Source organism: Typopeltis vanoorti, chromosome 4 (genome assembly GCF_054136105.1).
Source record: "Typopeltis vanoorti isolate ZY-2024b chromosome 4, IOZ_Tvanoo_1.0, whole genome shotgun sequence".
Lineage (NCBI taxonomy): Eukaryota > Metazoa > Arthropoda > Arachnida > Uropygi > Thelyphonidae > Typopeltis > Typopeltis vanoorti.
In genome coordinates, this window is record NC_143552.1 from 57,905,736 (window position 1) to 58,194,093 (window position 288,358).

At 35.4% G+C, this 288,358-nt stretch overlaps 3 protein-coding genes across 6 annotated transcripts; 2 read left to right on the plus strand and 1 right to left on the minus strand.

Annotated features, from left to right (window-relative positions):
- The first annotated feature begins 17,572 nt into the window (after window positions 1-17,572).
- On the plus strand, window positions 17,573-94,066 carry LOC150107335 (uncharacterized). The gene is made up of 6 exons (XM_090391200.1): window positions 17,573-17,889; window positions 28,635-28,731; window positions 53,878-53,963; window positions 68,621-68,722; window positions 87,147-87,197; window positions 93,577-94,066. Exons 1-6 carry the CDS (start codon window positions 17,797-17,799, stop codon window positions 93,658-93,660), a joined length of 513 nt encoding a protein of 170 aa, XP_090247326.1. The 5' UTR covers window positions 17,573-17,796; the 3' UTR covers window positions 93,661-94,066.
- Window positions 94,067-97,853: 3,787 nt separating this feature from the next.
- On the minus strand, window positions 97,854-210,277 carry Scgbeta (sarcoglycan beta). 4 transcript variants are annotated; one of them, XM_090391202.1, is made up of 7 exons: window positions 210,126-210,229; window positions 197,154-197,235; window positions 180,496-180,693; window positions 169,364-169,546; window positions 130,256-130,471; window positions 113,911-114,045; window positions 97,854-99,880 (listed from the first exon to the last, which is right to left on the minus strand). In XM_090391202.1, exons 3-7 carry the CDS (start codon window positions 180,589-180,591, stop codon window positions 99,671-99,673), a joined length of 840 nt encoding a protein of 279 aa, XP_090247328.1. In that variant the 5' UTR covers window positions 180,592-180,693; window positions 197,154-197,235; window positions 210,126-210,229; the 3' UTR covers window positions 97,854-99,670. The 4 variants fall into 4 exon arrangements, with proteins under 4 accessions (XP_090247328.1, XP_090247329.1, XP_090247327.1 ...); XM_090391203.1 differs by lacking the exon at window positions 210,126-210,229 and adding an exon at window positions 209,353-209,463; XM_090391201.1 differs by lacking the exon at window positions 197,154-197,235 and having other exon boundaries at window positions 210,126-210,277.
- Window positions 210,278-222,753: 12,476 nt separating this feature from the next.
- LOC150107337 (uncharacterized) lies at window positions 222,754-234,103 on the plus strand. The gene is made up of 4 exons (XM_090391802.1): window positions 222,754-222,856; window positions 228,185-229,594; window positions 230,079-230,270; window positions 233,658-234,103. The coding sequence occupies exons 1-4, from the start codon at window positions 222,754-222,756 to the stop codon at window positions 234,101-234,103; spliced, it is 2,151 nt and encodes a 716-aa protein (XP_090247928.1).
- Window positions 234,104-288,358: the final 54,255 nt, after the last annotated feature.

Below are 288,358 nucleotides of genomic sequence, written 5' to 3' on the forward strand. Positions count from 1 at the left end.
AAAAACTGTTTCTATCAAGCCACTGAAGATAGTCTGTTAGTTTCAGACTGAAATATTTGGCAAACATTAAAATATTCTTGTGTTAACGTGTTTATAATTCTTATAGTGGTCTTTCTTCTGCTAATCTACATAACAGAAGTTATTAAGCGAATGCATTCACTTTGTATATATTTGAAATTGAAATTGTATATATTTCAAATTTAAATGTAGCCTAGAAAACTCTAATCGAACAAAAAAAAAAAAAAAGACACGTTGTGATGGGATTGGAGGAATTGGTTGGCATTACGGTCGAAACAGCTAAGTCCATGAGGCCAGTATATTATGTTTCTTAATTGCGCTTTAACTGTGATCTTTAACTGATTTGTCTGTTTCGAGGGATGAAACCATAGTTTACCGAGAACAACCTGCCCCTTTCAATGAGAGAGAAAATACATTTATTTTAAAAGCTAAAATTGAAAACATCATTTTGAATTCATGAGCTCTCCAAACTGTTCTGAATCCTTATTGTCATCATATATTACAACGAACAAACCCCGCAATGCTATAGGAGCTTAGATGGGCTCAACGAAGATCCTGAGGATAGAAATCAGCAAGAATTGTCAAGGTCTCTTTGAGATGCTCATTGAAAAATAATTCAAATTATAATTACCATTTCTGCTTATCGAAAGGGTGGTTGTCTTTGTAATTACGGAGGAAGCAAACTTGGACAGTTTGCTAATTTTCCAGGATGCGAAACCCGATTTCCTGAAAGAAAATGCTACCACAATATACCTGGTTATCTTCCCCTTTCTCTCTTTCTTCAGATCTTATAGAGAGCACTTATAGAAGTGAATATTAGATCCAAATAAGTATAGAAGTTTTTGCATACTAGACGCGATTCGAATCCAGATTTTTCTAACTAAAGGGCATCTTTGATACCGATTAAGCTACGATATGTGCTTAGGGAATAATTTAAGGGTGATTTTCCTAAGTTTCATAAATTGTCATCTACTCAGAAACAAGCAACTGATATTTATAGATGCTTTGTTAAATACGTAAAGACTTTCATTTTGGCTCCATCTACTGACAGAGAAGTGAAGTATTTAATCAGTTCGACTGTTTGAACATGTGAAAAAAAAATAAAATAAAATAAAATAATAATAATAAATAGTGTCTGTGTACTCGACAGAAAAATGCATAATAGGAGTTTCCAAAATTAACGTTATTCATATGAAGGAATGACTGTCGCGATAAATAACTTATATAATAATTACTAATTATATGAAGAGCCAAAGGCTTCATTATATAATAATATAAAATAATTAATAATTTATAATTGTAGTGGGTGTAGTGGTTGAGAGAGTTGTATAGTAGGTGTCCTCCCGCGATGAGTCTTCGGACTCCTTGGAGGTGTCACGAATAATAATAATAATAATAAAATGCAAAGTCAAATCAAAGTATAAAATCAGCAGCAACTGAATATAAAGTCAAAAATCAAAATTATATATATAGTGTCAGAGAAATTTTGGGCAATGGCAATCCTTTTTTGAAGGAATGATAGTTACCATATTTGTAATGTTTATCTCTGTATTTTCGAATCTTTTTCTTTTCTGATTATATGCAACAAACGAATTCCAAACAAAGAAGAACGAAGTTAGTATTAACTGTGGAATTAATTGTAATAATTAATTCTGTTATTTCCTTTCGCATTAATCAATCAAAAAAAAAACAAAAATCCATGGGTAACAACACACACACACACACACACACACACACACACACACACACAATCACACACATGGATACTAGGATAAACTGAAAAGTACCACCTATTATCTCATGAAATCCTAAATATTATGCTCGGTTATCAGCATTTTTTTTTTTTTACTTTAAATTTTGGAATCTTCCTTTCAATGAAACAAGTTATATATATATATTTTTAATTTCTTGTAAGTTTTTAATGATAGTTATTTTAGCTCATGGCTATATATATAAAAAAAAAATCAGCTAACGCCTTTTTATTCACGTTATAGGGAGTAGGCGAGGCCGTTTATAGCCCTATCTAACTTTTGGAGACTGAGTGGGCAGTTCAATCTCCACTGGTACCCAATCAGAAATAGCTGGCCCAAAGCGATCACTAATTAAGTGGCACGCAGTGAAGAGAGACGACTCAACAAGTGCTGCCATCTCGTGGTCCCTAACCCTAACACTCGTCTTTAATGTCTGAAATAATGTGGATTCTACGGTCGATCGATTTTCTTGAGTTTACGGGACGAAAAACCCGAGTTTCAGGGAGAAAAAACCCGCTTGCCCGTGCCAGAGATCGACTAACTCGGCAACCGGTCGAAAAAAGGCTTAGAAAAATTTCTTCTAGTCGCCGACTAGATTCGAAATCAACAAGTCTTCCTTCGTGCGGTCAAGCGCCATGGTGTGCAAACGCCACATCCACTGAGCTACACAGGCTCCATATGTGGAAATGGATATTCATTGGGTGGCTAGTCAAATGATGAGATGAAAATTCTGTTTGGAAATTCATCATAAATTATACACTGCATATAGTATTTGATAGCAATGCTGGAAGATAAGTTGGGAGGAGGGGACGGAAAGCAAAAAAACCGAAGTATGTACTTTAGATAAGACAGACTGTCTGACTCTGCTGATGATGAAAATCGGAGAATGTTGGATTATTTTGTATTTTGAGAATAGAAGAAGAGAAAAAAGGCCTAACTACCTGAAATCATCCGATATAACAGTACATCATGATAATGCTATGTTGCATACTGCTCACTGCAATGTCCATGAAATTTTCAAATATGGTTCGGCAACCATCCTAACACGCAGCGTAAGATCCAGGTTAATTTATTTATTTAGCTCCTTAAAACATCTCCTGCATGGAAATCATTTTAACAGTAATGGAGAATTTAAAAAAAAATACATCAAATACTAGTTTAAAAAGTTCATTGTTTTTCTAACACCTAGGTTCAGTTTAAAAAAGAAAGCGTCCAAGAATTAAATAGACGAAAGAAGTATAACTAGAATTCCATAATATACGTATATAAATTTAATTCAAATATATTGAGTATTTTGAGTTTTATTCACAAACAATACTATATTAATCTTCATTAGTTTATCTTTATTTTCACCAATCCCAATATTTATACTTTTATTTATATGTAAGTAGTACTGTGCTATCGTACTGATAGAGTAGTACTACTCTTACATAATATCCAAAAGGACTTAAGAAGGCCGAAGCCTTTACATAAAAAGAAAGATTACAAGGGTATCACCCGACGCCAGTCCTTTGGTATCCTATTTGTCATGCACTGATGGTAAGGCCAGGCCACCAGTGTATCCTGCAGGGCCCTCAAAGAAATAACTTTAACATCACTATTGGATAAACCAAGTAAAGGTAAGTCTCTATAGCTAGCGGCACTCCGCACGCCGTTCATAGAGACAGTGGCGCTGGTAAAACGAGGAGCTGCCCCAAACTCCCCTTCTATTTCCCTGACAAGGTCAGCATTTCGCTCGTAATACTGAACCTTGCTCTTATAGTAATGGGTATGTGAGCGCCCAGTACCCACTACCTGAACATCAATCACCCATAAGTTGTTCTATAGTGTGGTTCAACTGTGGTCTCCAAACCTTTGTTATTAGAACGGTAAGCCAATATGGAGACCACAGCATCATGTCTCTGCACACGGACACTATATGTCCGGAAACAGCATTGGGAAATATGAGACAAAGTTTCGCTATAAAGGCAGCCAGGCCCTACAGCTAATGTCTTCACTGCCCCATCGGGCTGTGCTGGCCCTAGTGGGCAGAGCATTTATTCTTGTCCTTATCAAATCAACAAACTCAAACCTGGAAGTAATCTAGTCCCGTCACGTACACACTGATGTTGTGGGGGGGGCACCAAGTGTGACTCTACTACGGAGGCTCCGTCTACAGGACTGTAAAGCAAAGACACCCATCTCTTATACTCATCTCTTTCTGTCTCAATCTGGGCGCCCTGATACTGGGTTCACCCCTTCACACGTCTAAAGTCCTCTTGGACACTAGGGCTATGAAAAGCCTCTCTACAGATAGAAGAGAATGAAGCTGCAAGTTTTCCTGTTCTAGATAAGCAGAGCTGTGAAATCAGCCACCTTAGTGATGGGACCCTAAGCCCGCCTTCCTTCACCTGGGCATGGAATACGCTATTGGGGTGTATGGCGGTAATCGGAGCCATGATCTAACGGCAGCGTGAACAGCCCTATCCATTCGGGACAGTACCGAGATATACGTCCTACCAAGAACCAACTTATGGTAAAATCGAGGTAGGAGATAATAGGACAGACTAAAGAGCCTTTGCTTGGTCTTAAGAGGAGCTCGCCTCAAAACGGTAAGCCCAGACTCTAAGGCAGAAGGGACAGAAGACCTTCCCTTTGGAGTGAACATATCACCAAGGTATCTTCACACCTCTAGGATGGTCAAAGCATGCAATGGCCTCGTGTGCAGGGAAAACTCTGTACTCTCGACCTTTAGCTTTTTGTCATGACCTGAAGGGACAAGAGCTAATGAACAGGACTTCTCAACATTAATGTTAAGGCCTCTAATATGAAAGAAGTCAACTGCCCGGTAAAGGAGTTCCCGCAAGCCTATCTTTGCGGAGGTTACGAGAATGAGGTCGTCAGCAAAATTGGAATTAGAAACCTTAATATAAATCTAAGAACCTTAGAATTAGAAACCTTGCATATAACAGCGTAAACATCACTTACGCTGTTTATATGCAAGATATTTGGTCACGTGCGTCACCACGTGTTCTAGGCAACTATTTAAGAATGCTGCTGGTCATTGTTGATCACAGATAGAAAGGATGAGAATAAGGTGGCGGCTCGCGTGTTAGTGTTTCGTGTCCTGTATTATTGATGGTGAATTGTGAATTTGACTGATATGTTTTTAGAGATTTATACTTATTCATTAGTAATAGCAGTTAATTGCTTGCTGCCATAAACAGGCACTTTATTTTCATAGTGGTTTATCCAGGTAAGTCAACTGAATTTACAAGGGCTATACGCTAGGCCTACTGCCGCTAGTATCTGGTGGAAATAAACAACACACAAAAGCAGATCTATGAACTGACTGTAGATGCGGTCCCAAAATTTCAACTGAGCCTCTTAGGAAAAGAGCATCTGCAGGTCAGTGTCATAGATGCCAAAGGTTTGGACATGCCCAAAAATTATGTAAGGTGTTTTACATAATTTTGGGATTTTTATTCAGGTGCTTGAAGTGCGGCGAGGGACACGAGACCATCACTTGTACCAAACCTCGCACAACTCCAGCATGCTGTGCAAACTGCAGAGGACCACACCCTGCCAACTACAAGGGATGCCTTTCCAGTCCAAAAAATCGAGGACCAACAAAAGTCAATCTTGCTCCTCCATGTAACAACGTTTTAAGCAACCAAACAAATCGTCTTCCAGTCTGAAACACCTTGCCTTCTACCTCACAAGAAGGAACAACCATGACCAAAATATATGCTGAGGCTGCAAGGACTAAGCCTCCTACATCTCTCGAGCTAGAAAGCTCCAACATAACATCCGTTTTAACATCCGTTTTCACTTGCCACTATGCTGCAAGAATTCAACAAGACATACCCCTCAACATCTTCCAGAAAAAGATTCCTGCAAGGCACTCAAAACATTATAACAGCCATCTGTGATGAATAATAAATTCAAACCAAAAGCTCTTAAGATAATCGCATGGAATGCAAATGGATTGATGAACAAGATTTTGGAACTTCAACAATTTTCAACTCGTCTGTGCTTATATCATCTTGATTGGTGAAACACCTAAGACTAGCTAATAACCCAAAAATCCGTGGATACACTATGTACAGAAACGACAGAATTAGCACAAGAGGTGGAGGCACAGCCATATATATTAAGAGTTATTTGAATCATAATACAATAGACAAGCCCAAAACAGTAAACCTGGAGGTGACCGGTGTGGAGGTACATACCTTCAATGCTGGGAGTCTCAAGAGCTATGCTGCTTATAACCCTCCAAGCATTCCTCTGCTTCCAACAGATCTGGACTCCATACTTGGTCCAAATGACTCCATAATAATAGCAAGAGATTTCAACTCAAAACAAACAGCTTGGTACAGCTCATCAACTAACACCAAAGGCCACACACGTTTCAACTATGTAATGCTCAACTCTGTTGTAGTGGCCGGTCCTACCGATCCCACCCACTTCAGCCCCTCGGGTGGCTCGGATGTGCTGGACATTGTTATCTTTAAAAATTTAAGATACCAATTCAAATTGGAATCAGTCAACGAATTATCTTCTGACCACAGTCCCATAGTGCTTAATCTAGGTTCATCAGATCAATTCTTTCCTCTGCACACATTCATACCATGGGATAAGTTAGCCAAGGTTCTTCCCGATCATATTGTTCCAGTGCCCAATATCAGTAAAAAGGAAGAGATTGACACGGCAATAAATAACTTAACCATACAAATTCAGAAAGCAATAGAATCAGTCAGACAATCCACTGTCTTCCACCCAACCAACCGTATCCCTGAAGAAATCATGGATCTAATCAGAGCAAAAAATAGAACCAGGAAGAGATGCCACAATAACAGAGCCCCACAAGATAAAACAGTATTGAACAATCTAAACAAGCAGGTCCGAGAAGCTCTTCAAAAACACAGAAACCAACAATGGGAAACCAAATTGGCTAACATCAATACTGAAGATCATTCTGTATGGAAATTCTTAAGAGCAATCCGCAACTCATACCCCCTATACAAACCAAGAAAGCGACAGTTCACAAAGATGAAGAGAAAGCCGAAGCACTAGCAGATAACCTAGAATCTCAGTGCAACCCATCTTATACAAAACTAAATATCAACCTTATGTACAAGATTCGTCGTCATGTTAGGACAACCTTAAGACAGAACACTGTTAACGCCGAACATATCACTCCTACAAATCCGGCAGAAATGATAAATATCATCTCCCATCTAAACAATAAAAAAGCTCCAGGACCGGATGGCATAACTAACAGAATAGTAAAACTACTTCCAAGAAAGGCCATAGTCCATCTCGTCAACATTATAAATGCCATCTTTAGATTCCAGCATTTCCCTACCACATGGAAAACAGCCACAATCATACCACTGAAGAAGCCAGGAAAAAATGCTCACCTTCCCGAAAGCTACAGACCCATAAGCCTATTGTCCAGCCTCGGAAAGGTGGCAGAGAAAGTGATCCTCTCAAGATTCCAAGCAGAAACAGATAAGTTAGGAAATTTGCCTAATGAACAGTTCGGCTTCCGTAGGGCCCATAGTACAGTTCAACAAGTGCACCGTCTGGTAGAAATCATTACTAAAGGTTTCAACTGGAAACTCAATACAGCTGCCATCTTCATCGACGCAGAAAAGGCGTTTGACAAAGTATGGTATCTAGGTCTTCTCTACAAACTGATAAAATTTAACTTTCCAGTCAAGTTAATAAAAATAATACATTCTTACCTGAAAGATAGATATATGCAGGTTAGGGTAGGCGAAACGGTTTCGACCAGAATCAAGATCTTGGCAGGCGTACCTCAGGGATCTCTTCTGGCACCTCTCCTGTTTTCAATCTATGTAGCAGACATCCCTCTGAACCCAAGAACAACATTCACTGCATTATATGCAGATGATACTGCACTGATGGCAAGATCACTGAGCTGAAAACTGGAAACTAAAAGACTACAAACTAGCATACACACTTTAGAAAAGTGGATGGCAGACTGGAGGATCCAAGTTAATCCCCAGAAAAGCTCAGCTATATTGTTTACTAGAAAGAAAATCCATACCATGGAGGATATTTATTTATTGGGAGTAAAGATTCCATGGCAGACTGAAGTTAAATATCTTGGAGTGATTCTTGATAGTAAACTCCTATTCAGCAAACATATTAGTTACATTACCTCAATGACATCCAACGTCTTAGCACAGCTCTACCCTATGATCAACAGACAAAGTAAACTGGACACGCAAACAAAATTAACAATTTACAAGATGGTAATTCGACCGGTTATCACTTACGTATCCCCAGCATGGAGCCACACCGCACATTCAAACATTCTAAAACTTCAGAGATTACAGAATAAGTGTCTGAGGATGATTCTGGATGCCCCTTGGTTTATAAGAAACACCCAGATCCATAGAGAAGTTAATATCCCTTATATCTCTTCCTTTCTCATATATCTAGCTGAGAAGTTCTTTACCAAGACAAGTAACCATCCAAACCCATTAATCAAGGAAGCCTCGGAATATAATGAAGCAGAAATGAACAAATATAAAATACCAAAGTCTATCTTAAGTGCAGCTGAACACAACTAATTCCACTGCCCTCAATGGGAGAGCATATAGCTCACAATCACTCCATTCAAAGTTCTTTCATTACAAGACAAAGGGGAATATGAAAAGCAATTTTCCTTTACCCATCTAGCCAGATATGTTAATGTTGATCACAATGGGAAAAACAAAGGATAATATGAAAAGCAATTTTCCTTTACCCATCTAGCCAGATATGTTAATGTTGATCACAATGGGAAAAACAAAGGATCCTTCGGAGTTCGATAAAGGGGAATGAGATCACCGTCGTCTGAGAAGCTGAGAAGGTCTTGACATACAGAGCTTCCTGTGTGCAGCAATCGACCGAAGCATTTAATGAAGACTATTCACGACCCATATCTCAATGAATTATGCGCAGGAAATTGAAGAGGATATTTTACGTATAGGCAATCGCATGCCTATAAGTAAAATAAAAGTTATGAATTCAGTAGTCAGCATGTGTATCTTGTCTCATTTCTCTACCTAAATAATAATCAGAAAAAAGCAAGGCCAAAATTTAGTTTAGGTCATGTCTCTTTCTTCTCTTCACGATGCTCTGTAGTGTTCAGATCGCAACTCCATCCTGATCATTATCACCTTCGCACCTTTATTTTTCCAGACTGTTGGCACAAGTCTTGTAGTATCCCATGGTGCGTTTTCATGATCACGATAGTCAGCTATGACTGTTTCAGAACTGTGACAGCAAGCAATACAAAAGTGCTCAGAATACCAGTTTACTTTTCCTTACTTTGCTGGGTACCTCCAGCAACGAAAGACGTCTAATCAATGAAACGACTCTACAGCAACACTGCCATCTCTGTTAACAGATGAGACAATGCACTCTGATAACGTTCTACTGGATGCTGTCATGCCCAAATCCATCACCTGAAGAGCGTATATCTTGATTCATCACTCCATACTACGACTTTTTTTTTCATCTCACCACTTGAATCTGAACATCGTTTGGATGAAAGTTTGGTGTAGACGTAGCAGCCTTTCCATGGAAATCGAAGATGTGAAGTTTTATATGATGGTCTATTTTAAACTCCTACTGCAGATAACTGAATTATCTGCAATTCTCTGGGGATATATCAGAAACATAAAACACGGATTTATATATAGACGTGCGGAATTGAACATGCTCTCTATAGATTCCAAAATGTTTCTTTCTGTGTCATAGTAACAATGATGAAGAATTTCTGAGGCATTCCAGAATAATTGCGTGTCTTTTTGATGATCGTCTGGTCTCATTGACTGAAGACAGCACCATCTGTAGCCTGGAGTCTTTGGCATTTTGATATCTATGACATGCTCTTCAATATGTTTTTCAGCAGCTTTTTTTAATGTTCCCATAGTATGGGAAATTGTATTCTTACCAAAAACGAGAAACTTCAAGGTATAGAGAAAAAAATATTTAGATTTAACAGCGAAAGTAGGATTATCAATTGATTAAAAAAAATGAATGGTGTTTTGATTTTATGCTCTTTAAGGATGCCAGACATTCTATGGGTAGTTTGACGGTAGCAGTGGACTTAAATATGAGAGAGAAATATGTTTTCTCATTTCTTCTTTGTTAGTTGTACGAGGAATCTGTAGATCACAGAGAACGCTTGAGTTGATAGAATTTTTATTAGGGTTTTGTAGGAAGGGATTACTAACAAACTGGAGTCTTTTGACAAAGTGTAGGAATGTTGAGCTTTACAAAATATCTGGATAATTTTATGCCAGATGGAGTGAACCATTTGTCTCTTACTCACTTATAAGCTTGAATATTTCTTCAATCACTGTCGAAATGATTGAAGAAATATTAAAGGGATTGCTGATGCTGTGGCATATTAAGACTTTGTCTATAATCGTTTTTATTAATTTCAACTCGAACGGATATGTTTCTATCGCTTTTTCATCAAATGCTTTCATATCACTGTTAGCCCCAGAACTTTAGATAGTTTCCTTCCCTTACACACACACACACACGCACGCACGTACACACGAGGATGGTTCCATCAGTTTCCAGCCTGACTAACTTTTAGAGGTGATAAAAAGAAAACTGTCACTTTTCAACATAATTCCTTTTACTTCAACATACTTTTCACATCTTTGAATTAACATTTCTATGCCCTTGAAAAAAAAAGTAGTCCTTACTTTTGTCTGCAAAATGGTCTAAAATGGCATCTTTCACCTCATTCTCATTGAAAATTTTCTTCCTCGAAGGTGTTTCTTCAGTTTAGAGAGGAGGAAGTAGTCACTGAGTGCAAGGTCTGGGCCTGTAGGGTGGGTGTTCAAATCTCCTGGAAGCCACAATCCTTCACTGCAACAATAGCCATATGGAATGGAGCATTGTCGTGAAGTAGGAGAACACCATGACTAGCATTCCTCGTCTCTTCTCCTTTATGGAGTCGCGCATTTTGTGCAGAAATGAAACATAATATTCTGCATTCATGTTGGTATCCCTTTCCTTGAAGTCAATCAAGAGAATTCCCCAGTAATACCAAAAGATTGTTGCCATGCTCCTCTTGGTGGACTGAGTAACCTTGACTTTTCCCGGTGGTGCTTCATCTAGTTTGTGCCACTCCATGGATTCCCTTTTGGAAAGAGCATCATAAAGGACAATGGATTCCAGCACTTCTCTCCGATTCACTCTAAAAACTTGCGGAAACAGGTCACACGATGCTCCTTCTGAATTCAAGAGAGAATTCGGGGCACCCACCTTGTACTGACCTTCTTCATGTGAAGCTTCTCATGAACGATGTGAAAGACAGTTGTTATAGAAAGCCCCAGCCTTGCTGAAATTTCTTTGCACTTCAGCCATCTGTCATGGAGCAGTTCCTCCTCAACAAGAGAGACAATTTTCCTCAATCATCACTTCCACAAGCCAACCATCACAAGGATCATGTTCAATGCTCTCTTTTCCTAGGCGAAAATGTTTAGCCCATTCCTTCATGGTAGAATATAAAGAAGAAGCTTCCCCATAAATATCATCCAATTGCTGTTTGATTGGACTTGGAGAAAGCCCTTCTTTGGTGAAACACTTTATCACAGCGCGGTACTCAATTTTGAAAACAGCAAAGCTGACTGGTTTTTCAAAAGGTGAGATATCCCAGTTGTTTAATCAGTGGATAATCCACATTGCTTGTCTAAGAAGCGTAACTGTAGTGTTAAGACAGTCTGTCAAGAACAAGAACGTCAAATAGGACTTCCTGTGGTCAGCAATTGACCGAAGCATTTAATGACGGTCGGTTCCTGACCCATAGATCACCTATTATGCAAGGAATTGATCAGTATTGGCAGTCACATGCCTATACGGAAACACGATATTAAACAAAAGTTTCTAATTCAGTGGCCAGTATGTGTAGTACAATAACTAACCTGGAGTCAGACTTATTGAAAGAGAGGAGAGATGTACAATTAACAATCATCTACATTATAAGTGTTAGATATAATTTGTATTACATTACATTATATACATCATATTGTATAAGTACTCATATTATACAAAGTACACGAAAATCTTTCTTGCCTGCAACATATCTATCATATTGAAGCGTGAACTCATTCTTAGCACTCTTAGCTTTCATAGCATACGAAGGCACTGCATTCCACTCACCTACCATTCCCCATGTAAAAATATAATTCTCATACTATATTATTCACCAATCTCTTATACAATTTCCAAGGATGGCTTCTAATTCTTAACCCTTCTTTTTGTTCTGCCACCTGAAAAATTTCTCTATCTCTCTCTTATCCATTTGGTAAATATTTCTTACCTGCCTAAACATTACAGTCATAGCACACGTTTGCCTTCTATCTGCCAAACTGCAGATTATATGAATTTAGTCTATTTTCATAGATAACATTAGACAGTCCTGAAATTTTTAACAGCTACCTATGCTGTCTCTTAAAAGTATATTCATCTCCTCCAAACTCTAGCAATCAGATTTGAGCATACTAGACTAGATGTAATCTGATCAGGACCTTGAATCACTAATATTTTATCTCTGGTGAAGCATGTTATTAATACTGCAGCAATCCTCTGAGTTGTCTTTGCACCTTTGCAATATGACCCTCTACATTTCAGATTTCGATCCTCTATGATCCCAATATTATATTTCCATATATTGAATATGAAGTGTCTCATCTCCAGATCCCAAAACTCAAGTCTTATACTGCACTTAGCGATGTTTAATTGGCATCCCTGTTCACTGCTCACTTTCCCAGCTTCTTCAGATTCTCCCGAAGAGCTACTACATCAGCAATACACTTATTAATTTTCTCCAGATTCACATCGTCCACAAACTGCTGAATATCTCCTTGAACTAAGCATCTTCATAGCACAATTGGAAGAACAACGGAACATTGCGCCCTTCGAGAGGAAAAGACCTGCTTTCGATTCTCGTCATGACGAGACGACACTTTATATGGCTTTTTCAATTGTGGATAAGTTAGACGATCTCACAGAGATAGCAGGGTTTTTCATCCCACTTATACGCAAATTAGCCACGACTACACACACACAATTTACATACAAAAAATACTGTTGTTGGTGGTGAAGGGTGGTAGATGGCATTGATGATAGTAGTGTCGCTGTGTGTATGTAGAAAACTAAGTGGGTGGAGAGGTAGTAAGACACTTTATATGGCTTTTTCAATTGAAGATGAGTTAGACGACCTCATATAGAAATAACAGGGTTTTTCCTCCTAGAAACTCGGGTTTTTCATTCCACGTATACGCAAATTAGCCACGACTACACAAACAATTTACATACAAAAAATACTGTTGTTGGTGGTGAAGGTCGGTAGATGGCATTGATGATAGTAGTAGTAGTGTCGCTGTGTGTATTTAGAGAATTAAGTGGGTGGAGAGGCGGTAAGACGTATGTGTAGTGGAGTAGAGTAGAGTAGAGTGCCCTCCCACGATGAGTCCTTGACTGCTTAGAGGTGTCACGTAATAAATAATAATTCCAGCAACAGTTAATGGGTGTAAAGGCTGAAAAGTAATGATCATAGTAGAGTCCTGTAGAACTGACTGCTAACTTTCCTTTCATTTTCCCTGATGTTACTTCTCTTTCGGTTTGCTTAACTAGATTACTGAAACAAACGTGCCCCTTAACAAATCCGAATTGATATTCCCTGATAATATTAATCTCAACTGTTCAGATTTGTATATGAACTCTTACCAATTATTTCAGTACCTTAACAACCACAGAAATAATATACAAACTGGCCTATAGTTTGATACCTCTGTTCTCTCCACCGCCTCCAATATGTGGAAACAAAGGTGGATGAATTGGAGGTGCATAGGATATTGCAGAATCTCAATGTAAATACAGCTGTGGGATTAGATTGGATATCAGCTTGAGTTTGCGAGAACGTACAAGAGAACTGGCAATGCCTCTGACTTGGCTTTTTGATTTTAGTCTCAGCTCTGGTAGAGTTCCAAGGGAGTGGAAAGAAGGCAAAATATTTCCTTTGCATAAGGGAGGTTCTAAGACTGCAGTAGCAAATTATAACCAATTAGTATCTAAAGAGTGGTGTAAAAGTACTGGGAAAATTGTTCTTGAAGAGAATCCAAGAATGGGTTGATAAGAATTATTTTGTATGAGTTGCAGCAATGCTTTGTGAAGGGTCGGTAAAGTAAGTAAAAAGTAATTTACTAACTTTTTATAATAGAGTGATTCTGTTGGATTTTGCAAAGGCATATCACAGAATATCACATGGAACTCTGTTGCGTAAATTAGAACAAATGGGGATGGATATGCCACTGTTTATATGGATAAGAGGGTGGATGCTGGACAGATATCAAAAAGTGGTATGTGGAGGAGCAGAATCCAAGAGAAAGTAGGTGACTAGTCAGAGGGGGGAAGAAGAGGGGGGGCGGTCCTCCCCGGACGGCACTTTTTGAACTTTTGCGGTTAATTCAATAAAATACAGTCTCAAGAACTCATTTCCAAATATTGTAATACTACTGCGAATTTTCCTCACAATTGCTGTAAATGTTACTAGTTGTGAGAGGAATTTTTCAAATAAAATTGATTAAGAATGACATACATTACTATGAAATAGATTTTCGCCAATGTCATCGACTATTTTGCTAACAGAAAAGCAAGAGAAATAAAATTTTTGAATGTTGCAATTAAAGTTTTATTTCAAAAATAAACATAGTGTTTTAATTTATTGCCTTAACTTTTACTCTACTTAATTTCGCATCATCAGCAACCACTTGAATATTTCCTATATCATTTACGCACAAATTAAAAAATAGCGGTCCTAGCATGGAACCTTGTGGCACATTACTAGTCACAGTGGTGTAGCTAGAGCTTTTGACGTCTGGGATGGTCCCTGAGTTTGCAGCCCCTCTCAGTAGACACCAAAAATATTACAAAAAGTCAAAACGACGTATAGGGTGTGTACTGAGAGGGGAGGCAAACTCAGGGACCGTCCCGGACGTCAAAAGCTACACCACTGTGACTAGTGATGTGCCACAATGTTCCATGCTAGGATCACTACTTTTTAATTTGTGCGTAAATGATATAGGAAATATTCAATTGGTTGCTGATGATGTTAAATTAAGTAGAGTAACAGTTAAGTCAATGTGGAGGACTTGCAGGAAAATTTAAATAGGCTGTCAGTATGGTCAAAATATAATTTGTGTCAGTTTTATGTGGAGAAATGTAAAGTTATGCATTTTGGGATAAGAAGATTACAAGCTCGTACATCGATGGAACTGTACTCCAGGAAATAGATGAAGCTGGAGATTTATAGTGATGATAGAGTTCATGTTTAGAGGACATATTGCTTAGGTTGCTAAGATAGCTGATAAGATTTCCTGGCTATTGAAGAACACACTAACAGTAGAGAAGGAAGTTGTTATTCCTTTTTTATAAGGCCTTGATCAGTGGCGTAGCTAGAGCTTTTGCCGCCCGGGGCGATCCTTGAGTTTGCTACTCCTCTCAATACACACCAAAAATACTACAAAAAAGTCAAAACGATGTATAGGGAAATAAATTAAAACACTATGTTTATTTTTGAAGTAAAACTTTAATTCTAACATTCTAAAATGTTATTTTTCTTGCTTTTCTGTTAGAAAACTCGTCGATGACATTGCCGAAGTCTATTTCATCACTCAGTTGCTGTTCTATAGACAGTATAGCAAGATTTCTTAAACGCAAGTATTGCGTTTAAGAAATCTCAAAGACCGCCCCCCCCCTCCCCGTAGCTACGCCACTGGCCTTGATACACTGTCTGAATTACTGTGCTCATGTCTGGTCTCCTAGGTTTCCTGAGGATGAGGAATCGGTAAAGAAGATTCAGTAGCCAGCAACTAAGATGGTATGTAGTCTGTAGAATGTTCCTTATGAATGAGGGTAGATCGAAAATTTGTGGACTGCAGAAGTCAGTTGATAGGAGAAAAAGAGGGAATATGATAGAAACATTTAAGTTACTTAAAGAGTTTTATAGGATTGATGCACGGGAAATATTTCAACACTTGGCTAGCAGGGCCACAACAAGAGTTGTCACTGGAGGTATAATAAAGATGTGGTTGGTAGGGGGTGTGAGGACCAGATTTTTTGCTTGGAGAGTTAAGAATGAGTGGAATGGGTTACCAGAGTCTATTGCGAGTGCTTTGTCTATTAATAGATTCAAGGAGAGGTATAATAGTTTGGGTCTCCCACGATGAGTTTCGGACTCAATGAAGGTGCCTATACAACTATTAACATGTCGTTAATAATACAATAAAAATAATAACGTAATGCCTTTTATTCTCTTATAGAGCATAGACGAGGCCTTTTAATCTTATATAGCTTTTGGAAACTGAGTTGGCTGTTGAATCTTCACTGGTAGCCAATCAGAGATAGCTTGCAAAGGACTATGACTGATTATAAGAGGCAAGCGATGCAGAGATGGGAAAAACAAGTGCTGTCATCGCTTGGTCCCTAACCCTCCCAGTATATGCTATTGTGTGAAATAATGTGGGTTTTATGATAGATTTTCTTGCGTTTGCTGGACGAAAAGCTCGAGTTTCCGGGTGAAAAAACCCTTGCTAGAGATCAACTAACTCGGGAACCTGTCAAAGAAAGGCTTAGACTAAGTTTCTCCAGTCGGTGGCTAGACTTGAACTTAAATCTATTTTCTGGCTTCCTAGCGTGGAGGATGCAAGCACCACTTCCACTGAGATTATTTTGTTAAACCAATAGGACATATATACACCATAGTCAATAATATTTACAATATTATTATTATCATTTGACACCTCCAGGGAGTCCAAAACTCATCGAGGGAGGGCACCTGCTGTACAACTCTGTCTCCACCACTCAATCCGCTAACTACGCCAATGCCATCTACCGCCAACCACCAGTATTTTCACAGACAATCACAAACATCCATGCCCACGGCGGAATTGAACCCACAGCCTTTTGGCTGGAGAGCGGATACGCTAACCACTCAGCCAGCCAGGCTGGCAAAAGACAGCTGTTTTTACCCTGAGGGATATTACTATTTGTCACAATTATTTAATTTTGCGAAATTGTTTCCCTCAATTCTATAGTCCTACAAATCATTGTGGTTTATATGTAAGTTCATCCCTACTTTCGTTTGACCAATTTTTTAAGAAATTATTATATTTTTAAGACATTTCTTATTACATTTGTCTCATATTTTGGTTTTTCCATGCCTATTTCTAATTACATAAGAATAGTTACATTACAATAACCTTACCTTCAGTTTTGTATACTTATTCCATTTGTTTTACTATTATTAATAATATAAATTGTTAATCATTTTAGCACACTGTTGTTTAATTACGCATTATGAGTTCCTAAAGTTCACTTCCAGGAACTGCAGTCTTAACTGATTTTGATGATTCTTTTTAGAGAATACTCTCTCTCTCTCTCTCACACACACAGCCAAACTCTCATAAAAGTACCTTCTCTTTAAGATCTCTAGATGATTGACTTAGTTTGTTAGGAAGTGACCGCTTAAGGATTTCCATTCTTCTGCATTGATCTTTTTTCAAAACGATATACTGTAGTTCCTCATCACTTCCACCGAGCTACACAGGTGTCGTTAATAATACTAATAATTCCCTATATTATATTATAAAAATAAATCCGCTAACGTCTTTTATTGTTATCAGATATTATTATCCAAGGCTTAGTCCCACAGTCAACACGTGTACCATTCCCAGAGATGAACATTTTTGCAATATTTTCTACTTATCTGTGATTGGTTGCGATGGTTTTCCGTATGAACGATATACAACGCCTAGAAATTATCAAGTAATGGTTGTCCGTAGTTATTTTCCCTGTGTGATTTGCTTTCACCCCAGATAATTGATATATTAAAAGCTGTAATGCTACAAAAAATTTATTATTATTGATAGCCCAATAACGTAATCAATATTTCATATAATATTGTATTGTAAACATCTGTATAAAACTTTAAGCAACTGGGACAATGGCTGTTTTGGAAAGATGCTGGACACCGTTCATGGTGTATTCTTGGACTACAGTCAAGCTTGGCTGTTATTATTCAGCCATGTACACAGCTGTAAGTGATTTTCAATTTAATATAATATATGCAGGTAGTGTAGCTAACATGTCTCAAGCATAGGGTGGGAGAAACAACATTCGTGTAAATTTTTACACAACGGAGTACAATATATTAGTAGCCTTTGCTACTAATGGCTCAGTTAAGTAAGTTTGAGCGCGGTTAGTAGTTGGGGGGAATCGTTCGATGCTGTTGGCACACTCTCCCTCGATGAGTCTTTGGACTCCCTGGAGGTGTCAAATAATAATAATAATAATATGTAATACACGATGTAAAACTGAGTTTGTGAATTTTGATAAATTGCCAGAACAATACTTTTTCGTGTACACATGCTGTAAGTCATTATTATGTGACACCTCCAGGGATCCAAAGACTCATCGAGGGAGAGTGTGTCAACAGCATCGAACGATTGATCCCCTTCCAACTACTAACCTCGCTCATACTTGCATATCTTTTTTTTTTTTTTTTCTTGAGCCATTAGTAGCAGAGGCTTTACTAATCGACCAACCTTTGCTGGCAAAGGTTGGTTGATTCTGTGAGAAAACACACAAAATATAATTTTCTCATAAGTACACGTAAACTAAGCCTGTTTTTTTTTTTTCTCTCCTCCTCACAGTACTTGGGAGAAAAGTACGCGATAAGTGGTCTAACTGAAGTGTATGTACACAGCCCAGACATTTCCGGTGCTACATTTGCAAACTAAAGGCCACATGGAGTATGTGTACTCTAGTTTTCAACTGTAATATTGAAGATTCTAATTAGAGGAAGTATACCGACCCTGACCACACCGTTTTACAGATGAAATGTAAAATTTACCGCTTATGATCAGTCACATAATGTGTAATAAGGAAATATATTGTTGAAATTTATTTTAAACTTTATTACATTGAAAATATTTTGGATATAATAATTTCATGTTGGTGGCAATAGAAACTTACAGAACAGAGGCACGTAGAAAGACATATAGACATAACTCAGTATAATCTGTCATTTTATATTTTTTCTTATTTTTAGTATTATGATGCATGTTCTGACCATGTGGTTGCCATTGCACCTAATCATAGACACTTAGACTGTCATTAGGAAAATTTTGATATCGCTGGAATACTGCAGTATATGCAGTCCTATAATTGTTTGTTCATTTCAGATTACATTCCAAAATTTAAGGCTTTTCCCAGTCTTGTACATTTTGAATGCAATTCCATGGAAAACTGAAGAAATTAGTCTACCTCATCCAATGAAACACTGAAGAAATTATATACAGCATCAGATCATGTGTCCATACAAGTTTATTTTGAAGAAGAAAATCTTGATGTTAGCAAAGTGACAGATTTAAGGGGGCATCGTCCAAGATATACATATAAAGCTGTTATAACCATATAAAATGCCACTGCCTTAAGTGATACTTCAATAATTAATCATTCATTGCTTTCTCAATAAATAACATTTCATGGCTTCCACACACACTGGAACTTTAACATTGCTAAATTCCTCTCATGTATCCAAGAGATGCCAGTGTAACTCAACTGTATAATTACCAGATATATAACAATAAAAATTATTAGATATTTGAAAATAAGAAAGAAACATATAACCATATGTTTGTTTGTTGGCTTTCAGCTAGTGTAGATGCCCTTACAAATGCGGAGTCCCATTTATGGAAACAGACCACACCATGAGAAGATTGAACTTGATTTGGGGGGATGGGAGGAGGCTGTATTGTGTATCACCAGCAGATGTGGCCCATTAGAAATAGATAGAATGAAATGTGAAAGAGTACTGTGTAGTATACAATATTTTTAATAGTTAACTTCTTGAGAAATTATTTTATATTAATCTTAAAATGTAGCTTGTCATTCTTTCTGCTCAGTATAATTAAATAACCTACCCCACTTGTTGTCTCAGCTGTTGCCATTGACAAGGTGAGTACCTAGAACAAAGGAGAGGATTAACTTTTGTGCTAAGCTCTAGCTAGCAAAATGCTGTCTGATGCAAAGTATATGAAGAGATATGTATTGACATTACATCTGTTATAAAATATGCATATAAATGCCAAAACAGTTATAATTTTTACTGTGCAGATCTCATTGAAAGTCAGTTTAAGAAGCTCTCAAAAGGCAGAAAGCAAAACTGGAAATGCATTCCATTCAAATTTGGCAAAAAAAAAAATGAAGTCCTGCTCAAAGTTCTAATTCTTTGTCTCATAACAGATACCATTTCAGTGCTGACCAATGCCTGCGGGCAACTTCTCTCAGCATAGATGACTCATGCATTCCAGAGATAAGCAATGTGAACAGTATCTGCATTGTAGAATTAATTAGCATAATGATTATTATTAACATCCATGGAGTCAAAAGCTTCATCACGGGAGATCCATGTTCTCATGCAAAAAGATTATCTGACCTTGCTTTAAAGCCATTCATAGTTTCTGCACTCACCACACTTATAGACAGTGCATTCCACTCACTAACCACTCTCCATACAAAGAGCCCGCACCTCACAATTTCCTTGTATAGCTTATAGGGATGGTCTCTTGTTCTACCCTTGTCTCCCTCTACTCGATGAAAAATCTCCTCCACATTAATCTGGTAACAACCCCTTACTAACTTGAACATCTCATTGATATTCTCCCTCTCCTTTCTCTCTTCACATGGCTCTGTGAGTTACATTCACTCAATCTGTCTTCATATCCCACATTATACAGACCTGAAACTGATTTAGTGAACCTAGTCTGGACCCTCTCTAATATATCCTTATCTCTCTTGAAAACAGGCAACCAAATCTGCACATAGTAGCCATTTGCAGCCTGGTTGAGACTTTATATAAATGAACCCAAACCGTGTTTTGCACATCAAGGTCCTCCTCATCGTTACCATAATCTAAAGTGATGTTTTTATAATTTTAGCAATGTGGCCCCAAAACTCTGTCTCTGTTGTCCGCCATCACTCACAGATCACTCATCTCTTCCACCACCTTCAAAATTTCTGCACAAATTGTATACTCAACATCCCAAATTTCAAGACGTAGCACTTTTTACCATTGAATTGATAGCTTCACCCATTTCCCAACTCACAGTCTGTTGAGATCTTCTTGCAAAGCCACAATTTTTGCTTGCACACTTGCTCTGCTGCTCATAGCTCTTCTCAACTTTGCATCATTGGCAAGCAACTGTATATCTCCAGATACTTTGTATACCCCAAAAGAAGATCACCCTAGTGACCCTTTTCTTTTGAGATATACAACCAGCTGATACATATCTAACAGCCAATTACCTATCCAATTCACTACTCTGTTATCCAATCCAACCATCCATCCAGTTTAATTACTAGCCTGTCATGCGGCAGTCTATCAGAGGCCTTTGAAAAATTCAAGTATATCTCTGCTTCTCCCTTATGCAGTGATTCCATCACCCTGTTTTAATATATAAGCAGATTGCTAAAACATAATCTCCTCCAACAAATCTATGCTGGCCATCATAAAGAATATTGCTGTTAGCAACAGAATTCTAAAATCTAGTAGAGTAGTCTTCAACAACCTCCCTAAAACCTTAACAGCACTCTATACACACAAAAGTGGTCTATAATTTGTAGCTTATTATTCTCCCCCCCCCCCTCCACCACCCATTGTGAAGCAGAACAATTTCTCCCACTTTCCACTCCTCTAGGACTTGCCCTGTTGCATTTCATTTGTTAAACATGTGTACCAATGATGCCATTAATTCTCTAGAGCAGTGATTTTCAACCTTTTTCATAACACAGCACACCTAATCTAATTATTAAAATTCTGCGGCACACTAAAAATATATTCTTTTAATTTTTTTGATGATCTGGCAAAAAAATAGGCATAATTTTGATTGATTTACACACACAAAAAGATGGAAGATCAGACACTAATAAATAAATATGCAAATTACAACATTATTTCTTTCAATTAATTTATTTTCATAAATCTTGCAGCACACCGGTTGAAAATCGCTGCTCTAGAGCATTCTTTCAAGATATGCAGTGATATATTGTCAAGTACTTTTTACTTTCCTTTTTCTTTAATACTGTCTTTGTTCCTTCATATACCTCCTGCTCACTCATTCATCATCAATCCTCCATCATACCTTGTACACTTCTACACTTTACCCCAGTACTGAAGATACTTTCAGGCGCAAACTTCGTTTGCACACACTTGGATAAAGGATTAAACTAAATTTATTATAGTCTGACCAAGTGAAAAATAAACTTTCAACATCTTTCTCTAAATCTAGAGTAATTTAATAAAAAGGTGGCACACCGTTTGGCAGCTCCTATAGGAGGAGATGACCTTGCTAATGCTTATGTCTGGTATCTCCACTTGGGCCTGGCTCTCACTGAAGAGACCTCAATAAAGGTCGAAACTAGTCTGGACATCCAGTAAGCTCACACCTCCCCAACATTTTTCAGCCTCAGGCACCTTTTTAATGAAAGAAACATTCTTAATTCTGGATTACTAACATGGACTTCATACTAATAACTAAACATTTATGCAACAGAACCATCCAAGTGTAACAGTGGTGGGAATAATGTTTGGCAGATGTTGGCTAATACCCTTGATAAGAGATCAGAAGGCATGATTGCAATTTTGACAAGATGAATGTTTCATGCTTTTTTGCTGTTTCAAAATCCATTTTGATGAGTTCATAATTTTTTATGCAGTTATTCCACATAGGAAGATAGAGTTAGGCCCTTCCCTTAATGCATAACATTATACATATCCGCAAGGAGATGTGTTTTGCATTGTGGGAGATACTGAGATAGGAGTGTTGGTAGCTTGCTCCACCTTTGCAAGGAGTTGCCCGGTGTTGTACCACTTTACCCCAGTCCTGAAGATATTTTCAGGCATTTGTTTACATCACATCTTACTTCTTACCCCAGTCCTGAAGATACTTTCAGGCACAAACTTCGTTTGCACACACTTGGATAAAGGATTAAACTAAATTTATTATTTGTACACTTCAGTTTCTCATGTCACCTTCACAAGGATGAAATACTCTGATAAACTAATCAGTTACCAATCTACTGCTATCGTCAACTAAAATCATCCGTCCATAGTCATTCTTTCTTCTACTTGCCACATATTGAGAAATCACTAGGGTTTTTCTTGACTTCATTGGTTAATTTCTGCTCATACTGCACTTCTTTTTTTTTTTTTTTTTTTTACTAACTTAGTCACTTTCTTGGTTTACTCTGTACTTCATGCAACTGATTATTATTACTAATGTGCATCTTATGTTGCTTCCTCAGTGCCTTCTTCCAGATTTCATGCTTAATCCCTTTCATTTGTCCATTTTACTCATACCCTATTTAGCCATTTCACTTGTTGAACACACTCGAACATTGCTGCTCTTTCATATCTCTTGAAGCCCAAGCAGCGTATATCTCCTTTCCACTCAGCTCCTCTTTCCATGCCATAATTCCTAGTTTTCATTTTTTTTTATTCTTTGATACTATCTCTTCATTCCCTCATATACTTCCTGCTCACTCACCATCAATCCCTCCTCCATCATAACTTGAATGCTGCAGCTTCTCATGATGTCACCTTCACAAGGATGAAATACTCTGATAAACTGCTCATTGAATACTTTACTTGCCAATTAGACACTGTTCACAAGCACATCCTCTAATGTTTTGACCAGATCTAGATTCTCAACCTTCATGTGCCCTTTGTTATATGTTGCCTAAGATTGTTGTCCATTAAAAATGAATTTTTAATGGACAACAAGAAATTCATTTTCCTTATTTTTTGATACTATCTCTTCATTCCAATCAGTATCTCCATAATCAAAATCACCCATAATGATCACCCTTCTTTTGCTCACTAAGCCAAGTTGCCTATACATTACTTTGTCTTCATCCTCAACATTCCGTGGCTAATATAGCAACACACCAACTAAATATATCATCCTATCAACCTTTACCACACATCATGATGCTTCAAAACCACTGCCAATATTTTCTCCCTCTCAACATTGTGCAGACATAATTTCCCTGCTATCATCAGCAGCACTCCTCCTCTCTTTTTGTCCACATGAAAAACATCATACTCTTACATTTCTGTTCCCATCAAGATATTCTCATGCAGTCATGTTTCATTTCTTCCAACTATCTATGGGCAAATAAACAATTAAAGCACAATTTCATCTCCCTTATTTCTGACATTCGTAAATATTTAAACACAGCAATTCATTTCTTAGTCTATAACCAGTCTTACCCATGCTACCCCTCATTTGTGACACCTCTAACTACCATTTGTCTTATATATCTACCCAGACTCCTCTATTCCAGGCCATCCTATTCCTGTGCTGACCACCCCTATACATGCATTCACTTCTGCTTTCAAAATCCACCTTCCTTACATGCTCTCCCACCCCATTTTCCTACCCAACCTGCATTCCTGTTCGCACATTCTCATCTCCATTCACAATCACTTTTGGCTTCATCTGGTTGACTCACCAATTTGTTTACATCACATCTTACTTCTGCCGATACCTTGTTTGCATTTGCTCACTGCATTCCCTTCCAGCCTCAGTCTTTCTAAATGACTTGCACTAAAACTATTCAAATGCAGTCCATCTTTTATACAGCTCTTTTTGTCCCTCCAACTCAACCCACATTCACAAACTGCACTCCTTTCTCTTCACACATTTGTGCTAAAATACTATTCATATTCTTTGTTCTTTCCACCTGAATTCATCATTGTCATACCTCAGCAACACACCAACTACTATTCCTACCACACTCTTTTCTGTTACTCTAATCAGTAATCCTCCTGATATCTACTCTCACATTCTCCTTATGCCCAACTAAATTCTTCCTCACATTCTCCTTATTCCCAACTAAATCATTTGTTCTTACTACCACTAACTCACTTGCACACTTCTCAGAACATCAGTCACTCTGTTCATCTTCCCTCCCTCCTTTTCTCCTGGGAATCAGACATCGTGCACCCTCTCATCCATCACATCTTTCATAACAATCTGTGTACAGTGCTACTTTTGAATCATTTGCCACTTCTTTTTCTCCACTATCTTTCATTTTATTCTTTCACCTTTTCTGTTAATATCCACCATACACCTGATCTCATTTCGCATATGTCTCATTTCACTTCTGATCTTAATAATTTCATTTGTCAATTCTTGTGCCCTCGTTTTTTATCAGCATTCAGTTGTTCCTTCTTGTACTTCGTCAGTCAGGCTTTTTTTTTCCTTTCCTTCAATCATGCCCACTTTTGCTCTATCATTCAGGCTTGCTTCTGTTACCATAACCAAGCTCGCTTTTTTTGCTTTTGCTTCTTCAATCATTTCCATATTCACACTCATATTCTCTGCCTTCCGATTTTCTCGCTCACCCTTCTGGCTAATACCATTTTTAGTCTTTTTCCATCACTAACTTTCATCCTTCTATTTAAACTTTCTTTCTTAAAGTATTTAAATTTTCTGTGTCATTGCTGACCTGACACAGAAAATTAATGAACTCAGAACTAAAAATGCAGAATTAGAAAATGTAAATTTGGAGTTGTGTAGAGAACTTAAAAAATTCATGAAACAAGGAATGACCTCAGTCAATAGCAATAAATTCAAACCTGGAAATAGTTGGTGTTCTTCATCAGCGACAGTAGTGAACAAATTAATCCAAACAAGCCAAATTTTCATCGAGTTTTTGGTTTTGGTTTAGTTTTGGTTTACTATTTTCCGTTTGGTTTTAGTTCACTATTTTGGTTGAGTGCTGCATGTTTTAACTGTCTGTGTGATGTTTATTAATAGTGTAAACAAGTTGATATTTGTAGTATTTTATTCATTTTGTGTAGCTATAAAATGGATACATCTCCAAAAAAGCATTCAAAAATATGTACTTTTTCTCAGCACATATCCATGACTCAATGAGTGTGGTGTTGGTTTGGGTACTGTTAATGTGATTTTAAAGAGGTTAAGGGGGACAGATATCCTTTCTCCTGACAGAAAAGGAAAATGTGGGCGAAAAAGGAAAACTACACTTACTCATGATCATTTACTAGTTAGGAAAAGCAAAATGAATCCCTGCTGTAGACTTAAATAGAGACTTTGGCAGCTAGTGGGATTAATGTTTCTGACATGACAGTCTGTGAAAGATTGTTGGAAGCAAGGAGGACTGCCCTCAGACCAAAAAAGAGACAACTGTTGATGAAGGCTATGCAGAAAAACAGGCTCCAGTGGGCAAAAGTGTACAAAGTTGAACTGTTGGGAAGTGGAAGAAGGTCATATTCTCAGATGGGAGCCATTTCTTTGTCCAAGTAGAGTGATTACCCTATGTTCGCAAATCAGCAGCTGAGTAGACTTCTCTTGCCCACCTTCAACAAGCTCCTAAACATCCAGCTAAAAAGATGTTTTGGGGTTGTTTTACATATGACGGTCCAGGATCACTTGTGCCTGTTGATGATGATGAAAAGTGACCAATACATAAAAATATTGGTCAAAAGAGTTATCCCACAGATCTAGAAAGACAAAGAATTCATCTTCCAACAGGATCTTGCTCCATGCCAGCCAGACTTCATAAAAAGGTGAAAGAGTTCTTCAGAAATCATGACATCCAATTGCTTCAGTGGCCAGGTAACTCTGCTGATATTATCCAAAGTTGAAAATTTGTGGGCGATAGTGAACAAGAGACTTGGAAAATTAAATTGTGATACAAAGGATAACTTAATACAGTCCATTATAAAAGTATGGTTTCGAGATGCAGAAATAAGAAAAATGTGCTCTACGTTGGTAGAGTTCATGCCTAAGGAAATTAATGAACTTATTAGGAAGAACAGAGGAGCAGATACAAAATATTAGGTAAAGTTGGAGTTTAATTTTTGTATTTATTTTCTTATGAAATTAAAATTTTTCTTTAAAATATGAGTGTTTGGATTAATTTGTTTGCTTTGTACTTGATAAAAAGTACATGAAGTAGTAAAAAAAAATTGCATATAAAATATAAAAATAGTGGACAGAGAAACAAAGCAGTGCCTATAATTATAAAATGTAAAGCAACAGTGATTAAAGACAAATAGTTGGAAGGACACAAGAATATCTAGTATAGACGTATAATCTGATATACATGACTGGAAATCTAAAGCATCTGCTGTTTGTCAATAAATGTAAGGAAGAATAATGGTGAAGAGGTATCTCTGGGTCAAAGAGGACAAACTCTTTTATGGCCCTCTTTGACCCAGTATGGTTTGACAAAAGTATGATTTCAAGATGCAGAAATAAGCGAAATGTGTTCTACATTGGTAGAGTTCATGCCTAAGCAAATTAATAACTTATTAGGAACAAAGAAAAATCTATAAATTATTAGGTAAAATTGGAGTTTAATTTTTGTACTTATTTTCTTGCAAAATTAAAATTTTTCTTTAAAATGTGAGTTTTTGGATTAATTTGTTTGCTACTGTAGATGGTGGATTGTAGTAGAGTGCCTTCCTGTGATGACTCCTTGAAGTGTCATGTAATAATGATAAAGCAGGAGCATCTGGAAGCCAACCTCACAAAACATTTGTAAGGTTGGTTTGATTTTTCTTGGATGATTTTGATTTTTCTTGGCTCTCAAACAAGTTGATAGTGGAAAAATTGCAGATGCTTTTGCCTCTGTTAATTAGTTATTAACATGTGACGTCATTTTGATGCCATATGGCACTACCATACCTCATTGGGATTTGGTAGTGAAGCCTTCCTTTCTGCAAAGAGTTAGTGCAACATTCACAAACATCCATGCCCCTCGTGGGATTCAAACCTGTCCTCTCTTGGTTGGAGAGCAGATAATCTAACCAGTTGGCCAACTAGGCCAGCTTTGTCTCTGTTAATAACACAATTCATTTGGTTGAGGAAATGAACCCAAACACAGAGTTAGCCAAGTAGAAAAATGATGCAAGCTTCAATTGATTGCTTGCAATATCTGAATTTGAAGAATTTGTTGTTGTTGATGTATCCTTCCCTACCTAATTCAATGAAGAACTGTTCTTGCTCCACATGATTCCAGCTGATTATTTTACTGATAAGCATACTGAAGCACTGCACACTCATGTTTCATTATTTATTACATTAATTTTATTAATTCTATTATAATTAATTTTAATACAATAATTTTATCATTTTATTTATTTATGTTATTTCACTATAAACGTATAAAGGTTGTAAACCTTTACGATGTATAAAGAGTAAAATTTGTTAAAAACATAAGAAAACAGACCTACACATTTTAGCATTCAGGCATGACAATTGTTAACATATCCTTATGGTTCATATGGTGATTTCCAATTTAATGACCTTTCAACTTATGAGGTATCATTAGAATGGAACTCTGTCATAAGTTGAGGATTAACAGAATCTATATAAAGCAAAGAAATCATGATACTTATATACATGAAAGACAGATTTTGCATTAATACCAGTTGAAAAGTGCCCTTAAAAAAAAAAAAAAAACGTGAATTCCCACCTGCCATTATCTTCTCATTATAGGGGCAAAGCACTTCAAAATTTTCTGCTTTTTCTTTTCTTTTTTGTTTTGAATTTTAGATTACAAGATAAGAGATCTGGCATCCCGTATTTGGTTTCTTGAGTTTATAACTTGTATTTCCTTAATTTTTTTAAAACAGCTTCTTAAATTTTTATAGGCTTAGGGATTTCATATTTTACTGCAAAAAAAAAGTTTACAAATAATCTGTATATTTATTTCATAATTCTTTTGTGAATGATCTTTTCTTAGGTCCTTCACCTTTTGTTCCTGTGCTATGCAGTTTATGTGATGAAAGGTGGAAAATCAGATGAATTTTACAGCCCATACTTTGAATTAGATTTGAATGGTAAAAATTTACATCAAAATCTTGTGTGTGTGTGTGTTAACCATGAGAATGTTGTGTATATATATGTGATCTATTATTACACCGTATGTAATTCTATGAATTACTTATATATTTTCATATATGTACGAGGCAGTATGCCCAAAAATTACCAGAATTATTATTTTTTTAAAAAATTTTATTAAAATTTATAACTTATAATGTCATATTCTAGTCTCCTTCTAAGTACTCTCCATGTGAGTCATTGCACTTATCCCAACATTTTTTTCACTGCTGGAAACAGTCCTGGAACTGTTCAGCTGGAAAATTGTTTAGAAAATCCGGCGCCTTTTCTTTCACTTGGCCTACATCAATGAATTGCTGCCCTTTCATGATTTCATCATTTTCTTTATCCATGGGGAGAAAAAAAAAAAAAAAAAGTCACGTTGAGAGAGGTTGGGGAACAACTGCCATGTTGTTTTTCATCAAGAACTGTGGGGAAGACAAGGCTATGTAGGCTAGAGGTGCAGCAACTAATCTCCTCTACTTTACCTTTCTGCCCGTTTTTGTCGCACGTTATCATGCATTCTTCTCAAAATGTTTTGTTTTTGCATCATAACCATAGCACCAAAACTCATCCCCTTCAAATCGCTGCAAACATTCACACATTTTTTTTTTTTTTTTTAATCCTCTGTGTAAAAACAAGGCACAAATTTAGTGGACACACATTTCATTTGCAAATCTTCTGTTAAAATCTGTTGGCACTGACAAATTTGTCTCTTCAGAAACTTCTTCAGCAATCTTCATTGATTGCTACAAACCTTTTCAATGTTTTCATCATTTCTGCTTGTTGAAGACTGGCCAGATCATTGTTGGTCTTCAACTAACTCGTATGTAGAGGCTAATGACTTCATATCACTTGCTTTAGTATTCCATAATATAGAAGAAAGTAGTAAAGAAGAAGTCATATTTCTATATATAAGTAGCCAAAAGGTGTCACACTTTCATACTAAAATACTCTGGATATGAGATAGATGTTGAAAGTTTTTCCGCTTAGTTATATTATAAAGTAAAGATGCCAAGAAATTTTATTCTTGGTTTAACCCCTTATCCAATTATAAGCAAACAAAGTTATCACATGAGGTAACTTAATGGCTGGGCAACTTGTATATAGAGGCTGGCAAAGATTGATCGATTGGTAGAGCCTCTGCTACTAATAGCTCAGCAAAAAGTTAAGCAAGTTTGAGCATGGTTAGTAGTTGGAAGGAAATCAATCGTTCGATGCTGTGCACACTCTCCCTCGATGAGTCTTTGGACTCCCTGGTGGTGTCACATAATAATAATGACTACACATCACTTCTCATAATGCATATACACATGCATATAATACATATCTGTAAGGATATGTGCATTGCATTATGGGATACTAAGACTAGTGATGTGAAGTCATTAGTCTCTATGTAAGAGTTGCCCAGTCGTTGTCGAAAGTTTTTCCACTTGGTTATACTATAAATTAAAGATAACAAGAATTTATATACTTGGTTTAATCCTTCATCCAAACATAAACAAACAAAAGTTTGCGCCTGAAGGATCTTCAGGACTGGGGCAACTCGTGGTAAAGGTGGTATAACTTCACATCGCTTGCCTCAGTATCCCGTAATGCAAAGCACATCTCCTTGTGGACATGTATAATGCTATGCATTATGGGAAGAGTCACTACCTAGACTGGTTTTGACCTTTATTGAGGCCTCATCAGTGGGAGCCAGACCCATGAGTGATACCAAGGTTGAAGTAATGCAGAAGTCATATTTTCATATATGAGTTGCCAAGAGGTGTCACAGCTTATTATTATAATACTCTGGATTAGAGATAGTAGTTGTTGCAAGCTTTTCCACTTGATTATACTATAAATTAAACATACCAAGAATTTATATACTTGGTTTAATCCTTTATCCAAGTGTAAGCAAACAAAGTTTGCACCTGAAGCATCTTCAGGACTGGGGCAACTCATAAAGATGGTATGACTTCACATCACTTGCCTTAGTATCCCATAATGCAAAGCACATCTCCTTGCAGACATGTGTAATGCTATGCATTACAGGAAGGGTCACTACCCAGACTGGTTTCAACCTTTATTGAGGTGAAAAAGTAAAGGGTTGCTCATCATAGGCCTAGAGTAGTTAGTATAGGGGTGCAAGAGAGCCTGATAGTATTAGGAGAAAAAAAAAAGACAGATAGATAGCATGCGAGAGAGAAAAGGCCTCATCTCTTTTATATCATCATATAGCCAAAGACTATCAGTTTTTATTTTTCACCAATCTCATATAGATGAACAACCAAAAGACCAATTGAAACTAAAGCATAAAGATGACTGATACCCAGGTGGTTATCCCCATCTGGGTTAACCGCCTTGAGTTGGCCTTCTCTGCCTGGGATTGCTCTCCAGTCATCCTTGCAATTGACTATAAGACTACATTGAATTAAGAGGATGGAACTATAATAAAAAACCTCTCATTGCAAGAATAGACAGAATTTTATCTCCCCCCTCCCCGGTGATTATTGCATAATGTGGGTGGTCTACACCTTCTAGTGATAAATTTGATATCTCCTAGAATGCTTCTTTCTAAATACAAAAAAAATCTGACTGAACAATAAAATTTCCACAATACAATATTATAAAGCATTTGGATATCACATTGCTGATTTTCAAATCCATGTTTTTTTCTAACCAAATGGTATTTTAATTCATTAATTATAAAAATAAATTCTCTTCCCATTGCCAGAGGTGGTGGGTATTGTAAAAAAATAACCTGTTCTGTTCTGTTGTAAATAGTGGAATGCCCAACATATTACATAATCTGTTCCAAATATGCAGAGCAAGAGGGCAGCTGTAGAATGCATGTTATACTGTTTCCAATGCGTAACAGATGTCACAGATTGGATCTCTGATGTTAAAGTACCTTCATTGGATGGCATTGACTGGAAGGTGGCCATATGCAATTCTCCAAGCAAGATCCTTCCTGTTAGGGTACCCTTGGAACCAGTGGTGTAGCTAGAGCTTTTGCCACCTGGGGCTGTCCCTGAGTTTGCCGCCCCTCTCAATAAATACCAAAAATACCACAAAAAGTCAAAACGACGTATAGGGAAATAAATTAAAACACTGTTTATTTTTGAAGTAAAACTTTAATTTCATAAATAACATTCTAAAATGTTATTTTTCTTGCTTTTCTCTTAGCAAAATCATTGATGACATTGGCGAAGTCTATTTCATAGTAACGTAGGTAATTCTTAATCAATTTTATTTAGAAAAACTCCTCTCACAACTAGCAACACTTACAGCAATTGTGAGGAAAATTCGCAGTAGTATTATAATATTTGGGAATGAGTTCTCAAGACTGTAATTTAGAATTAACTGCAAAAGTTCAAAGTGCCATCCCTCCCTAGCTACGCCTCTGCTTGGAACTTCGTCAAGTTATGAAACAAAATATTGTTGTCAGTACCCAACTGTGGAACTTTGCAGAAAAAGAGATTAAAGATTTCTTTATACCAAATTTTACTTTTTTTAATGGAAAGAAAGTCAATTCCGGAGTGTTTTAGCAGTCTTAGAGTTTGAGCACAGAGTGTTGTGGTATTCAGGAACAATCTCAGCTTTTGGACCTTTATAATCATTTAACTCCAAACAGGGGAAGATGAAAACGCAGGTAGTACCAGAGAAGGTTTGCACATGTGTGATTAGTTTGCAATATTTTATGGATTTTTGAAGCTGTTTTGCTTAAATAGCAGAATTTTAAGACTTGAAGTCCAAATCCTCCGTGCTTCGTTGATAGTTGAAGAAATTCCTTTTTAACTTCTTGGTATTGGCTGGACCAAAAAAATTGCAGAGGTTTACTATATACCGTATTTGCCGGCGTATAAGACACACTTTTTTCTTTGAAAATAGGTCTGAAAAACAGGGTGCATCTTATGCGCCGATACTCGGTTTTTTATTATTTTCATTTCTGGAAATTTTCTCTGTTCTGAGTTACACGATTTCTTTATTGCTTCCTTGCGGTGTGTGTGAGAGCATTCCAGTTATGTAGAGCAGTGTTTCTCAAACTTCAGACATTCGCGTTCATATGATTGGTGGGGTATTAATAAAAGATCGTGCTACTAAATGACAAAGACAAGCCAACAGTTGAGTTGAAATGCTAATTCTCTTCAACCGAATTCCTTATATAATATCTGAAACACATTCACTATATATTTCTTCGTTTTAACACGTTCACTCAAACAAAACCATATGGTTTTGCTCGAGTCATACAGCATTTTCTGTGGGAGGGGGACATGTGATTCATTAGTTAGTGCCGTTTTTATCCCAGTTGTCTCTAATTGCACTGTTTGTTGAGAAATATATTGCACAGCCTGTAGATGTCTCTGTACCTTATTCAGTGATACAATAGGAACATTTTACGATCTCAAACTTCACGGATACATTGAATTTTATTCTATGCGTTAATGATGCATAGCCGAAAATTGCCACCGGACCCCCAGGGGTACATGTACCACACTTTGAGAAACACTGACATAGAGTTCAGTGGATGTGCATGTGCTGTCATTGACGATCACAGCTGTGTCCTGTTCGTTTAAACTTTCCAATTATTGTCGCAGTTGTGAACGGTGATAAATTTCTACCGTTAAATTTTCTCTAAATTTCTTAGCAAATTATGGCTGAAAAATGTCGGCATTGTTACAATATTGCATGTTACAACATTGTTACAACATGGAAACAGGACTGCAGAGAGGCATTTTGGACCACCCCAACTGAGAAAATGATAAAAACTTGGCAGAATCAGGAAGAGGATTTAAAAAAAGCAACTCACAGTAAACATAACCTACGAAGTGGAACTGCAAAATTGCCAGAACTTGAGGCAGAACTGAATACTTGGATTTTAGACCACAGTGAAGTAGACACTGAAAGTGTCTACAAAAAGTAGACACTTTCAGTGTCTACTTCACTGTGGCTGTTGCTTTCACTTGATGAATAATCAAGTGAAAGCGATAGCCACTAACAGAGGGATCGCCAACTTTACTGGATGAACATCATGGTGTTCAAGATTCATGAAGAGAAAACAGCTATGTATGCAGACTAAAACAAAAATATTACAAAAGATGCCAGCTGATTATGAAGAAAAAATGATCTAATTTCATCGATTCGTCATTAATGCAAGGAAACGAGAAAATTTTGAACTTGTGCAAATAGGAAACATGGACGAGGTTCTGCTGACTTTTGATGTGCCCTCAAACAAAACTAGATTCCAAGGGCACTAAAAGTGTTACTATTAAAACTTCGGGGCACAAAAAAACTCACTACATGGTTGTTTTATCCTGCTGTGCTGATGGGACAAAATTGCCGCCACTATTGATTTTTAAAAGGAAGACTACCCACAGAAAAACTGCTTATGTTCATGCAAAAGGTTGGATGGATGGAGGAGGAATGAAGTTATGGATGGATAAAATTTGGTCTAGGCACCCTGGTGGATTGTTGAAGAAGCCTGCAATGCTAGTATGGGATCAGTTTCGTTCTCACAGAACAGACGATGTTACAAATAAACTCATGGAATTGAAAACTCAGTTAGCTATAATTCCAGGAGGTCTAACTAGTCAGCTTCAACCTTTAGATGTCTGTATTGATAAACCATTTAAGGGATTTATGAAGGAGAAGTGGAATAGCTGGATGCAGTCTTCAGATTTTGAGGTTACACCATCCGGAAGAAGGAAGAGGCCTAGCATTTCGCAAGTTTGTGAGTAGGTCAAAGCTTCATGGAATGCTGTGAAAACTGAGACAGCGGTTAAATCATTTAAGAAGTGTGGAATTAGTAATGCACTGGATGGTACAGAGGACAACTTGTTGTATGAGGACTCAGATTCTGATTTAGAAGAGGTTTCAAGTGTCTCTTCATTTAGCTCTGGAGATGAATTTCTGGGTTTTGATGATTAAAAGGTGGGTACTCTTTCCTAGTTAGATTAGGTATTTGTTGAAAGTAGACCCACTTATTACTTTATATTTGAAATACTGTACTGTGGAACAAGTAAAACATTTCATCTACTTAGGCACGATTTTTAGTGAAGATGGTAAATTCAATATAAAAATAGACAACAGACTCAGCAAAGCTGGTATGGTGGGAAGTCAATTGAATAAATTCATATGGAATAAGAGAGAAATTAGTCGAAACACTAAATTAGCTGTATACAAGACAGTGTTCAAACCAGTTTTAACTTATGGATCTGAGAGCTGGGTCAGAAGTAAAACACTTGACCAAAGACTAGAGACCGCAGATATGAGAGTCCTGAGAAAGATTAGAGGCGTGAACATATGGCATTAATGGCAATATAATATTAAAAAATGAGGATATTAGGAAAGAGCTTGATGTTGTCAGCACCCAGGAATGCGTTAGCAGAGCTAATCTCAGGTGGTATGGTCACTTAAATAGAATGGGAGAGAAAAGATTAGCAAAACAAGCGTTCTCTGCCAGGTTGGCAGCAAAACGACCCAGAGGAAGACCGAGATATAGGTGGATTGATATGGTACAAAGTGCCTTAGACGATAGAAATATAAGATCTGATAATGTTGGAGTCTGGACAAGTAACAAACTGATTTGGAGGAAAATTGTAGATAGGAAGTTAGTAATGATGTAATTTTTTCATATAGTACTATCATATTCTGTACACCCCTTGAGGGTAAATGGCAGGAATTTGATGATGATGATAAATTCATTATAATATTCAGTGACAAATTTTTTTTCCTAAAAAATGTGTACAAAAAAGGGGGTGCGTCCTATATGCCGGCAAATACAGTAATTGCTTTTCTTCAGCTTTTGTGATGTCTGTAATATTTATTATGTACAACTGAGCAGGAAAGATTATGGTTTTGAGTATTATGGCTTTAGAAGAAAAGGAGATTGGTCCTATTTTCCAGTCTTCTAACATTTCCAAGCTCTTGTATATAAGTTCTTGGACTGGTAATATTGTGTAAATGGAGAATGGAATTCCAGCTATAATGAGGGGTTATCTCTTTGGGGTAATCCAAAATGAATGCATCCAAGATCCCACTTTACATAAATTTTTAATTTCATCTTGTCTGCATTAATAATTAATCCACTGCTTTTGCTGAATTTTTCCAAAATACCAAAAATATATATGTGGAATTATTGAGGCCTCATCAGTGGGAGCCAGACCCAGAGGTGATACCAAGGTTGAAGCAATGCCGAAGTCATATTTCCATATACCCAGAGTAATTTAATAAGTGACCTTATTATTAAATTAATTTACTTATTATTTATCTTAATTAGCTTAATTACCTTATTATTAAATTACTTATTTAATAATAAGGTTTTGGGGATGGAGACCTCACCCCTACCAAGCGCGTCCCTCAGGTGGCAGATGAGGGAAGCCCAAGCGGGCAGCTCCGAATAATGAATAAAGAGCCGTGGACCAAAGGTGCACTTCAGAACCATGGTCAGGAGAAGTGCTGTAGACCACTGTAAAGATGCCAGCAAGTAGAAAGAAAAAGGCCTCCAGTCCTGTGCGGCTCTTTGCAATTCCACCAAGGTGGTGGTGAGAAATCTGTAAGAGCAGGGGGTGCTAAGAATCTCACAGAGGAAGGTAAACCACCATCTGGAAATTCGACCCTATTTATTGGTTCCTTCAACACTCGAACTCTGTCTTCTGACTGCCAAGAAGACAGAGTTCAAGTGTTCTTCCTGCTTCAAGAACTGTAAAATGTAAAGTTTGATGTCCTCGCTATCTGTGAAACCCGAAGAAGCTTGGAATTAACAGCAAAATGAAACAATGGCAACCAAATTTTTCTGGGAGCCTCAGATAACACTACAAGGGCTGGAGGAGTTGGCTTCATCATAAATGAAAAGCTAACTAAAAATATTATTTCTTGTACAATCCATTCTGAACGACTAGGAACGCTAATATTAAAAATTGGAGAATCCATAACAATAAAAATAATAGTAGCCTGCGCCCCCACCTCTACAGCTGTCAAAGAAGAAATAGAAAATTTCTATGAACACCTACGAGAAACATTACTGAAAGAAACAACATACACAATAGTGTGTGGAGATTTCAAAGCAAAGATTGGTACAGGATTTATTGAAGAAAAATACATTGGAATGTGGGGGAAAGGGGAAAGAAATGAACGAGGTGAACTCCTAGCAGAATTTGTAGAAGCAGAAAGGCTGTACATTATGAATAGTTTCTTTAAAAAGAGAACTGGAAAAAGATGGACTTGGCAATCTCCAAATGGAGAGACAAGAAATGAAATTGATTTCATCCTAACAGATTGCAAAAGAATAATAAAAAATGTCGAAGTCATTGGGAAAACTTACTGCGACATTCATTCAGACCACTGTCCAATAAGAGCCACTCTCAAAATACAAAAAAAAAAAAAAAAAAATGAACGCATATGAGCACAGTCCAACCATAAAAAACACTCAAAATAGATAAACCCAGAAGAATTTAGAAAAAAGGTGGAAGAAACCGAATGGAAATTAAAAAATGACATTGACGAAGATTTAACAAACTTTAACAATAAATTAATGAACTGCAAAGAAAGAACTTCGTATGAACTTCCTCCTAAGACTAGGGAACGCCTATCAGCAAGAACAATAGAACTATTGAAGAAAAGAAGAATACTGAAAGATACAGAGAAAGAATGTCTAGAATATAAAATTATTTGTAAACAACTGAGGCAGAATATCAAAGACGACTATAACATTTATAGAACAACAAAATTGGCTGAAGCAGCTAAGCTCCGCAGTAGCCTAAAAAAAAGTAGAAAAAGAAATAAATCTAAAGCAACCACTACCGTCAGCCTTCATAGACAATCAAGGAAACAGACACACAAACAGAGGTGAAATGGAAAAAATAGTATAATCGTTTTATGAGAACCTTTACTCATCTAAACAAGTAATCGCAGCTCCAGTACCAGACGAAAATTTGGAAAATCTGGAAATACTATCTGTCCTACCTGAAGAAATAAAAATGGCTATCCACCATATGAAAAATGACCGATCACCAGGAATTGATGGTATAAAATCTGATGAATTAAAAATGGGTGGACAAATACTCTTTAAAGCTCTAGCAGAAAGGTTTACCCAATATATACAATTAAGGAAAGTACCTACTGAATGGACCATAATTCTGCATAAAAAAAGTAATAAAGAAGACATCAGTAACTACAGACCTATCTGTCTAATAGCACACACATATAAAATATTCGCCAGAATCATCCTAAACCGAATACAAACCTCCATCAATGAAAATAGCTGCAAAGAACAGGCTGGTTTCAAAAAAGGCTTTTCAACAATAGATCACATTCAAACTATTACTCAGCTAATAGAAAGATGCCGAGAATACCAGATCCCACTTTGTCTTCTTTTTATAGAATTTAAAAAGGCATTTGACACTGTTGAGCATAACGCAGTATTCCAAGCTTTAATAGAACAAGGCATAGAAAAAGCATACATCCAACTCATAAAAGATATCTACAAAGAAAGCACAACAAATATCACCCTTTTCAATCACCCGATTAAAATTAACTTAAGTAGAGGAGTACGTCAGGGTGATGTCTTATCACCTAATCTCTTCACATCTACTCTGGACAGCATCATTCGAAAAATTGACATGAAAGATGGAATAAACATTGATGGCAAAATATTAAATATTCTATTATTCGGCGATGATATGGTATTAATATCTCACTCACCCAAACCCTTAGAATCAATGCTGAATAACATAAGCCAAAACTGCCAAAAAATTGGATTGGAAATACACCCTGTCAAAACAAAATGGATGAAAAATAAATACTGTAAAGGTCATACAATCACTCTAGAATCTCACACCATTGAAAAAGTTGAAGAATACATCTACCCTGGCCAGTCCATAAAAACGAATAATGATATATCAAATGAAACAACAAGGAGAAAAAGAGCTGCTTGGATAGCCTTCAGCAAAATAAAATCAACAATTACCAACCAAAACATAGATATAGACATAAAAGCCTATGTTTTCAATAGTCGCATCTTACCAGCATTAACTTATGGCAGTGAAACATGAAACACAACTTTAAAAGAAGAACAAAGCTTAATAACAACTCAACGTGCAATAGAAAGAAGAATACAATATAAACAAAATAGACCATGTAAGACACGGAAATCAGGAAAAAGTCTGGACTCAGATATAATAAAAACAATCTACAACAGCAAAAGAAGATGGGCAGGACATCTCGCCAGAATGAGAGACAACAGATGGACAGTCAGAGTTACAAACTGGTATCCGAGAGATACCAAAAGGAAACCTGGAAGGTTTCCTTTTGGTATCTCTCGGATACCAGTTTGTGAGAGACAACAGATGGACAGTCAGAGTTACAAACTGGTATCCGAGAGATACCAAAAGGAAACCTGGAAGGCCAGCCTTAAGGTGGGAAGACTCAATGATTAAGAAAGTTGGAAGAAAATGGAAGCCCAAGACAGGAATAGCTGGACTCTTTACGACCTGCAGTCATGGAGAAATCCGGACTGAAACCACAGGTCCATCACGGTAATAATAATTTGTCACACCTTATTATTAAATTACTCTGGGTATATGGAAATATGACTTTAGCATTGCTTCAACCTTAGTATCACCTCTGGATCTGGCTCCCACTGAAGAGACCTCAATGAAGGTCGAAACTGGTCTGGGTAGTGACCCTCCCATAATGCATAGCATGATACTGTCTGCAAGGAGATGTGCTTTGCATTATGGAATACTAAGGCAAGTGAATGCCTTAGTATCCCATAATGCAAATTATGGGATACTAAGTCATTCACTCATTGCTGATGTTGACTCTACAAATGGATTTCGAATCCAATCTTATAAATTGACTGAAATGTCTGGAAAATAATGGTCAATTTTTTCTTCTAACGATGTTAAATGACTGTAAATAAGCTTTTGCAGATCAGTGTTCTTACATTTCTGGAGGCAACTTTAAGGAACATTTCTACATTGTTGGTGCTTAATTTTATCTACCACATTTTTATTTTATCTTTAAAAGCTTTAATTTTATCTGTAGATGTCAAAATATTCTCATTTCTTCCTTGCATGTTGGAGTTTAGCTTGTTCAGATGATCAAATATGTCTGTTAAATAGGCTAGTTTGGAACACCAAAAATCATCTTGTAATAATTTATAGAATTCTGGTTTGTCTTCATTTTGGAAAAACATTAATATTTTTTCTTTAATAAATTTAGTTTAATCCTTTATCCCAGTGAGAGCAAACAAAGTTTGCGCCTGAACATTTTTTCAGGTGCAAATTTTGTTTGCTCTCACTGGGATAAAGGATTAAATTAAATTTATTATAGTCTAACCTAGTGAAAAATAAACTTTCAATTTCTTCTTTAAGTTCAAAAAAACGATCCAGTACGCTACCTTTTGAAAGCCATCTTACTTCGGTATGAAGAAGAAGATTCTTGTAATGAGATTGCATCTCTTCACATAGTCCTGCAAATATTCTAGATTTTAATGGTCTGGCCCTGATATAATTAACCATCTGAATGATTTCTTCTAATACACTTTTTAATTCTAAGCCTGTTGTCTTTGTCACCAATGATTCACGATGAATGAAGCAATGAGTCGTTATAATGTTCTCATTTTCTTTTCTAGCAAAGGAAACAAACCCTTTTGTAATTCCAACCATAGAAGGTGCACCATCTGTACATATACCCACACAAGTTTTCCAAGATAGACCATTTGTATTAAAATATGTGTTCATTATATCAAAAACATCTTTTCCCGTCATAGTTTTTCCGAATTCCTTGCAGCATAGAAATTCTTTGATAATATTATCATCTTCAATGAATCGAGTAAAAACAAGTAAGTGTGCTTTACCACCGATATCAGTTGACTCATCTAACTGCAAACTGAAAAATTTTGATTCGATTATTTTGGTTATAACTGACTTTTCAATATCGACTGACAGATCATTAATATGTCTACTCATAGTATCATTTGATAATGGAATCTTCTTTATTTCTTCTTCTGCCTTAGTACCAAAAATTGTTCTCACAATTGCTGAACAGGCCGGAGGAATCAAGGTTTAGCCAATAGTATGAGGCTTCATTTCCTTCACAATTATTTCAGCGACTAAATAACTCGCTTCTTGAACTTGGTCGGAAATTGTAAAATTTCTTACAAAACTTTTACTTTGTTTTTCTTGTAATCTTATTAACTCTTTGAAATATTCAGAATTTTTATTCAGAATTTTATTTTAAGTTGTCATGTTTTGTGGAGAAATGTCGCAATAATTTGCTAGGAACCATAGCCTCATTTGATAGATCCAAACCACACAAAATACACTTAGGTCTGGGAATTAATTTATCACCACACCACATAAATCCCATTTTTAGATAGCTCTCTTGATATAAACTAGTTTTTACATTCTTTTTCATTGTTCCCTTTTTACATGAACTTATTCTTTCTGTTTCTGTTGTTGTTTCATTAGTGCTTTTTTGTTGCTGAATGTTAAAAATAGTCAAATCTTCATTAATGCAAGTGTCAGTTTTTGATAATTTATTAGTGCGAATTGGTTCGTTAGCTTTGCTACAAGTAGACATTTCTTGATCGTCAGAATCTTCACTTCTTCTTTTTTTAAGGAAAAAATTATTCATGATTTTGAAGGGAATATGTAACTTTAATATTTTATTTTAAAATTTATTTCAAGTAAATAATTTTTTTTCCGGAAAAAGGAAAAACATTTGTTTACGATGTCTCTCGTCATAGTTGGAAAAAGGAAAAACATTTGTTTACGATGTCTCTCGTTATAGTTGGAATATATAACAATAAGAAAAACCTCTACTCACTGAATTTAACGACTTTAATATCGTACTTCGTTTATTCTCACCAATGACAAAAGACTCATGATTTTTGTTTAGGGGAAATGATCATGTATAATACTTGTCACACTGAACAAAGAAATACTAAAACAGACTGCAGGATAACTAACCATTCATTAGTTCATTTTCTCCAGTATTTATGTGCTGTCACATATCTAGTTACTACGACACGCGGTGATCTAATGAAATCCCAGGATATAATATAAGAGTGATACAAAAAATGATAATTTTTATATACTCTTCATCCATTAAAATCAAAATATATAATTTTTTTGTTTTTGATTTAGTTATTTGTGGCAATTGAATATTTTGCTTTTTTCAAATAAACGATTCAAAATTTCACGCCACCCTTGTGGCACCCAGTTTGAGAACCACTGATCTAGGTGGTAAAGATCTTTTTGGTGAGTGGATAAGAGTAGCTAATTTTATTAAGGCTTGAAGAAAATTTGCATATTTTCTTTTAAGAACATATGAATTTTTTTTTTTTTTTTTTTGCCCTAGGTTTAGGAGATGGCAGTGGTTTTTTTATGATTTGGGTTTTGAGAAGGTTTACATTTGGGAGAAAAATGCATGTAGTTATTTGACACACATATATCACAGTAAATAGCTTTATTAAAACCCAACATCTATTAATTTATCAAAAAATTAATAGATGTTGGGTTGAAAAAGTGAGTCCATCTGTTAATTGGATGCTCTGTTTCTGCCATAAAAAAATTCCAAGGTTTTCTCTTAAGATGTGGTTAGTTTTGACATTGTCTCTTTTCCAGTGTTCCTCATATTGAGACATTAGAATTATTATCTCAAAAATTTCCAGTAGACATTTAAGGCCTATTCAGATTTATTACTGCCTCTGGAAAGGTAAACTTTACTAAGATGTTGAATGAACTGCCATTGACTTGCTTCTGTCCCCCAAATCTGGCAAAAATTTACCTCTTTGGCTATGCTATGTAGATGACATATTTGGTGTTTGGAGACAGAGCAAGAGTTTCTGTTTGCCAAGTTGAACATTGGCTGTTTTTTTATTTAATCAAAATATGTCATCCTAGCATCTATAATTTGCAAGCATGTTATAGATGCTAGGATGATCTAAGTGGTAGAGAAGATCTTTTTGTGACTTTAACGATTCTTTCTAATAAATTTACTTTGGAATATTCAAATATAAAACTGATAGCTGTCTACTTCTGTCTATCACAAACCAATATTTGCAGGCTGCCATCATACATCATTCTTCAACACACACCCCTTTTCAGATATATGGTATCTAGAGGTCATAAAAATTTCCTTAAAAGTTTTTAATTGGTTATAACCCAAGAATTATCCAAAAAATCATTGACAGTTTCTCTCCACATCCAAGTGAAAAAGAAATCCATAGAATTCCTATTCTTATTCCTGTTCTTTAGATAACTGTGTTAATGATGGGAATCGTTGTTATTATGGAAATGATTATGAAGAAAGAACGATTCTGTGTTCATCCAGTTCTGAACTTTCATGCAGACCACAGACAAATGTATACAAATGAGCATTATTTTATTATGTCCGAACACAAATGCTAGGAGTATCAGAAACAAAGGAGTAGAGTTTTGTTCCCTTGGTTAATATATTGGAACCTCATATTGTGGGCATTAGTGAGACCTGATTATCAGAAGGCAGACATATTAACTGGTATCGAGTGGAAAGGGTATGGTATTTTTAGTATGGATAGACAGGATAGGAGAAGAGGGGGGGGGCATGCTGCTAATATCAGATGACTTGATAGAATATTCCTCATGTTTTACAATCTCCCAAGTCAAGCCCTCATGGTCTCACTTATGCCAATTGGCACCTTGGTTATGGATAGCTGTTCTGATCCTATGACCAAGTAATGTGACTTGGGGATTATTGTGGACAGGGAATTGAAGTTTAGAGCACATATTTTAAAGGTAGCCACAACAGCACATCAGATTATGTGATCGTTGAAGAGTACACTAACAAGCAGGGATAGGGAGGTTATTGTTCCCATTAACCTCCCTATCCCTGCTTGTTAGTGTAAGGCTTTAAATAGGACCACATGTATAATGTAGGAATTTAACGTGTTATGCTGTTTTTACAAAATAGTTTAGTTGTGAGTTGTACTAAATACTAAATGTACTAAACTAAAAAGGTCAATAAATTTCCTAAAAAATTTTTAAAAAATCAATACGATAAAAAGTTAGGAAAGATTAGCTGATTTGTAAAGTACTATCTCCCATAAAGGGGACAGACGTAATCGGATCTGTTTAAGTTAGGAGAATGAAGCAGAGTTTCACATGTTTCAGGACTTGCAGAACATGCCATCTTCACTAGACATAGAGTTCATTGGAGAAAGACAAGAGTTCTTCACAAAAGTCGGTTCCTCGTGGAACGCCTTTATAAAGAAACATGTGAAACTCTGCTTCATTCTCCTAACTTAAACAGATCCGACGGCTTATGTCTGTCCCCTTATGTGAGATAGTACTTTACAAATCAGCTAATCTTTCCTAACTTTTTATTGTATTGATTTTTTTTTTTTTAGGAAATTTATTGACCTTTTTAGTTATGTTACACCAGCTACTTAGGTGGTACTTTTTGGAATTGTCAGTTATTGTTTAATTTGAGCTTAATATGATCTTTGTACGTGAGCTTTTTTTGTTATTAATTTTGTAAAGAGAATGGTAAGGCTGCTTCAAGTCCATCATGCATGCACTCAAAATTAAAGTATTATAATGATTGAATTAGAGAGACTTCTTTTTACATGGATCGAAGATTGTAACCAAAAACGGATCCTGCTGAACACTGGCCTTATGAAATCAAAAGCATTGTCTCTTTGTAACCTGGAAAAATAGGGCTATCAATGATGGAAAAGAAGAAGAATTCCACGTTAGTGCTGGATGATTTGAGCGTTTCAAAAAGAGAAATAGCCTACATAATGGTCTAATCACAGGCGAAGCTGCAAGTGCAGATAAGGCGATATCCAGAGATTTTGAAGAAAATTGTGTAAGAAGTGGACTATTGTGATCAAGAAATATTTAATGTCGATGAAACCACCTTTTTTTTTGGAAATGAATGCCTTCCAATACTTTTCTAGCCAAATCAGAGAAATTTCAGCCTGGTTATCAAGTCGCAAAGTCGAATGAAATTACTGCTAGCAATATGCGAGCCGTTTGGAAGCACATTCTTCCACATTGTACAAATGATTTTAGAGGCTTTTCAAATGAATCTAAGTTAATTAAATCTCATTCTGAGAAGTTGAGTGATTCTGACCTGCTAAATTTACATGCACAGCAGGAAGATCCTGAAGAATATGAAGAAAATTTAATCACTGACAAGCCCAAAGAGATTTCACAGAAACAATTTGAAAATAATTTTCATACAATCGAAGTTTTTTAAGCAACAATGCTTAGTGGCTGACCCTGATGAAGAGAGAAAACCAGTAAAATTTGAAGAAGAGGCAATGGGGCCTACTATCAGTTGTATGAAAAAAAAGAAACAGAATGCGTGCCAAACTATGTTAGCTCAATTCTTTGTTAAGAAGTAGAATAATAAATTTATATCCATATAGATTCTGAATATGTTTTATTGTCTTTCAGCTTCACGGTTTTCCTTTAACTAGGCCCTGAGACATACCCTAATTCTTTTATAAAAAAAACTTAAGAATCAAAAAAAGAAATCTGAGGAATGAATTATACTTTTTCCCATAGGTTATTATATTCGATTAGTGCGTTTTCGATTAATGCGCCTGTTTTAAAGAACGCATTAATCAAGGGATTGGTGTAAATTTATTCAACTAGCTCCCCACCAATACCAGCTTTACTTATTCTGTTGTCTATATCCATATTTAATTTGCTATCTTCACTAAAATCTGTATCTAAATAGCTGAAATATTTTACTTGTTCAATAGGCTCTCCATTCAGAATGCAGCTTAAGTTTTCTATGTTCCTGCCTGTTTTCATAGTTTTAGTCTTTTTATTGTTGATTTTCATGCCAAATTTGTTATAGCTGCTATTCAATTTAGTTAGAGAATCTTGGAGACTTGCACTGGATGTGTTTAGGAGTACATCATTATCTGCATAAAGCAAAATGAGCTGAGTTTGATATCTCCAATTATAATATCAAGTTTAATGCTACTTTATTTCATAATATGATCCATGTAGATTACACTGACCAACAAAAAAAAAAAAAAAATTTTTCTGCTGATTATGATCTGACACTTGTTTTTTACTAATTTGGGTGCGCTAATTTCAAATATCAAACCCATTTTTCTCTATCATGTCAGGCTTTTCCTCTATGGCATTTTCTTTTTGCTAATTTGTAAGTTTTTGTTAGTTTATAGGATGCAGTACTATTTAGAGGATCAAAAAAATCGATTTTTTAATATTATTTTCTGAAAGTATGTACTTTTAAAAATCTGTTCCTAACTTTTTATCAAGACATTCGAAAAATTCCCGAAGATATAGCCTAATATTCAAAGCGGTGTGCAGATCAGAATCGGAGCGCTCACCACTCTCACTTGTTAGTAAACGAATAAATGTGTAAGAACCTGCAACGGCACGTACTGGCACTTTGAATGCGAGAGAGGCCGATAATCGACCTAATACATTTAGGTGATGAAAAGTAGGCGATGACAACTGCCTAAAACAAATGAATGCTATATGCGTCATAGTGGACAAAGAAAGATTGAAATTAGTCAATCGTTAATCGATCGTGAAAGTATGATGAGCGCTTATAACGTTTCAATAAAGTCTCTGGTTTTTTTGTCTTGTTAATTGCATGTTAGTCGGCAGTGAAGAAAATACATCATGTCTACTACTCGAAATTGTGTCAATAGTGTAGATTCCTTCTGCTACATTTGTTTCAGCTTTACTGTTCCCAGTCAAAGGACAAATATCACTGATTTCATTAAGAAAGTGTACTTTGCATACTTTGACGTAAAAATTGCAGATCAGGACAAGTCATGGGCTCCAAATAAAGTGTGTGAGTCATGTGTAGAAAATTTACGACAGTGGAGCAAGGGAAAACGCCAAATAGCTTTTGGCATTCCAATGATTTGGCGTGAACTGAAAAATCACGTAGATGATTGCTATTTTTGTTTAGTTCAGACTTCTGGTTATAATAAGAAGAATAAGAAAAAAATTGTGTATCCAAATCTCGACTCAGCAATTCGGCCAGTTGCTCATTCCAATGAAATAGCCGTGCCAATTTATAAAGGACTTCCTTTACTTGAGAACGAGCATGATCGGGATATGCCGGATGTTCTTGAGGAGCAAGACCTGGATGTTGATTTAGACAATGAAAATTTAATTTCTAGTTCTGGACCGCAACGTTTTACTCAAGCGGAATTGAATGACTTAGTAAGAGATTTGGGTCTATCAAAGGAATCATCGGAATTGTTAGCTTCAAGATTAAATGAAAAAAACTTACTGGAGCAAGATATGAAGATAACTTTTTATCATAGCAGGGAAAGTAATCTTGTACAATATTTTAAACACGAGTGTGGGTTTGTTTACTGTAAACAATGTGTCAGGTTTACTAACTGAAATGAGTGTTGTACAATATCATCCAAATGAGTGGCATTTATTTATCGACAGTTCAAGCAGAAGTCTCAAGTGTGTCTTACTACACAATGGGAATGTATATGGCTCAATTCCTATTGGCTATTCAGTCCACTTGAAGGAAACATATGAGGACATTAAAAAGGTTCTGAAGTTATTAAAATATACAGACCATAACTGGATCATCTGTGTGGATCTTAAAATGGTGAACTTTTTACTTTGCTTTCAAAGAGGATATACAAATTTCCGTGTTTTCTATGCTTCTGGGATAGTCAAGCTAGAAACCAACACTGGAGTCAGAAACATTGGCCTCTTAGAATATATTCGAATGTTATAAATTAGAATGTTATAAATCAACCTTTAATTGACAGAGAAAAAATCATTTTTCCACCTCTACGCATCAAACTAGGTCTTATGAAGCAGTATGTTAAAGCTTTAGATTTACAAGGTGACTGTTTCCAATACATATGTGAAAAATTTCCACGACATAGTTATGAAAAAATTAAAGCCTATGTATTTGATGGACCGCAAATTAGAACTTTAATGAGAGACCCAAATTTCATTTACGATGGTTGCGAATAATTTTCTTGGAAATAAAAAAGCATGCAATTACAAAGATCTAGTGGAAACATTGCTTGAAAATTTCCAGCGCCTAGGTTGCAACATGAGCATAAAGCTTCATTTCCTATACAGTCATCTTGATAGATTTCCCGAGAATTTAGGTGCTGTAAGCGATGAACAAGGCGAAAGATTTCAACTATGCAAGATCGGTACCAAGGAAGATGGGATTCTCACATGATGGCCGACTACTGTCGGAGTATTCAATGGGATTGCCAAAACAGAACACACAGCAGAAATTGCTACAACCAAAAATTTATTCCCTGAAACTCATGTGCAAGTAAAATTGTTATTTTTTTTATAAATATTCTTGTAATTTTTAATGAATATTGTTAAGTAGTTATGTATCTAATTATCGGCCTCTCTTGCATTAAAAGCGCCAGTACGTGCCATTGTAGGTTCTTACGCATTTATTTGTTTACTAACAAGCGAGAGTGGTGAGCGCTCTGATTCTGATCTGCACACTGCTTTGAATAATAGGCTATATCTTCGGGAATTTTTTGAATTTCTTGATAAAAAGTTAGGAACAGATTTTTAAAAGTACATACTTTCAGAAAATAATATTAAAAAATCGATTTTTTTGATCCTCTAAATAGTACTAGCCTTCTTAAAAATATCAAAACCTTACAAATTAGCAAAAAGAAAATGCCATAGAGGAAAAACCTGACATGATAGAGAAAAATGGGTTTGATATTTGAAATCAGCGCACCCAAATTAGTAAAAAAACAAGTCTCATATAAAAGTCAGCAAAAATTGTGTTGGACTGTGTTATCAATAAGAGTCAAGATAGTATGCTTCCTTGTCATACACCTGATTTCACATCAAATCATCTTCCTGTATTTCCTTCCGTTCTAACTGCTGACTTGCAACTTTAATTTAATTTATTTATTTTATTTCATTTAAATTTAATCTCAAATTTAATTATTTGAGAATTAGAAAAAAATATGAGTCTAAAGGAGTGAGAGGAGAGTTGTCCATAGTACAGAATAAATTAATAATCCTTAAAAATGAAAATGGAGTAATAATTAAAGACAAAGAATAAATCATAAGAAGAATAGAATCCTTTTATGCCAAGTTGTATGATGATTCTTAAACCAATATGAAAACTAAAAAGTAATATTCCAAATGGAACAGGAAGAAATGTGCACAAGTTCAATATGTAATAAGTAGCATGAGTAATAGAAAGACATGAGGTGACGATGAGTTAAAGTAGGTGGTGTACCAGTCATGACTGTGTTAATAAAATTTATACATCATTATCATTTTCCTTTCAACAATGTACAGAGTTTTTACAAAAATCATTAGCAACAGAATACAAAACAGATGAACAAGAACAAGCAGGATTCAGAAAAAATTATAGCACCATTGATTATATATATATAATAAGACAAATAATTGAAAAAATGAATACCAAAAACCCTTAAGTCTAGCATTCATTGATTTTGAAAAAGCATTTGATTCAATCTCAACATTAGCTATTTTAGAAGCCCTTAAAAATCAAGGAATTGAAAAAAACTTACAGATATACTTTAGTCATATATATATAAACTAGGAACAGGTAATGAAATTTCCTATAAAAAGAGAGTTAGACAGACAGATGCCATCTCACCTAAAATTTTTTAAAAACTTGGATTGCTTAAAAAATAGAGGAATGAGAAAGAACTAAATGACCTATGATTTACTTATGATCTTGTTCTTCTGTTGAAACTCTGCAGAAGAACTTCAACAAATGATCACTGAACTGAATGCAGAAAGTGAAAAGAAAGGATTAAATATAAACAAAGACAAAACAAAAATAATATATAATAAATACATTGCCAAAACTTCAGTACAAATGGAACACCAAGAAATTGATATAGAAGAAATTATATGTAGAGTTCAGCTTAGTTGGATAGCCTTTGGAAAACATGAAGCACCTTGAGTGCTTCATGTTTTCCAAAATCTGCCTTAAAAGAAAAATATTTGACAGTTATATATACTTCTGGTCATTACATATGGATGTGAAACATGGACTTTGACTAAAAAATTGACCAACAAATTGTGTATTACCTAGAAGAAAATGGAAAGATCATTACTCAGTATTACCATTCTAGATAGAAAGGACAATACTTGGGTCAGAGCTCAGAATAGGACAAGAGACATTATAATAATCATTAAAAGATCCAAATGGCAATGGGCAGGTCATATTGCAAGAAGCAACACTCAAAAATGGACAAAAGTTTATCAGAATGGTATCCTAGGATGGAAAGAGAGCTACAGGAAGATCAAAGAGACAGTGGGAGGTGAGATTAGAGAGATGGCAGTGGCATAGAAAGGCCCAAGATGGTGGTGGAGGCCCTCATCCAGCAGTGAACATAAAATGGCTGATGATGATGATGATGATGATTTATTGCCCTGTATAATGTTCCATTTACCCCATATAACTGCATAGTTTCAAAAAAGCTTTTCCTTGAGTACTTGTTATATGCCGTTTCCAGATCTACAAAACTTAACTACAGATCCTTGTCATACTCCCATGATTTCTCAACTATTTGTCAGTATAAGGTGGATTCAAGCCAACTACTTGGCTTGAATCCACCTTTTTCTCCCAATTTCTCTTCCACAATTTTTCTCAGCGTCTTTTCAAGTACGAGGGTGGTCTGAAAAGTTCTCGGCCTCAACCATAGATGGCAACACTATCAGCAAGTTTTTTTTTTTCTAAGTTGGTACATCTGTCACAAGCATCCATATGAAATTGCAAGTCATTCATCAAGTAGCCTGTTTTATACAGCTGTCTGAAGCAAAAGTATTGTCTGTATCCCTTGAAATGGATAAAATTAAGTATTGTGCGGTTATAAAATTCTTTGTAAAAGAAGGTTTAACGCTAAAAGAAATTCATTCTAAGTTCATAAAAGTTTATTGGCACTCTTCTTCATTTCAACAATTAAGAAATGGGCTGCCGAGTTTGAACGTGGGCATACCAGCCTTGAAGATGATCCATGTGAAGGACGTCCAAAAAGTGTAACAACACCAGAAATCATTGATCAAGTGCATGATACGGTATTGGATGACTGACAAGTCAAAGTGCATGAAATTGCTGAGACTATAGGCATTTCAAAAGAACATGTAGGATATATTTTGCATGAAGAATTGCAAATGAAAAAGCTTTGCGCAAGATGGGTGCTGTGCTTGCTCACAACAAACCAAAAATGCACTCGCACGAAAATCTCTGAACAGTGCTTGGAGCATTTCAACAAGAATAAAACCGATTTTGTGTGTCGATTTATTACTATGGATGAAACTTCACCATTACACACCAGAATCCAAACAGTAGTCAAAACAGTGGACAGAAGCCGGATGTTCAGCAAAGAAGACAAAGTCAGTTCCATCAGCAGGAATGTCATGATATCGGTGTTTTCGGATACTGGAGGCATTTTGTTTATTAATTATTTGAAAAGGGTAAAGCAATAATGGGGAAATGTTATTCTGATCTTTTAACCAGACTAGATTAAAAAATTCGTGAGAAAAGACCTGGTTCGTAGAAGAAAAAAAATCATCTTTGATCAGGACAATGCACCTGCCCACAAAGGTGTTTTGGCAATGGGAAAATTAAGGGATCTGCAATATGAATTGTTGGAACATCCACCTTATTCTCCAGATTTGGCTCCCTCTGACTTTTATCTCTTCCCAAAACTAAAACGGTAAATGACATTGGTGGATTGAGTGGTGGAGACATAGAGCTGTTGAGTAGGTGGCCTCCCTCGATGAGTCTTTGGACTCCCTAGAGGTGTCAGTAATGATGATGATGATGATGATAATAATAATAATAATGATGATGATGATAAAACTCTTCCTCGCTGGTCAGTGTTTTTCTTCAAATCAAGAGATGATTACAGCTGTAGAAGGGTATTTTGCAGATCTTACTGCTACAGGGATGGGATGATGGTGCTGGAGCATCGCTGGAATAAATGTATTAGTCTTAAGGGAGGTTATGTTGAAAAATAAAAATAATTTTGAAAATAATTTATAAATTCATTTTTTTTTTTTTTTTCATTGTTAGGCCGAGAACGTTTTCAGACCCCCCCCCCTCGTATGTTTGCATAAATCTTACCTGGAACACTTAGTAGAAAAATCCTCCCTGTTCAAATCCTTCTATAACAGTATCACATCAGAGTCTTCTGGCATTATTCTCCCTAGTGTCAGAGGGTGTTTCAGTTAAAGATGTAACTATTCTGCCTTCGACTGGTGAGAGTGACCATGCGGTACTCACTTGGGAGGTGATTAAGTTTATGAATGTTCCATTCAGGAAAGCTTACATGCTTGAACTACAAAGCAGGAAATTATGCCCAACTAAGGAGTATCTGTTTTGTCGATATATAAACCAAAGAGGAACAGTCCCAGAACATCAAATGTTACACCACTCGTCACTTTTCTATTTCCCTGATTTTTAGTGTTTAAGTAAATCACCTGACCCTTATTTCTTAGAAGGATCCTGGTTTTAAAAAGTATTCTTACTCTCAGTAAAATTGATTATTTTAGTATGATACAAGTTTACTGTCAGCATAAGTATCAATTGAAAAGAATTGGAACTAGCAGGAGAAACAATGTCAGCAGAAACTTCACTTCAATTGAGATTGTTCCAGTAGCTTATTTTTAGTGTTTGTTCTCATCTAATGAAAATAGTGGGAAGCCTTGTATAACATGGAGATGCCCCAGCCAGCATGATGTCATATTATGTTGCATCTGACTGGCTGGAACTACATATACATTCAGGAAATATGTAGCTTCAACAAATGCAGAATTACAGTTTGATGGACTGGTCCCAGATTATCAACTTGGACCAAACTAGCCCCATTCTTGTTCTTTGACCATCCAGTGAATATCTAGTAATGAAAAACACCACAGGAAAGTGAGGATTAGATCAGACATTTCAATCAGTCATTCCGTATATATGTCATTTTTTCCCCATTCAGATGGGTGCTGTGTTACATAACCTGCAGCACATCGATGCATGTGTGAACAGGAGGTTAAGAGAAAGAAGCAACCTATTGATGTGTTTCTTGAATGTAATAATCTTTGGAGAAGAGGAGGATATAAAATATCTGTTTAATAGATTTGATGTGGAACAGTAAATGGATGTTGAAAGCAGCCGTTTATGTTTTTACAGTCTTGGAAGAATGATAGTGACCAGTTCAGCAGAACATCAGCCATGAAAATATACCTACAGAAGAGACGCCATAAGGCAGAAGCAGAATGTCTCAGAATGTGATTAGAGTGGATCTGTGAGAGAGGAATATCAATTTAAATATGTTCATAATAGCCTCTTCTGGATAGCATTAAGCATTCTTAAGAGGTTTTAGGTGCACTACAGAATGTGGAAGCAGTATTTCAAAGTTGGATGGGTTGGGATTTGTACAGGTGAGTAGTGTCTCAAGCAGAAAGGTAACCTAGTTTATTGGAGGCTAAAGAAAATATGGCTCACATGTGGTTGTGGCAGGAAAGACTAGCGGTATAAGTCCTCCAAAGAGGATAAATTTGATCAATTGGTACCTATTTATTATCAAGAGTAATGAGAAGTGAAGTGAGAAGTAAAACAGGAATATATTTTGGTAGCATTAAGTTCGCAAAGGCATTGAAGAATAGCAAGGAAATCATTGTAAGACATTGGTCATGGAAGCTTCTAATGATTGTACAATTGTGCACTACAGGGTTTGTCAAACGAAGAAGAGGAATGGATTATACTGTCAGCAGCATAGCTATGGATAGCATAAAATAGGATTTGAGGTCAATGAGAGATCAATTTATGTACAGTTGGAAGGGAGGGTGAAAGTACATTGAAGGGGAAATCTGAAGAAGAGCCATCTAATATGACACACATTTAACAACCAGAGAAGTTGGCAGCCCAGTTGTAAAGGGTAGAAAAAGCAGACCATAAGACAGCTTGCTGAGCAAGCATCTGTGCCAAACCATGGAAGTTCCAGCAGTGGTCACATGGAGTTCACACTACAGTTATTTTGCTTCGACCCTTAAGCACTCACGTATGTTGATTATTATAGTTATTTTTAAATATTTGATGATGCTTTCTCAAAAATATACTTTAATTTCTTTTAACAGGTACAGAGGCAGCAGGAATATTTACAATAATCTTCAGCATTCTTTTTTTGATATCTGCACTAATGCTTGTTTTTGGAGTAAGACTGGTTAGTATTGAATCAGTTTATAAAGTAGCTAATGTATTTTAATATTTAGATTGTGAGAATTGATTTATAGACTCTTTTTTTGAGATTTGTTGAATCTGCTTTGGGTTTAATATTTTAAGCTTTTTAGAGCTAGGAATTGCTTATTCACATGAATATTCAAAATTGACTGTATATTATTTAAATACCAATAAGTATTTAAATGGCAACTTACTTTGGCAGCCAAGACAACAGAATATATAAACACCTTTACCTTGAACGAGGAAATTATAAAAAAATATTTTAAAAATAAATTTTCACAAGCAGTGATCTCTCAGGCATCTCAGTTATCCAACCTTCAAATGAATAAACCTTCAATTAGATCCTTGAATACATTCTGGTAGAAAGGCTTATACGTTGGCTATTCGTAACCATTATTTTTCAGGAAATTACAACATATTACTATTATTATTATTATTATTACTGTTACATAATGCCTCCAGGGAGTCCAACGACTCGAGGGGAGGCACCTACTCTACAACTCTGTCTCCATCCAATTCTCCAACTACAATCATCATCTACTGCCCACCACCATTAGTATTTTCACAGACACTCACAAACATACATGCTCATGCAGGATTCGAACCCACAGACCCTTGGCTGGAGAGCAGATACGCTAACCATTAGGCTAAACAGGTGGCTGGCACCGAATATACTGAATATTAATTACAATAACTTTAATTAACACTTCAGATATTTCAGCAAAGTCATCAGGGATCACAGAACAGTGATATGTGCATGCAGGCACATGCTATTGTCTTTAGTGGAGGATAAGGATAATAGATCCTTATCCACTCTACCAAAGATTAGCCACATTCTCTAGACCTGCCAAGTGTTTACCAGGTCCCTTGTGGTTTCAAACTGTCCTACTATGGCAAAACAGACAGGACAGCAATATCAGAATTTCTGAACACATGGACTACAGGTTCCACCATTATGGCCACTCTGGACTTGCTGACCATGCTTTAGACACCCACCACAGGATACATTGGAAGAAGGCCACTCTACTCCACTGTGGTAAATACAAATATGATACACTATTCTTGGAATCTGCCTCAGCCCTGAGAAACTTTCCAAATCTCAACTTAATTTGAATGCATGAAACTGGTAGGAAATTTAGTTCACTCAAGGCACCATTTAGGACCCCTAGTCACAACTTGGATTGCCTTTCTTAGTCTCATTTACCTAGTGCCTTTTTAGTGCCTGTATGCATATATCATTGTTCTGTGATCCTTGGTGATGGCAATTGGACTTTTCCGAAATATCGGAAGTATTAATTAAAGTTGATTAATATTTGATCTATGTTGTAATTTCCTGAAAAATAATAGCCTTGAATACATTATTATGTCAATTGATTTCTGGAGCACCATGTAATTGTACTGTCTGTTATCTAAATTTTCAGTTGTGTTGTCCAACCAGCAAATTGCTCTCCTGCTGTGGTTGAAAAAAATTTAGAATTACTGTGTATGATTATCAACCCTTTTTTTTATGTGACTCTCCCACAAAAGGTGGTAAAACCATAGAACATTAGTCATGTGAGCTAAGGATTTTTTTTATTTTTTATTAATTTTATATAAATTTTTATTCCTTTTTTCCTGCTTTAGGATCGCTTATAGAACTTTTTCAGTCCATTTCAAGCCTACAGTAAACAGGATAATGGTCTTGCACTCAGTGATGAAATTAATCTCCCACTTCACAAACATCCATGCCCATAGTGGAATTTGAACACACAGCCTGCTGGTTTGAGAGTAGATACACTGTTTGGCCAACCAGCCTCACAACTTATTCTTTCCCTTGTACATAAGAGGAACTGATGTACTTAAGAAACAGGAGAACCAAAAAAAAAAAAAAATCATCATCATCATCAAATTCCTGCCATGTACCCTCAAGGGGTGTACAGAATATGATAGTATTACATCATTACTAACTTCCTATCTACAATTTTCCTCCAAATCAGTCTGTTACTTGTCAAGACTCCAACATTATCAGATCTTATATTTCTATTGTCTAAGACACTTTGTACCGTATCAATCCACCTATATCTTGGTCTTCCTCTGGGTCGTTTTCCTGCCAACCTGGCAGAGAACACTTGTTTTGCTAATCTTTCCTCTCCCATTCTATTTAAGTGACCATACCACCTGAGATTAGCTCGGCTAATGCATTCCTGGATGCTGAACAATGTCAAGTTCTTTCCTAATATCCTCGTTTTTAATATGATATTGCCATTGATGCCATCTGTTCACGCCTCTAATCTTTCTCAGGACTCTCATATCTGCGGTCTCTAGTCTTTGGTCAAGTGTTTTACTTCTGATCCAGCTCTCAGATCCATAAGTTAAAACTGGTTTGAACACTGTCTTGTATATAGCTAATTTAGTGTTCTGACTAATATCTCTCTTATTCCATATGAATTTATTCAATTGACTTCTCACCATACCAGCTTTGCTGATTCTGTTGTCCATTTCTATATTGAATTTATCATCTTCACTAAAAATCGTGCCTAAGTAGCTGAAATGTTTTACTTGTTCCACAGGTTCTCCATTCACAACACACTCGACATTTTCAATGATTCTGCCTATTTTCGTTGTCTTTGTCTTTTTATTGCTGACCTTCATACCATATCTATTATAACAGTTATTCAATTTAGTCAGAGAAACTTGCAGACTTGTAGCAGATTTATTAAGAAGTATAACATCGTCCGCATAAAGCAAAGAGCTGACATTAACATCTCCAATTTTGATATCATGTTTAATACCACTTTCCTTCATAATGTGATCCATATAGATAATGAATAACAGAGGGGATAATGTACATCCTTGTCTCACACCAGATTTAACATTAAACCATCTTCTTGTACTTCCTTCAATTCTAACTGCTGACTTACAACTCAAATAAAGACTAAGTATTGCTTGATATAATGCCCCATTGACACCATATAATTGTAGTGTATTGAATAGCTTCTCTCTTGGCACCTTGTCATATGCCTTTTCCAAATCGACAAAACTTAAATACAGATCTTTGTTATATTCCCATGCTTCCTCGACTATTTGTTGAAAATCTGATCCTGACAGCCTCTATTTTGCCTGAATCCAGCTTATTCTTCACCCAGCTTTTCTTCCACAATTCTTCTCAATCATTTCTCAAGTATACTTGCATAGATCTTGCCAGGAACACTTATTAGGGAAATGCCTCTGTAATTCTCACATTCAGTTTTATTTCCCTTTTTATAGATGGGTACTATGAGAGCTCTACTCCAATCATCGGGAATTCGTCCCTCTGTCCAGGCTTTCTGAACTATGCAGTGCAGCCACTGTAAGACTTTTATACCACCATACTTAGCATTTCTGGTCGAATATCATCTACTCCTGCTGCTTTTCCACATTTTAAGCCTTTGCTGGCTTTTTTTACTTCAAGTATGGATATGTATTCCTGACTGCATGCCTAGTTAGTGTTTTTTACCACTGTGCTGTCATCACTTCTTGTTTCATTTAGCAGTTTTTCAAAGTAATTACTCCATACTTCAAGGATATCTTTTTCTTCCGTTTCCATGTCACCTTTATCATCTCTAACTCCTTTTACAGTACTCTTTCCTCCATTCCTAACCTTCTTCAACAACTTCCAGAATATTTTGCCACCTTCTTGATATTCATTTTCTATATTCTTGCCAAAGTCCTGCAATTACTTTTGTTTAGCTAGTTTTACACAGTGTTTAGCTTTCTTGCATTTGTCTCTGTATTCTCTAAGAGCACAAGCTGTTATTTGCCAGGAACTTTTGATATGCTTTCTTCTTTTCCTTCACTGCCTGTTTAACTTCCTGTGTCCACCATGGAATTCTAATTTTTCTATCCTTGCAGACAACTTCACCACATGCCTCTCTAGCTGAATCAATCAGGGCTTGCCACCGAATCTCCAAGGTTTAATTCCTGTTCTCAAACTCTTTCATTTTTTCTTCAATAATCTTTGTGTATTTTAGTCTACAGTTCACATCTGAGAGCTGTTCAACTTTTATTTATTTTAAAACTTTCTTACGTGTTATTCTTTTCAATATGAAATTCAATTTTATCCTGTTCAAGACTAAATAGTGATCACTTCCAATTTCAAATCCTCTGTACACTCTGGTGTCCTGCACCAGGGAGAAAACATCACTATCAACAATGACATAGTCATTGAGACTTTTCTTATTCCTAGCCTCTTCTCTCCATGTGAATTTGTGCACATTTTTATGTTTGAACATGGTGTTAGTAATAACCAGTCCATGTCCTGAACAGAAATCCAAGATATTTGCCATTATTATTAGCTTTGCTCTTTTCTCCAAATTTTCCCAAAACATTTTTGTATGTCTGACAATCACTTCCTACTCTTCTATTTAGATCCCCAACAAGAACCAACTTTTCCTTTTTCATTGTGTCAGTTGCTTTTTCTAAAGTATCAAAAAATTCCTCCACTTCTACCTTAGTAGAACCTTCTGTGGGACCATAGGCACAAATAAGTCTTATTGTCCAGTTCCGCATTACTCTACTTGAGACTGCCTGCCATTCGAGAAGATTAGCCTCGTATTTTGTGTTGAATACTGTGGCTACTCCTTCTTTTCCTTGATTGTCATTGCCTGAATATAACATTTTGTATTTATTGCTCATAAAGATCTCACCAGTTTTTGTCTTTTGTTGAGTGATGTTGAGTTAGGGTGTGTTTTCAGATTTGTTCCAGTAGCTGACTTTTCGCTGTTCGCCCTGGTTCCCTGGCGGAAACAATGGGGGGCCTTGTTTAACCGGCGACGCCCCAGCCAGTATGAAATTTTGTCATGTTGTACCATCATTTTTTATTTTGGTTTAACCAATAAGAATACAATTTGGTCGGCTAAATCCCAAATTGCCAGCTCATCCTCGTTCGTTCAGTATCCAAGTAGATACCCAACAGGGTGCACCACGAGAAAGTGAGATTTAGACATTAGGTCAGAAGCACTGGTCGGTTCTCTGCATTCCTTTAAAGGCTATATGGAGGTCTCCTCTCAGTTATACAGCTTTGACCCTTAAGCACCCAAAAAAAAAAAAAAAAAAGCTCTAGGCAATTATCTCATGTTTGAACATTTAAATTCCACAGTCTTCTGAATTGTTCAATACAGAATCTTAATTTTAAAGTGGTCAGTAATGGATCATTCCCATGGACCTTAACAATAACACTGTAGTTATTACTGCAGAATGCCACACTGATCAATGAATTAAAACTTTTTGTATCTGAAATTAATGTAGGTGATTCTATTATGTTTTGAATTGTTGAATTGAAATCTGCAAACGAAAAAGGATCCATTATGTAAAGATTTTTTTTACAGACGGCTTTTGAAACATTTTTTAATTAGTTCATAATAATACAAATACTAACATTTAACTTGTCGTCTAATCATCCTTTTGTAGCAGTTGTAATTCCTAAGGCATATAGCAATAGTCTGAATGGAAGTATGATGTGAATGAATACAACTGATTCTGACTTATATTAAGGAAAACTGTAACATACATGCCACTCTTTTTGGAGCTGTCACTTGTTCAGATAGCTTTGAATCCCTTGTTTCTTTAATTTATTATTGTCATATAAATACACCCCTGATTTTGCTTTATGAAAAAGTTTTGCATATACCATACCCCAGTTTAAAACTTTAAGAAATAGATGGTAAATGTTGTTATGGCATTTTCAGATATTTTGATTTGGTTGAGAAAGGGTATTTCTACTCAACAATTCGTTGGCTTGCCTTTGTCATTGAGTCGTGCAATCTTGTTAATACCACACCAATCATATGCGTAGAGATGGAAGCAACCTGTAGAGGAAATGGCACATACAACAATAACAGAAAATGGTGAAAAAAAGTATGATAATGTGACAACTGGAAGTGGGAAACAGGTGATGCACAATCATTCTTGCAATTGGAAGAAAGTTGCTTCTTTACATAATATTCAAAAGGAAAACAATGGCGAAGGGGAAATTTCCTTCTGGAATTCATGTAACACTTCAAGAAAAAGGATGGATGGACACTACAATGGTTCAAGATTGGATTAGAACACTTTGAAACTAATCTCAAGACTGGAAGTAGCGATAGCGAATAGGATATTCTTGGTAAGTCATATCATTTTCAGTTTTTTTTAAATCGTGGTGATCTTATGATTCTGAAATGATAAAAGGACATGCAATAATGAAACTGTTTGTTTTAATTTAATTACAGAAGCATTGTCACATCCTCCCTATTCCCAAGAAGGGTGACAGATCCTTGTTATCAAACTATCGCCCAGTCTCTTTCTCTCTCACACCTCAGTCCTCTAAAGTAATGGAGAGAACCATCAACAGTCAACTTCTATGCTATCTTGAAAGTACTCGACTAATACATGACTGCCAGTACAGGGGATCTGCTCACCTATGTGACATACCTCTGGATAAGCACCATGGAAAAAAATCTAGTGCAACCACTTGGTTAATCCCAAGTGGTTCCACTAGATATCTCTAAGACTTTCAACCAGATCTGGCACATGGGCCTATACTCTCTACTGGCCGTGGTGGATGAAATTGTGAGACCTAATTGCACTTCTTATCCATATTATTCAATAGGTATTACAGAATCGTATCCAGATTTTGCTGGATGTCTATAGACGTCATGGCCAGTTGGGGTGTTAAGTAAGCTTCCATCATTTATTCTGTCCCATGACTTCTGCAACTGGATTGCCAGTTTTCTCACCAGACACACACTGCATGTGATGATTGATGGTTCCCTATTTTCTAATTGTGCAACTAATGCTGGGGTGCCACAAGGTTCTGTCCTCTCCCCACCTTTTTTCTTCTATCCATCAGTGACCTTCCCCAGTTGACTACCAGTCAATACATAGTTTTGCAGACAACAGTACACTACATTCCTCCTCCTCACTTGACAAATCTTGCACCAAACAAACCACCACAACTCACAGAGCAACAAACTCTGCAAGCCTAAATTCTGATTTCCAAATCTTGTCAATTTCAATACCTTCAAAACACAGTTCTGCCTTATTTCCTGCAATAAATATATTATCCCCTTACCTTTGACAATGACCAAATCTCTAGGCAAGATGACCTCTCTCTCTCTCTCCCTCTCCTTGAGATTACCTTGACATCAAGTTAAGGTAATCTCAATCTGCCTCCTCGGCATCCAAAAAAAAATTAGGATTTCTCTTTCATTCAAGGCATTACTTTATCCCCAAAGAGCTTAACCCTGTACAAATCAGAAATCTGCCCATTGATCGAGTGCTGCTCACACTTCTAGGGAGGTGTCCCTAAGAGCTCCCTAAAAATGCTTGATGGAATACAGAAAAGAGCAATTAAACTGATTAACAACTCATCTCTCACCATCTCACTCCAACCACTGTTGCACAGCCTCCTAGTATCTACTGTATACATCTTCTATAAATATTTTCATGATAAAGTTCATCAGAACTCAATAATTCCCCCCCCTCTCTCTCTCTCTCTACCAAATCCATTGAAACACGTGCAGTTAACACTCAACATCCCTTCACAAACTTCATACGCATAGAACTAGTTTCTCTTCCATTCCTACTGCTGCATTGTGAAACAGCCTTCCCTCCCATGTATTTCTTAAGGAACGATGCATAGGCTTTCACATCCACTGTGAAAAAGTTCCTCATTTCCCAATTCCCTACCATACAATGTACTATAGGTTGACCAACCAACCTCATGTGTATGGGGCCCAACATTAAAAAAAAAAAAAAAAAAAAAAAAAAAAAAAAAAAAAAAAAGCTGAAAAAACATAAACTAGTGATCAGCTTATAACATATCACAAGATGGGGACCAGGATATCACTGAAATTCCTGAAAAACATTGGTTAGTGAATAATGAGTGGGATGAATGGTTCTACTAGGACATCATGAAACTACAATATTGTGGAAAATGAAATGCTAGTATGATGCTGTTGTTCTGTGAGAGAATCACAGAGGTGGGGGCATAGTGCAAAATTCTCATAAACTCACTGGTAAATTATCAAAAATTTTTAAAGTTTATTTCAATATTTGGTTCTAACATATAGCTGGATCCATAACATCCTCCATTTTAATATGATAGGTGGCTTTCTTAGTAAGCTGATGATATCATAACCATTTTGTTTGTTTTTGCCTTGAGTGTAAGTTGTGTCTTGCTAGTACTTATCCATAGTATGACCTTAAGTTTGTCTGAGGAAAATGTATAAGTGATGAGAATATATTAACTACAGAGACTAAAAGCAGAAATTATTATTTATTTTTTATTTAAAAAAAAAGCAATAAGTTTGTCGGCTTTGCACATGCATACAAAATGAACGAATGGAATTGATTATTAGAACTATTATAAAAAATAGTTCATATTATGCAGCACATCAAAAGTCAACCAATGCAATCCACAATCACTTCCAAGAATACAGGCATATTTATAGAAGAAAAATGAAAAAAATATTGATGATTTTGATTAAAGACATGCAGTATTGAATGTTGATAAGTCTTATGCGTATACAAGAGAAAAGACAACTGTTGTATGCTATAAACTGATTTATGACAACTTAAGAGAAAAAGAGAGCTGCAGTAGTATGGATTGCACATACAGTATTACATATTCATAATAAATATGTAATATTGTGTGTTTGTATTAGTGCAACTAATACATACTAATACTAAAGCATATGTAATTGTAAGACAACTAATACTGTCTGTTTGTATTAGTCGTCTTACAATTACATATGCTTTTTTTTTTTGTATGCTATACAATACTGAATAAATATACACTTTCTCAGTTTTCTTTTAATAAAAAAAAACCACTTGTAGCTTTAATTATCCTTTGAAATGAACATATGTCAAAAATACAATCTATTTAAGCACCCTTGACTTGCACAGATTTTCAACTTATGCAGAAACCTTTAAAAGGAATTATCTGCATAAGTTGAGGACTTACTGTACTCTTAAGCATTGAAATTTGCATTTTTAAACTTTTTTTCTTTTTTTTTTGTATTTTCTTACCGATTTTGTAAATATAGTAAAATTTGAGGTTTTGTTGTTTTATATTAATTTTACATAATACTTTTTTTCTAATTGATAATTATTTATATATATATATATATATATATATATATATATATTTTTTTTTTTTTTTTTTTTTTTTTTATTGCACTCAAATCAAAATCACTTGGCTGTGATTTTTTGATATGCAGTTCCCCACCTCAGACAGTGAAATTTGATGATACTTTGTTAGTGACATGTTGGTTAGGGAGTAGAACAAAGCACTGAGCCCACAAGATGCCATACCATAAAATAATGTTAAACAGAAGAACTTTTGCAAAATTTTGATCCACTTTTGCATATTTATATATTACTTAGAGATGTATTTTTGTTTCCAGCTAGAGAGAGCGAGAACAAATCAGTTATTTATCTCGTCTCATAAGGTATAACAGGATATAACATCTGGATATCACCAGAGTGAAAGAGATACGATAAAACGTTCTGTTGTTAGGTATTGTGCATAATGGTATCAAAAGTTGTGCTCATCGAGTATGAACAGATATGCATCATGATCACGTTTAAAGATGTTATTAGTAAGGACTTGCAAAGCATGTACAAAACCCCATAACAGTGGTTAAACTGGGAAGAGTTTTACTGTTTCTTGAAAATAAACTGCTGAAATGGTTTGCAGAGACACATGAAAAAGATAATACAGATGCATCGTCAGAAATGATTTGGAAGAAGGCATAAGCACATTTTCTAACCTGAAAAAAGATTCAAACTGCAATATTGATATTTAAAAGCAGGTTATGGGTGTTTTATGCATTTTAAGAATTAAACTAGGATCCAACTGTTGAACCATGATAGCAAATTCATGGGAAATTTTGAAAAACTTTTTTCAAGATAATTCACAGTTGTTCAGTTTCTTATAAAACCAGTCTCTTTTGGAAAAAAAGATGTCCAAAAGAACATTCATTATGAAAAATGAACAGAAACTTCCAGGACTAGAGGTTATCTGCCATTGACATTGGTATTTGAATGCCTCTGGAGACTTCAGGGTGAAGCTTTTTTTTATATAATTTTGTGAACCTGAGTGCATTGAAAAATGTAAGTATTGCTCCTCATTAAGTCACACATGCCTTTCAATTATGACTCATAAGAGTCGTAATTGAAAGGCATGTGTGACCTGTGGAATTCTTCAAGATTGTTTTTGTAAACTATTTTAATACAGTAGAGCAGTATCTTCAGACTAAGAACTTGGTGAAGAAGGCTCCTGTCGGTTATTGATGTATCAGCTCAGAGTTTAGACCTTGAGTATCCCTGAGTTCATAAAAGTAAACTTTTTACCCCTAAACACCCAATTCGTTGATTGAACTACTTAGTTCAATCAACGAATTAATGCCATCAAGAATTATTATTGTGTCATTGTAAACTTTAAGCCTATCAGCTTACATTCTGATAATATTTTGTGGTGACTACTGAAGAAGGTAAGATGACAAAAGAATTCTGTAAAATATATCATGAAAGATGCTATAGATAACATTCACAAAGCATGGAAAAATGTGAGCCAGAAATCATCAACAGCATAAAAAAATTTATACCCACTCCCCCAAACTGCCTGATTTTGAAGTGTTTGGATCCACTGCAAAAAAAAAAAAAAAAAAAGAAAGAAACTGAAGTGGTACAGTTTCTAATCTCAGACTTGAGTTAACATTAGATGTAGAGATTGTCCAGTCTCATTCTAAAGATCCCTTTGAAGATAAAATCTTGAACAAAGAAGTTGCATCAGTACCCATATATAGACAGAGACTACAAAAGAACTTGTGATGCCAAATTTGAAGAAAAGTATTCACAAGGCACACAAACCGAAATCATTGTATTTGTATGACCCCCAACCATTGCAGAGCAGCATTCAAGGCACATGCATTTATCCTAAATGAAATGTGAAAACGGAAACAGATAAAAATTGATTCTTTTTCTAAGAAGAACCTGACTTACTCCTCCCTACCCTCAAAAGAATGCCATCAAGAATTTATTCCCTCCTCATCAGGCATCCGAAAAAAATTTTTTAGCTGTCTATTGTTTGCTGATGACAACATTAGGAGAATGGGAAAGTCCTTGGCTTTCTCCCTCCAAAGATAAACAGAGCTATTCTGATCTCCCCAATTACATAACTATAAAAATTAATGAACTTCATCCAGTGAGTTAAGGAACAGTTATTCCATAGGTGGATTGTGTTTTGTTTTAGAACAGATTGCCAAATAAAAGATTTTCATTTTTCATTTTTTAATTAAAAGTAATAGAGGTGTTTATGTATTAGTTATATTTTTTTTATTTTTTAAAATGAAAGTGTGATCTTGCTGTTGTGTTTATTTTAACATATTTTCTTGAAAAAAGGAAAGATCACAGAAGCATTTTTTACTGCATCATTATTGCAGCAGCATTTGGGCAATTTTATTAAGGACAAAAGAAAAAAGTCTCCATTACTTGCTGATAATGAACATATTTACTATGACATTTTTTAAATTCTAATTTATATAGTAAGCAAAACAACTGTATCAATTGAACTGTTGTTGTATATGCATAACCATTATTTTGTTTATTTCTTATTATAATCATTGCACATATAATTTTTTGAAATGTTGAAATTCCAGTATCCAGTTCATGGAAGGTTGAGAAAATTAAATCTTCTCAGCCACCTGTTACTCATCACATGCTTTAATTCTGGTATCTTAATATTACATTCAACAAAAGTGTTAAGTCTTTCCATCTCTCCCCTGCCCATCCTTTAAGTGGATTTATTTTTGTGAGCTGAAAAAGTTTCACTGACAGTGCTGTGCCATTTAACATCCAAATTGATCATTTGGACTTTTCATTATTAAATAGATATATATCAAAATAAACTGACTAAAATATCTTAATATTCAATTAGAATGAGTACTGAGTTATCTCATCTCATCTTTCCTTTACATATTAGCTTCAATGACCTGTTGCTGCCAAGCAATTTTAACTTCATATAAACCTTAATTAATTCTCTGATAGGCAATTAATCCTTTCACCATACTGTACTATGTGTTAAATGTGTGTAATTTCTGATGTTGGTCTATGTTATAGGATGAAAAAAAATCATGTTTCTTGGGGGCAGGGGGAGGAATCTCTGTTCCCTCTGTATGAGACTAACTTGCCTTCAGAAGCCCTTATAAAGGTTCATCATATCTTAGGTGGGGATTCAAAGAAAGGCTTTTCTAACTGGAGGACATCATTGTTATTGACTTGAGCCATGAAGTCTCTGAACTATTTTCATGGAAGAATTTTAGAGGAGTTATTTTAAGTTGAGAATTTAGTTTGTCAAATCTAAGACATATAGTTCCATAGTCCGTGTCTTTTTATCTGCACATTGCAAGGTTTTTAGGAACATATTCCTTGCATAGAGCAAAGTATTGCTGTATAAAATTTTATAAAATATCAGTAATAATATTTGTCATCAATCTTTCATTTGATGTATTAGATATAACATTCTGTTAAGCCTGATAACTTTCTGTTAAGTTTTTTATACGGCTGATTTCATTAAGGTCAGGGTAGTTAATCCTGTTTCTGTAGTCTCTTATGTCTTTCAGTACATTCTGATTTCTTTTCTATGAATAAATCCTCTTACATGTACTAATTAGAAGAATCTTGCCTACTAAGATGACTTATTCATATAAAAGGGATCAGAAAATGGAAGAGTTAGCCAGAGCCAATGAAAGGGAAGGTTGCAATGTAACAAGTTGTTACATTGCAATCCACAAGAAGATTGTTGCTCTGTCTTTGCTGAGGGAAGGGTGCAAAATTTTTTGGCTCTCATCAGTCCCAGAGGTCACTATAGTATTCAGCATCAAACATGAAAATAAAATTAATTCATTGGAAGACTTATTTGAAGGTTTATACAAGGTGTCACAATTTAATTCCCGTAATGTCTGCATGATGTTGCCCATATGGTGATTTGGTTGGAGTCATGTGAGTAATGACTAATGCATGCATAAACCTCAAGCTGATAGAGCCATTTGTTAGTTGGCTATTACAAAAACAATAGAGATCTGCATGTAAACTTGGGTGTAAAAAGGTATTATCAAAATTTGGAGCAGTGTGTTAACATCAAATTTTGTGTGAAAATCAGCAAAACTGCTACTGAAATGTTGGAGCTGTTGAAAGTGGTACATGGTGTGGATTCTCTGTAAAAGTCAAGTGTCTTTGAGTGGCATAAAGAGATTGAAAGATGTGAATGGCGACCCCAGAAGCAGGCAGCCAAACACAAAAATGACTGACACGAGTATGAACAGAGTGCGAGATTTGGTATGGCCTGGCAGATGATTAAGTGTGTGATTAATGGCTGATGAATTGCAAATGAATCGAGAAATAGTCAGGGTAATTTTAACTGAAGAATTGGGTATGCAAAAGATTTCTGCGAAGTTTGTGCCTTGGATCTTGATGGATGAACAGAAGCAGCGATGAGTTCAAGTTGTGACTGATCTTTCTGCAAATAAGCACATTTCCAAGAGTAATTACGGGTGACAAAACCTGGTGCTTCCAGTATGATCCCAAAACAAAAACCCCAGATTATGCAGTGGAAAACCCCAATTTCGCCACATCCGAAAAAAGCACACGTCACGTTCACAGTTCAAGACCATGCTGGTATGTTTCTTTGATCACAAGGGGATAGTTCCCTATGAATTCGTTGCACAGGGACAAACAATCAACCAACAATGCTATTCAAAGGTACTGAAAATATTACGAGATTCTGTTCAGAGAAAAAGACCGGAATGTGGCCAGACAAGTGAATCATCCATCATGACAGCGTGCCAAGCCATAGTGCACTCATTGTGAGAGAGTTTCTGTCCAAAAAATTGATTACCGAATTAGGTCATCCTGCTTATTCATCCAATGTAGCCCCATGTGTTTTCTGGCTGTTTCCAAAATTAAAGACTACACTAAAAGAACGAAGATTTTCTGACATTGCTGATATCCAGCATAATGCAATAAAGGAACTCGAGAGTATTCCAGAAAAAAAGTTCCAGGTCTGTTTCCAAAAATAGGAACACGATCTAAACCAGTGTATAAAAATGCATAGGGGGACTACTTCGAAGAAAACAGTAGCCACTAATGTATAGTTCCAAACGTAGGTTTCTTACAGGTGCATTCCGGGAATTAAATTGTCACACCTTGTATATTCCTTAGGAATCAGACCATATGCACATTGTCTAATGCCTGTTATACATCAGATAACAGGGTTTGTGGGTTGGAACACCCACATTCATATGTACTGTCGAATTACAACCTTTTGCAGGTGATCTACGTGAAAAAATATTCGCGACAAATTGTGGTTATTAATTTATTTGAATGGTAAAAGAAAACTGATGCAGGATTCTGTGGAAAAGCAGCTGGAGTATGTGACCTGAATTGCTTAAAATGGAGGTGTAAAAGTTTTACAGCAGTTATTAGTCATGATTCACAAGGCTTGTTCTAAAAGTCGAATCCTAATTTATGAACATTTTTATATTTATATATAATTTTTCAATCTCTTAGTGTTGTATTTTTATGCCATTAAATCTCAAAATGAGAAAAATGAACGCTTTCTCTTCCTTTGTTTATTTTCAGGAAAATCGGTGTCTTTTCTTTCCATGGATGATTGGAATGATCTTAGAAATTCTGCTTATGATTGCTGTTGGACTGTGGTTTATAGTTCGGTATTATAATAATGTAAGTTATTCTGTGATTACCTTGTACTGGCAAACTCATTAATTTTAATCATATAACAGGTGTCATTTATCCAGTATTTTTTACTTCAGTGAAGCTTTGCTGTCATTACTGGACTGGCCAACTCATTAATTTTAATCATATAACAGGTGAAATTTTTATTATGCACTATAAGACTATGATAGTTATTTATCCAGTATTTTTTCTTCAGTCAACAGACTGGCTTGAAGAAAAAGAAATTTTGAGTAAGTGGTATGAGGTTGCAGAATAAAAGTTCCAAGGTTGGTTAGCCATTCTTCTTAGAGTAAATTTATTAATTCCCATTTTTATAATCATTGTGATTTAATATTTGTCATTAAATATTTATCCCATTAGATATTTGTTCATTTTATAGCTAATTTTTGGACATTTTTAGAAGTTATGTAATTTACTAATTATGTGATCATTCTAGAATTTGTGTAGCTTACTAATTAGTGGAACAGACAAGATGGTACGCTTTTGAAAAAATCAGCACATGCTTAGTTTTGCATCATTACTGAATAAAATATATTGTAATTATAAATTTTGCATTTATGTGTTTTAAGAGGCATTCTGCAAAATACTTTTGCAAACAAACCTAATAATTGATTTTGTTTGTCTGCAAGCATATAACCTTGTTCAGTGGTTATATGCTTGCAGACTTATTGCAAAATTTTGAACGCAATTTGATACTTAGAATATTTTCAAAATTTGCCAAGGTATCTCAATTTTAGTTAAATAAGACCATTTTTGACAAAAGTAAACAAACAATACAAAAAAAACATAACATTTTATGTTACAAATGACAATAAATAAACTGCTTGTTCTGCATGCAAGAACTGCAATTTACTCACATTTTGAAATGCATCCTTTTTATGATTGTCTTGAATTATTTTTTATATACAAGGGTCCTTCTCATGTAAAGTTTTAAACATTAATACTGTGGGTCAGTGAAAAGTTTGATAATCTGGGAATCCTGATCTTAGAGATCAGACAGTACTTTTTCAAGCTTCTAATAAGCAGTGTGGATGTCTCACAACTGGTGATGAAAATCATCTATCTGTCACTCAAGACATTAAAAAAAAATTCCAAACTTCAGTGAGATTGGAATCTACAACCTGTATGTCAGAACATGGAGAGACTATCCACTCAGCCAATTAGGCCAGCATCATGTGCTTGTTAAAATTTGGCATACTTTTTTTAATGAGTATTATCTCTAATGAATTGGCACAACTAATACTTGAAACTTTGCAAATGTTCCTGGAAAATAATGTGTAGGAGTAATTTCAGAAGTTGTGCATGCAGTGCATACATGACCAGTAGGATGATGTAATTCTCACTTTCAAATCAGTTGTAAGAAAAACTGAGTAAAAATGTTCTTGATCCATGGCATCATAATGGAGGAAGAATCTAACTCAAGTCAAATATTGCACAATGACCAGGCCACATTTTACTTGAAGTATCTGATGTTATGGAAAAGTCTAGGTAGTAAGTATTTCATCATCTCCACACTGTCCTTTCATAAGTTCTCCAGACTTCAGTCTCTTCCCTAAGTTGCAAGCACCTCACTACCATTAATAAAGTTTCTGCTGAAGTGACATGATTTATCATGCACATTAACAAGAAAGGTTTGGGGAAGAATACAAGTAATATAATCATCAAATTTCAGATATTGTATCCTCAAGAGGTGTGTACAGTTAGCAATAATCAATGTTCCTTCTAAGCTGCATGGGTGTGTGGCCATGCAGTCAGTGACCAAGATGCTCCTGCACATGTTGAAATTTAAAAAAAAAAAGTGCTGGTTCTAAGTCACTATTTACATGTTGTATTTGCTTTCCTTTCCTGATGCTCTGCGTATATTGGTTTATCAGCTGCCGTTGGATTGGTCCAGTTAGGTCATGTGATCTTGGCTGGCCTCATTACAATTGAAATAGGCATCCTCCCTATGTTCAAACAGATGAGAAAGTGATGATTGGATGGAACAGTTGCTTTACTAGAGTAATCTAGCAGCAGAAACCTGAAGTTATGTGAGACAGACTCAAAGCCCTGCATAAAGGTGGCGTTACTTTCAAAGTGCTGCACAATTGTCAAGTTATTTAAAAATTTTCTGCTTCAGAGCAATAGCAAGTATGCACAGCTGTAAAAAAAAAATTAGAGGGAATATTGGTAATGATGTAATTCTACAATTTACTACAATTAGTAAATTCCTATTGACAGTGTACATCCAAAGTGTCTTAAGGCCTTTTATCCACATCAAATCCACCTAGATCTTGTCTCTTTCTAGGTCTTTTTTTTATTATTATTAATATAAAAAATACAGGAAAACCTCGCTTAATGCGAATTCGATATGCACAATAACAGAGCCGGCGGTGCAAGATGTGCATTTGCATGGGGGCGGCAAAGTTGGCATAAACTATATGAAAAATAAGGGAGAAGGGGCGGCAAACTTCCTAGGGGCAGCCCTGCACAATAATCAGTTAGTGTGATTGAGTGAAAAGATACTATTTCCTGCTTTATGCAAGTGATTAATCAGTTGATGCGATTTTTTTATATTATGCAAAATTTTAAGTTATGTGAAATTTTTTGTCGCCACTCTGCAACGAGTGGAAAAGCTGGAACTCATTAAGAGATATGAAAGTGACACCAGTAATACAATGATTGTGTGAGACCTGGGATACAGCAAGTCTACAGTTTGGACTGTATTATTAAATAAGAGCAAAGAATACAAAAAAAAAAAAGGAAAAGTTGCTACTGCTTCTTTAAGCATGCAGATCACCCGAAATAGAAGCCATGTAATGATCGAGATGGAGTATCGTCTATCGCTCTGGATTGAGGATCATAACCAAAAAAAGAATACCTATTAGACTAAAAGATTAAATTTCAAGAGGAATGTGAAAGCTTTACTGTGAGTTTAGGATGGTTTAACCGTTTTAAAAATCGAGCTGGACTGCATAACTTAAGAATAAGTGAAGAATCTGCTAGTGCTGATAAAGATTCTGCAGCCAAGTTTCCTGAAGAATTGCCAAGGATAATTCAGGAGAGTGATTGTGATAATCAGCGAATATTCAACATCAATGAAATTGGTCTCTTGGAAGCGTATGCCAATAAAAACTTTCATAGCTAAAACTGAAGCATCTCAACCAGGATACAAAGTACCTAAAGATCATCTTACACTTTTATTAGGAGGCAATGCAGAAGGCGACTTTAAACTCAAGCCTATGTTAGTTTATTGTGTGCAAAATCTAAGATCTAATATTATTGAAGAAATTTGGAAAAGAACTTGGATTTAATGAACTGGATAATGAAGATGTGAGAAATTTGCTCGATTCCCATTCAGAAGATTTAAGTGAGAATGATTTTCAACTAGAAGAACAGCGTGCATATGAAGAAGATAAGGAGTGCAAGCAAGAAGAGAATGTTATGTCTAAGAAGCTAACTGAAAAGAATTTGAGCTAGTTTTCAATCACATTGAGCATGATAAAAAAATATTTGTTTGATGCTGATCCTGATATAGAACAAAGCTTCGAAGTACACCGAATCTTGATGAAGCGATCGCTGGCTATCGCAAATTGCATGACAAGATGAAAAAGTTGAGCACGATTCAAACATTTTTGCTCAATTTTTTTGTAAAAAAAAGTAGCTTAACAAAAATTTATGTCGAGACATTAAATAAAAATTTAAGCAATTGATTTTTATTAACTTTGATGATTTTATCCTCTAAATATAGCTTATACTGTAATTTTTTTCCAAATTTACTCTAACTGATGGACGAATTATAATTATTCCTATTGTTTATTGTATTCGCTTAATGCACATTAATTGGTGGATAATTAATTGCGTTAAGCGAGTTTCCTGTATAAGACATGCCGAAACATTGGGCAGCAAAAATATCAGAATATAGATTATCTGAAGGCCTGTAAATGTACTTTGTTAAATAAATGTTTGGTTTAGAAACAGAAGTACACCATACAGAACTTTTGAAATGACCTTCTATTTATTGAATCTTGATGAGAGAAGAATAGTAAATGATTTATTAGATCTTAGTTTAAGAGAGAATATTTTTGGAATACTAGATTAACTTACAATATTAAATCTGAAAATGAGAATAAAATATTAAATAATATGAGCATGAATACAATATTATTAAAGAACACGTAAGTCCACAGTAATAACTTTTAATTAATAAATCATCATCAAATTCCTGCCGTGTACCCTCAAGGGGTGTACAGGATATGATAGCACTACATGAAAAATTTACATCATTACTAAATTCCTATCTACAATTTTCCTCCAAATCAGTCTGTTACTTGTCAAGACTCCAACATTACCAGATCTTATATTTCTATCGTCTATCTTTGTACTGTATCAATCCACCTATATCTTGGTCTTCCTCTGGGTTGTTTTCCTGCCAACTTGGCAGAGAACACTTGTTTTGCTAATCTTTCCTCGCCCATTGCGTTAGCAGAGCTAATCTCAGGTGGTATGGTCACTTAAATTAACTCTGCTAACGCATTCCTGGATGCTGACAATGTCAAGTTCTTTCCTAATATTCTCGTTTTTAATATGATATTGCCATTGATGCCATCTGTTCATGCAACTAATCTTTCTCAGGACTCTCATATCTGCGGTCTCTAGTCTGTGGTCAAGTGTTTTACTTCTGATCCAGCTCTCAGATCCATAAGTTAAAACTGGTTTGAACACTGTCTTGTATACAGCTAATTTAGTGTTCCGACTAATTTCTCTCTTATTCCATATCAATTTATTCAATTGACGTCCCACCATACCAGTTTTGCTGATTCTGTTGTCCATTTCTATATTTAATTTACCATCTTCACTAAAAATCGTGCCTAAGTAGCTGAAATGTTTTACTTGTTCCACAGGTTCTCCATTCACAACACAGTTGACATTTTCAATAATTCTGCCTATTTTCGTTGTCTTTTTATTGCTGACATTCATACCATATCTATTACAACAGTTATTTAATTTAGTCAGAGAAACTAGCAGACTTGTAGCAGATTTATTAAGAAGTATAACATCGTCCGCATAAAGCAAAGAGCTGACATTAACATCTCCAATTTCGATATCATGTTTAATACCACTTTCCTTCATAATGTGATCCATATAGATAATGAATAACAGAGGGGATAATGTACATCCTTGTCTCACACCAGATTTAACATTAAACCATCTTCCTGTACTTCCTTCAGTTCTAACTGTTGACTTACAACTCAAATAAAGACTAAGTATTACTTAATATAATGCCCCATTGACACCATATAACTGTAGCGTATTGAATAGTTTCTCTCTTGGCACCTTGTCATATGCCTTTTCCAAATCAACAAAACTTAAATACGAATCTTTGTTATATTCCCATTATTTCTCCACTATTTGTCGTACAGTGAAGATCTGATCCTGACAGCCTCTATTTGACCTGAATCCAGCTTGCTCTTCACTAAGCTTTTCTTCCACAATTCTTCTCAACCGTTCCTCAAGCATACTTGCATTATATCTTACCAGGAACACTCAATAGGGATATACCTCTGTAATTCTCACATTCAGTTTTATTTCCCTTTTTATATATAGGTACTATGAGAGCTCTACTCCAATCATTGGGAATTCGTCTGTCTGTTCAGGCACTCTGAGCTATGCAGTGCAGCCACTGTAAGCCTTTTATACCACCATACTTCAGCATTTCTGGTCGAATATCATCTATTCCTGCTGCCTTTCCACATTTCAAGCCTTTGATGGCTTTTTCTACATGAAGTATGGATATTTATTCCTGACTTCATGACTGGTCAGTGTTTTTTATCACTGCTTGTTTCATTTAGCAAATTTTTGAAGTAATTACTCCATACTTCAAGGATATCTTTTTCTCCCGTTTTCATGTCACCTTTATCATCTCAAATTCCTTTTACAGCACTCCTTCCTCTATTCCTAAACTTCTTCAACAACCTCCAGAATATTTTGCCACCTATTTGATATTTATTTTCTATGTTCTTGCCAAAGTCCTCCCATGACTTTTGTTTAGTTGTTTTACACACTGTTTAGCTTTTTTATATTTGTCTCTGTATTCTCTAAGAGCACAAGCTGACTTATTTGCCAGGAACATTTGATATGCTTTCTTCTTTTCCTTCACTGCCTGTTTAACTTCCTGTGTCCACCGTGGAGTTCTGATATTTCTATCCTTGCATACAACCTCACCACATGCATCTCTGGCTAAATCAATCAATGTTTTCTTCAGGATTTGCCACTTACTCTCCAAGGTTTGGTTTATGTTCTCAAAAGCTTTAATTTTGTCTTGAATAATGTTTGTGTATTTTAGTCTACAGTTTACATCTGAGAGCTGCTCAACTTTTATTTTCTTTAAAACTTCCTTACATGTTTTTGTTTTCAGTATGAAATTCAGTTTTATCCTGCTCAAGACTAAATAGTAATCCTGTCCAATTTCAAAACCTCTCTACACTCTGGTGTCCTGCACCAGGGAGAAAACATCATTATCAACAATAACATAGTCAATGAGACTTTTGTTATTCCTAGCCTCTTCTCTCCATGTGAATTTGTGCACATTTTTATGTTTGAACATGGTGTTAGTAATAACCAGTCCATGTCCTGAGCAGAAATCCAACAGATATTTTCCATTATTAATAGCTTTGCTCTTTTCTCCAAATTTTCCCAAAATATTTTTGTATGGCTGACAATCACTTCCTACTCTTCTATTTAGATCCCCAACAAGGACCAACTTTTTCTTTTTCATTGTGTCAGTCGCTTTTTCTAAAGTATCAAAAAATTCCTCCACTTCTACCTTAGTAGAACCTTCTGTGGGACCATAGGCACAAATAAGTCTCATTGTCCAGTTCCCCATTCTCATATTTGCCCACATCACTCTACTTGAGATAGCCTGCCATTCAAATAGATTAGCCTCGTATTTAGTGTTGAATACTATGGCTACTCCTTTTCCTTGATTGTCATTTCTTGAATATAACATTTTCTATTTATTGCTCAGAAAGATCTCACCAGTTTTTGTCTTTTTTTGTTTCAGCCACCCCTATTATGTCGATCTGGTACTTATCTAATTCCTCAGCTAGCTCCATTTCTTTGCCATTCAGGCTTCTTACGTTGATAGTACCGATCTTTAACTCTGGTGATGTTGAGTTGGGGTGTGTTTTCACATTTGTTCCAGTAGCTGACTTTTCGCTGTTCGCCCTGGTTCCTGGCGAAACCAACGGGGGGCCTTGTTTAACTGGGTGAATCCCCAGCCAGCATGAAATTTTGTCATGTTGTACCATAATTTTTTATTTTGGTTTAACCAATAAGAATACAATTTGGTCGGCTAAATCCCAAATTGCCAGCTCATCCTCGTTCATTCAGTATCCAGGTAGATACCCAACAGGGTGCACCACGAGATGGTGAGGATTGGACATTAGGTCAGAAGCCCTGGTCGGTTCTCCACATTTCTTTAAAGGCTATGTGGAGGTCTCCTCTCAGTTATACAGCTTTGATCCTTAAGCACCCCTTTTATATATATTAAAAAAAAATTAAAATCAAATGTGCTAAATAACCTGAAACAGCTTTATTTGGAAAATGGATTTTGTAGACTGCACATTGTATTTCAGTTGTTGAAAAACTATTTCTTCAAAGACAGACATTAATGGCTGCAAGTTGATCTTAAAATTTACTCTGTACAGTTCGTTGCACATGAGCTGAAAAACAATCTCCCATATTATGTAGTATATTCAGCACTGCAGTCATAAACATTAATTTACATATTTCTTGTTATTTTTTCCTATGATGCATACTTGTTAGGTATAAGGAAGAATATAAATAATCACACCATCTGGATGCAAAACAGGTAAGGCGAAAGAACTAATTGTCTTGGTTGGCACAAATGATTTGAGAGACAAGAAATATTCTGTGAGGGAGGATGTAAAGGAGTTGTTAGAAGAAGCAAAACTGAAGGGCAGGAAAATGAAGATTGTGTCTCCTGCCATGCTATGATAGAGGCAAACTGAGGAGGAGAGTGTTGGTAGCAAATGAATCAACATGTGAGTTGTGCAGAAGGAACAATGTAGGATTTTGTGGATCTGTCATCTGTGTTTGATGGAAGGAAGGGTTTGTATAATGCTGATAGACTGCATCTGAATGTTTTGGTGTTAGGTGTCTAGATAGTTTTGTTCATCGAGCATGCTGAAGCTCAAATTCAGGAAAACTTAAGCAGCTGAGTTTGTGTGATGGCACCCCCATGAAGCCAGTGAATGTGAGAATGACCAAATGTAGAATCTAGTCTCTCAAGCAAAAATATTGAATAAGGTAGTCACAGGAAGTAAAGATAGGTGGTGGGGCCTAAAGGAATGCTGCAGTTGTTTGCATTGATTAGTGCAACCTTCCCAAAAGTTATAGGCATTAATGAGACTTGGCTAACAGATAATGTAGTTACAGGAATAGAATGTGAAGGGTTTAGTATTTTCAGATAAGATAGAGAAGATAGGATGAGGAGAGGAGTACTGCTGATAGCAGATGAATTGCAGCCAAAAAGAAAAGGAGATAGGCAGGAGAGTGGTTGGTCATTTAAAGCTGTCTGGTGTGAGATCAAGGCCAATAAGACAAAATATACCATTGTTGGCTGCTACTATAGGCCAGGGATGATCTGGAAAACATGTATCAACTATGGAGATAGAAGAAATATCACATGGAAGGAAGTAAATGAAATTTATACACCTACTGAGAGATAATTACTTGAGGCAGCATGTGATGTGGAGGAGACTAGGGGTGTGAGAGAGAATTTGTACTTGATAATAGGATCAGAAGAGCTATCCATAATCAGGATGGACATTGCCTCCAAATGGGAAATTGTAAAACATGAGGAATTTTCTATCAAGAAGGGGTATATGTGGAACTACAAGGCAGGTGATTATGACAAGCTTAGGAGGAAGCTTAAATCTGTACCATGGCATAAAACACTGCAAGGGAAGGATGTTGGTAGTGCACAGGAGATAGTTAAGGGTCATCTAGAGGAAACAATATTAAATTGCATACCTTAGGCAAGGAGGGTTGATCAGGTAGGAGTTAGATGGATGAGTAATATAATTAAGCATGAGCTGCGGAGGAAGAAAATCCTGTGGAGGGTATATCATAAGAGTGGTGGCCAGCACAGGAAGGAAGGCAAAACCAGATTACAAGAAGAAGAATCTAGCCGAGCAGGCCAAAGAAAATACCAGAGAGTTTTGTTATGTGGCAAGTAAGAGGAAGAATGACTATGGAAGATTAAACTTAATTAGTGATGATAGTCATGAGGTGACAGAAGCAGATAAAATAGTTGAGTTACGGAGTGACCACTTTGCAAGGGTATATCATCCAAGTGAAGTTACTACTGTAACATATGTCACAGACACTGATGTGGGAACAAAGGTGGGTGAATTGAAGATTCTTAGGACAGTTCCCTTGCACTTTCTTGCAAAACCAGAGCTGATATCCAAAGGAACTGGCAATGCCTCTGACTGGGCTCTTTAGTTTAAGTCCCAGCTCTGGTAGAGTTCCATGTGAGTGGAAAGAGTGCAAAATAATTCCCTTGCATAAAGCAGGTTCTAAGACTGCAGTAACAAATGATAGACAAATCAGTATCTCAGGCATAGTAGTAAAAGTACTGGAAATTTGGTCAAAAAAGAATTCAAGAATGGGTGGATAAAAATATGATATGTGAGGGGCAACATAGCTTTGAAAGGTTGGTCGTCTTCTTCAAGTTGGCAACCATGTCACAGAACTTTTTTTCTTTCTTTTGCTGCTCTGGAACATTTATGGTAATTAAAGCTAGTCCAGTCCTTAATGTCTTCAAACCACATTCTCCCGGGTCTACCTCTCCCTCTTTTTCCATCCAGTCCCTTCTAATATTAATTTCTGAATGCCTTCTTGTCTAGTTAGATGTCTAAAATATTTAAGTTTTCGTCCTTTAATTATTTTCATTAATGTTCTTTTTATTTTTGCTTTCTTTAAAACATCTTCATTTTCTCTGTCCATGGTATTTTTAACATTTTTCTGATGGTCCACATTTTGAAAGCTTCTAATTTTTTCTCTGCTTCTTTATTTAGATTCCAAGTTTCACCGTTGTAGAGAAGGCCTGACCAGATATAGCATTTTATTAATCTCTTTCTCGTGTCTATATTAATGTCTCTGGATAGAGCAGTTTTCCTCGTGGAAAGGCTTAGACGTTGGTTATGCATTTTTTACGAAGCAATTTAAGGAAATTACAACGTCATTAAGATATACATTAAAATAAATTTTAATATACTTCAAGATTTCAGCAATGTCTTTCTCTTTCAAAATTTGGGAAACCTACATCAGAAGACCTTCAACCCAGTCGCCCAAGAATACCAACATTGCCCGCTAGGGGACACCATCAGGACTTTAGAAGAAATAATAGCTTCCTGCTGCTTCCTCGTTTACTGTTTGTTTTGCCTGTGTGCACGTGTCTTGTTCTTAAGTTTTTTGAAAATGGCAACGTGACATTGCTGAAATATTGAAGTATATTAAAATTTATTTTAATGTATATCCTAGTGACGTTGTAATTTCCTTAAATTACTTAGTAAAAAGAAGAGCAGTTTTCATATCGATAAAGGCTTTTCTTGCTAACTCTATTCTTATTATTTCTTTAAAGGAATTTCCTATGTCTGTAAACATTTGTCCCAAATATATAAAAGACTGAGCCTGTTTAATTTTCTTTTTGTTAACAGTTGTGTTTAGTTTATTTATTGGTTCTTTTGATATAATCATGCACTTTGTTTTCTTCAGGTTAATAATTAATCTCATGTATAAACTTCTGTTGTAAATTTCTGTGACTAAGTTTTGAAGATCAGATTCAGCTGTAAGGACTGTGTCATCTGCATACCTGAAGTTCCTATCCCCGACTTTTACACCCTTCAGTTCTGAAATATTTTTAAAAACTTGCTCACTATATATATATATTACACAGTAAGGGTGATAAGACACATACTTGTCTTACTCCTTTTTTGATTTCAAAGTTGTCCAGTATATACATTTTTATATCTTATTGAGGCCATTTGATTCCAGTATATATCTGTAATTATACATAGATCTTTTCCTTTTAACCCATTATTCTGTAGGATGTGTATTAATTTCTTTCATTCAGTGGATCATTCTCTGTGATCCACTGAATGAAATGCTTTGGTGTAATCAATAAAACAAAGATATATGCTTTTCTGGTTATATTTTCTGGTTTGTTGGTTATATTATTTTTGTATCTATTATTTATCATTATGAAATCTATTTGGTTTCTTATAGAGTTATCTGGGTTTGTCCAAGTATATAGTCTGCGCTTTGGATGTTGAAAGAAAGTATTCATTATGCGTAAGTTGTTTTGAATGCAGAATTGTATCAGTCTCTCACCTCTTTCATTTCTTTTGCCTAATCCAAATTTTCCAACAACTGGATTTTCTTCCCCTTCTCCAACCTTTGCATTCAAGTCATCCATCACTATATAGATTTTTGTAAGTTATTATAAAAATCTTCTGTTTCTTCATCATTGTGAGTCATCGTAGGGGCATAAACCTGGTTAATTATAGTTATTAATTAATGTTAAATATAAGTTATTAATTATATAAATAATTAATTAATGATGTTAAAAGGCTTTATGGCTAATTTAATAAGTATTATTCTTTCATTTATGAGCCACAGTCCCATTACAGATTTAAAGATGTCTTTCTTAATCATGAAATCCGCTCCATATTCATGCTTCTCTTCACCAGAATATATAAATGTAAAGCTATCTTTTTCTAGTTTTCCCATGTTAGGCCATCTTGTTTCACTAATTTCCATCACATCAACTTTAAGTCTTTTCATTTCCTGTATAAGGTTGTCAAAATTAGTCTCGTCATGCCTTAGTAGTTTACTAACTTTTTATAAAAGAGTAACAAATGAGTTAGATAAAGGAAATGGCTACATGATTCTGCTGGATTTTACAAAGGCATTTGACAGAATACCAGATGGAACTCTGTTATGCAAATTACTGTAGAACAAATGGGGATGGATATGGCACTGGTTATATGGATAAGAGAGTGACTGCTGGACAGATATCAAAAAGTGGTGTATGGAGGAGAAGTATCAATGTGAAAACAGGTAAATAATGGTGTCTCCCAAGGTTCAGTGCTGGGACCACCACTACTGTTTAATTTGTACATAATGATATAGAAAATAACCTCATAGGAAATATTCCGATGATGTGGAATTAGGTAGAGTAATAATTAAGGTGATGTAAGAGCTTTCAGGACAGTTTAAATAGGCTGTCGGTATGGGCAAAAAGATAATGGGAGTCAGTTTAATGTGGAGAAATATAAAGTTATGCATTTTGGGATAAATAGATTATGTATATTATTTCTGGGAAAACTCCCATGTTAGATAGATTACAAGCTGTGTACCACATTGATGGAACTGTACTCCAGGAAATAGATGAAGTTAGAGATTTATTGGTGGTGGTCGACAGAGTTAAAGTTTAGAGACATATTGCTAAGGTAGCCCATAAGATTACTTGGCTATTGAAGAACACACTAACAAACAGAGATAAGGAAGTTATTCCTCTTTATTATAAGGCCTTGATATGTCCACATCTGGATTACTGTGCTCGGGTCTGGTCTGGTCTCCTGGGGATGAGGAAGCAGTGGAAAAGATTCAGAGGCAAGTGATCAAGATGGTGAGTGGTCTGTGGAATGTTTCTCTATGAGGATAGATTGAGATTGTGTGAATTGCAGAAGTTGGTTGATAGGAGAAAAAGAGGGGGATATGATAGAAACATTTAGGTTGCCTAAAAGGATTGATGGTGGAGAAATGTTTCAGCACTTGGCTAGATGGGCCAGAACAAGAAGTCATCCCCTGGAAGCTGAATAAAGGTGTGGTTAGCTTCTATGGAGAAACTAGTCTTCTCCATAGAAGCAGGTTTAAATATGAACGCCTTTTCAAAGAAATTTGCAAAGCCCTTTTACATTAGCCAATGTTCCATCGGAACATTGTCTCTCTCTCTCCCAAAAGTTTGGGAGATTCTTATTTTATGTAACAATCAAAAATAGCTTTTATTAATATTAATTTCTAGCATGTGGCAAGAGTTTTTAATTGGTAAACCACTGACTGTTGTATGTACCTTGTATGTATCTTCTCCTTTTCTTTGATGTTTGTCCAGCAGCCACCCTCTTATCCATACCACTAGCTCCATATTCAACCTCATTTGTTCATATTCATGTAACAGAGTTCCAGGTGCTATCCTGTCAAATGCCTTTGCAGAGTCCAGCAATATCACTGTGTAGTATAATAAAGTGACAAAACTCATTTGTCACTTTATTATAAAAAAAAATATAAATAAAAAACAGTTGGAAAATTACTTATGCAAGGGCTACCTTTCACAAAGCCATGCTTACCTTAAGCACAACTCCTGAGATACTGATTGGTCAGTAATTCCATCTAATATCATGGCCATATTTACATTAAGGTTCTACAGTATCCTAAATACCTCTAATTCATCTACCTCTGTTCTTATATCAGTCAGTGTCACATCTCATGCTGAAATATTATCACCAATTGGATGATTTACCCTTCTGAAACAATCATTCAATAACTACTATTTTGTATGCTTCTATTACCTTTCTACCACCAGAACTTTGTTAAAGTTATCCTTCCATAGTTTTCTTCCTTTTTATTTGCCATGTAGCAAAAGAACTCTGAGATTTTCTTTGGCCTGCTCAGCTAGTTCCGTTCTCCTAATTCTGCTTTTGCCCTCCTTACCAATATTGGTCACACTTCTTGCCCATGCCTTATACTGTTAATGACCTTGCTGATCACCTTTCTCTTTATATACCCTCTATGAATTTATTCACAACTCCTGCTTATGCTGTTCATCCATCTACAGGTAATGGACAAAAAATGGAAACACTGAGCTATCAGGTCACATTATTGGCAGTTGCAATGTAGCATCTACAATGCACCAAACACAGATGCAGTTGATATGTAAATGTACTCCCGACATTCCCAAGGACGTGTATAAAGGCAAATAGAAGCCTGCCATCGTTTATCACATGTCAGAACGGAATCCGGAAGAGGACCTCAGTGACTTTGAAAGGGGACATGATTATTGGATCCAGGCTGGCAGGTACATCTGTGACCAGAACAGCTGAAATTGCACATGTTAATCAAGGAACAGTCTCTAAAGTTATGTCAGCATGGCAGTTGACAGGAGAAACATCATCAGCTAAATGCAATAGTGCATTTACTGCTGCAAGAGAAGGATGTTAGAGTATTAATGTGCCATACCATGAAAAATAAGCAGGTTACTGCTGATCAGTTCTGTGAAAAATTCAACACCCATTTTAACAAAAACCAGGAACTATCAGAGTTGAATATCACAGTTGGGGGGGTGCCTTACACAAGCCTTTGATCACTCTTGTCAATGCATGTCGTCACATCCACTGGTGCAAAGATGTAGTCCACAGGCAGTGGACTACATAAAAGTGGAGGGATGTGATATGATCCACATTCACACTTTTTGCTGCAAATGGACAAATACATCTCTGCTCTCTGCCAAAGGAAGTTTACCAGCCAGAGTGCTTGTTTCCAACTATGAAAGGTTTTGGTGGCGGTTCTGTAATTGTCAGGTGTGCATTCTCATGGCATGGTTTGGATCCACTTGCTGTACTGGAAGGCAAAGTGTATGCTGCACGTTATCTTTCAATCATAAGTGATCATCTTCATCCCATATTGACACACTTTTCTCATACACATCTAGCCACGTTTCAACAAGATAATGCTCCCATTCATCAAGCAAATGTGGTCACCCAGTAGTTTGTGGAATATTTCTGTGAGGTATCCTGTCTGCCATAGCCATCCCAATCACCAGACTTAAAATCTATAGAACATTTATGGGACATTTTGGAGCGAGCTCTCAGGCAATTTGGGATTTAGCCGACCAAATTGTATTCTTATTGGTTAAACCAAAATAAAAAAAATGATGGTACAACATGACAAAATTTCATGCCGGCTGGGGCGTCGCCCGGTTAAACAAGGCCCTCATTGTTTTCGCCAGGGGAACCAGGGCGAACAGCGAAAAGTCAGCTACTGGAACAAATCTGAAAACGCACCCCAACTCAACATCACCAGAGTTAAAGATCGGTACTATCAACATAAGAAGCCTGAATGACAAAGAAATGGAGCTAGCTGAGGAATTAGATAAGTACCAGATCGACATAATAGGGGTGACTGAAACAAAAAGGACAAAAACTGCTGAGATCTTTCTGAGCAATAAATACAAAATGTTATATTCAGGCAATGACAATCAACGAAAAGAAGGAGTAGATACAGTATTCAACACAAAATACGAGGGGCTCATCTTCTTCAATGGTAGGCAGTGTGAAGTAGAGTGATTTGGGCTAATATGAGAATGGGGAACTGGACAATGAGACTTATTTGTGCCTATGGTCCCACAGAAGGTTCTACTAAGGTAGAAGTGGAGGAATTTTTTGAGGCTTTAGAAAAAGCAACTCACACAATGAAAAAGGAAAAGTTGGTCCTTGTTAGGGATCTAAATAGAAGAGCAGGAAATGATTGTCACACACACACACAAAAATATTTTTGGAAAATTTGGAGAAAAGAGCAAAGCTAACAATAATGGCAAATATCTGTTGGATTTCTGCTCAGGACATGGACCGGTAATTACTAACACCATGTTCCAACATAAAAATGTGCACAAATTCACATGGAGAGAAGAGGGAAGGAATAAGAAAAGTCTCATTGACTATATTATTGTTGATAGTGATGTTTTCTCCCTGGTACAGGACACCAGAGTGTACAGAGGATTTGAAATTGGAAGTCATCACTATTTAGTCTTGAGCAGGATAAAATTGAATTTCATATTGAAAAAATAACATGTAAGAAAGTTTTAAAGCGAATAAAAGCTGAGCAACTCTCAGATGTGAACTGTAGACTAAAATACACAAAGATTATAATCTTTGTTATAATCAATTAATAATTATAATCAATAATTATTGAAGAAAAAATGAAAGAATTTGAGTACAGGAATCAAACCTTGGAGATTCAGTGGCAAACTCTGAAGAAAACATTGATTCTGCCAGAGAGGCATGTCGTGAGGTTGTCTGCAAGGATAAAAAAATCAGAACTCCCTGGTGGACACAGGAAGTTAAAGAGGCAGTGAAGGAAAAGAAGAAAGCATATCAAAAGTTCCTGTCAAATAAGTCAGCTTGTGCTCTTAGTGAATATAGAGACAAATGCAAGAATGTTAAACACTGTGTAAAACTAGCTAAACAAAAGTCATGGGAGGACTTTGGCAAGAATATAGAAAATAAATATCAAGAAGGTGGTAAGATATTCTGGAGGTTGTTGAAGAAGCTTAGGAATGGAGGAAAGAGTGCTATAAAAGGAGTTAGACATGATAAAGGTGACATGAAAACGGGAGAAAAAGATATCCTTGAAGTATGGAGTAATTACTTTGAAAAACTGCTAAGTGAAACAAGCAGTGATGACAGCACAGTGGTAAAAAACCCTGCCCAGGCATGCAGTCAGGAATTCATATCCATACTTGAAGTAGAAAAAGCCATCAAAGGCTTGAAATGTGGAAAGGCAGCAGGAGTAGATGATATTCGACCAGAAATGCTGAAGTATGGTGGTATAAGTCTTACAGTGGCTGCACTGCGTAGTTCAGAAAGCCTGGACAGAAGGACGAATTCCCGATGATTGGAGTAGAGCTCTCATAGTACCCACATATAAAAAGGGAAATAAAACAATGTGAGAAGTACAGAGGTATTTCCCTACTGAGTGTTCCTGACAAGATCTATGCAAGTATACTTGAGAAACTGTTGAGAAGAATTGTGGCAGAAAAGCTTGGTGAAGAACAAGCTGGATTCAGGCCAAATAGAGGCTGTCAGGATCAGATCTTCACTTTACGACAAATAGTAAAGAAAGCATGGGAATATTACAAAGATCTGTATTTAAGTTTTGTCGATTTGGAAAAGGCATATGACAAGGTGCCAAGAGAGAAGCTATTCAATACGCTGCAGTTATATGGTGTCAATGGGGCATTATATCAAGCAATACTTTGTCTTTATTTGAGTTGTAAGTCAGCAGTTAGAATTGAAGGACAGGAAGATGGTTTAGTGTTAATTCTGGTGCGAGACAAGGATGTACATTATCCCCTCTGTTATTCATTATCTATATGGATCACATTATGAAGGAAAGTGGTATTAAACATGATATCAAAATTGGAGATGTTAATGTCAGCTCTTTGCTTTATGTGGATTATGCTATACTTCTAAATAAATCCACTACAAGCCTGCAAGATTCTCTGACTAAATTGAATAACTGTTGTAATAGATATGGTATGAAGGTCAGCAATAAAAAGACAAAAACAATGAAAATAGGCAGAATCATTGAAAATGTCGAGTGTGTTGTGAATGTAAAACCTGTGGAACAAGTAAAACATTTCAGCTACTTAGGCACGATTTTTAGTGAAGATGGTAAATTAAATATAGAAATAGACAACAGAATCAGCAAAACTGGTATGGTGGGAAATCAACTGAATAAATTCATATGGAATAAAAGAGAAATTAGTTGGAACACTAAATTAGCTGTATACAAGACAGTGTTCAAACCAGTTTTAACTTATGGATCTGAGAGCTGGGTCAGAAATAGAACACTTGACCAAAGACTAGAGACCGCAGATATGAGAGTCCTGAGAAAGATTTTAGGGGTGAAAAGATGGCATCAATGGCAATATGATATTAAAAACGAGGATATTAGGAAAGAACTTGACATTGTCAGCATCCAGGAAAGCGTTAGCAGAGCTAATCTCAGGTGGTATGGTCAGTTAAACAGAATGGGCGAAGAAAGATTAGCAAAACAAGTGTTCTCTGCCAGTTTGGCAGCAAAACGACTCAGAGGAAGACCAAGATATAGGTGGATTGATATGGTACAAGTGCCTTAGACGATAGAAATATAAGATCTGATAATGTTGGAGTCTTGACAAGTAACAGACTGATTTGGAGTAAAATTGTAGATAGGAAGTTAGTAATGATGTAATTTTTTTCATATCCTGTACACCCCTTGAGGGTACATGGCAGGAATTTGATGATGCTCTCAGGCAACATTTCCCCTCCTCCAAAGAACAAATGCAAATCGATCGGTTTCTGTCAGACGAATGGTGTAAAATTCCTTTTCGGCACATCCTCTTAAGTGTTATGACTTATGCAGAAAAACTAGTCAAGCCATTTATTGGATGCTTGAAATATAGATCACTTACTGCTTAACAATATATCTATAATTTATTTTATTTTTTAATTTACATATTCAGTAATGCTGAGATTAGTATTATTTATGATACTCTAATGATCATGATGATGTAATTTTACAGCTATATTCTTTCCTGGCTACTCTAATTCTCTGGTGCTTTGATGGTCTTCATGTAAGTATTTGCTTTGAGATATAGATTTTAATTCTAATTTGTACTGAGATTTTTTTTTCTTTTTACATTCTAATAAAGCATAATCCAATATAATATTCTGTTTGTCACCATGCTTAAAATAAAAATTGTTTAAGATGAAATACAGTAATCCCTCGATTAATGTGCCCCCGATTAGTGCAGCATTTTTTTTCGAATCCCAAATTCTAAAGCCTATATACATCTTAAAAATAAATGTTACAGATTTTAAAAATTTTCTGTCTATACATTTTTATGGCTAACTAAGTTATTTTAAAAAAATCACTCACCAGAATGAAATAATTTAGTTATCGATTTAAAACATTTTACAAAGTTATTTTTAATGGCATTCTATACTACTTCCGTGTACACTATGTACAACATACTATGTTCCAAATTTTTACCGCCAAAATTTGTGTCTCTGCTATAGTACACCCATAGAATAGACCCTTCGACACGTCAGAGAAAAGGAGAATCCATTCCAATAATAGGGTAATCAATCCATTTTCTGGGATGAGTTGGTTATTATTACACGTTGGAAAATTAACTTCTCTTTCAAGATCATTGTAGTTTTTAAAGTGGTAACTATTTTGCTTGTATAACAGTTGGGAAATTTTATCTATAAACCACGTGATTTTGTGTGTTGGCGACCAATTCATACATCCTTTGTTTCTTTCTCCCCTTCAATGATAACATCCAAGAGTTATTTAAATCTCATTCTGAAGAATTGAGTGATTCCGACCTGCTAAATTTAGATACACAGTGGGAAGATCCTGAAGAATATGAAGAAAATTTAACCATTGATAGTCAGCCAAAAGAGATTTCACAGAAACAATTTGAAAATATTTTTCGTACAATCGAAGTTTTTAAGCAACAATGCTTAGAGGCTGACCCTAATGAAGAGAGAAGAGGCACTAGGGCCATACCATCGGTTGTATGAAAAAAAAGAAACAAAATGCCCGCCAGACTGCGTTAGCTCAATTCTTTGTTAAGAAGTAGAATAATAAAATTTATATTCTGAATATGTTTTATTGTCTTTCAGCTTCATGGTTTTCCTTTAACTTGGCCCTGAGACATACTTTAATTCTTTTATAAAAAATTTAAGATTTAAAAAAAAGAAATTGGAGGGACGAATTATACTTTTTCCCATAGGTTATATGCACCTGTTTTAAAGAACGCATTAGTCACACTAATCAAGGAATTGCTGTATATTTAACAAAATTCTATTTATATTATCAAAACTAATTTCTGTGCAAGTTAATTGTTTTGCATAGTTATTTCATTATATTTGCACACATTCAAAATGTGTACTTTGCATAAATCATATTACTAAGTTATGACGTGATCAATGAACTCAAATGAATGACTCAGCAGCACTCTGCAATATATCCCATTTGTTGTGCTTCAAAACAGAACAAGAATAGCCACTTTCAACTAAGATAACAGAATTTAGATTAATTTTATTAATTTAATAGAAATTGACAATTTCCCTCCAAATCGATCTATTACTTGTGAGCACTCCAATATTGTCATATCTAACATTTTATGCTTCTAAGGCACTTCTGACTGAATCAATCCACCTAGATCTTGGTCTGGGTGGTCTTTCTTGCTATCAAAAACCTGTTTTGCTAATCTTTCCTCACCCATTCTATTTAAGTGGCCGATAACAATGTCAAGTTCCTTTCTAATATCTTAAATTTTTCTCAGAACCCTCATATCTGTGGTCTCTAGTCTGAGTTCTTTATTTCTAATCCAATTCAGATCCATAACTTAAAATTGGTGTGAATACTGTCTTGTATACTGATAGTTTGTTGTTTTGGCTAATTTCTCTCTTATTCCACATAAATTTATTCAACTGGCTACTGACCATACCAGCTTTACTTATTCTGTTGTCTAGTTCCAGATTTAACTTGCCATCTTCACTAAAAACTGTGCCTAAATACCTGAAATATTTTACTACTTCTATAGGCTCTACATTCAGAATGCAGTTGATGTGTTAAATGTTTCTGCCTATCTTCATAACCATGAAGATAGGCAGATTTGTCTTTTTATTGCTGATTTTTCATGCCAAATTTGCTATGACTAGTTGTTCAATTTAGTTAAAGAATCTTGGAGACTTGCACTAGATGTGTTTAGAAGTACATCATCTGCATAAAGCAAAGAGCCAAGTTATATCCATTTCTAATATCAGGCCTAATGCCACTTTCTTTCCTATGCAATCTATATAGATGATGAATAAAAGTGGAGATATCCATTCTTGTCTTATCCCTGATTTTACATCAAGCCATCTTTCTGTATTTCCTTCAATATAGACTGTCTTACCTGTATACTGTTCCATTTACCCAGGCACCTTATTATATTCCCATGATTTCTTAACTATTTGTTGTAAAGTGATAATCTGATCTTGACAACTTCTATTTGGCCTGAACCCAGCTGCTGTCTCTCAAAGTTTCTCTTCCACAATCTTTCTCAACTTCTTTTAAAGTATGCTTGCATAAGTCTTATCTGGAACACTTAATAGAGAAATTTCTCTGTAATTCTCACTCACATTCAGCTCTATTCTCTTTTTTTTTTTATAGATGGGAACAATAAAAGCTCTATTCTAATCATCTGGAATTCAACTTTCTGAGTTATGCAGTGTAGCCACTGCAAAACTTTTATACCTTCATACTTTTGCATTTCTGGTCAAATATTATCTTATCTAGCTGCATTTCAAGTTTTTGATGGCTTTTTCCTATCTCTCTAAATATTGATGTGAACTCCTCTTTGCATTCCTCTTGAAAATTTTCTAGTATTGTTTTGTTTAAGTCTTTCAGAGTAATTACTCCAGAAATCTAGGATATCCTTATCTTCAGTTTTCATGTCACCTTTATCATCTTTGATTCCTCTTAACAGTACTCTTTTCATTCTTTCTAAGCTTTTTCAATAGCCTCCAGAATTCTTACCAATCTTCCCATGACTTTTGTTTAGCTCTCTTACAGAGAAAAATGTATTCTTTTAGGGCAGTGGTTCTTAACCTGGGGGGGGGGGGGGGCAGTAAGCAAAAAATTCCATATTTAATCTAGCATCCTTATTTATATTGTATGTTTTGCAACACTGTTTTTTTTCTTATTTTTCAGAATAAGAGGCTTAGGTTTACAAATAAACTTTTCATGGATGATAGCCACATGAACAAAAAAAAACTGCCAAGATCCCCAAGGCAAATCACCTCCACTCCATATCAAGGACATTTTACTGTATGACTATGTTGTCTTTTACCAGACAGTCATTGGATGAGAAGAGTCATGAATAGCTTTCATACTAGTCTTCTGGTTCTTGATGGTCCCTTTCATTCAGTTGTGTTCCATAATTGACATTGTTATCTTTACAATCTATTGTACTTATATGGAATCTCCTCTCCAGCATGGAAGCAATATTCAGTCCATTCCAAAAAAAGAAAGTCATTAATAATTGGTAGTCACTGATTGATTGGGGAATCTCCAATTAATCAGTGACTACCAATGTGGTTTCTACTACTCTTGATTCGTACCTATTACTGGACACAAATCAGGAAAATTCTGGAGGAAACTAGTGTCTGGTATCTTTATGTTTCCAGGACATCTGACTGGGCATGGCAGAGACCTACTTGTCAAATTATCATAAAATAATAATCATAAAAAAAAAAATTTTGCCCATCCTAGTACTAATGTACTATATTTATGTACTTTGTGTAGAACTTACATTTAGAAAAAATAATAATAAAAATTAAGTGCTCTTATATTAAATTCAGTAATATGATTATCCCACTCACAAAAGATTTAAAAGTTGAGCATGTAAATACTGTGAATTTGATGAGTTAAAGCAATCCACATATCACCAGCCAATGCCTTACTTAATGAAAGTTTTGTTGCCTTTGGATGTATATGGCCTCCTCATATCATAACACAAAGTAAGGATTTAGTTGAGCTTATGCAAAATAATTTTGATCTCTGTGTAATTAACTGTTTGTATTATGCTAAAATAATGCACATAACAACCATACATATGAAAACAAAAAAAAAAAAAATCTTTAGTTACAAATTTAAGGTTTTGTTCTCATTAGTCAAGATATCTGTTCATCAGCAAACTTGTTTAACTGTTTTTGAGTGTCTAAATGCATTCATGCTTCATTGCAATACATGCTAGTGTGGAAACACCATGACACAAATCTAACTTCCTTTCTTTGGTCATGTTGTCATCAACCAGAACAGTCACAGCTGACTATCACTATAGCAAACACCATTATAACACATTTGCTTACATTGCAACCTACTGAAAAATTCTTTCCCAAGTGCTAGGCATAATGCTATGCTAAAAGAAATTCACTATAGCAAATTATCTACTATAACCAACTATATTCCTGTGGTCCCTACAAGTTTGCTATAGTGAAAGTTAACTGTAATCCATCAAGTTAATTGATTAGTCAAACACTTCACTCAAATAAGACTGAAGTTTTTTGTTAATATGCACATTCCGGTTTATTCCACATATACATAATTTTGATTCTTTCTTAAAAAATGGCATTGCTGGTTTTATGATTTTGTGTACTTTGCAAAAGGATGTTAATCAGTTAACTAATACACCAATTTTGCCTCATAAGTGACTTGAGACAAAAATTAACTTCATTCATAGTCTACATTGAAGACCAAACTATCACTAACAGGACTCTGACTTTGGAAGGGCTAAACGTATCCCTCCTCTCATGTCAGTCATGCTTTCTGGTCCCTGACAAAAAGCTATTGGTATAACTTCTGTTTGTGCTTCCACTCAGATGGTTGTATTGCAACATCACAAAAATAAAGCTAACATCCTGGCATCATTCCTCTCACCTAACTCCTGCACAGATGACAAAGGTAAATCCCCCCCCCCTCCCCTCAACATTATATGACATATATTTGCATTGCATTCCTCGTGTGGTTTTCTGCCAGAAAGACATCAGAAGAATCTGGAACTAACACCTGTTGTTTATCAACTGGCACCCACTCTACAGAATGAAAGCAAGCTCCATATACAGCCAGTTAAAAAAAAAAAAAAAAAAAACGTGATAAGTTTCTACCATCAAGATGTTGAATCTACTACTCTTACCTTATTGTTCTGTACAGTAATAGAGAAAGTAATCAACATTCAACCTTCTTTGGTACTAGCTAATCAGTGACTACTAATATGGATTTTGCCAAACAAGATCCAGAGTACATCTCATCAGCCACTTTGGAACAAGTACCATAAAAGAAAGGTTTGGAGAAACCTGTGCTGCTGTACTTAACATTTCCAAGACATTATGAAGCATGTGACAGACTTCTCAGCAAACTGTCAGCTGTCCTCCCTTTGTAAATGGAATGTCAATTTTCTCAGATTGTTTGTTCACTGTGTATAATGGAGGATGTTCTCCTTTCAGATTTTCTGAATAATGCAGGTGTTTCTCATTATACATTCATGATCCAGTTTTGCTGATGATAGCACTCATCCTACTCATGACAAACCGTGCTGTGCTCAAACATGAAGTTTTGAGATCATCTACAACCAGTTTCCTAAGCCATGACAAATAGTCCAGATATCTCCTCTCGGATTGACTAGCTAAGACTAATTATGCCCAGAAAGGTTAAGATTTGTTCTTAACGTTTTTAGGCATAGTCACATTACTTCCATAGCATCCTTGGCATCTTTTTTTTCACTTAATTTTTCGTTTATTCACTTTTTCTTGTCTATCCTTTATAGAATTCCAAATCCACATCTTCCAGTTCAGGTGGTGTACCTAAAATCTTGAAAAAGTTTCAGTGCTGTTCAAAAGAGGACAGTTGATTGATAACTCCTGTCTCACGGACACTCTTCAGCCTTTAGATAGTAAATTAAAAAAAAAAAAAAAAAAAAATGTATTTCCTCTACAGCTATCTGGGCATCCACTATGTCCAACATCCTTTTACAGCTCAAACTGCTGTCTTAAAATAAACCTGATACTGTCATTCTTCCCTATAAAGTATTCCCATAATGACTACAATCTCCAACTCTTCAAAAAGAATATTAACAAATTCTTTGCTCTTGACTCCATCCCTCTACTTCTCCCTCACACATGGTTTTTATTTGCTATTGAATTTTTGGGAGTCATAAAAAGAATAAAATTGTGCTGTAAATCACCAGCGATAGCCTTGATGATTTACCAGGACGTTTATTTTTTCTTCATCAAAAAAAAGTGTCATATCTAACAAAATTTCATCAATGAATAACAGAAATCAAGTAAGTTCATAATTCATATTTACACTTGTCAATAAAGCAGTCTAAGATACCAATCTTTTATTTATATTGAAAACCTGAACATGTTTCATAATATTTAAAATTTTATCTTTATCAGGTATATTGTTTTCTTTGTGTGATATCACATTACCAAACACTAAGAGAACTGCAGGAACCCAAATTCATTATTTTGTATCCATGAATCTCCATCCACTCAAACCATTTTGGAAGAAGAGGAATAAATTTTGTTTACAGAAATCTTTTTTAAAAATATGTATACTTTTTTACGTTATTGTATTGTCTTTTCACTGATGTTAGCACATTCCATTTTTACTACAGTTTTATAAAGTATATTTTATACAATGAGCATTTATATATTATATTACTATTTCAGGTTTTAAAAATAATTTTTATTAACATCTGCTGGTAGTTTTACAGATGTATTATATCTATGTGAATTTTAAAATGTTATGGCAAGTGTGATTTGCACTTCGTTTTTACAGTTTGTGATCTGATGTTGTTGGCAGCTTCTTAACTGTGTAACTAGTTTAAAATGCTAGTTTTCATTGCATAAAAAGCCAATAAATTATTCAAGGATTGTTACATGATTAATTTAATATAATTTCTATATTTCTTTTGTTTTTGATCAATATCATAAACCCTCTTGTTCTTTCTTTTAATTAAGCATAGCAACTTATATATTTTAATATTCACCTTTGCATTCTATATACTTGATAAGTAAATACAATCAATACTTGAAAAAAGATAATTTAATGAAGAAAACATTCATTTTTTACAATGTCGATGGGCAACGTTTTTCCTTGACCAGCTTGTCGATGTTGGCATCAGTGTTGGAAGTCGCTATGCGCAAAGTATTCTCGAGAAATCTGAGTTCTTGTCTTTGACTTCACATGCTTCATTCTGGAGAACTGCTGACATAAGTATGTGCTTCCTAACAAAGCGCACATCTTCAAAGCATGCCGGCAAAGATTAGGGAATGCATCCTCAGAAATGTAGTCTTTGTAAAATGTAAGCAAGGGCACATTGAATAATTTTTCTCTCAAAGAAGAGTTGTTTTGGAATTCAAGCAGCTCCATTTGTGCTGAGCCTGGCATTTCTGCAGCACTGACACTGAATGGCATTGAAAATAAATCTAAAGAAGACTGTTGGTTACGAAAATCACTGAATATCTCTCTCTTCGAACTCACTTGGCAACATGGCTAATTTTGTAGCATATTCATCAAGAGACGAACAGTTGGACTCAGCGAGAAGCTGAAAATGAGTTGTCTTTTTTTGCGAGTTGTGCGCCCCAAAGTTTGAGCTTGGCCACAAAAGCTTTGATGTGATCAAACAGAGTGCGCACCAGTTAATCTTTGGATTGTAGCCGTGTATTTAGGTCATTCATATGCAACGAGATGTCGGTCACAAAGGCAAAGTCTGTCATCCACTTCAGATCGTTAAATTCCGCAATCGGGTCCCCCTTGGTTTGCATGAACTGCTGTATTTCGCTCATTAAGTCAAAGATTTTTAAGAACCTTCCCTCTGCTCAACCAATGCACATCACTATAATAAACCACATTGCCGTGATCCGCTTCATACTCTTGAGTCAAAAACTCTTGGAATTGACGATGATTCAATCCTCTTACCCTAATAATGTTGACGACAGTCACAATAACTTACATGACATTTTCAAATCCAATAGTTTTTGGGCACAAATTCTCCTGATGGATTAAACAGTGGTAATGGACGAAATCTTTTCCTTCTAGGTCCGGTTCTTTCCCACCATAGCAGGAGCACCACACCCCTGAAGTTGAAATTCTGGAACATTTTTTTGCTGGCTTCGAGAATATCAGTGCCTTTCGTCGTTCCCGTCAGAGGTACGAGCGCTAGCAGTTCTTCTGTCACGTTGAATTGTTGATCAATGCCATGGACAAAGACAGCCAGTTGTGCTGTATCCTTCACATCTGTACTGTCATCTAAAGCAAGTGAATATGACGTAAATTCAGACGACCGTTTTTTTAAAGTTCCTTCAATGTCATTGGCAAGTTCTTCGACACATTGTGCTACAGTTACCTCAGACAAACTCAGTTTTTTAAACACTTCTTTATTATTTGGGCACAGAATATCCCCAGCAGCAATGAGACACTTTCACAAACTTGCCATCCAAGAAGGCTTTTGGTTTTTTAGCAATTTTTTTCAGCGATTATATAACTTACTTTGACTCACGGTTCACTTTGTCCACACGGAATCACCCTTGAAGTGAAGCCCTCATAGTGTCGTTTTATATTGTATTCTTTTGATACACACTGACTCATCATTGATCGGCACAAAAAAATACAAATTGGTCCACTTTTCATTAAAAACCTGACAAGAATCACTTGATTTATGCTTTTTGCTCATAGATGCCATAGTGATGGAAGGTGAACCCAAAAAATGATCCAAAATAGCCGTGTAATGGTTATTATCCACTTAATAAATATGTCTCATACTAATGAACAAAGTCTGGCAATATAAAACCACAATAGGCTATGGCTGACATGACGAACCTGCATGCACTTATATGAGCACCCAGATTATTTTTTATTTAATCGCATTTTAATGCTAAGTAGTTATTTTTTCAAAATGGCTGGCAGGCCACAACAAAGAGCTCTGGTGACCATGCATTGAAAACCCCTAATATAAGTGAATGCAATGTTGTATAAATGGGCATTGGTCACAATTTGGCTAATGCAATCAGTGATTCCTATGAATAGCTACCTCAAAGACTGTTTTTGCTTTATTTTCAAAAGGCACTGCACTAAACCATAATTTCTCTGCTTTCCACTAAACCTGTTAAAACACAATCACTGGCTGCTCAACTTCTTTTGCCATCCAACTGCAAACCCACTGAACCTACTTTCTTTTATTTTATCTGCCTCTATTCTCTGGAAGAACCTTCTCAAAGGTGTCTCCGAGCAATTCCTCCATTTTTCGAGAAAACTAATGTGTGAAGTAAAATTTGATCTTGGAAACTCTTATTTGGCTCTTTGCCAGTTTTTCCTTCAATCATTTATGTAAGTATACATTAGATATGGTGAAGAATAAACTATCTGAACCTCATAAAAAGCCAAGACTTTTTACCTCACCACAAACAGTTCAGAAATAAAAGGAAGCTTTATTGATCTCAAAAAAAAAAAAAAAATAAAATAAAATAAAACAGTTCAGAAATAAAAGGAAGCTTTGTTGATCTCAAAAAAAAAAAAAATATAATTATAAAACCTCACCACAAACAGTTCAGAAATAAAAGGAAGCTTTGTTGATCTCAAAAAAAAAAAAAAAAAAAAAATATATATATATATATATATATATTTTAGATCGACAAAGCTTAAGTAGAGATCCTTATATTCCTTTCATTTCTGAACTGTTTGTGGTGAGGTTTTATAATTATATTTTTTTTTTTTTTTTTTTGAGATCAACAAAGCTTCCTTTTATTTCTGAACTGTTTTATTTTATTTTATTTTTTTTTTTTGAGATCAACAAAGCTTCCTTTTATTTCTGAACTGTTTGTGGTGAGGTTTTATAATTATTAAAATGATGTTAAAACAAGTGTATCCCCATTATTTATAATTCTATAGACGTTAAGGAACATTATATTAAATGCTATATTCAAATAAGAGATTCTCTTAAATCTTCTGTGTGTTTATCAATTTGTAGAATAGCAAATTCAGTATGAAAATCAGCAAGAGAAACAAATTTTCAACTGAAAAAAATTCATATAGAGCTAATGTAGGTCATTTGATATTGTTGATGCCCTTTAGCTGGAAAGACCTGAGTTGAAATTGTGTCTATAATGTGAAGAATCTTTATAGGATATTTTCAACTGAAAGTGAATTAGCTGATCTCATACAGAGACTGTCTCCCATAGTCGGGAAAACTATAAATATACAAAAATATATAAATATACAAAAATATATTTATAGATATAAGATTAACCACCTTATCCTATTAAAAATTATAAGCCAAGGACTTCAAGGGGCTTGTAAATCTCAGTATGGTATAAATACAGGCATTCATTCATGTATACCTAAATGCACTATTTAGGTACAATTTTTTTTTTAGTCAAAATGGCAAATTAAATTATGGTAATAAAAAATATGGGCTGAAAGAGCAAGCTGGTTGGATCGATTAGAAACAAAAACATTAGTATAAGTTATTATATAAATATAAATCATGGAAAACCAGTTACTAAATCCCTAATGCAAGGAAACGTTTACTTAATTTTACCCATTGATAACTTTCTCTTCACTAAAATGGATTCCCACATTTGTAGTGCTGCAGTTTTTTTTTTTTTCTTTTTTCCCTAGAAATATTTTTAGTTAAAGGAAATTCGTTTTCTGTTAAAAGAATGCAAGGATCCACATTGTTACAAGTAATTTATTCACAATACATTACATAAAGATGACAAAATCCATGATTTAAAAAAAACATAAATGCAAATTTTAGAAGCATTTGATTTTACATTACTCATTTTGTACCAAATAGAGACAAATGCTCATAACATTTACTGGATATTTCTTGTTTTAAATAATCTCAGAACATTTCTGATACACACACTTATTTAAACTGTTTCCTCTTTCACTGTGTTTTGACAATCATGTTATGACTACAAGTTGGGTTTCCAACCATAGTACCCTATTTCTCACACGTGGCCTATCTCAAGTACTGAAACCGCACTGTTAGATTATGGAAGTTCGGAAAGACAGCATCATTAATGGAAACCACTTCATACTTGAACTATTAGAACCACACTAAATAACTAACCTACAAAGTACACGAATCGCAACCTCCATCTTTCTTACTTTTTCTCCCTTCCTTTTAATGCAATTCAAATCCCAAATCTTTCATTCAAAGTTGTGGTTATTTGTAAATTGTTCCATGTTATTTTAAAAAATTCCCTATCTCCATCAGTTATAGACTTTTGTTCTTAGTGTCATTTATTAATGCTGAAGCCATGAGGCAAATGTGCACCTGCTTATGATGTTCTGGCTTGTTTAGTGGGAGGAAAATTTTTTTAATCTTTGCCCCCCCCCCCCCCCCCAAGTGGTTAGCATAGCTGCTCTCCAACCAAACCAATAGGCTGAGGGTTTGAAATCCCACCATGCGCATGATGTTTCATGAATGTCTTTAGATGGGAGATGAATTTCATTGCCTAATTTGAGACTACCCTGCTTATTGGAAACCTGAAGTGGCTTGAAAAAAGTTCCATGTCTAGTCTTCTCTAGAACGGTCTGGATTGTGAAAAAAAAATAATAAAAATACTTAGCCCATTCATGGTACTAATGTAAAGGTTTATAACTTTCTATGGGTGGAAGTCACATAAAAATATCCTTAAAGGGGTTAAACTGAGGTCTTGCTCAGCAATAAAGACATACTTATATACCTTTAACTTATGTATTTGCAGATCAGCTATCAGTTAACGTCTTTTATTCCTGTAGAGGGAGTAGACGAGGCCATTTTAGTCATATCTAACTTCTGAAGACCGAGGGAGAAGTTCAATCTCCACCGGTAGCCAATCAGAGATAACTGGCCCAAGATTATCACTAATTATACATGGTCTGGAGAAGGGAGGTGGCCAAGAAGTGCTGCCATCTCGTGGTCCCTAATCCTAACACTATGTTTACTGTCTGAAAATAGTATGGGTTCTATGGTTGATTTTCTCAAGTTTACAGGAAGAAAAACCTGCTCGTAAGTGCCAGATTGACTAACTTGGAAACCAGTCAAAAAAAAAGGCTTCGTAAAAGTTCTTCTAGCTGGCGACTACAATAGAACTTGCAACGCTTTTCCTTCAGGCACTCTAGCACCACGGACAGCACATGCCACCTCCAGTGAGCTACAAAATCTCCCATTTTAAGTGTATGAGACTAGGTTCTTTTCAGTGGCTTAATATTATTGGCTCATCATACTCAGGTAATACTAAAATGTAATAGCATTATCATCTTTTCATTAATACACATAACTAGCTCATTTGTGCCTTTTGACATGTGAAATACTGCAAAACACAACAAAAAATAGATATAAAGCAGGCCAAATTATGCAGAAATCTTTCATAATTGTCCAATTTAAATTTCTTCAATTGCACTAGTCCCTCTGAAATCAACACTATCCATATATTAAAACAGACAGCATACAAAATGCCGTGAAGCAAAAAAATAAATAAATCCACTTAATTCATCTTACAAGCAGGGATTAACACTTTCTGGAAAGCGCACATCCTGACAGCCATATCCATGGTCACGAACTGGAATACGAAAAACTCTACCACTTGGCATGCAGACACAAACTTTATACCAACGGGGAGCATTGTCTTGAGGTTCAGCTGCCAAAGGAATCTTGTCCATTGATATCATAACGCCATTCTTACCATCCAAAATAATACTCTTATTCTGTAAATAATAAATAGTGTTTTTTTTTTTAAAACCAATAATGACTGAAAATAAAGAGAAAGCAAATAGATGGAAATTTTTTTATATAAATAAAAATTTTATATTCATGCTTTACCATTTATGAAAACTGTCACTGCAACATTTTAATTTCCATGCTATGAGGCTAACAACATGAAAATTTAGCACAGCACAAATGCAAAATTATTGCAGCTAAATTGTAGTTGGCAATTAATAATGATATCTGTTCGTCTGTAAAATTCATATTCAAGCATAATTAATAATGAATTAATATTAAGTAGTCAGCATTCAACTTGAAAATTTACTCCAGTTTACTAAATGGTAGTATATGAACATCTGATTGATCATGATACTCATGAATAATGTGACTTTACACTGATTTAAATTTTCTCAGAAGATGAATTTAATTAAAGCAGCGTTTTCCAAATTTGAAAGGTAAAAACTGATAAAACAGCTAATAAAAATTAGTCTGCATGTCTTAATATATAAGACATGTAGACTGATAGGAATCAATTACCATTCCTATTCTGGAAAATGATAAATTACCTTTATGTTATATAATGATAGACAATGTTCATTAACAAATAGAAAACTTAACCCTATATTACAGCCCTTGTAATTTAGAATTTGGGTGAAGAACTGCAAAATTTCATTACACTATCCATTATAATCTCATATGAGGAGCCTTCAGTTAACTCACTATAGCAAAAATGTTATAACAAACTGCTAAAAAATCCACACTGAAAAAAGTTCCACAGGCAAGGCTGTGCTAAAGGAAATTCACAACAGCACACAAACGATAATTTATTTCAATAAGCTATGCCTGTAGTCATGGGTTTGATATAGGGAAAGTTGGCTGTATTTTGCAGTTAACCCTCTCCCATTTGCTTTTATGTTTGTTTTTTTGTCACTGTATATACACAGTTACATGCATGTGCATAGCAATTACAATTTTTATTCAAAACACAATGAAATAATTGTATTCTGAATAAAAAAAATGGAGTGTTTCGAATTATTTTTTACACTACATTAATATGAGAAAAATAAAATTTTTAGACATCCCTTTTCTAGAAATTAATTAATTGTACCTTTCATAAAATGCATAAGCATTACATTTTTTTTTTTAATGTAAACTATTCCAGGAAAATGGAATGACTTTTACTGAAATTCAGTATTTAGAATCTTTATAAAAATTTGTCAACCTTAATCTTTATTTTAATTGTAAATCTGAAATGATGAAAGACAGCTGAAGTTGATGATTTCAACTAAATATTCAAATATAGATGTATAAAAATTTTATAGTAGTTATACTCATACTTCAGAAAGCCTGGTCTGATATTCTAATTCCAGAGACTGGATTAGAGTTCTCATACCATCTATAGTGAAAATTAAAAAACACTGTTGAGAAATTTGGAGAAGAAAAAATTGGTTCCAGATTTTTTTACTTTTAAGATAACAATCCAAAGGAATGGTTTCTCATAGTGAATTTAATTTAGAATAGCACTGTATCTAAGGGACTTTAGGCTACATTTCTTAGATAGTTGGTTATGACCAAGTTCTGCAGATCCAGAAGACATGATAAGGAGTCGAAAGAAAAGTTGTTTAAAACATCATCATTATCAAATTCCTGCCATGTACCCTCAAGGGGTGTACAGGATATGTAGTACTATCATATCCTGTACACCCCTTGAGGGTACATGGCAGGAATTTGATGATGTTTTAAACAACTTTTCTTAAAAATTACATCATTACTAACTTCCTATCTACAATTTTCCTCCAAATCAGCCTGTTATTTGTCAAGACTCCAACATTATCAGATCTTATATTATTATCGTCTAAGGCACGTTGTACCGTATCAATCCACCTATATCTTGGTCTTCCTCTGGGTCGTTTAGCTGCCAACCTGGCAGAGAACACATGTTTTGCTAATCTTTCTTTGCCCATTCTGTTTAAGTGACCATACCACCTGAGATTAGCTCTGCTAACACATTCCTGGATGCTGACAATGTCAAGTTCTTTCCTATTGATGCCATCTGTTCACACCTATAATCTTTCTCAGGACTCTCATATCTGCGGTCGCTAGTCTTTGGTCAAGTGTTTTACTTCTGACCCAGCTCTCAGATCAATAAGTTAAAACTGGTTTGAACACTGTCTTGTATACAGCTAATTTAGTATTCCGACTAATTTCTCTCTTATTCCACATGAATTTATTCAATTGATTTCCCACCATACCAGCTTTGCTGATTCTGTTGTCTATTTCTTTATTTAATTTACCATCTTCAGTAAAAATCGTGCCTAAGTAGCTGAAACGTTTTACTTGTTCCACAGGTTCTCCATTCACAACACACTCGACATTTTCAATGATTCTGCCTATTTTCATTGTTTTTGTCTTTTTATTACTGACCTTCATACCATATCTATTACAACAGCTATTTAATTTAGTCAGAGAATCTTGCAGACTTGTAGTGGATTTATTTAGAAGTATAGCATAATCCACATAAAGCAAAGAGCTGACATTAACATCTCCAATTTCGATATCATGTTTAATACCACTTTCCTTCATAATGTGATCCATATAGATAATGAATAACAGACGGGATAATGTACATCCTTGTCTCACACCAGATTTAACATTAAACCATCTTCCTATACTTCAATTCTAACTGCTGACTTACAACTCAAATAAAGACAAAGTATTGCTTGATATAATGCCCCATTGACACCATATAACTGCAGCGTATTGAATAGCTTCTCTCTTGGCACCTTGTCATATGCCTTTTCCAAATCAACAAAACTTAAATACAGATCTTTGTTATATTCCCATGCTTTCTTGACTATTTGTCGTAAAGTGAAGATCTGATCCTGACAGCCTCTATTTGGCCTGAATCCAGCTTGTTCTTCACCAAGCTTTTCTGCCACAATTCTTCTCAACAGTTTCTCAAGTATACTTGCATAGATCTTGCCAGGAACACTCAGTAGGGAAATACCTCTGAAATTCTCACATTCAGTTTTATTTCCCTTTTTTATATATGGGTACTATTATAGCTCTACTCCAATCATCAGGAATTCGTCCCTCTGTCCAGGCTTTCTGAACTACGCAGTGCAGCCACTGTAAGACTTATACCACCATACTTCAGCATTTCTGGTCGAATATCATCTACTCCTGCTGCCTTTCCACATTTCAAGCCTTTGATGGCTTTTTCTACTTCAAGTATGGATATGTATTCCTGACTGCATGCCTGGGCAGGGTTTTTTACCACTGTTCTGTCATCACTGCTTGTTTCACTTAGCAGTTTTTCATAGTAATTACTCCATACTTCAAAGCATATCTTTTTTTCTCCCATTTTCATGTCACCTTTATCATCTCTATCTCCTTTTACAGCACTCTTTCCTCCATTCCTAAGCTTCTTCAACAACCTCCAGAATATCTTACCACCTTCTTGATATTTATTTTCTATATTCTTGCCAAAGTCCTCCCATGACTTTTGTTTAGCTAGTTTTACACAGTGTTTAACATTCTTGCATTTGTCTCTACATTCTCTAAGAGCACAAGCTGACTTATTTGACAGGAACTTTTGATATGCTTTCTTCTTTTCCTTCACTGCCTCTTTAACTTCCTGTGTCCACCAGGGAGTTCTGATTTTTTTATCCTTGCAGACAACCTCACCACATGCCTCTGTGGCAGAATCAATTAATTTTTTCTTCAGAGTTTGCCACTGAATCTCCAAGGTTTGATTCCTGTACTCAAACTATTTCATTTTTTCTTCAATAATCTTTGTGTATTTTAGTCTACAGTTCACATCTGAGAGCTGCTCAACTTTTATTCGCTTTAAAACTTTCTTACATGTTATTCTTTTCAATATGAAATTCAATTTTATCCTGCTCAAGACTAAATAGTGATCACTTCCAATTTTAAATCCTCTGTACACTCTGGTGTCCTGCACCAGGGAGAAAACATCACTATCAACAATGACATAGTCAATGAGACTTTTCTTATTCCTAGCTTCTTCTCTCCCTGTGAATTTGTGCACATTTTTATGTTGGAACATGGTGTTAGTAATAACCAGTCCATGTGTTGAGCAGAAATCCAATAGATATTTGTCATTATTATTAGCTTTGCTCTTTTCTCCAAATATTTTTGTGTGTGTGTGACAATTATTTCCTACTCTTCTATTTAGGTCCGTAACAAGGACCAACTTTTTCTTTTTCATTTGTCAGTTGCTTTTTCTAAAGCCTCAAAAAATTCCTCCACTTCTACCTTAGTAGAACCTTCTGTGGGACCATAGGCACAAATAAGTCTCATTGTCCAGTTCCCCATTTTCATATTTGCCCACATTACTCTACTTGAGACTGACTGCCATTCAAGAAGATTAGCCTCGTATTTTGTGTTGAATACTATGGCTACTATTTCTTTTCCTTGATTGTCATTGCCTGAATATAACATTTTGTATTTATTGCTCAGAAAGATCTCACCAGTTTTTGTCTTTTTTGTTTCAGTCACCCCTATTATGTTGATCTGGTGCTTATCTAATTCCTCAGCTAGCTCCATTTCTTTGCCATTCAGGCTTCATACATTGATAGTACCGATCTTTAACTCTGGTGATGTTGAGTTGGGGTTTGTTTTAGATTTGTTCCAGTAGTCCCGGTTAAACAACGGGGGCCTTGTTTAACCGGGCGACTCCCCAGCCAGCATGAAATTTTGTCATGTTGTACCATCATTTACCAATAAGAATACAATTTGGTCGGCTAAATCCCAAATTGCCAACCCATCCTCGTTCGTTCAGTATCCAAGTAGATACCCAACACGGTGCTGCACGAGAAGGTGAGGATTGGATATTAGCTCAGAAGCCCTGGTCGGTTCTCTGCATTCCTTTAAAGACTATGTGGAGGTGTCCTCTCAGTTATACAGCTTTGACCCTTAAGCACCCATTGTTTAAAACATTGCAATTATATAATGTAAATGGATTAGAGCCTATGCTAAAGGCTATAATTCAGAAATGAAGGATGAAGATAACTTGAAAATCTGGTGTAAAGTTGCATGATATATGCTTGTTATTCATCATCTCATGAAGGAAAGTAGCATTAAATCCAATATCAAGTCTTTAGGCCTCGTCTAAATAACTGCTGTAATAACAAAGTTAATTAAAAATGAATGAATGGGAATGAAAATCAGTAGTGCAAAGATAAAAATGATGGAAACAAGCAGGAAACTGGAAAACACTAACTTCCATTTCTCAACTTAAGCTCTATGGTTTACCTCATCAGGAAGTTCCCATGTTTTTAGCTATCAAACTGAAAACATTTGAACAAAATGAGTCTTAAAACATAAACTTAATATTAATAGTTGTTGCTGAGATGTTATACATGCTTCATTGTTCCTCCATGCTGTGTAATATTTATCATTACTTAGTTCCGAGGACTTCAGATCTTTTACGTAGTGTGACCAAAGTTAGTTTAGAATTAGGCCCTGATTTTTATTATACTGGATTGGACACTGTACCATTCGTGGGTCTCCTTTAAACTTACAAACATAGCTATTAAATTCACTATATAGCATTCTGGTTAGTTCCCAGATAATCTGATGTTTTTCATCTGCAGTGTGATAAACTGAAGCCCAAATTGTGTGATCTTTCTTCCAAATTGATATACTATTTTCTCCTGAAATGTACAGAATGAAGTTATGACAGATATTACACAGCATAAAAGAATACTTTAGCACATGTCAATCTCAACATTAACAATCATTTTAATAAATAGCTATACATTTGATGAAGCATACTATACAGCATAAGAAATTAGTAGATTAAAAAAAAAAAAATTGGATTATATATATGTAGACATACCAGACCTATTTAACATGATTGAAACTTCTGCTTCAATTTTACACAAGTTGGAATGGTATGGTATGGTATTAGCATCTTGGATGGCTAACCTATTCAATTGCTGTACCAGTGCCTCTGCCTCACAAAAACCAACCATATGGCTTCGCTACGTTGATGATGTGTTCACTATTTGGCCACATGGCTCTGATACACTCCTCTCCTTCTTAACACACTTAAACAACCAACACCCCAGAATCAAGTTCACTCTGGAAAAAGGAAAACAACAGCCTCCCTTTCCTAGACACACTAGTCACCTGCCAGCCTGATGGAACCTTGGTTTTATCAGTTTATAGAAAACCCACCCATACAGGCAGGTACATTCACCAATAATCCCACCACCACACCTCACAACAATATGGAATGGTGAAAACACTATACAACAGGGCTAAACTAATCTGTTCAAACGACAAGGCCTTAAACACTGAACTAAATCACATCCTCAACACTTTCTCAGCCAATAACTACCCCCCCACACCCATAAAATTCAAAAAATATTGAAACCAACAAACCCCCCCCCCCTTTCACAACAAGGATTACTCTAAATCCATCACCATTCCCTACATCAGAGGAACCTCGGAAAAAATTACCAAAATCTTAAAAAAACATGACCTCCTGTTACAGACCATACAGAAAATTGGCATCCCTTATCCACTTTCTCTAGACCTACCTGGTGTATACCAGGTCCCTTGCAGTGTAAACTGTCTTACTTTGGCTAAACAGGCAGGACAGTGAATATCAGAATTTCGGAACACAAGGACTACATCCAGTTTCACAAGTACAGCCACTCGGGTCTTGCAGACCATGCTCTGGATACATGCCACAGAATACGGGGGGAAGAAAGCTACAATAATACACCGTAGCAAATTCAAATTCGAAAGACCATTCATGGAATCAGCCTCAGCCCTAAGAAACTCTCCAAACCTCAACAAATTTGGTTGCATGAGACTGCCCCAAATTTGGGAAGCTTACATCAGCAGACCTTCAGCCCAATGACCAAGAACACTTATATAGCCCACTAGGGGACACCATCAGGACTTTTAGGAGAACAATGGCTTCCTCACTTCATTCTCAGTTTCTGTATTGTAGTGCCTATGTGCATGTGCCTTTTTTGTAAGTTCCTTTTGAAGATGGCAATGTGATGTTGCCAAAATATTTATTAAAGTGTAATTTAATTTATATTCTTATGTACGTTGTCAATTCCTTAAGTCATTTGATTAATGGTATTAAGTTTATAACATTTTCAATATGACTGCTAATATCATGTGTTCACTCTCCTAGTTTTCCTCAAAACTTTCTAATCTGTGGTTGTCAGTCAATTAAATGCTTTATTTCAAACCCAACTTTCAGAGCCATAAATTAAAACCGATTTGAATACTATCTTTATACTATGGAGTTCTAATTTCTCCCTTATTCCATATAAACTTTATATGCCAACTATATTGGTTGTTGTGAGGGTTTGCATCCCATACAAATAACTAATTGGAAGATGAATTTCATCATCCAGTTAGAGACCACCACCCTGCTTACTGGAAGACTGAACTAGAATGAAAAAAAGAGAGAAACAGAGAGAAAAGCTCCATGTCTGATCTTTCCTGTTATTATACAAGACCTAGTGGTCTACTGATAGTATTAACATTTTGAAAAAAAAAAAAAAAAGATTAATACTATCAATAGACCTCCAGATCTTGTATAATAATAATAACAGGATGATCAATCAGACATGGAGCTTTTTTTTCTTTTATCATGCTAATTCAGTCTCAACTTAAGCTCTATAGTTTACCGCATTAGGAAGTTCCTATGTTTTCAGCTATCAAACTGAAAACATTGGAACAAAATGAGTCTTAAAACAAACTTAACAGGGTGGATCACCAATTGGTGATCCACCGACTGTTCTTTACTTTGTATTCCATTCTTTTAACTGTTTGTATGACATTGAAGATGTACTGTTAATTTCAGTATGAAATATTTGTACCTTTATTAATTAAAAGTTATTACTGTGGTTTTTATGTGTTTTATTATTAAAAACATGTAAGGCCATTATCAACCAATCCGACTTTATTAAAAATGATGGCATCAAAATTCCCAAGATATGGTCAACCCCTTCAACAACCCACACTCATTACAGAATTCTTCCTCACACACTTAATTTTATTGTTCTATATACAATAATAAATGTAGTTTAATCCTTTATCCAAGTGTAAACAACGAAGTTTGCACCTGAAGTATCTTCAGGACTGAAGCAACTTGTGGTAAAGGTGGACCAAGCTGTCATCACTACTTGTCTTAGTATCTCCCATAATGCAAAGCACATTTCCTTGCAGACATGTATAATGCTATGCATTAAGGGAAGCACCACTACCCAAACCGGTTTCAAACTTTATTGAATGTTCAAGTACAGGTCAAACTCCAAAAACTAAGTGTTGTTCCCGTCAGTAACAGGCTCACCCTGCCACTGAGAAGAACTCTCAGTGTTGGCTCTACCCCATGGCAGGCTCACCCCACTACCGAGCAGAGCCACTCATTTGCTCATATGTCATCTGAGGGGGATAACGGCAACAGCCGTGCCTCAGTTAACTTCATGGGCTACAGCATTGCCATTCGTTACATGTATAATGCTATGCATTAAGGGAAGGGCCACTACCCAGACCGGTTTCAAACTTTATTGAATGTTCAAGTACAGGTCAAATTCCAAAAACTCAGCATTGTTCCCCTCAGTAACAGGCTCATCCTGCCACTGAGAACTCTCAGTGTTTGGCCCTACCCCGTGGCAGGCTCATCCCACCACCGAGCAGAGCCACTCAACTCCTTATATGTCATCTGAGGGGTAACAGCAACAGCCATACCTTAGTTAACTTCATGGGCTACAGCATTGCCATTCATTACCCAAGCTTCCAACCGGTTTCGACCTTCATTGAGGTCTCGTGAGTGGGAGATAGACCCAAAGGTGGTGATACTAGGGTGGAGGCAATGGAGAAGTCATATTTACCTGTACGAGTTGCCAAAAGGTGTCTCACCTTATTATTAAATTACTCTGGATTTAGAGAAAGATGTTGGAAGTTTTTTTCCCACTTGATTATACTATAATAAATTTAGTTTAATCCTTTATCCAAGTGTAAGCAAACAAAGTTTGCACCTGAAATATCTTCAGGACTGAGGCAACTCATGGTAAAGGTGGACCAAGCTGTCATCACTACTTGTCTTAGTATCTCCCATAATGCAAAGCATATCTCCTTGCAGATATGTATAATGCTATGCATTAAGGGAAGGGCCACTACCCAGACCGGTTTTGACCCTTTATTGAGGTCTCATCAGTGGGAGCTAGACCCAGAGGTGGTGATACTAAGGTGGAAGCAATGGAGGTCTTCCATGGAATTGCTTCCACCTTAGTATCACCACCTCTGGGTCTGGCTCCCACTGATGAGACCTCAATAAAGGTCGAAATTGGTTGGAAGCTTGGGTGATGAATGGCAATGCTGTAGCCCATGAATTTTTAACTGAGGCTCGGCTGCTGCTATCACACAGGTCCTGGTGGGGAGTAATGAATGGCAATGCTGTAGCCCATGAAGTTAACTGAGGCTGTTGCTGTTTCCCCTCAGATGACATATGAGCAAATGAGCAGCTCTGCTCGGTGGTGGGGTGAGCCTGCCACAGGGTAGAGCCAACGCTGAGAGTTCTTCTCAGTGGCAGGGTGAGCCTGTTACTGGGGGAACAACACTGAGTTTTTGGAGTTTGACCTGTACTTGAACATTCAATAAAGGTTGAAACCGGTCAGGTAGTGGCCCTACCCTTAATGCATAGCATTATACATGCCTGCAAAGATGTGCTTTACATTGTAAGGGATACTAAGACAAGTAGTGATGAGAGCTTGGTCCACCTTTACCACAAGTTCCTCAGTCCTAAAGATACTTCAGGACTGAGGCAACTTATGAAGCAATTTATGAAGGTGGATTCTCCTTTCATAAATTTATCAATCAATTATAGTTTGTTTTATCACCTGTACAATATTATTATTAGACCTCCACAGGTCAAGAATACATCAAGGGAAGCCATACATCACACACACCAGATGTCATACCTTTTCTTCAACTCATTCACACTAGATACACTCACTACTTCGACTGCTCCACTCACTCACTCATGGTTCTATGAGAGAAAAATCTAGTTCTTACTCCTTCTTAACCACACCAAACTTACTTCCACTGATCCTCCCCCCACTTCCATATAATGAAAAATTTTTTTTTTATCAATTGACATCTTATAACGCTCTCTTAAAAGTTTATAGACCTTTATTGTATCCCTTTTTCTTCTATCTACTACTAGTATCTGCAGTCCATGTACTTCATAATCTACATTTCATAATTCCAAAGCATCTTTGTAATTTTCTTTGTGGCCTTTGTTTGATTACATTGTTTACTTTAAAAGATTAATGCCAAGAACTAATTTCTTGGCATTTTTAATTTATAATATCATTAATATTCTTGATTTTACTACCATCTCCTGTAGCAATTGCACAAAAAAGTACACAGTGTCAGTGTATGACTTTCTGAGTGAAGTGTAATATAATATACAGGGATTGATAAACAACTGTGTTCCACTTCTTATCTGTAACAGAGCTGACAAAACATTTACTGATGAAACTCTCTTTGAGGAGCCTAACTCAGTCCATTCTGACAAAGCCCCTTTGGTTGGAAAGACCTGGATTCAAATCTCTATCTCACATGGAGATAGTTTTTCATCCCTCAAAACAGGCAAACCAACCAAATGAATGCATACTGGAAGCCATAAAATACTTACTCTTAGAGGGATGCAGCAGAGGAATGGCAAGTTCCATTAAATTGCCTAAATTAGAGGATTCAACCCATTTAAGGACAGACAAGAATTGGATGCATGAATCTCTTTCAAATACAAGTTATGTGTCCTCTATAATATATATGCACCATAAAAGATGCAATTACCATAACCAGCATTAACTGAACAAGATGGTTGTTTTGCTTTAAAAAATAAAGTCCTTGCATAAGGTCTTTTTACAAATGTAAGTAGAGAAAAGATCTTATGAAAGGATTTTTTTTAAGGCAAAGATTGCCTCCTTTGCATTAGTAAACAATACCACATTGTCATTAAAATCCAAAGCTGGATGCTTAGTGAAATCTGTTATTATATCACAGGTTCTGCATAACTTAATGCATGAAATAGGAAACAGTGCAATTTTCATAAATATGTAAAAAAAGCACAGAAAATTCTTGCACAGATAATCCACAAAATGAATAATCAAGAATACACTTATCAAAAGAAAGAACTGCACTATTGCAGCAATGCACTTAATGCAATGTAATTTAACTCCATTAACTCATTCTCTTTGATTACAAAGGTGATCTTTCATCAACAATTTCCTGATATGTACCCTCAAGGGATACATATCAGGTGTACAGGCTACTATGACAGCATTGTAGTGATTAACTTGACTTTATTATTAATCTCAATTTTCCTCCAATTAGTCTATAACTTGTCAGAATTCCAATATTGTCACATCTAACATTTCAATGTTCCAAGGCACTTCTAAATGAATCAATCCACATAGATCTTGGGTTCTTCCTGCCTTCTTGACATCAAACACCTACATTTTTAACCTTCTTCTTCTACTCTGTTTAAATGACCATACCTCCTTAGATTAGCCCTGCTCACATGTTTTGAATGCTTGCAATGTCAAGTTCCTTTCCTAATGTCTTCATTTTTAATATACGAGGGTGGTTCCATAAGTTTCTGCCCTGACTAACTTTTAGAGGAGATAAAAAGATAACTATGTCATTTTTAATATAATCTCCCTTTACTTCAACACACTTTACACATCTTTGAATTAACATTTCTTTGTCCTTGAAAAAATAGTCTGTACTTTTGTCTGCAAAATGGCCTAAAACTGCATCATTCACCTTATTGTCAGAAATTTTCTTCCTTGAAGGCCTTTCTTCAGTTTCAAGACTGAAGAAAGGTAGTAGTCACTAGGCTGTAAGGTGGGTGTTCAATCTCCTGGAAACCACAATCCTTCACGCCACGATTCAGCATTCCTCGTCTCTTCTCCTTTATGGGCATTACACAGTTTGTGCAGACAAGCATAATATTCTGCATTCATGGTAGTCAATCAAGAGAATTTCCTGGCAATCCCAAAAGTTTGTTGCCATGATCTTCTTGGTAACCTTGGCTTTTCTCAGTGGTGCTTCCACCTGGTTTGTGCCACTCCATAGATTCCCTTTTGCAAAGAGGATCACAATAAAAGACCATGGTTTCATTCCTGATGACAATGGATTCCAGCACTTCTCTCTGATTCCCTTGGCAAAGCTCTAAAAACGTCTGGGAACAGGTCACACGATGCTCCTGAATGGAAGGGATAGGTCAGGGCACCCACCTTGCACTGACCTTAATCATGTGAAGCTTCTTGTGAAAGACACAAAAGATGGTTGTTATAGAAAGTTCCCAACCTCGCTGAGATTTCTTTGAGCTTCACCCATCTATCAATGAACAGTCACTCCTCAACAAGAGAGACATTTTCCTCAGTTATCATGTCCACAGGCCAAACCATCACAAGGATCATCTTCGATGCTCTCTTTTCCTAGGCAAAACCGTTTAGCCCATTCCTTCACGGTGGAATATGAAGGGAAGCTTCTCAAACATCATCCAATCACTGTTTGATGGCACTTGTAAAAATCCCTTCTTTGGTGAATAATTTTATCACAGTGCTGTACTCAATTTTTAACATTAAAGCCACTTAGCGTGCCATGTGTTAGTCAAATGAGTGCCTCCAACTGAATGATGTAGGTAGACAGTTGAAATACACTAAACTCCCCATCAATGGTGCTATCTGTAATGCACAGCGTTTTAAACTTGGCGCAAAATTTGCATGTCAGGAGGAAAACGTTTCGAACCTACCTCATAATTCTGCCACTGATGCTATCTGTTTCTCTAATCTTTGAGACCACAGATATTTTTAACACAATTCTCAAATCTATGGCTTAAAACTGGTTTGATCACTTTCCTGTACATTGCTAGTTTAGTGTTTTGTTTAATTTCTCTGTTATTCCATATAAATTTATTCAGCTGGATCTCTACTATACCAGGTTTGTTTATACTGTTGTCTATTTCCATATTTAATTTGCCATGTTCACTAAAAACTGTTCCTAAATAGCTAAAATATTTTACTTGTTTTATAGGTTCCCTATTGAGAATGCTGCTGAAGGTTTCTATATTCCTGCCTATTTTCATAGTTTTGGTCTTTTTATTGCTGATTTTCAATGCCAAATTTGTTACAGCTGCTATTCATTGTTTATGTACCTCATACTCACAAAAGTTTTTTTCTGTAAACCTAAGGTACATTTGTACTATGAGTAGGCTATGGATTTTTTTTCTATTTTTTATTAATTTTATATATTTTGATATTTTTACATAGTCTGGAAACTCTTCTCTAGAGACCACACATGGAACTTTTTTAAACCACTTCAGGCATACAATAAGCAGGACAGAGTTGTCACACTAGACAATGAAATTCATCTGCCACCTAAAGTCAATTACAAACATCCATGCCCATGACGAGATTCAAACCAACAGGCTTTGGGTTAACTACTCTACCAAATAGGCTGGTGATTTAGTCAGAGAATCCTAGGGGGGCTTGCACTGGATATGTTTAGGAATGCAACATGATCTGCATAAAGCAGAGATCTAAGTCTGATACCTGTAATTCTAATATCGATTCAAACGACGAGATTCAAACCAACAGGCTTTGGGTTAACTACTCTACCAAAATAGGCTGGTGATTTAGTCAGAGAATCCTAGGGGGCTTGCACTGGATATGTTTAGGAATGCAACATGATCTGCATAAAGCAGAGATCTAAGTTTGATACCTGTAATTCTAATATCAGGTTTAATGCCACTTTCTTTCTCCCATCGCCCATCTGTTAAGTGATCTTTCTAAAAAAAAAAAAATCTAAACAGTATATAGATACAAATGCTGTATTTTAAACAGCATTTTTCACAAAGAACTAAAAATAGCACTCATGCACACAGCATATTATATCCAACAGTGTTTGAATTATTGCATTACAAGTTAAAAGTAATGTGTAAAATTATGTCAGAAGTACTCACTATGCTTTTTAAATAAAGATCTAATCCTGCTACCCATATAACTTCTTGACCTTCCATTGTTAAGCCTTCATTTCCTTTCAGCATAATCTGATAAGGAGATGAAACTTCCAGTGGCTGAGATGTTCCACTTGTTATCTGCAAAAGAATTGACATGAAAGAATTACTAATAACACTCTCCTTGAAACACAATATATTCCAAAAAAGAGTGTCTAACTTTTCCAGCATTAGTAACCATGATCTCTTTTTTTTTTCTTTTTAATGTGACTAATGCCAACAAAAGGTCATAAAACAATAGTACATCAGTATAGTTCAGTGGTGGCGAACCTTTTTATGTGCGTGTGCCAAAAATTTACCAATCGAGTTGCTGACGTGCCGGGCAGTTTTTAATAGGGGGAAAATTAATAGAAAATTAATCTAACTTAATTAATTTATTTATAAATTTATAATATATATATATTTATTTATGATATTTTATAAATAATTACTTATAATTTTATAAATAATATTTTATTTATTTATAATATTTATTTATATATAAATTTATAATATTATTCAGTGTAAAATTGATTATTGTATTATCAATAATCTGTGAAATGCTTGCCATATTTACTCGAATATAACTTGGCCTCACATATAACTTGCACTTCTGATTTTACTTTATGAAAAAATACATTAAAAAGTTTTGCATATACTCGCACACGAAAAACGTTTAATCCGGCGCTGGTGAGGTGGGAAAATGTAAGAAAACTGGTAAGGTGGGGTCCCACAGACCCACCCAAAAATGTAGTTTATTATAGAAATCCATATCTTTTTAATCAATATTAGTGGATTCTTCCTCACAGTCTTGTTCTGTATCAGACTCATGGTTACTGACTAATTCTAAATCAATTTCACTATCATCATCTCCACTAAATGGCTCCTCGTCTGTCAAAGCATCATCTATATGTTGACGTAACCTCTGTTCTTCCTGCCCATAACTCATCTGGTAAAAAAAAAAAAAAAAAAAAAAAGATATTATTCTCAAAATACCCTCTAAATATTTACGAAAACGTATTTGCTTATAGTTGGTATGTAAAAATATAGAAGACACGGCAAGAACGATATTTTAGTAGAATATACCACTTACGTTTCAGAAGTAAATATAGTCGCACTTTTAGTAAGGTGGGGTCTGGTGGACCCCAGCACACTTCTGCACACTAAACTTGCTTGTGTGCAACAGCCTGTCGTTTATGGCTTCGAGTAGCAGGCTATGGGAGGGGAAGCTATACTGAGGCATGACTCACTGTCATGCATTATTAAAAAGTTATAGTCAATTTAAAATCTTTCGGGTCTGTGACACCCCACCTTACTAATGCCAGGTTAAACATGTTCTTGTTGAGGCGACAGTAACTTGCTCCCCATGGTTAACAACATACCCTCCCCAACATCGATTATACTGTAGATGCAAGAAAAACAAGTAGTTTTATTGTATTCCTAAATAAGGTACACAGCCTTTTGAAGTCTGTGTAATATATTTCTCAACAAATAGTGCAATTACAGCTGGAATAAAAACAACACTAACTAATGAATCGCATGTCCCTCTCTCACAGAAACTATGCTGTATATACTCAAGCAAAACCATATGTTGCACAGGAAACACATTATCTAACTAAAAACTATTGTCCAATTTTTCAATTACATGAGCGGGCTCAACTCACACAAAGTTTCAACCCTTGAAACTTTGTGTGAGTTTAGCCTGCCGGTAATGAGGTTCGGTCAGAATGATAAACGACACCTGTCGTGAATGTGTTAAAACTAACAAATATATAGTGAATGTTGTTATGACAGTTTCAGATGTTATGGAATTCAGTTGAAGAGAATTAGCATTTCAACTCAACAATTGTTGGTTGTCTTTGGGTCATGCGATCTTTTGTTAATACCACACTAATCATATGCACGTCTTCATAGCTGCTCTCTCGTGTAAAACAAAATTTGATTTGTATGTATTTAACAATTAAAAAAAAACAGGTTGAATAATTTATAAGCGTATAAAAGGATATCACCTGTAAATCGTTGACATGCCAGCAAAATTCTCAGACGTGTCACCTATGGCATGCGTGCCATCTAGGGAATAGTTGATGGGCTAAGTATTGTTTTTTTTCCTATTTTTTTTATTAACTTTTTTTTTACCTGATTTGGAAACCCTGCTCTAGAAACCAAACATGGAACTTTTTCAAGCCACTCCAGGTCTCCAAATAAGAAGGGCAATGGGTCTCACACACTGGGCAATGAAATTCATCTACCATCTAAAGACAATCCCATAAAACCATGTCCCCATGGCAATTAAAACTTGCAACCTGTTAGTTGGAGAGCAGATATGCTAACCATTCAACCAACCAGGCCAGCAATCTAAAAAAAGATATACTGATAAAGTAATAACCTGCAAATTTTTTCCAAATTTATTGAAATGGTGTTTGATATATATCACAGAACATAAGGTACTCATATATACATTCTGGCTTGAAAATAATAACATGAACATATTTTTTCTTCAACATTTATTTCTTTTATTTTCAGTATTTGACTCTTATTTACTAAACCAATGTTCAAGTATTAAAAATCATTAAGAAAAAAAATTTCGAATTAAAAACGCCTTTATTTCTGAAGAAGTATACAATGCATAAGAAACTATTATAATAAAAGAATTTACTTGTTTCATTTTTCCAGATTATTATTATTATCTGAGACCTCCAGGGAGTCAAGTACTCATCGAGGGAGGCTATAAATCACCCAAACCAGCTATCATACCTTCCCTTAAATTCATTCACACTAGATGCACTCACTACCCCTAAGGGCAAATTATTCCACTCACTGTTTTCTGGGAGAAAAACCTAGCTCTTACCCCTTTCTTGACTGCAAATAAATTTAACATATTTCGAAAAAAATTAACAGTAAGTTTAACTAATACCATGAAACACAACAATGAAAGGTAAATAATACAACAAATTATGTACATATGTTACAAAAGAAAACAAAATTTAGTAATATAATGATCTATCTATTATATCAGGGGTTCTCAACCTTTTCCAGTGGTGTACCACTATATTTAATTCAAGATATTAGATGTACCAGTAAGCAAATCTGTTTTCGTACCACCCGGCAGTGGCTCACGTATACCACCAGTGGTACGCGTACCATAGGTTGAGAATCCCTGTATTATATGATTCATCAAAATCATTAAGATTATTGCAAAAATCTTTTCTTCTGATACAGTACTGTAAAATTATTTGATTTTGTTATTAATGCTGGTTATTTTCATCAACCCCTCCGCAGCTCAGTCAGTACAGACAAAGTCGTTTGGTCAGAAAGACATGGGTTCAATTCCCATCCAAGATGTCAGGAACCTTTATTTGGTCTCTTTTGACTAAAGATGAGTTAATTGGTCTCATACAGAGGTAGAGACCAATGAACTCTTTTTAGTTGGTTTCTACTTTTTTTTTTTTTCACCCAGAAACTCAGGTTTTTCATCCCCCAGACCAGGTAAACTGGCCCCATGAACACATGCAGATCTACAGTCATAAACATACTTAATACCTCATTAGGAGGGCCCAACTCATGCTAAGGGACAGAGGAGGAAAATGAGGAACCCCATACAGAATAAATAAAATAAATTTTCATCATAAAATTCCTGATGTATACCATCAGGGGAGGTGTACAGGTTATTATAATAATAAAGATTTAACTTTTTCATGTAGTAATAACTTCCGTTCGACAATCTGCCTATAATTACCATTTCTGGACATTTTAATCAAGAAACCAATAGATGATCATATCAGCCTTACGGTTTATCGTAAACCCACCAATACAGGTAGATACTTGCACTTCACTTCTTCACACCATATTTCTCAGAAACTTAGCATTGTACACATGCTAAAATATAGCCACTTTCATTACGACAGATGATAAAGACCTCCAAGATGAACTGTCCCTGACATCAAATAACCTTACAAAGAATGGTTATCCTAGAAAATTGATCCACAAGATTCTTTTCTGTGACCCCCCCACAAAGACAACCTGAAGATATACATTATAATCCTACCATAGTGATTCCTTTTATGGGGACACTTTCCATTAAGCTTGCCAGACTCCTCAAGCTGCATGGAATAAGAGTGGCTTTTAAACCTGCAGAGACCATTCGCCAATTTTTACGATCTCCAAAAGACAGTCATCCATTTTCTAAATATGCTGGAGTTTACAACATTCCCTGTTCGTGTGGCCAGACTTCAAGAAGTTTTGAAATCAGGAAGAAGGAACACATAGATGTCAATAATAATGGAGAAGACAAATCGGGGTTAACCTTTCATTTTGCTAGGACTAACCATGTAGTAGAATGGGATAAAAGCTCAATGCCCTATTTAGAGGAGGACTTCTGCTCCCGAATTATAAAAGAAGCCACAACAGTTCTCCGTTCAGAACAAAACCTTAATAGAAACCAAGGATTGATTCTACCCGAGATCTGGAAGACCCTCATTAGATCTTTCAACATGCCAGAATTAAATTTTGCTGCCAACTACAGAACGTTCCTACATAACTAGTAGATCATACACGCAGTATGCGTGTGATGAATGCGTTCTTCTGCTTTTATAAAATGCAATTGTATTCGGTTCATTTTATGGTTTTAGTTTTTAGCGTTTAAGTTTTCTTATTTTTTTATACATCTTTTACCCTGATGAAGCCAACAGCTACAGTTGGTGAAACTAGTTGGTATAACTTAGTTTTGAAATAAATTTGACCAAAAAAAAAAAAAAAAAAAACCCAAATAGTAGTCATTCATTCTCTCCTATAATCTGCCTATAAATTAATCTGTTATCTGTCAAGACTCCTACATTATCAGATCTTATATTTCTGTGTTCTAAGGCACTTTTTTACTGTATCAATCCACCTATATCTTGGTCTTCCTCTGGGTCTCTTTCCTGCCAAAGAACATTTGTTTTGCTAATCCTTCCTCAACCATTCTGTTTAAGTGATCATATCCCTTGAGATCAGCTCCGATCACACATTCCTGAATGTTAACAGTGACATGTTCTTTCCAAACAACCTCATTTTTAATATGATACTGTCATTGATGCCATCTGTTCACTCCCCTTTTTTCTTAGAACTCTCATATCTGTGAGAGTTCTAAAAACAATTTAATCAAGTGTTTTTATTTCTACCCTATATCTCAGATCCTTGAACACTATCTTGTATATAGCTAATTTAGTGTGTTGACTAATTTGTCTCTCATTCCATATAAATTTATTCAGCGGACTTCCTACCACACCAGCTTTGTAATTTTGTTGTCTATTTCCATATTTAATGTGCTATCTTTACTAAAAATGGAGCCCAAATAGATGAACAAAATTTCACTTGTTCTGTAGGTTCCCTATTCAAGATATAGTCAATGTCTCTGCCTATTTTCAGTATCTTTGTTTTTTTTTATTGCTGATTTTTATACTAAATTTATTACAACAGTTATTCAATTTAGTCAAGTAATCTTGCAGGCTTGTACTGGATTTATTTAGAAGTATAACATCATCAGCATAAAGTAAAAAAGCTAAGATTAACATCTCCAATTTTGATATCAGGTTTAACACCACTTTCCTGCATAATGTGATCCACATAGATAATGAACGGCAGTGGAGATAACATGCATTCTTGTTGCACACCTGATTTAACATCAAACCATTTTCCTTTATATCTCCTTCAATTCTAACTCCGACTTCCAGCTTAAACAGAAACTATGTACTGCTCAATATAATATCCAATTTACATTATATAACTGTAGCACTTTGAAGATCTTCCCTCTTGGCACCTTGTCATATGCCTTTTCCAGATCAACAAAAGTTAAATACAAATTCTTGTTATATTCCCAAGATTTCTCAACTATCTGTCTTAAAGTGAATATCTTTGATCCTGAAAAATCTGTATTTGGCCTGAATCCAGCTTATTTTTTCCAAGCTTTTCTTCCATAATTTTTCTTAGCTGTTACAGGAACACTAAGAAGAGAACACTCTGTAATTCTCAAATTCAGTTTTGTGTCCCCCCCCCCTTTTTTATATGTATAGAAGGGAACTATGAGAGCTCTACTCCAATCACTTCCATACCTCCATATTTGAACATTTTGGTCAAGTGTTTTTATTTCTACCCTATATCTCAGATCCTTGAACATTATCTTGTATATAGCTAATTTAGTGTGTTGACTAATTTGTCTCTCATTCCATATAAATTTATTCAGCGGACTTCCTACCATACCAGCTTTGTAATTTTGATGTCTTTTCTTTGTAATATCATCTACTTCAGCTGCCTTTCCACATCTCAGGTGTCAGTCTTTAAATATAAATTTTCTTTACATATGAATTAGAAATCAACTTACAACTTATCAATTAGTTAAGAACATTGTAATAGTAATCATGTCAGATCCAAAGTATAGATTGAGAAGAAGTAGGATCCAACAAAATGGCGCAATCGACAGGATTCGTACCTGTGCAGGGAAATCTCCAATGGATTGTTGGATCCTACTTCTTCTCAATCTATACTTTGGATCTGACATGATTACTATTACGATGTTCTTAACTAATTGATAAGTTGTAAGTTGATTTGTAATTCATATGTAAAGAAAATTTATATTTAAAGACTGCACCACTTTATATCTGAATTAGTTCAAGAATTGAAGATAAACCAACTCTCAACTACCCTTCCTTTATATGTTGTTATTTTATATACGAGTATATTTAACTTACTTAATTTACCCGCTTCGGTTCGAATATTTTATGAATGGTGCAGTAAAAGAGATTCAGGCAAAATACAACTTTTGATTAACAAAACAAACATTTAATTTTAAAATCACAAATTTTACACTTAACTTCAAATCACTAATTAAGTTATTAGAAACACTTCAGCCTTCCTGACAATACAGTCATACAAACTCAGACAATGGTAATTCTGCTATCTCTATTACAGTTTTCTCACAGTTCCTTAAGTTCCAAATACGACAAAAATTGCAGTAACACCTCTTCACAAACAAACACTTTTAAATTTACACTTCAGCTAATCTTCGCAATAGTTACTGTTAACATAAGGAAATTCTAGGATGAAACTCACACACTTCTCTGTATAGGAATATTAATGGTTGGAATAATCTTACCGATAAACTTTTTTCTTCATCTACTTAGGCGTAAGCACTTTTTATAACTGTAAACACTTAAACAGTATACGGCACTCATTAAAATAATTCTTCTAAGAATTAACTGAATTAATCATCGGTCACAATACACATAAACAAACGTTGTTGCATAAAGTACTACTGATCATTCATGAGTTAAGGCAATACACAATAATTCTTTATCTTGAGGTTTAATATGCACAGTTGCTAATTCCTCCTGCATTAAAATAATTCTTTAGGCACTATAATTCTAAACACAGCTAACGGTAAATTTCAACTTCACAGCCTCTACTATTCTCTAGAAACTTCGTACTTTGCTTCAAGGTTCCGTATGTCCTTGAAAGGTCGACGCTGAAATTAAATCTCAACGCAAGTATCGCTAGTCTATTTAATAGTCTCTCAGCTGTTTTTTGTAGCTATAATTGTTATTCTACAACTTATTAGCTAACTGCTTCTCGACTAGTAGACTTAAAATAGCTGCTTGAGTGACTTGCCGACTCTCTAATATCGCACTCTGATTCTCGAATGCCCAATGCTCCGATTCCAACCCAATGCCAATCTCTCTCTCTAATCCATCTCTCTCTCTAATCCATCTCTCTCTATTCTATATTTTCAGCATTCTTCCTTTTTATATCCATTCTTCCTGCCTAAATTGTTCACGTGCTCTCTTTAACTAAAACTGTTTTCAATAAGCTTTCAACATTCTCCTCACGTGGTGTTCCAAACTCGTGCTCGCTTACTTACATACGTCTCCATGACAACAAAACAAAACATAATAAAATTGAGCTATTGCATAACGTTAAACTTCTACAAATAGGAATAAATAGAGAATATTAATATTTCAATTAATGCACAGTTAAATTATCAAATACAAGTTCTTATAATATTAACATAGTAATAATTAAAATAGCTTAATAATATTTAATACAGTATTTTCATTATTAATACATATATCTTTGATTAAATAATTAGATATTAGACAAAATTAAAGTAGTTATATGAATATTAAATTGTAAAATAAGTTGTTTACATTAAATATTATTTACAAGTCTAGCCTTTGTGATGGAAGATCATGATGGATTCTGAAGCAAATAATAATCACTTAAATCTCTATATATTCAGAAACCAACAAAGGCTTACTGTTCCTTTGAAAAATTTTTCTTTAAAGAAAAATTTTTCCCACTAGACTCACGAGTGGAGAAAACTGACTTCTTATCTCCCTTCCAAGATCTTAAGTAGCACTTAGTTTGAATATAATTGGATTTCTTATTACAGTTGTATATACTTCTCTGCATCTCTCCACTTGAGTTCTTGTTGTTTTTATCATAAGGAGAATTCTGATTGCTACACTTATAAAGTGATAATATCCTTTCAGGGCAGAAGTTCTGTTCTCTGTCACTAACATTCATCCTCAGTTGTCTATCATCTTGATGATTTGTTCCATGATGTAATTTGATTACTTTGGCAAAATTAACTTCAACTGTTAATTTATTTTTAGTGGCAACTTCTGATCCAGGTTTGGGTACTACTTGTTGTGATGGTTCATCAGTGATAAGTTGTGTTTCAGGCTGATCGTGCACATCAGAATTAGTATCACTATGCTTCACAGTTGGTTCATAGACAGCTCTACCTTATCTGGGGCAATTTTTTTATTAGGTACACAAAACCTTTCCCTTTGTGTCCGTGTTCTATCATACATATAATTGCCAGCTCTTCTGATACTTCTTTTCCTGTTCATTAGGGATATTTCTTTTCTAAAAAAATCACAGGAGAACTGATACTTTTCCAAGAAATTTGTCCCTAGTATAATGTGGGAGGTTATGTTAGAGGTTGAAGGTATAACAAGCAAATCTTGCCAGACACTTAGTTTAAATTCAGGTAGATTTTAGCACGAACCTTTTGATATGCTATGAAGTTTGAGTCTGAAAGAGTAGTAATTCTTACAGGTTCTCTTAGTTTGGCAATGCTATTCCATAATTTGTGTTTTATACTTTGGAGATAGTTCTTTCTAATAGTTGAAGCATTACATCCTGTATCTAATAAAATATTACACTTAGAATCTAGGATTTCTCCTCCTCTAATTCTCACCATTGTTTATTAGATCCTTGGTGTTTCTGCATTCTATTATATGCTTCGTGGGATATGTGTCCATACTTTGAATCCCAGCTTTTGTTAGAGTAATTTCTTTTGTTAAGAAAACAGTTTCTAGCAAGGTGTCCAACTTTATTGCAACTATAGCATTTGGGAGGATCTCTATGTTTTCTCTCCATCTGAGGTTGAGATACAAATGATATCTGTTGTTTAATACTTTGTAGTCCTAGTAACAACTCACTTATATTTGCCAAAATTGGTTGATTTTGCCTTTCTACTTCCAATTTAATTCTTTCATCAACCTTATCTGTTGTGGGGTTTTGGTTTTCTTTAGACTGTAGAGTGAATGTTGCCAATTGCTTCACCACTTTATTAAGACTATCCATAATAGGTTGATTCAATTTCTCAACTTCCTGGTGAATTAAGCTCTGTACATCTTCCATCAACTTCTTGTTGGTTTGATCTACATTCACAGTCATGTGACTAACACTAATAGGACTTGCTCCAGTATCTTTTCTTTTCTCCTCTTCCTTATTATTCTTCCCTCCAACTTTAGGCTGGTCCAAGGGATAATTAATTTTATTCACAACATTGACAAAAGTTGCATTGGATAAGGGACAAATATCACCAATCATCTGCTCTTTTTCTTTGGCAGCTTTCAGGCATTCTTCTAGTGTAGTGATCTTCTTTTTATAAGCTGTTTATTGTTGATAAACTGCCCAATCCAAATGTAGTTTATCTGCATTGGATACATTCAGACTGTTAGAAAGAGTTATCAGGCGATTGTAGAAATCAGTAACACTCTCTTTATCTTTCTGTGTGATCCTTTGTAACTTTCATAGATTAGGTCCTACACTTCGCAGTTTACAGAACTGAGATAATAAAGTTTCCTTAAATTTTGAATATTCAAATGTTTCTCTAAGTATTGGAGATGAATATAAGAATGTCTTTGCTTTACCTATTAGTTTATTTCTGAGTAATATTAATAACTGAAAGTCAGTCCAATTTGCTTTTTCTCTGAGCTTCTCAATATAGGTAAAATATGACAATATATCATCTGATTCCTCTCCTGAAAATTGAGGAAATAGCTGTTGGGGGTTCACCATTCTGAAGAATTCATCATCTTCCATTTTTGAGCTAGATGCAACAGCCATACTAATCTTTTAACGACGACTTTAAAAAAATTCAGAATTCCAAAATAACTTCTATGTTTGCCTGATTCTAGTTTACAACGAATTCACTTGATTCACTTAATTTACTTTAAATTCCTTTTACTATTACAAATTTTAATACTTAATATTACAATGCCTTTTTTTAGTGAATTCAAATCCTGCCGACTGCTGCGCCATTTTGTTGGATCCTACTTCTTCTCGATCTATACTTTGGATCCGACATGATTACTATTACGATGTTCTTAACTAATTGATAAGTTGTAAGTTGATTTCTAATTCAAATATAAAGAAAATTTATATTTAAAGACTCACTTTATATCTGAATTAGTTCAAGAATTGAAGATATACCAACTCTCAATTACCCTTCCTTTATATGTTGTTATTATATATACTGGCCGAGTACATTTGACTTACTTAATTTACCCGCTTAGGTTCGAATATTTTATGAATGGTGCAGTAAAAGAGATTCAGGCAAAATACAACCTTAGATAAACAAAAACAAACATTTAATTTAGAATTACAAATTTTACACTTAAATTCAAATCAGTAATTAAGATATCACAAACATTTTAACTCCTCAGATAAATTCAATCATACAACTCATACAATGGTAAATCTGTTATCTCTATAATACAGTCTTCTCGCAGTTCCTTAAGTTCCAAATACGACAAAAATTGCAGTAACACCTCTTCACAAACAAACACTTTTAAATTTACACTTCAGCTAATTTCTGCAATAGTTACTATTAGTATAAGGAAATTCTAGGATGAAACTCACACACTTCTCTGCAAAGGAATATTAATGGTTGGAATAATCTTACCGATAATCTTCTTTCTTCATAAACTTACACACAAACATTTTTTTTAACTGTAAACACTTTGAGCAGTATACGGCACTCATTAAAATAATTCTTCTAAGAATTAACTGAATTAATCATCGGTCACAATACACATAAACAAACATTGTTGCATAAAGTACTACTGATCACTCATGAGTTAAGGCAATACACAATAATTCTTTATCTTGAGGTTTAATATGCACAATTGTTCATTCCTCCTGCATTCAAATAATTCTTTAGGCACTATAATTCAAAACACAGCTAACGGTAAACTTCAACTTTACAGCCTCTACTATTCTCTATTAACTTCGTGCTTTGCTTCAAGGTTCCGTATGTCCTTGAAAGGTCGACACTGAAATTAAATCTCAACTCAAGTATTGCTAGTCTATTTAATAGTCTCTCAGTTGTTTTCCGTAGCTATAATTGTTATTCTACAACTTATTAGCTAACTGCTTCTCGACTAGTAGACTTAAATTAGCTGCTTGAGTAACTCGCCGACTCGCTATTATTACACTCTGATTCCCGAATGCCCAAAGCTCCGATTCTAACCCAATGCCAATCCTCTCTCTCTCTGTTTCCTCTCTATCTTTTTTTTTTGCGTTCCTGCTTTATATATGCATTCTTTCCGCCTAAATTGTTCTCGTGAATTCTTTGACTAAAACTCTTTTCAATAATTTTCAACATTCTCCTCATGTGATGTTCCATACTCGTGCTCTCTTACATAAGTCTCCACGAGAACAAAACAAAACATAATAAAATTGAGCTATTGCATAACGTTAAACTTCTACAAATAGGAATAAATAGAGAATATTAACATTTCAATTAATGCGCAGTTAAATTATCACATACAAGTTCTTATAATATTAACATAGTAATAATTAAAATAGCTTAATAATATTTAATACAGTCTTTTCATTATTAATACATATATCTTTGATTAAATAATTAGATATTAGACAAAATTAAAGGTAGTTATATGAATATTAAATTGTAAAATAAGTTGTTTACATTAAATAATATTTACAAGTCTAGCCTTTGTAAAGGAAGATCATGTTGGATTCTGAAGCAAATAATAATTACTCCAATCTCTACATAATCAGAATCCAACACCTTCCTTTCTTAGATATCTCAAGATATGCAGATAGTAGTTTGTAGTTTTCTGTCTACAGAAAGAAAAATAATCCAGGAAGATACATCAATACCACGTTCTGCCATCATCCTTCTCAGAAATCTAGTCAAAACTTGAGTATCATACTTGATGTTCTTCTGTAACTCTTTTATATCAAAGAACTGCTGCATGTTAAATCCATTGTTCTCTCTAAATGTCACAACTTCAATCATTTCCAAGTTAATAGCCAGCCACGGTTTCCATCCTCATTCACCTCAACAGGATTTACTGTTAAGGTTTCTATCCCTTATGTCAATAGTTATCTGAAAGCTACACAGGCGTGCATCTAATATATATCTGCAGGTCTCCTTTCATCTGTTAGTGACATTTTTATGATCTCTGAAATATCAACTTTTCCTGTTATCTCATCCAGGCATATGTCAGGTTCCTTATCCTTGTAGTTTTTCATAGTATGGAGAGACTGGCAGATCTGTGATGGTATGGTTAGAAGAACACCAGAATGACATTTGTTTCTGTGAGTTCAGTTAAATCAGTTCTTGCAAATCCTGCTATATCTTCCAGAAGCAAAGTCCACTGACTCAAAACTGAAGTTGCTACACAAACTACATTTTTAAAAAAGAGAAACTGTACATAATAAAGAGTGGTGAAGCTCTGATCCATCAATTTAAGAAGAATGACAAGCTAGTTTTAGGAAAATTAGTGTGTGTGATTGTGTTTCAACTACAAATTAATCGTCTTCTAACTTTGAATTCTAATGGTATACAGATTGAGTTTTCATATTTGTAACATGCTTTTCCATTTCATAATTGTTGTTCTATTCTCTTTTTACCATCCAGTTACAGTATCAGTGGTCATGAGACATGACCTAAAATCTTTTTCATGGAGCATCTTCATTAATTAAAGAAGCATCAAAATGCATCTAATGATCCATTTTATTTCCCAAATGGAGTAGATAGAGCTCTTTTAGCATAATTAACTTCTGGAAATCAGCAGGCAGTAGTTCTCTGCCCTTAGCTTTTGCCGAGCTCATGGCTACTGGTGATTTACAAGTCATTTGTGACTAGATTAGAGTAGACAACTGCTATATCTCATGATCCTAAACCTTGACACTTGTATTTTTGTCTGAAATAGTGCAGCAAGTGGGATTAATAACATGAGTTTCTGGGAGGGAAAAAAAACAGAGATATTAACTAACTTGGTTTCCTGGTTTAACTGATGTCTGGTGCAGACAAGTAGGATTCTTCTTCTAAATTTTGAGTTTTTACCCTTCTTCTTTCCCAGATTCCATCAGGAATATTGGGAATCTGTAAATGCTTTCCATCAGTTCCTTATCCTTACTACTAGTCTTAGTTCAGCAAAACTCTTCTTCTCACATTCTATTAAAGTTGATCTCCTCCATGTATTTTTAGGATGGCCACGCTTTCGCTTTCCTTGTGGGGACTGCATGACAGATTTCTTTTTGATCTTTCCTAAGCATATGTCCAATCCACCTAAATTTTTGTTTTCTGGTTTCAAGGTTGACTTTTTGATAATTTGTTCTTTTCCAGAGATCTTCATTAGTAATAATTTGTGGCCACCAAATTCAAAGTATGCTCTGCAGAACATCGATTTATGAATATTTGTAGTTTTTTTTGTATTTCCTTTGAAACCACCATGTTTCGCATCCATATAAAAGAACTGATTTAATACATGCATTAAATATTTTAATTTTGTATCTGTGTGAATATTTTTCATCTGACCATACTCTACTAAGTTTGGCATATGCACTTCGTGCCTTTTGAATCCTTCAGTCAACATTTCTAGTTGCCCCTCCATCTGCAGATAAAACACTACCAAGATATGTAAAATGTGAAACAGTTTCAATTTTTCCAGTTCCTTTCTTTAGAACGTTGTTGTTCACATTGATTCTCATTAATTTTTTTGTTTATATTTATTTTCAAACTGACTTTCAGTGATTCTTCTTGTAATGGGGTTGGTTTATTTTGGATATCTGCATGTCTGTGAGCAATTAGACATACATCATCTGCATACTTTAGATCACCCAAAGTTTTATTTATTTTCCATGATATTTCATTGCTGTCTGTTCTAGAACTTGATCTAGCACCAGTATAAATAATAAGGGAGATAGCAGACATCCTTGTCACACCCCAGATGTAGTTTGAAAGGGTTGTGTCAGATATCCATCATGCAGCACCTGGTACTGGAATTTGTTACATCCTTTCCTGTATGAGGTTTATTGTCTTCTGTGGCATTCCTTTGTTTTGAAGTGCATTCCACACACAATCTCTAGCAATAAAATCAAAGGCTTTTTCATAATTCACAAATAACAAATATAAAGGAGAGTTAAATTCACCCTATTGTTCGATTATTATTCTTAAAGCGTTAACGTGATCTATACATGATCTATTTGGCCTAAAACTAGACTGCTTTCTTCTCATGCCCTCATCTAAAATATTAAAGATTTGTGAAAGAATATTTGCAGAAAATTTTGCTAATGATACACAGCAGGTTTATGCCCCTCCAATTATTATAGTTTCCTAAATCTCCTTTCTTTGGTATTTTTACTATTATTCCTGTATTCTTCCAGGGAATATCTCTTTTTCCCAGATATCTTGGAATAGTGGGTAGAACATATCTGTGATTGTTGTCATGTCAGATTTTAGAACCTCTGCTGTGATACCATCATGTCCTGCTGCTTTCCCATTTTTCATTTCTCTAATAGCTTTTTTTTTTTTTATCTATACGACTTAGAGGGTGGGTGGTATCAATTTTTAATTCATCTACTTTTTTTAATTTTTTTTTATTTCTGTCTATCCCTGCTATTGTTCAAGATTTGACTAAAATTTCTCTCCACCTTTCCAATTGTTCTTCTGTTGACACTAGAATTTTTCCATTGAGATCCTTCACTGGGACATTCTTCTGCATGGCTTCTTCAGAAAGTTTTCTTATAATACTGCATAACTCTCTACTGTTATAATGTCTACAGCTTGTTGCGCCCTCAATACCAGTTCTTCAAACTATTGCCATTTATCTTAACTTTTATTTAATTTAAATTTAATTTTAAATTTATCTTAACTGGAACTTCTCTTAACTTTCATTTAAAACCTTATATTTGTCTTTAAGTTCATTTTCCTTTTAGGGAGTATTTCTTGTACATAATTTCAGCTTTTTTTTTTCTCCTTTCATCCACTAGTCTCCATCAATAACCATTCTTCTTTCTTTATTTTAGCATCTCCTAAAACATGTTCTGCTGTATCATTAAGGACTTGTTTTTACCTTTTTCCATTTAGTCTCTATATCATCATTCCTTATATCTTCTCCTTCTTCAAAATTAATATCCATACTTTTTCCTTAACTTTATTTTAAACTAATTGCAGACTTCAGTGTTTTGTAATTTAGCAAAATCAAATTTCTGTCTATTAAATGTTTTCCCCTGATGATTTTTTTCAAATATATAACTAAATTTTTAACCCTGCATCTCAGGGAAAAAAAATAAGAAACCATAACTGGTGCTGAACATTAAATTAATTATTAAACAACTGAAATTACATTACTTTAACAAATCAGATATGACTCTTAGGGAGAGAATTAGGGATCAAGAAATGGTGCAACCATCTGCTATTCTTTTACCATGATAATTTATCGTGTAAATTATCCATAGCTGTAAGCTCAGCTATTATGTATAATTAAGAGTGGAGGCAGGATACCTACCAAATTCCAGAAGATACAGCTTCTGAGTTCTGCCTACTCTGGAAAATAATAAAAAAAAAAGGCATTACACCTCTCGATGAGTTTCTGACTCCCTGGAGGTCTCTCTTGATAATAATAATAATTACACAATTTTTTGATATTAAAGAAGGTACCATAAAATTTTTTAAAATCTCTAATATATATATATATTTTTTTTTTTAATTAAAAAAGTGCTTTATATTTACCCTAGATACATGAGCTTCTTTAATGTTGAGGTGAGAAACCCCTTTTGGTAATTTAAAATCTTCATATTTTGTAGAAAATATGGTGTGACCAGTTGAAGGACTTCGTACTCTAAATTCTTCCACATCAGATATTAAAGTCCAGTCAGGATTAACCTCAACAGTTGGACCATTTTGATCTATATGTGACGCACTTTTGCCAGATGTGTGGAAGATAACCTGAGAGAGAGAGAGAGAGAGAAAGAGAAAAATCAATTAAATTAATGATTAAAAAAAAAAAAAAAAACTGAGTTTACATTATTTGAATACTGTAACACTATTTACGTAAATTATCAAATAAGAGAAACTACTAAATCCAACTTCTACTAGCACTAAAGTGAAAACAAATTCATACTGTCAAAATGACTAAAACCAACTTTTTTTTTTCTGACAATAACAATAGGAATATATTGGCATCAGCTATATACAGACCAGCATTTTAAGAAACTACTGTCATCTACATTTCACTCCACATCCACTTAATAAGTAATTTTCATTTTTATTATACATGAACATGCAAACCAAAAGTTTAGATGTGAGATGAGTCCTTGACTCCCTGGAGGTCTCAGATAATAATAATATATCTTCAATGCTATACTACTTATATATCTGCCCATTAATGAGCTAGTAATGTACAACACCAAGCCAAATCTAGTAAGTATTGTCACCACAGACATACTTTCTCTAGGTGGAATAAATGTCAACCAGACTTTTAGGTAGTAATGAATTTCATTATCTAGTGAAACACCACCACACTCTTTCTTATTAAAATACTGAAGTGGCAATTGGCAAGTTTGTACTCCATAGCAAGGCTTCCAGTTTCTTGGCACTACAGAAGAAGAAAAATGGGGAAAGAATACCCTTCAAGGGCATGCCAACTATACAGGTCAGAACCTCCATAACTAGAAGAGTTTGGTGAAATGGTTCTACAAGTCAGCAGCTAGCTAGTACATGAGACCAAACCTGTTGGTAAAAAATCAGGAGGCTTCCTCCTAGCTAGCAAATAATCCTGCTGCCACTTACTTTGTGTAAGGAACATTTTGCATCTTTAACCACCTACTGCTTATCCTCCTATTTATTTAACTTTTCTTCCTCACTAAGCAGGAAAGACAAAATAAAGAAATTATGCAGACTGAAAAAATCTCCAACAACAAAAATCCACCCAAAAATCACAAAAATAAAAATCTTACCAGAAAAACCTCCATAATTCATGCTAAAATAATGCTTCCACATCCACTGCACCAATTTGTGGCCTTGATAATGTGGCCACTCACAGTCATCCACTTCTAATCTGTTAATGCTAACAGAACCACAACTGGTGACCTTGACAATTACTATCCACCTTCAACTATTCAACATATACTTTACATGATTCTGGCACTTTTAAGGGCAGTACCTCTGCATTCATCAGATGTGACATCATTCTACCTTTTTTGATATGCTCTGGTTCAAAATTTCCTTACCACATTTTGTAGCATTTGCTTGCTATCTCTATCAGTCTCCAAATTTTGATAACCTCTGTGACCACTTTGATTTGTTGATTTTCTGCAATCCAAATACCCAAACTGTGGCTATGCCATCTTCCATATCAACAACTCAAATTGCCTACCAGAATATTCTTTCCAACACCCTGACCACTGCTTTAATCAGGTCTTGTTTTTCAAATATACTGCAGCTAATTTTCCTCTACAGAAAACTATTCAACCAGCCATTTACAGTCTCATGGTCTTTCACACTATAATGGTACTGAATGACATTTCTGTTGCTTCTATCTCTTTTCCATGATCTGTTAGATTACTTTTTCTATTCTCTTAATCTTAAGATCTACTCCCAACCAAACAATACAAATAAATTGAGTATAGCAGAATACGAATTCTACCGCACTTGCCTAATTTTAGACATAAGTAATGTAAAGATTCAGAAAGACTCACGGCCACTTTTGACACTGATCATGTCTAACACAAAGACCTGCTCACCACATTACCATCATATAATCTGCCCTCTACTCTTTTAAATGGATCATCCATTTCCTCTCCGGTCATTCATTAAGTGTCAGAGTGATTTTCTTACTCGGATTTTTCCACCAATAAAATGACAGTGCAGGCTCTGTATTCACATCTATGCTCCTCCTTCTATACATATATGACCTTTTCTCACTGACTACAGAACATGTTCATGACTAACTTTGCTGATGCTCTCCATTCCTCTTCTTCATTAACAAACCACATAGTGCTAATTATTCCACTTCAAGATCTCCAATACCTTCAACGCTGATCAACTTGTCATTCTCCAGTGGGGGTGAGGAGAGCCTTGTAAACTTTCAATGAGATTGTCCTCACTGTCACTGCTATTAAAACGTAGCCTTGTCTAATTTCTCACAAGAAAGTTCTCCAGACAAGATCAGATTTCTCTTCTTGGAATGACTTGCATCTCTATCCTTTCCCATCACAAATGTATCACATCCATAACCTTCTCAGCCTGCAAAAGATTTTCACTCAAGACACCACTTTTCACCTGTACAGCTTCTAATACTACACATTCCCAAATACACCCAATCATGGAATAATGTTCTCATATTTGGGATGATGCACCAAAATATGAAAATGATTGATGTTATCTAGAAGAAGGAAATCCAGTTAACTGATTATCCTTCTCTCTCTCTCTCTCGCTGATTCAATGTAATCACTTTCTCATAGACAATCTAATTCTGCTGACACCTCTTCTACAGGTATTTTCATGCAATATTCTGCTGAAATGGCCACCACTGATTCCACCACTTTCCTTTACATAAGTGGCTGCTGGTCACCATTCATTTGCTGTTAACCTATTGAACTAACTTCTCATCCATTCCATTTACCTCTTCTTTGGAACAGCCTCATGAATAGTTTCTCCAAAAGGTGAAAACTAATCAGTGACTCACCATATTGCACCAGTGATTCACTCTAATCTTCTAATGATCTAAAAAAGAAATTCCTCACTGCTCCACAGTGATTTACTCTCCAGGAACCACATCCCTTTGGTTCTGCCAGATAGGACTGAGTCAAACCTTGGTTCTCAGTAGTGAACAATTTGTTCCCAAACCTGTCACCATGGTCTCTCAATCTGTTAAAGTTCAACAGAACTATCTGTGTTCTAGGAACCTCATGAGCGATCAAAAGATCTCTTGCTAATCTTCCTAGATTACTCCAGGATATTGGTCTGTTTGGTTTTCATGCCAGACAACACCATCTTAAACCTGTTCTCTTTAATGATACACAGAAGCCTACTTCTCCCCATAGTTTAACTTATTTTAACTAAACATAATCAAAAACCATGCAAAAAAAGTTTTTTTTTTTTTTTTTTTAAAAATAGCTTAACAAATGTTACAGTTATGCAAAGACTAGGTAACTTCATAGTACTTTTATGTATTACATATCCCATGTAAAGCAGACTCCATTCTTGAGCAACAACAACTTGATATGAAGCACTCTCTATATGGGATGCAAGATACATGAAAGCAACTTGTTATGGAGTTAAGTACTCTTCATATACCTCTGCGTCATAGATTACAAAAAGGCATTCGACAATGTTCAACATGAGCAATTAATTGAAATCCCTTCAAAAATAGGCATGGATGGAAAAGACATTAAGCTAATAACTAATTTTTACTGAGAACAGAACTGCATCTTTCAGAATAAATAGAGACCTCAGAAGAATTCCCAGTTCAGAAAGGTGTGAGACAAGGCTGTGTCTTGTCTCTGATTCTCTTTAGCCTGTGCACAGAAGAAATATTTAATAAAGTTAGTAACTTCAAAGGAATCACTGTAGGTTAATAACCTATGATATGCAGATGACATGGTTCTTCTAGGTGAAAACAAATATGACCTCAAGACTCTTATAGATGAAACCCTCAAGTGCAGCGAACAGTATGGCCTCAGTTTCAACTTTAAAAAGACAAAAATTATGATAATTTCAAGAGAAAAGGAAATACCAAAAATATGCATCAATATAAAAGGAAATAAATTAGAACAGGTGCAAACATACATATACCTCGGACACTTGATCACAGAGAATGGCAGGACAGAAGATGAAATTAGAAAAAGGATTGAAATTGCAAGGTCAACTTTCAACAGTATGAAAAATCTACTGACATCTAGAGAATTAAATCTGAAAACAAGACTAAGAATCTCCAAATGCTACATATGGTTTACATTATAAGGAGTAGAGACATGGACACTCTGGAAGTCTTTGAAATGTGGATGCTGTGCAGAATTATGAGGATATCATAAAAAGACAAATGAAGAGGTACTAGAGATGCTAGGCATAAACAGGAGCCTGATGAAAGAAATTAAAAAGAGACATGTCAGCTATTTTGGACATATTCTCAGATATAACACTGCCTGCAAAGGACACTTCTTGAAGGAACTGTTGAGGGAAAGACAAAGATTGGAGTGGATGAAAAATATAGAAGACTGGACCCATCTCTCATATGAGGAATGCAGCAGAGAGGTGCAGAATAGGAATGGTGGAGACACACAGTAGTCAATCTCCTGGAGGGAGAAGACACCTGACAGAACAGGACTCTTCACATAAAAGTAGCAGTTATGAATTAAAAGAGCAGTTGGTTTGTTTGTTTGTTTTTTTGCTATGTGGGGGTAAAATAAGGATGAAAACAAGTACAAATATACTCAGATATATTTGCAGTCACAGTCTTTAATATGCAGTTTAATTTCATTTTTTAATATATAGTTTTGTTGTGAAAGCAACTAAAAAATAACATCCAGTAACAAGTTCACAGTTATGTTTTAACAGACAACCACTTGCCTCAATTAAAGGTAAAACACTATGTAGGGTTGCATTAGAACTTACATATTAGTATATTTGACAGCCACCTAGAATTTTTAAACATGTTTTATATTGAATTTTATGATTTCATAATCACTATGAAAGAGATTAAAGTTTCTTCTACTCTCTATTTGCAGAAAATATTTTACTGTTTTGGCTCCCCCCCCCCTTTAGAATTTTTAATTTGAATGTCTGAATTACAAAATTCAAGCACTCATACTTTCTGTCTAGAAAAAAAAAATGAGAAAGTGACAACTAATAATAAGCTTGCTTTCTTCCCACCCTTTTACCCATTTGCAATACTATGCAATGTTTGACAACTTTTCAATTAGAAAGCTTATAAGATTACTATCATTGTTAAACAGTTTACAGTATTTATCAAGTAGCAGTTTATCCTCTTATCTCAAAGCATATATTTTGTGCAATTATTTTTCTGTTTATCTCAAGGGGCATATATTTATATGTGAATCCCAGAAAAAGAAATAAACCTCTAGTATGCCCCCCCTCAGTACTGTGGGTAGACTATGGACCGAATAATCCATGAATTCTTCTCTAAAAATCTAAAATGGTGCCTTATAAGCCACTTCACACCTCCAATAAGCAGGGTAGTGTTCTATTACACAGTGTGATGAAATTCATCTACCACCTAAAAAAAAAAAAAACATTTAAAAGTATCTCCACGCAGTAGGAGCAAAATTTAAACCCAAAGCTGTTGGTTGTGGAGTGGATATGCTATTCACTTGGTCAACCAGGCCAGCATACACTAACTGCAGGAGATGCTACTAGTTAATACTTGGTGAACTATAGAATTCTACATTTTGCTAGCTATACAACACTTGACCTTAGCATTGGAAAAAAACGGTTCTGAATAATAAAGAAAGAAAGTTCAACTTGTTACGAAAGAAAGTCCATCATCATCATCAAATTCCTGCCATGCTGTGGAGTGGATATGCTATTGGATATGATGGAGTGGATATGATATACTTGGTCAACCAGGCCAGCATACACTACCTGCAGGAGATGTTACTAGTTCATACTTGGTGAACTATAGAATTCTACATTTTGCTAGCTATACAACACTTGATCTTAGCATCAGAAAAAATGGTTCTGAATAATAAAGAAAGTTCAACTTGTTACGAAAGAAAGTCCATCATCAAATTTCTGCCATGTACCCTCAAGGGGGTGTACAGGATATGATAGTACTACATGAAAAATTTACATCATTACTAACTTCCTATCTACAATTTCCCTCCAAATCAGTCTGTTACCTATCAAGACTCCAACATTACATGATCTTATATTTCTATCATCTAAGACACTTCGTCCCGTATCAATCCAACTATATCTTGGTCTTTCTCTGGGTCGTTTTCCTGCCAACCTGGCAGAGAACACTTGTTTTGCTAATCTTTCCTCATCCCATTCTGTTTAAGTGACCATACCACTTTATATTAGCAATGCTAATGCATTTCTAGATGCTGACAATGTCAAGTTCTTTCCTAATATCCTCATTTTTAATATGATATTGCCATTGATGCCATCTGTTCATGCAACTAATCTTTCTCAGGACTCTCATATCTGCGATATCTAGTCTTTGGTCAAGTGTTTTACTTCTGATCCAGCTCTCAGATCCATAAGTTAAAATTGGTTTGAACACTGTCTTGTATATAGCTAATTTAGTGTTCCTACTAATTTCTCTCTTATTCCATATGAATTTATTCAATTGACTTCCTACCATACCAGCTTTGTTGATTCTATTGTCTATTTCCATATTTAATTTACCATCTTCACTAAAAATCGTGCTTAAGTAGCTGAAACGTTTTACTTGTTCCACAGGTTCCCCATTCAAAACACAGTTGACATTTTCAATGATTCTGCCTATTTTCATTGTCTTTGTCTTTTTATTGCTGACCTTCATACCATATCTATTACAACAGTTATTTAATTTAGTCAGGGAATTTAGCAGACTTGTAGTGGATTTATTTAGAAGTATAACATCATCCGCATATTGTTAATGTCAGCAAAGAGCTGACATTAACATCTCCAATTTTGATATCATGTTTAATACCACTTTCCTTCATAATGTGATCCATATAGATAATGAATAACAGAGGTGATAACGTACATCCTTGTCTCACACCAAATTTAACAATAAACCATCTTCCTGTACTTTCTTCAATTCAAACTGATGACTTACAGCTCAAATAAAGACGAAGTATTGCTTGATATAATGCCCCATTGACACCATATAACTGTAGCGTATTGAATAGCTTCTCTCTCGGCACCTTGTCATATGCCTTTTCCAGATCGACAAAACTTAAATATAGATGTTTGTTATATTCCTATGCTTGGTCAACTATTTGTCATAAAGTGAAGATCTGATCCTGATAGCCTCTATTTGGCCTGAATCCAGCTTGTTCTTCACCAATCTTTTCTTCCACAATTCTTCTCAACCGTTTCTCAAGTATACTTGCATAAATCTTGCCAGGAACACCCAGTAAGGAAATACGTCTGTAATAATTCTCACATTCAGTTTTATTTCCCTTTTTATATATGGGTACTATGAGAGCTATACTCCAATCATCAGGAATTCGTCCCTCTGTCCAGGCTTTCTGAACTATGCAGTGCAGCCACTGTAAGACTTTTATACCACCATACTTCAGCATTTCTATTCAAGCCTTTGATGGCTTGTTCTACTTCAAGTATGAATATGTATTCTTGACTGTATACCTGGGCAGTGTTTTTTACCACTGTGCTATCACTGCTTGTTTCATTTAGCAATTTTTCAAAGTAATTACTCCATACCTCAAAGATATCTTTTTCTCCCGTTTTTATGTCACCTTTATCATCTCCAGCTCCTTTTACAGCACTCTTTCCTCCATTTCTAAGCTTCTTCAACAACCTCCAGAATATCTTACCACCTTCTTGGTATTTATTTTCTATGTTCTTGCCAAAGTCCTCCCATGACTTTTGTTTAGCTATTTTTACACAGTGTTTAGCTTTCTTACATTTGTCTCTGTATTCTCTCAGAGCACAAGCTGACTTATTTGACAGGAACTTTTGATATGCTTTCTTCTTTTCCTTCACTGCCTCTTTAACTTCCTGTGTCCACCATGGAGTTCTGATTTTTCTATCATTGCAGACAACCCCACCACATGCCACTCTGGCTAAATCAATCAGTGTTTTCTTCAAGGCTTGCCACTGAATCTCCAAGGTTTGGTTCCTGTTCTCAAACTCTTTCATTTTTTTCTTCAATAATCTTTGTGAATTTTAGTCTACAGTTTACATCTGAGAGCTGCTCAACTTTTATTCACTTTAAAACTTACATGTCATTCTTTTTAAAATGAAATTCATTTTATCATTTTATCCTGCTCAAGACTAAATAGTGATCACTTCCAATTTCAAATCCTCTGTACACTCTGGTATCCTGCACCAATGAGAAAACATCACTATCAACAATAACATAGTCAATGAGACTTTTCTTATTCCTTGCCTCTTCTCTCCATGTGAATTTGTGCACATTTTTATGTTGGAACATGGTGTTAGTAATAACCAGTCCATGTCCTGAGCAGAAATCCAACAGGTATTTGCCATTATTATTAGCTTTGCTCTTTTCTCCAAATTTTCCCAAAATATTTTTTTTATGTGTGACAATCATTTTCTACTCTTCTATTTAGATCCTCAACAAGGACCAACTTTTCCTTTTTCATTGTGTCAGTTGCTTTTTCTAAAGCATCAAAAAATTCCTCCATTTCTACCTTAGTAGAACCTTCTGTGGGACCATAGGCACAAATAAGTCTCATTGTTCAGTTCCCCATTCTTATATTTGCCTACATCACTCTACTTGACACTGGCTGATATTCAAGAAGATTAGCCTCGTATTTACTGTTGAATACTATGGCTACGCCTTCTTTTCCTTGATTGTCATTGACTGAATATATCATTTTATATTTATTGCTCAGAAAATCTCACCAGTTTTGGTTTTGTTTCAGTCACCTCTATTATGTCGATCTGGTATTTATCTATTATTAAAACACTTAGGGAATTGAACAACGTAGTTAAGGATATAAATTAAATTAAACTTTAATAAATATTTTCCGATATTTCGGCAACGTCACGTTGCCATCTTCTAAATGAACTTACAAAAAAGTTAAGTGCACGTAGGCACTACAACACAGAAACTGGAAATGAAGAGATGAAGCTATTGTTCTCCTAACAGTCCTGATGGTGCCCTCTAGCGGGCTAAGTAGGTGTTCTTGGCCGTTGGGCTGAAGGTCTGCTGATGTAGGCCTCCTAAATTTGGAGCAGTCGCATACAACCAAATTTGTTGAGGTTTGGAGAATTTCTTAGGGTGAAGCTGATTCCATAAAGAGTCTTTCAAATTTGTATTTGCTACAGTGTATCACTGTAGCTTTCTTCCACCATATTCTGTGGCGTATCCAGAGCATGGTCCGCAAGCCCAGAATGACTGTATTTGTGAAAACGGATGTAGTCCTTGTGTTCCGAAATTCTGATATTCGCTGTGTCTCGAGGTGCCTCGGATGTAGGGAATGGTGATGGATTTAGAGTAATTCTTGTTGTGTGTGTGTGTGGGGGGGGATCTGTGGTTTGTAGGTTCTAATATTTTTTGGATTTTTTTGGGGGGGTAGCCATTGGCTGAGAAAGTGTTGAGGATGTGATTTAGTTCAGTGTTTAGGGCCAAGTCGTTTGAACAGATTAGTTTAGCCCTGTTGTATAGTGTTTTCACTACTCCATATTGTTGTGAGGGGGGGGGGGGATTGTTGGTGAATGTATCGGCCTGTATGGGTGGGTTTTCTGTAAACTGAAAAACCAAGGATCCATTAGGCTGGCGGGTGACTAGTGTGTCTAGGAAAGGGAGGCTGTTGTTTTCCTCTTTTTCCAGAGTGAATTTGATTCTGGGGTGTTGGTTGTTTAAGTGTGTTAAGAAGGAGAGAAGTGTTTCAGAGCCATGTGGCCAAATAGCGAACACATCATCAATGTAGCAAAGCCATACGGTTGGTTTTTGTGGGGCAGAGGCCAATGGCTACCCCCCCCCAAAAAAAATCCAAAAAATATTAGAACCTACAAACCACAGACCCCCCCCCCCCCAACAAGGATTACTCTAAATCCATCACCATTCCTTACATCCGAGGCACCTCGGAAAAGATTACCAAAATCTTATAAAAAACATGACCTGACCTCCTGTTACAAACCTTACAGAAAATTGGCATCCCTTATCTGCTCCGCTAAAGACCAACCACTTCCCCTAGACCTACCTGGTGTTTACCAGGTCCCTTGCAGTTGTAAACTGTCTTACTTTGGCCAAACAGGCAGGACAGCGAATATCAGAATTTCGGAACACAAGGACTACATCCGTTTTCACAAATACAGTCATTCTGGGCTTGCGGACCATGCTCTGGATACACGCCACAGAATACGGTGGAAGAAAGCTACAGTGATACACCGTAGCAAATACAAATTTGAAAGACTCTTTATGGAATCAGCCTCAGCCCTAAGAAATTCTCCAAACCTCAACAAATTTGGTTGTATGCAACTGCCCCAAATTTGGGAGGCCTACATCAGCAGACCTTCAGCCCAACGGCCAAGAACAACTACTTAGCCTGCTAGAGGGCACCATCAGGACTGTTAGGAGAACAATAGCTTCATCGCTTCATTCCCAGTTTCTGTGTTGTAGTGCCTACGTGCACGTAACTTTTTTGTAAGTTCCTTTAGAAGATGGCAACGTGACGTTGCCGAAATATCGGAAAATATTTATTAAAGTTTAATTTAATTTATATCCTTAACTATGTTGTTCTATTCCCTAAATGGTATTTATCTAATTCCTCAGCTAGCTCCATTTCTTTGCCATTCAGGTTTCTTATGTTAATAGTACCGATCTTTAACTCTGGTGATGTTGAGTTGGGGTGTGTTTTCAGATTTGTCCCAATAGCTGACTTTTCGCTGTTCACCCTGGTTCCCTGGCAAAAACAACAGGCCTTGTTTAACCAGGCGACATCCCAGCCGGCATGAAATTTTGTCATGTTGTACCATCATTTTGTATATTGGTTTAAGCCAATAAGAATACAATTTGGTTGGCTAAATTCCAAATTGCCAGCCTATCCTCGTTCGTTCAGTATACAGGTAGATACCCAACAGGGTGCACCACAAGAAGGTGAGGATTGGACATTAGGTCAGAAGCCCTGGTCGGTTCTCCGCATTCCTTTAAAGGCTATGTGGAGGTCTCCTCTCAGTTATATAGCTTTGACCCTTAAGCACCCCGAAAGAAAGTGCAGTAATTTCTCAATTACCTCACTTTCAAATAATCTACAATTAACACCTTCAATTAATCAAACCTAGAATGGGTTACTGTGTCAGGTGACTTTTGGTAGAATACCATGTGATACCTTTGGTTAATCAACCCTTCAGTTATCTGAGCAGCAAACAGACATCCAAAAATGGCTTAGAGTCTTGCTTGGCATTACTAAAGCAATTAAACCATTAAACATTTGCATAAAGAAAAACGTAATGAACTGAAGCACTCATTATTAGTATTCTTATTAAAATGTTTAAATGAAACGTATTTGGTCGTTTCATAATTAAACATAAGAACTATTGTTTTAATACTGACCATTTATAAATATCTTACTTTATAGCCTACCAGTTTCGCTAGCAAACTGTCTAGCTTTTTCAAGGCGTTTACGGAAAAACATAAAAACTAGTAAATGCAAATTGAAAGGAACATAAAAACATTAAACAAACTAGTAGCTAAGGTTAAACATTCGCGTGACAGAGACTGAAAGGACTTATTGTTCTTATTCATTATCATGCATGCATGTTTGTTGTAAATGTGTAATGTGATTACTAGCTAGCTGTAGTTCAGATGGATTTAGAGAGAGGATCAGGGTTCTCCATGAACTATTTAGAATGGTACCCTGATTTCTGTTGAGGTTTCTGCCAGTTATTAACACTATTGTGGCTTCCTTAAATAAATGATGCCTGTAGTCGTCATCCAGATATGGATGCAGCTGTTTTGCCACTATCGTGTGGTTCAACGTACAGAAATGATGTGCTAAGCCGGAAGAGATACTTCTGTTGTGGTTTACATCACCAACATGTTCTTTTTGTCTGATTTCTAAACTCCGTGAAGTTTGTCCGATGTAGGCAAGACCACAGGTGCAAGGAATGTAATATACTCCTGGATATTCGTAGAATGGCACCTTATCTTTTGGGGATCCTAAAAACTGTCTGATGCAGGTGGTTGGTTTGAAGACCACTCTAATGTTGTAGGCTCTTAGTATTCTGGCTATTTGATAAGAAATTGGCCTAATGAAAGGGATCACTACAGTAGAAATGTGCTGGGAGCTTGATTCTTCTAGTCTGGGATTGTCGCCGTATAGATATTTTTTGATGATGTTTGGAGGATTTCCATTTTGCGATAATGTGTTGGCTATTAGTGAGAGTTCAGTCTGTGTATCCTCCTCTTCTGATATAAACATTCTGGTCCTGTTTTTCAACATGTGGATAATGCTCAGTTTGAGTGTCTTGTGATGTTTGAAGTATAATGAAGATATCTTCCAGTGTCTGTAGGAAAAAAACAACAGCCAACTGCATTTTTTAGACATCTTGATAAAGAAACAATCAAATAGTGTCAAATTATCTATTCACAGAAAGCCTACAAATCTGGAAGATATCTTCATTATACTTAAAACTATCACAAGACACAAACTGAGCATTATCCACATATTGAAAAATAGAACCAGAAAGTTTATATCAGAAAAGGAGGATACACAGACTGAACTCTCACTAATAGCCAACACATTACCACAAAATGGATATCCTCCAAACATCATCAAAAAATATCTATACAGTGACAACCCCAGACAAGAAGAATCAAGCTCCCAGCACATTTCTACTGTAGTGATCCCTTTCATCAGGTCAATTCCTTATCAAATAGCCAGAATACTAAGAGCCTACAACATCAGAGTGGTCTTCAAACCAATCACCGGCATCAAACAGTTTTTAGGATCCCCAAAAGATAAGGTGCCATTCTACAAATATCCAGGAGTATATTACATTCCTTGCTCCTGTGGTCTTGCCTACATCGGACAAACTTCACGGAGTTTAGAAATCAGACAAAAAGAACATGTTGGTGATGTAAACCACAATAGAAGTATCTCTTCCGGCTTAGCACATCATTTCTGTATGCCTAACCACACGATAGAGGGTCAAAACAGCTCCATGCCATATCTTCATGATGACTACAGACATCGTTTATTTAAGGAAGCCACAATAGTGTTAACAACCGGCAGAAACCTCAACAGAAATCAGGGTACCATTCTAAACAGTTCGTGGAAAAACCTGATCCTCTCTCTAAATCCATCTGAACTACAGCTAGCCAGTAATCACATTACACGTTTACAACAAACACGCATGCATGATAATGAATAAGAACAATAAGTCCTTTCAGTCTCTGTCACACGAACGTGTAACCTTAGCTACTAGTTTGTTTACAACGTTTTTCTGTTCCTTTCAATTTGCATTTACTAGTTTTTATGTTTTTCCGTAAATGCCTTGAAAAAGCTAGACAGTTTGCTAGCAAAACTGGTAGGCTATAATGTAAGATATTTGTAAACGGTCAGTATTAAAACAATAGTTCTTATGTTTAATTATGAAATGACCAAATATGTTTAATGAAACACAAAGTTCAATACATGGAAAGAGAAAAATGCAGAAAGGCCAAACTTTTGAACTACCTAACATTCCTTAAACATTGCAGGGAATAATCCATCATTCCAAAGTTCCTCATAGTCAGAGGTCATATCAACTCTATATCAGCTAAAAAAATTTATCTACGCACTTAATTGGTGCTTGTAAGAGAAAGGATTCAACACATGAGGTATGAACTAAATAAAAGTGATATTAATTGCCGCAAGTTCTTCGATGACATTTCTAACAATTTAGAATATACCATATGGAATCAAATAGATCAAATGATACAACGCAGTTATGAAAAAACTTTCAAACTTTATAAAGACAAACAAATTAGGAAATTCAATGAACTTTACAAGAAAAATATCGGACACAAAACAACCTTCCGGACAACAAAGTGATCTTTAATTTGTCGAATCATAGTCTCACAAAAAATGAATCCGACATTCTCAAAAAAAGTTTTAACTTTGCCCTTATGCCCAAACACGTTCCTAAAATGAATTTCATGTGTGGAATTGAAAAAGGCCTGTACCCACTACCACAAAACATAGCCAACACTATAGATTCAAAAGTATGATAATCCTAGCCAAAGCCAAACAACCTATTCTCAACACGTCTCCTTATGATAGAAAGGCAATCCTCAACTTGAAGAAAAACAAAGATATCATTATTACAAATGCTGATAAGGGAAATTCAACATAATAGTCTTTAGAGTTATCCTTAACTCTAAAGACTATTATGATAAGTTAAACGTATTACTATCAGACAACTCCACCTATAAAATCCTAGACAGAGACCCCACAATAAAAAATCATAATGAAACAAGCCAACTAATCAGAAATTGTAACATTTGGCCAGAAGAAGTGAAGAGAACATTAAAATCCTCACATCCCATCACTCCAAGACTATATGGGACACCTAAAATACATAAAAAGGATATACCTCTCTGTCCAATCGTTGATGGAAGATCATCCCCCAACTTACCTTTTGGCAAAGCATCTTGCAAATTTATTAAATAATAAAATAAGATCAACAGAATCCTATATCAAGAATAGTCAGCATTTTGTAAATAAACTCCAAGCCATTAAGATTGCACCAACAGACATGCTAGCCAGTCTAGATGTTATATCCATTTTCACCAATGTACCAGTAGAAGAGGTAATAAACATCATCCAAGACCTCCTTCCTCTAGACACTGCCTTCAGTCTAATTTCTTCAAAGTTAACGACACTATATCCCAACAATTAGAAGGCAATGGGAAGCCAACTATCACCATCTTGTGCAGACCTTTTCATGGAAAAATTTGAAAAAGAAATTCTCTCCACAATTTCCCCTAGACCATCTGTATGGTGGAGATATGTTGATGATATTTTCATTATATGGCAAGACAGCTTAGAAAACCTAAAATCGTTTGTGAATAAAATTAACTCAATACATAACAAGATAAAATTCACTCTAGAAGTGGAAAACAACAGTCAACTGCATTTTTTAGACATCTTGATAAAGAAACAATCAAATAGTGTCAAATTATTTATTTATTTACAGAAAGACTACAGACACTGGAAGATATCTTCATTATACTTCAAACCATCACAAAACACACAAACTGAGCATTATCAAAATGTTGAAAAATAGGACCAGAAAGTTTATATCAGAGGAGGAGGATACACAGACTAAACTCTTACTAATAGCCAACACATTATCGCAAAATGGATATCCTCCAAACATCATCAAAAAATATCTATACGGTGAAAACCCCAGACAAGAAGAATCAAGCTCCCAGCACATATCTACTGTAGGGATCCCTTTCATCAGGTCAATTCCTTATCAAATAGCCAGAATACTAAGAGCCTACAACATCAGAGTGGCCTTCAAACCAACCACCAGCATGAGACAGTTTTTAGGATCCCCAAAAGATAAGGTGCTATTCTACAAATATCCAGGAGTATATTACATTCCTTGCTCCTGTGGTCTTGCCTACATTGGACAAACTTCACGGAGTTTAGAAATCAGACAAAAAGAACATGTTGGTGATGTAAACCACAACAGAAGTATCTCTTCCGACTTAGCACATCATTTCTGTACGTCTAACCAGATGATAGAGTGGCAAAACAGCTCCATGCCATATCTGGATGACGACTACAGACATCGTTTATTTAAGGAAGCCACAATAGTGTTAATAACCGGCAGAAACCTCAACAGAAATCAAGGTACCATTCTAAACAGCTCATGGAAAAACCTGGTCCTCTCTCTAAATCCATCTGAACTACAGCTAGCCAATAATCACATTACACGATTACAACAAACACGCATGCGTGATAATGAATAAGAACAATAAGTCCTTTCAGTCTCTGTCACGCAAACATGTAACCTTAGCTACTAGTTTGTTTATAATGTTTTTATGTTTTTCTGTAAAAAACTTGAAAAAGCTAGACAGTTTGCTAGCGAAACTGGTAGGCTATAATGTAAGATATTTGTAAATGGTCAGTATTAAAACAATAGTTCTTGTTTAATTTTAGTATTCTTATTAATTAATTACCAAGGGTTTTCCCCTCTTTCTTCCCCATCTCTTTTTTTTGAGGGGAGTATTTGCCTCTCCTGATGAGTAATTAAGAAGCATTCATTAAATTAGCATGACATACAGCCCTGATTGATAGTTGTACTATTTAAAACTTACAGAAACTGAATAACTTATGCTAAATATAAAGTTGATGAAGTCTGTAGTCCTGTTTAGAATGGGCATAATAGCTACATATTTATAACAAGAATTAACCAGCTTGAAGCCTGTTAGCAGGCAGAATGTAATTCAGTTCTCAAAACGGCTGGCCTGCTGGTAGTGGAAGAACAGGACAGTATAAAATTATAAAAGTCTAATTTGAGGATTATACTTAGAAAAGCCTTTAGTCCTATTCTGCAGGATTAGACAGGACAGGCTGTTATGATAAATGACTACTTATTTGTAGTCAAGACCACCTTTCTTATTAAAATTTAAAAAATTGATGATTGCTACTGAAGCTTTTTTTAAATGTTATGTCAAGTCAGAATCTGCTTTAACGTATAAAAATTCACAGCAACTTATAAATTGATCTTGCAACCTGTTTCAATGATACAGTCAATGTCTAAATGATATTTTTTTTTTTTTTTTTTATAGGTGTCAGACTACTGTAAGGGTTAATAAAATGTGTATACATAACTTTGCTTGTTACTTTTATGAGATAGTAAAATTTGGACAAGAATTCAGGAATGGCAAACAGAAATATGATGATGGTGGGCAGGAACTCAACTCTGTGAAGAGTGAGTACATGTTACCTTAGTAATTTATTCACATGCTGTAATAAAAAGACAAAGTAAGTCAGATAAAGAAAATGGCTATACTACAATAACTCTTCAACTTTATAAAGTTTCTGACACGATATCGCACAGAAGCCTATTATTTAAACTGGAACAAATTGAAATGGATAAGAAGCTTAGTGACATGGATAAAAGATGACGAATAATAGAAAGACATCAGAGTATATGATGTAATAGATATAATAATATGTGGGGTGGAGCAGACTCTAAGAGGCGAGTGGCCAGTGCTGCCAGAAAAAGGGCTTTTTACATGGACTGCTGCTGCTTAATTTACAGTAATGATCTTGGGCAGTTTATTAGCTGCTGATATCCAACTAGGGAGGGCAATAATTTATAAAGGTGATATACTGTAACAGGATGATTTAAACAGATGTTGTTATATCTTAAAAATCTTGCTGATTCACAAATATGTTAACTATCAGATAAAACTTCAAGATTCTGTGAGATGCCTGAAATTTATGAGATGAGATGGAAATTTGGTGCTCTCGGGACTAGGATTGAAAGAATTCAAAAGCTAGCTACTGAAAATGCCAAAGGTTATAGCCATGCCATTAAATTTGATTGAGTGTTCTTGCTCTAAAGATTAAAACAAGAAACAGATACTATGCTCTATTAACCAAAGTTTTAACAACTTCAATCCTCTGAAAGGAATGGTGAGCAGAATTTTGGCATATATGATAATATGTGGCATAAACACTTTGTACAAGGTACTAGAAGCTGCACAGGTATGCAGGCTGTAAAAGAATGGTCAATTCCCAGAACTCAACCTTTCAGCAATGAACTGAATTCAGACTGTTGATATGTTGTAAGAAAATTGTTAATTTTCAAAACATGACAAAGCATGATAACGGGAAATCATAGAAAACAAAGTATCCTCCAGATAACTGTTAATAATTAGCCAAGGAAGGGAACACAAAGCTCCTTGTGGCTATACATTTAATCTGCTTATATGCTGTACTTCTAATTTTTTAGGAAATGACAACATAAACCAAATTAATAATTATAAAGACTTTAATGAATAACTACCTATATTTCGGCAATGTTACATTGCCATCTTCAGAGATCACAAAACAATGATATGTGCATACAGGCACTCACACTAAGCAAATGAGGCTGAAGAAAGGTAACTGAAATCGGTTCTAGAGTCCTAAAGGTATCCTCCTAATAGGCTAAACTGGGTTGTCTTGGCCATTGGACTGCATTTGGGGTAGTCTCATGCACCCAAATTTGTTGAGGTTTGAGAAGTTTTTTAGAGCTGAGGGTGATTCCAGGAATAAACTTTCATACTTGTACTTGCTGTGGTGTAATAAAGTGTCCTTCTTCCAGCGTATTCTGTGGCAGGTGTCCAGTGCATGGTCAGCAAGTCCTGAGTGGGTGTATTGGTGAAACCAGATGTAGTCCTTTGGTTTGGATATCCTGATATTGACTCTCCTGCCCGTTTGGCCATAGTAGGGCAGTTGCAACTTCAAGGAATTTGACATACTCCAGGTAGGTCTAGGGGAAGTGGCTGGTCTTTGATGGAGTGGATAAGAGATGCCAATTTCTTATGTGATTTGTAACTAGTGTGAGGTCATATTTTTTTTAGCATTTTTATTAGTTTTTTGGATGTACCCTGAATATATGGAATAGTGACAGATTTAGAAATTAGTAATCTCTGTTATGGGGAAGGGTGTTGTGATTAACTATTGTGGTTATTCAAGTTTTTATAATTAATCATTTAGTTTACATTATCATTTCCTAAAAAATTAGAACTATGTCTAACCAACATATAAGCTTATTTACAAGAGTAATGATCATCCACAGAGATTACATCGCACACAAGGCCTGTCAATACAGCAAGTTAAAGCTGAAGATTTCAAGACAACTAAATTGATTAGCCTTCCTAAAATGCTGCCTGGATAATAATGCGATCCTGAACTGTGTAAGGTGAAAACATCGATTTACGTCAATGAAAGCTTTCCACACACATATGGATGCATTAGCTTTGCTCTTCTACAGGAGCAGATTGCTGCCTCTTGTTCTCTTGGCTGACACCAATGAAGCTATTCGTGCGCTAGAGGAAGAGCTTGCAGCTACTCTGAATGTTGACCTTCGGACGATCGTTTCCAACATCTTGAACACTTCGACAAAAAAAGAATTTCAAAGAATATGATGTTAGCACATTAAAAAATTTGAAAGTGTAAAAAAGAACTCAGTTTCTAAACTTCAACTACCTCTCAGCATGGTAATAAACCTGTCATCCCTTACCCTGAAGCAATCAGTGCACTCACGTGCAGCTACAACTTTGCTATAGCGAAGTTGTAGCTGCGTGCGAAAAAGATCCTCACAGAAGAAATAACAATAAAGGTATAACAAGGTATCTGCGGCCTTCCCAACCATATTGCCAACAACATAAGCCTGGATGTAGCCAGTGTTCTTACCCAAATCAAATCACCAAAAAGCAACCTATCAAAAGAAGAATTCAAAGTTCTGCAAGAAATGAAAAACAAGAGAAAAATAATAATTACTAAAGCAGATAAAGGGAATGCCACTGTGGTTCTAAACCAATCAGATTACACAGGTAAGCTTGTCTCTTTACTTTTAGATCGGTCTACATACCTCCCTACAGAATATGATCCCACCAGCTACCAAATCAGAACACTCCATAGGCTCCTTAAGAAGGTTGGCCTGTGAAAGTGACTAACAGACTAAAACCTTTTACCTCTAGATCCTTCAGGATATATGGACTACCAAAAATTCATAAGCAAAATGTACCATTACATCCCATTGTGGATGGCATTGATTCCCCCACATACAAATTAGCCAAGGTGCTCTCACAATATACTGGCACCACAACTTCACACATAAAAAAAAACTCAGCCCACTTTAAAGCCATTATGGAAAACCTCTCACTCCAACATACTGACATAACAGTCAGTTTTGATGTCTCCTACTTATTTGCCAATGTCTCACTCAAAGATACCTAGACCTTATCCAAGCCAAATTTCCTCCCAATATCTCAGCCCTATTTCAGTTCACCATGAACTCAAGCTATTTCGTTTGGCAAGGAAAATTATACAAACAGATAGAGGGGCCAGCCATGGAATCTCTACTCTCTCCACCCCTGGCCAACTTCTTTATGGAGACCATTGAAGAAAAAGCCTTAAACTCTGCCCCATATAAACAAGGTTTGGCTATGCTATGTGGATGATGCGTTTGCCATTTGGTCACATGGCCTGGACATAATTCCTCAACACACTTCAACACCTCAGGATCCAGTTTACCTTGGAAAAAGAAAATAACAACAGTCTCCCTTTCCTAGACACTCTGATTACACACCAGCCTGATGGATCCCTGGCTTTCTCTCTTTACAGGAAACCTACACATACAGATAGATACATTCACCAGCAGTCACTGCCCCCTCCCAACAATATGGGATTATAAAAACCATATATAACAGAGAAAATTTAAGCAGTTCAGATAATAATGCTCTAACTACTGAATTTAACCACATCCTTAACACCTTCTTAGCCAATGGCTACAACCCCCAAAAAATATTAAAACCAGTTACCCCCACACACACCTCCTTCATAGCAGATTACTCTAAATCTATCACCATTCCATATATCCAGGATACATCCGAAAAACTAACAAAAATACTAAGAAAATATGAAAACTAGTTAGAAACCACATAAGAAATTGGCATCTCTAATCTGCTGCACTAAAGACCAGCCACTTCCCCTAGACCTACCTGGAGTATATCAGGTCCTTTGCAGTTGCAACTGTCCTACTACTGCCAAACAGGCAGGACAGCCAATATCAGGATATCTGAACACAAGGACTACATCTGGTTCCACCAATACAGCCGCTCAAAACTTGCTGACCGTGCACTGGACACCAGCCACAGAATATGCTGGAAGAAGGACACTTTATCACGCTGCAGCAAGTACGAAAGATCATTCCTTGAATCAGCCTCAGCACTGAAAAACTTCCCAAACCTCAAAGAATTTGGGTGCAAGAGACTGCTCCAAATCTGGGAAGCTTGCATTCTAAGATTGTCAACCCAGTGGCCAAGACAACTCAATTTAGCCCACTCGGGGTAGCACCTTTAAGACTAGGAGTGACTTCAGTTGCCTTTCTTCAGCCTCATTTGCTTAGTGGGAGTGCCTGCATGCACATATCATTGTTTTGTGATCCCAGAAGATGGCAATGCAACATTGCCAAAATATAGGTAGTTATTAATTAAAGTTTTTATAATTAATAAACTTGTTAAAGTTGTCATTTCCTAAAAAATTAGAATTAGAAGTATGTGTAACCAATGTATAAACTTATGAATAAGAAATGCTTATATGTTAAAGAAATTAATGGTTTATTAACAACACAGAAGTTAAAAAAAGTTGAATATATATATATTTTGAATATATTAGTCAAAAGTTTCACTAAGATTAAAACGTCTGAATAATCATTAGTGGATTTTTTTTCAAAATTTTTAATCCATATTTTTCCTAACAGTAATTAAAGCATTTTAAGTGATAAAAATAACAAGGCAACAAAGTGACTATTTGAATATAAACATCAAACAAATATTCACAGAATATCAAACAAAAATTTTGACTCTACTCTTTAGGCACAGTTTAATTTCCTTGCTTTAAATGTGGAATTACAGGCTCCCAGATATTTGGAAGTTTTTTACATTCATATTTGTTGAGGTTAGGAGTGTTCTGTAAAGCAGAGATAGATTCCCCAGAATAACTTGTCACTTCAGAAAGAAGTCTTTTTTTTATAACATTTTTTTCTACATTGAAATTATTACAGGCCTGAAGTGGCAAAATGTCATGTTTATCCTCCAGAGCATTCTGTTCCCCCCCCTCCTCTTCTCCATGCAGTGTAGGTGATATACTTTAAGTATGTTTGGCATGTCCTTGAAGATCCAAAACTCCTCTATTTTAATCAAGGGTACAGCAGTAAAAAAAAAAAAAGATGGTGCTGCAGGCCAATCACTGGATAATACACGGACCTCAACCTTTCAGTAATGAATCAGGAGGCATCCCAGTCAGCTAGCAAATAAACCCTGTTGACAAATACTCTGACATGTCATATCTGGAGGGGGGGGGAGGCACTATCAAGGTTACATTACAATAAGAAGACTGATTGCTATTAAAAGTCCATTTCCTTTCACTACATGCCCTACTTGAAACTTCATCTAACTCAATCAAAAATTAAATACACAATGACAGCATCATTGCAACTGAAATAAATCTCCTGCTAATACCTATTTCAAAAAAATGCCAAATTAAGCACAATTCAAAACATACCAGAATCTCTATAAAAATACTTTCCCATCCATTTTACTAACATCATGGCACAAATGTCAACATAAGTGACATCTCTATCCCTTACAGTCTAGATAACTAAACACCTAACTCTTGAGAGAAACCCAAATTACAGTTACAACAACTTATCCACCTTCACTGTCCGAATTACACATGACATTTAATTCTTTTCCTTTTCAATCTCATTCTGTGCCTTTGTGAGATCTGATACTGCTTGCTAGAGAATGTCCAATATAGATTCCTTTGCTTTGGATGTACTCTGGCTTAAGGTATCCTTCTCCAATTCAGTAACATTCACCTACTGTATTTACTTCTTTGAAAATTACTGAAGGCATCTTCACTCTTTTATTAATAAAGCTTGACTTTTACTGCAATCCAGATATCCAAATAAGCTGGGTGAAGAAGTTGACCATTAATAACTTTCTCCATTATTTTACAGAGAAAATGAGATAAGGGCAAAGAGTCAATAGTCTGATGGCAGGTTTTTATCTCTCTATTTTTGAATGAACTGAATATAGGCTTGCTTCCATGCTGGGGGATAGATGCCAGCTGAGCAGGAAGTGTAGAAACAATACAGGAAAAGTGGTATAGTTCGCCCACCGATTAGAGGTCCCTCGACACTTCTGTGCAACTCCGAAAAAGGAGAACCCATTCTGATGATAGGGTAATCAGTCCGTATTGTGGGATGAGTTATTATTACCGGTCGGAAAATTAACTTCTCTTTTATGATGATTGTAGTTAACTATGTTGCTTATATAACAGTTGGAAAATTTTACCTATAAAGCACGTAATTTCGCGTGTTGGCGACCAATTCGGACATCCTTCATTTCTTTCTCCCCTTCAGCATGAATCGACTATTCTTGGAAAGAAGCGAAGCAGGGACCTAGAAACGGTGGGCGAACTATAGTTCCAAAGACAAACTTCAAATTTTTGCTTTAAGTACAAGTGGCTGCATACCAACAGAACCAAACATTCTGGAATGTAGCTTATTAAAAGATTTTTCTGATATCTTTCTGGAGCAAGAGTTTGAATTGGGAGAGTGGAAATAATACTGACAATGAAAGGGAAGAGTCAATGATCATTCCACTTAGGCAATATTGCAGTGGCAAGTGATATAAGGATGACTGCAAGATAAGCATTCTATAGGAGAGGAAACTTGCAAGTGATTATGATGTGGGTTACCAAGAGAAAAGGTAACTTCTACAATATACCTGAAAAGAAAAGCAGATAAGAAGAGATCATAATTATTGGTTGAATGGAAAAGCTTATTCAGTATTCATGTAGACAGATTAACAATTTGCATTAAATCGCTGCTTATAAGAAATGATCATGCAAATATTTCTATATATACTTCCAACTTCATCAACAGAATTGGAAAAAAAGGGAAGCCAGTTGGATTTTTTTTCTGTGCAACTCCCCAGAGAGTTATAACTCTATTGTGTAAGGTTTTTTATTTATTTTTAATTTTAAATGAACAAAACATTTTTATAATCTGAAAACCCTGATCTATAGACTAAACAATTTTTCAAGCCACTTCAAGAATCTAATAATAATAATAAAAAAAAAATGACAATTGCATACCAGGTGATGACACTCATCTCCAATTCAAAGACATTCACAAACATCCATGTCCACAGCAGGATTTAAAGAGATAGCATTTAAATCCAACCCATGTTGGTTGGAAATAGGTACTATTTGTTTGGCCAAACAAACAGGCTTATAGAAAGATATGTCTCACTGTCTCATTAGCTGGATTGCAGAAAATCAAGCTTTATGAATAAGAAGGTAACGAGAAGAGTGATTTTCAAAGTATGAAGGTCAGTAAAAATGTTGGTTGAATGCTAGACACTTTTGAAAAGAAAGCAAGATTTGTCATTTTCTAGCAGAATATTGGATTAAATAAAGTACTACCCTAGCTGTGGAAGGAATCACACATCAGATGTATGGTATCAGATGTATGGTATTGTTGTAGACACCATCTGTTCAAAACAAAAGGTCAGGTCTGATGTCTGAAATGGTTTTGCACATTATTTTTATGCTGCAAATGTTAGTCTGAAGGGAAGGTGCAGAAGAGATTTTTTTTTTGTTTATGATTTGCAATTTTATGTTTTTTTTTTACCATTATTTATTTATTTAATATATATATATATATATATATATATATATATATATATATATGTAGAAAGTATTTTTACCTTGGGTATAAATATGTTAAAGATACCAAGTAATTTTAAACCTGGTTTTACTCCATTTCCCAAGTAAGCAAACAGACTAAAAGTCAAGTTTGCGCCTGCAATTGATGCAAGTCTAACTGATCCCACAGGTAGTGCAGGACCAGGGCAACTCGTGGCAAAGGTGGAACAAGCTCCGATCACTAATCTTAATATTTACCCTTAATGCCAAAACACATCTCCAAGAAGGAGATGTATGATGTTTTGTATTAAAGGCAAGGGGCCACTACCCAGACCGGTTTCGACCTTTATTGAGGTCTCATCAGTGGGAGCTAGGCTAGAATTAGAAATACCAAGATTTAGTAGTACAGAGCTTGTAAGTATTTCGCCAAAACAAGTTACCATAAGGTGTTTTAACCTTATTAAATAAAAATCTCTGGAGGAGATATAAATGTAGAAAGTATTTTTACCTTGGGTATAAATATGTTAAAGATACCAAGTAATTTTAAACCTGGTTTTACTCCATTTCCCAAGTAAGCAAACAGACTAAAAGTCAAGTTTGCGCCTGCAATTGATGCAAGTCTAACTGATCCCACAGGTAGTGCAGGACCAGAGCAACTCGTGGCAAAGGTGGAACAAGCTGCGATCACTAATCTTAATATTTACCCTTAATGCCAAAACACATCTCCAAGAAGGGGATGTATGATGTTTTGTATTAAAGGCAAGGGGCCACTACCCAGACCGGTTTCGACCTTTATTGAGGTAGAATGGGAGTTCATGTCTCTCATCATTGGCCTTTGGAGAATAAAGCATGCTGAGGATCAGCAGACAGTAAAAGAGGAGTATGTTATAAGATAGAGTAGGATAGTAGGAGGTAAAAAGAGGCCCCAGTCAACCTGTTTAGCCTTATTGGCTAATTGGTCTGTAACATATAATCTCAATTTACCTGTTCAGAAAAGGTTAAACATAGACTTTTGTCTATAGTTCTCATATTATTTTATCTAAAGTAATGATTTCGTCCAGTAGTAATGGAGGTTCTTTTTACGTTACTAGATATAATATCCTTATTTTTATTCCAGGTAAATATATAATATATATATATATATATATATATTTTTTTTTTTTTTAAACAGGATATAAATAATAGGACTTGTTTAAATATTTATTTTAAATCTAAAATAACGGGACTTAAGTTCCGGTAAGTAGGAATGAATAGGAACTTACTGAGGAAGTTGTATACCTGGTACCACTGGGACTTAGAATGGAGAAGAGACTGGCCCGGGAGATGCCGCTCACGAGGAGCGGCACCGCCTCGCAGTAAGCCTTCGCCGCCCGGGTTCTCAGCTCTCCCCCCCCTTGTTTGGAGTAAAGAAACCGTGCCAGCGAAAGCTTTGTGGCTAGGGGAAACAGAGTGGTTATTCTTTTTCCTGGGGTGGGGGGGATGGTGGGTTTTTTTGGGTTCTAAAGAGATATACAGAGCTTGATGCGTCCCTGTATAAGAAAGCATATTATCGGTGGTTTGCAGTATTGATTCACAAATTTAAAGTCTCCTAGTAAGTGCCTTTTTTGTGCAAGAAATTTGTGTAAGTAGAAAAAGAAACCTTTTCTTATTCTTGCATACATTAAATTTGCGTCTCGTACCTGGGATTTTTTCCGTACTTTCCAGATGTGATATTTTAGTACATTGATTAGGAAGATAGTGAACTTTTGGGTTTTTTGGACTGATGGCGGGAATTGTAGTCGTACTACCTCTTCTACTGTCAGCATGGGGATTCCCAATGCTGTGCTGAGTCTCCGCGAGATGCGTTGGGCTGGTGGGCAAAAATAAAAGAAGTGGTCCACCGTTTCCACGTCCCGGCAGACATCGCAGAATGGGTCGCACGGGTTAGGTACATAGCGGGATTTCACCTGTTTCACCGGGAGCCGCCCGTAGGCTATTCTCCAGGCTAGATCCCGATGAAAAGGCTGTTCCCAGCTATTTTTGATGTTTCTGAAGAGAATTTCATTATTTGTACTAAGATTGGGTGTATCACGCCTGGAAAGTTGGAAGAAATCCCAGTATACTGCTTTGGGTTTGTGTGTGAGGATTGCTATTCCTCTGTCTCTGAGTGTTGTGATCGATTTCACTACTGTACGGTACCACTTGGGCACCCCCCTTGCGTGGGGTCCAGCATAGTCCGTGATCCCAAAGAGGGGGAGGAAAAGTCCTATAAAATATCTAATTAGTAGGCCAGAAATGTGGTTGGAGTTTAAGGCCTTCCGTACGGTTTTGAACGTGTTTGCTTGTAGCAAGCTTCTGTGATCGGGCAGAGCATAGCCCCCTTCTTCCTGTTTGAGTTGTAGATATTCTTTCTTTACTTCGTGTTTTCTCCCATTCCAGAAGAAATCCAGGAGTTCTTTTGATAATTTATTTTCTTGTGCCAGTGTGATGCCTGTGATATTGACAGTGTGCATCAGCATTGGGGTGACGATTGTTTTTATTACTGTCGCTCTGCCATAAAAGGAGAAGAAGGTTGGTTTGAACAGCCTTATCCTTTCCCTGCTTGTCTCCTGCAATTTTTGGATTGGTAGTGCTAGGGTGTCTGAAAAGGGCACGCCTAGTATAGTTAGAGGCTGTGTCTGTAGCGTTAAACCGTAGGGAAGTCCAGTGCTATGGAAATTTCCGAAACTTTTGATTTTGGTTTTTTGTGCGTTAACGCGAAGACCACTGACTACTGAATTTTTGCAGTGTGTGCAGATAGATATAGATGGACTCAGAGTCTCTGAGTGTAGCCACTACATCGTCTGCATATGCCACTATTTTGCATTGTCTGGAGCCTTGGGGCAGTGGAATACCGTTAATTGCGGGGGTGTTATCAATTCTTTCGATTAGGGGTTCTAATACTAGGGAGAAGAGGAGGGGGCTTAGCGGGCAGCCTTGCCTAACCCCTCTCTTTATGCGGATTGGTTCTGTTAGAAACCCATTAATAGATAGTTGGGTTGTGGCTTCCGCATACATGTTTTTAATTGTACGCCGAAGTCTCGGGCCCACGCTTGTTTTTAGTAGGATGTTCTGCAAGTACCTGTGGTTGACGCTGTCAAACGCTTTCTCTAGGTCGGTGGAGAGAAGTGCCAGGGGGTATTTTTTCTCTTTAGCCAGTTTGATCAAGTCTCTTAAAAAAAAGAGATTGAATTCCATAGATCTACCAGGGATCCCATAGACCTGTGAGCTTGTTATTATTTTTTCGATACCACCCTTAAGGCGCGTGCAGATAATTTTTGCAAAAATCTTGTAGTCTACGTTGGTTAGGGAGATTGGACGCCAGTTGTTCGACAAAGTCCGATCTCGGTCTTTCTTGGGGATAAAGATGGTGTGGCTCTTAACGAATTCCTCGGGGATGTTTCCCGAAGTGAGGAATTCGTTAAAGATGTTTATTAACGCTGCCAATGCAAATTCCCAGATAGATCTATAGAATTCTATCCCCAGTCCGTCTGGCCCTGGGGTCTTCTTTGTTTTCATCATTCTGCACGTGGCCTTTAATTCGGCTGCAGTTATCGGCCTGTCTTGCAGGGCACTAAGATGATCGGGAAAACGTGTTGCATCCCACTCACTGAAGTCATCCGTGCCCTGCCGGTCAGAGAAGATACCGATATACTGCTGATGAAAGTGACGGAGTATTTCGTGGGTTGAGCGTAAAATCTGGCCCTTCTCCTCGATCTGGTGAATCGTTTTCTCATCATTAGCCGCCACCCGTTGTTGGTTGTAGAATGCGGCGGAAGGTGTTTCCAAATGTCTGAGATAGAGTCTCGTTCGAAAGTCGAGGTCCTCGACTCTACTCTGCCGCTCTTGCTGCAGTTCTATTTCTACTTGTCTGATGAGATCTCCGCAGGGAACTCCGCTCCGTTCGTTTGTCCGGTACCAGCCGAGTTCCCTGTAGAGATCCCTCAGCCGTTTGCGTTTTTGGTAGGCCCTTTCGCGTCCACATTTTTGGAACAGTTCCCTAGCCTGCCTCTTGAAGGTCAGCCAGTTTTCCCAGTCCCAGTTGGTGTTTGTCCATCTGTCGCAGAGGTTCTGTAGCTGGTCACTGAAAAGACTGGGGAAGGTGGGAGGGAGCCTCCAAGGACCTCTGGCTGTTTCCATCACCTCTGGGAGCGTGATTTTTAGAATGACCATCTTGTGGTCGGTTGTCAAGTTATGCACTGCGGTGTGACGTATCCTCTGAACATATTGTTCCAGGTTTTGGGACACGTACACCCTGTCTAGTCTTGTCGATATCTGGCCGCGGCCCCACGTAGTTTCTACTTTGGCGGGGTTATTCCGCCTCCAGATATCGACGAGGTCAAAATTTATACAGCATCGATTTAAAGCGGCAATACCGCCAGTTCCGTTGTTTGCGTTCCCGCCTATTTTGTCTAGACGTGTGTCTTCCACACAGTTCCAGTCTCCTGCAACTATTAGGTGTTCTGCTCCCAGGAGATAGTTTTCAAGGGCAGAGAAGAAACCACTTCTGTGGTATGGATTGTTCGGGGCGTAAACTGCAGCAAGTCGGATGGTACGGCCACCGTACTTCCAGTCCACCGTTACTAGGCGTCCTGCGGCGTCTTTTTGGACGTTGAAGAACCCCCCCCGCGATTGGAGGGCGAATTAGTATCCCCACCCCTCGCGAGTGAGCGTCCCCGAAGCACCAGTAGCTGGTGACCGGATAGCTTCTTGAGAAGTTCTCCACGTCCCAATGCTTATAGAAATGGGTTTCTTGTATCAGGAGGATATTAATTTTGTGTGTTAACATTAGTCTCCAGACAGAGCTTTGCGCAAAGGGGTTGCGTAGTCCGTTAGTGTTTAAAGTTGCGATTTTAACTTCCATGGTGGTGTTAGAATGAGGGGGGGGCATTATCTGGTGTTTGTTTTATGAAAGCCGGTTCTGGTTCCTCGTCGGAGCTGGTTGCACTTTGAGCATCCAAGACAATGACGAGCCTGTCTGTAGAGTCCCTGTCTTCGTCAGAGTCCATTTCATGGACTTGGAGTTGTGCCACTTGATCCATTACTGGGGGTAGGCTCTCTAACATTGTAACGTCATTGTCGAGGGGCTTTGCGCCTATTGTTCGACGTTGACCTGTGGTCTCTGTGTACTCTGTTTCGTCCTCCGATGACATCATGCTGCTTTTTTCGCTTTTTTCTTTTCCTGTGATTCCGTTTCTCTTGCGCGCTTTGTTGGGGCGCTGGGTGTGACCTCTTCCTCTTTCCTGCAAGCTTCATGGTTTGCCACATTGATGCTGGTGATGTTCTGTGTGTGGCGACTTGTCTTGGGTATCTTTGGGGTTTTCGTTTCCATTGCTGCTTCCTTTTCAGCCTGCTGGCCGAGCTCCGGAAAATCGCTCCTTGATATTTTCTCAGGGTTCCCGATGGGCGTTGCCCTAATCGGTGTTATGGTCCCTCCTATTGCTTCTGAGTGTGTCTTGTTCGGACATGTGTCCAATTTGTGGGTCAGAGCCCCACACTTAATACAGGGTTCTGTACAGCTTTCCATTTTATGCTTTGACGATTTGCAATTTCTGCATTGTATTCGAGGGCAATCTGCCCCAAGGTGTTCCTCCGAATTGCATCTAAAGCACCTTTTTTTCACACCTGGGTAGTTTACCATTACCCTCGTTCCCCCCAAAAAAACAAAATTGGGGACTTCTTTTTTCATGTCAATCAGGATTTCAACGTCTCCTGTTTTCCATCCTTTATAGTCGGCGTGCTGAAGTGCTTTAATCTCATGGATTTCCCCCCATTGACTGAAGAATTTCTTGACTTCAGGTTAATTCTCTAGGTATTCTAGAGGAAACCTAGTTATTTTTAGCGTTTTGCGTAGGCTTCCTACGAGGAATGGTCTGATTGTTTGTCCACAACAAATAAAACCTTCTAGTAATTTCTTTTTTGTTTGGTCGTTTTTGATCACTACTTGAAATCTATTGTTCCCGTATGGTATGAATCCGTATATATTTTCCGCCCCTACTGTCTGGATTAGAGCTCCCGCTAACGTCCGCTGATCTACAGGCTTCGTTAACTCGATACCGAGCGTCTTAGTTCTAGGCAAAAAATGCGACATAGTTACAGAAATTCCTGACTACTAATTGCAGAGAGGGGATGTAAGGGAGGGCAAAGTCGAGGAACGCAGGGCGTTCCTCTCGGCAAACAAAGCGAGACCAGAAAATGTGGGCAAAACAACAGATAAGGAGAAAAAAAAAGAGAAAGAGGTCTTACCAAAGCTTGGGTTCTGCAGAGGAATCTGAGCATGGAGCTCTCTCTTCGGGCCGCAGGAACTGGATCCTCTTTTGGACAGGTAGGCACAGGCTCTTTCTTCTTCGAACTGGAACTGGAGCTCTCTTTCACGTCTTGGGGTATAAGTCGTCTCGTCAGTGGGAGCTAGGCTAGAATTAGAAATAGAAATACCAAGATTTAGTAGTACAGAGCTTGTAAGTATTTCGCCAAAACAAGTTACCATAAGGTGTTTTAACCTTATTAAATAAAAATCTCTGGAGGAGATATAAATGTAGAAAGTATTTTTACCTTGGGTATAAATATGTTAAAGATACTAAGTAATTTTAAACCTGGTTTTACTCCATTTCCCAAGTAAGCAAACAGACTAAAAGTCAAGTTTGCGCCTGCAATTGATGCAAGTCTAACTCATCCCACAGGTAGTGCAGGACCAGGGCAACTCGTGGCAAAGGTGGAACAAGCTCCGATCACTAATCTTAATAAAAATACTTTCTACATTTATATCTTCTCCAGAGATTTTTATTTAATATGGTTAAAACACCTTATGGTAACTTGTTTTGGCGAAATACTTACAAGCTCTGTACTACTAAATCTTGGTATTTCTAATTCTAGCCTAGCTCCCACTGACGAGACCTCAATAAAGGTCGAAACCGGTCTGGGTAGTGGCCCCTTGCCTTTAATACAAAACATCATACATCCCCTTCTTGGAGATGTGTTTTGGCATTAAGGGTAAATATTAAGATTAGAGATCGGAGCTTGTTCCACCTTTGCCACGAGTTGCCCTGGTCCTGCACTACCTGTGGGATCAGTTAGACTTGCATCAATTGCAGGCGCAAACTTGACTTTTAGTCTATTTGCTTACTTGGGAAATGGAGTAAAACCAGGTTTAAAATTACTTGGTATCTTTAACATATTTATACCCAAAGTAAAAATACTTTCTACATTTATATCTCCTCCAGAGATTTTTATTTAATAAGGTTAAAACACCTTATGGTAACTTGTTTTGGCGAAATACTTACAAGCTCTGTACTACTAAATCTTGGTATTTCTAATTCTAGCCTAGCTCCCACTGACGAGACCTCAATAAAGGTCGAAACCGGTCTGGGTAGTGGCCCCTTGCCTTTAATACAAAACATCATACATCTCCTTCTTGGAGATGTGTTTTGGCATTAAGGGTAAATATTAAGATTAGTGATCGGAGCTTGTTCCACCTTTGCCACGAGTTGCCCTGGTCCTGCACTACCTGTGGGATCAGTTAGACTTGCATCAATTGCAGGTGCAAACTTGACTTTTAGTCTGTTTGCTTACTTGGGAAATGGAGTAAAACCAGGTTTAAAATTACTTGGTATCTTTAACATATTTATACCCAAGGTAAAAATACTTTCTACATTTATATCTCCTCCAGAGATTTTTATTTAATAAGGTTAAAACACCTTATGGTAAGTTGTTTTGGCGAAATACTTACAAGCTCTGTACTACTAAATCTTGGTATTTCTAATTCTAGCCTAGCTCCCACTGACGAGACCTCAATAAAGGTCAAAACCGGTCTGGGTAGTGGCCCCTTGCCTTTAATACAAAACATCATACATCCCCTTCTTGGAGATGTGTTTTGGCATTAAGGGTAAATATTAAGATTAGTGATCGGAGCTTGTTCCACCTTTGCCACGAGTTGCCCTGGTCCTGCACTACCTGTGGGATCAGTTAGACTTGCATCAATTGCAGGCGCAAACTTGACTTTTAGTCTATTTGCTTACTTGGGAAATGGAGTAAAACCAGGTTTAAAATTACTTGGTATCTTTAACATATTTATACCCAAAGTAAAAATACTTTCTACATTTATATCTCCTCCAGAGATTTTTATTTAATAAGGTTAAAACACCTTATGGTAACTTGTTTTGGCGAAATACTTACAAGCTCTGTACTACTAAATCTTGGTATTTCTAATTCTAGCCTAGCTCCCACTGACGAGACCTCAATAAAGGTCGAAACCGGTCTGGGTAGTGGCCCCTTGCCTTTAATACAAAACATCATACATCTCCTTCTTGGAGATGTGTTTTGGCATTAAGGGTAAATAAGGGTAAATATTAAGATTAGTGATCGGAGCTTGTTCCACCTTTGCCACGAGTTGCCCTGGTCCTGCACTACCTGTGGGATCAGTTAGACTTGCATCAATTGCAGGTGCAAACTTGACTTTTAGTCTGTTTGCTTACTTGGGAAAAGGAGTAAAACCAGGTTTAAAATTACTTGGTATCTTTAACATATTTATACCCAAGGTAAAAATACTTTCTACATTTATATCTCCTCCAGAGATTTTTATTTAATAAGGTTAAAACACCTTATGGTAAGTTGTTTTGGCGAAATACTTACAAGCTCTGTACTACTAAATCTTGGTATTTCTAATTCTAGCCTAGCTCCCACTGACGAGACCTCAATAAAGGTCGAAACCGGTCTGGGTAGTGGCCCCTTGCCTTTAATACAAAACATTATACATCCCCTTCTTGGAGATGTGTTTTGGCATTAAGGGTAAATATTAAGATTAGTGATCGGAGCTTGTTCCACCTTTGCCACGAGTTGCCCTGGTCCTGCACTACCTGTGGGATCAGTTAGACTTGCATCAATTGCATGCGCAAACTTGACTTTTAGTCTGTTTGCTTACTTGGGAAATTGAGTAAAACCAGGTTTAAAATTACTTGGTATCTTTAACATATATATATATATATATATATATATATAGTGTTGGGAATCCTAACCACCATCAAACTTGGAACCAATAACGCTAACAGAGCTCTGATGAACACTTCAGAACCCTAGTCAGGAGAAGTGTGTATCCGACTACAGCAAAGATGTCATTATTACAGCAACAGAAATGGCTGAGTCCTGAGTGGGGCCAGAGGTGCTAAGAATATTGCAGACGAAGATAAGCCACCTATTAAATCTTTAAAACTGCAATCAGTACCCTTAATATTTGAATTTTGGCAAGAGACTACAGAATAGATTTATTAATCAAAGAACTAAGATATTCTCCTAGTGAATGAAACAAAAAGATTAAAAGAACTAACAGCAAGATGGTACAATGGCTCACAGATACTCCTTGGAGCATCTTCAAACAGTGGTGAACAAGGCAGAGTGGGCTTTATTGTTAAACCTAAGCTCACCAAGTTGATCTTTTCTTGCAACATCATATCTGAAAGAATTAGGTTGTTCTCTAATCCAATAGAATTGGATTAGAGAACAACATAACAATAAAAATAATATCCTGCCTATGCTCCAACATCCATAGCTGATAATCAAGAAACAGAAGATTTCTACATGAATCTCAAACAGGCATTAAATTACAAGTCAACCTTACACATTCGTTGATGGAGACTTTGCTGCCAAAATAAGATGCAGAAAACAAAACAAAAAGTTTATAGGTTCTAAATGGTCTGGAAGAGAAAAACAGAAGAGGAGAGAGAGATTAGCCAAATTCACCACAGTTGAACAACTTTTTATTATGAATACTTTTTTCAACAAATGCCCAGGAAGAAAAATGGACTTGGTAATCACTGAATGGAGACACAAAAAATGAAATAGACTACATTTTAATAGACTGTAAATAAGACTGGTACAAAATGTTGGTACAATAGCCAAAACATATTTCAACATAGATTCTGATCACAGACTCCTCAGAGCCATTATAAGAATAGACCACAAAAAAAAAGAACATATAAGGGCTACATCAAACTACAAAAGACAGACCCAACAAACAGACTATCACAAGTTCAAGAAGTACATAGAAGAGACCAAATGGACTATTAAGAATTGCTAGAAAGATGATGACAAAAGTGCAAAAGAAAATTGGAAATTCCTGTGAAACAAAAGAAAACAGAACGACTCACACCTCAAACAATAGAAATGCTGAAAAAGAGAAAAATACTAAAGAAATCCGAAGGAAATTTTCTAGAATACAAAATTATCTTCAAGTTACTAAGGAAAAGAATTCCAGAAGACTACAAAGCTTTCAGGATACAAAAACTAATGGACATGGGCAAAATTCAGCCTGAAAAAAATAGAGAAAGACATTAAAGCAGTCAATTCCATCAAAATCAGAATTTCTGTTAGTATGCTTTCCTACAGAAAGCATACTAACAGAAAAAAAAGATAGAAGAAATTGTGCAGAATTTCTATAATGATCTTTATGCAACTAAATGCCAAGTCTCAGAACCTGTCATTCCAAAACTGACCAATATACCAGATGTACTTGTCATGTGGGATTCCCCCAATTTTTCCTCATCCGTCCCTTAGGACCAGTTGAGCTCTCCAATGAGGGATTTTTAAGTATGTATTTTTTGACTGTGGAGTTCACAGGCCGGTTTGACTGTTCTGAGAGAAGAAAAACCAGTTTCTGGGAGAAAAAAAAATCCTCTACCTCCATATGAGACTGTCTAACTCACCTTTAGTTGAAAGAGACCAGATAAAGGCTCCTCATGTCATGGGCAGGAATTGAACCCAGGTCTTTTCAACCAAAGGGCTTCGTCTATACCGACTGAGTCACAGAGATTCTACCAGATGTACTTCTTGATGAAATAGAACAAGCCCTTAAGAAAATGAATAAAGGTAAAGCCTCAAGAGACTTGACCATGTTAAGGCTGAAGAAATCCAACAAAGTGGACCAACTATACTCAAAGCCTTGGCTACTGGATTCATGTGGTGCTTGAAAGAAGGAAAGATTCCAGAGGAATGGAAGACCTCAAAAACCATACTTCTATTCAAAAAAGAGAATAAAAAAAAGCCATAAAAATTACTGCCAATCTATCTACTCTCTCATATATAAAATCATGAACAGAATCCAAACTACTCTTGAATACAACTCCAGCAGAGAGCAAGCAGGATTCAGAAGAGGCTCTTCCACGATAGATCATATCAGGTCATTTTGCAATTAACAGAAAAATGCAGAGAATACTGAATTCCTTTATGTTTCCTCATTATTGATTTCAAAAAAGCATTTGATACCATAGAACACAATGCAGTCACATTCGTGCCTTACTGGAAATAAAAGTGGATCCTACTTACATCCACATGATAAAAGAAATTGACAAAAATCTGACAACACAAATAACCCTATTTGATCAACCTATAAATATAGATATAAAGACAGGGTCCACCAAGGCAATGTGATCTCCTCAAACCTATTTACCAGCACTTTAGAATATATTCTGAGAAAAATAGACCTAAATGGGTGAATAAACATAGATCCCAAAAAATTACTCCTTGGGCTTGTCGATGATCTAGTACTAATATCTCAAAACTTAAATACAAATCTTGGTTTTTAATTTTTAATGCCTCAAAAATTCCTCCATTTCTTCCTTAGTAGAACATTCTGTGGGACCATAGCACAAATAAGTCACATTGTCCAGTTTCCCATTCTGATATTTGACCACATCACTGCTTGATATTGCCTACAATTCAAGAAGATTATCCTCATATCTAGTGTTGAATACTATAGCTACTTTTCCTTTTCCCTGATTGTTATTGCCTGAATATAACATTCTGTATTTGTTGCTTAGAACAGTCTCATCTATTATGTCAATCTGGTACTTATCTAATTATTCTGCTAGTTCTATTTCTTTATCATTGATACTTCTTACATTGATAGTACCAATCTTGAGCTCTGCTGATGTTGAGTTGGGATGTGCTCTGGGATATGTTTTAGTAGACGATGTTGCACTGTTCTCCCTGGTACTCCCCAGTGAAAACAACAATGCCCTTGTTTAACAAGGTAATGCCTCAGTCAATACGAAATTCTGTCATATTGTACCATCATTTTACATTGTAGTTTAAGCCAATAAGAATTCAGTTTGATTAGCTATTGCACATAACACATCCTTGTTCATTCAGTATCAAGGGAGATACTTAACAGGGTGCACTATGAAAAGATGAGGATTAGATATTAAGTCAGAAGCTCTGTTCGGTTCTCTGCATTCCTTAAAAGGCTGAGTGGAGGTCTCCTCCCAGTTATACAGCTTTGACCCTTAAGCACCCCAAACTCTCTAACACCACTCCTAAATCCCTATCTTCATCTATTTCATGGGATACAGTTTCATCAATGTGGTACACAGTTAGTAATCTATTTATCCCAAAATGCATAACTTTACATTTCTCCACATTAAACTGACACCCATTATCTTATGCTCATACTGACAGTCTATTTAAATGATCCTGCAAGCTCTCCACATCACTTTATTCACAATTGTTCTACTTAATTTTGCTTCATCATCACCAAACAACTGAATATTTCTTATATCATTTATGTACAAATTAAACAGCAGTGGTCCTAGCCAGGGGTGTAGTCCTAAAAGAAATAACAAATTAAACAGCAGTGGTCCTAGCCAGGGATGTAGTCCTAAAAGAAATAGTGCCAGGGCTCTACCTTGGAAACAAAAATCCGGAGCACGAAGTGCGGTATTATTATTAATATTATAAGTTTCATTATTATAATTAATATAATTTATTATAATGAATCAAAATTTTGATAGTCCTAACGCTGAAGTTTGCAGCACATCACTGGTCACCTGCTTTCTCCTGGATTCTGCTCCTCCATATACCGCTTTTTGATATCTGTCCTGCACCCACCCATTTATTCACATAATAAGTGTCATATCTATCCCCATTTGTTCTAATTTACATAACAGACTTTCATGTAGTATTCTGTCCAATGACTTTGTGAAATCCAGCAGAATCATTGTGTAGCCATTTCCTTAATTCAACTCAGCTGTTACGCTATTATAAAAAAAGTTAGTAAATTACTAAGGCATGACTGACTCATCACAAAACCAGGTTGCCCTTCATACAATATCATATTTTTATCCACCCATTCTTGAATTCTCTTTTTTACCAATTTTTCCAGTATCTTTACTACCATGCCTGAAATACTGATTGGTCTATAATTTGCTACTGAAGTCTTAGAACAACCTTCCTTATGCAAGGGAATTCTTTTACACTCTTTCCACTCCCATGGAACTCTACCAGAGCTGAGACCTAAACAGCCTAGTCAGAGGCATTGTCAATTCCCGTGCACATTCTGCAAAAGCAGAGCTGATATCCCATATAATCCCACAGCTGTATTTACATTGAGATTCCTAAATATCCTAAGAACCTCCAATTCATCCACTTCTGTTCCCACATCAGTGTCTGTCGCATATGTTACAGCAGTAACCTCACTTAGATGATATATCTTTGCAAAATGAGTCACTCAGTAACTCAACTATTTTATCTGCTTCTGTCACCTTGTCACCACTCATTAAGGTTGTTATTCTTCCATACTCATTCTTCCTCTTCCTGCCAAGTAACGAAAGAATTCTTTCAAATTTCCTTTTGCTGCTTAGCTAATTTCTTCTCGTAATCTGATTTTCTTTTTCCTTACCATGCTGGTCACCTTTCTTTCCTGACCCTGTTCATGAGCTTGCTGGTCACCTTTCTCCATATGTACTCTCCACAACTATTTCTTTTTTTCCAGCTCATACTTAATGGTACTACTTATCCATCTAATTCCTACTTGATTTACCATCCTTACTTTAAGTATACAATTTAATATTGCTTCCTCTAGATGTCCTTAACTATCTCCCATGCCCTACTAACATCCTTCCCTTGCAGGGTTTTATGCAATGGCACAGCTTCAAGCTTCCTCCTAAGTTGCCATAATCACCTACTAGTTCCACATATACTCCTTGACAGACATCCCTCGCACCACTGCTGTTACAGCTGTTAAAAACAAAGATAAAGTTCTAAGTGAAATAAAAAGTACTATGCTATGGTAAACATGACAATCCTACTGCAGAATTAGAAAAACTTTTAATGGTGTAGATTGATGACCAAACCGGTTGCCATATTCCCTTAAGCCAAGCAATTCAGAATAACTTTTTGGTTTGTGTATCTGAAGTAAATAAATAAATGCTTTATTTATGTCATTTATATACATATATGACCATTTAAAAATTATTAAACCATATATCATAAAAAAAGATAGTGATTTGCTATATGATGGTGACCTGGAACCTAACAAGGCATATGACAGGATATGCTTGTATTTGGTCTCTACAGTGAATGCACCAAATTATCTAACCTTAACTAACACACAGTACTAATACCATACCAACATATAACAGGTTTGCAGCCTTTCAGAGTCACATACTGTCTAATGAAGTTTTCATAGTAAAAAGTTTTTAATCATCAGATTACAAACTGCAACACAGAAGTATCAATTTATGAGTGTAATTAGATTAAACAGGTTGCATTTTAATGACCACATCTGATAATGCAAATAACACATATTACATAATAACATTTCTATATATATATATATATATATATATATAACATGTAGAAATGAAAGAATACAAAGGATTAAATGAAATGGGGGGGAACACTTTAAAAAATTCCATAAGTCTTTCAACTTTTACTTTGTAATACTTTAATACATAATACATACTGGTTGGGAATCTCCAATGATTGGTAAATCTCTGTTTGCAAATCCCCCAATAACTCCAGATGTTGGAATTACTGTACCCATATCAGCACGATTCAAAAACCTTAGAAGTACCCCAGGCCGAACAAATTCTAAACTTTCCATGCCATAGCCAATTCTCAATACACTCAGTAGCATTATAGTAACCTAAAAAAGAAAATACTTTCTGTAAATAACCAAAACAAAGAGAGAGAGAGAGAGAGATTTACACTAAAATGATTATTTAGTAAGAAATACAGTAATAAGTTAGTAAAAATTTTAAACTCTATGCACAATACTCAGAATGACTGCATCTCTTGTGTGTCATGTTCCAATTACATTCTGGCAAGAAATCAAAACATTCAGAAAATAATTTAATCTAACAGATAGTACTAGATGATTCTTGACATCTGAGGAAAGTGCAAGTCTCTCAACTTTACAGCTTGTCTTACTGTTTCAAGATAGCAACAATGTGCAATAAAAAGTGAATCTCTTTCTTGAATAAAAAATAGGGTACACATTTTTTTTTTAATGCTGAATTTGGAAATCACCTTGGAATTTTCTTAGCAGAGTTTAATAACATAATACACAATTTAATTTTTTATTAGATTATGAATCACTGCATAATATTCTATGGTTATTATATATTTTCTATTGCTTGTCTCATAATTATTTAATATAAGCTATTTAAATCTTATCTAATAATTAAGCATGCAGATTAAAATTACATTACTGTGCATATGGCAGAAGAAGGGCACAATTTTTTTAATTTAAAAATGATAGAAACTCATAAATAAATTAATTTTTTAAAAACAGTGTTTATTATTCAAAATACAATAAACACTGTTATATAAACAAAGTTAAAGGGAAAGTTATATTGTTTATATAAACAATAAACAAAGTTAAAGGGGGGGAAGAAAGAAAGAAAGAAGCAAGCCACAAGAGCATGCAAATATTGGAAACAATAGTATCACAAACACAGTTGATATGGAATACTGATAGAGGGAACTTTTAATGATTTTTTTTATTTCATTTCTGTAAAAAAAAAATTGAAGCCAGGAATTTGAGGGTAGTGCATTGGTGTCCAAAAGCTAAGGGCAAACAGCATTTTTATCTATATGTGAAAAATTTTTCATGACTACAGCAAAATCACATAAATTTATTGACAAGTATACTAAAATTATATTACACAAAAAATGTGTTATAAATTTCATACAAATTAAATTGTAATACATTTTTGGTAAAAACTCATAAATTTCCTAAGGACGTAATTAAGGAATTAATGTACAGTGCTTACAAAAACTATGTGGAGGGATATTTAAATATGGAATATGTCCATCCCAAACTACAATGCAGCTCTCACAACATTGTACCATGCTTAATACCAAATGATTCAGGAGTTCTTGAGGCAAACTGGCCCACTCCTCCTTCAGAACAAGGAAGGCCTTGTTTGTTTTCTGGATGGGAATTTTGAACAACAATGCATCTCCCTATTGTGTCCCAAACATGTTCTATGGGAATGAGATCTGGGCAGCATACTGGCCACTCAATTTGATTAATATTCACAATCTCCTGAAGTATCTTCACTGCTCATGTACGATGTAATGTGGCATTATCCACAGAAATGAATTCTTTACCTACAGCACCACTGAATAATTGATCATGACATTAAAGAACTTCACTGTAATATAGTTCACCAGTCATAGTCCCTTTTTCCAGCACTTGTAGCTCGATGCATCCATTAAACATAATGCTTGTCTTCACCATGACCCCAGCACTACCACCACCACGTCGATCTCTTTCAAGAACATTCTCATGATGGTAAGCAATACCACTTTCATGCCAGATCAAGTGTCATCTAGAATCGGAGGAAAGACTAAAATAACTTTCATTTGTAAAGGATACAGTAATCCATTGGTGTCTTGTAGAGTTTTTGTGGATACAACACCACTGGAAACGTGCTCTATGATGAGCTGTGGATAAAAGAGATGCAGACTACAGGCCTTCAAGCATATAGGACTATTTGTAGCAGACGTCTTGTCATAGTTGAATGAGATATCTGTATACTTGTGCTTCAATGCAGCTGACCTGTCATGGTGCATCAATTATGTTTGGATGTTATAACCAAAAATCTGTCTTCATGCTCTGTGGTAGAGTGAGGGCAAACTCTTAATAAACATCTGGAACACATTCCATTGGTTTGAAACACTGCTCAGAGACTGGGCACAATGTTATGTAAGATTCCAAACTCTTTAGCAATATCAGTAATTCTGCAGCCTTCTTTCCAATTATTCTTCCCTGCATGAAATAATCTAGATGATGTCTTTGAGACCTTACAAGACATCCAAGTGTGCAACTTTATACCTTCCCGAAAAGAGCTTCCTTCAAACACAATTCTCGTAGTGCAGTCTTTTTTTTTTTTTTTTTTTTTATCATCCACAGAAATGAATTCTGTTGAGCGCTACCATGTGACTCCTTTGCACACAATCAGAAAATCTGAATGTGTACCCGCTTTCTACTCTAAATCATCAGTTATACAAATTACCACAAGCTGACTCATCTAAATTTGTAGTTGTAATCTTCAGAAAGTGTTCATTCTTAGGTTTTGGACATCAATGTAGTAGATAGAGAGTTGAAGTTTAGAGGGCATACTGATAAAGTAGCCAAGGTAGCACACATGATTACTTGGTTATTGAAGAACACATTAACAAGCAGAAATAAGGGAGTTATCATCCCACTTTATAAAGCCTAAATACGACCACATATGGATTACTGTGCTCAGGTCTGGTCACCTGTGTTTCTTGGGGATGAGGAGGTGGAGAAAATTCAGAGGTGAGTGACCAAGATGGTAAGTGGTCTGTAGAATGCTCCCTATGAGGATAGATTGAGGGCTTTATATATGGGAACAATAACCTCTCTATCCCTGCTTTTTAGTGTGTTCTTCAACAATAGGCAAAAAAGGGGAGATAGAAACAAAGGATTTTATGCAGGGGAAATGTTTCAACACTTGGCTAGAGAGTGCAGAATAAGATGTCATTCCTGGAAGTTGGGTAAGAGTGTGGTTAGCAAGGGTGTGAGGACTACATTTTTTGCATGGAGAGAGAGAGAGAGTGGTGAATGAATGGAATGAGTTGCCTGAGTCAGTTGTGAGTGATTTGTCCATTAATGGTTTCAAGGAGAGAAGATAAATATTGTGTTGATAGTTTGGCTCTCACATGATGACACTTAGGACTCCACGGAGGTGCCTGTGCAATAATAATAACTGGAAAGAACTTGCGTACAGAAACAGGCTGATAGACAAGCTATACTTTGCAACAAACAGCATAGGTTTACTAAAGGGAGGTCATGTCTGAGATATTTGCTCACATGGTATTTTATAATAATGTTATGGCCTAGCTGGATAAAGGGAATATACATATACTATGGTACTGTTGGACTTTGCTAAGGATAAGGCCTTGGACCATTGTGATTCAATATATACATTAATGATAATGAGAAGGACCTGACAAGAGATATTCAATTGTTTGCCGATGATGCAAAGATAGACATGGCAATCAGGATGCTACTGACATACAGCATTAATTTTGAACAGACTGGAACTGTAGAGAAATTATAATGCCTCTCAATTCACCTTACAGTACTGATGTGCTATATGTTCTTTTACCTCTCATGTGTGGGATAAAAATCAACATTAGTAAGTATGAAGTAATGCACTCTGGCATAATAAGATTTTCAATGACATACTATACTATACAGGGGGGGGGGTTAAGCTTGAAGAAACTGATGAAGCTAGGAATCTTGGAGTTATGATGGACAGGAAGTTGAAGATCAAAAGTCACATAGCAAAAATTGAAAATACAGCTCAGAGGATAATTGTGATGTAGAAACAAATGTTGACATTATTCTTATTATTATTATACAGATATCTCCATGGAATCAGAAAACTCATCATGGGAGAACCATTATTCATACACCAGTCATCATTAACACAATACCTATCATACTTCTAATTAAACTCATTCACTGAAAAAGCACCCACAACCACCTTTGGCAATCCAAAGGTGGTTGTGGGTGCTTCTATCACACAACTTCTCTCTCACTCTTACACAGCTTTCACTGGTGATCCTTGTCCTCTCCCTTCTTGCCATGTACTGAAAAATTTTCAGTGTCAATCCTATAAAATCTCTTTAATAAGTTAAATGTTCCTATCGTCTCCTCTTTTTTTGCCTAACAGCTAATTTTTGAAGCCACAGACTGTCAATCTATTCTCATAGGAACATTCTACAGACCCTACACAATCTTTGTCACTTGCCTCTGGATCCTCTCCAGAACTTTTTCATCATCACAGAATTCAGATCTGTATGCAGTACTCCAGACATTATATAGAGCAGTGTTTCTCAAACTTCAGATATCTGCATACCCCTTCTTAAATTTTCACTATTACCAAGTACTCCCTTACCAAAATAATAAACAAATAAATAAATAAAGTATATTTCATTGTAAATGTCTATTTTATTTGAATTTATGTGTTCAAGTAAACAAAAAATATGATTTATTTTTAATAGAACAAAATTTGGAATAGTTCCTCTTCATTTCCCATCCATCAAAATCCACATTTCAAGTAATTCATATCATACTTGTTTCTCTAGAGATGTCAGATGACACACCCTTATCAATTTCATTTGATCCAGATGCAATATCAACGTTTTCTTGTTGCTTATAGCTACTTGTATTTGCTATATTGCTCTCTTTTTTTCCCAAAATTAAAGGTAAAAAATCATGGTGTGAGATATATGCGGGGATTTTCGAAAACTAAAGTTTTCAGGAAAAAAACTGCAAAGTGCGACTTACCAAGAAGCTCCTACTCGCTATCGCTACTTTAAGCATCGAGAACAGTTTCCTTGTGTGTATCGTCAAAGTTTCTACCCAAATAGCTTCATTCTTCTTTCCCATTATTTCAAGCAAAAATTACCAGTAATTTACAAGATTTGAGATACGTAGAGCAGCTATGAACAAGTGCATATGATTGGTGCGGTATTAACAAAAGATCGCATGAACCAAAGACAAATTAGAATTTCAACAGTTGAGTTGAAATGCTAATTTTCTTCAACCGAATTCCATAATATCTGAAACACATTCAGTATATATTTCTTAGTTTTAACACGTTCATGACGGGGTGGTGTCAAGCAAAACCATATGTTGCACCAGCAACATACGGTTTTGCTTTGAGTCTATATAGCAGTTTCTATTGGAGGGGAGATGTGATTCATTAGTTAGTGCTGTTTTTATCCCAGTTGTCTCTAATTGCATATAATATAATGATTCCATGCGTTAATGATGCATAGCCGAAAATTTCCACGTACCCCTGAAGACCTTTCGCATGCCCCCAGGAGTACGCGTACCATACTTTAAGAAACACTGATATAGAAAAACAATAACCTCGCTATCCCTGCTTGTTAGCATGTTCTTCAATAACCACATAACCTGATGTGCTGTTTTGGTTACCTCACAATATGCCCTCTAAACTTCAACTCCCTGTCCACAATCACACCCAAGTCCCTGGGCTCATCAATTTCATTCAGTTCAGTTCCATCTCAATATTGCATACAGCTTCTGATTTCTTCCGAAGTGGATCACCTTACACTTGGCCACATTAAATTGGCAGCCATTTACCTTTGCCCATGCCCTGTTTAAGTCTTCCAGCAGGATCTCTGAATCACCTTCATTTACCATTGCTCTTCCCAGTTTAGTGCAATCAGCAAACAACTGAATATTTCCTATCAAATCATTTCTTATACTATTGATATACAAATTAAATAGCAGTCACTTGCCTTCTCCTGGACTCAACTCGTGCAAATTTTTTAATCTGCATCATATTGTTTCATTTTCTCACTGATGAACACTTAATTTTCACTTAACTTAATGAACTGTTAAGTGAGTTTTCTAAAAAGTTCAACACATCTTATTCGGTGTTCCTTTTATCTGATACAGAGCTATTTTTCTTTGCTTTAAGAATTCTTTTTTAAAAAAAGATCAAGTTGGACTCCACTAAATATGGAAGTAGAAGGCAAATCATTCAGATTCAACCTTTACACAGAGGTATCGATTACCAAGTTTTTTGAACATCTCCTTGAGTGCCACCACAGGCTCACATGGTGCCTTTGTAAAAATTAGAAGAAATGCCCCTTCGTGAAGCAATTTTTTTTAAAGTTACTCTATTACTTATTTTTTAATAATAAAAATTACAAAGTTATTATGTATAAATTATACAACTCAAATTATTGAACATAAAATAATAAAAAAAAAATTGAATTTTTAATCACAGTAATTCCGAACTCAGAGTCACTAGAATATAATAATTTGCTATAAAAGTTACACATTTATTTTGCTTTCATGGAAATGAAATTCTTTAGGGTGGTTTCAATACTTACTTGTACTAGTATCTCATTTTCTACTGAAAGATTGCTAGATTCTATGTAGAATGTAGCACTGCAGACCTTAAGCAGTTTTTAATAAAGTTTAATTTTGAGATGCTACATTGTTCACTGGCAACCATATTGGTAAGATTAAATATACCCTGAGAGCTGCAAAAGTATTAGGAAACATATCCAGTAAATTATTGCTGTAAATATATTGTGTAATACTTCAACAAGTCATACTAGATTTTAGAAAACAACCTAAGGTTTTTGTTCCTCGAACATCAATGTCCCATCAATATCACATTCTATACTGTATTCATCAGTCAATTTCAATATAATTCTTCAAATGACAAGTCACCTAGAACACTGAAATGTCATATTCTTTTGGCATCATACACCTTTCTTTTAAAGATGACATTGTTTCTGACATAGGAAAACAGAAACTGATTTTAAACATAGTTGTGGGGCTGATCATGCAATATGCAATTAAAATGAGTTTTCTTTCTCCTTTTTTCTAGTATTTTCCTACGTTGTAGAAGTTGTTGTCAATGTGAACAGACACCATAATTTGTTGAGAATCAATAATAGATTTTTTGTAAACCTCATCACTTCAATTTTCTCCCAAGAATTTCTTAATCCCTTCAATGCTTTCAAGAGCATCATCTACACTGAATTTTGGTTCATGCATCATTTTGCTTATCACACTAATTTTATTTAAAATATCATACCAAATTAATACTGAGCAAAGAAATTTAAAAGTGGATATTTTTGAAAGTATACTTTGCCTTACATTCTATATTTTTATTAATGTTATCAATAGCTTCTAAAAGAGAATTTCAGACAGTTTTTAGTGGCATGATGTTGAATATACAAGGGGAAAGTGAGTTGATGATTTCAAATTTATGTTTCAATACATTCCAGTTTTGTTGGAGCCAAGAAATAGTTGCCCAGCTCTTAGACAAAAAATCAGTCATATCAAAAGATTTTTGCTGTATGCAATGATTTCTGCCAGATGAAGAAAATTCCCATTATCATGTTCTGAATTGAAAAGATGAAATTTTCTTACTTGAGGCAGATAATTTTCAATAAGTGTCATGTTGTTTAATATTCAAATTACATGCCCATATACCTGAAATAGCAGAAAGTACTTTCACTTTATGGATTCTTCGGGTAGATTTTATTCCAGTTTTTCTTGAAAGTTATTAGTCATGGTTTATTTTATTTTTTTCTTTCCAAACATCAGGAAAGAAATATGATAGCATTTTATCGTAGGATTTTGTAAGTTTTTAAACAATATGTATGCAAAATGATATTAAATTTTAACAGCAGTTAAAGCTTGTACTGGCAAAATTCCCACAACACCAACAGATAAACAATTGTTATAATTTAGAGAAATATTATGTAGTAATTTCTAATTTATATCTATATATGTTCATTTACCATAAATGAATATTAATCATTATATAACAATTCTTGTCATAAAGAAAAATAGTTATGGATTTAAACTAAGAACACCCATCAATATCATTCTGGTATAGAGTTCAATAATAATGAAGCATGATTACTGAACTCTTTTCATTCCACTTTCATAAGTTAAAGTGGAATGGTAGATATCAACCCTATTACAACAAGACACTTGACTTCCATCTCTCAGGAAATTAGCATAATAAATATGCAGATTGTTCATATTTGGGCCAACAAAGTTATAATAAAGATGTCTATCATGAGAATGGCACCTCCTTACATGTAATGCCTTGTGCTGTGAAGCTTTGATCTCCTTGCTTATTTTGAATAACTCTTTACCAGGACTGCTATTTTTATTATTGCTTTGGCTATCATTCTTTTTATCCTCATTATATGGAGTTTCTAAATTTCTTTTCCCTTTCCCCATTTACTTTTTTTTTCTTTTACTTTCAAGATGCATAGTTTCATGAAATGTGACCGACATAACATTCCAGGGCATCTTTCCTAACTTATCCTGTCGATTTGTTTTTGGCTTCCCTTCCACTAATTTTCCTCAGCTTGAATTACTCTGTACTCATTATCTATTGCCCTTTTATATTTCCTTATATCTATTAGGAAATATTTTTAATCATCTTTCCATTTAGTCTTCATCCTTGTTTTTTTTTATGGTCTTTTGGATTTTCCACTTTAGCTATATGAATACATGTTTTCAGCATAATTGGCTTTTTAAAAGAAATCATGAGCCTCGTGTTTGGAAGTTATACAAAAATACAGAAATGCAATCTGCAGTGAGTTCAAATATATTTTGCCATATTACATTTTATATCATCCTTTAACCTTTTTATAAAATGACTGAGCTATTTTTTATTTTTATTTTTTTTGAATATTTGCAGAAGTTCTGGATGCATTCTAACGATATCCACTATCCCTTGTATATGAGGGAAAAATTCTGTCATTAATTCCCCCATTGCTCTATATACATCTCTAGTTTCTTAGTGCCATTATAAAAATTGTATTTATTCTTAAAAAGAAGTTATTATAACTTCTTTTTGAGAAGATGTTTTCATAATATAAAAACTAAGTTACTATAAGAAATCAAACATATTGATATTATACAGACAATTATGTTATACGTTTCTCTAACTTGTTCCTCCAGTTTATAATGTGACCAAAATGACATCTTCTTGAACTTAACTACTATCAAAATCAGGGTTCTCAACCCTATGCCCGCAGATGCAAATGCCCTTGCTGTCAATTATTAAATAAGGAAAAAATAAAATTAAAACTGGAAAATATAAGTCTTCTCCTAGTAATAATATTTATTGAAATCATAAAAAAATGTTAAAATTAATGTTATATTACTAACATTTTGTAATTCCTCTGTCTTTAAGTGCAAGTGTTACCAGTGCCAATTTTGTGCATATGTTTTATCTATTTAGTCTACTGGCAACTGTGTGCTTGAGGGATGTGTCACCACTTCAATGGTGTTGCTGGCATGCTTTGACCATACATTGTTTTCTCTCGTTTAAAAATTTTGTACCAAAATGAGTAATCCAAATAAAAAACAACAAATCTATAAATTCAACTACAATTGGGAAGAAAACTATTATTTTATCCAGAGTAAAGAGAAATGTTTTTGCTTATTGTGCGATAGTTTAATTTAGTTGTATAATAAATGTTACATGTGTATTTATCCTACTTTCATAGTTAATTAATTTGTTAATTGTTATCATTTGATATGGTAAGCAAGTATAAATTTTCATAGAAAAAAATATTGGTGCCCACCACTCTCTTCCCAATCTCAAATGCACCCACAAACACAACCAAATCGCCTGATCTAAGTGATTCCATACAAATGATCTACTAAATAAACAGGATTAATTTGGTGTTCTTATGCTTCAAAGGAAAGTATATAATTACCACTCTTCACATAGTTCCCCCACTACTAAGATATAGTTTGCATGCCGGTCTCTCTCTTTCTTTCTCTACTGTCTACTTTCCTTTTTCCTGCCTTCCAAGTCATTTGTACCCATACCTAATCACTAATTCTAATGTTCAGTCAGTTCTTCCCATGAAAAGACATTTCTCATTGTACTACTCAGAAAACATAATCACACTCTCTCATCCTTGTGTCCATATCTGCCATCTTCAAGTCTTTTTATAACCTGCTTTCATAATCATATTCCTAAATCTATTTCTTTCTTTCTTTCTTTTGTACTGACTTTACCCTGGTGCTATTCATTATCTCTCTCTCTCTCTCTCTCTCACCCACTCACTCCATACATATATATATATATATATATATATATATATTCATAAATTACACATGTTATGCTTCACACACAGCCAAATCTTCATAATGTTCATCACCTCTGCTTTGATTCTCAACTTATTTGTTGTACCTAAGCAACATGCTATCACTTTTCCAACTGCATTATTATCCTCTACCTGTTGAAATAAATTTCTCAAATCCCTTTCAACATCCTTTTTCCTGCCTTCCAAGTCATTTGTACCCATACCTAATTACTAATTCTAATGTTCAGTCAGTTCTTCCCATGAAAAGACATTTCTCATTGTACTAACTCAGAAAATGTCTTATGTACTCTTTTATTACTTTATTCATGTTATTCACACACACTGTGTGTGTGAGAGAGAGAGAGGGGGGGGGGGGAGAAACAAAAACAAAAAATATAAATAGAGAGGAGCAATGCCCAAAGCAGGTGCAATCATTGTATACATGCATTTAATAACTAGAAACAGTTTTATCTGACCAAGCTGGATAACTTGCATAGTAAGATGATCGCAAAGTAAGAGTGTTTACAAGTAACATTGGAGACAGTTAATAATAAGATTAATCAGATCATGAATTTAATATCTATCAACAGCATGTACTGGAGTCTCACCTATATTTCTAATTCCAATGTTTCATTTATACCAATGCAAATATGATACTGGAATGAACAATTCAGAAGTGTTCAGAACATCATAAGACAACAACATTAATAAAAATCAACATTTTCACCTCAGAATGTAATGACAATATCAATTGAATATTATCTTTACTATTCATTATTACAATAAAGCCCAAGATGAATGTAAGTTTAAAAATATCAATACCAACCATATCACTAATTCATGCATTTTTTTTTTAAATAATGTTCTTGCTATCTGAATGAAATATATTACTATATTTCTTATTTTCTCCCATTTTGAATACTAAAAAAATATACTTACTGCAAGATTAGCTAAAGCTATAATGAAGAGAAACACAACAAGAGCATAAAACAACATGCCCTTGCAACCACGAAGTCCAGTTTTATGAAGATACATTTCATATATTGGAACGTAACCTGTTCGACAATTGCTACTATTTGGTTTATTGGGATTATGCTTCGTCAGAGCTTTATCACGCAAAGACAGAGTATTTGCACCCTATAAATAAGAAATTAACATATTCTAAATTATTTATTATGCAATTCATAAACAAAGTGCAAATATTTATTAATATTTAAAAATAGGAGTGTATTTTCCTTTTTATTCAGCATAACAAAAACTACATTCTGGTAGTTACTAGTTGTTTAATAGTGACATGCGCATTAGATATACTATATTTTTGAATAATGGCTTGACACGTGTAAAAGAAAACTAAGTATAATTTATTACTCATATATTTTGCTCAATATATCATGAGCTTCTTTCAGGGAGAAAACAGAAAAACTGGTAACATTTAAATTCTGAATACAAGAATGAGGCATATATCATGCATATATAAAAGTAATATGTCTCGGTTGCTGCTGTCCAGTAGGAGGAAACACTATTGAGTTCAGGGACATGGGAATAGTTGTATAACCAATTAATTAATTGATTTAAAAATAATAAATTTAAAAAATATATATAAAAACTGATAAAAAATTAATAGCAATCACTTCCCAAAACTTAGAAATAGGCATACAGTCTGTCTGATTAAGATTAGGATGGTGGTATAGGACTTCACACAATTCAAAAAATAGATGATCAAATTTGAACCTACCATCTTGGTATGGTTCCAGTGAACTCTTGTGTCTAGTGTCAATGATATGACAAGTCTGAACCTTCAATAATCCAAAAATATTTTATAATCTTGATGTTCTTCAATTCTAATAGCAGCAGAACATCAGTCTGTCCAAAATAGCAAAGATGACAAGAACAAGGTATTTGATAAACACCAGGCAAGGATAAAAGTGATAATGTACCTTTGTATTTTTAATAGGTGGTAAGAAAGATGGCAATTTTCAGGACAGTTTGAGAACTGTGTACAAATTATATCTGTGAAGGGTCCTTGCTATTTATTCAGATATTCTTTTATGACTGAGCATGCTGATATTTTTAACATCAGATTGCAATCTAGAAGAGGGATGATAAATATCAAATATTTTCTGCATCAAGGTCTCACTGTATCCATTAAGTAATAGAGTAAGTTGTATTTTATTTAATTCTTCTAATAGAAGAGAAGCAGACAAAAAAATTGTGTGTGTACTCTGTTTACAAGGCTTTTGATAACAGCTCTTTTTTTTGTGAAGGATGATGACATGAAGATGCATGAATATATCGGCCTGTAAAGGATGACCACCTATAAACAGAAAATTCAATATTACCAGCAAAGTTACGATGCATTAAAGTATCCAAAAAGGGAAGATTGTTGTTAGATTCAATAGCGAACTTGATGTGAGTACATAAGGAGTTTATTTTGTTCAGAAACTGAAGTAGTTCTGTTTCAGAGTGAGACCAGATTGCAAAGATGCCATCTACAAAAATGTAGCTAAATGCAAGTCAAGGAGAAATGTTAGAAATCCAATTCTCTAAATGCTCCATAAAATAATCAGCCAAAGTAGGTGATATAGGACTACCTATCACAGTACCTTCAATCTGCTGAAATAATTTATTACACCAAGTAAAATAAAAGGCAAAGCTAGTAAACTTGAATATACTGACAATGTCAACAGGGAAATCTATTTGTAAAAGCTGTAGAGTTTCTTGAAGTTGTATATTTGTAAACAATGAAACTATAAAGGAAACCACCATTTAAAATTCTTGGAGATGATCTTTAATTTTTTTTTCTTTGAAGTAAAAACTATTTGTTATGTAAGAGGTGGCTTCCCAGTAAAATTTTGTAGAAGTATTGAGAAATATTTTGCCAAATAATAAGTAGGAGATCCTATGCAATAACTATTGGACATAATGGATAGATAACCAGATTTGTGTACCTTAGGAAGGTCATAAATATGTGAAGAACAAACATGATGAATCCACAACTTCTCAATAGTATTAGTATCTAAAGAATGTTTGATGTAACAATTTAAATATTGTTACCACTTTTTTTGTCTTTTCCTTGAAAGAAGTTCATGATATATTGAGTGAAACATATAGGAATAATAAATTATAAAGAGTTTAGTTTTCTCTTACATGCATGAAATCATTATTCAAAAAACATAGACATCTGGTAGTATTTAAGAAAAAGACAACTTTCAGTATGCACAGATCTGCTCTGTATATTCTAAATTCAGTTTGTCAAATTAAACACAGTAGAAGGCCATTTTAAAATCAGAAGAAATCCCATTACTTCCTTACAACTTCCAAAGTTCAAAATGCAGTTTTCCAGCATATTTAAATATTCTGACATCGCTGTTTATCTAAAGAACCATCCCTCTAAAAAAGATTCTAAAGACAGTCACAAAACTTTCAAAATCTGTAAGGATACCATAGAAAGAATCATATCATAGGTAATCAATAAAAAATGAAAAAAAATTTTTCCTCAAAAATTCATAATGAAAGCAACACAGATTTTAGATAAGCATGAAAAGCTTTTTCTATGTTAACAGCGAACTCTCAAAAAACATTGCAGGTAGAATAAAATTTCCCAAAATCCAAGAGGGGAAAATCAAGAAAAGTATGAGTATTTAAAGTGTATAAAATGCATAAACCTGAAAGTTTTGTTTATAATGAAACTGTTTTGATGGCGATTGTCATGAGAAGATTATGTCATTTTCAGGGTGCACTGAACCTGCATAAAATTAACTATTTTTTATTAAGTTAGTTCAGAATGGTAAAAAATTAAAAATAATAATAAAAAAAATAGATGTTCTTGGTGCCAAGACAGGGGGGGGGGGGTACTGATGATCATGATAGCAGATGAATTGCAGCCAACACAAGTAGAAGTCAGTTGGGCAGATGCGAGTGCTTTTGAGTCAATTTGGTATGAGATTAAGGTCAATAGGACAAAATATAAAACTGGTTACTGCTATATGCCAGGAAATATTGGAAGATGTGGAAGACATGCATCAACAGATTAGTACAAGTGCAAGTCTGAGTAATTATTATGGAGTTTCATAATGAATTTGTACAAATGGAATTTATACACTTACTGAGAGATAATTACTTGAAGAAGAAGAACGTGATAGAGGGGAGTTGGGTACAAGAATGTTGGATCTAGTTATAGAATCAGAAGACCTGTCCATAACTAAGGCGGCTACACTGCCTCCAACTTTGCTACTTCCCAAGTGACTTACAATGTTAGTTATGAGGATCGGCTGAGGGAGTGTGGACTGCAGAGTTTGGTGGATAGAAGAAGGAGGGGTGATATGATTGAGACTTTTAAATTGTTGAGAGGTGTACAGGGTTGACACTGGGGAGTTCTTTCGTTTGGTTGAACAGCGGGGCCATCCCTGGAAGTTACGAAAGAAAACTGTGAGAAAGAGGGTGAGGAGTGGTTTCTTTGCATGGAGGGGTGGTTGAACCATGGAATGCATTGCCTGATGGATTGGTGAGAGCAAGAACAGTCAATGCATTTAAGGAGTGGTGTGATAGACTTTGTGTTTCCTAGGAGAGACCTCCCTCGATGAATCTTGATAGACTTGTGTTTCTTAGAAAGGACCTCCCACGATGAGTCTTTTGACTCCATGGAGGCCTGAATAATAATAATAAAAGTAGCAAAACATTAGGAAATTCTAGTTAAGAAGGGGCATATGTGGAATTACAAGGCAGGCAATTATGACGTACTTAGGAGGCAGCTTTAAGCAGTACCATGGAATAAAGATCTGCAAAGGGAAGGATGCACATAGTGCATGGGGAATATTCAAGGGGTATCTGAAGGATGCAATATCACACTGTATACCACATCAGGAAGGTAAATCAGGTTGGAGTTAGAAGGATGGGTAGTATCATTAAGCATGCACTGCAAAAAAAGAAAATGTTGTGGTGGGTATGTAAGGAAAAAGTGACCAGTTAATTCATGAACAGTACAAGGATCAAACAAGAAAGATGACCAGCATGGTAAGGAAGTATTAAGGTCATGCCTTAATAATCTGATACAAAATCAGATTAAGAAGAAATTAGTCGAGCAGGTGAAAGGAAACTCCCAAACAGTTTTTTCGTTATTTGGCAAGTATGAGAAAGAATGATTATGTAAAGATAACTTTAATGACTGCAGATAGTAGAGAGGTGACACAGAGAGAGAGAGAGATGAAATCACTGAGCTACTGAGGGATCACTTTGCAAGGGTATATCACCAAGTGAAGATATTGTTATGGCAGAGGCGAATAGGGGCCAATGTGAGAACAAAGGTTGATGAATTGATGGCACTTAGGATATTGCAGAATCTGAATGCAAATACAGCTGTGGGATTATATAGGATATCGGATTGCATTTTAGGAGAATGTGCAGGGGGAACTAGTGATACCTTTGAACAGGATGCTTAAGTCTCAGCTCTGAAAAAGTCCCAAGAGAGTGGAAAGAGGGTAAAATAATTCCTTTGCATAAAAGAGGATCTAAGTCTGTGGTAGCAAATTATAAACTACTCAGTATCTCAGAAATGGTGGTAAAAGTACTGGAAAAGTTAGTCAAAAAGAGAATTCAGGAATGGGTAGATAGGAATATGATACTCTATGCAGGACAGCGTGGCCTTGTGTAGGGTTGGACATGCGTTAATAATCTACTAACTTTTTATAATGGAGTGACTGCTGAGATGAATAAAGGGAATGGCTATATGATGATACTGCTTAATTTTGCTAAGCCATTTGACAGGATACCACATGGAACCCTGTTATGCAAACTGCAACAAATAGGGATGGATATGAAACTGGTGATATGGATAAAAGGGTGATTGATGGACAGATACTATAAAGTAGCATATATGAGGGGAGGGGTTGAAAAGGTCTGATAAACACTTAGAACAAAAATGATAATTAAAGCAAAGTAATATAAATACATAAAGAACACACATCTTAAAACCCTTTTACCTTCATGTTTCATCAAATTGTAATAATTTGTTCTTTTTCTTTTAAGATATATAAGATGCCAGAGGTTTTGAAGAAATTCAAAGACATAGAGGTATGGGCCATTGTCAAGTTTTCATGCTACACGAAAAGTCTGCAGCTGAGATTCACCAAACTTGTGTGAGACTTTACGGGACTATACCCCCAATATGTTAGCAGGTTAGCTCTGCTGACATATTCTTGAATGCTAATAATATCAAGTTCCTTTCTAATATCTTCATTGTTAATATGATTGTGCCATTGATGCCATCGGTTTACTTTCCTAATTTTTCTCAGAATCTGTGGTCTCTAGTCTTTGATCAAGTGCTTTATTTCTAACCCAGTTCTCAGATCCATAACTTAAAACTGGTTTAAACACCATCTTGTATACTGCTAGTTTGTTGTTTTGGCTAACTTCTCTCTTATTCCATATAAATTTATTCAGCTGGCTACCGGACCATACCAGATTTCTTTATTCTGTTCTAGTTCCAGATTTAGCTTCACTAAAAACTATGCCTAAATAGCTGAAATATTTTACTTGTTCTATAGGATCTCCATTCAGAATGGGGTTTTCTATGTTCCTGCCTATTTTCATAGTTTTGGTTTTTATTGCTGATTTTCACATGCTGAATTTGTTACAGCTGTTATTCAATTTAGTTAGAGAATCCTGGAGACTTGCACTAGATGTGTTTAGGAATTCAACATCATCTGCATAAAGCAAACAGCTAAGTGTGACATTTCCAATTCTATCAGGCCTAATGCCACTTTCTTTAATAAGTATAGCGATCCATATAGATGATGAATAAGAGTGGAGATAATGGGCATCCTTGTCCTTCAATTAGAACTGCTGCCAGTCCTGTCTGTCCTATATAGTTTACACTTTATTTATTCATATGAAGTTTCCTCCTCCAATCCTCCACTTTCCCTTAGGACTGGTTGAGCCCTCCTAGGTATGGATCAAGTATATATTTTATGACTGTAGAATCATGTGTGTTCACAAGCCAGTTTGTCTGTTCTGAGGAATGAAAATCCCAAGTTTACAGATGAAAAAAAACCTCTACCTCCATATGAGACGAGCTGACTCACCTTTGGTCGAAAGAGACAGATAAAGGTTCATCATCATGTCATGGATGGGAATTGAACCAGTTCTTTCTGACCAAAGGCTTTGTCTATACTGGCTGAGCTATGGAAGCTCTATAGTTTAGACTACATAGTTATCAGTAGTATATAGCAATCCATGAACCAGCAAACTTCATAACAAATGTGCACTTTCCATTGTTATTTATGTTCAAATATTTTCATTATGTATGTTAACTGTTATTAGCATACACAATGAAAATATTTGAACAAAATTAAATGATTTAATTTAATTATTTAATTATGGAATAATACCTACAAAAACATTCCTAACATTTCCTCTCTCCACAGAAGCCTACACTAGTGAATCTTAATGCTCAAGAACTTCAAAAATTCATGCTTACTTTCTGATTATGATTAATGTCTTTCAAAGTGTCTAACTTTCCAGGCCACAACTTAAAATACCTGGGATCTACAAGATCGCCTATAGTTGTGGAATGTGTTACACAGGAAAGATAGGCTGGTGTCAGGAGAGACATACCAGAACACTTTAAGGGCATAGAATTAAAAAAGGAAATCAGGATTACTAGCACACAATAGAAACCAAACACCAATTAGCAATGTATCAAAATCTACTCACTTTTAAAGAGTCATCCAAAATGTCAAAAAGCCCACACCAATGCCATAAAAAAGCAAGGCAACCTTTCACCAATGTACTCAGACCTCAGTGGCACACATGTCACTAACCATCAAGATGCAACACAGAACATGCATACATTCCACTGTTAGTCTTGTTTCAAATATTTAATAAATTGTTATTTCACATGGTTCACCCCATTAGGTATCCACTGAGTACCAAATGTACAAGGATGAGCTGGCAATTTGGAACTTAGCCAACCAAATTTTAATCTCAATTGACTTAAAGCACAAATACACATAATGGTACAACATGAGATGTCATGCTGACTGAAGTGTCACCTGGTTAAAGTTCCACATTGTTTTTGTCAGGGAACCAGAGAGAATAGTGAAAAGTCAGCTACTGAAACAAACTCTGACTCAACATCGAGAAGACAAAAAACCCAACATCAGAGGAACTGAAGACAGGAAAGGAGGAGTAGTGATAGCATTCAACGCCAAACATAACAAACTTCTAGATTGGAAGGAAGTTTCAAGTAGAGTTAAGTGGACAAACTTCAAAATTGGGAAATGGACAATGAAACTTATTTGTGCCTATGGTCCCTCCTAAGGAAGAAGAGGAGGAATTTTTCAAGTAATTAGAGCAGTTAGTTGACACAAATAAAATGGAAAAAGTGGTCCTTGTTGGAGATTCAAACAGCACAGTAGGAAATGAATCCCACCATGTATATACAAACATTTTGGGGAAATTTGGAGAAAAGGGCAGAGCTAATAATAACAGTAAGTATTTGCTGGATTTCTGCTTGGGATACAGACTAGCCATTCCAATACCATGTTCCAACACAGTGCACAAGTTCACATGGAGAGAAGAAAACAAGAAATCAGAAAAGCATCATTGATTAAGTCATTGTTGAGAGTGATATCTTCATGCTGGTTCAGGATACAAGAGTGTACAGAGGAATTTGAAATTGGAAGTAACCATCACTTAGTGCTAAGGTAGGGAAAAAATGAATATCACAATGAAAAGAACAGTATGTAAGAAAGTTTTTAAAAAAAATTAAAATTGAGCAACTTTTATAGGGAAACTATCGACTTGACTATACAAACATTATTGAAAGAACAATGAAACAGTAAAAAATGAGAGAAATCTTGATATGGGTTTCTTCAATTGAAGGCGAGTTAAATGATCTCATATAGAGGTAGCAGGATTTTTTATCCTGGAAAAGTGGGTTTTTAATCCGATGTACATGCAAATTGGCCTTGAGAACACAAGCAATTTACAGACAAAAAATATAGTGGTGGTGGTGGGCAGTAGATAGCACTGTTTGTAGATGATGATGTAGTAGCAGTTCTGTGTAGCTGAAGGAGAGTAGAGAACCCTCCCTTGATGAGTCCTTGGAGGTGTCACATAATAATAACAACAATAACAAAAAGCAAACCTTGGAGTTTCAATGGGAAACTCGCAAACATTGATTTAACTAGGAAGGGAGGTGGTGAAGTTGTCTGCAAAGATAGAAAAATAAGAACATCATGGTGGACAAAAAGGAAGCATACCAGTGAATAGCCAGCAGATGCCTTAAAAGAATATAGAGTAAAATGTAATAGAGCTAAGCTATGTGTAAAAGTAGCTAAACAAATGTCATGGGAAGGCTTTCATAAAATAAGTATCAGAAAGGTTGCAAAATGTTCTGGAGGCTATTGAAAAAGCTCAGAAATGGAGTAAAGATTACCATAAAAGGAATCAAAGATGATAAAGGTGGCATGAAAACTAAAGATATCCTGGATGTCTGGAGTAATTATTTTGAAAGACTGTTAAACAAAACAAGCAGTGACAGAACAGCAGTAGAAAATTTTCAAGAGGAATGCAAACAAGAGTACATATCAATACTGAAGGTAGAAAAAAGCCATCAAAAACCTGAAATATGAAAAGGCAGCTGGATAAGATGATATCTGACCATAAATGCTTAAGTAAGGAGGTATAAAAGTTTTGCAGTGGCTACACTGAATAATTCACATCTGGTAAGACGGTCGAATTCCCAATGATTGGAGTACAGCTCTCATAGATCCCATCTATAAAAAAGGGAATAAAACTGAATGCAAGAATTACAGATGAATTTCTCTACTCAGTGTTCCAAGTAAGATTTATACAAACGTACTTGGAAAGAGGTTAAGAAAAATTGTGGAAGAGAAACTTGCTGAAGCTGGGTTCAGACCAAACAAAGGTTGCCAAGATTTTCACTTTAAGACAAATAACTGAGAAATCTAGAGAATATAACAAGGATCTCTAGTTAAAAGGCATATGACAAGGTGCCAAGAAAGAAGCTTTCCAAAACATTGCAATTTTATGGAGTAAATGGTAAGTTATACAGAGCAATGCATATATGTAAGTTGCCAGTTAGCAGTTAGAATTGAAGGAAATACAGGAAGATGGCTTGATGTAAAATTAGGTTAAGACTAGAATGCACATTATCTCCACTCTTATTCATCCTATATATGTGGATTGCATTATGAAAGAAAGTGGCATTCAACCTGATATCAAAATCGGAGATATCAAACTAAGCTCTTTGCTTTATGCATGTGAATAATACTCCTAAACACATCCAGTACAAGTCTCGGATTCTATAACTAAATTGCATAAGAACTATGACAAATTTGGCATGAAAATCAGCAAAACAAAGAACCAAAACTATGAAAATAGGCAGGAACATAGAAAACTTCAACTGCATTCTGAATGGAGATCCTATAGAACAAGTAAAATATTTCAGCTATTTAGGCATGGTTTTTAGTGAATGGAGATCCTATAGAACAAGTAAAATATTTCAGCTATCAGCTATTTAGGCATAGTTTTTAGTGAAGATGGCTGGCTAAATCTGGAACTAGACAACAGAATCTGGAAAGCTGGTATGGTTGGTAGCCAGCTAAATAAGTTTATACAGAATATGTGAGAAATTAGCCAGAACACAAAACTAGAAGTATACAAGACAGTGCTTAAACCAGTTTTAAGTTATGGATCTGAGAGCTGTAAATTAAAGATGCCAAGAAATTATATTCTTGGTTTCGTCCTTTATCCAAGTGTAAGCAAACAAAGTTTGGCAAGTGATGTGAAGTCATGAGCCTCTACACACAAGTAGCCAAGTTCATGAAGTTACTTCACGTGCAAACTTTGTTTGCATATACTTGGATAAAGTATGAAACCAAAAATATAATTTCTTGGCATCTTTAATTTAGAGTATAACAGTACAACCAAGTGTAAAAACTTTCAAGGTCAAGAGCTGGGTTAGAAATAAAGCACTTAATTAATCAAAGATTAGAGACTACAGAGTTGTGAGTTCTGAAAAAAAATTAGGTGTGAACAGATGGAACCAATGGGAAAATCATTAAAAATGAAGATATTAGAAAGGAACTTGACGTTGTTAGCATTCAAGAATGTGAGATTAGGGCTAATCTAAGATGGTATGGCACATTTAAATAGAATAGGTGAGGAAAAGTTAGCAAAACAGGTGTCTGATGCCAAGATAGTAAGAAATAAACCCAGAGGAAGACCGTGTGTAGGCAGATTGATTCTTCAGTCAGAGGTGCTTAGAAGAACAAATGTTAAATATGACAATATTGGGGTGCTGACAAGTAACAGACTAATTTGGAAGAAAACTGTTGATAGGAGGTTAATAATAAAGAAAACTTAATCATGTAGTGTTGTCCTAGTAGCCTGAACACCCCTTAGGGATATCAGAAAATTAATGATTACTGTTACTTGCTCACAGCTTAAATGTTTATATAATTTACTATTTTCTCCTTATTTGCAACTTATTTGAAAGAGATCCTTTTAGTGGTGAAACTACAACAAGCGGACAACAGGTTGTTACGTCCATATCTGAAACAAAACAGGAATAATGAATAAAGTTAATGAATGAAATAGATATGAGAAGGAGTAGCCAAAAAGCCTGGAGGCTACTTAGACACCTCAGCAATGACCCAAACAAAACTTTGACTAATGTCTCGGCAAATCAGATATCACATCAACTTCTTAAAAGTGGCAAACCTATAAATCCAGTTTGAATACAAAAGAAAGGGCTTCAAGAGGGGATATGGAAAAGAAACAAATATTTTCTCCAAACCTTTTAAAATGGAAGAACTTAATAGGGCAATTAAAATTTGTAAGATAGGAAAAGCAGCAGTTCTGGATTAAGTTCGTATTGAGCAAATCAAGGAATTTGGTCCTACAACCAAAGACTGGATGCCGAATTTATTCAACAATGTATTGATACCTGCAAAATACCCAAAGTTTGGAGAAGAGCTAGAGTTATTGCAGTTCTCAAACCAGGGAAAGATGCAAGTGATCCCCAAAATTATAGACCTATTTCTCTATTGTGTCATCTATATAAGATTCTTGAGCGAATGATCCTCGAAAAACTAATGAGGATAATTGATCCACTCCTAATCACTGAACAAGCTGGCTTTCGAGCTGGGAAAAGTTGTACATCACAAGTTCTTCAACTAACACAGTACATTGAGGATGATTTTGAGAACCGGAAAATAACACAGGTAGTTTTCATAGACTTAACCGCTGCTTATGATATGGTAAACCACTGCATCTTGCATGATCACTTTTCAAAAGTCTATCACTTAAGTAAGGATATCTCTGTACCTGTAACAATAACTAATGTGAGAATTGAAGTTAATAAATCAGAGGTGTATACTGCAGAATTTAAATGCAAACACTGCTGTAGGATTAGATGGAATATCAGCTCGGATGTTGCGTGAATGTGCAAAGGAATTGTCAACACCTCTTACTTGGTTATTTAACTTAAGTTTGAACTCTGGTATGGACCCTAGGGAGTGGAAGGAAAGCAAAGTAGTTCCTTTGCATAAAGGTGGCTCTAAGACTGCGGTAGTTAATTACAGACCAATCACCATCTCAGGAGTGGTGGTAAAAGTATTGGAAAACTTGGTTAAAGACAGAATTCAAGAATGTCAGTTCAATGTTGAAAAGTGTAAAGTTATGCATTTTTGGGATTAAAAGATTACCAGCTGTGTAGTACACTGATGGAATGGTACTCCAAGAGATTGATGAAGCTAGGGACTTGGGGGTGTTGGTGGATAGGGAGGTGAAGTTCAGAGGACACATTGCTAAGGTGTCCAAAATTGCACATAGGATTACTTGGTTATTGAAGAACATCCAGAGATAAAGAGGTTATTATTCCCCTTTATAAAGGTGTTGATACTTCCACATTTGGATTACTGTGCTCAAGTCTGATCACCTGGAGTCTGGATCCCTTGGAGATGAGGAGATTGTGGAGATGGTTCAGAGGAGAGTGACTAAGTTGGTGAGTGATGTAAAAAATGCTCCCTACATTGATAGCTTGTGGATTGCAGAAGTTGGTTGATAGGCAGAAAAGAGGGGATATGATAAAAACATTCAAATTACTAAAAGGTTTTTATAAGATTGATGCAGGGGAAATATTTCAGCTGTGTGATAGTGATGGAAGAACAAGAGGTCATCCCTGGAAATTACGGAAAAGTGTGGTTAACAAGGGTGTGAGAACTAGATTTTATGCCTGGAGGGTCGGGAATGAGTGGAAAGCATTGCCTAACTTCATTTACAGACAAAGAATTTACATTCTTTGTCTGTAAATGAATTCAAAAAGAGATATGATAGATATTGTTTTGATAGTTTGGGTCTCCTGCGATGAGTCTACTGACTCTATGGAGATACCGTTAATAACAATAATCTTGTTAAGCAAACTGTACAAAATGATGAAAGATTATAAGGTAACTCAACTAATTAGATGCCTTCTTCAGAATAGAAGATATTTTGTTGAATTTCAAGGACAATGTAGCCAGAGGAGGAATCAGAAGAACGGCCTCCCTCAAGGCAGTGAGTGTTCTTGCCCCGATGCTTTTTAACATCTATACAAATGACTAGCCTCTCCCCAAAGATACAAAAAGTTTTATCTACACTGATGATTGTGCCATTGCCCCTCAGGCAGATCATTTTGAGAGTGTAGAACAAAAGCTCTCTGAAGCACTGATTGAACTTAGCCATTACTATAGTGAAAACCAGTTGAAACCTAATCCCCTAAAAACCCAAGTCTGCACCTTCCATTTAAAGAATAAACAGGCAACAAGGAAACTACATATAACTTGGGAGAGCACTCACTTAGATGATTCTCCTAAATATTTAAGGGTAACTTTAGACTGTGCTCTCACTTATGAAAGACATTGTATAAATACAAAACGTAAAGTAACTGCAAGGAATAGTATTCTCCAGAAACTATCTGGCAGGGGAACACAAGCTCAAACAATAAGGACCACTGTCTTAGCTCTATGTTACTCAGCTGCAGAATGCACGTGCTCTGTATGTTTTAGGGCAACATCCACACTAAGCAGGTGGATGTTGCCCTAAATGAGACATGTAGACTCATTATTGGTTGTTTGAGACCGACACCTCGTGAAAAAAATCTATTGTTTAGCTGGCATAGCACCTCCAGATATTAGACACGAGATGGCAGCTAGAAATGAGAGGCTGAAGTCATCCGTGTCTACTAGCTTCGTGGAAGACAAGAAACAATCACCTTACACCAGGCCACAGAGAAAACTGGACTATCTGGAAAGCTTTAAATAGGCTGCGATGTGACATTGGAAGATCCAAGGATAATGTAAAAAAGTTGGGACTCTCATGTGAATCATCCCTATGAATGTGGGGAGGAGCAAACTATGGCTCACCTCTTGAACTGTAGGTTATGTTCCTTTAGCTGTACAATGGACGATTTGATTAATGTGACACCTAACCTTTGTGATCTGGCCAAATTCTGGGCAGCAAAAATTTGATGGATCTTCTAGTCAACTTTTACATTGTGTACTTATGATATAAATTGTGTTGTTTTTCTTTTCTTTTTAATTCCAATATATAATCAATTATTTTTTGTAAATTTATGTATTTGAACTATGTTGCTTCTGACACAAATATATAAAAACTATTTTCTCCTCAGAAAGTGAACTACAGTTGTTTGTGAAAATAGTGAGTAGTGTTTAAAAATATTTTTTCTATCAATTATTTCTATATGGTATGCATACTAGTCTTAAATAGCATGTTCTACCACAGAAATCTATGAAATTAAATTAATATTTTAGCAGATACGCAAACTTTTGACAAACATGAGAACAGAAGTAGATGATTAGAGGTGCTTACAATGTTGTGAAATCTCAAAGCAAATACAGATGGATATCAGCCTTAAGAAAGTGCAAGAGAACTAGGAGTGCCCTGGTTGACTGGGGACACCACCAGTTCTCTAGCACTTTTTTCAGTTCACTTTACATCTCAGAATTGCAGGATTCCAAAGATAAGATAATTCCTTTACATAAAACAGGCTCCAAAACAGATGTAGCAAACTACATATTAGTCAGTATCTTAGGAGGGAGCATCAATGTGTTGTTAAAGTTGGTTATGGTGCAGGAATGGGAATATAATATTCTATAAGGGAGGAAGCAAGCACTACTTTGTGAAAGTGAGATCTTACCTTAGTAACTGACTAATTTTTATCATAAAATAACAACTGAGTAAGATAAAGGAAATGGTTACACCACAATATTGCTGGACTTTGCAGAGAAATTTGACAGAATGCTACACAGAAATCTATTATGTAAAATGGAAAAAAATGAAGACAGCTATGAATCTGTTAATGCAGATAACAGGATGGCTGACAGAAAGACATCAAAAGAAGTATATAGTATATCAGTAGAATTAAGGAGGAGGCAAGTGAGTAGTGTGCCACAGGATTCTTGTATTTGACTTGCAGACAGTGGCGTAGTTAGAGCTTTTGCCGCACCTCTCAATACACACAAAAATACTACAAAAAAGTCAAATGACGTATAGGGAAATAAATTAAAACACTATGTTTGTGTTTATTTTAGTTGTAAGTATAGTTGTTAAAAACTAATTATTAATTAAGTAATAAAAATTACTAATTAACATAAATAAAAGAATCGTTGAAAAATAAAATTGTCTCACATGAAAAGTGCCATTCAGGGGCAGACCGCTGTCCCCTCGCCCCCAGCTACGCCACTGCCTGCAGATGTTTAATTTGAACATTAGGGATAATTTGAAGGGAAGGAATATCCAGTTGTTTTCTGAAGATGCTAAATTAATGATGACAGTAGTTACTAAATGTGATGTGGCAGATCTGCAGGATGACTTAAATGGCAGTTTGGACAAAAGACAATGGTAACCTCCTCACAGTAATTTCTTAAGAATGCCCAATATGGCAAGGTTAGACACTTTGGGCTGAAAAGATTCAAAGATGCATATTACATTGATAGGACTGTGCTACAAGACACTGATATGACTAGGGATTTGGAGTGATGAAGGGTAGTGATTTGACATTCAGAAGACATACTGCAAAAGTGGGAAAAAACAGCACAAAACAATTAATTGGATGTTGAAAAACATACTGACATGAATAAGCAGAGATAAGAAAGATATCCCTTTAAATAATGCCACATCTGGATCACTGTAAGTAAATTTGGTTGCCTAGGATTCTTGGAGTGATGAAGTGATGGAAAGGGTCCAGAGACAAGTGACTAAGATGCTGATATTTCCATGGAATGCAATTTATAAAGATAACCATATTACAAAGTGTGGACTAACTGGGGATCTTCAAATGTTTGCTGATGATGCAAAGTTAGGTAGAATTATCAAGAGCATTGCTGATGTTAATTCTCTACAGAAAGATTTGAATAGACTTTTAGCATGGACAGATGAATGGGGTCTTAGTTTTAATATTAATAAATGCAAGGTGTTACACTTTTGGGTACAGAGATATAATACTATGTACTACATTGGTGGAGCTGTACTTAGAAAGTGGATGAGATTTAGAATCTTGGGGTGATGATAGACAGTGGACTAATATTCCCAGGTCACATTATAAGTGTTGCAAAGACTGAACATCATATTGCTGTTATGATAAAAAAAAAGTATATTGACATGCAGGGATAAGGTTGTGGTGGTGATGCCACTATATAAGGCATTGGTCAGACCAGATATGGACTGTTGAGCCACCAATTTGGTCACCTAGTTTTAAGTGTGGTGTGATGTGAAAACACTAGAAAGGATCCAAAGACAATTGACCAAAGTGAAATCAGCACTCTAGAGTGTTGGTTATGAAGAGAATATAAGGGAATGTGGATTAGAGGTTGGTAGATAGGAGGAAAATAGGAGATATGATAGGGACCTTCAAGGAATTTTATCAGATTAATACAGAAGCAATTATAAAAAATAAAAAAGTGGACATTAAGATGGGAAGAATGAGAGGCCATCCCTGAAAATTGCATAAAGATGTGGTGAAGAAGGGTGTGAGGAGTAGATTTTTTATGTAGAGAGTTGCTGGTGAATGGAATGCACTGCTGGAGTGCATTGTGAATGCAGGGATTGTAAATAACTTCTAAGTTCATTATGACAGACATGTTGCTGGTCGAGTAGGCCTCCACAATGAGTCTATTGATTCCATGGAGGTAACCAAAATAATAATAATATTCTATTTGTCTATTTGTTAACCTTGTCAGTTAAAATTTCAGTGATTTCCATTTCGAATGCAATGAAATTAATACTGTACTTCAGGAAAACTCTTCACTATTTAATATGTAACACTAAAATAAAATTTTAAAAAGAAATTTTACATGAAAGGCATTTATCAAAAGACCTTTAAAATTAAGAGATAATTTGAAATGAAAATGTAACTACACAGGGGCACCATGCTGGGGTTTATGTTACAAAAGCACCACAATGATAGATAGGAGTTAATAATGCCAGTCCTTTTACCTTTTAGTGACACGCTTTTCTTTTTAGCCAAGCAAATTAGATTTCAGTTATATGAACACATCTACATACATACTCACCTATAAAACAAAATGTCCTCTCCACTGCCAAGTAGTAGATTTATCAAGCAGTGAGATACTTGTATCAGAAAAGTCAAAATTCCTAGTGAATCATAAGAAATTTTGATGAAAGATATACGTTTATTAATATTTATGCTACCATGCTATATATTTATTGAAATGAGGTATACACTAAAATATTGTGATACCTGAACGACTGTTAATCCCTTCATGTGCATGCGCTCATATTAGACCGTAGCTTCTTAATGAATAAGACCAGATTTTTTGAATAAATTATTTAATATAATGTATGGATATAATGTAATTATTTAATGTGTTACATTATATTAAAGCATACTGAAATTCATTAAATATAACATGAAGTTATACAGGCAATGTGGATATTAGATCCAACATTGTTTCTGGTATAAAACTATGAAAGTTTCGTAAACTGACCAGAGAGTTTACGAGAATACAATTCTCGGCAGAGTTGCCTTAGCTTGCACTACTTAAAAAACATGAGTACTGCCCAAGAATTCATATATTTGCCTTTTATTAGTGCATTTTTTAAAGTTTCACTGGCCTAGCAGATGTTTTGAACTAGTTGGTTGTCTTCAGAGACCAGGTAGAAACCTTAAGAAAGCAAAAACTCTCATTCACTCTACTACACTGGTGTCAAAAACCTAAGGGCAAACAGCATTTCTGAATATTATAACTGCAAATTCAGACGAATCAGCTTGTGGCAATTTGTATAACTGACGATTTCGAATAGAAAGTGAGTATACATTCAAATTTTCGAATCATGCACAAAGGGGGATCTCAAAAGGATAAAAGACGAAAGGCTATTATAAGCAAATTGTGTTCGAAGGAAGCTCTTTTCATGAAGGAATACAATTGAAAACTTGGATGTCTTGTAATGTCTCAAAAACATCATTTAGATGATTTCATATGGGGAAGAATTATTTGAAAGCTTGAAGAAGGCCACAGATTTACTGATATTGCCAGAGTTTGGAATCTCGGATAGCATTATATCCTGGCTCTGGGCAGCATTTTAAAAGCAATGGAATGTGTTTCAAACATTTGCTAAGAGGTCGTCCTTGCTCTACCATGAAGCATGAAGATAGATTTTTGGTTATAACAACAAAACATAATCAATGCACCATGGTAGGCTGGCTTGCAAGTAGGCTCCATTCAAGCATAATACATGGATATCTCAACATGTGGCAAGACATCTGCAACAAGAAGGCCTGTAGTCTGTGTCCCTTTATCTGCAGCTCATCATAGAGTATGTTTTCAATGGTATTGTATCCATAAAAATTGGACAAGACACAATAGACTAATGTACTCTTTACAGATGAATCATTTTAGTATTTCCTTCAATTCTAGATGACACTTGATCTGCCGTGAGAGTGGTACTGCTTTCCATTGTGAGAATATTCTTGAAAGTCATGGTGTGGGGAGGAATTATGCTTAATGGATGCACCAAGCTACAAGTGCCGGAAAAAGGGATTATTACTGGTGAATGATATTGCAACAAAGTTCTTCAATGTCATGTTTGTTTGTTCTATAGTGCTGTAGGAAAAGAATTCATTTTTGTGGATGACAATACCACACTATATTGTACAAGAGCAGTGGAGATAGAGGATATTAATCAAATCAAATGGCCAGCACACTTCCCAAATCTCAATTCGATAGAACATGTTTGGGAACGTTTGGGATGCAATAGGGAGATGCACTGCTGCTCGAAATTCCCCTCCAGGAAAACAAAAGGCCTTATCCTTGCTATGGAGGAGTGGGCCACTTTGCCTCAAGAACTTCTGAATCATTTGGTGCTAAGCATAATATGATGTTGTGAGAGCTGTATCATAGTTCAAGGCAGACATATTCCATACTGATATCTCTCTGCATATTTGTCACAGACAAATATGCAGAGAGATTTCCTAAGAATCTAATTCCTTAACTAGATTCTTAGGAAATTTGTAACACATTTTTGGCAAAAGCATAACGTAATTTATGTATGATATTTATAACACATTTTTTGTGTAATACAATTTATTAGCATGCTAGCAATAAATTTATATCCACATTTGGCTGTAGTCATGAAAATTATTTCATATACAAGTAAAAATGTAGTTCGTCCTTAGCCTTTTGAACACCAGTATATATAACATTAACTCTATATAAAATAGTTATGCTTCATTAAAGCATAACCTGCAATATGTGATTTTACAAAACAGGATATAGTTATGTGTGCTTTACAAGCCAAACATAGTTTATAAAACAATTACTTTAATAATTAATTTCCATATAATATATGGTATACAACTATTAAACTATGTAATTTGTGCTGTTTTACTACATGGCAAAACATAAAAAATAAATAAATAATAATAATAAAATATATTTCTTAAAATAGCAGGATTCTTACTGTATTCTTTTGTTTTTTGAATGCAGTAAGAATTCTGAGCAATATGAGATCAATATTAGGTTGATTCGATGAGTTAAAAAAATACAAATCTATATTCAACTGGAACAAGTTTAGAAAGAAAGGAAAAAAAAGCCAAAAAAAACCCCTATAAAGGTGGTAATTATTATTATAAATAACAAATGAGCCTAGCATAACTTAACTCAACATGAGGCCAATCAGTGCCTCATGTTGAGTTAAGTTTTTCCTCCTTTCCAATAATTTTTCCATGAAAAAAAAAAAAAAAATTGACATAATTAAAAAATCATATACGATTTTTTTTTTTTTGCCAGAGAATGAATAGAGCTTCCAGTATTTCCAGAAATAAGGCTACCGAGTTTGTGACTCTTGGTGTACTAAAGGATGACATACGTGAAACTTGATTAACTGAAGACAATATACAAACAGGAATAGAATGGATGCATACAGAATTGTCCAAGAGGTTACAGAGAAGAAAAGAGGAGAGAAAGAAGCAGTGCTAATGACAGAGAGAATCAATGCTCGTTTAGAGCAGAGGTAAAGAATGGCAGTGCATGTGATGGATTTGGGGCTATTTAGTGCAAGGCTGATATAAAGAGAAAAATGTCTAATAGGATGTTACAGACCTGGGAATGCAAACACAAATAATTGTAAAGTATTTGGATAAAACAGACATGTAAAAAGGGATAATCCTAATGGAGGATTTTAATTATGGGAATACAGAACAAAAGAAGAGATACTACAGAGAAACAAAAATTAGTGAACTTCTAGTTTCAAAGAGATAACTACTGTAGGCATCATAAAAGTAATGCAAGGTTTCAGAATGTTGGATTTTGTGAAAGTCTCAAAGGCAAAAGTTATGAAAGTGGTATCCATCACTAACTGATGAGAATGATTATGATGCCTGATATGGGAAAGCAGGTGGTGATCATGCAATGCATTCTGGGTGCACAAAACAATCATAATAGTAGAGTATAAATATATACACTATTATTACTAGAGCATAATCATAATAGGAGAGTTTAATTATCCAAATATTGATTGGGAAGCAGCAAAATCTCATGAGAAGAATGAAAATTTTAATTTACTGAGCTGTTGCAAGACAACTTCCTCAAGCAGCATGTGACAGACGGAACTCGAGGTCAAAGAGTGTTACTTTCGATTATAGTGTCAGAAGGCATTTCAGTTAAAGACAACTATTCTGCTTCTGGTTGGTGATTATTCAGTACTCACTTCAGAAGTGACTAAGTTTGTGAATGTTCCATTCAGAAAAGGATACATGCTGAACTACAATGCAGGAAATTATGACCAACTGAAGAGTATACTGAGTTCAGTGGAATGGGATTGGTTGCAGGATGGAAAGGATATCGACAATGCACGGGAAGCATTTAAAAAAATGCTTAGAGGATTCAATATCAGAATGTGTCCCGAGAATTAGAAGAATAAATAGGATAGGAGTCAAATGGATGTGTAATCTTATTTACCAAGAGATTCATAAGAAAATGATGCTGTGGAAAGAATCACCATATGCATAAAGATGATGTCCGTTCTAAAAATTATGAGCAGCAGGCTGGAAGAGTCACAACTGTTGTATGGAAAGCTAAGTCTTAGAATGAAAAGAAACTTTCTCTGCAAGCTAATGACAATCCACAAGAATTCTATCGATATGCTGCAAGTAAAAGAAAGAATGAATATGAAAGAATAACTCTTCTAAATGCAGATAGTGTGAGGATGACATGTGCAGAAGAGATTGTTCAACTAATGAGTGCCCATTTTGCTAAAAGATATCAACTTGGCGTATGCAACATTGAGCTCACTGCTACCTCTTCACTGGATGAAGAAACTCAGTTATATGAGGAAAAGGTATTAGAATTGCTGCTCAAACTAATAATTTAGCAATAGGGGCTCATGGGATATCAGCACATGCGCTAAAAGAGTGTTCAGCTGAGTTGGCTATTCCTTTGACTGGGCTGTTTAATATAAGTCTCAAAACAGGGACGATTCCACAAGAATGGAAAGAATGTATGGTAATTCTATTGCACAAGGGTGGTACAAAGACTGATGTATCCAACTATCCACCAATTAGTATCTCAGGAGTGGTGTTGAAGATTTTGGAAAAATTGGTTATGGCTCACATTCAGAAATGGGTTGACAGTGAATCTCAACTTTGCAATGAACAGCATGGGTTTTTCATGGAATGTCATGTCGTAGCAACTTGCTTACATTCTATAATAATGTTACCACTGAACTAGGGATTTTTCTAAGGCTTTTGAGAGAATACAGCATGGTAGACTGCTGCATAAATTAAAGAATATGTGTTTGGGTTATAAAATATTAGCATGGATAAGAGAATAGCCGACTGACAGATATCAAAAAATGGTACAAGGGGGATGTAAGTGTGCATGATTTAAGGTAAACAGTGGTGTGCCACAAGATAAGTGCTTGGTCCACTGTTATTCAATCTGTACATTAATAATATTGGGAAAGATTTGACAGGCGACATACAACTATTTGCTGATGATGCAAAGATAGGTAAGGTAATCAGGAATGCTGCTGATATGCAGTACTTGCAGAATGATTTGAATAGGATGGAATTGTCGGTATGGGAAAACAGATGTCAGTTCAATGTCAATAAATGTAAAGTCATGCACTCTGGCATGATTAGATATCAGATGTTGTATGAACACTGTGCAATTATGCTAGAAGAAACTGATAAGGCTAAGGTTCTTGGAGTGTTAGTAGATAGGAAGTTGAAGTTCAGAGGTCATGTAGCAAATACATCTCAAAAGATAATTGCAATGCTGAAACGAACTTTAACATGTAAGGATAAGAATATCATTTTGCCTCTTTACAAGGCCTTGATAAGACCTCACACTTGGATTATTGTGTGCAGGTCTGGTCTCCTGGTTTCCACCATTGTGATTCTGATACAGTGGAGAGAGTGCAAAGCAAAGTGTTAAAAATGATATCAGGATTGTGAAATACTGATTATGAAGACAGATTGGGAATTTGTAGACTGCAGACACTAACAAAGAGGAGAAAGAGAGGGTGATATGATTGAGACTTACAAACTTCTGAAAAGGTCATGCAGGATTTCAGTTTGATGGAATTTTTCATTTTATGGAGGGTGGGAAAAGGACAAGAGGGCATCCTTGGGAGCTGAGAATGAATGCCACTAAGAAAGGGATGAGGGCTAGATTTTCCTCTCACAGAGTGGTGCTGCGTGACTGGAATTGATTGCCATTGGATGGTGTGTGCAATCTGTGTGAATGAATTCAAGAATAAGTTTGATAGCTGGTGCGTGTATGTGGCCTCTCTCGATGAGTCCCTAACTCCATGTAGGTCTCTCTCTTAATAATAATACTTAATAATATTTCATGCATTATTGAAACTCAAAACCACAAGTCATCTCCAATTCAGTATTCAACAAAATGTTTTGATTTCAAAACAAAAGTTGTACGAGTTTATGACAAAAAGAGAGAGCAAGAAGTAGATTTTCCTGCTTATCGCTGCTGTCATGGAAACTGGTGGGTGAACAGAATGTATTACCAGAGTATTGTGGTGAATGCTAATAGTGTAAATGATTTTAAGAATCAATTTGATAGACCTGGTTGAGCAAGAGCAATGAATATATACAGTTGGATGCTGTACAGACCAGGGGATGGAAAATGGTGATAGTATGCATCAGAAATAGACTCGATGAGTGGAGGACAGGTAATTATTACGAGGGATTTCAACTATGGGAACATAGATTGGAAGGAGAAGAGGACACGTGGGAGAAAGGAAATGGAATTTTTGTAGTTACTAAGGGATAATTATCTGAGACAGCATGTGATGGAATATAATAAGGGTTCAAGAGTGTTTGATCTAGTAACTGCATCTGAGAATTTGTCTATAACGAATAGGACCACATTGCCATCAACTGGTGAGAGTGATCATATGGTCCTGGCCTGAGAGGTGGTTAAATGTGTGGAGTTGTCAGTTAAAATGGGGTATATGTGGAATTACAGAGCCGGTATGACAAGCTTAGGAGATTGCTTGGATCAGTGCTATGACATGTAAAACTGCAATGGTCAGATGTTGATAGCACATAAGTAGTAGTCAAGGAGTGTTTGAGGGAGTAATGAAAGACTGTATACATAGAGTCAGGAGAGTAAATCAAGTGGGAGTTAAATAGATGAATATCATCATCAAACTGGAGCTGAAAAAAAAAAAAAAAAAGAAGAAACCATTTTGGAAGGAATTTAAAGAGAAAGGTGACCTGCAGGCACATGAACAGTACAAGGCATGGGCCAGAAGTGTAACTAGTGTGGTAAGAAAGGCAAAAGCAGATTATGAAAGGAAGTTAGCAATGCAAGCTAAACAGAATCCCAAACAGTTCTTCTGATATGCAACAAGTAAAAGAAAAAATATATATGGCAAAATGGTTTTAAAGAATGACGATAGTAAAGAGGTAACTGAATCAGTTGAAGTAGTAGAATTACCAACTGAACACTTTGTAAGAGTATATTATCCAGCTGGTGATACTGCAGGAATGAGAGAGCCAAAGGATTATATAGGAACTGAGGTAAATGAAATGGAGGTGCACAGCATATTATAGAACCTTAACGTTTTACAGCTGTGGGATTGGATGGCATACCAACTCGAGTTTTACATGAAGCAGCGAGAGAATTGTCAGTTCTCGTGACCATATTGTGTAATATAAATCTCAGCTCTGGGTTAGTCATGAGAGGGTGGAAAGAGAAAAATAGTTCCGTTGCATAAAGGAGGCTCCAAGACTGATGTAGCAAATTACTGACTGATCAACATATCAGGAGTTGTTGTTGTCAAAGTATTGGAGAAGTTGGTCAAGAGCAAAATACAGGAATGGTTAGATGGAAATGAGATACTGTATAGGGGAGGGGGAGGGCATGGTTTAGTGATGAATAGGTCATGCCTCAGTAACTTGCTGATCTTTTATAATACAGTGACAGCTGAGTTGAATAAAGATAATGGGTTTACAGTGATACTGTTGGAAATTGCAAAGGCCGTTGAGAGGATACTACATGGAATTCTAATCAGTAAATTGCAGCACATTGGGATGGATATATAGGGTTTGTGAGATGGATAGGAGAGGTGGTTGATGGAGCTATCAGAAAGTAGTTTATTCATAAGTAGAGTCCAAAAGAAGGCCTGTGACCATGCCCGTTCCGTACCAGGTGTGCAATGAACCTGGGCAGCACAATTTAGGGATCGCATAATCAAACACGTTCATAAAATTTATTTTAATATACATTCCTCTTAATGTGCAGTATAATAAAATGATTCATAACGTTTTTGTACTTTGGGATCTTTTCATTTTTAATGGAAGGGGGACAAAAATTTTGCACCCAGGTGGCATTCTGCAGGGTTCTGTTCTAGGACTGCTACTATTTAATTTGTAAATTAACGATATATGAAAGGATCTGAGAGGAAATGTTCAGTTATTTTCCAATGATGCAAATTTGGGGAGAGCAATAGTTAATACAGATTACGTCAAAATTTTGCAGAATGATTTGGATAGATTGGCAGACTGGGCAAAGGAGAATGGATGTCAGTCTAATCTGGAAAAGTGTAAGGTTATTTTGGGGTGAAAAGATTACTAGCTGTATACCACATTGGTGAAACTGTACTCCAGGAAATTGATGAAGCCTGAGACTTGGGAGTGTTAGTGGATTGGGAGTTAGAGTTTATGGGGCACATGGCAAAAGTGTCTAAAGCAACTCATTAGATTACTTGGTTACTGAAGAATACATTGACGAGCAGAGACAAGTAGATTATTGTTACTTTTTATCAAGCCTTGATAAAACCCCCTCTTGATTACTGCATGCAGATATGGGCACCAGGGTTTCTTGGGGATGAAGAGGAGGTGGAGAGAATCCAGAGGCAAATGACCAAGACAGTAGCAGGTCTATGGAATGAATCTTACGAGAACAGGTTGAAGATTTGTGGTTATAGAAACCGGTTGATAGGCAAAAAAAGGGGTGATATGATTGAGACATACAAATTACTGAGAGCTTTTTACAAGATTAATTCAGAGGAAATTTTTCAGAACAGGTCTGGTGTTGGGAGAACTAGGGATTATCTGTAGAAATTGAGTAAGAGTGTAGGTAGCAGGTTGTTAGAACCAGGATTTTTGCTTGGAGAGTGGTGAATGAGTGGAATGGGTTGCCAGAGTATGTTTTGGATGCCATGACTGTGAATGAGTTCAAAGCAAAGTATGGTAAACACTGTGCAAATGTTGGACAGTTCTGACGTTTAGGGCCTCCTCTGATGAGTCTAAGGACACCTTGGAGTAGCACATAATAATGATAATGTTGACTCCATGAAGGTTTGTTAATAATATTTTATTCATTACTGAAACTCAAACCCAAAAGTCAACTATCCCAGTTTTAAAGAAAATGTTTTCATTTATGGGATGTTCTGATTTGTGAGAATAAAGTTTTATAACAGGGTCACTTGAATGGAGATGGGAAAAAAGAGGCTGCCTGGGCATCATATTTAAACATCAGCTAATTTTGTCATATTTCTTCTTTGTATGTGTACACTTACATAAATGGCATACAAAAAACTTACATTAGTTTTTTTATAAGCCTAGATACATGTACATATATATACATAGTGGGTATAGACCAGGTAATGTGGATGGTGGTGATAATGAAATGTACAATCAAATTAGCCAAGTAAATAAGAAAAGGGTGATCATTATGGGTGATTTTAATTATGGCAATATAGATTGGAATGATGAGATAACAACTGGAAGTAAAGAAAATGAGTTTCTTGAGTTTTTGAGGGATAACTACCTCAGATAGTATGTAACAACAGAGGGCACACGAGGATTGAGGGTCTTGGATTTGGTCATCTCATCAGAGGATGTAATTATAAATGAGGTGTCAAATCATCCACTAATTGGTGAGAGTGACCTGAGTGGTTGCCAGCAGTGTGAGGACCTCTGTGAGAAAATGGTATATGTGGAACTACAAGGGGGGAGGGGGTGTAGTATGGAATGAGGAGTTAGCTGGAAAAGTGATCAATGCAGCTTGGGGGATTTTCAAAAACTGTTTAGTAGATGCAATGTCTAAATATATTCCAAGGGTGAGAAGGTTAAATAAGGTGGATGTGAGATAGATGAATGAAGAGATGAAGCATGCAATACAGGGAAAAAGGGCATTGTGGAGGCAGCATAAGAGAAATGGAAATAACCAATTCCATGAGGTCTACAAAGACCAAGCAAGGAGGGTGACTTGGTTGGTGAGGTTAGTTAAAGAGAGGTATGAACAGCAGTTGGCTAATGAAGCCAAAAAGAATCCTAAGGAATTCTTTTGATATGTAGCCAGCAAAAGAAAGAATAATTATGGAAGGATGACATTGATTGGAGAAAATGGTATAAAGACAGCTGATGCAGAATGTGTGGTGGAGATACTTAATGAACAGTTCATAAAGATCCTTCAATCTTGTGAATGTGACTTCATGGAGAGATTGAGAGCAGTTGATGATGGGAAGGAGGAGAGACTGACTGTAAGTGAGCAGGAGGTGTTTGGGGAGTTGAGTAAACTAGGACTTGATAATATATCACCACGTATTCTGAAAGAATGTGCCAGGGAGTTGACACTTGCCTTGACATATTTTTTTTAATATGAGTCTTGCACTCGGTCAAGTTCCTAAGGAGTGGAAGGAGGGCAAGACTGTGCCACTTCATAAAGGAGGCGATCGAACTCGAGCATCAAACTATAGGCCTATCTGTGTGTCAGGTGTTGTGGTTAAGTTGTTGGAGAAGCTTGTGAGAACTAGGATCCAGAGTTGGGTTGATAACAATGGTATTATCTTTGATGGACAGCATGGATTTACTAAAAGGAGGTCATGTTTTAGTAATCTACTTACTTATTACAATAAAGTGACTGCTTCCTTGGACAGAGGGAAGGATACACAGTAATATACTTGGATTTCGCAAAGGCTTTTGATAAAGTACCTCATGACAGGTTGACAGTCAAACTAGAGCAGATGGGGTTGGATATTAGATTGGTGCATTGGATTGGAGACTGGCTATCTGATAGGTATCAACAAGTTGTGTATGGGGGAACAATATCCAGGAAAAGGAAAGTCACTAGTGGAGTGCCTCAGGGGTCTGTTTTAGGTCCATTACTGTTTTTTAACTTGTATATTAATGATATAGGTGAAGATCTGGATGGAGATATTCAGTTGTTTGCAGATGATGCAAAGTTGGGACGAACCATGAAGTGTAGTGAAGATGTTGTGGCCTTACAGGAAGATTTGAATAGATTGAGTGACTGGACACGGAAATGGGGATGTGAATTCAATGTTGCAAAACGTAAGGTTTTAAAATTTGGAAAACAAAGATGGGATGCAGAATTTATGCTTTGTGAGAATATATTGTTGGAAGTAGAGGAAATAAGAGATCTGGGGGTGATAGTGGATAAAGATCTAAAATTTAGGGGACACATCGCCAAAATTGTGAAGACAACACAAAGGCTTCTGGGAATGATGCGGAGGACACTGACCTGTAGAAGTAGGGATATTCTTGTTCCGTTGTATAAGGCTTTGATTAGGCCACACATGGACTATTGTGCCCAGATTTGGTCACCGGGTTTTCAGAAGGATGAAGAGATGATGGAAAGGGTCCAAAGGAGACTGACTAAGGTAGTTTCTGACCTCTGGAATGTCGAGTATGAGGAAAGATTGAGAAGATGTAATTTGCAGAGTCTGGTGGACAGGAGGAAGAGGGGAGATATGACAGAGACCTACAAGTTGGTAAGGGGTTGTTACAGGATCAATGCTGGAGAAGTTTTACAGAGAATAGTGGGAGAACCAGAGGTCATCCCTGGAAACTGTATAAAGAGTGTGTGAGTAGGGGAGTGAGAGGCAGGTTTTTTTCGTGCCGAGTTGTGAATGATTAGAATGCTTTGCCTGAGAATGTGGTGTCTGCAAAGAGTTTGAATGTGTTTAAAACACGGTATGATGAGCTGTGTGTGTGTGTGTGTGTGTGTGTGTGTGTGTGTGTGTGTGTGTGTGAGAGATAAAAGAACCTCCCAGATGAGTCTTTGATTCCATGAGGTCTTGGGGTGGTAATAATAATAATAACACAATTTCCTATATCATTTCATATATATAAAAAAAAAAAAAAAGATGGAACAAAGAGGATCTGAGGTGTGAACCAATTTTTTTTTTGTTTAAGTGCATAATTCATGAGGAAATGAAGAGTACAGCTTTACTAAGGAGCAATGATAGAAGAGACGCAGAAGAAGAAATGTTTATACAGTGGCCTGCAGACTTCTTGGATGTTACCATCTTTCAATTCACACTAACTCAGATAGTGAAGCTCAATTTCACAAACACTTATACATAATGCATAATATTGTTTTGTTAAATCCTTAAGAAATGTAACCAATATCAAACTTAAATTATTAAAAAACTATAAATGTTTCTGAATGGTACAAATCGCTTACCTCTCATACTGCCATATTTCTTAGCAAGCAAACCTATCACTAGTGGAAGCAAGAGTATATTTTTACACTACATGTGTTGCTGTGTAAGTTTTTTTTTTTTTTTTTACAAAAAGCTTATTTAATACTTTGTTGACATCCACTGAGCACATTTATGGAGAATGTGCTCAGTGGAAGAATAACAGCCATAACAGCTGAAAGGAGTCATTGACAGTTTCCCGAGCAAATAGTTTAAAAGTTATTTTAGAGGATTCTGAATTCTAAAATTTATCCAAATTAACATGACTGTTGTTCTTACCTAATGAACAGTTCTTCAGTCTATGCCAATAACAGTTAGTACCACTGGTAACAGATAGCATGAAACTCCCATGAGGAGCTTTGTGACTCCACAGCAGTTTGACTAATGATAAGAATAAATTTAAAAAAAAACGTATCCATAATCTAATGACATTTTAAAAAAAGATTACATGAAAACTTTTAGATTTTTTTCTCATATCTCTAGTAATTAAATATTCAGTGAATGGATACACATGATCTGTAGTCTGAAATTTACATAACTGGTATTATTCATTCCTGGTAAACTCATCTTTGAAAGGACTATATTAATCTTAATGAAGATCTCTTCCACCTAGAGGTTCATGACATCAATACCCTTTCTAAAAATACCATCAAACCCAATACGATGGCGATACACTTGAATAGTAAATAACTTGCCCTGTCATATATTATTAATTATTAATATATGATAGCAAATTATACGAAAAATTATATGACAGATCCAAACATTATTTAAAATATGATGCACTATAAAAAAACATTCTGGGAATATCCTTTCATTGAACACAAACACAACTTTTTTTTTTTTTTTTTTTTTTTTTAATCCACGAGCGTATGATCATTTCCAATCTATTTTGTGATAATGCATAATCCTGCAATACGTTCTGTATATTAAATTAATATTTCTTAAGTTATTGTATTATTTCCCATGGCCATTTCTTCTAATATGCATTGAAATAAATTTTAAATTGTTAGAAAACCATAAATGTTTCTGGATGGTGCGGTCTCGCTTACCTCTCCTACTGCCATATTTCTTAGCAAGCAAGCCTATCACTGGTGGAAGCAAATTTCTTATTTTCCATAGTTTCAGTTTAAAACATCGTGGAATGAAAATGTTTCATAGACCTTTTATCATGATAAAATTTGAATAAGGTTCATTTTTTAAAAGCAAATCAACACAGTTTATATCAGGAGAAAATCTCAGCTATTATTACTATTAATAGCATTGTTATTCTTATTTCGAAAAAGAAATAGTAAATACTAGAAGGTGACAATTAAGATGTAGTTATTCTGTTTGAATAATAATAATAATAATAATAATAATTTTTATCAAAAAAAAAAAAATCAGCTAACGCCTTTTTATTCCCGTATATACGGGAGTAGGCGAGGCCATTTAGCCCTATCTAACTTTTGGAGACTGAGTGGGCAGTTCAATCTCCACTGGTACCCAATCAGAGACAGATGGCCCAAGGCTATCACTAATTAAGCGGTACGCAGTGAAGAGAGACGGCTCAAATGTGCCGCCATCTCGTGGTCTCTAACCCTAACACAATATATTTAATGTCTGAAATAATGTGGGTTCTACGGTCGATTTTCTTGAGTTTACAGGACGAAAAACCCGAGTTTCCGGGAGGAAAAACCTGCTTGCCCGTGCCAGAGATCGACTAACTCGGGAACCGGTCGAAAAAAGGCTTAGAAAAATTTCCTCTAGTCGCCGACTAGACTCGAAACCAAGACTTCCTTCGTGCGGCCTAGCGCGTTGGTGTGCAAACGCCACATCCACTGAGCTACACAGGCTCATTAATAATTTAAAAAAAAAAAAAAAAAAAATAATAATAATAATAATAATAATTTTTATTTCGTATTATATTCAAATAAAATAAATATTAGTTTTCATATTGTTATTTAACCCAAAATTTTATTTTTATTGCTACGATTTCTGGAAGAAGAGGCTGAGAGGAAAAAAAATCCCCAGCTTTTTTTTATCTGAAACTAGAGGCTTATAATGATATTCACGTGAATGTTATCATTCTCCCACTTTGCTTTTTCAAGATCCATTTTTAATAATAGGCCCTAACTACTATTTAAAAAATTAATAAACTGCTAATTCATTCAATCCATTCATTTCTATAAGAAATAGGCTAAGCCGTTTTAGCCCTATTTTGGAGACTCAGGACTGGTCAGTTGGCATTGTAGCCAATCAGAGCTAGCTGATCCAAGACTATCACTAATTTTAAGCTGCATCCAGTGGTGAGAGGTAGACAAGTGCCGCGATGCCTGGGTTTTTAACCATAACTCCCTATATTGTTGTCTGAAATAATGTGGATTGGTTTTCTAGCTTTATGAGACAAAAAAAAAAAAACGAGTTTCCAGAAGGAAAAAATCCTCTTGACCATGCCAGACATCAACTAACTTGGGAACCAGTCAAAGAAGGAAAAAAAAATTCCTCTAATCGCGACTAGATTCGAACACTCTTTCTTCAGGCTTCCTAACGCTATGGATGCTAACCTCATATCCACAGATATGTTATTTTATTTTTATTCATGTATTTATTTCCATTTATTAATTTTGGAGGAGCCTATGCAGCTCAGTAGATATGAAGTTTGCACACCACGGCTCTTGACTGCACGAAGGAAGACTCTGTTTCGAATCTAGTTCGACTAGAGGAAATTTTTCTAAGCCTTTTTTCGACGAGTTCCCGAGTTAGTCGATCTCTGGCATGGGCATGCGGGTTTTTTCTCCAGGAAACGCTGGTTTTTCGTCCCGTTAACTCAAGAAAATCGACCACAGAACCCACATTATTTTTGCAGACATTAAATATGTGTTAGGGTTAGGGACCACGAGATGGCGGCACTCAATGAGCCATCTCTCTTCACTGCGTGCTGCTTAATTAGTGATAGCCTTGGGCCAGCAATTTCTGATTGGCTGTCAATGGAGATTGAACTACCCATTCAGTCTCCAAAAGTTAGATAGGGGTAAACGGTCTCGCCTACTTCCTATACGGGAATAAAAAGCCAGTAGCTGATTTTTTAAAAAAAATTTTGGAGGATATACAAGGCCATCACCAGATTAAACCTGCCCTGAGACAAACAATTCCCGAAAAATCCGGTAAATATCGCTCCTGATGGATTATAAGACAAAAAAATAAGAAATCTCCAATTGCTATTTTGTTTTTATTACAAGAGAAACATTAATGCAAAACGATTACATAATAATATTAATTAAATGTTTGCTCTATTGAGATATCGCACAATAAAACTGTTTTTAACCACTTGTAAATTTAAATTATAAGCTATGTCTTACTCTATCGATATAGTTCTAGACCAACCAATCTTTCTTGGGTTACTGCTGTTCGCAAATAATTTTTGCGAACAGCCATATTGTGCCTACCGCAATATGGCTGAACGAGCGCCCTTATTAAGCCACGTCATGAACAGGCTGCCTCTATGCTACCCTGTCGATGGTACTGAGGATATAAATAATATTCATTTTAAATAAGGAAATTCTTAATCAGTAGCGCACCTTTGGCAGCAATGTTCCTTTAGAAAACCCTTTTGATTACTTAAAATTATTAGAATTTCAAAGCATCTCTCCATCAACACAATCATTATCACAGTAGTTGAAATCAGCAATATTTGAAATCTGATCATGTGCTTCAATGCTTTCCAATGATGTTCTCTGTATTAAATCAAATGTTAGTTTGATTGGGTTGTTTAAAATTAGGTGAAACAGTGCAGACTATGAGGTTACTAAAATCAAGTTTGTTTGTTTTTTAATGTGAATTCCACCTTGGAGTTCTTTTATCCTTAAATAGCTTTTAGAAGACAAGTGGCAGCTAGGCTCCACCCTTTCATTTTCTGTGAAAGTGAGTTCAAGCTATCAGTGATCAACGCTTTTCATTGAGAGAGAGAGAGAGAGAATACGACAGACAATAGGCCAACATCTGTTGGCTCTAACACACTAAATTCAATCAAAATCAACTATGCACAAAGTGAGATTTGCACCCACTCTGAAAACTAGACTGGCAACTGTAGATGTTCTTCATTGTTTGCCTGTTTTGCAAAAGTAAAAACCTTTCTGCCATTGTATGAGATTGGCTAACTCAGTTTCAATTGAAAATCATGTATTTATAATGGTTCCTCTCATGCTAGAGAGGATTCTAGCCTGGGTATTTCCAACGAAACAGCAAATTTCGCGACACCCTCACGTTTGCAATGCAAAGACCTAGTTTGGATCTGGACTGAAGAGTGAAAGACAGATACAGCTATCCAAACACTTCCAGAAATACTGTTTATCTACATTATTGCTGATCTTCCGGTATGGTGACCTTGGCCTAAGACATCGGTTTCTGAGGGAAACACTAACTGGATATTTTAAATCTGGGAAAAATGCTAATTATTCCATGTTCCAAATTTTTGTGATCTCTCCATTAGAGTTTCGTTGCAGCCACCTTCTCATATACGTTCTGTTTTGTCATTATATCTGTTCTATAGGTATTTCAATGGATAGTGCTATACTGAAATGATTATTATTGATTCACTTTGTTCCAAAAATATGAGAGCATGAGCAGCTTCTAGCTACTATCATACATTTAAGTCCTCTTCAAACTTACAGAATCAGCTTCTGCCTTCTCTTTCTTTTTGGAAAGACCTGGTTCTAATCCCGTTTATGACCAAAAAACTTGAATAAGGGCTTTTTGAAGGAAGATAAGTTAGTAGATCTCAAATGGTGGTGATGGGGATATTTCCTCTCAGATCCTCGGATTTTTCATTCTGCAGGCCACAAGAACACACAAATTTACAGATATAATACACTAAACTCATAGCCATAGATGCTCCCTAATTTAACTAAATATTTTTTCATTCCATCCAAATTCTGTCTTTTCAAGCAATGTCCATCACTATCTTCTCCATATACTACAATCGTCAGCTGTTCAAAAACCATGTTCATTTGATTACTTCTTATCCTCTTACCCACAAACATGAGGTGCTAATGTGCTATATGTTTTGGAACATTTTATGCAGATGAGAATGAATTAAAAAGAAAAGAAGAGAAGGACCTGTGCGACTGATGAAAATAGTGCTTGCATCCTCTGCACTAGGTTGCTCAAATAAAGACCTCTTGTTCTAGTCTAGTCTAGTCGCCAACTAGAGGAATTTTTTCTATATATTTCTTCGACTGGTTCTGGAGTTAGTCGATCTCTGGCACGGAAAAGCATCTTTTTTTATCTCGGAAACTTGGATTTTTCGTCGCATAAACTCAAGAAAATCGACTGTAAAACCCATGCTATTTCAGACAATAACATATTATATTAGGGCTAGGAACTATGAAATACGACACGTGTCGTCGCCTCTTCATCGGATGCTGCTTTTAATTAGTGAGTCTTCCACCAGCTATCTCTAATTGGCTATCGGTGGAGAGGGAAGTTCCCACTCAGTCTCGAAAAAGTAAGATAGGGCTGAAATGGCCTCGCCTACTCCCTATAACGGGAATAAAAGGGTTAGCTGATTATTATTATTATTATTATTATTATTATTATTATTATTATTATTATTATTATTATTATTATTATTATAAGAAGAAAAAGCGTGGGCTAATATGGGTTAGCAATTAATGGACTTGATTGGTTTCAATTAATTATAGCAGAAGCAAGTAAAGCTATGAGGCCAGCATAATGTCTCTCTTTATTGTGGGTTGTCTGCCAGTTTGTAGGATGCAAAAACTTGAGTTTCTTAAAGATAACTTCCATTACTTCCGTGTGGACTATGAACTCACTTTAGATTATGCACTGGTTATTTTTGAGTTGGTAAACTCTTAAAAAGGTCCCTGATGTTTTTGATGAACATCAGACCTTGGATTTCCAACAAAAAGGCAATTGTACTGTTTATTTAATAAGCCATAGTCTTATATTTGAGAGAATAAACTTGAGGGATGCTTCTGCTTCATTATATACCTTTCCAGAAAATCACACTTTCTCAGACATGAAACAAATGATGCCAGTAAATTGTAATAGTATGAAAGGAAGCCTAAGTACATTTACCTGGTTACAATACCATTTAGGTACAAAGCAGGGCATTGTCCAACTGAACAAAATCATTTCTTTATCATGATGAATACTTCACTAACAAACTACAGAGCATTGAATGCTGTATACAAAGATTTGACATATGTGTCACTTCCAAGGAACCTAAGGTCTCGTAGAATAGGACACTTCACACAATAACCACACTACCGGCATTAGACAGAGCTAATCTCAGGTAGTGTGGTTATTTAAATAGAATGGAAGATGAAAGTTCAGCAAATCAGGATTAAGAACCAAAAGTAGACCACATCCTAGGAGGACTGATACAATTCGAAGTGCTTTAGAAGACCAACATACTAGATCTGACAATATTAGAGTCCTGACAGATAATAGACTAATTTGCAGAAAAAATTGTCGAAAGAAAGTTAGTAATTATCTAAACTTGTCATATATACCATCTGTCCCGCGGACCCTTGAAGTTACACATCGGGAATTTGATGATGATAATGACGTACCTGACAACAGACGCGGTTCTTTCGAAAGTGATTCCTTGTCATCTGATATAATAAATAAATGCTGATACATTTATCTATCATATTGGGGAAAAAAACAGAAATTGGATGTGAAATTTCTAAATATAATATTTAAACTTCTCATCTGCTGTATACTGATGACTGAAAATGGTTCGTATTTTCCTCAGGACATCAAAATGGAATTTGAGTGGGATAAATGGGCAATTTAAAAAATTATAATGTAATTTAAAAATTGATTTAAAAATATAGAATCATGTATTTTGCTTGGAAGAATTTTTCTACAATGATGCCAAGTTTATTATATAGAGATTTCTATATGTTTTGCCAATTTAAGGTTGCAGCCTATGTAAAGACCAAGGTATGTGGCATATGCTATTGGTGATTTCGGAGCAGTGGCAGGCAGCTGTTGTTGTTGTTGTCCTTCTTCTTCTTGCTGTTAATGCATTGGCCTTAGTGACTGTGTTGCGCGAGTGGTGCAGGACACATGATTCTTGAATTCTGTATAATTATCTCCGTTCATTATGACTGAATTTTGGTAGAAGTAAGTTGCGATTGCGTTTAGGTCTTGTTGTGCTTTGGAGAAAGCCATGTTAATATCTGTGCGAATTGTTAGTAGTGTGGTGTCATCTGCATATTGATATCTTTGAAATCGTGTGGCCAAGTTGTGAACGTTGTTGGCATATAAGCTGAAAATAAAAAGTGATAATATGATACTTTATGTTATAGAACTCAGTGGTGTTTTATCTGTATACCCAGCTGTAATTTGTGCCTATTTCTGTTACTAGTGTTCTGTTTGTGAGAATGTTCCTGTACATATCTAGTTCAGGAATAAGACTCATTCGGAATAAGGCTATAGTTTGTCAGCAGAATGTCATGTTCAAGAGTATCAGAAGTTTTATTAAGTCAAGAAGTACTGTATAAGGACAGCAAAAATACTTATTTTTGTCGAGAGCTATGTTCACGGCATTGGTGATATCTTCTAATAAGTGGTGGTGCTTTTTGTTTTCTGCAAGTTTTTTTATGTGATAATGTTGTATTTCTGTAAGTAGTTTTGTAGTTCAGTGTGCTTGTTATTTTTTCAAGAAATTTGGAGATGACTATAGTCCTATATTTCCGTGTGCCTATATTCTGGAGTGGTCTTTGGTTTTAGCTGTGAGGGTGCACCCTTCATCCCCTATTTGGTCAAGAGTGGAAAATACGTGCTTTGTTATTGACTTTGTGTTGATGATTTGCTGTTAATCTTGGAAAACTATTTTTTTTATGAGTTGTGTGGTCATACAAGAATATTTAAATAGGCTGTTAGTATGGGCAAAAGATAATGAGTTTAAGTTTAATGTGGAGAAATGTAAAGTTATGCATTTTGGGATGAAGATTACAAGCTTTATTTGGGATAAACAGATTACAAAAGGTCTTGCAAGCGCTCCGCCTTGCCTTGATTGACTATTACTCTACCTCATTTTACATCATCAGCAAACAACTGAATAATTCCTTTCAAGTTATTTCCTGTATCATTTATGTCCGAATTAAACAGCAATGTCCCAGCACTGAACCTTGCGGCACATCACTAGTCGCCTCGATTCTGCCTCACCATATACCAGTTTTTGATATCTATCCAGCAGCCACCCTCTTATCTACTTAACGAATGCCATATCCGTCCCCATTGTTCTAATTTGCGCAACAGAGTTCCATGTAGTATTCTGTCAACTGCTTTTGCAAAATACAGCAAAATCATCGTGTAGACATTTCCTTTGTTCAACTCTGCTGTTACTCTATTATATAAAGATAGTAAATTACTAAGGCATGACCTTCACAAAGTCATGCTTCTCCTCATCCACTATCATATTTTTATCTACCCATTCTTGAATTCTCTTTTTGACCAATTTTTCCAGTACTTTTACCATCACGCCTGAGAGTTAATATGTTAATATATATAATTATAAAAAAGTACAAGCACGCACGCACTCTCCCCCCCCCCACACACACACAGATAAAGACCTCTATCAAAAGGTAGTACCCGTTTGATTATGCACTCCATAATTGATTCGAACAAAAATTGAAACGATTAGGAAATTTTGATGATTTTGCTAGTAAAAAAGATCCTTTTCCTGTGCATTAACCTTTTTTTAACCATACTTCCAAAGTGAACTAATAATTTTAAAATGTTTTATCTCTTGTTGTACCTGAAATAATTGAAATAACAAAAAAAAAAAAAAAATTCTCACTTGACAATTATTAGTAAAGATTTTAAGCTAAATTTCAATTAAATCTGTCTCGTCCGCTTTTTAAAACTTGCGTGTGAATCAAAGGAATCTAAATGCTATTTTCGAATTTTGCGAAACGTATCAGCGTTTTGGTTCACTTTTGGAGATAAGTGAACTTTTGGAGCTTTTTAAAACTTGCGTGTGAATCAAAGGAATCTAAATGCTGTTTTCGCATTTTGCGAAACGTATCAGCGTTTTGGTTCACTTTTGGAGATAAGGAATGATGTCATTATGTAAGAATTATCAAACGCCCTTTGTATGACTGTCTTCAATCATATCCTTATTTGTATTGTCACTCGTTTTCTTGTTTTCCCTTCGTATGGGTCTTCACTGACATCAGTAAAGGAAACGATTGTATACGTACATGCGTGTGTTACATCATCACATTTTTTATAGTCACTCGTTCATTATCACAATAATTGAATTTAAAGTTTTTTTTCTCGTAATCTGTGCTGTACACATAATTTTGTGTAACATATTTTTGCCATTAAAGTTTTCCATTTATAGCGAAAAAAGAATAAAATGTAATTTCAAATCGTTATAACATTTAAAATTGAATAATAAGAAACAAACAATGGGACAAAGTAATGTTTTATAAAAGGAAGCAAATCAGCATTCTTGAAGCTAGGTTTAACAATGAAAAAAAAAAAAAACCTACTTCAATACTATATCCGTCGCACCAAGACATTTCATATAGAATAATTTTGATTATTCTATATGAAATATAGATCGAACGGCGATCAAATTGAATAGCCCGTTGATATGATATCGTTCGTTTCTGATGCATTTCGAAAAGCTCTTAAGAAGAGGGCGTTTGTTTTGTCCTTCCATCCACCAGTCCAAGCTCCTGACTCTGCAGCACTACTCCAACAGGACTGATTTTATTTGATTGTAAAATTTAAAATCACACACACACACACACACACACACACACACACACACACACACACACACACACACACACACACACACACACACACACACACAAAATGTTACGCTATTCTAATTTTGTTATCAATCGGGTCATTTACGGAGACAAACGCTGTCAAAATTATATATTACAATTGCGCTACTGCCGTTTTTTATTTATTTGTTTATTTTAATGTAAATCCTATGCACGAAAAGTTGTAAGTCATACATTAGTACCATCAGTGGGCTTTTTTTATTCATTTTTTTACAAAGTCCGGAAACGCAGATCTAGAGACCAACCATGGAATTTTTTCAAGTCACTTCTAGTCTCCAATAAGCAGGAAATGGTTTCACATCGCGCGATGAAATTCATCTCTCACTTAAAGAAAATCACAAACATCCATGCCCATTGCGGATTCGGACACTTCCAGCCTAATGGGTGCAGTATGGACAAAACAATTTGAAATTATTTGTGTGTGAGGAGGGGGGGGGGTGTAGGTGGGTGGGTATTATAATTAGGTCGTTTCTTGCAGGCAGGAATGTTTCAAAACAATAGTAATGATTTCTTTCTGGTTACATGAAATGGAATAAAAACTATTATTTAGATCTTTATTAAAATTTGTCGTGTCGTTTCGAATGGTCCACTTTAACAGGCGAATTAGGCAAGACTGAATTACGTGTAACATAACATATGACAAAAGCAGCTCTAGGTTGATTTATTGCGATGATGAATGGCGTCCCTTACATAAAAATCCCTTTACCGCACCTTTTCATGAATTTCTTTACTCAATTCCTTACTTGTTAACTGTAGACATAGACATATTGTTTTGCCTAATTTTGCCACTGCAAATGGTCCGAAAAAATGAAAGATTTCACAAATTACATCCAATGCAGAATTAATGATATAGCTTTGAATCATTTCCCATAAATTTTGAAATCGTAATAGAATTCCTTGTATATGCAAGTACATTCTTGCGCGTGCAGTAGACCTCGCTTTAACAACCTGATTAGTTCCCGTAAACCATCGTTAAGCGAGCCGTCGCAAATAAAAAAACTCTTATTTCCTAGTGGTTCAGTGTCATGAACTGGAGTTAAGTATTTCTGGAAATGCAATTATTTTTGAAAATAATAATATACTATAATATAAAAAATATTTGTATATTGTTTAAGATGGTTCGTAGAATGGGACAACTGAAATTGGAACAAGTTTCATTAATTTCATCCTGGATTCCTGAAGTCTAACAATTTCATGCTTGTTTGCAAATGTTTAATGCTTCCCTACTCGAAAACATGACGAACGAAGCAAATTACAACAGCTCGCTTTAACCGTACGCTTCTCTGGAATGATCAGGGCAGAGTGACTCACATCGCCGTTTTTTGAAACAAATATGTATGAAATATTTTGTGACGTAAAACTCAGTATTCAGATAAAAAAGTAAACATGCTGATTCAGTTATTAAAATCATTCATACTAACTGAAATATTTTATTCTCCGCGCATATATATATATATATATATATATATATAATTAAAAGGAAAAAAATTCTAAACAAAGGAATGCAATACAAAGTTAGCCAAAAAAGAGAGAGAGAGAGAGAGACAAACAGAGTTGACAGCTAGATAACGTTATATATCAGAATGAAAATCCACCTCAAAGATACAAAACCAGATGTGTGACTGATAGTAAAACATTAAATGTGCCTCTGATAAAGAACCAGTTGACTGAAGGTAAAATGTTTCAGTGCGATAAAACAAGGGAGAGAGCGAAAGACTCATAAGAAGCCAACTGATATTCTTTAAGATGAATCGCACTGACTTTCATTATGTAATTCATGCAACTTCTGTTTTCTAGCCTAGTAATATGAATTCAAAGTCAGCTTCGTTCTTGTTTGAGATAATTAGAACGGACGGAGAAAGTTTTCTTTGATTTCGGGTTTTGAATCGTTAAACATAAGAAAGGATGGAATCGTTTATGAAGGATTTCAAACGAAAAGAGCTGATCCCAATTAAGGTTCTAATGTTTCTAATTTATGGAGGTAAGGAAATATATAAAAAATTTAAGCTGAAATATATCTTTCATATAAAAAAAATGTACTGTCGAATAAAAAAAATGAAAAGCCTTTATTGTAAAATAAATAAATCCGCTAACGCTTCCATAAAGAGAATAGGTGAGGCTATTTAGCTTTTTTTAACTAACTTTTGAAAACTGCGGTGCATCCAGTCTTCACCCTTGACCAATTATAGTAGCTGGTTCAAGACTATCAATGATTTTAATTGGCATCCTGGGAAGAGAATACGGTAGACAACTGTCGCCATCTCATGGACAGTAACCTTTGTTTGTCAATGTCAATAAATAATTATTTTTAATTAAAAAGAAACATATAACAGACGGTCATTTTAAAGATCACATTCTCGCATCGTAACTTTCTTTTTTAGTGCATAATATATTTGCAACGTAATGGTATGGTATTTAGTTGTTTTCTTCCCATAAACTACAATTATAGATTCAACTAACCAGTCTAAGTTGATCGAGCGGATGACATTTCTGCTCTCCATGAGCCATAGGTTAGAATCCTATTCTGTCATGGATATTTGTGAATGCCTTAGGCAATTTTTTACCACCCGGTGTGAGATCAAGACAAATACGGGCTTATTAGTAGTCTGAAGTAGCTTGAAAAAGTATCGTGGTAAATCAGAAACATGATAGTTTTCAAATATCATGTTTCTGGTTTATCTACTCATCCTACTCGCGTGGGATAATAAAAATAACAAATATACCTACAAGCAGGGATATTATCTGCTGGATAATATTCTCTGCTGAGTAAAGAAAAATCAGCACCTGTGGGAAACTTGTGTTTTGGTCATTGAATTTTGTTTGTTTGCTATAGTTCTATTTCCTGGCTGTGCATGGTATGGGATTATCGATCTGGTTCATTTATATCCTGGGTGCGACATAGCAACAGAGTTTTCTGCTGGGAAAAAAAAAATCACTTCAACTAGTGAATAAGTTCATAATAATAAATAAATAATATATTGAAAATATATATATACAAAGGTATCAGATTTTCAATCATAGAACTGAAAATGTGATGCAGAGTGAAGATTTACAGCAGGAAATTGCTTCTTACTTCTTAACATTATAGAACTCTGGAAGAACAATGTGATTGGAAAAAAGTCATAATTTATTTATTTATATACTATATGCATACACATTTATAGTTCTGATGGCTGAGTGGATAGCATTCCACTCTACAACCCATGGATTAATCTCTCTGTAGATGATTTTCATATCGCTCGGTGTAAAAATTACTCTGCTTATTGGCGGTCTGAAATAGCTTGTAAAAGTATCAATTTTGATCTCAGATTATCTAATGAAGTTGGCCAAATGTAAGGAGTAAACTGCTATATAATTATAACCTTTAGGGAAAAAAGGCTTTAAAAATACTTTATATCGCCTGAATTATTCGAATACTCCCTGAAGAAGAACAGCACAGGATATTAAAAACGTGCAAAATGCTATGCAGATGTTGTAGATGGAGATGTTGATAGACAACCCGTATTAAGAGAAGCGTTAGTAAGCTCAACGTTCGGCTTAAAAATGACACGCTTAACAAAGCTTAATGATACGTGATAACAAGAGCTCACCCTCATAAGTTCAACGGCTGCAGTAGTTAAACTGCAAAATCAAAACTCCAGACAACTGAGAATGAGTACTTGGGATCCATGAATCTCGCTGGCCTGTTTTCATCGGGTGAGAGAAAACCCGCCCGCGGCACAGCGAACTCTAAAACTATTCCCTCCAGGATATGTATTGGAGCATATAGTTCTGTCCAAGCTGTAAAGCTAGTTGAAATATCATATTGCGGAGGTGGCCTTCGTACTATGGATTTGGTCTGATGTTTTTTATCGATGTTACCATGGACGAAGAGATGCACTTCCACAATCTCGATAAACTGCAATTTATGAAATTCTATGGTAAAGGTCCATCTATACCAGTAAAAGGATGTCTTCTGTCACACAGTAAAATCTCTGTGGCTTCGTTTGAGGATAACAGAGTATAATGACCAGCTCAAATCCTCGATCAAAACTCGATTGAACTAACATAAAATGGAATGACATTTTACCGCACAGTATGAATACTGCGATACAGGCAAAATGTGGATCAACATATTATTTTAAAAAAAGTATTAACTTGATTTTTTTTTTTTTTTGCTTATCTTTTAGGATTTTCAGTATTGTAATGTATGTATCATGTGGTGTCCTTCCACTGCACCGTGACTCGTTACAATAACATACTGCGAAAGTCTTAACTGCTCTTGAGGACAAATGATATCCTTTTCTATTCTAAGCTGAACAACATGCTTGAATAAGATGTTGTAAACATCGGAGTGAGATAAAACATCTAGTTCATTCTTAGATGGATGAGGAAGGAGGATTTTGTGAAGGAGTTTGGTTAATGGATAAGTTGAAACGTCACTTAGAGATTGAAGGAATGGTGTAATTGAGAAATACGGTCAGAAACACTTCGAATGGAAGAAGTCAAGTCCCAGGTATCATTATCTGAAAATAGTAAGCAAGAAGTGTATTTGTTAATTATTTATGGATCATCCCGGATTAGAAACTCGGAAATAAATGTAGACTTAATGAACAGAAATTGTTCCTGCATCAAAGAGTCTGTAGAGCAAAAGATGCGAATTTTGTCTAGGATTTTGATGGTAACACTTTGTGGAAAGGATGTTGATGTGAAAAGATATTGCGAAGCGTATTTTTCTTTCAAGTGGATTGAAGAGGCTGCTTCAGGTTATTCAGAGATGGTTCAAAAATGTAACCATTTATTACTTTTTACAGTGACAACGAAAACCAAATTCAGCATTGAAAGGAGTTGAGATTCAGTAGAAATTCTCGTAGGTCAGAAAGATAGAAAGACCAGATAATAAAAATGTCATATGCTTGTCATAATAAAAAATAGAAAGAAAGAAAAAGCAAGCAAGCTGCTGCTGGGCTGGAAGGACGGTAATTAGAAAATGGTATTCATAATGCTCAGTATAAATCTAATATAAATCTAAATTACTCTCTCTCTCGGGGGACCCTGTAACCCGTAGAGTGCGCGTCCCCTGGGTGGTGGCGGATAGGGGAGCCCAGGGTGTGTGTGTGTGTGTGTGTGTGTGTGTGTGTGTGTGTGTGTGTGTGTGTGTGTGTGTGTGTGTGTGTGTGGTCCGATTATACTGAATAAGGACTCGTGGACCAACAGGGCCATAAGGGGCAATTATCTTGATTGTAAGGGAAGCAGCACTCCCATGACCCCTAGCTGGATCTATCCTCTCCTTCTACTTTGAAGAAGATCCACTTACTTTAATCTTTCCTATAAGGCCTTATCAGCCAAGTCTTCTTATTTTATGACCCTTATGCTATTAGAGTACTCGAAGGCCATGGGGTTTTTTCATTTCTGGCCTTATAACTATGCCCTCTCTATAAACCTTACTATAATTATTCTACAATCTACTCTTTCCCCCTTCAATATACCCTATTCCTCCTATGGGTTTAAATTCGGAAGAAGGCTAGTTCAAAAGCCTTAAGGTAGAGCCGTACCACTAAACTATTCCATCGTCAGGCTAGTCCCCTGACATGGAGAACATAATTCTACTCGTAAGCTGACAGAAAAAGACAATCGGATTGAATCTATGGGAAACGACCCTGGAATGGAAAAGGTAAAACAAAAATGGAAACGACAAAATATAATACACATAGCAAATTGGAATGTAAGAGGAATAGCATATAAAGAAATAGAATTAGACCAATTATTAAAGGAAAGAAATTTTAAAATAGCAGTAATCACTGAAACAAAAAAAGAAATTAAAAGGAACTATGAGAACCAAAATTTTAATGTGATATACAGTGGAGTCCACAGAGACCAAAGAGCCCAAGTAGGAGTCATGATTTGGATTCATAACTCCCTTTCAAAACAGTTAAAACATTATAAATTATGGAGTGAAAGAATAATAGAAGCTAGAATAGATAGAGGAATAGAAAATAGATAGAGGCTATATAACAATAATTGGTTTATATGCCCCAGAAGAAGGAAGAGAACAGGATAATATTGATTTTTATAATCAGCTACAAAGCAAATATAATAAAATAAATAAAAATGATTACATAATTTTAGCAGGAGACTTAAATGCAAGAATTGGAAACACGAAAATTAATAATAATATAAGAATACATGGAGAACATACTCTAAACAGGAATGGTAAAAAATTGATTGACTTTGTCGTTTATAATAACCTAAAAAGTAATGAATTCTTTCTATAAACATAAAGACATACATAAATATACTTGAGCAGCAAGAGGATGGAAATCAATATTAGATTACTTTATATTAAATGAAAAGACATCAAAATTTTCACTAGATTTTAGAGTTCACAGAGGTTATGAAATAAGCAGTGACCATTTCCTTGTTAAAATAAAATTAAGATTACCACCTAAATGGCTACAAGTAACAAGAACAGAAAGAAAAATTGAAACATTTGTTTATAAAACTAGACTATTGAATGACACAGGTGTACAATGGCTATATGAACAAAGAATTAACCAATATATAGATAAAATAAAACAAAATGAAGAAATAGAAATAGAATGGCTTAATATAAAAACAATACTAAATGAAGCAGCAAATGAAAGCTTAGAAAAAGACCAAAAAATTCAATAAAAGGAAAAAACTGAAGGTCTGGGATCATAAAATCAAAGAAATAATCAAAAAGAAAAAAGAAGCCTATCGCAAATGGTTAAGCAGTAAAAGATTAGAAGATGAAATAGAATATAAAAGAATGGGAGCCATAGCTAAAAGAGAAGTCAGAAAAAGATATAGAGAATCATGGAACAAATTTGTTTCTAATTTAGAACATGATTTATATAAAATAAGACCCAATGTATATAAGATTTTGAAACATTTAAATGCAGATACCAAAGAAAACATAAAATTAAACACCGAATTGAAATTAGAAGAATTTCTAAATTACTACACAGAATTGTGGACAGACAAATATTTTAAAAAAGGCAACTGGCAAACAATTAACGAAAATGAAAAGGAAATAACTAAAGAAGAATTAGAAACCAGCCTGAAAGAACAAGAAACGGAAAATCACATGGAGAAGATAAACTAGGTTCAGAACTATGTAAATACGCAGGAACAAGATTCAAAGAAAGACTCTTATTATTTTTAAATAAAATTCATTCAACTGGTATCCCCCCAATAGAATGGAGAAAAGCAATTGTGCTTCCTATATTTAAAAAAGGTAATAGAGATGACCTTAAAACTATAGCGGTATTAGTATACTAAATTCCTGTTACAAAATATACAGCAGGATCTTAAATAGCAAACTAATGAAATATTCTGAAAACTTTATTTTAGAAGTACAGAATGAATTTAGAAAAGGACGATCATGTATAGTCCTGGCCTTCTGACTAAAATTAATAATAGAGAAAAGAAGAGAATACAATTTAGAAACACATATTGCATTTATTGACTTTGAAAAAGCATGAATGCGCGTCTACTTTACATTGTATGCGTTTAATACTCGTCATGTGTCATTAACGCATGCGTCATATAGCATGCCATGAATTGTTGTGTGATTATTTCAAACTATACGGCACACGGTTGAACAGCGGCGAGCACACACAAATTGGTCGACGGGTGCCATGGTGCTCGCGGGCATAGAGTTGGGAATCCCTGATCTAAAGTAAAAAAAAAAAAAAAATCAAAAGGCTTGAAGATGTCTGTCAAGAAATTTTTTGAGTGATTTTAAAGTGAATCAGTGGGCGGTCATTGAAATCCATCCGAGGCGAAGAGATATTGTAGGCCTTAGAAAAGCCGTATATTCTAGTGGCAATTTGTGATTTCGCCTAAAAAGAGTTTGCTGATTTTAATTGTGTGCGATCTTTGATACAGCGATAGGTTTCCACTTATCCTGGAAAATTAAGAATAATTTTAATCTAGCTTTTGGTTTGATCATAGTTTCAGTAAAGAAGTCGACAATTTTGCAGCTGTAATACCATTAATAACAACGTAGTTTTGAATTACCATTATTTTTCTTATTATTATATATTTCAGTTAGTGTAATTTTGTTTACACTTTAATTAAGCTATAAAATAGTGTTGCAATTTCAACAGCTTATTTTTTATTTATTTAAATATTTAGCCTAAAGCAATTTTAACCAGAGGTTTCCAAATTTTTTATCACCTTTAACGTGTTAGGCTAATGACCTGTCACGGCCAAGCAACCTTCATAGAAACTTTCATAATGCTATGACGGGCGATTGATCTTCCCTACAGAGCCTTAAGTTGCGCATATTCTCTGGCCAGTTTATTTGTATTTATGAGTTTTTGGGAGAAAAATCTCCCTCCGTATGATAACAGCTAACTTTCCCTTAGTTAACGGTCCTTACGTTATTCACTGTACAAGTTGATTATTGTTAATTTTAATGACAGTTATTATAAAAGTTGGTAAGCTGATGATTATGTGCATCTAGTACTCCCCGGACATGTTGGTATTGTTATTAGTTTTGTTAATATCAATAGCATAATTGTTAAGAAGCTACTAAATGACTGATGAATAGCATCTTTGAATGCTATCATATTTTGAAAACAATTAAAGAAATATAAGTAAGAACGGGCATGATCTGTGTGTCAAATGGGCAAAAGAATACGTGTGAAAGGAAGGGAAGGATAATTTGTTTCTTTACCTATTATATCAGACTACGAAGGTTTATTTAGCGAGCAAGCTGTATGCTATCACCACATCACAACAGTATACGTTCGCAATTTTTTTTTTTTTATTTTAATTCCAGCATTATATTAGTTGATCATAGACAGCGATATTTAGAGATGTTTTTCCCTTGGTGCTCCAGTCTCCACTTCACAAACAGAAAACTGAATTTCGAACACTTTTTGTAGATGAAGTTTAAATCGATATATCGAAAGGAAGGAAAGAATGGAAATAGCAAATGGTAAAATTTCTGACTAATATGATATATTTTAACACTGAGGTGTGGATAATTAGCTGGTTGTGCGTCTCAGTAGATTTTTTAAGTGTATTCTAAAAAGCTCGTTTTTAAGTGTATTCTAAAAGGAGTGTTCGGTTTAGTTGCAACGAGAATGAAGAGAAAAGTTGTTAAATATAACAAATCGAAGTATTACTAGTTTGTGATTTTTCAGATTGTGTTTTGTCTCAAATAAGATGGTGCATGTATGAACTCTATTTTATACTAGTCAGTCTGTGTCATTAAAAAAGACGGAAAAATTTGCCTATTTTCAGTATTCCTATTAATTTTTTTTTTATTTTTTCCTCTATAGGTCAAGCCACTCTCTACCCATTTTTCTCTGTTCATCTGAAGTCACTTGGTGTTGGAATCGAAAACACGTCTATCATCTTTGCTGTACAACCAGTGATCGCTTTATTTGTAACACCGCTAATGGGAATGCTAGCTGACAGGATTGGCAATTTCAAGCTCCTGTTTGCATTTTTTCTCGCATTCTCCGCAGTAACTTCCAACTGCCTGTTATTGGTCCCAAAAGTCGAAACTAATCCTGATTATGGAACTTTTAATGCCAAGCTTTTATGTGCATCTGAATCTGAACAGTTTTTGCTTAATGACAATAGAACTTGTAATGTACTTCCCAATATTACCTCCGTGTTGGATGTAAGTATCCACAGTTGTGTTCAAGCATGTACAGACGGTACTGAAGAAAAGCCTTTGTGCTTGGATAACAACGGCAAACTGGATTGTAATTGGAATCCTAATGAAACTCTCTTCAACTTGACTGTTTATCCTAATATAAATAACGATAGTTACATGATAATAAGTAGCATTAGCCACTGGGGTCAGTATCACAAAATGCAATGTTCTCATGACGAAGATAACTGTAACTATTCATGTTCTGTCACGGCTCCAGGTTCTCATGAATTATGTGAACAAATCGACCGTGTTGTAGCACATAGTGAGACAAAAACCTTCTGGATGTATCTAGGAATTCGTCTTACAGCCACTCTTGGTATCGGATTAGTAAATGGCTTATTTGACGCAGCCTCCATGACCGTAGTATTAGATAAGGATGGTGACATTGGATTCCAGAGAATGTGGGCCACTTTGGCTATGTGTATATTTGCTCCGATTAGCGGCGTTCTGGTCGACGTGGCAAGTGATGAAGAACATACCAATTATAGTCCCTGTTTCTATATGTATGGCTGTCTGTACATCATCGCCGCTGTCACCTCGCTTTTTTTAGACCTGAGTATGAAAGTGGCATCAGAAAATGCATTTAGTAACCTTAAGATTCTCCTTACCAACGCAGAAGTGCTGATCATGTTGTTGTTTGTTGCATTACTTGGAATCTGTTGGGGATTTCTGGAAAACTTCCTTTTCTGGTTTCTTGAAGAGGAACTGGGCTCCAGTAATTTATTAATGGGTCTCACAGTAACCGTAGGATCTGGTACAGGACTACCTATGTCTCTAATCTCCACTTGGATAACAAGAAAGATAGGATATGTGAATGTGATGGTATTAGCATTTGCTGCTTACACGGTTCGCTACATAGGGTATTCGTACGCCGCTAACCAGTTCATATGTTTAATTTATGAGATGATGGAGAATTTTACCGTTACTTTGCTGACTATTGGAGTCACGATGTATTGCACTCATTTAGCTCCACTGAGCATGCTTTCGACTATGATGACACTATGGAACGGTCTGCATATTATATCAGGTAAGCTGATTTCACCTTCTCCATATTAGGAAAAAAATTCTTACATTTCTGATTTATTCATTATTAAATGAATTTTTGGAACATGCGCATTAAACTATAACGTAGCATTGACATTATATTAGTACCAAAGCTATATCTGGAAAATTATCCTAACTTACTCATTTAAACATTTTAAAACATTGATCGAAAACATTCTTTTCTGAGTTATATAATCAGCTTTTTCTGATGCTGGTTGATGAAGAGAATAAGTGAGATGAGGTCAAAAGATTTCCAAGAAAGAGGGATACGAAGGCTATAGTGGGTTTAAAAGAAATGTAAAAAGAAAAATAGTTGTTATTTGAAGTCAAAGGGATTCTTCATTTCTTCTCATTCGATTACAAATCTTAATTATCTTATCTGAGATAAATAAACAGCTGATATGATTAGTTATATTTTAGCACTAAATTGCACTAGTTTAAATTCGTTTCTTTATTATTATTTTTAGGTCGAGCTTTCGGTAGTCTTCTTGGAGGTTTCTTGATGGCTAAATTTGGAACCCGGGAGACATTTAGACTATTTTCTTACGGATGTAGTGTTGCATGCGTTACTTATTTCCTGATTAATGTTTTTTACCTGAAGAGACGTTCAGCTAAATCAAAGGAAGTCAAAGTAAAAGTTGATAAGCCTGAATCAGAAGGTAATTTGGTTAATAATTTTTTTTAGTTTTAATATTATATTAAAATCTTTTGAATTCCATTATTTTACTAAATTAATTCACAATAACTTTAAATTATTTTATTTACTTTAATATATACACGCGAACATTATTTGTTGCTATTAAGCCATCGACACTGCACGTGACACATATCAAAGTCCATCATCTTTTGTTTCGCATTTTTTTAAGAAGTTAATTTTAAAATATAAGATTAAAGGTTTTATTATATAAATACTTTTTAAATACAGATTATGCGTTAGTACCATGAGAATTAATAAAAAAAAAGTATTGTCGATTTGTAAAATTAAAAAGAACAAACTGAGCAAACAACTAACTATTATTTTAAAATAAAAATATAAATTTCAAAAAAACTTTTCATTCTCCTATAAGAGAGAGAGAGAGAGAGAGAGAGAGAGTATATGCCACTCTTCTCGCTTTTAGAAAGTGACGATTTTCGCTATTTTTTTTTTTTTTCTCTCCTGAATGACATTTTATTTTTTAATGGATTTCATCCACGAAATTGTGTCATGGACAGCTAGGGATAACGCAAGAATCCTCTAAAATGATACTTTTGCAAGCCACTTCAGTCCCCCTAATAGGCAAAGTGGTGGACTCATACCGAGAAACATCCATGCCCAGAGGGCGATGGATGTTTCCCGGTACGGTGACTCGTTCATATATATACTATTCTGCCCATCTCTTATCTATGCTACCTCCTTATTATCCACACCTATTCATTGCAGTTCGAATACTGAGTTATAGTGCGGAACATTTTTTAATGTCTTTGTAAAATTCAGAACAATCACAATATATTTTCTCCACCCAATGCTATCATAATTACAAATGCAATTCGATTGCTAAAGCATGATTTTCCTTTAACAAACTCGCACACTCTCTCTCTCTCCCCTCGAGAACTCTTTCTCTCATCAACCCTATCATCTATTATTTTAATATTTACTGTCTTCCTCAAACCTTTTTTATCTCTTGAGAAATATAGATTAGTCAGTAATTAACCGCATTTCTTTTGGGATCCTATCATATAGCGGCAATACATTTTCCTGTTCCATACAGCTCAGACTTTTTCAGTTGCTAAATTCTCATCGAAAAGCCACATAAGACGTAATCATTTTAAAACAAGTAATGACAACCACTCGAATCTTATGCATTTATTGATAGTATGCTTAATATATCATATTTAAAAGCATTCGTCCATGTCGATGCCCTCATCTCTCGTTCTCAATACGAATATATTCCCTAGTATGAAATATTCAATGAATGTATCCATAACATCTTTACCTTATTCACCCTGCTTCCATCTCTAGCAATTAAAGCACTCCTTCCACATAAATAAAAAAAAACGTCGCTATATAAATAAAAAGTGTTGGATTGACCTTAGCTTAAGCTGTAACTATTGAAGCACCGAATCTACATCCCTAATATCTACAACTAACGTACTCTAGTGGCCAAAATTGTGGAAATATTTTGGAAAAAGTGTATTTCTGAGGTTTGATGGCTCATAATACCACTTTTGGTTTGGAGTAATACTATAAAATTATATATAAATGGAAAGATAATTTAAATAAGAATGTAATGCAATAACTTTTATGAAGGAATTTTTATTAGAACATCAGTTATAAAGAAGAAAAGTGAAACATATAGAAAAAATGATGTACAAAAATTCTCACGATGTGAGTTAATACTTAGTTGGGTAACGCGTTAATTATGGCCTTACAAAGCCTTCCCATGGAGTGAACCAAGTTTTTTAGTTCTGCAGCTGTTATAATGTGAAACCAAGATTGAAGTATTGCTTCTATTAATTGGGTTTTATTGGTGGGTTGCTTCTGACTAACAAGTTACTTTAGTCGGCTCCATAGATTTTCGATTGGATTAAGGTCTGGACTATTCCCAGGCCATTCCAGAAGTGGAATATGATTATCTTGAAACCACTTTTTTTGCACACAGCAGCAACACAACATAGAGCTGAATCCTGTGGAAATATAAATGCTTCATTATCTTGGAAAAGATAACGTGCGGAAGGCTTCAGTTTGGGCTCAGATATTTCATTTATGTATTTTTGGGCATTTATATTCCCATTAATCACGCAAATTCTGCCCACACCTTTTGATGTCATACAACCCCAGATCATAACACTAAGTGGGTGTTTCATTGAAATCGCCCTCTGGGCAGGGATGTAGGTGTAATATAATCAGGATGCAAATCTTCTCCTTACGTATTTGATGCCATCACTACCAAACATGGGGATTTTGGTCTCGTCACTCCAAATAACACTGTCCCATTGTTCCGCTGTCCAGTTAACATGGATTTTAGCCCAGTTTAATCTTTTCAACCTTTGTTTGAGAGATAAAAATGGCCTTTTTCGTGGAATTCTAGCATTTAGACCAAATTCCTACAGTCTGCGTCGAACAGTCCTTGCACTCAACTTCACATTGTATTGTGCCATTTCATCTTGTATACACCCAGATGATTTACTTCTGTCACGTAGGCACAGTCTCTCAATTCTTCTATCATCACTTGCTGTTGTGCACCTTTTCCTGCCTTTACCAGTCTGGTTTTGTAGTGACTGAGTCTCCTTATACCTCTTCAAAAATTTAGAAATGCCACCTTTGGTTAAGTTTCCACCAATTTTTCTTCTAATTTCTTTATAACTGTAGCCTTGTTAACTTAATAATACTATTTCACATCGCTTTCTGGGTGACCAGTCAACTCTTTGCACCATTTCTTTAATTTTATGACGTTTTACAAGCTCACTAAATGAAAAAACACAAAAAAAAAACCAACCAACCTTGATAGCAATCACATAACACACACTACCAAATGTTCTCCTCTCAGCTCCAATACATGACATTAATAGCTGAATCATGCTGTGATCGTTTTTTGGCTCATTGCCAAAACAAGATGACACCTGATTGGCTCTCTGAACACTCATGCTCATTGACTACATTCAAATGAAGGAAAGCTACTTCATATCAACCTAACTAAGTTGTGCTTCTTTTTTCTGGTTATTTGGCTATAACGTTTCATAGAATACAGATAATTGAACAAACTTTGTTGCATTACATTCTTGATTAAATTATCTTTCCATTGATATATAATTTTATGGTATTACACCAAAAACAAGTGGTGTTATGAGCCATCAAACCTCAAAAATACACTTTTCCCAAAGGTTTCCACAATTTTGGCCACTAGTGTATGTAATATTGTTCTGCGGATAAAATTCGCCTATCGACATGTATTAGTATAATACTAACTACATATTTATGCAATCAATAAAGGATGCAGATAATAATGACCAATTATTAGCATTAATGAATAATAAAAATGTGATATTATTTTTTCCTTGTTTTGTAGAACCAACAGATAAAGAAGACGAAGAAAGGGATCGCAGCCGTACGCTCAGTATTTCCAGTTTTGTGATTAATCATCTTGCTGATGGCTCTCCAGTTATCACGTTCGATATAGAATCTGGCAAGCCACCTTTACATCGTCGTCAAAGCACTCCATCTATTGGACGTAGAACCAGTTTTCGTAAAGGGGACACTAACAGACATTCCAATAGCATATCATTGGGACCTTTCTTAGCTGTAACGATGTGCGAAGAGGAAGAAGAAAATCCGCACAGAAGTCCTTCTTTTAAGATCCACATGTCAAAAGTGGAAGAGGATGCCAAAGAAGATTTAACTACAAATACAGTTAAAAATAATTCAACAGTAAATGAAGAAATCGAATTAAAATCCATTAATCTGGAGGATAGAGGAGAGCCGGAAGGGTGTGATAACCCTGCTTTTGAAAGATGATCAAAACAAACAGTAGACAACAGAGTTTAAAGCGTGTCAGTGTACTTAAGGTATGTTGTCATTTGTGCATTCTATTCTCGTAGTATTCTGCACTAGGAGTGATTTTGTTTTATAAGAGGATATGGAAGATGGTCGATTCAAATGTTCTTAGCTTCGTATATAAGAAACATAGAAACAAAAATATTACTTTTTCTTGACAACATCGCTATAACAGTATTGAAATACTGTTAGTAGAGGAACCCTGTGGGTGCTTTTCTTCATTCAAGAACGAAAAAAGAAATCTTCTGTTGACTTATTCTGTAACAAAATTGCTAAAAGGAAAAAGACTTTTCCTTTATGTCGGGGAAAATATATTTCATGTAAATATTCATAAAATACACGTCATCTTTATTTTAAAAAACAAAATGTGTATTTTTTATTTACTTATTTCAAGATTTGGGGTTCGATTTGTTTATGAATCAATTTCTCAAGTTTTATAACAGCAATAATAATAATCAAATTTTATTATTTAGTGTGCTTGTACGTCATTTTATTACTAAGATGCCTTTAGTATGGAGTCATTGATTGCGTCTTCTGGCCGTTCCAAATATGAATGAAATTGTATTTTGAGAAACATTTCACCACTGAAAGATATGGCACTAAGATTAAGAGACACGTGTATTAAGTGTTAGTTGGCAGTTTCTTGTTTTGGGAGAGAAAACCATCGTTTCTGGGATGACAAACCCTACTATCCTTCTCGGTAAAATAGGTTTTTCATCCATCCTACATATCAACAACCAAAGGACTTTTGTCTGTACTTTTGAGTAGCCCAAAGCACCTCATCTATCCAGAAATTCCTTTAAGAAATCGTAGATAAATATCACCTGAAAGACAATCACCTTCGGAAATAAACGAACCAATGCACTGATCACGCTGTACATTGACACCAAAGCAATTTTGCAAATTGCTTGCCTCATTAGCCACGTCGCCGTCAATATGGATAAAATACATCACTCCTCTACACTTCGTATCCATCATATATTTCAATGTGATGTATTGTAATCAAATGGAATTACAAGTTTAATATGCACTTCGCATCCATGGTAACCTTATAAGCTATATAAGCATATCATATCTGCATTAGAAAACGTGGACTACATACTGAATTAGCATACAAAACATTAAATACATACAAAACTCTGAGATGCAAAAGTAAATTGCTATGGCCAGTAACAGTAGAGTACCATTATTTTGTTTCAAGTTGGAAGCTAATCCGTGGGACATAGGATGTACTACACTTTCTGAGAACATATCGTAAACATAAATAAGTTCTAGAATAAACACATTCAAATTCATAGTGATCACAATTAATTATCAAGTATCTGTCTGCTTATTTATATTTTAGAATTAAAAACTGCATAGGAATATTTTTAAAATTCAGCAGCCATAGCTACATAATAGTTTATTCCGATCTTTGTTCATATGAATTTCGCCCCCCCCCAACTTATCACGGTTGACTGAAGTACAGTTAGGAGATATCAGATCGCACACATGATCTTCATTATCAGTAAATTATCGATTGAACCACTGACCTCTATCACGTAGGCTGATACTTCTTATCTAAAATATTGATGCAGCTCGTGGCATAACAGGTAACAAATAATTATATCCCAAGATATTTTTCTTATTCAAATATCTTTACTACTTTTAAGGAAATTCTATGAGCATAGAATTTCCTTAAAAGTAGTAAAGGAAATTCTATGAGCATATTAAAAGAATGATGAAAAAAATTCACCCTTTGAGTAGAAAAAAAATTGAGTAGATCCTCATCGTGATGCGAGGTATCTTTATAAGGACTTTTTCAATCGAAGGTGATTTATTTGAGATCCATAAAGAAAAATATGTTGCTTAGCAGACTTCTGTGGATGGGAAAGATGTTGAACGTTTATGTCCGGTATATATATTCCATATTGAGAGTAATTGTTGAATAATTATTTTAGTGATATTAAATCTGTGTTAATTTCGTGCACATCTTCAGGAGAATGAAATAAAAATTTAACTGGTATTACATTGAAGTTAGGTAGCATGCAAGTTGACACATGGTTTTTATTTCACTGTCTTCTTAGAAGTATACAATTAATGCACAGAAATTTAGCAGATATTTAAATTAATAAATTAATAAACTAATTGTACTTACAAAAATAGCAAGTTTTTTTTTTTTTTTACTCCAGGAAACTGGACTGTTAATCCCGTATACAGGAAAATCGACCAGAGAACACACACAAGGAACAAACACAATACTATTACTTGGCAGTAGATAGTGTGGATGGTTGGTTATCTGGTGGTGTACAGCGTGATGCGCCCTCCTGATGAGTTCTTGGATGTAGGTTCCACGTAATAATAATAATAATAATAATAATAATAATAATAATAATAATAATAATAATAATAATAATAATAATTAAACAATGGCATTATAAATACTTTTTTTTTAGTTTCACAACAAATGCTCATAATCAAGGACGGATCGTCTATAAATTCAAAACTTCCATAGTGAATAGAAAAAAAAATTCTTATGTGAAGTTATTTTATGTTCGTGTCACTGCACTGCCCTGAAAAAAAATTTGTTTGAGAGAGACTGCATGTTTTGAATTTTCACGAGACAGCGCAGGCTGTACAACAAATTAAGTACAACAAATAAATCGTCGATTGGCATGGATCAAGGCATATAGCACATAGTCCGTCGAGCAATGGAAATCTGTCTTGCACTCATAGAGACGAGTCATGCCACTTTCTCCAAGTCTGGTGTGCGTTTGGGTATAAATAATGATGAAGTATAAATAAAGTCCATAATGATGAACTCTGGAGAACAGCAGCGTAACGATATTGTAGTTGCTTCTCGTGGTCCACTGATGGAGGCGCACAGAATCATGACCGCTAATCATACATTGATATTATGGAGAATTGTGTGAATTTTATTGTACTTCACTTACAAACTTCCCAACACAACCTTCCATGTTGCAAAACAATGACTGTAAGCACATCTCTTGAAGAGAAAGAATCTCATCAGATCATTACAGTGGCGACGAAAATGGGATGAAGTAGAACACGCAGAATTATGATAGGGGCAAGATGGCCATCTTCATTACTGAAGCTTCATTAGCTTGCTTGTTGGGTAGAGTGATTAGTGTTCCTACTCTCTAACTAAAAGGTTGGCCAGTTTGAATCCCCGCTATGAAAATTGATGTTTGGGAATATCTTTAGGCTGGATTTCATCTCCAGATGTGTACCATCTTTGTTATTACAGTCATCCAGGAATCGGCTTCAGCAATTCATGGCGATCACAATTAATGTGATAGAATTTTGATTCGTGCAACCGTCAATAGTTCAAATCTGTGCACCTGATACCACTGCAAACGTTTTATGTTACTACGGACGAAGAAAGCTTCCGAATAGACACTCAGTTTATATAATATCTTCATGAAGTTCTCAAATTGGCACATTGTCATTGAAAAGGACTCATCGGAAGTTTTGTTTAAATCGTGCGATAAATAACTTCGCTTAACTTGCAGAAGCAATTCACATGAGACGCCAACAATATCAGCCATTGATGTTTATCTTCTGGTCATAATTGCTCGTAATGCTGCAGGTTTTTGTTGTAGCTTTAAAAGATAACTAAATCCTTATTCGTCTCTTGAACTGCTCATTCAGTATTTATGGTAGAGGAATGCTGTGGATGTTGTGAGTGCAAACAGTCTGAATGAATTCAAGAATAAGTATGATAGCTGGTGCATGTAGTATGCGGTCTCCCTCGATGAGTTCCTGAAGGTCTCTCTTAATAATAATAATATTTTTCTAACATTAACATTTTATTTATCATCTTACAGTGCATTTACATATATACACATATTTACATATATTTACATATTACATATATTTTTTACAGTGAATTTCATACAAAATTTTTCCGGTTTTTTTTGTATTCTAAAATGCGTTAATAATAGTTACTTTGGATGGTAATTTATAGTTTGCAATTAGATAAGGTTACATTTTTAACAGCATTTATAGTATAACAGTAAGTTATATATATATTTTACAATTTTTGCTTTTTAATGTTTTTAACACTGTAACTACACCACTTCAATCTATTAAATAATTCTTTTTTTTTCTGTTGATCTCAGTTGAGATGTAATGTCTCAGCTTGCACCCTCGAAGCTTTTTAATGAGGATGTATCTGAGGATGACACCGGCTGGATATATATATATATATATATATATTATTGATTTGATTGCTGTGTTGGAAGTAGACTGATGTTTGGGAGATCAAATGAATGATCTCAAAGGTCTGATCAAAGTGAAATTGCCGGTATGTTCTAGTGTTATTGAATCTGTCTTGGTGGTTCACATTCATTTTTATTGTGGTCTTCTTTTTGAACTAATTAGGAGACTTTTTTTTTTCATTGTGGCAGCCTTTCTGTGTCTTCTGAGCTTTTAACTTTGTATCGGATTTGAAGTTTGTGACTACCTCAAGAATATCTCGGCATCTCTGATCCACAAAAATTGGTAATTTTTTACTGTTTTTGCTTTTTTTTGCTTGGTACAACAGATTCTGGTTGAATGGTGTTAAATATTCGGATAGAAAGATTGGTGTTGTCTTACAATGCGTTCAAGTCCTTGGCAACTGTTTTTTTCTGTCTGCTGGTACAAGCAAGTCCACAAGATTTGTGGACTTGCTTGTAAGACGAACTATGACTGGTGCAGGTCGTGGCAAACCTTGTTTTTGCTCTTCCTAGGAATCCGATTTTCGGTCTGAATGTCGTTAGGCTGTAGGGGGGGGGATGTCAATTGCATGGTCTGATTTTAAAACTACATTGTGTTGCCGTCATTTAGTGCGTTAATGCTGATTTTGATGTCTTTTACCGTTTGCAACACTTCTATCACTGCTAAATTATTGTTTGACCAAATCTTCGTATTCGCGAGATTTTTTTGTTATTTGTTCGTTTCTCTTTCTCGAAGAATTCTTGCACAAGATCTACTAAGATGGCTTTTATAGTCACTAGACCGTTTTCTATTAGTATATTTAAAGAGTTGAAATTATAGGACTCACATGCATTTTTTTGTCTGTTCAGCTCGTCATCTGATTTGCCTCCGTTGTAATCGGCTGCGTTGTAGGTGGCTGCCTTAGGTGCTTTTCTTTGTTCCTCCTGCAGATTACACACTTCCATTCCTCGCGTATTGCATTGGTTTTACGTTGCCAGGTTGTTTCTGAAAAGCACATTTTAAGTGTAGAATCCTACTGCATTTCGTACAAGTTATTTGATTTCCGTCGGACGATAAATCCTCCAGGCATTTGATACACTTCATGACTCACATTTCTTCCCTTGAGCAATGGTAGCGTGATTGTAAAGATGGCGACGTCCTTTGTTCTTTGGTCATTGTTGACCGCGGTCCTCTCTGTTCACTTTTCAACACTTCAAAATTTGTTTTTTTCTTAGCCAATTTCGGTGAATTTTATATCACTGTTTTTGGCGTGACTGGTAGAGTTACTTGGTAACACTTTCAAATTAAAAACAGAAGTTGGAACCACTTTAAAACTATAAAAAACGGGGGCAACGATATCACCTTATGCCCGTTCGTATGCCTACACAGCGCCCTGATATACTACTACTACTACTACTAATACTAATACTAATAATAATTATAATCCGCGCGATTAGCCTAGTGGTGTGTGTGCTTCACAACCATATGCCTGGTGAAGGAGTGTCCTAGGTTCGATTCCGTCGGTGACGTGAGGTGCTCAAGGATATTCCTCATCCATAGCCAAGTTAGCCGGTCTTGGGCATGGATTGGAGGGTTTTTCCCCCAGTTTATCCCCGCAAAGCAAGCAAACCGCCTTGAGAACTCAACACAACGGGTATAGGATACACTGGGCCATAGGGCTGACCACCTTATTCTGTGAATGGTTTGAGGTCCGATGATTAATAAACCCTCGACAGCGCAAGGAAAAAGAGGGTAAAAGAAAGATGAGATGAGATAATAATAATAAATTTCTCATTTTGCACACTTTTGTGAACGTCATTTGCTTTTACAAAACTGCTCGTTTGGTGATATGCATTGAGTAAGATTTATTATTTGAAAAACACTGGTCAGTGAGACCTAGAATGCATAGTATATGTCATTGCAATTCAATGACATATAACAGACGACAAATCTTCGTAGCTCAGTCGGTCTCAACGACGATGATGTCCTTTTGTTGGAAAGACCTGTTTTGGAAGCTCATCTAGAATGCGAAGAACCTTTATATGGATTTTCAAATGAAGTTGAGTTAATCGGTTTCATGTTAAGATGATAGGGTTTTCTGCACCCGGAAATTTGGGGGTTTGTCAAACGTAGGTTTTGGCCTTATTTATAAAACAATGCCGTTTACGTTTAATGCATTATATATTTGCTGCATCTGCTGTTTATATAATATATCCAGTCAAGAAAGTGGTAGTTCACAATAGCGATAGGAGAGGAAGAGAGAGAGATAGAGTTATCATACATTTAGTGGATTATCTCATGATATGGTGATCTGGAAAAGGAACATTGCCATAATCAGCTAATGATAAAATATTTGGTATTTTAATATAAATTTTGGCCAGAGTTGCCTTATGATTTCAACATGAACACAACCAGATAATGTTATTTCCTCTTTACATGTTTATTTTACAATTTTACGGTAGATAAACAGTGGGCGTATATGCAATGATTTATTTACAGAAGAAGTTTTGCAAAAGTATGAATCGAACCATTTGTAAGTTCAAGGTTCTAGTTTATGGAATGAAAGAATTTATCTCGTATAAAATAATTATGTAAGAATTATAAAAGAATACCGTTATAAAACAATTTATAAAGAATTAGGGTTAAATAATATTCATGTTGTCCCTACTTGGAAAACAATTGAGGTAATGGGGAAATGAACTAAATGAACTTATTGATTTGTGTTTTTTAATTAAAATATTCTTAAAAATCTTGAAGTTTTATATATGATTATTATAAATGATCTTTATCCTTTGAAAGATTCAATAATAATTTTGAAAAAAGCATTGAAACCACTTTACCGAAATGAAATCTCAAAGTTAATTTACGTTACTGTCCGACCACAGATACGAGAACCTCGATTGGCAATGTGCCAAGAAGTGTCAATTCATGTTGAAGGGGATGGAAGGAATAAGGTGATGTACTAATTCGTTACCAGCACGCTATATCACGTACTTCATGCGAAAAATTTTCCAACTGTTGTACAAACAAAATAGTCACCACTTTAAAAACTAGAATTTTCATTTAAAAAATGCTAATTTTCCGACGTATAATAATAAACATTCATCCCATGAAACGCATTGATTACTCTATTATTGGAATGGATTCGCCTTCTTCTGCCATGCGCAGAAGTGACGAGAGGTCTCGCATTTGTGGTCGGATGGTATAAGATATGAGAACACCGTTGGTTTCTCTCTCTCTCTCGCTCTCTCTCCAGATATCGTGGTAGTACGTACCTGCTTCCTACAGGCTTTTCTTTTGAAAAGACAACCCCTCCATATACTAGAAATAAGTGACGGAGGTTACACATTAAATTCTTTTAAAAACTATTTCTGAACATGTACAAAAAAAATGTTTTCGGACGATTGCTGAAATTACATCAACTTCCGTGGTTGGTTAAAAACTTTAATAAGTGTTGTTTAATAAAATCCAGAAACAAAATCTTATAATAAGATTTTATTCTGGTTTAGTGTCTTCACATTTTCATGGTAGGCTTGGAGAAAACACAACTGATAGACATAACACACTTCATGGCTTCCTCATGTAATCATCCACAATCAACCTATTCATAAATCCCAGTTCAATAAACAATGATGGTGTAGCATTTTTACAGAGTATTGTCATTCGTTATTATACAACCTAAATAGGAAATTCGTGTAATTTTCTATTCATCGTATAGGAATTAGGTGATAAATAATGTTTAATTTAAATAAAATTGCTTTAGAAAACTTAATAAGGGCCCGAAATATCAAATTTCATTACAATCCATATGACCAAAGAACTGCTGTTACAAACGGACAGTTGTAGGATTTTGGGGATGGTTGTTTGCGCTTTATTATTATTATCATTATTATTATTATTATTATTATTATTATTATCATTATTATTATTATGTGACACCTCCAGATATTCCAAGGACTCAGGGAGGGTACCTACTCTACAACTCTCTGTCCCCACCACTTATTCCCCCAACTATAATTAACTGCAACTACACCAACGCCATCTACTGCACCAGTAGTATAGTAGAAGCGACTAAGGCTATGATGCAGGTATATTATTCTTGTCAATTACGCGTGTTCTTTTGGTTTTTGTCTGTATGCGGGATAAAAAAAAGAACGAATTTCTGGGAGGATAACTCTTTTACCTCAGTATGAGACCATGTCACTCACCTTGAACCGAGAAGCCCTTATAAAGATTTTTCGCGTCCTAGACTGGATATGAACCTGGGTCTTTCTAACCAAACGGCATTAGTGATCCCCCCCCCCCCTTGCTTTCCTTATGGATTCTTAAAACTTTTGCGAGATATACTCTACCAAAAATGTATTACTTAAACCAGTCTCTAAGTACATTTCTGGCCGCTTCTAAGTACATTTCTTCTGACAATGGAGATAAAAAATAAAAAATAAAAATAAAAAATACAGAAAAACGTGACTGAGCAATGATGGTAGTCAAGAATTTTATCTCATGTACCTAATTTTCGTTGATATGCCTTCTGCAACATTTTCTTATGATAATTGCCTTCTTATCTTTGTACGAAGGCCAACATTTCTATTCGTCCGATCTCTCTCCCTTTTTTTCTTCTTTTTTTTTTTTCGCAATAAATACAGTGCTTCAGACTTTGTATATTTTTTATTAGAATAGATATGATATATTAACAAAAAGGAAGTTATTCATTTGCAAATACGTACAGGGAAATTTCATTACAGTTGAGTAATGATGCATAGGAATATTTTTTAATTATTTTAATAAGCAGATGGGTTTTTAAAAGTCTCGCTCTCTCCCTCTTTCTGATACACACACACACAAAAAAAAAACGATATTTGAAACATAATCAGAATGTTATGAACATAAAGGAAAAATAACAGTAGAGGTCGCTTTGATAAAAATCAGAAAGTATTATTCAAGCAAGTGCAGATTAGTTGTCTGATAATGATATATTCATAAAACAGAGCAGAAGACGCTGAGTAACAACGACATGAAATACTTATGGTGATGAGATTTTCTATGTATGTTTGGGATATATCGATATTCTGCTTTGAAAAACTGAAACATGATATCAACACGAGATGAAGTAACCAGAAATCCATAGTGGTTTGCTAGATGAAATGAGAATGCTCTCTGGATTTGACTTTCATCAACTTAATATATCCAGCAAAGCAAATATTCAATGTTAAACGAGCATTAAAAACTTATCAACATCAAATCCTATATTGGCATTTTTGCGTCTTTACTGAAAAGTTAGTTTAGTTAAACTGTTCGACAAACTTATAGCCAGCCAGAAATAAACGGCAAACTACTATTGATTCTGCTACTATTACTAAATAAAGAGAGAGAGAGAGAGAGAGAGAGAGAGAGAGAGCTAAATGGATTTTGTTTCCCTTAAAAATGCAGCTGTTTTTTCTCCTGCCCTGCATTATAATACACTAAAAGTTTTTTCCGAGAACTCAGATTTTTGTCAACCATTCATTTTACAAACGTCCATGCGCATTTCGACTACATTTTGCCGCAGGTAGAGGGGATCAGGATCACCCTTCTCCTAAGCAGACTTTTTACAAATATTGATAAGTAAATAGTCATATTTTTGATCAAATTGTTACTCGCCTGGATCCTTTCTATGAAACTGTCACATCATAGGAAATGCAGAACATGGGGTTTTTATTTTTCTGGGAAGGACGACAAAGGGTTCTAGCACGAACTGTAAAATGAAAACCCAATGTCATAAGACTACCGTTATCATATTTAGTAAATGGGTCAATATACACCCTGGTAAAATAACGCTCTCCTGTCCGTCACGGGACTCAAATACATCCTTCTCATCTGATTTGTCATTTCATATCATTGCTGCCGAATTTTCACTGCAAGTTCTGAACGTACAAGTGAAACTTAAGCGTTGTTTGGAGTGATGTTTTTTGATCATTACACAATGGTCTTCATAACCATCCGTCGAGGATATGGAGATCATTGTGCAATGTTCCGATATTAATCATTGCAATTGTGAGCAACCTGAACTGGTTGAGAAAACTAACTCAGGTACGTTCATCTCGTTGTGCAGAAAACGCTGCACAACGAGATGAACTTATCCTTTTCGTGAGTTTAAATGTACAGTCATAATTTAATCATAATTACCGTCCGAAGTAAACGTTTTCAGTATCATCAAATTACACTTCAGTGTTTGTAAGTGTTTTTAATCTTCTGTCTTTCCTAAGTACACAATGTGCCATTCCATTTTACATAATACGAGTTGTTAACATCGAAATAGTTTGCTTTTCTTCCTCAACAATAATCTAGCCACATCAAGTAAGTAAATACATTTCGGCCTTCATTAGATATACATCTTATGGGATACTTCACTGATTACCAACCTCATTCGTAATCTACTGCAAAATATTAATGCGACAATTATTTTACTTGTCTTCATTTCAACCATTAAAATCAGTAACATTAATGTCCGCACGGTTAGCCTAGTGCAGAGTTTCTCAAACTGTGTTCCACGGAACACTAGTGTTCTGCGAGAAGTTCTGGAATTTGTCATTTTAGTTTTCTAAGCATTTTTCATGAATAAATATTTTATAGTAGAAATATTCTGAGGAGAATAATATTCGTGAATATGTCGAAAAGCTCAGACCCAGAATGCCTAATGACATCTGTGTATCGCTAATTTTCACACATAAAAACCTTTCAACACTTGGGAAAGGGAATACCGCTGGTTATGACCGGTCATAAAAATTGCCTGCAAGCGGATTATAACAATGGTGGCATATCCTCTGTTGACAAAACTGAAGGAAATGACTTCTGTGTAGCAAATGTCAGTAACCAAGCGCCACATTTTTAAACATGGAAATATTCATGAATTATCGTTAATTTTCACACATCGAAATCTTTCAACAATCGGGGAAGAGAATACCGCCGTTTATGACCGATCATAAAAATTGCCTGCAAGCCGATTACAACAATGAGCGGCGTATCCTCTGTTCTCAAAACTGAAAGAAATGATATCTGTGTTGCAAATGTCAGTGACCAATCAGCAAAAAAGTATAAAGAAAAATTTTCCACTGAAATTGAAGATCAAGATAGTCTGATCTTCCTGTTCTCAAATCTAGTAATACTGAATACTTTCTTCGAAAGTTCGTATTGCAGTGTGTAAGTGCTTGTTCTGAAACTGGAGTGCCGTGATTTTTTTTAAAGTAATAGGAATACAGATTTAAATTCTAATATGAATAAGAGACAAGGCACTTTGTTTAATTTTGGTATTAAGAAATCTCTTATTGAAGGTGTTTGTGACGGAACAGATAGTGAGCCATCCACCTCAAGCCTACAAAGATATCTAGGATGTATAAAAGGAGGGGAAAACTAGCACACAGCAGAAAAGTCTGCATTCACTCCTAAGTACTTATAATAATATTATAAATATATTTGGTGATCAGAATAGGATATGTCAACGAAAACAGCACAAATTAATTTAATGATGGTTTATTGATTTTAATTAAATTAATCAAAACAATTAAATTAAACTTCAATCGATTTTTAATTAATTATTAATTAATAATCAATTATTAATTTATTAATTATTAATTAATTGATTATTAATTAATTCATTACAAAATGACCAAGGTGTTCCATGAAAATTTCAGGATTTGTGAAGTGTTCCGTCGTAGAAAAAGTTTGAGAAACCCTGGCCTAGTGGCTGTGAGCTTCGTAACCATATGCCTGGTGAAGGAGTGTCCTAGGTTCGATTCCCGTCGCCGACGTGAGGAGCTTAAGGATCTTCCTCAGCCATAGTCAAGTTAGCCGGTCTTGGGCGTGGATAGCAGGGTTTTTTCCACCAGTTTATCTGGGGGTTTTCATCCATCAAGCAGGCAAACCGTCCCCGTGAACACACACACAGATCTACAGCCATAAATACTTACCCCCCCCCCATGAGGGGCTCAACTCGTCCCAATAGGGACGGGGGAAAAAAAGGGAAGAAACTCCATACGAATAAATAAATAAGTAACATTAATACACTTAAAAAGAGTATATGTGCTCTACTTATAGAAATTAAGAAACACACCAGTTACGATAGTTTCTTTATTCTCTCATTTAGGGGGGACAGGGGAGCGCAAAAAAAACTAACTTCACTTTTGATCAATTCGCACAATTCTTGTTTACATCAGTTCTTATTCATTCAGTGGCTGTATCGAATACATCTTTTCTTCTTGTTTTTTTAATGCACAAGCTGAATGAAAAATATATGCGAAATAATAATAAATATGCGTTGGAAATATAAAATACTTTCTCTGGTGAAGGCAGGCACTGAAGTCCATATTTCGTAATATCCTTGTTGTGAATTGGACAGCTTACCAAAACGCGATAGTCCTTGAGTGAAATTCTTTATGCTTCCGATGCGATTACAAATTCGTCTTATTCTCACTTCTCCAGTTAAAATTGAACCTTAGGATTTCATCCTGTTCTTGTCACACATTTTAGCAGAGCAACGACCTCTTAGGAACTATGCAGTTTTCAAACTTGAAAAGTTATCATTCATATTTTGAAAGTTAGTAATGTAATAAAATTATTAACGGTTCCTTGTCAGTTTAATAAGTAAGCAATCTTTATACATTTGCACATCAAAACTGGGATTCATCGTCGTGTTCTGTTTTATCTTCTTCATCATCATCAGCGCCAATGTAAATTTTTCTTGAATATTTCTCAAACTCCATTCTGAATGGGCCGATGTCGTCATGTGAATGCATATTTTTTAATCGGTATCCATCATTTTCTCCACCATCGTCTTTAGTTGGTGAACCAAGATTGGTTGCAGGACCAATTGTTCGATCCTTATGAATAATTACACTGCCCTCTGCTTCACACCTGTTGAAAAAATAACACGATATTAAAAATATATAAAGAAAGAAATAAACCCTATAAGTTTAAGATTTATTTTGTTTAAAACAGTCAACCTGGTTGGTCGAATGGATACCAGTTTCGCTCTCTAACCAATGAGCTGTGAGTTCGAATCCCATTTAGGGTGCGAAATTACCATCCTGCTTATTGGAGGCCTGAACTAGTTTGAAAAAAAAAGTGTCATGTTTAACCTCTAGCGCAGTGTTTCCCGAAGGAAATAGTACGCAATCATCTTTAGAGGATTGAGGCACTTCTCATTCTGTTATATATTTTTTTCGCTTTTATATTTTTGTCATATTGTCGCATAAGTGCAGATCTTTTCTGTAATTATTTCATTTTTAAATAACTAAAAATATCCAAACAAATTTTTAGAACAAAGTATGTCGCTTGGCATGTATCGACTGACCTCCAATTAGGGCCCTGTCTGATTAATGACACGATCGCTTTTCAGCTGCATGGTTCGAAGTGTTTGCATTAAAAGTTTAAATTCAAACAATTCGGACCATACGGTTGGAACTCTCCACTAAATTTCATTGTATCATTAATTTTTTTTTTTATTATCGAAATTTTAAATTTCGTAATTTTTGTTTCCGCTGTATGTATATTGAATTCTTAACTAAAATGTATTTCATAATTTATAAAAATATTTCACCTTTTCGTAATTTATTATAAATTACCGATATTAATAAAATTTTAAAAGGGAGGGTACCGAAAGTTTTTGGGAACACTGCTCTAGAAACTGGTTACTAGAATACTTAAACTGTATGATGGGTTTGCAATCTTTTGTGAGTGCGATTTGCATTTAAACAACAACAATAATAATAATAATAATAATAAAACTTTGGTTCTTACAGCCGTAATTATTGATATATAATAACATTTTCTAGTATCAGGAATAACTCATTGATAGAAAACTATTCCTATGAATGAATATCGATTCTTATTCCTAAGTTTTATCTGTTTACTTGTTTCGTCTGTTAACGTAGAAGTCCTGTTGCTAACCCGGATGAGCTCAACAGGTTTGAACGTTTGTCACGCGATCCATAGATCACATGAAAAGCGTGACTTAAGACAGTCATTATGTATGCTGCCTATCAGGGAGAAATTTCCTCTCGAATAAATACTGCTGAGAAATGTATATATGATAAAAAGGCTAATTGACGAAGTCCTTGGTTTTAGCTGCAGTTATGATTATAAGCCTAGCAGTGATTCCAAATACGTTCGTTTAGCAATGTGATGTTTGAATTGCATCCGCACGCAGTGGCGCACTCAGGATTTAATCTTGGAGGGGGACCGAGCACTCAGGATTTAATCTTGGGGAGGGGGGGGCCGGGTTGAGTAGACGATTTGAGAATACACACTACGCATCGCATACGACCTCTGACTGAGCATCTGCAATGATCGCTAATTCATAAGTAGTATAGAAATAGAAGACACGAGGCAACATAAATAAAAAAAAAAAAAAGAATTTTAATTAGGAAAAGATTTTTGGAAAATTTTCTAGTGTTTTTTCCTTTTTTTTCTTTTTTTTTTGGGGGGGGGGGCAGGGCCCCTTGGCCCCCTCCCTGGGTGCGCCACTGCCCGTACGCTTCATCTTCCGAAAGAAATCCACCCAAGTATTTCCTATACTGCTATGATAGTTGTGATCCTTTCCTTCATTAACTGAGCGGTCGGGGAATAGAATTTAATTATTGTTTTTTTAATGTAATAAGTTTACCTGAATAAGCAATGCACTTGAAGGGTAGGCACAACCAGTGGTGAGCTATAAGAGGCTCGCCCGAACCCTTTGTTAAATTTTTCTCAAATTTGCAAGCTCCTTGTTCTTCTTGTTTACTTTTTTATTTTTTCAAAAAAAACACAAAAAAAAACATAATTTTTTGAGATATATTAAGCGACAAACGCATACGGTAACCTAACAGTGATTTTATTAAATAAAATATTATAGTTACCGTTACTACCATTTTAGAAATAAGAATTCACTTTTGGTAATCCCATATAAATAAATAGGATTATAAAATGATGCCCCTTGATTGGTACTGCTGATTATCACTTGAAGTATTAGAACGAAGAAAAATATAACGTACTTCAATATTATTGTGTTTAGATAATATTTATTTACTATTTATAGATTATTTGTCATAAAAACTTCTAGCGCAAACAAAACAAATTTATTTTGTTTATAAAAAATGTGGACTATTTCATAAGTGCGATTATAAAAGATTTTCTTATTATTATATTTTGACAGTTAAAAAATGTTTTTCTTATGTAAGATAAATTAACACAGATGATTATGTGTGCAAATATTTCATGTTTAGATAATGAAATATTTGTTTAAAAATGATAGCCTTTACACATTGATTGTCCCCTAATGAGTACACAAGCTGTATTAATAAACGATTTTGTGTGAAATACGGCTTTTTTTTTTGCTTGATGATGCGAGCCCTTTATTAAAATTTCCATAGCTCACCACTGGGCACAACACGAGGAAGTTGCAAAAAATCACTTACAGACAGAACTGTGTTTAGGGCCCCTATACTCCAATATTACGAGATTTTTTTGTGTTATTTTTGTCCCATTTTATCTTACCCATATTACATTAAATTTCAAGAATCCCATGCCACGTCCTTTAACATATACTTGTACAACTATTTTGCCCGAAAATATCGCTTACAAAAGTTGAAAAAAAAAAGGGGGGGGAGTTCTTTCAACATCAGTTGCATCAAGGCATCAATTGCACATTCAGTGTATTCCTCTTCTCTCTTATTATTTTAATACTTTTTCTGCTGTTTCAAATAGTAAATCTAGACCCCTTCCTTCGTTTGTTTTCACACTCTTTTGGTCGGATTTTATATTATAGAGAAATATTTTTCAAACAGATTAACAGAGGTCTACAAAGTTGTGTTATTTAAATACTAACAGGGAATTCTTAATACTTATATTTACGTCTTTAGTAGAGAATAATTAGGAGAAATGTCTTTAGTACGTTGTTTTTAATAAATTATTTTGTTTTGGATTAAAGCGTTTAATTAATAAACAAATTATTTGCACAATAGATGGAGCCACGTGAAAATGTTAAAATTGAAAAGTTACATCATTATCGGGAGCTCGCTGCTCTATCAATTTTTTTTTTTTTTAAATCAAAATTAATTTTAAACCAAATGCAGCAAATAAACTAGCATTGATATTTGTGAGTTTTCTCTACTGATCTTCATTTATTTTTATAATATGTAACAAAGGTATATGAAACTTTGCAATTTTCAAAAAAAAAAAAAAACAGTGGACCAATTGTCTACAGTGAGCCTATTCCAATGAGAACAGGTTCCGTATTCATTATTATACTGTTCTCATATGTTAATTGTTACCTGCACGCACGTGTAACTCGTCTTTTTCGTTTGAAAAGATCTCTAGAGTGGTCGTCGTGTGTGTGTGTGTGTGTGTGTGTGTGTGTGTGTGTGTGTGTGTGTGTGTGTGTGTGTGTGAGAGAGAGAGAGAGAGAGAGAGAGAGAGAGAGGGAGAGGGAGAGAGAGAGAGACCGCAAACCACTGTTAGAATCAGTGATCAGAATTAGGAGCAACACGTCCAACATGCTGATATCCAACACTACACAAAGAATTTCGGCGTGCTTGATCTTTTGAAAGTATGACTCAGAATCACACACTCTCAAAAAATTGTGATTCCGAGTTATGTCATGTAATTAAGAATCTCTCTCTCTCGTAAAAATAAAAATAATAATAAGAAGAATAAGAATAAAAACTGAGGGGTCACTTCTACAGCGCTTCCACGTGAGTTTCATATTAATTTTATTCCGTTTATTGTAGTATTCCTTAGGAATGTTACAGCACCCCTAAATAATTTTTTGTGTTGCATACCAGTAGCGAAAATTGTAATTTATGATCTTTAACAAGTTTTTACATAAGGAAAGGATGCATAACCAAAACGTCTAAACAAAAAGAAGCATTTTTTGTAAATAACTCAAGTAAGGCTCCCTGTCAGTTAATAACCTTCAGAAGTGTTTAGTAATGAGCGATTAGTTTACTTTCCCTCTTCCCACCAATTAATAGTATTGCTAAATCAGAAAAAATGGCACTCACCTGCACGTTTGAGAACTGAAAACAAATCCCGTTGAGCATTCTTCTATATTTTTACAATCACAGCTGCATTTCTGATGACTCCAGAATTTTTCTGCCCCTGTACACAGAGCCGCTTCGTTTTGGTTGTTGCAAACGCACCGACATTCCTCTGGTTTGTACGTTTGTTCAGGTGTACATTGCAGAGCATTTTCTTTGCATAGGCAGGCACAAGAGTCATGGTTCTCTAGCTCTATATCTTCGAAGTCATAATTCTCGAACCAATCTTTATTCGAAGGTATATACCTCACTTTGAGCACCTGAGAGAGAGAGAGAGAGAGAGAGAGAGAGAGAGAGAGAGAGAGATCAGAATTCAGTCGCGAAAAATAGAAACTATATCTTTAAATGAAAAATTTGGTCGAAATCAGACTTACACTGAGATGCACAATACGGAAATTATTTTAATGGCAAAATTCGCTTTAGTATAGCGGACGTCCCACTTTAGATTTTATATAACCGGTATTACGTTCATATTTTCCCATTCAGGTTTTACATATCTTTTTACTGCTGCAGAAAAGAGCTTGAAAGGTTTCATTTTGGCACGGGAAGTTAATAAACAAAGGATTTCCCTTTAATTTCGTATCTGTATACTACTACCATCTTACTAAATCTTATATAATAACTAACCGCATTTCATTTTTATCCCCCACTTTCCAATTTCCCTTCTTAATACTTTTAAGATCATCCTGAAAAGATGAGGTCATCGGAAACCTATGAAAATAATTTATTAACACACATTTGTGTTCGTTCATAACGAATACAAATTCAAAAATCGCATTGATAAATAAAGGTCGGAAGATTTTTAGTCAATTAAAATAAATTTTACTTCCTGGAAACAAATTATACCTTCACATAAGGTGCAAGTGAGACCAATATTGGATCATTGTTTCGCAACCTTTGCTTACTAGGTTTTTAAAGGATGCTAAAAAGAATCGAAGATGCTCAAAGAAGACTCACTGTGTGGGAAGGGATTCGGCTGGTTAGGGTTAGCTGTAATTAGATAAAATGTATCAGGGAAAAAGAGGAGTTTTTAATTGAAGTTTACAAATTAGTTCAACGTGTGCACAGTTGGATTCTATCGTAATGATTGACTTTGCTAGGACCCAGTAAGAGGCTTAAAAAAATGGTGAAAGAATTCCATTTTCATGGTTAGGATGGAAAATACACAACGGATTATAGATGCAGAAAGTTTGCATAGTTTTAAGTATGGACTAGATATATGCAACATCATCGTTGATTACGGAGTTTTAAATGAGCTGATCACAAGTGATTAAATAGATAATTAAAATGTAACTAGATATTGAACTCGTTTACAATTAGTATATTGTTATGACTAAGTCTTTCTGTTCAGTTTAATGACGGATATTATAATTATGGCTGGTAAGAGAAAGATGAGCATGCAACTAGCACTACTGAAACTGTTGGTATTGTTGATTATCGATACCATAGCTGTTAAAGGATTAGATTGTTTGACAGGCACACGTAGTATCCCCTTTTACGTAAATAAAAAAGTTGATAAAAAATAATGGGACAAAAGAAAGAATGGAAGTAGTTGGAGTGTGAATAAATACTTGCACACGTACGAAGAGAGAAGATGATCTCATGTTATGTATCGGTTTCGTCAGACCGCAGTGGTGATAGTCAGTGTGTGTGTTTCACCTGCTGCTGACTTGTTTAATCCCCAGCACCGAGTTAGTCAGTTTCGAGGTAATGTTTTATCATTGATTTTCCTACTACAGGTACTCCAGTTTCCTCTCAAACATAAATTAATCAGAACATTTTTTAGCATCATGTTTATTTTGCTACAGATTAGGAATTGGGTAATTCGTAGAATTCATTTCATTGTCATTGTGGATGATCATGGCTCCTGGTGGAAGCATGAAATCATGTTTAATTTTTTTTATTTGGCTGTTTATGTTTTTGTATACCAAATTAAAAAAAAAAGTATACATGATTTCATGCTTCTTAGTTGTTAGTTCGAAAAACGGCTATATTAGATCAGCACACCTCAGTACATGTTAGTTTTGTGATCTGTTGTGATTGCAACAGATCACAAAAACCAGTTGAAATACGTATCCAGGATCTATACCACAGATTCTGGATACGTATGTGAGTTAGTTAGTTGGCCTCACACCGAGGTGACGGGCTGTTTCCTTCCAATCCAGGTCTTTCATGCTAAAATAATAATAATAGAAAAAAACTGGCGCCTTAGAAACATAGTTCCTTTGGGTGCATTTCCAACCAAACTAAAGATATCTGAGAATTCTAAAGAATGTTGTTCTTCGTCTTAACTGCATTCATTATCTTATGTTGAGAAGATGAAGCCCTTCACATTTTAGGAAATTTTACTTTTAGGTCTCTTAGAGATACTATCAAGAGCGGTTACACGTTTCGGTAAATTAATTAATTAATTTCCATGTAATGGTACAGTAATCGTGAGTCTCCCCTTTTTTTTACGGGGGTGGTACGGCACCATCTAATTCTCCCGAAATTTTATCCCTCTGGAACCAGCATAGCTGATAAATCAGGCCTATGGCTGGGTCAGTTGTAATAAAATGCTGTCTGCTGCGTTATTGTAATATCGTTATTTTATTCTTTATGCTAATTAGCAGTGTGCGCTTTTCCTCTCGTAACCTTTCTCACTTACTTTACTGCATATTATGTTTATCCGCCTTCCGTATTTACTAGTCCTATGCCTATGAACACTGGAAATATTTGTTTGTTATTTGTTAGACTGCGCCATCCAATATATCAATATTCGGCATAAGACTCAATAAAATGTCTGGTAGATCTCTCTCTCCCTCTCTCTCTCTCTCTCTTACTAGCGTAAATTCTTTCAACAAAGTTTACATAAGCAGTCGTGGTTCTTAAGTAATTAAACTGTGCTTTTAATGCCTAAAAATCTCGCTCACAAGTCCGATTTATTTAGGAACAGTGCAGTTGTAAAACAAAGGATTAGGCAGTACTCTTTTAACAAATAATTAAAACACATTTATTTACATTAATATGAAATATGCATGAATCAAACAACAGGGAGATTGCTTTCTCTACCCATCTATAAAATCTTTAGCATAAAATTAGAACTTTTAACTCAAAAACTTATTTACTCTCTGCTTACAGATTCAACTTATTAAACTTCTAGTTTACTTGCAAAGAGGTTAGCTAACTCTCCGTTAAGTTATTTTTTTACAAAATTAATATCAGCTTCTAATATGCCAATTGACTCTCTTATGGACACTTCTTATTGCTATTAAACTAATTCTTAATAGTCCGTCTATAACATATTATAAGAGGAATTGTACAAAAGTATGGAATTTACAAAGGCTCTGTATCTCACATTCAGTGAAAAGTCTTGTACAACAAGTTCTATGGCAATTCTTTCATCTCAGATCTTGAGTTCCTCAGGAATGTCTGGCATCAGCAGTATCCCGTCGGGAAAATAGCGGGCTGTGGACTGCGACCTGCGGTACTCGTACAGCTCGGCAAAAGGTTGTTCTCCAACGGCGAAAAGAAAAACTTCCGAGCGAAGCTGCTTCGGGTATTTACATTTACATTGGTTTTTCTTCTTTGGCTTGTGCTCGCCGTAATGCCTGGATGACTGGCTCCTCTATCTTGCAATCTCCAATAGCTCAAATTGCCATCTCCAATAACTGAAACTGCCGCGAACTCTCTTTTGACTGCCGAAATGGGTTCCCTATCTTATCGGCGACTCAAATCTCCTTTCTAGCGGTCTGCTCTCTCTGGTGGTGACTGGAAGTCCCCTATTTCTCGGCTCTGTCCCTTTTCTGAGACCTTGTACGAAAGGTTGTAACCCCCTAAGAATTCGGCATGACTCTTTCATCTTCTTTTAAGTTCAACCTACACTTTTGTTCTCTTCCATAAGTTGCCAGCCAGCGGAAAGTTGTTTGAACCTTTCAGACTGACTTTGGAGGTGTTTATGCACAGAGCTTGTAAGCACTTTCTCTTACACACAAAATTCGTAAACAATCTTTGTCATACCCTCATAGAGAGCTATTATACAATGTTCCGGTGGCAAGACATTGCCTTTGTTTTTGACATTCTAAAATATTCTTGTTAAAGGAGTAAATACAGTTAATTTCCAAAGGGTTATTTACAATAATATCTAGCACAAAATATACAGAGACAAACACGATTATTTTTACAACATTCTCATGGGACTTGACCTCTGTAAAAATCGATGTAAAGCGCTTTGGCATTTTTAAGCTACATCGAATTTTACACAGTATTCCTGACTGTAATCCGTGTGTGTTCAGTGAACCGGTTTGGCTGCTTGGGGGATAAAAAAACCCAGATAAACTGGTGGAAAAAACCCTGCTGTCCACGCCTAAGACTGGCTAACTTGGCTATGGCTGAGGAAGATCCTTAAGCTCCTCGCGTCGTTGACGGGAATCGAACCTAGGACACTCCTTCCCCAGGCATATGGTTACAAAGCGCAAAGCCACTAGGTTAACCGCGTGGACACACGTTTCGGTGAATTAAGCAGACGATGAGTAAACTTCGTCCATCTGTCCTGCAAAAGATGTGAATGGATTGTATCCATCACATCTTTGCTTTTCATGCTCGAACTTGCACATATCCTAAATCAGAACTATCGCATCTTTTTACTCTACAATGTGTTCATAATGCCTTCAAACAGTTCGAAACGATGTCTCTTATTTCTAGTATTCGTACTTGTACATTTTAAAATTGCCTTTCAAGAAATGCAACTAAATAGTTCTTACCTTAACGATAACTGTCGACGTTCGAGTAGGAGTACACTCAAGCAGTGAACTCGTACAGCATCCACCGCACCTTTTAACACGATAACATTGAGGCCATAATATCACAGATGGGTCACTGGGTGTGGGAAGCTCAACGGCTTGAATGTCTGGCATGCAACCGAATTGGTCATTTTTTGCCAAGGATTCATCTGAAAGATAAATTAAAAATAGATTAGGTTTAATTAAATATCTTTATGAATTTAGCAAATTTAATTTAAAAAATAAATTGCTATTTTGATTTAATCTGAATTTTCGAGTAATTTTATATGAAACAAAATAATGATTCTTTTTTTCTATCTTGTTTCTATAAAAGAGCTGATTAAGAATTAATTTAAGAATAAGAGCTAAATGGATGTTTTGTGCAGTCACTTCAGGGGAGATTATAGTGTCAATAAAATAATAAAATATAAGTTCAAAGAAAAAAATGTGACAAGGAAGTTTTCTTTAAAAAAATAATAATAAATATTCTGTGTGAGTGTGTGTGTGTGTGTGTGTGTGTGTGTGTGTGTGTGTGTGTGTGTGATACTCGCAGATATGTGGTCTCACTTTTTTTTCCCTGCAGAAATGCTAATTTTCCCACCACAGGTCTCACAACATTAAAATCATTTGTTACTCTCATAGACTGCAATTTGTTGGTCAATGTCATGCAGTTGTTTAAAGTCACAGGTGGCGCTTACCTGAAGCATTGAAATCGAGTGATATGATTCCCGAACCAACCAACTAAGGTTATAATACCAATATGTTATACATGTCTGTTAATTGTGTGTATTCTCTAGCCAACTCCGACATTCTCTAGTCTTTCCGACAGGGAAGAATTCCGCACTTACTGGTACACAGTAATTGCGGAAAACAGTTCAATCACGACATTTCTGTATTAAGAGACACCCCTTCACCACTCTTTGTTATCCAGTTATTGTAATACTCCATGGCTTATTCTTTTTTATGATTTATGACGAACTTTGCATTTTCTTGACGTTTTTTATAAGATGATTGCGTAAACATCCTGCAAGAATCCCTACTCTTGCTTCCTTCACTAATCTACCCATCTTCAAATCACGAGTTCGATATTATACTCTAGTAAACATATTCTTCTAATAGCGGAACACACATAAACAAGCAACGATTGCCTTCGTAAACTCTAGATTGTTTGAACGTGCATTTTCCTTTCCGAGTACATGAATTTATCTTAATTTTTCAATCAGAATTTTTGATTTCCTATTTTTTTTTTCTTTCAAATGTTCACAGACTTCATTTAGCGGACTAATGCGATGAGAATAACGTCTTCTGTGTTTCGTTGGTAATGTATGATTTATTTGAATAATATATGCACGTAAACACAAGAAAGATATTTAATTAACCAAATATTTCAGTCTGGAAATAGCAGACCATCTTCAGTGACACTACAAGTTTTAAAAAAATACAAGGTGGAATACTAACAATGGATCATTTAAAAATAGAACAAGCCGCGTGATGTTATATCACTACGTATTAAAGGGAATATTTTTAAGCAGAGACATAATATTAAATAACATAAAATTAATATGAATTAATGAGTTATCCTGATTAGACTTTCCCAGATTTTTGATATAGATATACAGTCATTCCGATTCAGGTTAGGACGATGGAGTAAGGCCTGTACGCTTTCTTTGAATAAACGTTCAAATTTATAACGGGATCTATGTAAGAGGCGAGTCCTGGACCAAAGGATGTTGTGGTTAGTTTCAAAAACTCGCCTCTTACATAGATCCCGTTATAAATTTGAACGTTTATTCAAAGAAAGCGTACAGGCCTTACTCCATCGTCCTAACCTGAATCGGAATGACTGTATATCTATATCAAAAATCTGGGAAAGTCTAATCAGGATAACTCATTAATTCATATTAATAAATAAAGATATTAATTAATAATAATATTAATTAATATCTTTATTTCAATCATGTCTCTGCTTAAAAATATTCCCTTTAACACTTAGTGATATAACATCACGCGGCTTGTTCTCTTTTTAAATGATCTATTGTTAGTATTCCGCCTTGTATTTTTTTAAAACTGTTCTTGTAGTGCCACTGAAGATGGTCTGCTATTTCCAGACCGAAATATTTGGTTAATTAAATAGCTTTCTTGTGTTTACGTGCATATATTATTCAGTCTTTATGTCACAAGTATCCTTAAAACATCAAATTATGATTTATTTGTTCTTCCACAATCTTTTGCTCCTTTCATCCTACTTCATTTATATTCCACAGATATGTTCTGACGGAACTCAATGTAGATGGATATAATTTCGTTTGCATAGGTGACCTTGTTGATTTTAATCAATGAATTTAGTTACTGCAGGAACAACGTAAGCAACTGAGAATATTATAAAAGTTTGTCACGTTAAGCATTTATTTACTCGGCCACAATCCTTATATTAATGAATGATCTCAACACTCAAATGGCTTATGATTATTGATAATACCAAGAAATTGATATCGCCTAATGTTTATATACCCTACTCAGACAATAGTTTCCTATTCTACTCTCATTTACTTTGACAACGACAATATTCACGGCACCAGACCGTTGTGAATATTAACGAAGATGATGAGTGCATTCTACTTTTCTCTCCCCGCCCCCTTCTTTAAACAAACAAACAAAAAATTCCGTAGAGCATTTGTGAGAGTCTCACGACATTTTCCCCGGTTAGAAAGGACCTCATGTAGGAATCATTATAATGATTTTTTTTAGCTGAATTGGTCGGTCTCATACGGAGGTGGCAGGGTTATTCCTTCTCGAAACTCACGTTTTAGATCCAACTAAACAAACTGAGAACATGCGCAGTTAATAGACAATATACATATATACTGTCACGGAGTAGAAGTAAAATTATTCTTCCCCGATTGATTTTTGAAGCTAAATGACAACAACAAAATGCTTTTACGTACCTTTCCTTTCACTCTTTTCTATGTATGCTTTGTAAATACCTTCAGGCGGAGATTCAATTTCTTTACTAATTACAAATTTCGCTAGAAATTCCTCTAGTGTTTTGACATCTTTCATTTTAATCAGCAGCCTTTCTGGGATCTGAAATATAACAAAATTAATAAGTCAAATCGTGTCCCTGATTTTAATGGTTTTGTTATTCTACTTTCTGTTTTTTTTTATGGAATTAATATTAATTTTTGCACCAACGTTTAAAAAGATATGATTCAACTATTAGAGCAAAATCAAAAATCTGGCCATATGATTATTTGAACTACGAGAATGGATCAGAATAACATTAGTCTGTTGTTAATCAAAATAGCTAAAATACTTATACACATTTTAAAAAATAATAAATAACCCCGCTGTAGATAGGGAAAAACCCTTACTAGGTAGCAGTTATATTTTTTGATATTCAGCCAAATATGAATAGGTCAATTTGAGATAAAAATGGATGAGTGCTTCTACACATGAAGGTTAATATCCATGCCAAGAAACTTGAGTTAATAAAATATAATTATTACATTAGGTGAATTCATAGTGCCATTCGCAGCGATACGATCGTCTTCTCAACTTTTAAGTTGAGAAGACGCCTATAACATATACAAGGGTTTTGAATTGAACGTGTTAGCCGATCTCGAGAGGAGTTGGGAGAGTTTGCCTCTAAACCTCTCTCTCTCTCTCTCTCTCTCTCTCTCTCTCTCCTTGCAAAACAGACAAGGCGTCCCGAGAATATACGCGCTGGTAAATATACCAGATTATGAGAATGGGATTAACGGCCTTAAATTAGGTTTATAAAAACGCTGAATTATTACATTGATCAACTAGTAAATTTACCAGTCGTTGCTCAGATCGAAAACTTCAGGTGATTTTTAATTAAAAAAAAAAAAAAACACGATCTTGTTAAATAATTTTATTATTCAAAAGTTATATAAAAATTCACATAAATGAAAGATTTAAAGTGATTAGATATTAGATAGAAACAGACATTAGGTAGAGCTTGTTGGAAGATAACATTTTGCAGTTTTCTTTTAGTAGTTTTAAGTGATTTTTCTTACTCTGACTGTACAAGTGAACTGGAACAACGTAAAGTTTTTTTTAAAAATCATATTTACATAAAAATTAATCTTGAGACAACAGATGGTTGGGCTGCAATTTAGAGGGGCCAATTTCACTGACGTATTTTCATCAATTTCATCGATAGTTAAAAAATCAGCTAAGTAGCAACTTCCGAAATGCAGCAAAATGGCTGCTTAGCGTAATTTTTATATGATATGTTTTTATGAGATATCGCTTATTTTTAGAAGTAAGTTTTTTTGGTGGAAATTAGTTTAACAATGAGACCTACAATTATGCTAATTATATTTTACTTTCTTCTACCTTCATTCTGTTTTGCCTTTGCAGAAAATTTTAGATATTCTTGAATAACGTACGGAACAACAATATTCCAAATTGGATCGAACTCGCTTGAACAATGCAGTAGGTGTTTCCAGAAGAGAAGAAAACTTTTTTCTCCTATTTACAAAGTTCGCTAAATCTTGTTTTTAAATTGAACGTACTGTGTCCTTTTGAACCCCCCCTCCATCGAATGAAAGTGCTGGATCGATGACATCAACTTATACTCTGAGTTACAGCACATAAAATTTGGTAATTAGTTATTCTTATAATAATAATAATCTGTGATTCCTTCTACAGTACTTGGCTTAAAAGTTTAAAAGTCACTACTGCGATTCTTCCTAGTTATTTTCAACCAAGAAAAATCAAGAGAACTACACACACTCCAATGGAAAAATCTATAAATATCAATGAAAAGTGAGGTACGAAATGTGAAACACATTGCTCAGAAAGCTAATCAAGTGCTAATTGTGACAAAGGAATCCTCCATCTAAAATCTGACACTTCTAGCTAGTTGTTAGAAATGCAAATTTTAGAAGTTCTCGATTTACCAGGGGGGACGGGGGGAACCACCAATATATATAATATTGTTTAATCACATTTTTGCTAGTAATCCATTAAGAATGACCTGGAATCAAATCTCTTGTAGGATAGAAAGATCTTTCAAGGGAACGTCATAGGGCTTTTCCTACCAAAAACTCGGGTTTTTTTCATCCTGCAAACAGCAAGCAAACCGACCGGAGAAAACACGTAGTTAATAGACGTAATACACTATCCTCACACCCGTAGTTGTTTCTGACGTGATTCAGAATAATCTAGCCCACTGATATATGAATTTCTATGAAGAAGCAAAAGAGGAGAGAAGTAAAAAAAGCATAAGTTATTCCAATAATATTCCAAAAAGCATAAGTTACTTCAGATAATACAAGACTTGTATTATCTGAAGTACATTCAAATAACTTAATTTAAAATAAAATAAAATAACTGAACGAAATAATTTCTTCGAGTGGATAGTTAGTTATATTGGTTTCATTTCAGTAAACAGACATTTATCTGTTGAGTCTACACTACCCGCAATCACTTTTGCGTTCTTATTGTCTTTCAACACTAAATACAGTTACAACAAAACTGACGTGATGTAGAAACTCCCACACGATTCTCGCATATGTGTATCGTGTGGGAGTGTCTACATCCCGTTGGATGTCATTTTTATACTAAACTAATTACTATTATGACAATTTGGAGAATCCATAAAGTTACAGAACTCATCGCAGACTCTCCAAATGAAAGCAATTAGATTCATATTAAGAATAAAATTCCTATTAATAAAATGTTTCTTGTTTTTCAATATTTATGATTTTGCTGGCAGCATATGTAAACATCTTTGTATATGTATAAAATCCTTAAGTCACTCACCTTTTTTTCGTATTTTGAATGACATTTTGTATTGATGAAGATTATTCAGAGGTTAATATAAATTTTGAGCCTCCGTAGCTCAGTCGGTATAATCGAAACCCTTTGGTCGGAAAGACCTGGGATAGATTCCCGTCCGTGACATGAGGATCCTTTATCTGGTCTCTTTCGACTAAAGGTGAATTAGTCGGTCTCATACGGTTGTAGAGGGTTTTTCCTCCCCCAGAACACACCAAACGGCCGGTGAACACACACACACACACACACACACACACACACACACACACACACACACACACACACACACACACACACACACACACACACACACACACACACACACACACATCTACAGACATAGGACACACCAGGAGGTATAGGGCTAGGGCTAACCATCTAATCTTCGATACGGTTGCGGTTGCGAAGTCACAGCTAAGAACCTTAAGGGTTCTTGAAAGCTTAAGATAAGGCAACATAAATTTTATGGAATAGATTCTACAAAAACAAGATAGAAGAGATTTCTTTAGATTTAATAGGAAAGAATAAGTTTCCGTTTTCAATACCAGTAGAAGTGATAAAAATGACGTCGTTTAGACTAGAATTAACAGTTTCTAGTCTTTTATAAGACTAGAAACTGTTAATTCATAGGTTCGTTGATTTCTAACAAAATAATAATAATAATAGAAGCTGTTAATTCATAAGTTCGTTCATTTCTAAAAAAAATGCTTCTACCTCTAATGATTTCTCCCTTTTCCTCCCCTCCCCTCCTCTGCCCATTTTCTTTTATCATCAGGTAATGGATGAGCGGACGCTAAAATAAATAAAATGATCTACAGTGAGTTCGTTGATGCATAAATATTATTCGCACATTTTCTACCATCAGTTGTCAAGGTAAACATTTCCAAACACCGCCTACCTGTATCGTCTGTTTGCATCGCTTAGCAACCTGAGTGACTGTTGGACGTCACTTTGAAGAACTTTCTCTCAGCAAAACATAAACTCTGCTATGTTTTGAACATGTTAATTTGGCAAACTTTCTGATAAAAGCATTACAAGTTTCAAGTATCACGAAAATTCAGATTAGTGTGTTTCGAATATTCTTTTATACAAATTCACTCTATTTGCATAAAGGTTTTTTTTCTCTTCAACTTTTCACATTTTCTAAAGTGGTCTCATTTTACAATGTGACATTCTTTTATTCAGTACTGAATAAAAGAAGTCTTATAGTCTTTTAAAAGCCTGTATTGATTTGAAAGAAAAAAAGAAGGAGCTATTCAAATTAGCATATTAAAAATGAGAAACAGAAAGTAAAGTGCTAAAGAGTGTATTCCTATTAAATGGAATCTTGTTCGGTTAGCTTGTTATTGGTGCGAATGAAAGCTTTTCAGATCTCACAAATGAAAATGTATGTCGCAAGCGTAAAAAATAAATTCGAGAACGCTACCTTGCATTACGTTATTAGCAAAAGAAAGAGAAAGACAAAAATGCATGAAATCCATAGTTACTTCCTCCGGTAGAGGCAGTGAAAATGTCACATAGTAGAAATTGATGGATGATGTTGGCATTGAGAGATCTTACAGAGGATAAATGGAGCCAATAGGGGAATGTATGGTCCATAACCAAACATATGGTTATAACATGACTTTAAAGAAGTTCAACAGAATATTTTGAATATACTGTAAGTAAAGGATAATGGTTAGCAGTTTAATATGGTAAAATGTAACGTTATGCGTTTTGGAAGAGATTACAGGCCTTATATTATGCCGATGGAATCGCCCTGTAGAAAACTGATGAGGCTAGAGAGAGAGAGAGAAAGTTAGGTTAGAGAGAGAGAAAGACGCAAAAACAGTCAAAAGATCACTTGGATGTAATAACCAATCAAGGATAAGGAGATTATTATCCCTTTTTATAAGACCTTGATAAGACCACATATGAACCATATTACACAGATTCAGTCTGTGTACAATAGTTGGGGAGTATCTCAGAGACATGTGACCAAGACAGTGATAGGTCTGCTCCCTGAAAGGAGAGATTAAGAGTACCCAGTCACAAAGTTGAGTTAATAGGCGAAAAAGACAAGATATGCCAGACGCATACGTTACTGACAGAGTTTGATAGAGTATGTGCTAAAGAGATTTTGCAGTGTATTACTGGACAGGAGAAAACAAAGGATCGTCCCTTGGAAATTGAGTAAAGAGTGTAGTTAGGCAACGATGTGAGGACTAGATTCTTTGCTTGAAGGATGATGAATGCGAGGAATGAGGCGGCTGTGAGTTCTCTGTCGGTAAAGAAATTTAAGGAGGGCATGATAGGTATCGTGGTTGGTGTAGACCTCCCACGATGAGCTTTCAGACTCCATAGAGATGCCTGTGTGACAAATACTAAAGCCAAATCTTCTTGAGCGAAATGTTCAAGCAGCCGTCTTCAGAAAAGTGGATGATGAAGTAACGATTCCTTCACTTTACACAGTTCGCATGCATTTGGTCTTCGTGTTTTTTTACACAGGTTTGAAGCTGAATGAAACTGTTAATCCGTGACCACAAGCAAATTCCTCGTTTGTAGTTAACTATTAACCTACAAGTATAAATAAAGTTTTAGAATCTTTATTTATTTATTTTTATTTTTTAATGAAAGTGTAAATTCGGAATGTCAGATCATTCTGATAAACACCAGGCTTTAAAAAGTGGACGTCTCATGGCCGAAACAAAACTTAGGTGTTTATTTTTGTGACTTTTAATGTTCCAAAACACATTGTTTTCCTACTTAGTAGAAAAAGATTGATAACAATTCATTATCCATTCTTTCAATAAGTCTGAGAAAAAATACCTAATCCTATCTGAGAAAGTAAAGTAACTGGAAAAGCAGAAGGATCTTTTGAACGGATGCAAAAGAAGAATCTTTTTGATTATGATGAAGTGGCATTTTTTGTTAAGCAATTTATGCAATAATAAAAACATTTCGAAACAGCACCTGCTAAGATTTATACATCGATAAATGAACTGATTTTAATTATCCGCGGACAATTTTTATTGTCCGCGCGGGCTTTGCGCTTCGCAACCATATGCCTGGGGAAGGAGTGTCCTAGGTTCGATTCCCGTCGACGACGTGAGGAGCTTAAGGATCTTCCATAGCCAAATTTCATCCCTCAAACAGGCAAACCGGTCCAGTGAACACACACGGATTACAGTCAGGAATACTGACCTAGACAAGAGTCTGTCTGATTCGTCAGCTATGCCGGTTCCGGAGCCCGGATAAAATTTGGGGGGACTGAGATGGTGCCGTACCTCCCCGTAAAGGGAACTCACGGCCGTGTATCATCATACGATTATTATTATTTTAATTATCTTGCTTGTTTAATTTAAATATGTCATTTTATTGCTATTTATGATATTCAAAATTATGAAATCGCCTTTCAAATACCTTGAACTCAAGTTTTCAATTCAAGAGATTTTTTTTTCTCAAATAGTCTGTGAAGCAGGTGAAATCCAGTTTGTTTTGCGGTTTGGTATACATAATACAACAATAAAAATATGCAAAACGGATGTCTGATTCTATTCTCGGAGCCAAACTGTGTGACGAAACTAACAAAGAAACTATTGCTGGGATACTCAGAAACGTCGAAGGATGAAAATTCTCCGAAAAATCGATTCAACTGTTCCTCATTACTTTAGGTTTAATCGATGCTTTCAACTGTGCAACCGATATTTCGCTCTATGAAAATGAAACCATTTTCTCACCCAGTTCATCTATTTCTATATGAATTTCTATCATTCACATTTTAATTAAGCAATTTATTTATTTCTAGTCGCTTACAAAGTTTCCTAGATCGTAAATAACTTTAATAATAAGTACGATAATTGTAGTTTTTCTCACATATGACTGGTTATTCTTTCAGGCCCAGAAGCTTAGCATCTCAAAGATAACCCGGGCCTAGTGCTGAAGCACTGGCAAAATATTGAATAATTTAGCATCGGTCTTGATGACAATACATGAAGGGAAAAAAAGGAACAAATGCTCCTTAAATATCTCAAAAGCATCTTTAAGACGTCATCATCTTAAGTCTACCGCATCTGAACTTCTCTGCTAATGTTTTAATATGATATGTACTTAAAGATAGTTATAAAGTTACTTTCAAGGTTTCATAACTTTCTTTTGCCACAACAATCAAATCAGGTACTTAATTGGTCAAAATCAGTTTACCAATTTAAAGCCTTGAATGAAATAAAAAAAAAAATAAAACTGCAGCCTTTGTTATAATTTCAATGATAAATATTACTGGAAAATGCGCTCGAACTTTTTGTTCTTCTTTAATTCCTATTTTGCAGCTCTTCACCTATAGGAAACGCCATGATAGTTTTCCATAGTCAAATGCTGTGGATCCAAGAAGCATCTGGCAAGTGCTCTATGATGAATGGTATCCAAGTTACAAAACATTTAACACAAAGGTCTAGGCACAGCGAGAGCAGCTCACCTCACCTCGTAAATACCCAAGAGTGTGTGTGTGTGAGAGAGAGAGAGAGAGAGAGAGAGAGAGAGAGAGCTATACGTGTTCATGCGATATTAGTAACATAAGTATCTCTGGCCCGCCCTCTAGAATCGATCAATTATTAGTTTTATCTTTAGGATATACCTTAAGTAATTTGGCATTTTGGTTGAATATGCTGTAGGATTTCAGCGCAATTGATTCAGTTTAGTATTTTCACACAGGGAACAAAAATAGCTCTCTACGCTATTGGATCCATTACCAAAGTGATCTATAATTGTCCAATACTGTTGGTCCTCGTAAGGGAAATAAAGAAAATCTTAAATTTACTTTATGAATAATGTGATGAAATAAGAGAATAATGTTGTTGTTGTTGTTTTTAGAGAATAATGTTAAGAATAAAAATATGGTTTTAAATGAGAAGTTATCCAAGCCACTCTATGTCACTATTTTTGCTAACTAATTTTAGCGACACTGTCACTTGTCTTAAAGATGTGTTGATCATTAATTAAATAAAAATTATAGTACAATTGTAATGTCAAATTCTATAGCAATGACAATTAGAATTATGGTTTTCTCAAACATGCCATTTTTAATAAAAATTTAATCTAAAGAAACCACTGTGATGCAACAAATAATAATAGTGTTGAAGGAACAAGTCTCAGAAGTATTTTTAACACATGCCTTGTAAAAACATCTACCAGAAAATATATAGTTTATTGATTGATTTGATTAATATAAACACACACACAAAAAAAAAATTGCACGCAAGCAGTGACAAATAATCAAATACCGTGCTTTTTTCATCAGAAAAACATTTTTGTATTCTGAATTTGAAAACAAATGGGAGGAGTAAAAAAAATATAATAAAATATAAAAAGACATCGCGTGTGCTGAGCTTTCAGAAAATCAGTTTTTCTTCCTGATAGAAAACGACATCCCTTGACAACTGCTCGATATTGACCAGAATTTTGGTTCACAGTTTTCTGCTGAACTGCGAATGTTGGAGTAACTAGTAAAAATAACTTATTTTCATTTTTAAATAAATAAGGAATTAAAAATAAATATTGAATGTGATTAGAAAAAGGAAAATAATCCCTTACATAATATTTAAGCAAAGGTGAATTATGCTTTCCTTGAGATACATGCTAACCCCGGATTTAGAAGCGTCTTCCATTTACTAGAGTTTTACGAGACCTTTTGATAGTCTATGAGTTTTACAAATGTTTCGCAGATTTTAAAGAGAAAATTAATTTAAAAACTCAGAAAAGATTAAAATTAGTTCATTTAAATATATATTTGTTTCAATTTAAAGCAATAGATTTTTAATGCGCCAAATGGCGCATTAAAAGAAGTTCGTTTTCAACAGAATGTTTTAGATTAACTGTAATGGTTTCACCATCGTTCTCATCATGGTTCTCATGAGATATGAAAGCTTTTAATGACGTGTTTTGATACGAGTATGTTTCATCATATAATGACTGCGCACTATTACTAAAAGTATTACTTTTAGTAATACTTTTAGTAATAATAAAAATACTAAAAGTATTACTTTTAGTAATACACAGTATTACTAAAATGTTTGCGCACTAAATTTATACGAGCTGCACGTTTCGGTTCTACAATGTTCCTAAGGTGTCATTTCAATTGAAAACCAACAACTTCTTTAAATTCCTGAACATCCTTAATGGTGTAACGAGACTTCGTTATGAAAGAATTGGTGCTGTTTCATTTTTGCATCACATTTGTGGAAATTCGGTCATTACGAAGATCGTTCAGCAGATATGTAATAAGGCTGGGAGACAGCAAAAGTCTGAGTCAATAAATCAACATTTTTTTCTTTCAGTTATCTCTTATGGCTCTCTCTGAACCAGAACCACGAACATCTTCAAGGCAGAACAGATGCACGCATCTGTCGGAAATCTAGGGATACCGCGTGGTAATAATCCGTAGATGTTTTACGGGTGTGGGAGGATGGGTGTATGGGTGTACGTGCTTCAGTCAGTTTGCATGTCTATGCAAATCTTAATTCTGCAGATCTTAATTGTGAGGGAACTTAGAAATCTTTTAAAGCTTTTTCAATTTTTCTCCTTTTCAAAAGAAAACATTTTCAGCAGTACATCAACTTCTTATTGACAGGTAGTAGAATTGATTGCATCTTTATATTCAATTCGAATAAAAAGCTAATAAACTTTGTACTTCTTTTGTTCGCTTAACAGAAGAATTAAATTCGTACCTTTTAATAATAACGCAGTGAACATCGTAATTGTCTCATGTTGGCATCCTTCCAACAATTATTAATTATTGATAGTAGTGTGCTACCATACATGATCGTACGATTTTTTTTTTTTTTGTAATGTCTGGCATATTTATTAGCTAATAAAAAGAGTGCAAGAATCGAAATGTGGGGGGAGCACAAAAAATTCTTTAGTATTTTAATGATAAAAGAGAAACGGCGTCACTTAAACGGAGAATTTTTTCCCGACGAAGGGAAATAATTCAATGCTTTTCATTTTAATGTTAACTGCCGATTTAAATTAAATTAACAGTTTTTTTTTTTTTATTTTACGTTTGGGACAGTGCCCCACTTGGATACCCTAGTATCTTTATACCTCTGTGCTGAGGTATTTTCTCTCTCTCTCTCTCTCTCTCTCTCTCTCTCTCTCATGCTATTTTTAAACAACTGAAACGATGCCCTAATACTCAGATATCTTTCAGATTTAATGAATTTATTGATGAAAGTGAATATTTGAAATGGTTGCAAAAATCTGTACAAAATTTTGGCTGAAATTGTACCAATTTTAATATTTAAATTATGAAAAATGATACGAAATTATCGCCTACAATATTGTACAACCCGCTATTTATTCGGGTTATAATGAAATCATGAACTCGTTGAGCTATGAATGGATGACATCTAGTGCATGTGGTTTCCATTGTTTCCCAGAACCACGACACCACTAGAGGTAAACACATAATTTATTAATTGAGTGTATAGTTTGAAGCGGAATGTCTATTTAGATTGTACCAAAGCAATTTAAAGCTATGAGTTATGCTTATTAAATCATCGATGGTCCTGGACTCGGCTATCTGTGACGGCCAAAGGTGAAGACCAGTTGTTTTGCATTCTTCAAAAAGGACTAAAGCGAGCTCCAGCTACCCCAGTTGTAGGAACAAAAGGCGTTAAAAGAATTCTTTTTATTTGTTTGGAAATTTACTTTCAGTTCATAACTAAACCATATGGCTATGTAGAAAGTAACAAATCTTTTAATGTTAATCAAGATGAGAATGTTTAAAATGAGAATTTAAAAGTTAGTAATTTAAATAATATTATGTAGAAGAAGCGATTAAAATATCTGTTTCTCAATGAGTTGCCTCGGTATTAATGTAGTGTATATATTAATTAGATTTCTGATTTACATTTGGAGTCGGTATGTGTAGAAGGGTGGATCGTGAAAGCAATCAAACTCTTAATTAAAAAAGTGATATACGAAGTCTTGAATTTCCTGTATTTTATTAGCTTGATATCAATGTAATCTATATGAGCATTTTATTTTTCGTATACTTCCAAAAACGTTGAAACTTAACGTTTTCATAGGCAAACAATGTTTACCTATTTGGTATAAAAATAGTTGATATGTATTCACTTTTTCATACAGGTTATTGATGAAGTCTTCTTTTATGTAATTTTCAGTATCTAATTGTTTCTAGTTATTATTATTATTTTTTTTTTGTAAGTTAAGAAAGAACGAATTACATGGGAAGGGATTGATAAAATGGAGAATTAGTTAATTTTAAACATCAAATTATATATGAACCTCCCTCCATGAGCCTACAGACTTCATGGAGATGCCCGTGTAGTAATATATTTTCATGGTTCTATCCATGTTTCATGGATGGAATTTATCATAAAAAAAGTTGTTACAGCAATGTGTGCTTTCAAAATTTCTGCTTATAATTATTCATATAAACATTGTTCATATTTATTAGCATAAGTAGAATACATTATTATAATAGTCATTAAGTATATATACTGATTTTTTCTCCTGTTCGTGTTTTGTTTAAATTGTAATGCATTATTCCTTGTTTAATTCTGATTTTTCAATATTAAATATAAACCCAGGTTTTCTTTAATATAATTGATCGTCTGAGATAGCTAAATTTTTGATGAGAGCTTTAAATTATCAGCGAAACAACAGTCAATTCCATTTTGGACTAATGACATTTTCTCAATTACGTATTAAATATAGTAAATTTTAGTATAGTATATAATATACATCAGTACACGCTTCCAAATCAAAAAGCAATCATAACATACTATTTAAACTGGTAATTATTAATTTCCTTGTATCTTGTCCATCATGTGATGTCATCCATGAGATAATGAAAACATGATAATCACTTTTAATAACCTGTAACATGCCAGGTGGGACTTAAGCTTCATCCCCCTACTCCCACCATGAATAATATACACAAAACTCAGTCAACAACTTACTCAAGCGTGTCGTTATCAAAAATTAACGAACTCTAGCAAAGCACTTGTTGACGACGGATCTACTCTGTAGCGTCATCGTAAAGGACAATAACAACTCCTGTTAACATATGCTATTCTTGCAATGGTGACTAATTGGGCTTAGAGACTCAATTATCCCTTTTCCAGTAGACCGTTACAAAACAGATGTTACTAACATCATTTGCTAACAGAGAATATGGTGAGATTTTCCCCTGTGAAACCCAAGTAGGCAAAACAATAAGCAAATGTGCCCAACAACAGTTGACGAAGCAAATTGTTAGGAAGGGGTTACAGCTATTGCTTAGTCGTATCTGTTAATTAAACTAATTAAGGGATAAAATAATTAATTAAAACACATCATGTATGTTTTTAGCAATTAGTTCCTGATTCCGGTGTTCAACCGTGTAAGGATAATAGCATAACAGTCGTCTCGAAAGAAGGTTGTGTGCATTGGTGGTCGGTAGTTCACAGGATATGTCAGTGCATTTTTCACTCGGTTTTGCTATTTATGATATTATTAATAGATTTAACCCTTTTTTCCAGCTGAAGTGATTGGAAAATTATTCTTATCATAAGTGGCTGATATTAAACTATAATCACATATTTTCCTAGTTTTAATTCTTAAAAATTAGGTAGGTTAAATTACCGCTGGCATAAAAAGTTAAATTCTTAACACGATTCAAAAAGCTTGATTGTGCTTGTTGATTTAAGGTCAAGTCGAATACAGGATAGTTCAGATCGTGTACAAGGATGCAGTAAACATCTGCGAACATGTGTCCTGGGAGGAATGAATGATGATGGAGAGTGAATAATATTCGCGGCTTATAGATGAAGGATTTGTTTCTTTCTACATGCAGTTTAAAAGCTGATATACATTTAGTCATGGCTGTTTTCCAGTCTCAAAAATCCCAATAAAGTTAAGTTTCTTTAATAATTTTAATATCTATTCTAATCGAGCTCTTTTTCAATATTTGTCTTGAAAAACCTCCACATCTTTTAGTTTAGGCAGAAAATAAAATTGTGAAATTATTACGTAAAAAATGTGAGTTAGCAGATCTCATACGGGGAATTCGGGTTTTTTCCCTCTCCTGGAAAATTGGGTTTTTCGCCTCCTAAAATACGCATATTGGATAAATTAAAGACAAAAATGTAGTAGACAGTGTATTGAACGGTGGACTGTGTAGTGTAGCGCTGTGTAGGGTGGCCTCCTTCGATGAGTCATCGGAATCCATAGAGATGTTGTAATAATAATATTTGTACATAAAAATTTTACAAATGTATCCGTTACCTCCTTTATCATTTTTTATAACTATTTTTTTTATTTATAGTTAGTTCAACTCTCGTTATGAAGCTGAATGGGAATATGTCATTTAAGTTTTGCCGTACACGGCCATGAATATCACTTTAAAGAAACCTGCGTATATATAGGATCTGCAGTTTCTTTCGAAGGCGTCTCAGAAGTTTAAGTCTAGAGTTTGTCGATTTTTTTTCCCCTTTCGGTACTACTAAAAGTTCCTTCATTGCATTTTGTTTGTGAGATCATCAAATCCCTTTAGCGCATAGGGAAGATCTCGCATTAGTGATGAGATACTGCTTAGCCGAACAAAACTTCTCACTACTAATGATCAGTACAACGCTGTATGAAAAAAATAAATAAATAAAATAAAAAAACTGACTTTTTTGAGTGATTTCCTTTGGTTCACAACAACAACAAAGAGGTTTTTCACCGCTTCGTTCAATGTTCTTTGGTTCAATTACTTCGATAGTCGTTTTACTGAATTTTACACAAAACCTTCAAGCATTAATGACTAACGCGACCTCAATCCGCCGATGCAACACGACTCATGTGCACGAACTTGTATAGGAAAACTATAGTACAAACCATGCCATGCCATGGACATGGTGGTTTCAGGAAAGCATTTACTCTCACTCACACTTTGTATCGTTTCAATGGAATCTCTTCCACACTTTCCACAATAGGATTTCCACAGATTATTCATCTATCTCAGAAATATTTTTTGTCATTCGACTAGTGTATGTGATATTGCTGTGAAATTTAATCACCCGCGTGCATAATTCTTCTTTATCAGTCGTTTCCTGTCTACCTCATTGCAATATTATCAGAGAGAGAGAGAGAGAGAGAGAGAGAGAGAGAGAGAGAAACAGCAAGTCTATTGGGTACAGGATATTTCGCAAACTGTGAAATACATAGATTCGTTTTGCCTGTCCGTACGCATATAACAGTTTCCTCGTTGACTGATAGGATTTTATTTATATAGTTTTTCGGATCTAAATAATACTGAATCCCCGTACCAGATACCAAAGATGGAACTTATTTAAGCTTCAGCTTCCAGTAAGCTGGGAGGTGATCTCACACCCGATGACGAATTCATCTTTCACCTAAAAATTCACAACCATCCATACCCACAGTGGGATTTTCAACGCCTATTTGTTGGCGAGCGTATAAACGAAACACTCGGCTAACCAAATTCCACTACCCTGGACGCTTCATTAGCAACAGAACTTAATGGTTTTAATTTCAATTGTTATGAAAAAGGATAACGTCATCGAGCTAAAATATTACTTGAAACTGCCTTTTTTTATGATTTTCTAGAACCACTTTCATCATTGTCTCTATCCTTTTGACGTGCAAAACTATTTTCACACTGATCTCAACGCGCACTACTCATTGTGTGTTGCATTTATTTGAAATGCTTTCTGACACTTATAATTCAAAACGAACTTAAATATATAACGAATCTTATATTTATTAATTCATTTCTTTTTTTTTTTTTCATTTGAATATTTAATTTCTTTAATAAAATGCTTACATCTACCTTATGTTTTATGTAATGCATATTTTTTATTCTGGACAGTGATTACCCTTAATCTAAAACTGCCATCTCAGATCGGAATAGTTTATGTTCAACAAATGTTTAGATAAATACTTAAATAAATTGAAGTAACAACAGGATAGCTTTTTTCTTTCCCCTTCCCATAACGACCTTTATATGGAGATTTTTGGAGTGGAGAAGGAGAACAATAACTCACTTCCATTGTTAAATGTCGTTGTTAAGGAAAATGAAAAGAAAGCATTATATTGGAAGAGTGATGAGGTATTTATATACTACCTTCCACCACCCTGAACAAAAGGAATATAATCAAGGAATTCTTTCAAAGATAGGAAATCCAGTAACTTTCCTCCTAAACAAGATAATTATGTAAGCCCTTCCCCATATTTTACTGTTTCTTAAGATATGCAAAATCTTAATCAAATACAAGATCTTTAATTTTGCCAAAAAAGTGCAAACATCACATAAAATGTTTGTGAAAAAATTGCAACCTAAATGTTTCCATGACATCGAAACTGCATTGAATGACACTAAATTACTGCATAAACCGAAATTCAGCACAGGAGTTTTTTGAAGCCTTAAGGGTGTTCAGCTCAGAATTCCAGCCAACCTGAAAAATGAGACGATGAATTATTAACACTTTTCCAACAGTACTCCATAAAGACATAATTAAAGCTTCCTGAGTAGCTATATCGGGAAAAAATAGCACAGCTATGAACTCCGACTGATCACATGGTTTATCAGCCGTTTCTCCTTCGTTCAATATTTGCGTAATAGTAAGTATCGATAGTAAATCATTGTAATGAAAATCAATGAAATATTAGTTACTTTGTTTTCAGCACTGTGCATGTTGTGTTTTGTTTCTGATAATTTAGAATCAGAAACGGAAATGAATTTATCAAGTTTGTTCTGCAAATAATGGCTGACCCTCTCGCCTCTTTGAAAAGAAAACATATGTTTCAGCATCTCTCAGATTAGGAAGGGGAAAAAAAACATTCATATAAGCGATAATCTGCAGTTTGGCCACTATTCCCGGCTACATCTGTAGTGTACATTGACCGATATCTGTTTCCGAAAGAAAGACAGGTGAAGGACTGACTGAAGCTATTCGTGCGTGTCAACAGTTTGTCAGTCTGTTTAGCCTAACCGTCTGTAACGTCACGATATAGCTGCCACTACAGTAACATATGTTGCCATCCAGAAAGAGAGAGAGAGAGAGAGAGAGAGTTCATTTATACAATGAGAAGTTGTGCATATTCATACGGTGCAGATGGTGCACTTCTTTATATGGATGTCACAATTTATTCTTTCATAATGAAACAAACATTTGTTATCAGAATAGCATGCTAAACAAACGGGGGAAAGGTTATCGGAATTGATAATATTAAACTGCACACAAAATGCAAAATTATACTTTCATACCTAATAGAGGTATGAAAGTACAACTTGAAGGTGATTACTAAAAATTAGTTATACTTTTATTATGAATATACAACATGCCTTAAATTGAACAGATTTGAATATATCAACATAATATACAAAACACTGAAATGGATGCATAAAAACGACCGCCGAAATCTAATTTTTCGTAATAATACCTTATAATATATATTTAAGCAGACCGTGTATAATTCTATGCATTCTCCAGAGAGGTTTCTTACTTGCTTTTTCCAAGATAATTGTACGATTTGAAAGAATTATTTAAATATAATGTTGGTTAATAGAAAGGCTCATTACAATACTTTAAAGACGACATATTATTAATTTTTTAATATGTCTTTAAAATATGCTCTTGATATTTGAAAATTTTAACTGTTAATAAAAAAAAAACTTACATAATTCTGGTTAAAAAAAACTCCAAGAAGTGTACGCAGAATTGCAAGGAATAATAGCTTTCTGTTATCATTGGTTCCTATGGTAACAACCCTTGCCTTTAACAAGTTCCCATTTATTACTGCCGAAATGAGATTCATAGTAGAAACCGTACACTTCTGCAGACTTCATAAAGTTTATATGACCGAACTATTACTTTTCCTTAATGTAATATTTTTGAAAGAATCCGTTCACTCTGCTAATTAAATAATACTAAACTATTCTAAATATATGAAGAGCCAAAGGCTTCAATTCGGCGACATAACTTATTTAAGTTAAGGGATATTACATCCCATATTGTTTCTTAGCCGAATAAGAAACTCAAAGAGTTTCATGTTTCATACCAAGTTTGTAGCGAACATTCGCTACAAACTTGGTATGATTAACTAGGTCTGCCTACTCACTGATGAGACCTCAATAAAGGTTGAAACCGGTCTCTGGGTAGTGACCTTCTCTCATAATGTAGAACAGTAATACAGCTCCTAGGAGCTAAGTTCACATTATGGGTAAATATGAAGAATAGTGATCGCAGCTTGCTCCACCTTTGCTATGAGTTGCCTCAGCTTGCACTACCTTAAGGGTCAGTTGTCGCTATCTAGGTATTTGCTTACGCTTGGAATCGCCGAACTTTATATAGTTTCTATATTCGGCATGAAACTCTTTGAGTTTCTTATTCGGGTAAGAAACAATATGGGATGTAATATCCCTTAATACTAAAATATTCGATGTCAACTCACGTGTAGGGACTTGGAAAATGTGGATTCTACAGACCAGTGTTGTTGTTTTTTTTCAATGTATATCCTCATTTAGAGATCATATCGCTTACTATTTTTTGTGCCATCGAGAATAAAGCAGGAACCTCTAAATCGTCTATAGTGAATTTTGCACAAGAAGACTATTAATATATTTAATGGATTTCAAATTACCTACCTTTCGTCAATATCAAAGTATTGGTTGCATAGAATGCAAGTTCACGTAAATTTTGTATTTGCATTGAAAATATATACATCGTAGTATTCTGTTTCTGGAAAACTTGCTAGTTTTCCAGAAATAACTCAACTTCAGAAGCAGTTGATAAGGAGTTCAATATTGAGAAATTGTCATTAATTAAAAATAATGCTGATATAAAATAATTATCGAGCCTTAAATTTTCTGTATTATCTTTCGAGATTAAGCGATCGAGACACAAAATAATGTCCAATTTGTCGATGTTTGGGTTGTGATTGTCATTTTTGATGAGATGACTAGTATGGCAATCTAGAATTATGAATCTTTAATCGTGTACTAATTGCTACATTCTTGGTAGTTTTATCACATCGTCTATGCGAATACTTTAGTACTTCAGCAGTCTTCCAAAAGAGAGTTTCAGATCGGACTTTTGATTTGTACAATAGTTTAGTACTACGCCAGTTGACTAAGTGGTCTTCCATAATTGACTTTGGATGGCAGTTATTTATGCAGTCTTTAGAATGGACTGTTTCACCAATACAGAGACACCTTAATTTCATTTTATTCTATATTTCACAGGAAAGGAGATTGGATCTTTCTTGTCTTTAATCTACCTCAGATATTTAGAAATCACTACAGTATGTGGATCATTAGGGTTGTGCTAGGTTAGTTTGTTCAGTGGTCCCTTTTGGATAAAACCATTAGATATCATCACATTTTTTTAGTAGATATGGATGAGCGGGGAGTTGTGAATGTAGTTTTTTAATAGTCAATTAAGTGATGTTTTTTGCTAAAATAATTTTGTTCAAAGGTCATTAGCGAATTTAACTCTTCTTCATATAGGCTATATTAAAGAAATGTGATTTCCTTGGCTTTATAAGTGTCCTTAATGAAACCATGTTTTTGCGAGGTTCATCATGTGTTGTGATGGAGTTTGCGATATCTCTCCGTACTTGTGAATCTCATGTAAACTTTGCATGCGAAGAAGAGCAGTTTGAGTTCTTTAGCCAAGTAGGGTATTAAAGGATTATAGCGTGTCTTGCTCATAAATTAAACTGCTGAGTTCTTCTTGCAGCTGAGATTTTTAAAAAGTCATTTAATGATTCAATAATCATTAAATGAATTTTATGCTTACTTGCGTTTTAGTTCCGGATTCTACAAATTAGTCTTTTTTAGCAATATCTCGTTCACATTAATGACATAGGAGAGAGAGAGAGAGAGAGAGAGAGAGTATAAAAATAGATACCAAAGAAAACCGGTGTGTGTCATTTGTAATTTTATGTTTATTGTAATGACACATATCATACTTTATAAATGGAGAATTATTGTAACCATTGATCTGATCCATTTCTTTCTTAACTTCTTTTTCTTTTCCAATAGTATCTCGATCGATAGCTCGATCTGAAGGCATGTATTCCATTTCTGCTATCGATGTTAATACTGTGTTCAGCTACCATTTCTCCGACGTTCCCATTTCAATGAGTCTCGACGATGGTACTAGTTCATCGTCATTTAGTAATAACAGAGATTACAGTAAGCATTCTAATCTGCAAATATTTAATCGCTGTACTGCTAATTCCGAACAAGTCAATGAGTCTTTAAAAGAACATCGTGTGGACAGACTCTCCACTCTCCAACTAACAGGCTATGGGGTTCTAATCCATGATAAGGCATGGAAGTTTGCAAAACCTCATACCTAGCTTATAAAATTGCTTGGTATCTTTAAAAAAAAAAAAAAAAAAAAAAAAGATATATATATCCATGGAAGTTGAGAATAAATGCTATCAAGAATGGGTTAGGACTAGATTTTTCTCTCATAGAGTAGTGCGTGATTGGAATGGATTGCGATTGGATGTCGTATGTGCAAGTAGCGTGAAGGAATTTAAGAACTGGTATCACAGCTAGAATAGTGTGGCCTTCCTCGATGAGTTCCTGACTTCCTGGAGGTCACTTATAATAATAATAATAATTCTACAAGATTTCTCTCGGTAGAGTATAAATTCTTGTCTCTTTCTCTAGGTAGTAAGTCTTAGCTTTCAGAAGATGTTACGGATTCTTCGCTGTTACCACTGCCGTCAGAAATCAGCCTTAAAGTAGTCAATGTGGGTTTGCCTGGCATTATAACTTTAATCAGCATACTCCTTTTGAAGGGGGGGGGAAGGTTATGCGAATGATTGCTCATAAATATCTACAATGCAAAATATGTCTGATGTATACCCAATAACTCCATCCAATATCCTCGGCTTCATTTAAGGAATCGATTACTGTCAGTAAATGGGTCAGAATATATAAAACGTGTGATCTTGCTATTGGTCAGTGTGTTTCATCGGTAGTGAAATCGTCACTACCGAATGAAACAACTTTTCCCTTACTATGGTTCATAAATAATCTATTCAACTAGAGAAGGGATACTTGCACATACTACTTTATAAGTACTTTTAACACTTATAAAGTAGAAGGAGTCAGGCTCAAATATTTCATTCAAAATATTTGATTCCAAATTCCAAAATATTGCAAAATATTTGGTTTCCCTGTTTAAAACCTCTTAGCCTTTAAATCAAAATTCCTATAAAATGAAATTGGAGTAAACAGAAAACAAACAACAAACTTTTATGTGCTAGTCGGTTAATAAATTACCAATGAATTTTTATACATCCGAAGAGCTTGCATTTTGGTTACCATCCAGCTAGTTAGCGAATTTTTTTGAAGGCGGAGAGTAACATGGAGATCCGAAGATATACAAGCATATGAAATGTTTGGAATAATAGCTCTGGCGGATTCCCGTATGACAGATTAAATCAAAGAAAAATTTCACTCACTTGATAATCTGTATATATAGAGCGAATTATGAATTTAAACTCACAATGTAACAAATAATTATATATAATAATACAGTATATAATCGTTTAGCGCGTGCTCACAATACGAAATTTTGATGTTTACTAAATTCCAAGACAAAATATTATTTTATAATAAATAGATAAAGATTATATGATGTTATCTTTTGCAAGTAAAAGAGGTATTCCAGAAATATAACTTGTATTCTTCGTACATATTTGGCATTTTGAAGTTTTTTAACGTCATCATCATCATCATCATCATTATTATTATTATTATTATTATTATTATTATTATTATTATTATTATTATAACGGTGTCTCCATGGAGTCAAAAGACTCTCCGCGGGAGACCCCACATTGACACACTAACCATTATTTACACATCTCCTTAAATTCATTCACAGATGAAGCATTCACAACCACCTCTGGCAATGCATTCCACCTCCTTCACAACCTTCCAAGCAAAAAATCTAGTCCTAACACCCTTGTTAACTACACTCTTAAATAATCTCCAGGAATGGCCCTAGTTCTCTCCCTTCCTGCACTGTTCTTAAAAATGTCATGAGCATCAATCCTGTAAAATCCCTTTAATAATTTATATGCGTCTATCATATCTCCTCTCCTACGTCTATCAGCTAGTTTTTTGGAGCCCACAGATCTTCCATCCATCCTGGTATGGAACATCCCACAGACCTGCAACAATCTTTATAACTCGCCACTGAATCCTCTCCATCATTTCTTCATCACCAAGAAATCGAGGTGACCAGATCTGTGCACAATAGTCCAAATGAGGTCTTATTAATGCCTTGTAAAGTAGAACAATAACTTCCTTATCCCTGCTTGTTAGTGTGTTCTTCAACAACCATGTAATTTGATGTGATGTTTTGGCTATCTTTGCAATATGCCCTTTAAACTTAAGTTCTCTGTCCACAATGACTCCCAAGTCCCTTGCCTCGTCAACTTCTCGCAGTTCAGTTCCGTTAATATAATAAACAGCATGTGATCTCATTCTCCCGAAGTGCATCACCTTACACTTAGCCACATTAAACTGACAGCCATTTACTTTAGTCCATATCGCCAGCCTATTCAAGTCATCCTGCAAGATATCTACATAATCTGAATTGACTATCGCTCTTCCTAATTTTGCATCATCAGCAAACAAGTGGACATTTCTCTTCAAAGTATTCCCAATATCATTGATGTACAAAATAAACAATAGAGGACCAAGCACTGAGCCTTGAGGTACACCACTAGTCACTTGCCTTCTCCAGGACTCAGCTCCTCCGTAAACCACTCTTTGATATTTATCGACCAGCCATCCTCTAATCCATATAACCAGCTTCGGATCCATACCCATTTACTCTAATTTACGCAACAGAGTTCCGTGTGGAATCTTGTCGAATGCCTTTGCAAAGTCCAGCAGTATCACTGAGTAAGGATTTCCTTTATCCAACTCTATTGTTACTTTATCATAGAAAGTAAGCAAGTTACTGAGGCAAGACCTACCTTTCACAAAACCATGTTGTCCCTTATAAAGTATCATATTGATGTCCACCCAGTCCTGAATTCTAATTTTTACCAATTTCTCCAAAACCTTAACCACCACTCCAGATATATTGATTGGTCTATAATTTGCATTATACATACGCATGAATAATTAGTAGCGAAGACAAATAATTTTTTTAATATTTTTTAAACGTTATTATTTCGTTTTTCGATTATTTTCCTTGGAGTTATTTCCTTTTTAAAAAAATAAATGTTACTATGTCTTTTAGTCTAAATAATAAACAGCAATAAACGCTGCTATGAAACCATGGCAACAGTTGGTTGGTTATTTAGTAACATTTACAAGTGCAGACGATACACAACTGGCTGTCCTAAACTAAGTTATTTACTTACTATCTAAAGTAAATACAACTATGTTTTCTATACCTTAATTATTTTTATGTTCAAATTCATTAGAATAAAAGTCAAGAACGTGGTATTTTATCAAATGTCAGGTAATTCTTTCTTACAAGAACTATTAAATATATGAGGACCAGTTCTAATCCTTTTCAAAATTAAAAATTGTTTGAATGAATTAAGGAAGGGAAAAATATTAACAATTTGGGAATAAAATGTTTGAATGTAACTTACCTTGACTGTATGGTTCATAGTGTCACTTTCGGGAATGACAGATACATCTTTATAGGATGTCAGAGCCCTCGCACTGATGTCCGGAGCCGCTGCAGAGACGAACAAGAGTAGCCGGGAAAGCATGGCAACATTCATGGGGGTATGCTGAATCTCGTAGACAGGCGAAATCCGGAAAGTAACCAAAATAAATTTCAGTGGCTAACCGATAAGGAAATTATCTTAGATCTGTATGCCGTCATCTGGCGCCGATATTTAGGCTTGCTTGCTTATTTTTCTCCAGTTTGTAACTTACTGAATATGTACTGTTAGATCCTTTGATAGTTAAATTTATTAGAAATACAAAAATGATCGGCTTTAGGCTGGTTCAGGAAATATTTTGACTTAACTACGCTGAACTCTTTCATGTTATTCTGGTAGACAGATGGCCAGTGATTTCGGCTAAGTCTTCAGAAGTTATGCGGCATTGCATTTTACGTTAGCCAGTGAAGTTGGCACGACGCTCGTGAACACGTCACTGTTGCCATGGTTACACCGGTAAGCAAGACCGCTTTCAGCAATCAACACGCATTAATGAAACAATAATAAATCACAAGTGCTACAAGCATGATTTATATGCAATCATGAACACCAGACATTACTACAAGTTCATCTTGCAAGTCTCAAATGCGAAAGTACCGTTTAGATCGGCGCCGGTAACTAACATCAGAAATGGCTGCGACACAGCTTACCACGTGTTTGCTTATTGGACACCGCCAGCTGTGCAATTCAATAGCTAAGGTAATCAATAATGAAAGAAATTATTACCTTTACTTGGAACTTTGTTGCAAAATACATGAGGTATTTTAAGGCTATCTTTATTTTGTGCGCCACCAGCACACAGGGGCGGATGAAAATTCAAGATCGAATGGGGGGAAAAGAGAGAGATAAAAAATCAAACGGGAAAGAGAATTTATCCGGAGCGTGAAAATAATAATAAAGGTTAAAAGCAAGGAAGAGGAAGAAGATAATTGTCATTTCATTTACGTCACTGAAACAAAATTCATTCTACTTTGTGTGTGTGTGTGTGTGTGTGTGTGTGTGTGTGTGTGTGTGTGTGTGTGTGTGTGTGTGTGTGATTTTTTATTTATTTTTAGGTTGTCTTCCACCCACGAAAAGTTGTAGACTTGTAGTATACTAGTACCGTGCGCGGGCTAATGATTTTTATTTTATTATTATTATTTTTTATTGTATTTGTATTTATTTTTTACACATGCCGGAAATCCTACTTTAGAGATCAAACATGGCATTTTCAAGCCACTTCTATCTATATGGTCACTGGACATCCACAGATGCCGTATGGTCACTCCGATGCTCAGTGATGTACCACTTCACACCTCCAATAACTTAGATGAATAAATTGTTTGAAAAAACGAGCAAGAAAGTTGTAAGTGGCAATGCCAGATAAAAATCAGTGGAAGTTAATAAACAGAAGTTCAATTATTCCTCCATTTTCAGAAGGGTGCTTGTGGGGGTCATTTCTCCGAGGTCTAAGGTTTTTTTAATTAAGAAAATTAGATCAAAGATTTGCTGAAAGGGTTTATAACTAAAAGGCAACATCTTGACAAATGTAGAAAAAATAATGTCCCATTCAGCACTGTAGACGGTGGTGGATTGCTATTTAAGAGATCGGTTATACGTTCGAGAACAGATAGTTCGAAATAGAATTTACAGAAGGTAAGAAAAAAAAACAAGAAAAAAATCGATGACCTGATTGGAGATGGTTAATACCTCCTAATTGCACTTAACATGGTTTTCACTTAGTTGTCTATCGAAATATACTTTGCATTGCCATAAAAAAGGCGAAGAATTAGAGAAGAAAAATTGCAATTAATTAAGAAGTTAATGAGTTAAAAGTATTGACCTCTTCATCTTCGGACTTTCTTGAAATAACAAACAAACATTCGTTCTAAGCAACACTGATACCTGAAGAATCTCTGCACGGCAATGAAAAAAAAAAAATGTTTTACTCATAGAATTACTCATTCATTGAATAAAAGAAAGAGAGAGAGGGGGGGGTACCATTTCTGAATAGGCCCAAAAGAGAGTGAACTTAACAACAAAAATAATCAAATAAATTTCTCAACATTTTTTTTTTTTCTTGCTATGAAGGGTAATAATATAACTACAAGAAATTTTATTAATAAACTCTATTATCTTATAAAATGGAAGCAATTTTGTTTTTAAGGGCTTTCGTAGTGCAGTTGCGAGAAATATGATGTAGTATAGGTGGGACTTATTACTATGAGCTTATTAATTAATTGATTAATTAACGTGGCATTTCCACGAAGTCTAAAGACTCGTCGTGGGAGGCCCATACTAACCATTATTTGCACAATGTCTATCATACTTTTCCTTAAATTGGTTGACAAAGCAGCATTCTATCAATCCATATCTCTCATTCCCCTACTAAATAAAAAATCTAGTCCTAACCATACTTTTTCCTCAACTTCGAATGGTAATCTTAGCCTCTTGTTCCTCCTCCGGTCGCGTATTAAGCAACTTATGTTTCTATCATATTTCCTCTGTTCTGTCTATAAACCAATTTTGTAACCCACAAATCTTCAGTCTATCCTCATACACAGCATTCCATAGGCCGAATACCATCTTAGGCACCCAACTCTGAATCCTCTTCACCACTTCCACATTCCAAGATACACAGACGATCAAATCTGATCACAGTAGTCCAGATGAGGACGTATCAATGTCTTATATAGAGGGATAATAACTTCCTTGTCTCTACTAGTCAATGTATTTTTTCAGTCTCTAAGTGATCTGCCCATTGGTTTGCAATCTCTGAACTTCAATTCCCTATCCATCATGATCTCCAAATCTCTGGTCTTGTGCAATATAACATGATTAATATAATACAGAGATTAGAATCTTTCCCGTCCAAAGCACGTAACTTTACACTTTGCCACATTGATAACCATTATCCTCATCCTTTGCCCACGGTGTTAATTCATTCAAGGCATCTTGATGGATCTCTATATCAACTTATTTGTTATTGCTCTCTCTAACTTAGAATCGTCAGAAAAAAATTGGATATCACTCTTCAAATCATCTTCAGTATAGTTAATGTTTAATGTTCTGCTCAACAGTCAAGACTAAATCTCTCTTCTGGAATGGCCCTTTATTTCAAACCTTTCCTAGTATAATCATATCACTTCTATACCGTCATCGGCTTCCAAAAAAATTTGGCATCCTTTTCCGATCAAGATGACACCACTTCTCCTCTGAACAGTTACTTACTCTTTGTAAATACCACATCTGGCCAACTTTGATACTGCTTTTTTTTGGGGGGGGGGGGTGCGCCTAAGACATCCCTAAAAATTCTTGATGCTATTCAGAAAAGGGCAGTTCGGTTGATTAATGAGATATCTCTTACAGACTTTCATCAGCCACTTTCCCAGATAAGATCAGTCTCTGCATTGTGTCTTTTTTATAGATTTTTCCATAACAGCTGTTCAGCAGAACTAGTTCGCCCAATTTCTGCCAGATCTACAAAAACTCGAGCAACAACTGCTCCACAGCCCTCCACAATTGAACTGCATACTCACCTAACTTTATACTCCCAGTCAACTCTCATTCCATCCACCTCAATTCTGCGGAATAATCCTTCTCATAAAGCATTTCCAAAGAACTACAACCTCCAACAGTTCAAGAAGAATATCAAGAGATTCCTCTGCTCCTGACCACTGTCCATACACAATATTTATTTGTCATATGCCCTTTTGCTTTTTGTATGTATGAATAATATAAAAAATAGCAGAGGATCAGGTACAGAGCCTTGCACACACACCAATCGTCATCTGCCTTCTCTTCGATTCTACTCTCTGAGTGGTCGCTCAGTTAACCTCTTATCCACTTCACTAATATCATATCCAGCTTCATTTACTCTGGCTTACTTGACAGATTACTATGCGATATCCTTTCAAATGTCGTTACAAAGTCAAACAGTATCATACTACAACTATTTCCTTTATCCAACTCCGCATCACTCCATTATAGATACAGATTAAGTTGCTAAGGTAGGTAACCTTAACAAAGTTATGCTACCGTCTATAACGTACCATATCCACTTCATGAATTCTGGCTTTCACCAACTTTTCCGAAACCTTAACCATCACTCCTAAAATAGTAACAGGTCTGAAAATTTGCTGCATTTTTGTTTTGCATCCACCTTTATTTGATGAAACTTTCCTTCCTTTCCTCCTTTGTCAAAAGGACTGTCACTTCTTTTGATTGTAACGTAATTCACGCTCGCCAATATCTCATCTTATTTCATGGTAGTAATCACATTGAAAACTTGTAATATTCTAAGTTCCTCCAGTTCATCTACCTTTATTTTCATATCGGTCCATGTCACGCTGATCACTGTATAAACTCCACCTTGATGATACTCCTTCGGAAAATTACCGCTTAATCATTTCTTCTGCTTCTGTTAACTTTATACCATCTGCATTTATTAAAAGATATAATGTAAGAATAAGAGTGAAAGGAGTTATGAAATAAAAAGACCATTTCAGAAAAGTTACGAATACTGTACGGAAAGCTAAGATGAAGTATGAAAAAAAAAAAAAAAAAAAAAAAAAAACGGTAGCTCCGTAGGCAAAAGAATGAATGCAGAAAAATAACTTTACTGAATGCGAGAGTTACCTTTGTGTCAGAAACAGATTTGATTGTTCAAATAATGATATTCACTTCGCTAAAATCTATCAATCTAGTGTATATCACACAAGGTACAGGCCCTTTCCAATATCATTAATATATATATATTAAACAATAAAGGCCCAACGACTGATCACTGGGTAATATCACTAGTCGCCTTAAATCTGGAAGATTCATATCGCCTATATGCCCCTTTCTGATCTCTGTCAGTCAACCTCCCACTTATCCAAGCTGAATGAGCGCCCTTATTAAGCCTCCCCCCCTCACGGCGGGGCTTAATAAGGGCGCTCATTCAGCCATATTGCGGTAGGCGCCGTCGCTACGTTAACAATTCCTATTAGAGTAGCAAGTCCGGAAAGAAGTTTTTCCAAGCTTAAACTGATTAAAAATTATTTGCGAACAGCAATGACCCAAGAAAGATTGGTTGGTCTAGCAACTATATCGATAGAGGCGGACATAGCTTATAACTTAAATTTTGAAGAGTTTGAAGATATTGCGCAATAAATAGTTTTATTGTGCAATGTCCCCCTTAGAGCAAACATTTAATTAATATTATTATGTAATCGTTTTGCATTAATGTTTCTCTTGTAATAAAAACAAAACAGCAATTGGAGATTTTCTAATATTTTTGTCTTATAATCCATCAGGGGCGATGTTTAATCGTTTGCCTCAGGGCGCGATCTAATCTGGCGACGGCTCTGTTCATTTCATCTCTTTACAAGGTCTTGATCGGTTCGCACCTGGGCTACTGTATGCAAATTTGATCTCCTGAGCTCCGAGGGGATAAAGACGTTGTGGATAAGCCGCAAAGAAGTGTTACAAAGATGATATCGAGATTATGGAATATAGATTACGAGAAAGATTTAGAGTATGTGGACTGCAGACACTGATAAATAGTAGAAAAAGGGGTAATGTGAGTCTTTAAACTTCTGAGAGAATGTTAAAGGATAGCTATTAATGAAATTTTCAATTATATGGAAGGTGTGGGTTAGAACAAAGGGGTATCTGCGAAGTTATGTTTATGGGCCGTTAAGAAATGGGCGAGAGCTAGATTTTTTTCTCACATGACAATGAGTAAGTGGAACAGTTGTCTGTTAAAGTAATGAGTGCATGCAAGGTGAATGATTTAAAGAGACGGCACGACTTTCTCGATGAGTCTTCGACTCCCTAGAGATCTGATTATTAATAATAATAATATTATTATTTTTTTTTCTTATTTTATCTCCAAAGAGACTCCCAGGTTGTAATTTTGTTTGCTGATATACTTTTATCATCATCATCAAGTTCCTGACTCCTACCAGACGCGTCCCTCAGATGGCGGATGAGGGAAACCCCAACGGGTTGCTCCGAATAGAAAATAAGGAGCCGTGGACCAAAGGATGCAGCAGAGGAGTGGCAAGCCGGTTGCATTATTTTGCCATTAAACCCTATGAATTAGGAATCTCCACTGTGTCAAGAGAACGTTACTATCAGAGGAAGCCGACGTAACTGATCCTAGATCACAGGGAGCAGTCGAGAAGTTTAGTATGTGGTCAGTCAAAAAAGAGTTTCGCATCTCTTAACCTTAAATATAAGGACGCTGTTAAAACCTGGGAAAATAAATTTGATGGAAAAAGAACTTGCTAGGATTAAATGGGACATTGTAGGTTTGGCTGAAACCCATTGGACAGGAGAAGAAGTTATAAATCTAAATTCAGGAAAACTCTTCTACTCGGGCAGAGAGTAGAACGTACATAGAGAAGGAGTCGCCATTTTAGTGAATAATAGGCTACAAAATGCAGTCATGGCCATAGAACTACATGGCTCAAGAATGATCGCTACCAGATTAAAAGGTAAAGAAAAAATGTTCACTTTACAATAATTCAAATCTATGCTCCCGACTAGTCACATGAAGATGAAGAAATCGATACCTTTTACGATAAGTTGCAAGATCTAATAGACAAGACCAATAAGAAAGATATATTAAAAGTGATGGGAGATTTTAATGCCAAAACTGGGAAGTTCACCCCAGGCATGGGGGATGTGATGGGCAGTTTCGAAGTTGATAACAGAAATGAAAGAGCAGA

What these genes read in the sequence shown, in the direction of transcription:
- Scgbeta (XM_090391201.1), bottom strand. An exon ending in TAGCTTTAGCTAATCTTGCA is followed by an intron (nt 169,547 to 180,495) that starts GTAAGTATATTT and finishes TTTCTTTTTTAG; the next exon opens with GTTACTATAATGCTACTGAG. An exon ending in ATCTTTATTTAAAAAGCATA is followed by an intron (nt 99,881 to 113,910) that starts GTGAGTACTTCT and finishes TATTATTTACAG; the next exon opens with AATAAGAGTATTATTTTGGA.
- LOC150107335 (XM_090391200.1), top strand. Translation starts at nt 17,797, where the DNA reads ATGGCTGTTTTGGAAAGATGCTGGACACCGTTCATGGTGTATTCTTGG. An exon ending in CTTTGAATTAGATTTGAATG is followed by an intron (nt 28,732 to 53,877) that starts GTAAAAATTTAC and finishes TTCTTTTAACAG; the next exon opens with GTACAGAGGCAGCAGGAATA. An exon ending in TTGTTTTTGGAGTAAGACTG is followed by an intron (nt 53,964 to 68,620) that starts GTTAGTATTGAA and finishes GTTTATTTTCAG; the next exon opens with GAAAATCGGTGTCTTTTCTT.
- LOC150107337 (XM_090391802.1), top strand. Translation starts at nt 222,754, where the DNA reads ATGGACGAAGAGATGCACTTCCACAATCTCGATAAACTGCAATTTATG. An exon ending in AGGATGTCTTCTGTCACACA is followed by an intron (nt 222,857 to 228,184) that starts GTAAAATCTCTG and finishes TTTCCTCTATAG; the next exon opens with GTCAAGCCACTCTCTACCCA. An exon ending in TGATAAGCCTGAATCAGAAG is followed by an intron (nt 230,271 to 233,657) that starts GTAATTTGGTTA and finishes CTTGTTTTGTAG; the next exon opens with AACCAACAGATAAAGAAGAC.